Below are 288358 nucleotides of genomic sequence, written 5' to 3'. Positions count from 1 at the left end.
CCTGGTTACCATGGCTGTAATCCTCCTCACAACGCTGCAGCTGAAAGAGAAAGAGAGGTGGCTCAAGGCAGCCAGGGGCTCTGCCATGGGGATTTCATCGTCTTCAGAGGACATATGGGGTGACAGCAGGTGTTGCAAGGGGTGTCTCCAGGTAGGCACTGGTTATGACAGTGCCCCTTCCCACAGATGTTTTGGGGCCCTGGCATGCCTGAATTTGGACCCCTTCTCCTTCCAAGGCATGAGTGTCCCTAGAGCAGGAACCACCCCACTGCATCCTCCACCCCTCCTTTTGGGCACCTCATCACAAAATGGACGCAGTGGGAAGGCACTGCTGGAGGTCCTCTTGGGATTCAGATCACCAGCCCTTACCCTGTTTGTTCATCTCCTTCTAGTCAAAAATGAGATTATTCCCTTCAGCTGCCAGAGGCTGAAAATAAAAATGAGTCAGATCTGATTTTGTATCACTGCAGTCAGACTTTCTGTGCTGTGCAGGGAAAACAAAGAAAGGTGAAATCCCTGTAGGGAAGGATTTGCAAAATTCTGCGGGAAATTGGTATTACAGATAATTGTTTCCTGCTGAGGGGATATAACAGAACTTTGCAGAAAAGCTGTCCTTTTCAGCAATATCCACTGCAGTGTACCCAGGCACACAAGTCTGTCTGTAGCATAAGTATGCTCCACTGCACATTTTCATCCTGCACCTGAAATTTAGTATTGGTTAGTTCCACTGCGATTTCCTTTAAAAGAGACATCACAGTGTAAATGATAAACCTGTTAAATTACAAATTAGGTGAAATGGTGGGTGCTTTGGCCTCTGGAGCATCAAGACTTTGATTCTTAATGGTAGCTGTTGAGACTTACCAGTTGAAAATGTGAAGAGAAAATTATTGACTATCAGAACAAAATCCCTGCTCCTAGGCAGGTTCATGCCACCAGAAGGCACTTTTTTTTCATGTTTGGCTGAGCATAAAAAACCACAATTATGAGTAGCTTCTTCTTTGTATCTAATGCCCAGTATTTAGAGAGCATGTCCTTTTTTCCTCCCTATTGAAGGCACCATGTTAAAATAAGTCAGCAGTAATAAAATAAACATGACAATTAAAGTAGTTCTAGTTTTACTATTGTATACAGTGATGGATATGCTTATATATATTAAAAAAAAAGTCCTTTTTTTTTTCTAAGCCAAGACACCATTGGTAGGCTACTCTGAGCTACAGTAGTGTTAACAGTGGATGGGAGAATGGGTCCTCAGACAAGCTTCTCTTTATTCTTCCACTGACCTTACCAAAGCAGAATGATGGCACTCACTGAATCAAATACTGCTGTCTGTTGAATGAAGCCCTCTTGCTCAGCTGTCTCTGACAGCTCTAAATTTGAAGCAGCAGAAACTTTGACCAGACAAAAGAAAACTTCTGCTTATAATTATCACAACAAGACCAAAACCAAGAGCACTGTGACTGTTTTATTAATAGTGTGTTTTACTGCTCCCAACCTTTGCAAAATCTGTTTATCTGGCTCTCCAAAAATATTACTACTTGGACCTATTTCATATGGATCATGAAGGATAAAGACATTCCTGAAAGCTCAGTTGCCAGCTCTGCTGTTCTGCCAGAAGCAGTAATTTGAGAAGTAATCATGGTCCCTTTGAAACATGGATCACAGCATGGCTGAAGGATGGGGCCCAGCCAGACACACATGCATGGACAGATCTACAGGAGATTTGTTCTCTGTCCCACAGTAGCTCTCATCTTCCCTCTTCTGCTGCTCTGCAGTTTTCCTGCTGAGGACGCATGTAGGCAGAGAAGACACCAAATCTCATCCTTGAAATAATTTCAGAAACACGCTTCCACATCGGGCTCTTCTCCTGATTGTGGGAAGAGGTGCCAACTGCAGAAGGCCGGAGCAGGAAGTGGCTCAGATCTCATGTTTTCCTTACACATCTCAGTAATATCTTTTTGAAGAACTAGAGCATTTTTGCAGAACTGAAGGGTGCTGATGGCATCTGGTTTAACACGATAAACTTGCTTGTCATCCCAAATTTACTGGCTAGCAGATCAGCTCGTCTGTTAGATAGGTATAGCGGCTCCCTGACATCATCAGGAGTGAATGTGTTACATCGATTAAGCCTTTTACAGCCCCGCTTGGATGTAAGTAAAGAGAAGTAACTGAAGGGCTTAATGAGGAAAACAGCTTGTGCATGTAGAGCCCTACCTGAGATTTGTATTTGAAAAGTGCAAGTGTCGGTCACACAGAGCCCTAACTGCTTTATCAGACAAGAGGAGAAACCTGGCAAAGCTTAATGGTCTCATGGCAAGACATGTGAATGTGGTCGAGAAATGTCTGTCAGAGATGTCTGTCAGTTGTCAAAGGATGCTGACATCCAAAATAACCAGTTCCCAGCACTGGGAACTGTGTACCTCAGTTTTTCATCTACTCAGAGCTTTCTTGGAAGTAAGCGGCTTTTTCAGAAGCAAGGTGAGTAAGCTGTAGTAGAAGAGCAACTGTGGTCTTCCTCACTCCCTGTAAGTCACTGCCATTTGATAACCAGGTTTCTGTAACTATTTTGAGCTGCATCTGGAGAAAAGAGGCACATGGACAGATACACTCTGCAATGTAATTGAGGAGTTGGTTATTGGAGGAATGTTATAGCTTGTTAGGAATGCCTTTAAGTTATTTTTGTGTAGATTTATATTGATGGGTGGCAGTATGAGTAGATTTGAGCCTGGCATCCCATGACCCATCCAGTTTCCACACAAGCAGCAGATGCCAGGCCTGACTCCACTATTGCCTATCAGGCCACCAGTAGCAAGAGCGGTGGAGGAGAGATCATCTGTTTTCTGTGAAGGGTATCTTCATCACCTCTACTGTGGAGCCCTGTTAGAGAGTGGGAGAGGAGAGTGTTACATGGGAGAAACATTCTCAAGCCAGGCTAGTGGCTGCCTCCTCCCTCATCAGCATAAAATCATATTTGTGCTGTTCTCTTCATGACCCTCTGGCTGCAAAGAACCCCACGGTGGCTGTATCAGGTGAAAAGACCAGCGCTGGCCACAGACAAGAGCAGCTGTGGTTGCTGAATTCAGAGTTCAGGCACATCCAGAGAGCATCTGAGTATCCACACAGCCACCTCATCTGCAGGGCTGGACAGCACAGGAACATCAGGCAGGCTCTGGTGGCCAAGCCCAGTCAAGACAACAGAACCTAGAGTCAACCTACTGCAGAAGTCCAGGTTTTTAAAGAGGTTCAGGGAAGGGGCGTACAAAAAGGTGAACCTAAGTCCTTAGGCAGCTGTGGATCACTGTCTTGGATTTAGGCACCTAAGTGCTTTTTTGGATTTCATCCAAAACACTTCACTGAGTGAGTGTTGCATTAACAACAGCCCAGTCAGAGGATAAGCAGCAACAGAAATGCTCCAAGCCGCTATTTTAATGCATCCTAGAATGTGAACAAATGATCACTGCAGAAACAGCTGTACTGGGTTATGGCGCCATTGCCCCAAGCTGTTTCCTTCACTTGTACAACGAAACACCCCTCAGCAGATCTTCCTTGCAAAACTTCCAGCAAATCCACCAGCCCACTGCAGGCCGGAAATGTATCCGGGCTAGAACCACTGACTTTGGTGTTGAAATGGGCATGCAGGTCCCACTGTCCATACATCTGACACTGTTAGAGGGGAAGGTGGATCCTGGTGGGTAGAGGAGGACAGCATTTTAAAGCAGTATTGTTATTTCTGTAGGGATTGTTTGCCTCTATTTTCAAATATGGAGCAGCCACTTGTAAGGATCTGACAACTTTTGCAACTCGCTCTTCAGCTTCCCTTCTGAAATATGTCAAGTACCTACATGGTTAGTGGTGCTGCCCATGACCCATAAGTTCATGTTAAATAGAAGGACAACAGATGCTCTCCTAGAAATGATGGGAATAAAAAGATAGGGCTGTGTGTGCCCTTTTTCACTTTAGGCAAGCATACTCTAACTTTGGAGGATACACATTCAGGTGAACGCTGCCTGCAGGGCACAACAAAAGACAGAGATGAAGTAAGAAGATTCAGTTCTATTTTAACTTTCCCCTTGGAGTGGATGTAGCTTGACTTCTCTGATGTAGGCTGCCTGGCTGCAAGTTGCACATAGAGGGAGGGTTTAATCTCCTTTCAAACAGCCATTCATTCGGAGGCTGGCTGGCTGCTTTTCTCCCAGAGCACTCTAAAATCTTGAGCAAAGGATCTCCTTCTAGGTTCAGGTCCTTGTCAGGTGAAGGCAGATCTTATGAGGTCTCACATCTAGACAGGGGAATGTGGGACCCCCAGAAGAGGGACTTGCCTGAGGGGGTGACTGGGTTTGGGCACAGTGGTGATGCAATTAAAGAGTGTGTGTGGTGTAAATGTCCCACAGCATCCTGGTCTTTAAACAGCCTGTCTCCTCTAAGGGATGCCTGCATGATGCTGCTGTATCACAGTGCTGCAATATGCCCAAATGTCAGGGGTGAAGCTTGATCCAGGGAAGGAAAGGATGTGATAAACAAGGCTTCAGTGGTGTCTGTTTCTCATCTGAAGTAGAGAAAATATGGTGAGGTAGAGGTGTAATTTCCACTGATGAGTCTGGAAGTCCTTTAGTGAATTGGGGGCTGCATAAATTGTGCAGGTGACCTCAGAACAAACCCACCTAGTAAAATGCACATGGATGCCTTTCGATTAATCTGAATGAGGCTCTGCCTAAAAATATCTTCTATTATTTTGGTGCTTGGTTCCATTTTCTCTCTGGTCCTGGAAAGAAGGAAGGAAGTAGAAAAATTCAGCTTGATAAGGAAAGTCTTCTGGTAGGAGAGCTTGAATTTCTCTGCCTTCCAAGCAAGATTTCTTTGTAATATCAGTATAAACGTCTACAATATAACTAATGGATTTCAATGACTTTCAGATCCTAATGCAGTCCCTACAGACCTGTAAACCTTCATGGTGCAGGCTGACATTCTGGTGTCGGTGCTGCAATCCTTTGCACAGTTGCTGTAACTTAAAAGTTGTCAAGCAAAACTGTGTTTCCGTAATGCTGCTCAGATAACTTCTTGGTACCAGTACTTTTCCAAAAAATATCTCCTCTCCTATCTCTTCAAAAAGCAATTCCAGTGGAGAGTAAATAAGAAGTGGGGATGACATCAATATCTGCAGAAGTGCCTGTAAAAGAGTAAGAGAGCAAATAAGAGTTAAATTCAAGACTAAAATATACATGCACAAGCCAAGTTCATTACTGTGGGGCTGAAACATATCCCCACTCACTCCACTAAACCTGTCTACAGGCAGGTAGAAAGGAAGGAAAGCAGCTCGGAAAGCTGACTCTGTGCAGCAGGGATGCTCTGCACAGCTGTATTTTTCTTTTTTTGGTTTTCTGCATGAAGCAGAGGTGGGTCTGTACCACCCCCACAGATAACAGCACACTCCCTGTGTGATTTGGTAGTGTAGTCAGGCATTTGGAAAGGATTTTTCTATGAAGAATGGATTTGAGTCATAAGCCTTTGACCCTGCGGCCCATCCGAGACGGCCGTGACAGGTCACTGCTCCCTGATAACGATTCCCCACGCCGGCGGTGAGCTGCTCCGGGGCGGGTGCACGGCCCTGGCCTCCCTCCCGAGCCCTGGGATCTGTGCAATCTCCAGTGTCAAGATGTGTTTGGATAGGGAAAGCTGCTACACTCTGTTATACATCAGATAGATAACAGGAGCATCCCCTCGCCTGAGGAGACAGATGCCTGGTGCTGGGTGTTGAGCGGCCAAGGCCTGTCCGTCTGTGGGCTTTCTGCCTGCTCTCTAAACCTGCATGACAGTCATATCTTCAAGGGGCTGTTTTTTGGAAGATAAACATAGCTTCTCTGGTTCAAAAATTACAAGTCATTCTCCTATTTTTTTTCTTTAACTGAGAAGGTCTGTAATTTCAGCTTTTTGGGTGAGGCTCTCTGTGGGAATGCACTGACATGAAGGGGTCTTGCAAACTCTTGTTGAACTTCTTGAGTGCTCCCATTACAAATAAGCCTTTCTTCACTCTTTGCCCTTGCTACTGCGCTCAAATTCTCTTATTAAAAAAACCCAAACAACCTACTGTAGATAGCTTTCTCCCCTTGATCTCATAAAACTAGCTCATGTAGATCCACTGGAGGGAGACACTATTTCAGAAAGGGCAGCCCTGTCTTTTGAAACTTAAGATTTGAAAACTTATGTTACCACAGCTAAAAGCTTAAATTGATGAGTTAAATAACTATTAATTCAGTCCTTATGGACGTAATAGAAACTACGACACAAAGCATTTATAAAAAGAGCCTTTTTATTGTGTATTGAAACACATAATTTCAAGGATGCTCTCCTCTCCCCAGGGGAACCTGCACTCCTCAGGGAAGGGCTGGCTGCAGAGGCTCCAGCGTGAGTGATACCAAAGTATGGCAAGTGCTGGGGGAAGGACAGTCACTCAAAGGTGTTTATCTCCAGGACTATCATGGCAATGGCAGGCCCACAGCCCATGGCCACTGATCTGGCTGCCCCTCCTGCTGTGTGCCCTTGCCAGCTGCACACAGGTGCCCAGCATCTTTGAGCCTCTTTATATGGCTGTGACCATAGGCAAAGGGGGTAACCTGCTCCAGGGCAGCTTTCCTTTATCTTCCCAATAATTACAGTCTGACCAAAGTTTTGAAGAGTATAACCTTTCCAGACTCTATTTCTTGATATTTACTGCTGTAGCTCTAGGTTCTTCTGCCATCAGCATATATTTTCCTTTTTTTTCCCAGGGCTTCAGTTGTCTCTTAATAGCAGTGATTTCACAGCCTAGACGTGTCAGTGTAAATAAGTAAGAATCCTTTTATCTGTACTGTATTTTCCATCTTCCAGGTTATTGTTTATACATATATGCTCAGTAAAAGGAGGAGACATTCCCAAAAGATGTCTCTGGTTTCTACATTACTTCACATACCTTTATCACTCTGGCCTTTGCGTTTCTCCTGCCCCAGATTCTCCACTATTTCAGTCTATTCTCCCAAATAAAGACCTGCTCAGCACCCATTAGGCATTTCAGAGTTAAATTATCTGTATTAGTAAGAATATGACTGCAGCTGTTTTGAAGATGAAGTTGATTCTCTTTTTTTCCCCCCAAGTAAATTTGAAATTCATTTAATGAAAAGGGCAAAGAATTTTAAGCTAATACCTGTGGGTAACCCCAGTTTGTTTTCAGTCTGTGACTCCAACAGATCAGTATCTGACTTTGACAAAGTAAATCTGGAGTCACAGTGGGGTGGTGCTGAGCTGTAGCCAGACATTTGATGGGAGGATAGGGTGGAACCCACTGCTTGACTACACCTAAACTGGACATCAAACATGGCCCAGGGGCTTCTGAGCGCTCACAAGTAAAGGTGACGTGGGCATTTCCACAGACATCATCAACACATTGTGCTAACTCATGAGATCTGACTGAATGCTGCTCATCTTTCAGCTTATTTGAAGGCTGTTTTCCTCATGCAATAGTCCACACAATGATGTTAGTGGGATCCACAGCTCCTACTAATTTCTTCTTATTACAGAAATCAAGCTAAAACCAGTGCTTGGAAAAAGACCTTTTCTAAGCTGCACACCTCTCACTTCCCAGTGCCTCTGAGACCCCCCTCCTTATCAAGTGGAGCTCACATCTCTTGCAGGAATGCCAATGTGGCAGTCACAGCTGAGCCTCCACGTGTAGCCTCATGGAGATGGATGGAGCTGCCATAACATCTGTATTATACCACTTTGTACCCCGGTACATAATGCATCAAATCTGTAGTACTTTACTAAGCAAATGCAGGAATTAGTCTTCTCTGCAGTAGTAACCATTCAAATAAACTAAGAAAAGTAGGATAGATCCAACACCAACATGCTTTGCTACTGCGTAACTTTTCTTCTTTCATCTTGCCCTACCTTTGGGGGATGATTCTTCCTCCCCTCGACACCTTGCTGAGAGGCCAGCTAGAGCTTCTAATCCTTCTCAAGAGCTTTTCAGCTGAATGACTGTACAAATATTTTGGTCAAGAAACACCCCTGAAAAACAAGGCTTAACTGTTCTGTTCCTCAGCTGGGTGACAGGGGTAATTACTGTGATAACTTCCCATCTCTCTCGGGTGTTATGATGAGAAACTCATTAGCTATTTTCTGAGTACCCTGAGCCAAGTCCTTGAATAAAAGAGCTGTAAGGATTGTTTTAACAATATTTAGCACTTCAAAAGTTTTGGAAGCACTACCTAATTTTCCCAAATGTAAACCAGCTAAATTCTGCAGGGTAATTTGTGTGCCACACCCCTCAGCCTTTTCATCAATCTTCACAGCGTTCAAGAACTCACATGATATGGGTGTACACTTTCTCTGTGTTCACTGGTCTTTTCTTTTTAGCTTTTCCCCCCATTTTTTCCTCCCTCCAGCACACTTTCATGAGTCAAACTTTGGGACTTTAAGGTATATCTGACAGAAATGATAGCAGAGTCCTTACACTTAAAGGAAAATACTCTCCATCAGTGCAGTATTTCTGCTCCCCAGCAGCCGCTGGCCCAACACCTTGCACAGACACCAACTGCTGTGAATTAAATCGTCTTTGCAGAATGGTCACCACCTGACATCGTGAACTATTTCCCTCTATTCATTACACATCCATCCCATCTGCTTTTTTGGGATGACTAGGAAGCAATAAAGCAGTTTGAGAAAAGAATCCCTGAATACTGAGTCAAAATACAGCTAAAGAAGCACCAGAGAACTGGCAAATGAAAACCTCCCTTCTCCATAGCAATGCTTAGTGTTTCCCTTGATGTAGCAATAAAATATCTGAAGCTTCTCTGTTCCAAGCTAAAAAGAGATGCCAACTGCATAAACAGGTGATTACTGTCAGGATGGGCAATGTGAATTTTTTCTTGCAAAAAGGTAATAGCTATTTTGTTTATGACTAGCAGCTGTTCTAAGTAAGTTTAATATATCATGGCTGTAACACGCCATATAGGATGGACAAGAGGAAAAAATAAGCAGGGGTTTAATAGCACATCTGTGGCTAGTTAGTTATGGTAAACTTCAGGTATGTGGTGATTTCAGCATATGTTCCTAAACATTTTCCTGGCAACTGGATCTAAGACAAAACCTGTTACAGTCTTTTGGGGAGTAATTAATGCACCTAGTTACTTCAAACTTCACCAAATTATGAAAAAAATCTGCTTGATTTCACTGTAAAAAGCACTGATGAATGATCATCTCCAGAAATGAGGCTCCAAGCCTGCAACAAGTTCTGTAGGAGTGGCAGGAAAGTTCTGGCCCTGAGCAGCGACACTGCTGATGGGACATAGAACATAAACACAGGACTCCCAATCAGGGAGCTTCTGAGGCCAGAGAGAATTATAAAGGCATAAAGCAGCCATAACTTGCATCAAGCAGAGCACAACTTCCCATTCACTTGTCATAGTGATGACACGCTGCAGTGCTGTTGCTGAGGAGTTGGCTGGTGTGCAGCATGTCTCTGTGTTTTTCCTTTCTTCTTCCCTGTAAAATAACTTGTCTGTATTTCCCCCATCTGGCCTGTCTTGCTCATGTTTGTGTGTTTCTGTTCTCCACAATTTCTGTCCATAATGGCCACTTGCAGGCCAGACTTGTAGGCGCTGCTCTTCATCTCCCGAGGAGCTGAGTCCTGGTGTTCCCTGCTTGCCCAGGCATGCAGACCTGCTCTACTGTGTCCCACAGGATCTGAATCTGCCTGCTGTGACACATGGGATGCTCTACTGCTTGCTGGGTTCATGCAGCCCCACCGTGCTCCTGTCCAGATACCCAACTTTGTGCACGCAACCACCATCAGCTTTTGATCCATGGTTTCTTTGCCCTTCTCCTTACAGGGGACAATAATGGTTCCCTCCTCTGTTACCCCATTGAGCCACCCTGCCCCATCACACTGGTTTTCACCCATCTCAAGAGTCCTTCATGGCAGGACAGTGGCTTTAGTGCTCTTTTCTCTTTTGCAAACTTCGTTTGTATGCTTCTCTCTCAGCCATATTTAGTTCTTTCAGCCGTTTCAATGATGAAGCTCTAAATTCAAGAATGTCTGACAACGGTCCCCTTCTCTGGAAAGAGCCAGGAGAGGGAGATCTCCTCAGGCAGCTGCAGGACTGTGGGCTTTGCAGGGGAGCAAGGCTTCATCAGTTGTGCACATTGACCATCAAAAGGCAGACCTGCTTTCCTGCCTCCTCTGCTTTCTTTCATCTTTGCCCTACTCCTGGCAGTCACAGTCTCACAGTAGCAACCTGAGGACACAACCCCGCTGATCTGGGCAAAGACAAAACAAGAAGCAACATCTGCCCAAAGAACTTGCTCTCTAACAGGCAGAGGGCAAGGTGCTGCAGGAGCAAAGGGAGTCCCTGAAAGCTGCACTAAGGATGAGAAGCTCAGCCCTCAGACTTCCCAACTCACAGACTAATGGCTTCATGTGTTACACCAACCCTCTGGGCAATCCCCCTTAGACATGAACTGGGGCTGCCAGCCATCAGTTGTTGTTAATTGTGAACACAGCCCAAGGCATCCCTCATATTGTCTCAAAAATCATGTCTGTTTTCTGGTTTCTGACTGTGGAGCTATGTTCAGCTCACGTTTTCAGGTTTTTTTCTGTAACAGGAGACCTAGGAGCATGGGCACAGTCTTATTTTTTTAGGAGCTTTTCCTCTGTTTTCTTTAAGGTCCTTTGACTTCACTCGGGGTAAATCTTCAGTGACTCCAGACAAATCTGCAGGAGTGCCTCCTTCCAAGGACTGCACCTCCCTTTGCAGCCCACAAAGTGTTCTCAGAAGAGATGTAGCAAAAATTAGCCCCAGGTGCAGAGAGGCAACTGAGATGTGCTGTCCTCTGTGCTTTTATCATGCTGTCTACAGGCTGTGACATCACGAAGACAAAAAGATGTCCCTTCCCTTTGACATTGTTCAGTAAATGGTCCAGTTTCAAATGGTCCAACGGAATGGTCCAGCCTGTTCCCCCTGCACACCTCTTCCCATCCCCTAAATCCAGGTCCAAAGCAGCTTTCCCAACAGAGAGCCATGAGCTCCAGGAACAAGGACCTGCTCTGTGTGGTGCACCATGACTACCTAACCAGAGCAAAAGCTTTTGTCTTGGGAAGAAGGGATATAAACAGGACTGTCTCCTACAACCAGGGAGAACAAACAGCTCAGAGCTGCAGCCATGCAGATGAGAAAATCGTTCTGGAAATTTTTTCTTACAACACAGAGGAGACAAGTATTTTAAACCCCCAGAACTCCCATTTTGCCTGTCATAATCAAGATATTTAAATAATAAACGGTAAGTTGTGGCAGCACAGCTTCCTTGATGGAAACCCTTGCTATTGTCACACCCACATGAAACTACTCTGTGACAAAACCTAAACCTGCTACTGATTGACTACTGTGTCAGCTACAAGGCTTTACCATGGGAAAATACAGGTGTTTCCCAAGCAGCAAAGCCACAAAGAACTTCGCATGCAATCTGCAGGGGCAGGGTGCAAGGGGTTTTGCTCAAGGTCCCCCTGTTGCCGGTGGCATTGTCCTTGGTAGCTGCATCATGTGTCAGCAGCTGCAGGCTCAGACCGTCACTGCTGGAAGACAAAAGGAGATGTCCGTAGAAAAGCAGGTCAATGACAATTACTCCCAGAGCCCTGTGAAACCGGGGCACCAGAAAACCTGTATGCAGTTTTGGGCTCTCCTGCGGACTTCTGCCGTGACCTCGGACTCATCATGTAACTTTACTGCCCTTGTTTTCTCACTATTAACTAGAGCAAATATTGAATGGGACTCAATTTATGAACATGTGTAAAAGCGCTTGGATAGCCTGGAATAAAACTCAATTAAGACAGGGCAAGCAGTTGATGGGCCCAACCAATTATTAAAGTAAATGATTCACAAACATACTTTTTTTGGAGAGTGTCATTAAACCAAAACAGATTTGCAAATTATTCACCTGTTTCTAGAAGCTGAATAAACCATGCGGAGGGGACGGGTGGGGAAGCAGGCAACTAACAATGCTTCAAGAACGCTTGAAGACCATGTTGAAAACAAACCCTCTGGGTGCATGGCCGGGTGCCAGCAAGAACAGCAAGCTTTGGAAAGGTCTGCTCTTGTCCCTCTCCATTCTTGATAGATTCCCTTCTGCAGATTTTCCTTATGCTGAGAAAGCTGATGTCGTTCACCTCAGCTGAGCCATGGGCTGTGCTCAGCTGTGACGAGAGAGAGGGCAGGAGCTGCCCGTCCAACTTTTCGGAGCAAAGCCGCTGCCTCCCGCGGAGCCACCGCGGGCGGGCCGGGGCGGGCCGGGGACGGGCGGGGCGCCGGCACCGAACCTCCCCGTCCCTCCCTCCCCGCCCATCCCATCCCCGCCCATCCCATCCCATCCCATCCCCGCCCCGCCCCGCCCCGCCCGTCGCGGGCTCGGCGCCTCCCGCAGCCGCGGCCGCTGAGCGCGGCGGCCCCGGCGCCACCCGCGGGACCTGCGCGGCCGCCCGGAGCGGTGAGTGCCGGCGGGGAGGGGAGGGCGCGGTGGGCAGCTGGAGGAGGCGGGGAGGGGAAGGACGGCGGCGCTCGGAGGTGTCCCGGAGCGGGCGGCGGTTCGCGGCAGCGGGGGGCGCATCCCTCGGGTTCCCATTCTTTGCACCTGCTCGTTCTTCTCTCCCCACCCTGAGCGCCGTCTCTGGCGGAGCGTTCTGCCGGCATCCCCCTGGAGCTCGCCCCGAGCCGAGGTCCCGGGGAAGTTGGTCGGTGCCGCTCGCTGGAGCCGCTCCCCTTCTTTCACCACCGGTCGCTGTGGTCCTCTGCGCCCGGGACCGGGGCTCCGGCTGCGGCTCGGTACCGGCTCCTACCGACCCGAGAGGATGTGGCACCAGGGTCTGAAACGCCAAGTGCCGCCCCTCTTGGTATTTATCTGTACTCCCATAGTTACACGGTAGTCAAATGGCTCTTTGGGTTTTTTTTACTCTCTGGTGGTTGTTTTAAACCATGTCCTGTTGCAAAGGAGACAAAAACCCAGCTGTTCTGTCAGAAGGAGATCTGTGCTGTTATGTCATTTCATAATTGCCTCAGAATTGCAAATCATGGCCTTAGTCTGCTACTGGATCTGTGCCAAATGACTCTTGCATCTATTAAGGATGGGTGGTTGTTTGGGGTTTTTTTTGTTTTGTTTTTTTGGTTTTTTGTTGTTGTTAAGAGTTGAGAATAATGGCTTTTTATTGGCATGGACTCTACATGTTAAGCTTCTCCAGCCCATGTCTTTAAGTGAACACACGATCTAACTATCTAACTGTTCTAAGTAGTCAGTCTGATTCACAGAGTCAAGACATTAAATCTTGGCTAGTGACAATGAGAATTGTGTCCTGCTGAAAAGTATTCAACTACACTTCTTTGCGTGAGCTGAAGCAGTTTCTCACTGTTACTTCAGAAGTTCCGATTCTGCCCAGAATGGCTGTTCCTTTTTGTGGGTAACAGACACATGGAAAATAGCAACCTTCCGGCTTCAAACTAAACAATATCAGATTAATGACAGAGAAGAGCTCTGCAGATCAGAGATGCAGCCACTTGCAGAGCCTTAATTTGTGCCAGCACTTGGTTTGTAATCACAGAGGCTAGACCTGCCCTACCCTACTATGCTGTGCGGTTCTACCACTCACCATGGTACCACTTGGAGGAAAAACTGTGGTCCTGCCAGCTATTCCCTTTTCCAAGGATGCTTAGGGCAGCAGGAGGAAGTTGAGGCAGACTGCTGCCTTGAGGTAGAGTAGCTGGGCATGGCTGTGCCCCTCAAGGCAGGGTCATCTCTAAGCTGTGCCACCAGGGCACATTAGAATACCAACTAAAAGACCAATTTAGTCTGTCATTTCAAAGGCTGGGCCCTTCTGCATCCTCCCTTCCTATGCTGATGTTCAGTATTTCTCCATGCTGGAACATGTATTTGCCAGCTTTTGGAAAAGACGGATCTTTCAGGGTCTGCCAGGCCGTGTGTATCAACTTGCATGTTACGGTACTATATTGTTCTTTAGATGCATAACTTCACTGGCCTCTTATGACCTAAAAAGCACACAGAAAATAAACAAGGGCATATTGTTCAGTGGGAAGGATGCAGAAAGTTCTTCTGTGTTAGCTGTTAGTTAGGGAAACATTACTTTTAAGTGTTTCTCCTGATTGTCAGAGGAGTGACATGGCACATGTGAGCTTGTTTTTTGCCAAGCAAGCTCTGTTTGGAAGGTGAGGCATTTCTGAACTTCTTGATCACCTTGGAACTCGTTACAAATGCCTAGCAAAGTCCTGCCCAAATCTTCTAATTAATTTGGCCAGAGGCCATCCTAATTAACCTTTAGGGAGTTCAGGGGTGGGAGAGCTTGGTATGAAACAATTGTTCTCTTGTAATTTGCTGTTCGTAATGTGTTGACCAAGCCATGAGCTGCATCTCTAAAATCCTCTGCTGAAGCCATTACAGCAGTTTATTTGTTTTTAAACAGATGTTGTTTTCTAATCCTCGAGTGGAAAGGGTTACCTTACTTTCTGCAACCTTGTTATTGTGCTTTGTTGCAAGGGCCAGTGGACTTGGGCTTGCTGGGGAAACTTACTCACCAGTTCCATCTGTGAAGGAAGGGGTTGGTCAGCCTTTCAGCAGTCCTGATGCGATTGTTAAGGTCTCTATGTGAACTGATGACATCTTTTCACATCTACCTAGAAATAACCCTCAGTTCTTCTGGTATTGGCAGTGCCTGCAGGGAAAAAAACGCCGCAGGAGCCTCTTTGCCCAAGTGTATTAGAGTTAGGATGTTAATGGAATTTGTCAGCCATAACTTGGACTGTCTCAAATGGTGAGGCAAGGGAAAAAATCTGAGATAGTCGAAAAAAGGAAAAAAAGTTAAAGGCTGGGTTCTGCTTTTTGAAAACGCTGATGGCACCGTGCAAGTCACTAAGAGCGTGATGAAGGGGGAAAAATGAACATCTGTTTCTGAAATTTCAGGATGGTCCATCTTCCTCCTTGTGATGATGACTGATCACCTTGTTGCTCCAGGGACTTATCTGTGCTCAGGAACTGGGTCACCCTTCACCAGCCTGGGCTTACCTTACTGGTGGGCAGCCCTACCCAGCACACACAGTGCCTCAGCAGCACAGCATTGCTTGTGTGTAGCCTTCTCAAACATCTGTCTAGTTTTTTCTATGCTAATGCATAAAAATGCTACTTTGGCATTTATTTTCTGGTGGAGCAAGGGGTTGGGGGGAAATCCTGCTGAAACTACGAGTCAGGGCACACAGATCCAAGAAAGAAAGATCAAAGGCATCTGTAATACAGGAAGAAGCAGAGGGTCAATCTGGAAGAGAGGGCATTTGATTATACGTGCAAGGGTAATAGAAAAGGGATAACACACAGGAGAGGACAGTGGTGTCCAAAAATGAGTAAACAAACAGATGTGTAAGACTATGCTGAGAATTTATTTACTCCAGAAGACACAATCCTTATCTCTTTGAAAGAAGAGAAGACCACACCAACCTTGGAATGCTTCTGCTCCCAGCTACATTTGTGAGCAGGAAAAAGTGTTTGTTTACAGATCACTCCTCCGTGAGTCCTGGCCTGATGGGCCAGCCCATCCTGCTGTGATTAGTAGGATGCTAATGTGTGTAATCCTTTTGATCACAGAGCCCAGGCTCTATAAGTCATGTCACTGTCACCTCAAAGAAGTTCAGCCATGTGATGGATCCCTTATTAAAAATTTATGCTTTGGAAGATTTAATACAGTTATTATTGGGATCCTTTATTCCATTTTTTTTCTTTTGTCTTGTACAGATGGGGAGCTTTTCTACTAAAAAAATACAAACAATAGTACTTATTCATGAAGTCCTAATGTGGGAGTAGCTTATTAGTACTTTGCCCATAGGTACTTTAGGTGGGATGATTAGCCCATAATGTCTTCATTTTAAGATGTGAGCAACAAATGTGATTCCCTGTGCTTTGTTCCATCAGAGTGGACTGCTCCATGCAAAACTATAAACAGCATGGAAACATTCATCTGGTCCTGAAAAGTATCTTTTTCTGCAGTTCCACTTTGGGAGGGAAAGAGTTGAAGTTGACTAATTATGCTTTGTGTAATAAATATACTATTTTGTTCTCCTGTTGTGACAGACAAAAGCTGTCATTTGAGGAAATACACCATATGCTGCCAATTGGTGTAAGGACTGGTTATATCTGGAGCACAGAGTATCAGTGAGTGCTCTTTAACAATTGCTCCTTCTCTGAAAAAAATCTGGACCAGTTTCATTGGACTAATGTGCTGGTCTATCATCAGTGAAAGCAAGCTGTTGACATTTTGAAAACCAGCTAATACAAACAGTGGTATCTGTGCATGCTTGGACGTATCCTCTCTCCTTGTTATGCATTTACTTCTGTTTGGATGCTTATGAGCCTCAGCGTATCAGGGCTGGATTGGTCCATGGCAAATTAAAAAATCAATCTTATTTCAGATACCAACTCCCATCCATGCAGAGTCAGACATGTTTTTCAGCAGTGTGAACCCAATACTCAAACACCCACATTACTTTAAAAAAAAAAAATCTCTCTCTCTACCATTTTTTCTTGATGAATGTAAGAAAGCAGAGTCTGAAACCTCCTAACAAACAGCAGCACCTGGAGAGCAAATAATGATCTCATTCAGATCTGCCCCAGGAGATGCTCTGCACTCTCCCTCTCTCATGCCATGGTGGGTTTGCAGATGCATCTGCAACGATGAGGTACAAGACAGGAATAACTACCTTCTGAGAGTTAAATGAACTCTTTAAGACTTGGTCCTCTCATCCTCCCCGCTTCCTGATTTTATTTGAGACACATTGTATCATTAATTTCTTCTCTGGCACAGTTCCTCCAGGATTTCAGTGAGGTCTTTTTGCTCAAAGAATGCAAAGAGGATGTGAGCTGTAATTTTCACTGTCTGTGAATCTCTGTGTTAGAGAAAAAAATGTGAACTCTCCTGCCCACAGGTAATGTGAGTTAAACACAAAAATTCACATATTTCTTTCTAATTTCTTTGAGGTGAATGGGAGGGACTGACCTGGGAAGACATGCAGAGCCAACATAAAGTTTGCTTATCTTCCAGCAATGACTTTGGCATGTCTTCCTGCCATGTAGTCTGCAGAGATGATTATGCATGTAGCACTAGCGGCTTTGAAGCCTTCAGTCCAGCATTGGCTGTAACGGGAGCTTTGTTGAAGCTTTGCCTGCTGCGTATCTGTGATCTGATAAGAGTCCTTTGGTCAGGACCCCATTCCGGTGCCTCTGCTCATCTCATCAGCTGCCTCTTCTCTGCTCAGGAGCCTTCAAACCACAGTGTGTGTTTGGCATCTCAGCCTCCCTATCCCTCCCATCCCTGGAGGAGAGGCAAAGTTTCTTTTTCTACCCCTGTGCCAGACCTGCTCCCCCTTAGCATTCTCCTTACTCTTCCCTGCAATGCAGAGATGTCAGGAAAGGAGGGTGCATGGAGAGTTGTAGCAGGAGGGGCTGGGGATAGAGGGAAAAGCCACCTTGAGGTGAGGTGACTATTTGTAACACTGAGAGACTTGTACGTAAGAGTTTTGATTTTCTTGGAAATGTGTGGGGCATGCCAACAAAACAGTAACTTTTGTGGGAGGAAGGTAGAGGAAGAACATCAAAAAGTTTAGTTTCCATCCCAAATCTCTTGTTTCTGAGGCAGGATTGCTTAATCTGCACCATTTCTGATAGATTTTCATTTAATCTGTTCTTGAAAACCTGTATTGGTTCACAACCTGCCAGCGTAAACAGTGGATAACTATCATTATGGTTAGACAGTTCCTCCTAATCATCTAAATCACCCTTGCTGCCTCCTAAGTCAGTCCCTTTGGTTTTCCACATCTGCAGCGAGTAGGATGAGATTATTGCTGCCTTTTAGCAGCCTGACATATTTTAAACTTGTTATCGTCTCTCATTCTCTCACCCTCATTCCCCCACACTTTTCTTCCAACTAAACAAGCCCACTTCTTGTACCCTCTTCTCTAGGGGTCACACTTGGTTAAATTTTTTTTCATTCCTGTGAACATCTTGATTGAGGTAAGGCCCAAACTGGATATAGGGCTGAGAGGAGAAAAGAGGATGATGTGTGATGCTCCTCTAGATATATTCCAAGATTATTCACCTGTGTGTACCAAGCCCTGCACTGCTCTTATCATGAAACCATAGAACTGTTAAGGTTGGAAAAGATCTCTAAGATCATTGAGTCAAATGATGTCTTTCCTCCTAGCCCCAGAGACTCTTTTGCTGTACCACTCTGTTTTCTACTTTTGCATTTCATCCTCCTTCTTCCACATGTATTTTTACTCCTGCCTGTATTGAATCTCAGTCATTCGTTTCAGACTAAGTCTCTGATTTATTAAGATTTTATTCTAATTTTAATCCCTGAAAATGTTCACAGCATTCCCTAGAGATTTGTAATTGTAATCTTCCTCCTAATTTACAAGTCATTAATGGAAATACCGAATAGAGCAAGACCCCAGGCACAGCCCTTATGTGTCTTTTCAGGTTGACATTGGACTTACAACTGTTCCTTGAGTACAGATTTGATGCATTTGTATGCCTGCCCACAGTAAATTATACCTCAATTGTATTCACCTGGTTTGCATATAAGGCTATCACATGCATTCATCAAAGCTTTCCTCATTCCAACGTGTGACTTCTACTGTTTTTTCCTCTCTAGTCACTATGCTCCCAGCTCCATCAAAGAAGAAAATTAAATAGATTAGGCTTAATTTGTTCTTGACAAGTCTGTATTTTCTGTTTCTCATGACTTTATCATGTGGGAGTGGATGCAGCTGCAGTGCAAGGCAGCGAGCGGGGAGATGGAAACTCTTCTTGGATCACACACTTGCTCCCTCCTGCTCCACAATAAATCAACACTTGTTATAAGTATTTACAAGTGGATTGAATACTAATTTTTCTTATTTGATATCAAAGCATGGCTGTTTGGTCTATGATACCCCAGATCTGTCTCCTTCCCCCTTTTGTTTGAAGTTAGATAATATGTTTACCCTTCACTCATCCTTTGAGAATTTCTAGGAGGTATTTACTCACTGCTTGGAGGCAGCCCTGACTAGTTTCCTACTCTTTCCTTACTCCTAGCCTATGCTTAATTAAGTCCCGCCAAGTTGAATACATCCAGCTTGCGTTAATATTCTCCAATCTCTTTCTCCTGTGTTCTAGAGTATCTTTGCATTACATATCTAACATTTGATCACAGTGAACATTATTGTTGAAGGCTCTTCAACCACATGAATTTTATCTTTCCCAATGGGGTGTGTGTCTGCAAGTCAGTGGATGTGGTGCTGGTTGTTTCCGTAGCAGAGGGCAGGGGCATGGCACTCTGCAGTGGCTGCATGCACATCAGCACTGCAGTCTGCTGGTTACACTCCCATCTGACTTTACTGTCCCCCAAAAAATGAAATTAGCAAGGTAAAAGCCTTGTTTAATGTGCGTTTGATAGGCTGTTTTATATGGACACATGCAAAGCCAGAGTGAGAAAACAGGAGCAATTAAAATGTCCAAAGACTTAGATGTTCTCCTGGGATGTAGCTTAGGGTTATATTTAGACAGAGCAAGTAGCACCATCTAGTATTAAAACAATCATAAGAACCTGTTTTCCATTGCTGTAGTCTGTCAGGCTTTTATCACTTGATCTGAGACTTTCAGGTTGTGTCTCTCTCTCAGGCTAAGTTTATTTTAATATTGTCAGCTAAACCAATTCAACCATTTCCAAGAAAAACTAGGGGGAAGGAGAGAAGGAATGTTGTTTTGCCCACATTAGAAAGGGGAAAGAAAATAAATCCTCCAGCTTTTTGATTGAGAACTGCGGTGCCATCATGTTCAGGAACAGGATCTATGGTGACAAGGCTTGGAGACATCTGTGCGTGTTCTTGGCAGACTTGTTTCTGTTTCGAGCTATTCCATTTCCTCACGACTTTTCTGCCCCATCCATCAGCATGCCCCAGCCTCTGGTGCTGAGCAGCCCACCTGTGACCCAGCCCTGTGCTCATGCCCTAACTGCTCCAAGGGATGTGCCAGCAGAGCATGCCTGTGTAGCACCGGCCCAGGGCTGTGCTGCTCAGTGGGATCATCCCTGTAATGACAGCTCCTGCTTCTTCCAGGTATAGGTGAGATGGGGTCTCAAATCTGGGAGCAGAGAGCAGGCATGGAGGTGCTTCTGCTGGAAGTGTAGACAGGACAGTAGGTGTTCATCAGGAGGGGAAGGAAGAAATTGGAGTGACAGATGCAAACTGAGAACTGGCCAGTAGAAGCTGTGAGGGGTACAGCAGGAAGGACGGGCTGACTGCCACAGTGGTGGGCTGTGTGGGAAGAGTGGCTGAACTGGTGGGACCAGGAGACAGGAGGGCAGGGAAGGGATGCTAGAGGAGAAGGGGAGGACGGCAAGAAGGATTGGTGAGTGCGGGATGGGGGAAATGAAGGCACTGGGGTACATGGTGGTGAGGAGTTAACAGGGGCAGGGGGGTATGGGGCTTCCTGGACAAAAATGTTGGTGTTGGATTAGATGGGCAGAGGAATGGAGGAAAGCACAGTACACAAATTACTGCAATTAGTTTTTTTGGCTCATCCCATGTCTTCATTGTGTGGACAGCTATTTGCCACGCTTAGGTTGATGTACAGAGACACCAGGTTCTTGCAGCAGTTGCTCTGAATGTACCTAGTTCATTTTAAAGCTAAGTCCTTCAGAAAATCAGGTTGTAAGCACTTCAGAATGGATGCCTAGAGTGGAGAGGGTTGTTTTCACTTTAGTCTGTCTGCATAAATACTTCTGTCTGGCACATGTCTGATATGGAATGGGAATAATGTCACCCAGACGTGAGTGAAGATAAGCTCGTTTAATGTGTGACCCATCTAGATAATACGCTTTGTAATTCAGATGCCTGTTAGTAACTGTGTCTTCAGAACAGTGTTTGAATCGCTGCTTCAGAGACAACCCAGGAAGAACTAGCATCACCTAGCCTGCACACCAATCAAGGCAGAAGTCCTGCAGAATTCAGTAGCCTCAAGTCACGTAATTAGAGACTGCAGCAAATTGTGTGTCCATGCAGGGTGCCTTGATTTTTGGCAATTCTTGATGTTGTATGCTTCATTTTGCAGTATGAATCATTTTCCTTCCATGTTTTCTTTTCTTGAAAGTTGTTACAAAATCTTTTACATTATTATTATAAATAGTTCTAAATAAATCAGGTATAAGTAGAGGTGGGCAGGGCAAATCACACCCAAGAAGGGCTTCAGGAGTTGTATTCAGCCAGTTAAAGAGTTGACACCTTCCCCTTTATTTCAAGTAGCAGAGGGCAGGAGAGCTATTACAGAGGGCAGCCAGGGCCAAATCCTCTATCACTTCTGGTCTCCCACCCAATATGTGCCTGCTGTGCTGGGACACTCTGTGGAACTTGGGCTAAAGGAAGGAGCCTGCCAAGGAGCTCCTGAGAGCACCATGAAGGGAGGATTCAATGCCATGCAAGTCATTTCAGAGCATGGAGGTAAGACTTGCTTCTGCCACTGCTGCAAGTGTTGGCATTCGTCATGACTGGTACTGGTCATCATACAGATGGTGGTGTATCCCCCCCCCCCCTCCGCCCCCAAATAACAAGGCTTGGGAACTCCTGCTAGGGAACTACAGACAAAAGCAGGTCATAAATAGAAAACTGTGTTTCCCCCACTGAGAATGAGTTCCAGAAGCAGCTCAGAGGAAACTAGCACCAAATTTCTTCATGGTGTTTATCAGGAGTGCTTCGGGCTTTTCTCAGGCCGGAGGTGAGATCTGTGCACATGGACGGAGCACCCCAAGGTGAGGTGCTCTGACGACGTTTCCATCTGGTGATCCCATTGTGTCCCGCTTGCTCAGGCTGTGGGTCTCCATTGTGTGTGTCTACATGGGGGCTGATGCTGATTTCCGCTGTTCACGCTTGTTTCTTTGCATCTGAGAGTGCTGTTGAGAAGTTTCCAGAGAAAAGCTTGGCCATCGTTTCCAATGTAATGCGGAGTTGTACTGGCGCTGGGGACAAGTCGGAAACGCTGGCAAGATAGCAGGCATCCTCAGGAAGCAAAGCCTATCAGAAAGCACTGATGTCATTGGCAAACAAAACAAATGAGGGCTGGAAAAACAAACTGTTTTGCAGCGTTGTTGATACTCCCTCGAATTAGAAGCTCTGCACAGCCTTTACTCTGCAGTCCAGTCTGACAGATTATTTACATGACAATGCTGCAGCAATGGTTTTGTTGGTCCTGCCAATCCAATTCCTTTGATTTTATTTTTTAGGTTTATTTATCTAAGGGAAGGCGGGGTGAGTGTCCTGGAGCTCTAGCCAGATTCAGAAAGCTGGCCAGCATCCTTGCAGATGGTGGGTGCTGACATGGTTGATATCCTGCAGGCTTTGATCAGTCAGGACCTCTGGCTTCCCTGTCCCTGATCAGGTCTGATGCAGGAGATGCTACTTCCTCATGACTTCTGCACAGCCTTTCAAGGCTGTATCTTGACAATGTCCCAGCTAGTAGCCACCTGCCACCACTGCTACTGGCTCCTTGGAGCTTGTGCCATGAGCATGGAGCTCCCTTGGTTGTTCCCACTGCAGTGTTGTGATGGGCATAGCAATAGCATCCTTCTCCCAGATGCGCCTCCCCACCACACAGAACACCATGGGGTTTCCTCTTCTACACGTGCTGAGTTTGCAGAGCAGGAGGAGACGGTCATACCAGTTTCTCATGGCACACTTCCACTTGTTGCTCCTCACCACTGGTGCCCAAAGAAGGATCAGAGTAAACCCCATGGGCTGGAGGTTTCTCACCCACTCACCTTTGCCTCTCTGATGGCTGCAGTGGGCAGCAGAGAGGGGGTTAAGCTCTGCTCCAAGCCAGCCCGATAATAGCAGGAAAAGCACATTTCTTCCTTGCACCTGTGAGCGCTTCGATGGGCTTTCTGCTGTGTATGGCAGTCACATTGGATCTTTCTCTTGTTAGAAGCTGAACAGCTCTAGCAGCCAGCTGTTCCCTTTGCTCTGCTCATACCTGGCTCCTTGCACAGTCCAGGCAGGGGGTGGATGGAGAATCAGCTTTTTAGGTCAGCATTCAAAATAACCCACAAAGCCTTCCCTTCCCTCCATGAGGGAAGGGTCCCACTCCTCCCTGCTTTCTGCCTGCTTGTACTTACTGCTGGCTCACCTACTCAGAGCTCTTACTGGGAATTTGGAGTTCTGTTCTAGCAAGGGCTAATATCTGCAGCACAGAGCTTTATTTCTCTGTTTTTAAAGAGTATGTAGTGTTACATATGTGAAAAGGGAGGAGATTCATTAAGCTCTAGGGACAAACCGGTTTAGGTGTTCAGGAGGCTCTCAGGCTGAAAAGCCACTTCTGCAGTGTTCCAGGTTAAATTGTGGCTCTGCATAAAAATTGTGCCTGTTTTTCTACACTGTGATCTCTCCTCAGGCAAGTGCTGTGGCTGCTGTGGGCAGCACAGCACAGAGGCGGCTGGAGGGTCCCTGCGTGCCCAGGAGCTGCAAACCAGGCTGGCCTAGAGCAGCTGGCCAGACCAGCTCCACAGCTGGCACAGCATCCAGGAGACAAGGTGGGACAGAAAACAGATGGGGTGCTGGATAGGCAAAAAGTGGCCATAACACAGAGTGCTGCAGCACAGAAACTGGTTTATATAGTAAGCCAATCCACTTCTGTGTGTATGTAGGCTGAGGTTTAGTACTAATAAATGTGCAGCAGCCATCTCAGTAGTTGCTCTGTTTCAAGTAAATCCTTGTGAACAGTAGTGAACAGACTTCTCCCTTTCTTCATGGCCAAGAAGAGCATTAGAGACCAGTGTATAAAATGCACTTGCTTGTCATGATCTTTGCAGAGACAGTCTCCTTTTAAGCAGCTGCCACTGCAGGGCTCGTGATCCTCTGATGGACCTGCTACTACTAAGGACACGCAGTACTCACTAGACATGTTAAATGAACTCTTCATGCAGGGAAAATCATCTTGTGTTTTATATTTTACATAAATCTATTTCTGTGTATTTTACCTTTTTAATCCACCCTTTTAAAATTTCTTTATTTTGGCAACACTGTTCAAACAGGGAGGAATGTATCAGGATGGGTCCATTGTTCTGTACAACCTTCAGAACAGAACATTACCTTCCACACATTTTAAAGCTCTGGAAGGACGGGTATTCTATAATTACCGTAATAAGCTGTGAGAGTGGTATAGACAATAGAGGCTGTTTTCAGCCAACTAATTCAGCTTGCTGGATCTTCGCTCTAGTCAGTGCAGAATTGAGGGCTGTTACTGGGGAAGAAAAATCTTGACTGTCCTGTGTCTTGGAAATCCTTGAGACAGAGTACACATGGGCATCACGTGTTGTTTCCAGCCGTGTTACACAGTGGAAGTGTGCTGTAAAAACAGCATACTTGAAATCTTAGGTTTTGTGTTATTCTAGCTGAGGATTGCAGAAGGCCAATGCAGGGAGAAAAGAAAAGTAATCTGTAAAAAGGACTGTTAAGGTGGGGTATTGCATGATGTTACCTGGGTTTCTCATGTGGTTGCATAATTTGTTTTTGTTCTTATGCATATTTTGTCCTTGTTCATGTGAACATTTTTATTCATTGGAATATGCGGAGCTGTAGGGAGAGGCTTATTGCTCTGTAATCCACCCCCTCATTCCGCAGCAACTTAAAACATAATACAGAGCACACCTCTCCATGACTGGAGAAAAACAGTTTTCTAAGGAAATGCCTGCCCAAGTTGTGGGCTTACCTCCAGTGCAAAGTTTTTATTTTGAGATCGCGTTAGTGAAATCGGAAAGCTGCAGTCACCAGTGAATTCTTGAGTGGAAGGGACTGAGTCAACAGCAGCAGCACAACATCTGCTGCTTGGCTGAGTGCAGGGAGGTGTATTGTCTAGGGAAGGACAGCACATGAATCATCAGCATCTGTATGCACTTTGCTTCATCTATTTTATTAAAAGGGAGGAAAAACTGAGTCCAGGGGATGAGACTCTTAGCTTCAGTAGCCTACTGGCTGATCAAAGATATCTTTCCTTGTCTAAAGTGGTCTTCCGCTTGTTTTTGGTTTTGTTTTGTAGTGATGGGTCCAGCTGGAAAGAGCTTTCTGATGGCACAGCTGTGAGGGAAACCAGCACAACATGTTCAGTGTCGAAGACCTCCTGATTTCTCATGGATACAAATTGTCCAAAAATCCCCCTGTTTCATATGAGAACAGGTATGATGGATACCGGCATGAAATCACAGGGAACAGATCTGGTCAGAGAACAACGCTGAACGGGACTGAAGTAGAATCCAGAGCTGGGGCGTACAGCAAAAAACCTCTGGTGAAAACCAGCTCGAGCAGCACTGAAAGCAGCCATGGGAGCCAAGGGAGGCAAGCAGGTCCTGGTTACCACCATGACCTTCAGGGTTTGTCCACTTTTCATACTTCAGAAGGGGGGTAAGTTTCAGCATCATGCCATGGCTTTGCTTTCTCTTTCTTTTGTTCTTGACGGAAAAACTAATCACGACTCTAACCCTTTACACCATCTTCTGTGATCCTTTCCTGCTCCCATCCTAGTAATCATTTCCGTTCACTGAATGTTCACATCCAGTGACACATCCATTCACCTTCTGCTAGAGAAAGGCCTTTGAGAACAGTGGGATAATGGGAAGTGGCTGAGTGTGGGAAAATATGTTTTACTAATGTGGTCTGTATCAGAAAGGCCTTTCTGATGGACTTAGGAAAGCTTAATCCTAGCACAGGGGAAAAAAAGGGGGAGAAAAGGTCTTACTTTTCTTCGCTTTTAAAAAACTGCACCCAGGTTCTTCTGCCACATGCACATCCCAGATTTTGCAGTGGATTCAGCCACATGCAGCTCTTGGTGGGTATTCCTATATGCAGTGAGGACTTGCTTGTTCTCCTAAGGCTGCGCTTGTGGAATAAGCATGAGGAGGTGCCTGTGCACTTCTATTTTAAAATGGCTCCAAGCCAGTGGAAGCTCTTGTTGTCACTCCATAGAACGTGCTTGTACAACCATGGCTTGCTCAACTCCGAGTACGTGCACACCAGGGTTGGGGCCAGCTGGGCAGGAAGAGCTGTGTGTACACACCGACGCTCGGCCATTGTTCTGCAGCTATTTGAGTGCTGCAGATGAACAAAGGAAAGGGGCTTGAGCAGGACTGGAAGCCAGCCCAAGTATGACGATGGTTTACAAGGAAAAGCCCCTTCCTCCTGCCGAGTGGGCTTGAAACTGAAAGCAGGGCAAAACACCATTGCCTTGGGAGCTTGTCCTTTTGCAAAGACCTTCAGTAACATGTGGCAAAGCCATGTGTCCCCTTACAGCTGGGCTTGTCTGCTCTTTCCTTTCACATCTCTTCCCCTTGCAAGTCTGTTTGCCTGGAGCAGGAATGGCTGCTGCTTGCCAGCTAGGATAATGGGCAGGAAGAGATGTGAACCCTCTAAAGCAGTCATAGGACAGCAAGTCCTGGTGAAGGTCTCCAGGTGGAACCATCTATTCTAGAGAAGGAAGGACAGAACACTGACGTAAAGGTAATTGGGAGGATGCTTCCTAGTGTGTTTTGGATGAAGTAAACTGGACAGCAAAAAAAGTAAGGAAAGATACTGAAAAAGAATGAAAGGGAAAAAGGTTTTGAAGCAGAGGAAGAGAGCGTGCAGTGGTGCTGAGGAAGCTGGTGCTGAGTTTGCAATGTGGGGAAATACTGGTGTGAAGAAGATCTGGCTATGCAAGGCTGGAAGCTACCACAGCAGTGCTGCTCCTGCACCCTGTTAGTCAGAGCCTGTGTGGATGCACAGGGGTTTGGGAGGGCTGCTGTCTCCCTGCTTCCCACTCCTCTGGGTGCATCTGCAGGGGCTCACACATCTGCCCCACGTCTTGGATATGGCAGAGATATCTGTAATTGCTGGCCTTGGCTACATACAAAATAATGCTCTCTAACAGTTTAAACATCTCTTTCTAGATGCAAGGGGTGGGACCTGCCAGTCTACAGCATAGTTAAATATTATATCCTGGTTTTGAAAAGTGGCTTTTCCACACAAAATAGGGAACACAACCCTGGAAATGGCTTTGTCACACTTTCATAAAAATAGAAATATTTTCTTGCTATTATTGTTACAACAAACTGATTCCCAGTGAGCCTACTGGGAGCTCTCACAAGGCACTAGCAGCTGGGAAAACCTTTGTATTATCCCTTCCTTGCCATGCCTGGCAGTGTGGAGTGCCTCCAGTGTGGAGCGTGACACAGCCGTGGCCCAGCTGGTCTAGGAAGGGAGGAGGGAGCTTTCTGGGCTGGATTTGGGGAAGCCGCAGCTGCAGCACTGCAGCACCTGCATGTCAGCTCCTGAGCCCCAGGTGACAGTCCCCTCCAGATCCAAGGCTGCTGTGTGCATGTGAGCAGCTCTAAAACTGAAGGCAAGATACCTGTGATGGCCCGGTTTGGAGTGCCTGGGCCTGTGACAGGTGGGGGCCATGGTGAACTCCACCAGGCATTTTGATATCGCTGCCTGGTTTCTGGACTGCTGTGGGAAATCAGCTTCTGGCTCCCAGGTTGGGAAAGTACTGCACACTGCAGAGACCTGGGGACAATTTGGGCTCAAAGAAGAGACAACCACCCAGCAAGATTATCTCTGGGCATTGCAGGCTTCCTGCCACCATTCCCTGGTGCTGCTTTCCCAGTCAGCACAGAGCAGGAGAGGGCCCAAGCACGCCATGTATGTCCTTCACAGATGGTGACACCTCCACAACAACTCAGAGCATGGCTCAGGCTCCTTGTCCAGGGAATTATCTACACCATACTGTTGTTTATACCACTGATGTAGAAGAGCTAATAACCTCTCATACATCATGGAAGTGAGTGATGTTGCCAGCCTCATGGCTGCCTTTGCAGGGCTTAGTGTGTTTTGTGATGGCAGGGGATGATACTGTTGTCTCCGCTTATTAAGGTTGTTCTGCTAATGGAACCTTGCTGAGGAGGGTGGAGGCTTCATAGCCACTGCTTCTGCTGCTTGTGAGGGGAGATTGATGCCCCAGTGGAATGGGGAAATGGTGTTTGGCTCTATCCTGTTCTTCAGGCAAAGTGTGAAGGAGGGCTGTCCTGGCTGTCCTTGCTTAACTGAGCATTTGGAGACCACACAGTAAAGGTCTGGAAGAGGAGACAAGTCAAAGAAAGTAGGAAAGCTGATCCTATGGGTATAGATGAGACTTATTTCTTCACAGGAGCACTTTGTCCTGATTCTGTTCTAAGCAGAGAGAAAAGGCACTTTGCTTAGTTGTTTGTGTGGGAGGAACTATGTTAGTAGCTAGCAAATTTAGCGATAAATAGATACCATCATTAATGAGATCACCTGCTGGAACAATTAGGAAAGTATACTGGTGTTTTCCAATGCTGGGTCTCAGAAGAGTGTATGTGAGGATAGGATCTCAAAATAGAACAGAAGCTGCCAGTGTCTAGAACAGCCCTCTGAAAATTTTTCCACCGTGCTGACTTTCTTAGCAGTGTTCTTTGTGGGGCACAAACTATACACCAGTGCCTGCAGCTCATGCAGGATGAGCTACTGAGTGCCCAACACCTTCCACTTGCATGCTGGCAGCCAGCAACAGGGACAGACACTCCCTACATAGCCCTGCAGTGGCCTCATTCTGCAGGGTTTGGACTTCGATGCCTGTGCCACACTTCTTCACTTTTGGCCCCATTATCTGCATCGTGAGGTTCTGCTGGTCCAGCATCACCCTAGGGGAAATGGGCAGCTTCAACCCACTGCTCTGAGCAAGACAGCTCAGTGAAATGCGGTCATGCAGCCAGTGCAGGGTGGACTGATGACCTCATTTCTTGTAAAGGCCTAAAATTCACAGAAAGCTAGAAATGGGTTTGGGGGGGGTTGAACAGTTTTAATTAAATTAACTATATAGAATCAATTCAAAGCACTTTATGAGAGCAAATGTGATACTCCTTAGAAGCAGGCCTGTTAGAAAAGAGTTCATAATGTTAAAATCCACCTCCTTTGTCCCTTGGGACCACTCTGCCCCTGGAATTTAAATCTCCACAGTTGGTCCCATGGGACTGCTCCATCCGTGGCACCTCTCCCAGCTGTCAGGCACTTGCAAGCTGCTGTGTCTGTGTGCGCATTTCTTTGTGTGTCAGTACCAGCACATCATGGAGAGGTACGGAATTGTGTAGTGGCACAGTCAGAGATGAGCTGTTGCACAGAGGGCTGTGAAGTCTTCTCTTTGGTGATGTGTCATGGACACAAAGACTGCACCATGACTGGTACTCAACATTTGGAGATCTAGCATTGCTGAGGCGGTAGTGAAGCATTTTAGAGTTGGAATGGCTCTTGGAAGCTTCGCCTTCCACCACTTCATTGACTGCAAGACCCAGAAGTGCCACATGTCCTGGAAGGAGGCACTCTGCTGTAGCTGTGGCCACAAGCAGTGTGGTTGTGCTGTGCTGCCCCACTGCTGCCTGCCTGCCATGCCTGCATGCAGGTGTGCCAGAGCTGCTCTCCATCACTGAGAGCAGAGGAGACTTCAGGATGGAGCTGTACTGGAGGGTCCTTGGAGCATCCTCTTGCCACTGCACAGTGCACTGTCATCTTCTTCAGAGGTTTACAGGGTCCCTGATAGAGGCTGGCTGTGTAACCACTTCTAGTGGCTTAGCCAGGACCTAGAGAGACTGATACTGTCTGTCCTATGAGTAGATCTTAGGAAGGACCAGGTTTAAAATGCTCTAAATGCCTGCTTTTAAATGTCTTTTTTACACTCATGTTGCAATGATGACATAGTACAGCTTACATGGTGGATTGTATCATGTTCTGAAATTCATTACTGGACCCTAGTTATTAATCTTTAAAAATAAATTTAGTATTTTAAACAGCTTTTAATAAGTGGAAAAGCAACCTTTCTGTTGATAAGAATTTGGGTTTACTTTGTGGGGTTTTTTTTAATGGTGAATTAAGCTTTGCAATATCACTGGAAATTTAAAAATCAGGATTTTTAGGTACTTTTCTAAGAGATGCTACCACTTAAGCAGGAATAATTTCAAAGAAGTCTGATGGCCTGTGCTGAGCAAGATGTCAAACTAAATAATTGTAATGGTCTCTTCTGATCTTGGAATCTACGACTGTACTTCCTGCAATTTCTGTAGATCCTTTTACAATGATGGATAACATCAATCAGAAAGAGCAGCCTGTCCATTCCCTCCTCACTCTTGCTGGACCCTGTTTCTCACATCATTTAGTAAACACAGATACAAATGGTGCCGCAGCAGTAGGGGGATGAGATCAAAAGGTAGAAGACAGCATTTGTTCAGCTGTATGTTTCCAGATGGAAATGTTGGTTGTTACTACAATCACATTCTGATATAGGGGATGTCCTGTTATATCTCACTGATTAATGGAGACGTCTGTTCCTTCTTGGGGTTCAGCAGTCGAACTGGATTTCGTGCTTCGGAGGCAGAACATTCTGTTAAGAAGTTCAATCTTAATCCAATTGAACTAATATGAACAAGATGCTTCTTATCCCAGTTTGGTTTTAAACTTTTAGACTCATAGGATGAAGTTAATATACATAAAAGAAAATTGCTGTGCATCTGGACGGCTTAATTTTCATTCTGAATTTTGAGTTGTATTATGTCTTCACAAACTCCTATTTAAATAGATCATTGTTTTCAGTAAAAAAGAGCCAGATGACACTGTTTATATACCTTGGGGTGGAGGGAAGAGAAAGAAATTCTTGGGTTCTATCTACATACTTGTCCTATTTCTGTCAATTTTGATTTTTCTTTCCAGTCTTATGCTGGTGGCAGCCACATAGTGTAAAGGCAGTTATATTGTGGGATACCTTAGGTACAAGAATAGCAGAATGCAATCCAAGTAGAAAATTAATTATTTATATAGAAGGGTACCAATTTTGTTCTGCAGGAAGGTATAAAAGTTTACACTCTGTTCAGAACATAGGATCTATTCTGTTCACGTAAATCTGTATTCTGAATTTCTAATCTTCAATAAAATGTTTAATGTCTTTCATATTTCACTAATAGATTCCTTTATTTAAGAATTTTATACTTCTTTTGAAATATTTTACATTTTAAATATTGGTTCCATCTTAATCAGAACTGTGTTGATACATCACCATTGTTGTGACATGTGTCATTTAATCCAAAGCACCCTGAAGAAATTTGTTCCCTCAGAAAGATGAACAAGAATCAGTTCTGGAACTGACATGTTTAATTTCAGCACTTATACCAGGATGCAAATTATGTTTCTTACAGAATATATCTTACGAAATCTTACAAAATAGCCATCTATCTGTTCTTCCTACCTCTGCTTCTTGGAATCCTATTAAACTTGAATACCAGAGTAGTCTCCTTGATATCTATAGATTTTGATATAGCAGGGTGCAGAAGTAATGGTTTTCGAATGGTATCTTGGAATCAGGGACTGGCCTGGGTTGGAAGGAACCTTCAAGATCATCTAGTTCCAAGCCCCATGCTGGGGGCAGGGAATTTTCTAATGTCCATCAAGGAGGGCTGTGCATGTTTGCACAGCAGTAACTGTGTGCTTTTGTCTCTTTCTAACATCTTTGCATACCTAACAACATGTCAAAAGAGCTTCTGTCCCTTCCTTTACCCATGTTAATGACTGACTTTTAAATCCTTTCATTAAAATTGTCATCTGGTTGCAAATAGATTACACAAACCCCATTGGCATAACTCATCATTTGACCTCCTAATGGCCTTACTCAAGCGAGAAGGAACCTGTGCACACTGCCTCTGACACTGCATTTTTTTTCAGGGTTTATGACAGGCCTCATTTAGCATGGTCTCCCCAGCCCAAGACTGATAAAGATCTCGCCTACTGGAGAAGACGAGGACAGGACTTCAGTGTACTACTGAGCTATTCCCAGAAAGCCAGTGGGGAGATGAAAGGCCTGGCTGCAGCCCCAGGAGCACCCCGGCACCCCAAGGAGAATCAGATGAAGGTGGGGACAGGTGCACGGCATGTCAGAAGAAGCGGCTTGCAGGAAAGCTGTGAAGTGCCCAGCACCTGCAAATGGCAAAGTCTGGAAGTGGAAAGCTGGAACCAGCCAAAAAAGGTAGGGAGGCAAATGTCCGAGGGTGACAGGGAGAAGCTGCTTCAAGAGCTGTATTCACTGACACTGGGAGACAATGTACTCAGCTCCCACAGCAGGGGGAAATCACAGTCGTTGCCAAGGGTCCTTTCGCCTGAGAGCATGAGGTGCGTGGAAATGGCCTCCCTGACCAACAGTAACAACTCGCTCAGCGTAACTAAAACCCCCTCGTATCCCCCAAACAGACTGAGTGTGGAACCAGCCAAGCACCATGGAACGGGAGGCCATTTCCTTCCCCTGGTGAAGCCCAAGTATGGGAGGCCTCTTAAGCCTCCATCCTACGAACTGCAGCAGCAGACTAGGGCACCTGCAGAAACCATGGGTTTCCAGGACCACTACCAGAAAGAGGAACCTATCTCCTACTTAGCCAAAGTCAATGAGCCAAGGCAAGATGCAGACTCTGGTTTGGAGCCCCCAGTGTACGTACCTCCTCCTTCTTACAAATCCCCACCTCACCAACACGTGACCCCACGTTCCCCCAGTGAAGTGCCTAACACCGACCCATGCGCCAGCAGTGATCCACAGGGTCCTGCAGAGAGGGTTGTCCCCTGCCAACAACCAGCCATGAATACTTTTGAAGTGGGGGGTGACCCTTGCAAAGACAACCATTTTCCTCATGGGAAGCAAAGCCATGCAAGGCGCCCTGCTGACCACCTGCGTTCCATTCAGTATATTCCCTTTGATGATCCTCGGATACGGCATATTAAAATTGCACCACTGGAAGGTCTGCAGGGCAACTCTAAACACACTGAAAATGCATGTAGTCCCAGTTCTGGTGCTTTGCAAGAGAGAAATCTTGAAGTACAGTACAACAGTGCCTTTGTGGATGCATCAAACTTGTCCAGTTCTGCAAAGGGAGAAAGAACTTCTGACAGCTCCACCCATAGCAACAGATGGTTGGCACCATCCGTTCGAGATCAGGAAAATTGTGCCTTGCAGGACCAAAGAGACAATTGTAGTGCAACTAATCATAGCCCCCGTAACGAAGCCAGCACAGAGTACACAAAAGGCAAACTTTCTGTAAGAAATTCACATATGGACAACACCTGTGAGACTGTTACAAAAGTGAAAAAGTTTGAACCTGGAACTGGGATGCAGAGCAAAAAGAGTTCAAAGAAAAAAATGAATGAAACTATATTTTGTTTGGTCTCCATCCCAGTTAAATCAGAATCCAATCTGCCAGATACAGATAGGAACAACAACATAACTCAGAGCCCTGATAAGAACGGGTTTGATCACAATGGGGCTTTGCAAGAACAAAGTCTCTTAAGTATGTCTTCAACAGACTTGGAGTTACAAGCACTTACAGGAAGCATGACCAATAAAAATGAGTTACAAAAACAAGAGCTGTGGAGACCAGAAGAGTTCAAACAAATGAATGACCTCAGATTTATTCAGCCCACAAAACACAGAGAGCTCAAATATTCTGGCTCCTGGCCAGGTGATCAGTACAAAGACCAGCAGACACAGACCAGTTTCTCTGAAGAACCTGAGAGCCCACAATTTTTCCATGGTACAAAGCCTGGGCAGCCTGATAGTAGCAAACTGCTGTCTCCAAAACTCCTGGGATGTACACCATCCACGATGGGGGCAAAACAGACAGGATCACCTTCTGATGAAAGAGGCTGCAGGCAGAGCGGTTACGGTATGAAGGGCCAGACACACCTCAGCCAGTCTAGCAACAGTGCATTTTCCAGGACTGCCACCTCAGTCCTTCAGGCTCCCTCCCCAAAAGCCCACCAGAGCCAGCCTGTGCCTGTCCAAGAGAGGGAAAATGGCCTTCTTTTCAAGGGAGATGTAGTTAAGGGAGAAACAGGTGCTCCCTGCAACAGTAAAGAGCTGTTTGGGCAGTTCCTGTTGAAACCTGTAAGTCGCCGTCCCTGGGATGCAATTAGTGAGCTAGAAAGTTTTAACAAGGAGCTGCAAGGGCAGGAGGAGAGCACAAGCAGTGAAGAAGATTTGGAAAGTGCTGCAGCTCCTCTGCAGACAGGTGCCTTTATGCAGAGGAGGGAGTCCAGAAATCAGAAGTCAAGCCAGGAGCCAAAACATGGTGGGAAATCAGAAGTGGTTGTGCCAGAGGTGCCTGTATTTAGGTCAGGAAGGGTTAAAAGTAAGTCTGAAAGTTGGAGCATGGGGACAGAGTGTGGTGGTGCCGAGCCAAGAGGTGTTGGCTCTCAAGGCTCCTCAAAGCCAGGCGGGAGCAGTGAAGGAGTCAGGCCAGCAGATGGAAGTCTGATAACAGAAATGGGGATGGGGGAAGCCAAGAGCAGAATGAGCAAACAGCCAGTTCATGTTGGCCCTGTCAAAAGAATTTTGTCCAGTAGCCCAAGTAGTTCATGTCACAGTAATCCTTTCAATAACCCTGTTTTGCAGGAGATGAGTGAAGACCAAAATTACCTAGACTTTGTTAAACTGAGCAAAGGGGCAACTCCCACAAATGACAGGGTATTAGAGAGAGGGTCAGTAGTACGCTTGTCACTAACAAAGAGGAACCAAAGGTGCTCTGAGCCAGATTTGAGGTCAGTGGGACTTGATGTGGCCCCAGAACCTGGTGCTAACAACTCTGATCACTCTTCAGATGCAAATGCAGTGGAAATCCCTGTGAATGAGTCATTGCAGGCAAGAGCTGCAAGAATTTTAGGTATAGATATTGCAGTGGAGTCTCTCCTTCCAGATGACCACGCTGGGCCCCACCCAGGCACTAGCCCTTCAAACGGTGCTCAGGACTTTGAGTCATCATCAGTGGGGAGCACAGTAAGTAACAAAGAAGGAAAAAAAGAGGATTCTTATGAAGGCAGACGAAAGTGTGGCTGGACAGAGAGTGCTCTCTTTGTCAGAGCCGGAGGACGATCTTTATACCCTGATGAATGCCAGGCCACTCACCAAGAAGCCAGCACTAAACCACTGGTAACTGAGCAAGTTGTTGAACAACCTGTGAGTCCCAAGCAAGGTGAGGACCAAAACTTGGTTTGTAAGTCAGCTGCATATCAGCATTCAGAAAAGAGAGTGAGGAGCACCTCGAAAGTGATAGAGACACTCCAAGGCAAGCTTACGTCTCCACCCAGCCGGACTGCCATGGATCGCTTGGTGCGAATGAAAGAAGTTGACTCTGTGTCGCGGATGAGACGTCTGAGCATTAAGAGCGCGGACTCAGGAGAGGAGGTGGATGAGGAGAAGCTGTTGAAGGTCCCAGAGGAGAGAGGAAGCAAACTGGCAAGCTCAGGGGCTGTTTCCAAGCGTGTTATCTCTCTCAGTGAAAATGGATGTTTAGGTGGAATGGACAAGAAGAAGATCGACAGAGATTTTTCTTTAGGTAAGGCCCTGTTATGGGAGATCCAGATGGGTACTTGTTCCTTATGTAATGGCATGATCGGTTTGCTTATGCCCACGTAATGCTGCTCAAATAGTAACAGGCTGTAGGTGGTACTATCCTCATCTGGGAGCCACCCACTTTGCTCTCCTTGTGGAGAAGATGAATGTTCTCTGATCCCATTTTAGGAATAGTTACTGTAAAACTTACTTGTGATATGGAAACTCATTCACAGAGATTGGAGTGCTCCCTAAGGTCTTATCTCTGTCTCATTGTTTCAGGGAATGGCCTGGCTAAAACAGTGGAGTTCAAAGACAGTCACTCTAATGCCAGTGTTTGGGAACATGTGGTGATTTTATCATAGCTGTTCCTTGAATGCCAATTTTTTTCCTCCCTCTAATACTTAAGTAGACACATACTATATCACAGTTCAGAAGAAACTAAAAATAAAAATCTGATGATCTTCTATGAAGCCTCTGGGAAATGGCTGCATATAGGAGCCTGGAAAATTCTCTCTCTCTCATGAATGTTTTCCAGATCAGATGGTGAGAATAACTGTTAACCCCAGGACAAATGGAAAGTTGACTTTTTCAGTGAACACTTTTTTTCCCCCCTATTTTTTGGTGTTTCTGATCTCTACAGATATGTCTATATATATCTACAGATACATCTACACAAGATATAAACTTGTGTAGTCCATATGCATTCCCAAAGTAGCATGAGCTGTTCCCTCTCTAAAACAGTTTTCAAATAGCATTTTGTTGAACAACTGAAAATCAGTTGTTGCCATAGACCTGTGTAAAGGGATAAATCTCCCAGGCCACCTGCCTAGTCTCTTCAATAAATTGGAGTGAGAAAACATACAGCGTGAAAGTTGTTAAATTAGTATTAATCTCCTCCTTCCTTTTATCATCTTCTCTGTTACAGTTGACACTTCACCTTGAAATCTGCACAGGTTATTCATTTAACCTCATTGTTATAAATCTGTTCACAGTTTTCCGGTACAGACGGACTGAAATTAAATGGAGTATACTTTAAACTGGATTTATGCATTTCCATCTGAAAAGAAATGCTTATATGAGCTCTAAGCATTGACTCCTGCAGTCTTGCAGCCTTTTTCTCCATGTCTTTTTCTGTATCCCACGTCTCTTTCTGCTCTGAACTGTTTTTCCCCAGACCAGATTTTTCAAACAGACTAATTCAGCTTTCTTGTACCCATCAGGTCTAGTATGCCCCACATGCATTTCATATGCTTTCCTCCCTTGAGGTTTCTGCTGGAGTGAAGAAAATAACTGTTGTGGTGACATGACTTCAGGGATGTATCAAAACAGATTGTGTGCGTTTTATTGGAGAGTTATTCTGCAGTAAATTAGGTCTAAATTTATCCCTCTTGCTGACAATGCTAGGCTTGTATTCTGCAGTGTGTTCCCGTTGCAGCAGTTCCCTCACAGCCATAACAGCCCTTCCCATGTTTGGATGGCATGAATGTCCCTTCCTGCTGCGCATGTCCAGTACTGCAGGGTGACACACATGGAGTGAGCATGTGGCTCCTCCACTGGCCTCTTCCCATCCAAAGAGACCTTGATTTGTTGATGGCCCCAAAAGCTTCACCTTACCTTAACAGGGCAGGGCTGAAGATTCATGTTTGTAGAAAGGCCTGAAGTTGTGTCTTCCTCTGTTAAGTCTCACTCCAATTTCCAGACTAGCTCATTGGTACCATTGAAAACCCAAATGAGTTGCTTTCAAAGAGCAAATATTCCATTCTAAAAGGCCATTCTATTTGGAGCGAGGCAGGGCGATGTTAGTCTTATAATTGCAGACTGGGCCTGTCACAGAGGCTGCAGCCCTTACCAGAAACAGGTTTTCACATGTATAATGTAGCTTGGCAGACGAACAGTCATCTCTGAATAAGAGCCCTGCCAAAGCTGAGTGCAAGAAGCTCATCTTACTATGCAAATACTGTCATTAGGAGAACATCTCCAAGTGTTCCCAAATGCATTGGATGTCTTTTCTCCTTTGCTGTTTGAAGACATGAGGCTGCTAATCTGGCTTTGTTTCTGGAGAGAGCATTTCGAATGAGCTTAACCAAATGTTAAATAAACATTTCTGTGTCTGTGCTAGAACTCCAACCTCTGTCCCCCTCAAAAGGGTGACCTTGCCTGTCAGTCTGGCACTTTTGTGCCCTTGGTTTAAGTGCTGAGGGCATGGGTAAGCTTTCAGGGAATATACTGAGCCATGCAGAGACTCCATGTTTTGTGGCCTGATTTTCTCCCTCCCCGCCCCCGTCCCGCCTCTCCCTTAAACAGTGAGCACCTGAAATTTTGTGGGGAATTCTGTTAATGTGAATGTGTCTGGCCTTAGGAAAATCAGATTTCTGAAATGCAAATCCATTTTTATTCTTAGGTCAACCTGTCACAGAACAGTTCAGAATTTTATGTTCTAACAGTTTAGATGGTAAAGTGTTTACAATCAAAAAATCGTTTCTGCTTTAGAGGCATTACACACCATCAGTGCATTACACTTAGAAAGATGCAGCATTATCCTAGAGCACGCTAGCCCTCAAAAAAATTTTTCCTGATGATTTTTTTGCATTCACATGGTGTCTGGAAATACCAGAAAAGGCTTAGCAGAAATCATAGGTGTTGCTGGCACAGACTCCTTTCTTGGCTGGCCTAGCAGCTTGAGGATGGTGGGCAAGAGAAGTGATAAAAGATTCTGCACCACGAATCCACCCACTGGGGCCAAATCCAGAAGTCCTTTCTTAGCCAGTTCCCCCTTGACATGAGTCTGGATGCTGCAGATGGACACTTGCACATAGGAGCAAAGATTTCCCTGGAGGATTTTTATGCTCTTTATGTTTGAATGAAGACATTCATTCACATCAACATGAAAGTCCTGAGGAAGAACGTTTTACTCCAAAGTGAGATATTTATGTGTGGAACTGTTTTCATGCTCAGCTGTTTAAATGCGAGTGCTGTGGGAGTACAGCCTACGGGAGGGACGTTTAAGGTTAGCACAGATACTCCGGTTGCGTAAGAGCAGAAGCAGCACGCGGCAGCGCGGCTGCAGCGCCTGTTTGTCCGGGCCCCTCTGTGCCTGCAGACTCCTCCCTAAGTAGCCCTGGCTCCTACACGCCATGACCGTGCACCCCAAGGGCAAGTCCGGTGTCTGCATGATAGCGCTGCGCAGGCACACCTCACAAGGCAAAGCCTTTTCATTGTAATCCTATTCCAGGGTGACGAGGGTGAAGGAAAAGGCTCATGTCTGCTCACTTCATGGCCAGCATTGGGATAAATCCAGTTAAAAAATCTGATAGAAGAGTGTCCTCAGGGGTTTGGGAAAAGGAAAACCAACCTGTGGTATGTCCTGTGAACTGGCAGGAGGGAAGTTGGAAATGAAGAAAAGTGTTAGTAAGCTAGTCCAGTGCTTTAGTGAGTAAGGCTGAAACATGAACTGCAATTTTGCAGACCAAAGTGAGACAGACTAACCATAGTGATGCAATGCAGCTGTGCTTTCCTGTTTTCTGTTGAATTAATCTGAAATGAAGGATTTGCAATCAAATGAAAAGACCCTGATGGCTACATGGCATAATCACTTCTTCAGCCAGCCTTACACACCCTGCGAGGACGCTTGAAGCATTTACTGGTCCTTAGTGTTCAGTACAAGGGGGAGCAAATCTTGTGTCTTTTTCCTTCTTGTCAAAGCACCTGAAAACTGGAAGTAATCACTTAGCATTCAGTGTGCTTGTTCCTACCTACCCAAGGCCTTCCCAAATTCTGTCTCCATGCATTTTCCAGAATTGTTCCCAAATTATACTGGTAAAAATACAGAATTTGGCTCAGGAATGCGATATGTGTCTTTAACGCAGAAAGTCCATTATCAGCTTCTCTTTTTTTAATAAAAACTAGGGAAAATATGTGTCATTTTCACAGCTAGCAATATTGAATAGATTTCACAATGCATTATTAAGAGTGTTTTCTTGTTTTTTCCAGATACATATGACCCCACCAAAGTTGAAAAGGTGTGAGAATAATGAAGAGGAGTATAGAGAAATTTCAGCTCTACTAAGAATGTTTCACTGATATTTTTTTTCTGGGTGCTTTTTGTTTGGTTTTTGTTCTTTAATGTTTGGAAATTGTCTCCATTTGTGATGTTCATGGTGTACTGATAATGCCTTTACCACTGCCACTAGGAATTAGCTATTCATGTCTGAAACTGTTGCAGAGACCACAGAAAAATCTGACTTCTACATTGGAACCATCTGGCTTGGTAGTGTTTAAGACAATACCTGCCATTGGCAAAGAGTTTTCATCTGAACTCTATTTCAGTCTTCAGTGGGGATGATGAAATGCATCAAGTGAGGCGTTACATTGGTGTAAATTTAAACGTGAGAGATTAGTGAAATTATTTTTAAAAGAATGTGAATCTATAAGCTAAACTTCTAAGTATCTACATTCTAAACTTTGTTTAACTTAAGGGATTTTTGGCCATAAGTAGAAAGTGCTGCTGCACTGTGTGGGGGAAGGAATGTGAAAGAGTAGTAGCAAAGACTGATTGTAAAATTATCTCTGACTTCCAGAGTTTGATTTTACTTGGATTAAATACTTCCCACCTAGAAAGAAGAAAACACAAAACCCAAAAGATGGAAGACTTTTGTAGTACAGTGTACAGAACGTGTAATTATAGAAGCTGGCAACTATGTTTCAAACCAATGCAAAGTATACCACTGGCTGTTTTGCACTCAGTATTACCTATTTTTGTTTTGCTGTTTAGAAATTCTTTATATGAAAGTATAGTAGCTGGTTTAAAATAGCCCATTTTAACAAAGTAACTATATTTCTTGTTACAGAATACTATCTATTTTTCTACGATGTAAACAATTGCTAACAAGTGGCAAGTATAAAGAAGTATTATTATTATTATTATAATTATAATTATATTTTAAGAAGACTTATTCCTCTGAGTGGAAGGTGCCCTAAGCAGATTTCACTCATATATCTTAATGCACACACCATATTGCCACTTAGTAATGCTACCTTATTTTGTTCTGAAAAAAAAGCCATCTATCTATCTATGTATGTATGTACTAAAAGGTTAATTTCTATTTTTTCCCCACTCAACCCTTGGATCGTTCTTCTTGGAGCCACTTTCTGAAACACACTGAGAACTCTCCAGGCTGGTGTTGCTGCCATTCCATTCCTAGGATGCTGATTACCAAAAAGCGGGTTTGGATCTTTGTCCCAGTGTTGCCAAGTGGCTCAGATAAAATACTTGCTTGCTTTCTTATCCTTTGTTCCCTTTTGCAGATTATGAGTTTGGATTAGGCCAGTGCACAAAAATAAGCAAAACTGGGTTCTTGCCTGAAGTCACCAGGTGTTGCTGGGGAGAAGTTCAGGTGTCTTTTTGATGGCATTTAAATACATGGCTTTAAATATATTTTATCTGCACACACAAATGCATGAATTACAGAATTTATAATAAAGCCTATGCATTCTGCCTGTTGATCCTGAATTAGCCTGCTTAGTTTCTGTGTCTTTAAAGCCTTTATGTCCATTCCTGTAGGTTTTTTGTAAGTACCCATGTACTAACATTCTTCTGATTACGTGTTCATGTACTTCACCAGTCTATTCTATTGGCCTTTTCTGGGTTTTAGCATAATTTTATTTTTTAAAATCTTGTAATTTCTTGAAATATTTTTCCTAAATCTGTAATTTGGAAAGAACGATCGGGAAAAACACTCATCCTGTGTTTTGGCAGCAAGAATTTCTTGTCTGTAACACATGATTCCGTTACATATGGACTATTTAAAGCTTGCTTGAAAAGAAAATGTGGTGTATAATTTATTTTATTAACTCTTGTGCATGCTGTGTAGCAATACTTGTTGACAAACTGTTCCTACCACTCATACTGTATTCACCTCTCTTCTTCACCATCTAGGACATCTGGGGACTTGTAAATAGCTACAAAACACATTTTCCCCCCGGTGTCTCCCCTTCTGAATCCTGCCCATAAAAAAACAATTCAGAAAGAACTGCATCAACTCTCGTCTTCCCACTTCCCAGTAAAGCTGAGATGTGTAGCAATTAATTGAAAGTTTTAATTTATCCTTGGTTGCTGAAGAACTGTAAATAGTCCCATATAAGCATTCCTATTACTTTCTGTTTATGTCTCCATGGAACAGAAGTTTTCTTTGCACTTTATTTTCTTCTGCTAGGAATAGGTTAATTGATTCCACAGTGTCTGTTTCATCAGTCATGTCAAGTAATTACTTTTCCAAAGCACATAAACATCCAAGATCTAAAAAAAAAAAAAAAAAAAAACAGGCAACAGTATTGCAGGGAAAGGTTTATTGGCCAAGAATAAGAAATTAAAACCTAGAAAGTGGGTAAGCTTTGTTTTGCAGTAGTATGTGACTGACCAGTGGATGAAGGAGCAGAGTTACTCCTCCTTTGGAAATGGTGTATTCCTCTAACAACACTGATAGTTTCATTTGATACAGACAACTGAGGAATCCATGGGGTACAGTTTTCTGAACAGTTGTGCCTCAGTGTTTCTACAGTGTTTATACCATGGGTCAGCTGTTGGAATGGACTGGATGGTACTGTAGCTGAACCACCTTTCCAGAAACCTTTCACCAGTTTGCAAACAGTCAACAGAGAGCCCCCTTTACACCAGACATGGTTAAAAAACAGTAAATGGTGATTGCCAGTGCCTGTCTCAATGGGTACATAAAACTGTCTTGGCAACAGCTGTCACTGGTAATGGCAACAGCAGGAGCTCAGGACTGAGCGGGTGCAAAGGTGGAGGATGTGGCAGGCTGCTTCCAGTGCTTCCTGCAATGCAAGCACAGTGAGAAGTGAGGAACTCTGCCTTTATTCTAGAAGGAAGAGCAGAACTAGAACCTCAGAAATTGTTTTTACAAGCTGCTGTGTATCCAGGTTGTGCTGCTGCTGTGCTGTTGTAGCTGGGGAAGCTGGGGTCGGGGGAAGAGACTGGTTTCATGAGCATTCTCAGAAACTCATGAAATAAAACTCCCAAACCTGACTGATTCATACATTTTAAAAAATGTTTAATGGGAGCACTCCTCAGAACCTGGATGGCTAAAGAGGACCTGCCATCTCCTTCCCTTTACCCTGTTGAAATCCAGAAGGGACAGTCACAGCCTGAGGGGTTGGTGCCAGTAACAGCGGCTGGTGGCAGGGAGATAAAAACGAACACGACGTTCCAGGCTCCTATCTCCTGTCTGAGGGAGAGAAGCCACCCGCGAACTCCGGGGCTGCTGAACAGCCCGAGCCTCGCGGACAGGGCAGGACGGCCTCTCCCGGTGCGGCAGAGGCACGGGGAGCGGGAGTGGGATCGGGATTGGGAGGCGGGCAGGCTCTGCCCGGGGGCGACGCATCTGGGGAGGGCAGCGCGCTCCCTCCTGCGGTTCCCGAGCGCCAGCGGGAAGTTGGTTTCCCCGAAGAACCGCTGTTTGCGGGCCCCACGCCATCCTCCTTGCTAGAGTCGTCTGGAGCTAGACAAAGTGAGGTCTGAGCAGCGCTCCTCAGTGTTTGAAATCCCACCGCCACCACAGCTAAAGGAGGGGATGGGAAGGCAAAGGAGGGAAATGCCTCTAATGACCTGAGACCTCCGCTGACAGAAATGCCCGGTGATACAATACATCTGACCAAGCATCATTCTTCAGATTTTAACTCAAGAAGCCTTCCCCAGGGATAAGAAGGGCTGTTGTATTTCATACCACAGGTTTGTCTTTATTGCAAACACCAGCATCGTGTATCAAAACCATCAAGTTTTCTTGACTCAGCTCCTGATGTGGGGAGCAAGTCTTTGTACTGAAACATCCCATGACTCCAGGAAAACAGGAAGGACAGCATATGCTTAAATTGGTAAAGTCACAGAATTAACCTCTCACCCTTAGAAAATAACTAGTCCCATCAAGCTTATTTAAGGATAAATATTGGAATTTTGTAAAATACTTCTGTTTAATATCACAAATCAATATAAATATCTAGACTTAACATTCTATTGCCTTTGCCACATGAACAGCCAGCTGAATGTTAGTTTTACAGTGCTCGACCTTCTCTTTGGGTTAAAACGTTGATATCTTCTTCACTGCCTCCTTTCAAAGGAAAAAAAAAATAACAGGGAAGTGATTGGGAGAAAAGTAGAAATGAAATGTTCTTGCATTTTAAATGACAAAAGTTCTTGCAATTGCTAAGTGGGTCCTTTTGTCCAGATTCAATATCTGATAGAGGAAAGTATATGTGAGAAATTAATCTTTAGTTGGCAGGAACCTTCAGCTCAAAGAAGATAGACAAAACAGTGCTAAAAGGAATGGAGAGAACTGACAGCTTGTCAGACTTTTGAATGTTTTACATAAAGCTGTCCTTTTGGAAGGCATTGGTATTTTCTTGGTTGAGGATCAAACAAACCCCTAATTTCCCTCCACTGGCAATAAGCCACAGTGCCGCAGCCCTAATTTACTGGAGTGAGTTTTAATTACAAAATTTAAACTTCTATTCTTCTACATAATCCAAATAAAGGTTCAAGCCAAAGATTTCATGAGATGATGACTATATGACTGAATTCATTAGAAAAGTTGGGAAATTATGATTTCTTTTTCAAATTTGCATGAAAATGTTCACTGTACCGCCCACGTGGACTAAATGAAACATGTTTACCATCAATTCTATTTTTAAAGAAAAAAATAGTATTTCAAACAAAGAAAAAGGGAATTTCTGATATCAATAGCAAAGCCCAAAACCACAGTGCTACCTCCCACCCATGCTGAAAAATATGTTTGCAATATGGCATGCAGAGCTGCACAGCAGGGACAGGGTGAAGGGAACATAAATCAGAATTGACCGACACATGGCTGAGATTAGAAATAGAAACCACAATAACATACATATTATAAAATGAAGGAGGAACTTTCTACCCTTAACAGCCACAATCAGACCAGCAGAGAAAATAATCAGAACCATTCTGAAAGCCATTCCTGACCTGGAAGGAAAACAAGAAGATATATGTGCTAGACAGAGTATCAATATCCATGTGTCTTTGTCCTTATATGATACAGATAATTCTCCACACTGACTTTTAAGATACTGTGGCCTTTCTCCAAAGCTAATACTATGTCATTGCCTTGGTTTTCTTCTCTAACTAGTCCACAGGCAGATTTAGTGGGATAAAAATAGAGGAAATAGGGGTAAGCAATTTTAATATTATTTATATGATACCAGAAGGTGAATGTGTTTTAAGAATTTTCTTTGTACTCTTTTCCTGCATAATGCCAATACTGTTTCTGGGCTTACATGTAAACCAGAGGGGTGCCGTTATTCAAGACAAGACATTTTCCAAATAAAGATTTTGCATGAGTACACTCCTCTGTGATGTTGTTGATGTTGTTATCATGAAGTAAAATGGAGCATGTGCTCTGTTGTTTGCACTGCCTTCAAGAAAGATAAATGTATTGGTGAAGTGTTAAAAGGCTGCAGTATTCTCCAGGGGTCTGCTACCTCCAAAACTGGTCATGACTGGTCTGTTACAGCATCAGGTACAGATTTTTTTTTTTGCTTTAAAGAATTTCTTTCCATATCCACATTGTCTCAGATCAGCACAGACTGTAGTTCACTCATTTTCAGGTTGTGTTCTGTTTGTCTGCTACCTGTAGTGTGTGTTCTGCCTCTCTGTGAGAGTGGATTCCTCCTTTACTGCCTGGCAACCAGCCATGTACAGCGGCCAAACCTACGCTGCCAGAGCATTTTCCACTCCATGTCAGTGTTTTCCCCTCCCTTTGCAAAAGCTGATATGGCACTGGGATAGTTTACTTTGGCTGTGTTGCAGTAAAGAATGGCATGTTCTGTATCTGTGCTGATAGGGCTTCACGAGAGCTAAGTTATCAAGTTAATACAATTTTTTTCCCCAGGCAAAAGTGTAGGTTGCTCATGGCTAGAATGTGCAGCTCTGTCTCTTGTCACTGGCTCACAAGCAGGTTAGACCTTACTGTCACACTCACATGTATTGGTTGCTGTGTCGAAGCAGTGGATTCATCCCAGTACTTCTCACCTGTCACCAACAAACCTGTGGAACAAAAGACCCAACAGATCTGGGGAGGCTGAAGGTAGAAATCATTGTGGCAGTTTTGCTCTCCTCTTCATCATCCAGCCAACCTGATCTCACTATACCCTCTCTTTCCCCATCTGCTTGAAGTATAAAAACCTCTAGCCTAGCATAATCCCATCTTCCACCCAATTTGAGTCTAGAAACCATTTTTCCTACATATTTTCTGCTGGTAGGAGAATGCAGGTGTTCAGTTCTTTTCAATTGCTGATATATGGGGGTTTTTTGTTTCTACTCTTTACCTTAGTTTTGATCCCTGAATCAATTCCAACATGTTGTTCATTACTTTTTGCAGATGTACATAACAGAATGGGCCCATTTGCTATCAGCTACAAATGGCAGAAGTCCCCAGGGTCCAAACTATCCTGTTACATTGAGACCTGACATTCAAAGCAAGGGGCTGGCCGTATGTTGGGGAATCCACACACAGCCCCATAGGAAAGGTGAAAGCATAAGAGCAGAGACCTTTCTGCACTTGCTCCCACCCACTCACACTCACCCTCTCTGCTGTATCAAAGCTGATGCCAGCCCCTCCACTTTTGCTCCACTGAGCTGTCTCTCACTTTTGCTGTTGGATGTCACCTGGCCAGCACTCACATGGCATGCTTCAGGGGGCACATGTTCTGCTTGCTGCCACCAGACAGGGACTGGGGCTGGCCAACATAGTCTGTGCTCCCACCAAGCAAATCTGTCGGTGCTCAGGCCCACCCTGGCCTGCAGAGCACATCAATGGGAAAGCATAGTGGTGGCTAAGGGTGAGCAGAGGTTGCTCAGCTCTCACTCAGAAGTTTCCTTGTTAAGTCAATCAAAAACCCTCCCTGCTGCACGGCTTCCCTTCACCCCCTCTCCAGCACTAGCTGGGAGAGCCACCAGCTCACTCACCCTTTGCCACTTCAGCCCACACATGCCTGAACCTTGATAATCGAATAAGACCCTCAGCTCTTATCTTACTCTATGCACACCTCATCTTCCTTATCTCTCCCACTGACCTCTCACAGCCCATTTGTTTGACCTTTCTGGGTAACAATGCTATGTTACCAGGTTCAATTAAAGCTACTTTATCTCTCCAAATCTTCCCTTTCTTGGGGAAAGAAAAACAGCCCTCTGGAATCACTTTGCAGCATTTATGCAGTGAGGTGCCAGCCTGCAGAAGTGTGATACCTCAGGAGATGATGCAGAAAGGAAGGAAGCCAACTCCTTCCTTTTATCCCTTAAAAGAAGTTCACTTATTGTAATAATAATTGAAATCAAGGCAAATGCTTGGGAAAAAAATAAAGGAAAAAAACCCCTAAAATCTCTTTGAGGTGCTATACTATGCTCTGTAGCAGTGTATTTACAGGCTAGCTGTAGCTCACTTTGCCATCAACAGCTAGTCCTTGGGAAGGGCTGGGCAGATGTTGCCCTAACCAGGGAGCTTCAGCTTCTCCTCTTACCCCTTTCCTGCTTGATTTGTATTTATATTGCAACATATTTAGACTTCCTTTCCAGGTACTGCCCCAGGTACAGCTGTTAGCCTTGGTTTCAGCATAGTAGCAACAACAGCCAGTACCCTGAAACCCACTGAGCCATGAGCATGGTGACCTGGCCAGCTCATGTCATTTGAAGTGGCAGGGTTATGACATTTTGTGGGCAGGAAAGCTTGTCATTTGTCCCATTTTCTCATTATTATTTTAGTGTAATGTTTAGAGTATAAAGGAAGTCCTCTGCTCTCCCAGTGGTGGGTCACACTATAAATACCCCAGATGGCACAGGACAAGGAGGGCTGTAAAACTCAGGATGTGGGTCACAGGATGGCTGTCTGCTTGCTGTCTGGGAGAACACGATAATAAACTCCTGCAAAGAGCTCTGATAACACCACATGAAAGGAATACAAACACTGTGGAGATCTTCGGCTGCTGTAAAATGTCACCGGTCTCTTCAGTTCACGATACGCTGCTTTTCTTATTTCCTTCCCTTCTCAGCCTCCTCCTGAGTGCCTGAGGTTGAAAAGTATCCACAAATCATTTTTTTCCTTCTGCATTAATTTTCAGCTCCTTTTCCCTCTCAGTACAGACACACCTCCGTGTTCCTGCAACATCCTCCTTACCAAATGCAGCTCTCATACAATTCCGACACTTCAGCCAACAGTCCCCTGGAGGATATCAGCACCATGCCAAAAATACAGAGCCCTTTTCCCTGCCCCCAAGAGACACAGGCACTGACAGCAGGGAGGTGGGTCAGGACAGTCAAACAGAGGCCACCAGGTTCCTGGGACGGATTTTAAACAGAAACATTCCGTATGTAAAAATCATCCCTTACTCTCCTGGAGAAGTTAAAAACAAAATTCAGGAATTTTGTCAACTCTTGCAATAAGAGGATGTTTGTTGAGAACATTGTGCCTTTTATTGCAGTTTTATTATCAAAATATTATTTGCTATGTCTTTGGTGTTTTAAGAATCCTGGGATAAAGTTTTTGATAAGATTTAGAAAGAGTATTTGGGCGGACTGGGAATAATGAAACAATTGTGGATTGATTTCAAACCTTCAGAAATGGTCTTTGCAAACCCTCTTTTCCCCCCCACCCCAAAAGTTATTCATGGTTTTGATCTGAGTACCTGAGTATTCCCCTCAGCCTCAACCTTTCAAACCACCAAATTCTGGTGTGGACACAGCTCTATGGAGTGTCTATTTTGGCTGAATTCAATGGTTGGTAAATGCTGGAGACTGCATTTATATGTGTACAGCTTTGTTAACGGCTTAGAAATGACACTGTTTTAGCTATGCAAGTGAAGCAGTACAGTTTTGTAATGTAAGTCCACATTTCACCCAGACAGGGTTGAAAGGTAAAACTCATGGCTCCTGAGGCAAAGCAGATTTATTTCTTTTTTATTCTCCTTCCCCCTGAGATAGAAACTGCCCTCTGCTGCTGAATCAGCAGGATGTGCCCCGTGACACTGACTTTAGCTGGCTGAAGAGCTGTTAATGGGTCTGAAATCCATCCCCTACCCCAGCCTCTCTCACACAGCATGCACAGGAGAGGCAGGGAGCCGAGAAAACAGCATGGGAGAGGGAAGCGGAGACCCCTGATACACACAGCTGTTATCTGTGATAAGCTGCATCCTGTGCCATGCTCCACCTCGCTGCAGCAGGGAAGGCGTTTGAACTCCAAGACCCTTTCTCAGTTCAATCCCTATCTGACAAACACACAGCAGGCAGCTGGAGAAAAAAAAAAAAACAAAAGTTCAACCCATCCCAAATGACTCAGTTTCAAAGATTTCTGACCAATTTCCTAAAACTCTGCCCTGAGGATTTTTTTAGGCAGTGTCGGTATATTTGAACCATATAAATAACTGAAGAAGTTCATAATAGCTGTGGGGTGGTGAATCAAAGAGATTGAGTGGAGATGGGGGAAAAAATACATCAACTATGCGTAGGCAGGGCAGTAAGAAACCAGGCTGCTTTCAGGAGAGCGGCTTGTTTGGAATGGCTGCAGCTGATCTCTGGTCTCCCATCAGCCACAAACCCACCCGAGTGTTGGCTTGTGTGTCCCCTTCACAGGCCCTTCCTGAGCACTGTCCCTCTGACAGCCGCGTGTGACGGTGCTCGGCAGCAGAAACTGCTGGGACGGGAGCGGCAGATCTCCTTCCCCACGTCCTCCTCATTCATTCTCCTCACGTTAACAGAGACAAAAGTTACGGCCGTGATGTGTGTTTGTCTTAACTTCGTGTCATCTTTGTCATGGGGCTGCGCCGCTGCGCCGACCGCTCCTCACAACCCGCGGGGAAAAGCCCGTGTTTCCCGCACCCGGCGGTGCCGTCCGGGCGGCCACACGCCGCTCCTCTGAGGGAAGGCTGCCACCGCATCTGGCTGCCTGTTTGTTTCTTTTCCACAGAAGATGGTTCGTCATTTCAGTGGTGCTCTGTTTTGTTTTGTTTTATACTGGCGCTCTCCTGTGAGAGAAAAGGCGACCGGCGCGCGCCCGCCTCAGTCCTGCCGCGGGCCCGGCGCAGCAGCGCCACCTGCGGGCCGGGAAATGGCGCCGGGGCGCTGCCCGCGGCCCTCAGAGAGCGGCGGGGAGCGGCCGTGCCCGGCCGGACACCCCTGACCGCGGGGACACGGGCTGCTGGGGCCCCTGAGGTGGAAACAGGCAGTGGCAGGACAGTTTAGCCGGAGCATAGGGTAGGAAGGGTGGCAGGCAGGTGGGATAGATAGGAGCTGTTGGGTCCAAGTCCTGTTGAACTGGAGCCTGGGCAAGGGCAGAAAAAGCTGGTGGGAGGTGAGGGTAGGGAGGCCAGGTATATAAGGCGTGTTGGCTTGTTGGTCTAGTTGTGACATACTGATAGAAGAATCATTTGGCAGACCTGGATAGGGATAAAGAATTCAGAAAACCTTTCAATAGAGCTCACACTTCCTTGGATTTAGATGTAAAGCATGTGTCATAGAATCATAGAATATCCTGAGTTGTAAGACCCACAAGGATCACTGAAGTCTGTCTCCTGGCCTTGCACAAGACCACCCCAAGAATCACACCATGTGCCAATTACGTCTGTCCTGAACCACTTTCATTTTAACTCTCCTTAGGATAGGCCTACCTGGGACGATGTACCTGACTTCAGCAGCTCCTGTCAGGTCTGCAGAGGCACCCACTACAGCACCTGGTGTTGTGCTTCTAGGTGGCCAATCTATCTACTGCCATCAACCAGTTTATCCTTCAGCATCCCTAAGACACATGGGTTCTGCTTCAGCAGATTCCCCAAAGGCAGGGGGACCTGCAACTACCCTGTAAGAGGATTCACCAGGATTAGGAAGTGATCACAACATGCACAGAATTACTCAGCAGTGTCACCAGATTCACCAGCTACCACTGACCTTTGAAAACTTCTGTGTCTACTTCACTGACATGCGCTCTTGGTTCTGAACCCAACACCTCTACTTTCACTTTGGCCAAAACAGCATCATCAACATTTGACTCTTCAGCAAACCCTTTTAGAGCATCCTACTTTCCATCCCACCCATAGCTGTCCCTCCCTGCCCTTGGTGTCATGCCTGGCTTGATCTCATTTACACCTTGCACTCTGGCCAAAACCCTGTGGTTTTAATTCTTTCCTCTTTTTAAACTGGAATGCCAGTAATCAGTCATCAGTTTACACCAACTAATAGCCTATACAGACACACTTTCTCCTAGTCGTAGTGAATATCAACTTTTTAAATACAAAATAGGATTCTTTTAGAAGGAAAGAGAGAGCCATTCCCTGAAATTTTAATAAAAAGGAATAAAAGTAAATGCATGGCAGCCACACCCTTCTCTGCCTGGTACAAACCCAAATTATGAGGTTGGACTTAGATACTCCAGGCTACTGGACTCTTCTGGCAAGGGAGAATCTTTTATTTTGAATGAATATTTCAAAACACATGGGGTTTATTCCAGTGATGGTTCTCATGGAAGCACAGCAATAAGATACTGTTTTCAAAACTGCAGTAAGCACAGTTTCTTCCCACTTGCCAAACCCTAGCAGCCATAGCTCCATAGCTGTTTCCATGCCAACCATCCTATATCCCAGTCCCATTAAACTTTGATACCACAACTGAATTGTTCCATCCCAATCCTGTGGTTTCAGACCCACCATAGGCAAATTTGACATTTCACACTTGTATGGAAAATAGCTTGAGGGTGAAAAAGTTTGTGGAGGTTGGCTTTTTTCTCCATTGTTGATTGGGTGGAGATGACTAAAGAATAGCTGGGAAGGGATTAGGCATGTTAGCTTCATGCTGGACAAGGAAAGCTATGTCTTGGCATTTCTTTCATGGGGAGCTGGGTTCCAGGGTGACTGGGAACACCCACTGAATGGAACAATTAATTGTTCAGCTGCTCATTAGCCTCACCCATCACTTATACATTTTTTTCGCAAAGTTTGAAAGAGCTGTTGTCAAATCAAGGACATTTTTTCCTGAAATCCATCTCAGTTCCAAGTCTACCTTAGATTTTCTCCAACTTTTGAATTTAGTGAACCTCGGTTATGGGGACAGGGACATTTATATTGAAATATGTCACAAGATGAGCTGGGAGAAAGAAAAAGGAATGTTTCAAGAGTGCAGTAGCATGAAGGTAATTTTTCACCCTTGATTCTGATGTAGACACATTTGGTGAACATGACAATGGGTTTTGTGTGCTTCCCGTCTTAGAGAGTGAAGCATTTTCAGGTCTGAAGGTAGGAAAATGTTGTACTGACACTACATATTTAGGACTGTGTTCTCTGTTGTTTCTCATCTGTTTTTCTTAAAATGTTTGTTTTTACAGCTGTCTACCCACCTTTTCTTTCCTGGGAGATGTGTAAACACCTTGCTCCACCTCCTTCTCTGTAGTGACACAAAAGGCAGGCAGTGCTATCACATTGTCTGCACTGTGTCAGTCCTGGCTTGTTACACAGTCCTTGGAATTCACACAGCAAGTCACACAGCACAGCGTAACATTTTTTACCTATGCTGATCCCTTTGGAGTTACAGACTGAGGAGATGAAGGCCAAGCAATCCAGATCTATCTGTGTGGGAAGAAACACATGACAATTGCACCCCTTTTGTCTCCCCCTCTCGCCTCAGCTTCTAATACTGCCTTTGATAAGGTAGGATATTCATATGAAAGATATTGAAGAGCGAGAAAATCCACAGTCATGATAGCAGGAAGAAAAAGAAACAGAAAAAGTACAAAGCAAGAAGAAGCTACTCTTGTTTCAAATGAGTAATAGATCAGTCTCTCCTCTGCAGTTCTCTAGAAGCATTTATCTGACTTTTTTTACTGAGCTGACCAAAATCAGAGCACAAGCTGCCCTAGAGGGAAATACCTGCCAGCCACAACCTCCAAATAAATATTTCTCAAGTCTTTTTTTACAAGAAAAACACAAAATCCAGCCTGATAGAAACCTGCATGTGATGGAAAAAGCCAAGCAGCCCCCTTCTGCTTCGAGCCAGGAAAGGGTGAAACCTCTCCAGGGACAGCTACCACTTCCTCAGGCACATCTTCCTGCTCCAACTGTGGTAAAGGCCAGGTCTGAGTCCAGCAGCTGTGAATCTCACCCTCTGGCCAGTTCTCAGCACCTGCAGGCTGCTTCCTGCAGAGCCAGGCCAGCTGCTTTCCAGGGTCTCTAAAGGGCACAGATTTTTCTTACAATGTTTTTCTGCACAGATTTATTTGCATAAAATGAGTGTTCTTTAAACTCAGGTTCTTTTTTTCAAGATCAAAAGCCTAGCGCCCTTTACTGCAGCTGTGTCTATTTTTTGACATGTAAGCCAGTTTTAAAAATCTACACAAACCAGCTTTAGGGGGCTCTTCTTTCCTGCAGTGCAAGAGGCTTTAGGGAAAACATGTATCAGTGAAAACTAAATTCAAAAGAATAGACATGAGCATAAATTTAAAAACCTGAAACACTATTTGGGATGATATATATTCAAGCATATCTTACACTAGGTATCTAAATCAGAACCTTTTGGCGTTCCTGTTTTGGTTCCCACATTTTAGCCCTCAGAAAAATACATAAAGAGAGGCAGTGCTCATACAGACAGTATCAAAGTAATGCTTTTCCTTTCTCTTCCAAAAAGGGCTTTCTATAAATGAACAGTAACACTTTTGAAGAAGACATCTGTAGGAAGAAACAAGGTGATTTATACGAGTATTTGTTGTCACCTTGATTTAATAAGTGATCAGTTATGGTCTGTGGATTAGTCTTACAGATTGTTAGTGTAGAACAGAAATCTAGCAGTTCAGTCTGAAAAGACTTGGTACTCACATTAAGCAAGAGACACTATCACTTTTTGGCTGTGGATTTAGTTCACTACAACTCTTGGTGTCAGTCTAATATCAGTGAATTTCTAGAGGAACATGTAGAGGATTCTCTGTGGTTCTTCTAGGGCTTTAAAATACACCAGTCCTTAGCTTGTTAGCTTTGAACCCTATGTGGAGAAACGCTTTTAGATTTTGCATAAAATGCTGTTTTGGAGAGATCTAGCAAGTCGACTCATTATTTGGGTTGAACAGTTTTCTCTTTTATAAATCCCCAGTCTTCCTGTTCGTGATTTTGACAAACTATTAAAAATGTTTCAGCAGGAGATTTTCCATGACATCTAGCTTAAGCTACTTTCAAGATCCAAGTTAAGGATGAAAAATGCTTTTTTTTTTCATGGCCTGAAATTCTTGAGTGCTCTTTCTTGTATGGGGGGTAGGATGAGTGACAGTTCTTCCATTCTTCGGAAAGGGCTCATAGTGTGGCAAAAGAACTGACTATAGCGCAGAGAATGGAGAAAAAGAACAGCCTTTGAAAGACCAGAGCAGTCTTCAAGGTGCATTTAGACTGTGATTTTATAAACCTCATAGAGTCCATCCTCTCTGAGCACAAATGGAAGGGAAGCACATACTGCAGCCAGGACGGACAGGGATAGAAAGGACAGTACTGCCCCAAAACCACGGACTGTTCTTGTCCCTCTGTCCTACATGATGCAGGGCACTTCATTCAAGCAGTCTTTGAAGAGGTGGGTGGTACCACTGAAAGCCAGTGGTAGCTGTACTTTGGGCAAATGAGGTGCCAGGCTCAAAAATCCTGAAAAATCAGGAAAGACGCACATCAAACAGAAAAATCAATTTTCTGGCAAGTTCTGGCTGTCATGATTTATATTGGTGAGTCCAGATGGGATCTTCACTCATGGAAATGCTAATTACACAGACCATGTGTTTTCTGTGGAGGACAGTGATGACTCCCACAGAAGGATAACATGGCTGTGTCATTCAAAATTCTGAAACTGAGCATAATGACCTTATTTCTGGTATTGCCTAGCTTTTGAATCCTTATCTTGGCAACCTTTGGATTGTTCATCTAATCGAAGTTTTATGTGCCATAATAAGACTCTGACAGGCTGAAATGCTAATTATTAGGCAGGCTTCTTAATCTCTTTCTAGTTTTACTGTTCCAACATGGAAAAAACACAGCCCTGAAACTGGGTTATGAAATATGATTGATCTAAAACTACACTTTTCAATCATCATCTGCAGATCCCTGGAATGACTGCTGTGGAGTTTGTCCAAGGTGACTGCTTGTTGTCAGTCAGCTTGCATTTGAAATTCAGGTTCTTCCCCTCTGCTACACAGTTCTTGATTTGCAAATGAAAAACATGGATTTGAAGTATCAAGGCTGATTTTCCTGGTGTTCTATTGCTGATGTCTTGCCAGTGGGGTTTAACTAGATATACATGAATGTTGCCGTGTGATTAGAACAGAATAAATTTTTTGGAATAAAGATCATATTTGGATGGTTTATCTTTTTTTTTCCTTCTTGAATTGACCACAAGCAAGTTATGACTATTTACAACATATTTGCTTAATTAAAATTACTCAGTGGATAACTCCCTGGTCTAAAGCAATTTAAGAGCAACCTATATCTAATAGGCACTATTTAGACACTGAATGAGTTGAAAGAATTCATGACTCATAAGGGTGGTTTTGCACCTTGCTCTCCCACTGGGCAAGTAACATTCAGCTTCAGGTTTTGTGCAAGATCGCGCCCATTGCAAAAGTTCAAAATTTCCCTTTTCTGTGAATGTTTCCAAATGTTCCTTAAAAATCTATTGCTTGGCATAAGCAATAGATGCTGTCAAATTCAATGTGCACTTGGACACCTGCAGGGCCTCTGGAAAACAGCTCCTGATTGCTGGACAAGTATGAACAACTTAAAGGCAGTAAATGCTTCACGTCACACTTCCTTTTTATTAAAAATCCAACAAACCTTTTTGGCCTATATGATATCCCTAAGTGAATCACTTGTAAAAATGTGAAAGAATGTTTCCAGAAGATCATTTGTACATACAAGATCTGGCCAGGGAAATTGCTTTGTTATAAACAGAACACCCTCTGGAAGAGCTGTGTGTCACTTCTAAGTCACTGCAGCATATCAGATCTGCAAGAGCAAAATACTTATAACATAACATCATAATCAAAACAAGTAACAGTTTCCCTTGTTTGCTGTTATAGGTCTGTTAACTCCTGGCTGTTGTAGATTTTGACCCACTCCGACATGTCTGATACTAAGCTGTACATTGCTCACTGGCTTTGTTAATCACATTATTGCCTTTTATGAATTTTGAGAGACAAATCTCATAAAAAATTATAAAATAATTTTTTTGATAAAATAATTGTCTTTTAATAACAAATATAAAGAGTTCAGTGAAAGGACAGGAAGTTTTACTCAATTCTTTTGAGTAGAGACATAAAGGCTAATAGGCATAACCTGTTTTTAGGGAAGAGGGAAAAGGAAAGGGGACTAGAGGAGTGTTGGTCTGTCCTCAGGATTTCCCCATCTGGATCCAGTCGTTGTGTTGTTTCTGCCAATACAGACAGCACTGTACATAGCTGTGCTGTTTGTATTCTGCCTCATGGGCAACTGCGACTTGAAGGTTGCAACCAGGCTAAAATCAGGGCCCATGGAGGGGCTTTGCCTCAGTTGGGTCCCATCAGCACCCTGGCTCCCTTTGTAGGCAACAAAAAGAAAGGGGGTTATTGGAGACCCTGGTTTTTTAGACACCCATTTAGGATGAGACATGCTCAAGACTCCACTTCTCGCACTGACCAGGTCTCTGCTTGCTAAGCATTCATTAATTATGCCATACCCAGACGTCTTGCATGTCTCTTGCACTGTAGCTCTCACAGCCCCTTGCACTAGAGCTGCAGCTCCCCTTGCTAATCTTGCTGGGCTGTACTTGCAAGTCTGGCTGGAAAGTCACTCCAAGTGTAGAAGACCTCTACAGGGCCTCAGCATTTAACTGAGTAGTTCTCCAAGACACAAGAGCTACACTGAGGAGGCAGTGAGCCGTGGGAGCTGGGACTGCCCTGTTCCTTGCTAGCTCCCCTAGAGCTGCTGGAGCACACAGGACAGTAGAAGGAGCAGAGTGGTCTACAGAGCACCACAACAACCCCAGTGTTGGTTTCCTCTTACTGAGACATCTCCTGGGATGTCAGCAGGTAAGAAGGAGATTGAATTCCTTCTCTTCCAGATGTGTCACATTTCCATACTAAACTATTCTCACTCCAAGAACCTTGCTCACATGCACTTCTCCCCATAATTCAGTTTTTTCTTTCCTCTGTAAATCACATGCACTATAGAGCCCCATTTATGAAAACAAGATCTATGACAAAACCCTCCTAACACCAGTAAATCTTCTTTTAATGAATTGGGCCTGTAGCTTCAATTATGAAGCTGGGATGTGAGGGCTGCTGAGTGAGCCATGCCAACAACAACACCGAGGCAGATCACTGTCATAAGGGTGTTAGGAGAGTCTCGGGAAAGGCTTGGGCGCTCCCTCTTTCCCTTCAAGCACTTTCACATCTGCACTGTATTATATCCCCATCCAGATGACTTCACTGGGATCTCCAGTGTTCTTGGGAGTATTTACATTATAAGAAAAAAACCCACTAATTTATTTGTTCAGTCTTTCACATAAATATACCCATAGTCTAGTGTGAAACAGCTCACATTTATGTGGTTTGTTTTGTTTTCAAATGCACCTAGCCTGGATTTTCAGTTTTACAGTGTATGTAAAGAATTAAACCCTTTAATTACATTGGGAACCCTCTGGATCATATTTTTACCCTCTTTCTGTGCACTACATGCCATAAGACACTACTGTCCTTCAGCATTACTAGGAACGAAGCACTTTCAGGTATCCTGCAGGAGTTGGATGGGCCATTTACAGGGAGGGACAGGTCTAGTGGCTCCCACATGGCCAGGTGATGTGGGAAGGATGAAGGCACTATTTCTATCCTTTCCCTTGGGAAGTACATTTGGGCCATCCATAAGACAGGGTGCTGCCGAGCCCTGTTTTCTCTTTAGCTGTGAGAAATTGCCAATGGACTGGCATGTGATAGGTGATGGTCTTATCCTTCTGGCCTTGGGGAGAGAGAAAGAGGCAAAGCACAAAGGAAATATTCACCCTCAAACCCTCCTGCCCTCATCTGTGACCAGTATGATGATAAAGGCACTGGGGGTGGAGGGATCAGATTGCTTCAGGTCTTGCTCTGTGCAGGACCTCAGATTTCCATCTTTAATTTAGAGATCAGGATGATTTTCACCCATTCTTGCTATATTGACACCAGTAACAAGCTTTTCTTGCTACTTCTTCTGTTGGCCTCACACAATAGTTCTCAAGTCATCTTGGTGCTGTAGTAAAACTCAATATTTCAGAGGACCTCTTTGACTCCATTTTAATTTTTAAAAGTCTGCACTTGTCCTGTTTTCTGTCTTCCTGCAGCAATCCGGGTCATGATGATTTAGTGACAGAAGATCCTTTGGTTGAGAAATGGGAGAAGGGAATATTAAAATGATAAATTTCACTTACTGGAATGCTTGGCCTAGAGACACCTGTTCCTGTGGACTTTCATCACTTGAAGTGGATGCTGGTCTAGTAGGGCTACTGCAGCGCATAGGCACTCTTGTGGACTGCAAGATGGACTGCAAGTTTGCTAAAGGGAGATCTCTGAGCACTGAGGAGAACTACTAAAAGTTTTCCATGTTGTACTAATTTCTTTCCTTAAGTTACATGGTTTATTCCTACTAGTAAGGAAGAAAAAGATACTGCAAGTATTAATATTTCCAACACTTTCATGTGAAACTGGGCTTCTGCACAATGTTAATGATCCAATTTTGTTATTGCTTTTGTTTCTGTGAAAGTGCCTGGCTTGTACAGGAGTTTCAGTTTGGGGAAAATTTCAAAAAAAATGGGGAATATTTAGCTGCAGACTTTGTGGTTTCCCTATTAAAACAAAAAAAAAAAAATGGAATTTGTACATTTGGAATATGTATTCTCATGCATTCCCTTACTTTCAAAATATTCTGATGAAAACAGAATGCATTCTGCACAAAATGCCTGTTCTGCTTAGCCCTATCCCAATCCTGAATTAATGCACAGTCCTGCACAGCATTGCTTGGCAGGGGAGGGGTGGCCGTGCAGGAACTATGTGTACAGCTGCTGGAAGAAAGGGAACAGTTGTCACCTGTGTGTGTACCTGTCTTGGTTTGAAAGACAGGTGTCTGCTAAGGAAGGCAGGAGTCCCCCTTGGAATGGCAGATGCAACCCCCCTTCCCTCCAAGCTATTATAATTTTGAAATCAAGGGGCTTTTAGACAAAGATGTGGGAAATAGGAATGACAGTTCTCTACTGTTACATATCTATATGTGTATAACCAGTCAAACAAGCAGCAATAACCATGGCAGTAACAGCGAACAATCCCAACCCCAGTCCCAGCCTTCTCGGCTGTCGGGCCCTTTCCCCTGGGGTGCAGTTCCGCTCGCAGCCGGCAGGGGCGCTGGCGGCTCCCGGTGAGCAGGGCAGGTGCGATGGTTCCCCCGCGGCTGCAGGGGGCGCTCCGGAGCGAGCTCGGGGAGCACGCGGCACTGGCGGCCTGGGATCCCGGGAAGGGATGGGACAAAGGCTTCACAAACCCCTGGGCAGCCGATCCCGGTGTCCGGCCGGACCCTCGGGAACGGCAGGCTGGAACGGCAGGCTGGAACGGCAGGGACGAGCACAAATCCCGGGTGGCAGACGAGGTGTATCCAAACGGAGAACCCCCCCCAGAGGTCTCGGCAGGCAGGGCGAGCAGGGCTACAACGCAGCGAAGGCTCGAAGCAGCGGCGGGGCAGGGCGGCCACAGCCCGGCTCCCAGCAGGGCAGGGAAAGGCAGGCTTGGGATCCCGGGGTTTCTCTGGCAGAAGGAAAAGCAGCCGAAGAAAGCAGCCTCCCTCTCTGTCCAAATGCCAGGGACCAACTGTCCGCACACCCAGGTGAAACAAAAGAGTAGCCAGATGCACCCCACTCCTGTAGCCACCCTCTTTGTTTTTCTTAAGCACCCAGCAATTTGTCCCCCCTAGCAACACGTATGGGGAAAATTCCTTTAACAGGAAAAAAAAAAAACAAAACAGGAGAGCTCCTAAAACCCCAACAGTACCCAAGCACTGGAAAAAGGTTGCAGATGTTTCAGCTGCTGAAGGGCCACAGCAGTCTGGGGCATGGCAGAGGAGAGATGTGTGGGTGTACATTTGGCCTTCTGGTGAATGACAGCCACGTGACATCTGTGGCGCTTGGGAATTTGAAGATGAGTATTTCCCCTGATAGCTCAGTTTCTGAAAACCAGCTGGGAGCACATCAATAAGGTCAGGCATTGCTCGTGAGTCAAAAAAGAGTCACTCTTTATCTAGATATCAAACTGTAAATGTTCTAGTCTGGAAAATCATTTTGCTGGTATAGACTAATCCCATGGACTTCGGGTCAGCTGTATAACCCAGAAGGAGATTTCAGGGAAGGGTGTGGCTGAGAAAGCAAGTGAAAAGACCCTAGGACTGCAGCCAGTTTTAGTCAGAGGAACTGCTTTGTTATTGTATTACAGCTGCACGGTGTTTTTAACTACAAACTCTGTTTCAGACCCAGGCTGAAACGGGTGCCGCAGTGGTTTGTATGGCAAAACAAATTACAAATCCTTTATGACACACTGTTTGAAAGTCCTTTGAAAGCATTGTTTGGGCAGCAGCAGGACTCTTTTCAAACCCTACTCTTGTTGCAGCTCTTATTTCTAAAGGCACAGCTATACAAACAAGTGACTGTGGGGACATGCATGTACATCACATCATGTTTTCCACAGCAAGATCCCATTCACAGCCTGTGGTAAGTGAAACAGTCCCTAACCATAAAGAGGAATTTGCTCCAAGGCAAGAGGAAGAAGTTGCCGCTAGCAGCTACACTGACACTGTAAATCCAGACCTCCATTCAGAAGTGTCTGTACCCTGTGTTACTAAAGCACCTGTTAGAGGTGCAGTGCTGCAAGAAGCAACTGTACAGGAGCTACCTGCAAAGTGCATGGGGTGTTGGAAATGGATCACTACTTGTGCAGTCAGTGGGAAAAGAGAAGTGTGTTCCTTTATACACCAATGTGTTACAGTGTTATCTGCCTCCTCCATCCATTGCCTGGAAAATTCTGGCTAGTGGGATGTTTTCTATATGAATCCCAGTCTAAACTTTCACAATTAAATGGAGATGGGCTGAATTTGCTGGCTGCTGCATTGGACACAGTGTGGTTATTGGTCATGTCAACAGCATGTGGAAAGAGTGGGGACCTGCTGTAGGTACTTGCAGCATCACAGGAAAACAGCTTCTGCCCTTCTGACGAGCTCCTATGGGCACAGCATGGCCTGGGCTGGTGGAAGGCCCTTCTCAAAGTCTGGAAAGGTCGTAGGCTCAGTGTAGACTTTATTTTACAGACTTCATTCACAGACTTCCTTATATCTGTTACTCTCCTTTATATGAGCAAAAGGGAAATAGTGAATGAATGGTACAAGGATTGTATTTGAAGTCTAACCATATTTATCCTCCAGCTAGGACTTTGAGTGCCTCTAATTCCCTAAATTAGTGACGAGGTTAAATATTGCCCAAGAAATATGGGCTGAGGTTGGAGCTCCAGCCAGCCAATATCTAGGTATTAATTTAAAATGTATTATTCATGAACACTTTTTTACTGTTCACATTAAATCATTATAATTCTTTCAGTACCAATGTCCCTGCTTCACATGAGTGGTGTTTAATATTAGCTGCTGTTCAGCCCTTTCCAGCCAAATAAAATCAGCCTTAGTTCATTCTGTCTTGCTTGGATCAACAAACATGGAACATAATGAACTCCCCCTGCTCTGTCACTTATCTTGCCAGGCTGGGAGAGGGAACGTACCACCACAAAACATTCCCCAGTGCTTGCCTTTGACAGCACACAGTCCAGCTTGTGCAAGGACCATGACAGTGCCACAAGATGCTGCACTCTCCCTGCTCCTCTGTCTGCCAGTACAGGAGAGCCATTGTGCCTGCCCTCCTTGACACAGCTGCTTTGGAAGGGCAATTCAGCAGTGCAGTGGGTCTTACAGTTAGACTGCTTTCCAGAAAGACTCAAGGAGGGATAGTCCCTCTTCCTCTCTCCTCCCCAGTAGCCCCTGTCCAAGGCACCAGCTTGGACACTGTGAGAGCAGCCCTCGTGCTGGGCTGGCAGCACAGAAGGTCTAGGCTCTGCAGCAAGTAATGGGAAACCAGCCTATCCCTTGAGTGAGGCTGACATATAATGATGGAGACTGGAAATTTTGGGTATTCCCAAACCAGTCTCTATTAAAGAGTTTGAAAGCTGGGCATTGGGAATGTTTTTGAACCATGCAAGCAACGCCAAGAACAAAACCATAGAATAATGTCAGGTTCTTTTGATTAAACCTAAAATGTTCCCAGTATTACTTGAAAACTAGAAGCAGACAAAATTATCCATCATGTTATAGATAACTTGGCTGCAGAAATATGGCATCAGCATATGCTGAAAAGTAAAAGCTAACATGATTATTAGACTATTAATTCTAGCATCAGTCTTGCCTGCATGAGATCCATATGTACAGAAAATAAGGTCTTTGGAGCAAAGACCAGAGTTTCTGTGTGTCTGTAAAGCAGGTGGAATAGGTCTGAGCATTAGACTAAAAACTGTGATATTGAAAAAATTGGCAATGGCCTTTGAAAATGTTTGCCCATTTGAAGAGTTGCCACAGTTTTGTGCTTCTATTGAAGCTGGATGATATCCAGAAGTTTAATTCCACTGAGCTGGTTAGGCTAACTTGCATCTGGCATCCAGGCATGTCCACCCAAAAACTGGGTTTTCAAAGCACATTGCAGCTCCTGGAGTTCATAAAAGCTGTGATTACAGAACTTGTAGTCAGTGCTCTGTGCAATGCAGTTTGCATGATAATGCATCAAACACTGGTCCCCAGATCTCCCAAGCCTCTGGATTTTTACACTTGCTGTTTCCCAAGTGCCTTAATTCAGAAACTGCAAAAACCTCTTTCCTCATTTATAGGGGGAAACAAAAGGACTTGATTAAAGACTTGATGCCTGCTAGTATGATCAGCCCCATGGAACTGCAGTGGTTTTCATTTCCCAAGAAAAATTAAGAAGAAAATGCATCCTGCTGAGTTTTGGCAACAATTTGGCTGGGGAAGGTCCATAAAGAAAACACTATCAGCAAAGGTCTTGTGAACAACAAATTTCAAGATCACTTGATTCAGAAAGTCCTGTTAAATCATGTTAAATGTTTTCTATGCATCCATGAAGGGTATGACAGCTGGTGTCTCCGTATCACTACAGCCTGGGTTAAGTTACAAATTATACACATACCGTCCCTCTCATGAATCCAGCTTAGCCCTTCCAAATCAATTTGGCTATAGCATTTTCTGGCCTGATCTTTAGTATTTTAACACTAATAATGTGTGTTGCAGTTCATCTATCCCAGGATTTTTATTTCCTCAGTGGGATCTGAGGAAAGTCATGTTCCCTTTCCTGGGAAAGGCAGTGATTTCCTAATGGCAGATGAAAGCTTGCCACTCTCTGCTGAAATAGCTGTCCCTCACCCAGGAACATGCTGTGCTGTGCAGCTCCCAGCCATGCCTTGTCTGACCTCCAGAAGTCACCCCATACCACATCTCAGTCATGGGAATTGTGACAGCCAGAGCAAACCCATAGAAGATCAGAGATCAGTAGACTCTTTCCTATCCATGGTCTCTCTATCATTTTAATGTTACCACATTTAATTAATTCCAGAAATTCTTATGTTAAAAGTCTTGTTTGCATGTGAAGGAGAAGCTCACCATACACTATTGGAAACCTGAACAGTAATTTAAGAATCACTGCTAGTCTAGATTCTAGTCTAGATTTATTGTTACAGAGAAAGAAAGAATAACAGTGAAGTTAAAATTCTTTCACACACACCTGTTTTCTAGCCCTTTTCCTGGTGTCAGGCTGCTCCTCCATGTCCTGAGGCAGGTGGTCTCAGTCTAGTGGGGCTGGGGCAGTGCAGTGAGTCAGGGACATACAGAGTGTTTTGCAAGGAGGATTGTGATGTTCAGGTTGATGGTGTTTCCTTTCTTGATCTAGGATCCACTTGAAGTAGTTTTCGTAAGTTTTCTAACATGCTTTTTTTTACACCTTTCTCCTTCTGTGCTGGTCTGCAGCTCCATGTTCCTCTGGAATTTACTGTATGTAGTGCATTTTACATATGTTTGGTACTGGGTTTTTTCTTATTTTGCCCTAAAGCCAGGTTTGTCCAGCTCCACTTTCATTTAACTTTATTGAACTAACTCTACTTGAATTTTATTGAAGGGAGAGATATTTATAGCTGTGGGATGCTATAAAGCACCAGTGCCAGCCTGTGCCACAGCTCTTGCCATCCCATGCCTGTGCTCCTCTGTGCTGCATCCTATCTGTCCACTTCTCCATGGATGTTGTTGCTGACCTGTCCAGCCCTACACTGCATTATTGTATTGATCAAAACCAGCTTATTCTGCATAGAATAACTACAGTCTCTGTAAAAATGGGGCCATAGCATGCAAAGATGTACAAAAGTAAAACAAATTAACTTTGCACACACGGTCACTTAGAGAACTTACTGCCACATCTAAATGAAGGGAAACAAAGTAAAACAAAACTGCAAGCAAGTCAAGAGGAGTTCAGATAGAGCAGAGCCCAAAAATCTCAGTCCTGAGTATTTTGAAATCCAGTGCAAAGCTTCTGGCCTGAGAAAGGCAGTGCTGCACTACAGGGCTACCTCATCACATGATGTCCTGCTCAGCTTCACGGGCAGTAGTTTTCCAGTGCCTCACATGAAAATAAGATTGCAAGCGTTGGAGCATGAGGATGGATGACAGTGACACACGAAGGCAACAGCATGTTTCAAGTGTTAGACCAGTCTGTGCTTTTTTTGATTAGCTGTTCGAAAGCTGGTAGTGGAGAAGTGCTGATGTTGGTGATGGAACAGGTATCTCTGGCTTTTTATCTCCTGAGCTTTTGGCTGGTCTTAACAGAGGCAAAGGCTGGGTTTGACAATCCAGGTGCATCCCAGTAGGCCTGGGAAGGTGCACCTCCTCAGGATACCCTGCTTGCTTCCAGAAGGCAGCAAAGCATTTCACATTTGGCATGGGCAGCATGTCAAAATTCTTTTATTTTTCCTTGTAGAGACATCGTTTCCCAGAAAAATAGCACCTAAGAATTTCTGGCATCACTGCAGTATATTCTGTTTTTTAAAGAGATATGAGTGTTCATGTCTGCATCAGTCTGGCTTTCACTGAGGTGGAGCCATGGGACACAGGGCACTTTCATCCCAAGCTGTCAGTAGGTCTCTGACCCGGACAGTCCTGCTGTAATAAGATACTTAGTGCCACCAAGCAAGGAAAATGCCATTTCTATTTGCAAAAGGGACACACTTCCTTGGGTAATAAATGAAGCGGGTCACTGTCCATATGGGCTGGCAGTTATCTTCGGCTCCTTGCTCGTTGATTTACTGTGCATAGGAGCAGCTTGGCACATCAATATTGCAAATTAAATACCATGCAGATAGGTGATCTTTTGAGCTTGTACCTGGAAAGGAAACAACTTTCAAACTGAGGTTCAGCTCTCCTTAAGTTCAAATCATGGCTCTCAACTAATCAAAGTGTTTGATCAGCAGTTTTCATGCAGCTCCAGTCTGCACAGACTGTTCTGGGCTTTTTCTTCTTCCTCTCTCTGTCTCTCTCTTTCAGCAGTCAAATTTTACTTCAAAGACTGGGTGAAGCTTTTAGACTAGTATTATACCACTCACTGGTTAAGTGGGAGCTGCTTAAAATGCTGCATAATTGCATTGTCTTTGTGTATCTGTTTTCCTTGGGGCCCTCCTGGCATGTGGAATCAGTGGGTCTCAGAACTATTAGGGCCAGGCACAGTTTAGCCAATGAAAATGCTAATTAGGATGAAAAAATATATTGTATGCATTCCACATGTTTAGCTCTAAAAAAAATATGAAAAATCTACAGCCTTAACACTCTAAAAATGTCAAATCTCTCAGACGATGTCTTGGGAGTGCTATAAGCCTCAGCAGAGATTATTTTGTTAATGCCTCCCTGATAATTAGATCCACATGCACACAGGATACACCATAAGCTCTGTCTTGCCTTTCAGCTTCAGGCCTGTGACAGTGGTTTGTGTTGAACTTCAGGGTGTGTTTTAAAATAACACAAAAATACATCAACTAAATATTGAAGCTACCAAATGAAGCCCCTGGGCTAGGAGAGGCCAGTGCCCACCCCTGTGCAACCCACCTATGCTGCCTTGTGTCACGTCCCACACAGCCAGATGCTCCGTCTCCTATAGGACGTCTGTCTCACTCAGGGAACAGCAGCCTAATTAACCAATAGCTAATCAAGAGGTGGGTTTCCTCCTCTTCCTCACAGGGTAATCCAGGACCTCAGGTCCTGTAGCCTAGGGCAGGGTCAGACCTCAGACCCCACAGCTGGAGCTCAGCAGCCAGTTGTCAGCACCCACTAGAGCTGGTGAGGATGTGACTGTCCTCCACCTTCTCCACATATCCCACCCAGCCCAACACACATGGCTCCTTGCTCTGTGTCATCCTTCCCTTCTTCCTGTGGGAAGACTCCATTGATTTCTCTGTCCTTTACTTCCAGCTAAAGGCAGGATGTTGAATCCTGTCCCTTGCCATTCTGTTGGCAAAGGGACATGTGGGAGCCTGTGAGGGAGCCTGTGCCTAGCACAGAGGGACCACAGGGCAGCCCACAGCTGCTGAGTGCCTGCAGCAGCAGGAACACAGCTTCTGGTGGCACATGTCTGAGCCAGTGCCACGCAGCAGCAAAGGGCAGTGGGGCAAGCTCACTGCTGGGGCACCTCAAGAGCTGGGCAGCTTCTGTCTCTATAAAGCATGTGAGAAGCGCAAGTTCTGTGAGGCAAAAGTTGACCCTTAACTCGGGGAATGTTCTTGGAAGGGTGTGTATCTGCAATGGCAACGCCAGATTGCTGCTGCAGCACAGGAGTAGCTGAAGGAGGCTCATCAGAGAGACTACAAAGGAGGCAGGTAATGTTTACAGTGTGCTGAGCAGTGTGTATTTTATTTCAGCCTTAGTCTTGGAAATGGATGAACTGGTTTAAACTGCACTCTCAGTATCACAGGGCCTCTTATAATACCAGCACTTTGCTACAGACCATTTCTGAGAGATGAAGGAGGTGAGAGCACATTTGCACCTGCTGGAGGAAGGGCCCACTTAGCCCCTTGCTTTACCAGCCTCCCCACCTGCTCCTTGCACTGGGTCCACAAAGCCTCTTGTGCCCCCAGCTCTCCGCTCTGGTGTCGGTTCAGGAGTGAAGAGGCACAAGGGGATGGTTCCCCCACATGCTTGGCATGTGTCAGGGCTTGCCTTCCCTTCCCTCAGCCCCAGGGCTGCTGTGGAGACATGGAGGTTATGCATTAGTGCAAGAAGAGGGGATCCTCTCCTTTTGAGGAGGAGAGCATTAAAACATAAATAACTGCAGAAAATGAAAATGATGTTAAGAAAACAAGTCCGAAGGTTTTAACTGTTAAAGTGGAAAAATAACATTTCATAAACATAATCTTCCTAATACTCCATAATGTACTTCTCTGTGTCACACAGCACAATAATTTCCTGTTCAGCTTCACTTTCTGAGCAAAAGCAGAGACCAAGATTGGCAAGCTGTAACAGGAGAGCCGGGGCTCTCCCCCAACCCCAGCCACCAGAGAGCCTGCTTTCTCCTGCTTTGCTCTCAGCATAAGCCCGTTCAGCCACCGGGTGATCCTCTTGAATCGCTTTTTAACCAAGTCAAGAAGACTTCTATGGCAACAGCCTTGTTTGTGTGTGAGTAAGGAAGGGGATTTGTAGCGAAGTAGTGAAGAGGGAGGGAAGACATTTGGCTAAGGACTGCTTACACAATTAAAAACCATATTTCCTCCACATCTTGCTTCAGAGTAAGTTTTTGGAGAATGGGAGGTCTAGAAACATGTAATTACCATTTGCTTTCTCTACAGTTGCTTTTTTTTTTTGTCTTTATGGTATTCCTCTGGTAGAAGCCAGCTTGCTTTGCAGACTCTCACATGTACCTGCTGCTGTGTTCCCAGTGGAGACCCAGCTCACGCTCGGGGTCTGTTCTCCCTCCGCTGCCGCTTTCCTTGCTCCACTGCCCCGCCAAGAGCCCAGTTTTGCACACTGTACAGCACGTCCCGACTCCCGAGGTGCGAGGACGTTTGTTGATTGTGCTCAACTGAATCCAGATTGTTTTTCCATTTTGGTTGAGGTATATTTAGGTCTCCCAGTAACTGCCCTGGACTTTCTAAAATAAATCAGTGCACAAGGCCCTGATTTAGCGGCCGCCCGTGCCAGCGCGGAGCCCAGCCTGCCCCAGCTCTCCGGGCTTTGAACAGCCGCGGGCAGAGATTCAGTGCCAAGTTCAGGGTTTAACGAGTCTCTCCTCCTGCCCTGCTCTGCCCTTGTGTTCCGCCTGCCACCTGCTGACCTGCATTCAGGTTAATATAGCTCTGGTATGAATTCAGCTGAATTACAAATTTGCACCTATGCAGAGAGGTCAGAGCTCCTGGGGTATTTTCCTATTTTGACCATCACTCAATACATATTTAGATTTATAAAAAAAAAAATAACCACCCATCTTTCACCTCTGTAGGAAACAAGTCAAAGGAAACAATCTCTTCTATTGAAAGTTTGATCCTAAATCTGTATTTTAATACCAGGGATCCACTTACAAACTGAACCAAAGTTTCACTTTACAATCTGAACAATTACTGACTGTAATTTTCCTAAGTTGTTCTGCAAAACTTGGAGAGTGCAATGCAAGAGATTTTTCCCTTACTCATTGAATACTTTTTTTTCCCTTAATGTGGACTGGACATTGTGGAGCTAGTTAGAAGGTAAGTCTGCAGGAATTAGGCCTCAAAGCTTAAATACAAATTTGCCTTATTTCAAAAGTGTAAAGACTGATTTTGGCCCATGTCTTTACCCACCAGTAGTTGAGTTTGTAACCACACACCGTCACTCTATCCTGTGGAGACTTTGCAGTGTTTGTGTAAGGCTCACTGACATTATTATCTTACAGACTAGCCAGTCAAGTTCCCTGCTCACAGACATCAGTTGTGGGCTGGTTAGAAGCATCATTCAGAGGTTTTTGCAGAACAGAATTCCCACTGGGCTGGCAAGGCTGTGTGCCAGCAGCCTGTCTGGCCCCACAGAGTGGAGGATCTCCAACATGAAACTGAGTTTCATACCTAAAATATCAGCCTTGAAGACAACCACAGTGTCCTTTATTTAGAACTCATTTGAGACAATGTTAGTAATTAATTGGCTGTTCAATTTTTGTTGTTGGGATAGGATTTTTATTAAGCTCGTTTAGTTGAAGCACACATGGGTCACATTTATAATTAAAAGGTATCATTGCTGGGGTCATGTAGATCTTGAACAGCACCCAGCTGTTAACCAAGGTGCAAACTTGCCAGGCAATAGGAACTTCTAGAGTTCAAAGGAATGGTCAAAGCCTACCAAATTGCGACATTTCTCATAAATAAAAATGCTCCAATATATCAGCTGTCAGGAATTCAGTGCCTAATCTGTCCCATCATTGACTGGAGTGATAGGGACACAGCAGTTGGAAGGATGCCATACTGGGAAGCTATCACATATAGTCTGTAAATTAATTCTTGAAGATTTTCAGCAGTTTTGTCTAATCAGCTCTTTTATTGCTGGATTTTTTTTAAAGAAATCTTGTGACTTCTGCTCCAGTGATCTGGCCAGACCCAAGAGTGAGAGGCTGAGAAGCTTCAAATCAAATCAGATGTGAGAGCTAAATAAATTGGGGGGTTCTTGGCAAGACTTCTCAGAAACGTAGAAACAGATGTAAAAAGAGGCACAGAGGAACAACAATGCCTCAGCTGCTCCTAATGAGGGTCCCAGAACAGAGTTGGTTAACCCTGCTCAGGGACTTGCAGGCTCCTGGGTAACCAGAGGAGAAGCTGAAAATGCAGTGTCAGCACATACAAGAGTTAAAATGGCTCTTTCCAACCTTGTGAGCTGCCACCACATGCTGCTGACATTGTGCTGTGGCATGTATTGCACAGCCCAGCAAGGCTTCTGTCTTGTGAGTTCTTATGCAGCAACCATGAAATGATCAGTTCTGCCATTTTTGGCAACACTTAACTAGAGAACATGCCTGAGAAAATGCAGACATGCATGGACTGTCACTGTCACCAATGTAGCCTGTTTGGTGGGAAATTCAATGTATATGAAGGATTCAAGCAGAGTAATTTTCCCCTGATGTCAGATTTGGGGCCTATCATGCTGCACCAACAGTGCCAGCAAAGTCTTTACTGAAAGGAAAAAAATAGAAAACATGTCATAAGACCCTCCCCAGAAGAAAGGTTGCTCTGAACACTGGCTGGAAAAATTCCCATGCACTTCAAGTGCCTGTGGTTATATTAGTCATGCAATGACAAGAAAACAGTCTGCTCTGGAGGCTATGGTGGTGGCTGGGAGAGTGGGATGGAGCTGGCTTCTCTCAACTCTTCCACCTTTCCTTTCCAGACCAACAACAAAAGGGGGAGAAACCACTAACAAACATGCATGACAGCTCAGGGCTAAGCCAGGGAAGCTGATCTGTTGTTGAAGCCATGCTGAGGACAGCAGGAGAGGAAGACATGCACTGGTTATTTTCAAGTACAGAGAAGCAATATTTTAGCAACTGTTCTGAAATTCAAACAAGGAGAGGTTTACTGTGTAATGTTTCCTGGCTTTGAGGTAATCTTTGTTACAAAAGCAAGCTATCACTTGTAGATTTTGTTTCATTTCTGATTAAGCAAACTCCAGACTGCCTCTGAAATACTCCTATTTTGTGACTCTGTCATTGCTAGAAAATTAAAATGAGAACTCTTGACTGGCATGAAAGCTTTTTTCTTGCCTTTTTTGGTAGCATGTCCTACTACAATAATTCTGTCGAAACACAAACAAAGGGCAGTTTCTAACTGCTAAGCAAAAAGCAAAACAAAAAGCATAAAATATTCAGTGGGGTAACCTGTGCTTTAAAGACTGTATTTCTGAGAATTGTGTCATGTTCTGAGTGGTAATGCCCTGCAGCTCCTGTAGTGGTGAGGTTTGCAATGCTGATATCCAGCAAGCAGGTAAAGAACTAAATAATATTGTAAAAACTAATTTTTTACATGGAGAAGAAATTCACAAAAAAATAACCAAAATTGATCCTTACTTTTGCTGGAGAGCAGGCATTGGGGTAAGTATGTTCCACAGCAGTTGCCCACAGGCCCATTCCACTTCCAGGGTGTAGCTCCCATGCCAGACTAAGCCTCACATGGTGCTCCAGCCATCAGTGTCCCTTAAGCCGAAGGGGCTCAGCAGGCTGGGGGAGACCCCAAAGAAGAGGAGCATGGAGCTCAATCTAGTGGTAAATTAGGAATGACAAAGCTTAAAAAATTTTGGTTTCTTATGGTTTCTAGGAGTCTACTTATTCTATATAAAGCCAACACCCTGAAAACTGAGTGGCACTGAAAATGCAGTTTTCATGGGGGAGTTAGACGGCCTGGAAAAATGTTGGCCACCTGTAGTAACAAAAACAACATGCTGTTGAGCCAGTCCTGGGGAAGTACCTGCAGAGCTGAATGTGCCCCATAGTTAGGAGGGCTTCCATGCCTCTGCGTTCCTGGCAAGAGAGGAAGGGCTGAGTATGGACATAGAGGATCTCAGTGGAATGCAAGGCAGGTCACAAGCTGTAACAAGGACGGTCAGATGGCCAGTGGTAGGTGTTTAGTGTATCTGTCTCATGGTTTTGCAAAGTGAATTTAAAGTATCTTTATAAGGAGAAGCTGAGGTACTTATAATCCATTAAATTTGACAAGGAACATTACTGGATATAATACTGTTTCCTAGTGGTATTGATGGGATTAGAACCCTTGTTGCAACAGCTATGCCTATTTGTCTTGTTATCCTTGCTAACCCCTATTTGTCTTCTCTCTTTGTGTTTATCCCTGCATTTCTTTCAGTTAGCACTTGCAGCATCATGTGGTACTGGGGAGGAAATTTGGACATGAAGTTGCACAGCAGGAAGAAAGTTCTCTGTAGTAGCAACAAGCAGCAAGAAAAGATATGCAACATTTAACTTATTTCTTGCTTCCTCGCCCTGGGTAGGCTGGTACAAATTGTATCTCCTGTTAGACTACAAGAACTGCAGAGGGAACATGGGATACCAAGGGATTTAGCTAACAGGAAACAAAATGTGTTTGTATTAATTGCTTAGTGCTCAAGTGTGTTAAAAATATTTATATAACAATAACAATCTATTTCATAGCTTACGTATGACTTGGTATTTCCAAAGACTCTGTTAAACAGCAACGCTTGCTGGAGTCTCTGACAGTGAGGACAGCTTGTATGCACATTAAAATGGATAGGTTGTAAGCAAATAGACATTATATTTTCTGACAGAAGTCCCAAACTCAGATCTAAAACTTGGGGAATTGATAAAGTTACACATCCTTAGCAGAAAGTTTGGGAAAGATTATCTTCAAGGAAGGCTATTTTTGCTTCAGCTTGCGGTACTGCAGCCAGGGGGAGCATCTACAGATACAAAGACAAGAAACCACCAGCACAAAAAATTTGCAGGAAATCTGCAGCTCTCTCATATGTGTGTTTTATGAGTGTCCAGAACTGCTCTAAATCTTTCCTTGTCGAAGTGCAGTCTCACTGTTGTTGAGAACAGCTAGAAAATAAATTACAAGTAAAACAAGCTGTACCAAAATTAAATGCCAGCTGTGCTACAGCCTCACAGATAATAGAAGTTTGAATTTCTGCATAGCTGCGATATATGTGTCTGAGGCAGCTGGACTGGCATTGACCTTCTTTGCAGAAAAAAACAAAACAAACAACCAAAAAAAACCACCAAAGGGGGGGGGGGGGGGGAAGGGGGCAGGGGAGAGAAAAAACCCCATCCCAGATAACGAGACCGCAGAGCAACTTGTTATTTGGAAATTGGTCTCTCACCGAGCCGCTGTGTCTGCAATGGGCTGAGCTAATCCCCAGTCCTAAGCACTAGCAGGATTGATCTTGGCTGAACTTTGTGACTCTTGTCTGTCATGCTTAGTGAGAGAGGAGCCAACAGTCCCTAAAATACCCATTCCCCCTGTGGCTGGGCAGTTGCCCTCCATCACTGGTGTGAGCCCGACTCCTGCTCCTCGCATGCCGAGCTGCTGGTGACGGGGTGAGAGGAGAGTGCTGGAGACTGTACAGCAGCTGTGCACATCACAGGGCCCTGGTGCTGAAAAGCGACTCAGCTGAATAGTTCAACTCTGGTTGGCCTTGAAAATAAGAATGAGGGAAAAGTATGAGAAGTACATTGAACCTCCAAGGCTTGTCAGCACAGACAGCAGTCTGACCCAGCCAACTTGCTCAGATCAGGGGAATGCAGCATGAGGGCTTGTGTCTCTAGCTTGCGTGTGCGAAGTGACCGACCCAAACAAAATCAAGGTGGTTTATAGCCTGCTAAGAGCACAGCACTTAGAAATTAGGCTGGTTTAATTAACACAGCTCTTTATGCCGTAACAAGACTTGCTTTTTTTGAAACATATGTTTGAGATCTTGCGCAACACAACTGAGAAACTATATAATAAGAATAAATGTAGATCTCCTTGGATTAATTACCTTGTCTTGTGTGCACCTTTGAAACACTCAACACCCTTACAAGCTTTTCTGTAAAGTTTGTGGAATTTCATGGCCCTCATTATTAAAGGTATTGAAGTCATTTTTATCAGGGAAATGTGGATCCTTTCTCCGCATCACTTCGTACTGAACTTGCATCAACCCCATTTGATTTTATGTTATTTCTTGAGAACATGACCCAAGCCCACTCCAACATCAGAGGAGAGAGAAAAGGTCAGAACCATAAATTTTTGACCTTGCTGGGTGAAAGTAGACATTACATTTAAATTCCTGTTACTAATGGTTGCTATACTTCATGGCAGTGCAGGCAGCACAAAAGGGCACCAGCAATGACATCTTTCATCACTTGAGCTAAAATGCTCTTCACTTACTGCCTCTTGCATGGGGTGCCAGCGAAATGAGATGTAAATGGATCTGTTGACAAACAGGTTAAATGTCAACACCCACAATGATATGTTGTTAATTGTAAGGGCACAAGATACTACAGAATTGTTTAAAAGGGGCAAGTGCTGAAAGGTGAGCAAAGTTGTCACCACGGTTATTTACTGTGTAAGTACCATGGCTGGACTGCTGGCTCTGGTTCAATGAAGCTCTCATCCTAATCTCCCTTTTCTTTCCAACAGCCTCGCTCCAGACTTTGGGGCTGATTGCCCACAGCCTTGTGGTTCCCCTGTCAGTGCTGCAACGCAACAGGAAGACTCAGAGGACACCCACGGAGGCACCAAGCCCTCGTGGGACCAGTACTAGGGACTAAAATGCCTTTTGCTTGGTGGAAGCTGTTCTGGGGGATGGTGAGAACTAATAAGAGATGTTAGATATTGTGCAACTCAGGGCAGCTATTTGATGTGACGCTCCTTCTGTGTGCTCTGACTTGTTTGCTTTAGAGGGAGACTTTTTAATCACACTGGTATTTATATTGTTTTGCAATGTCTTTATTGCTATTCTGAGTCTCCGTTCAGGGCAGAGAGTCTCTGTTTTGTTAGGCACAACTTAATAACTTAATGCTGTTATTCTCACTTGGTTTTCTTCTGTAATAAGCATCTCGAGACCCTGAGAGTTGCTACTAATGGAAGTAAACTGAAAACTTCCCTTTCTCTAATGCTGAAATACACAGGTTTTTTTTATGGGGAAGGAGCTGGAGTGAGTGAGTGCTGCTTGTTTCCACTGTGCCTCAGGCAAAGGAGGAAAGATCCTACAGAAATATGTTAGAAACATATACAGACAAGGTGGTATTTGTAAATGACTTAGTGTCATCCAGACAAAATAGTTTATAAGCAGAATAGCAATTAGACAAATGATTCATTCTTTTTGTAAAGCTGTATTACAATGTTATGTTTAATCCACAGTCATGCCCCCATGTCCCATCAAGATCTGCTGTCTTGGGTGATGTGTAAACATGGTGAGGTATATAACAGGCAAGATTAGACTTATTCCAGTCAGTTTTTGATGAATAAATATTGTGATGGTACATTTTAATGATGTGAATGGAGAAACTATCCCATGAAAGGGTGTTAATATAAAATAGCCGAAGGGAAAAGGAACTTCCAACGAGATATGCACAGCCCTGAAATCAGTGTTTCCTGTCTTAAGCTGATGGATTTGTCACTTCCTCCATTGGCTCTTTCACAAATGTAGATGCCAAATGAAACAAAAATAATAACCACAGATTAAAATCTTTCTAGAGAATTAGAAGAATCAAAAATCTCCATGCAGAGCATTAGCAAAGTATCTCCGGGAAAATTTAATGTCAGCATAAAATGTAAGAATGTTTCTTACTAGAAAAAGAAAATATTTTAAATAATAAAAGGAAAGCATGACATGTAAAGTCAGCAGGAACTCCTGTGGAAACAGGGCTGGGTTATGGCTCAGTCAGGTATCATCTCAGATATTTCTTACAGCTAATTCTGAAATAACTTCTTCAGCTAAAACAATGCAACTTTGAGACAAGAAACCAGATGAAAAGTGAGAATTACTGATACAGAAGAAATAACAATACATACACTTGGTAGTTTCTATATTTTGGAATTAGTGGGAGTGCCCTATTAAAGACATTTTCAAATACGAGGATTAAGTATTGGTTTGAAAAAAAGTAAAGACAACTTACGCTCTAGAGTTAAACAATGGAATGGATCTAAACTTTGAGGCCATAGGGCAGAATGTCACCTCACTCCTGGGGAAACCTTTCCTTGCAACATCTTTTCCCTAATGTCATCTTCTCTGATGTTCCTTCCTCTGTGTCCATAGCTGTTATTCCATAGGAGGTGCTGGCTGCAAGTGTGATCCAGACCAGCACTTCCTTAGTCCCCAAAAGAGGACATAAGCTGCATGGAAATATTGCAGACACACTGGTGATGAGTCATTAGGCTACATGGCAGCTACCAGTTCTCTGTGTGGCTTGTTGTCCAAGCTCTCTGCATCCCGGTTTGGATGTGACCTCCAAATCCTCCCGGCTTTCTGCTTCCTTTTGCTTTTTCCCTGTGTTATTCTTAGGGCTCCTTTTTTTTGCACTCCAACAAGGCAGTTCCATCTGGCTCCTTCTAGTGCTTATTCTGTTTTGTGGTTTCCTTGTGTGTCCTTCACAGAGTGCCAGGTAGGAGCATACATGTACTGGACAGCTCTCTTATTGTTTGCAATAATAAGAAAGGGAGTATTATATGGCCCTTTTATATGAAATTTCTTGCAGGATTACAAAGCTCTCCCTGCTGTGGTGCTAAAATGCTCTCACTCCACCTCAGGGTGTACATCTCTGCACGCCCCTCCTCACTAACAGCTTCATCCTGTAATGAAGGAAGTACCTGGGAACTGTCCATTTATAGGATGATGCTTGAGTGCTCTTTGCTTCAGTATGGCATCAATTTTGCTTCTACCTACTCCTGCTTCTCTTTCTCTTTTCTTCATAGTATCTTCCATGCTTTGAGCCTGACCTCCGTTTCTCTGCCTGTTCATCAGTTCTATGCCTCTTGGTCAGGTCCTGGCTCTTGACAGTTTGTACAAACCAAGTGACTCCCTTCTCTCCAGACCTCTGCTGAAGTCCAGGATCTCTCCTATCTTTCCTGCCTTCTCTTCTGCCACTTTCTAGGCCTCTCAGCAGTCACAGAACCTCTTCTTCCAGTTCTAGCTATCCGTAGCTGTGAATTAAATAGATGTCTCTCAAACCCAGTAACTGAAGTAAATATTTATATTGTGTTAGCATTTTAACTGGTACGCAGGTATTACTGAATTATTGCACAAACTCAAAGGGAAGCAATCTTTGGCCTGACAACAAAAGCTGCTGAAGGTGGGTTTAGCAGTGCCTTAGGGCAGATGTATCAAAGGGTGTCTGTGCTGTGCTGAAGAACTCAGTCTTTTCAAGTGGGAACTTGTGAAATTTCTGTGTACCATAAATTTACAGTCTGTGTACCATAAATTTACAGTCTGTGTTCTGCTCTCCTGTCACTGTGTTGCCATACAAATCCCAGCCAAATAACTCATACTGCATACTAAGCACTGGTTAAAGAACATCACACATTACATGAACTTACATAGACTACTAAGGTTACCGAAGATTTAACTCCTCAAAACAACAATATCTTATAGCTCTAAGACCATGAACTTCCCCAGGAAATACTCATCACCTTCTGCCCTCAGTATAAACTGTTTCTTTGATGTTACCTTCTCTTAAATATAGAATAACATGTATGTGTTGTTAGAAAATTCAAATAATTGCGTATACTGGAAGCAAGAGTAAAAGAGAGCAAGCATGTGAGAAGCTAATCCCAGTGGGGAGCTCAGGAAGGAGCTCAGATATGATGATGGAGCATATGTTTCAATGTGGGAAGGACGGAGTAGCTGAGTGGCTTGCCAGGATGAAGAAGTGACTTTGTACTGATGTGGGAAGGGACCACATAAGGTCTGACTCCAGGCTCTTTGCTTGACTGGTTTTTGCAATTAAGAAGAGAAACCCCCTATCTTCCTACCATAACAGGCACCATTCAAAATAAGATATTAATAACAAACACAATGTCATTTACCACAGCTTAACCCTAAGGAGAGGGTAGAGATAACATTACTCCTGCAGTATTTTTTCCTGGTCTTCAGCTCTAGTCAAGTGCAAAGGCTCCTTAATGGTGACAGTGGTAACTCCAGGGCTTGATAAACTTGTCTTTATCAGTGGAGCCAGAACACGTTATTAGTCAATGTATGTGGATTCTGTGTTTCGCTACAGCACATATTTGTATAGCCTTTTCTGACAGTTAAAGATGTGCTAAGTTTCCTTGACAGAAAACAGACATTTTAAATAAAATGGCTGCCATTTAACTAGAAACTCCTGGGCAAAGCTCTGTGGGAAACAGTTCCCATGACCTTCAGGAGGGAAGAAATGTTTGTCTTTTAATAGGGCTCCATACTGTAAAAAAAGTCCTTACTCTGCAGTATCCAGGCTTTTTTAACACAGCCCTAATGATGCAAGTCCTGAGGAACTGCATATACCATTTGCAGAAACATATTGCTAATTACACTAGTCTTTACTTTCAGATAAAGGAACTTTGAACTATTTGGAACAATGAATTTGGAACAGAGTAAGACTGAAGCAGGATCTTCTGTAACGCATCTAATTTCATTACATTACACATTTTAAACCTGAAATGACAATTGCATATTGATTTACTTACCCATTTATGCAGCTGACTGATAGTTTTGTGTGTCTGGTAATTCATACTTGTACTTTGCATTGGTTTTGTTTTGGATCATATCTAAGTTCACATTTAATGTATTTATTTTAATATAAAGCATGTTTTACAAAAGTAGCAGAACCTAAAACCCAGCTGTCTTTATTCAGTGTATTCTGTTCATGCTTAAGGGTCACCAGCATGAATTAGGTCCTTACTCAACATTGCGGGATTTTTTATATGCTGCACATGTCACTGAGCAATTGTAAGAAAAAATTTATTTATGAGCTGCCCTACCTGGGAGTGCTCTCCAGTGGCGAGACGAGAAGTGAGCAATGGGAACTGAAGTTGCAAAGGAAGTTACACCATCTGTCTTGAAAGCAAGCCACAGGTGAGAGATAGAAAAGGGATGAAAAGGGGCATTCATAAAAAGCTGATTCATCATTAATCTGCTTGTACTCAAACACAGAAAACAATAGCTTGTTTTATGATAAGGTTCTGCCTTTCCAAAGCTGAATTCTTCCACTTTAGCAGGGAGAGTGTACTGTATGCCACAAACTCAAAGTGGTTGGCTTCGTTTCACCAAAGAGCTTGTGCTCAAACTCCTCTTTTTGTCTGTGGTTGGCACAGAAAGAGAATGGGTTTACTGGGCAAGCAAAAAATGAGAGAAGCTCTGCAGAGTCCACCTGGACCAATTGTTCTGAAGGCTGTTGTCTGGCAGAGCTGGATGGACAGGGTGCCCACCCCAGCCCTGCTGGATGTGAAATCTGTGCAGCTCCTTAGGCAGCTTTGGCTCTGAGCTCACCAAGGGTCACTGCTCACCCCTTCTGCAGTGGCACTGCCTCTCTGTATCTTAATTCAGTCCCATAGCCTTAATTACCTACATGTTTTATGTCTTGTGGTTTGTGCTGCATGTATATCCACCCTGTACAGCTAACAGTCAATCTGGGTTAAAAATAACAGCAAGTTTCCTTTTCTTGCACATGTATAAATAAAAACTATTTTGAACTGAAAGTACAACATGGTCTCTTCTCCCCAGCTTCTCTAGCAGGGGCTTTTGCAAGCAGTGTGCCTTACCATGGCATTTGTGGCAACCACCCTCAGTTTTCTGCAGAAGCAGCAGCATTTCTCACATCTCCATGAGCAGGATGGCTGGCTGGCCCCTGGGAACAGACCCCAACTTGGGATGCTTACAGGCTGCTGCACTCATGAAGAGGGAGCCCATTGCTCTGCAGAGACACCTTCGCAGCTGCTCTCCTGGCAGAGCACAATTCCACACTTGTAGCCTGAGCTCCCAGTTCAACCCATGACTTATGCCAGTGTATCATAAGACTTGAATGTAAGTCACAGATGTGCTCATATGGTAAAGTAAGAGAATCCAAGAGGAATGAAGTTTTTCTTTAGGCTTCTAGCAGCTGCAGAAAGAAATCCTTCTAGAAGAAGAAGGCCTGTACACTTTTTGATGAGCCTGCTTTCCAAAGGAAATGATGCTGGTGTGGTTGCACTCCGCTGTCAGACTCCTTTCCTGTCCTCCAGCCAGCACCTTTCCAGCCTGCGGGCCAGCTCAAACAGGTTGGGGCAGGATGAGGGTCCCAAAGAGGCTCTTTCTCCCTCCCTGTCACATGAGCCCTGGGGGCTGCACAAGGGACTAAGATCCAGGTCAATGCCTGCTCGGGGGGAAAAGCCCCCAGAGGGTGTTCAGCAGCTACTCAGTCCAGTTAGATCACGCTGGCAGAGCAGCTCATGACTATGTGTGCAGGTGAACACCAGATATTTCCACCAGAAAACATCTATTTCATTCATGGGTCATGAGAATGAAAGGGAGAGTTGGCTGGACTTTACATGGTGACACCAGGCTGCTCAGCTGCTGATTAAGCTGGATTTTCTGTGTTTTTCAACAGGGAGAAAATCACAGCACTTTTACAGACTTTAATTGCAGAGCAAATAAAACACAAAAGAAACCCACAAAACTCCATTTTTCATCACGTTTTTCACACCTGAAATGAGAATCGCTGGGGCTTGAGGCTTTGCTAGTTACAACATGATAATATTGCAGACCTTTGTTTTTAGAGGGAAGCCAGGTAGAAAAATGGCACTCATGGGAGAAAATTTCTAGCTGGGTATATAAAGAGCAAATATTCTCCTCCTGCATTTGATGGCAGGTTTTCTTGCAATTAATCCTTTATGCAGGGGGTTATCTTTCCACTGTGTGCAACATGGGGACGTTTTGGTGTCCCAAAGCACCAAAGCCAAATGGCAGTATGGACCAGTTTCTTGGGCCTGTGATGGTACTCACACAGGCAGTGCAGAAAAGACAAAGCTGCATGGCTAAAATTGGGTCTGAGCACTTTGGGCTACTCAAATTACCTCTCAGGTAAATTGCTCTCATGACAGTGGGTGCTGGGGTAACATTCTTGTCCTGTCAAGAAACATGCCCTCAAAGATAGACAAAAGAATTTTGCACTGCTGAAAGCAAGCAAAGAAACCGTTGTGTGTGGATAACTGAGGGTAGTAACAATTGTTACTTGACTTATTGTAAACATTACAGGAGAGGCTCTTGAAGAGTTGTTAGTGAACTCTCATGTTTCACACAACTTGTTGAAGGAAGAGAGAGCAAAAATAGTCAGCAAATTCTTTCATTTTTTGTTCAAGTCCTACTTTAAAAGTATAATGGCAAGGCAGAAAGGTTATAAAGCAGTATAATTCCAGGTACATATTAGTTTTTGTTTGGTTCTGTCAGTCATCATTCATCTCTCAGTGCAGGCATTGCAGGAGATTTTGTGCTAATGTGTGATAACAACCCATGAATGATACTAATGATGCCAAAGTGAAAGGAGGCGATATATAAGGTATAGTCCACTTAATGAGGTCTATTTCCTTCCAATGTAAGTCTGTGGCATTCACTCAGCAGCTGAACACCTGCAGCTGCAGCTGCACTGTCCGTCATTAGATGTGGTCACTGACATTGCCTGCAGTGCTCAGTACCACTGTACAAAAGAAATTCAGAAGCAGTGCATTGGTGTCTCAATGACAGTCGTATGAGTGGTGACCTCTTCAAGCCTCTGTGATAGGCAGGGTCGTTACACCCGTTAGAGCTACAGAATATCCCCCTCTTCTCTTCTTTTCCACTGTGTTCTTGTGAAGAACTTCTTATAGGGAAGAGCTCGGCTGCACTGAGAGTGATTTTTTGCTCACCACTTCATGAAGATACAACCACAGCTGCAGCTACAGGACAGAAGAAACGTGACAAACCCTTATCTCGTTATCACTGTCATCTGAGTGCTGTCTCTGGATAATAATAATCCCCTAATAATGTTTCAGCTTGCACTTTGAATCTTGCTGTCATCATGTTTGTAAACTTAAAAGAAACTTCTGTTAAAAAAAGGCTTTTATTGCACCCTGAGCTGCCAACAGACTTCACAAGACTCTTTTTCCAAAGAGCAGAACCCTGCTGCTGGTGCTGAGCTGCTGGCCCAGGAGTTGGCCACAGCCTTGGAAAAGCATGCATCTCCATGGCTCCTCTCAGAGCCGTCAGGGAAGGAAGTGTGGTGAGAGCAGGAGCAACATGACTTGATTTTTCAAAATCCAGGTTAATCTTCAGAGACAATGGTGAGAAAAAAATAGCAGAGAGGCTTCCAACTTGCATACTAACTGAATATCATGTGGAGCCCATCATATAGTGACATTTTTTTTTAACTCTAGCTGCTCCTCATTTAATAATGAAAGTCCTCAGATTTCCATCCAGAATACTTGTGTTTTGATAATCTCCTCTACTGTTTCCCCAAATCCCCTTCCCTCTGTAATCAGACCATCAGTCACTACAAAGGATCAAAATTGCTACATTTAAATACTATTCTTCTTGTGAGAAACTACCATCTGATCAAAGATTAACAGCGTGAAATATGTTTCTTGTTTTTGCAGTAAACCCGCATGTCCCTTGTTGCTGATCCAAGTTCATGAAGGTTTATTTTCAAAGCAAATCTCTTGTTTTCCTTTCACCAGAGAGCTGTTATAAAGCCAGCTATTGTCATTGTAGGGTATAACTTTATTTTTTTAGTCTAACTACTAGGAGCAAATGGTTTTCATCAGGTAAAAAGTCATTGTATACATGCATTATATAGACAGGTCCTGGACACAACAAGCAGTTAATGGTTTTTAATTAAATAGAGTGAGACAGGACACTCAAGGAGTGACCCAAGGATTACTTGTAGGGGAAGTTTCTCTCATGACTAATAGTGACAACAAATAAGATGGGGTATTACAATAAAATTCTACTGCTGACAAAAATATTAACAGTAAATGATGACAGAGCTTTCATCTGGGACTAGGAGAGCATCTGGAATATATTAAGACTGTAAAATTTCCCTTTAAGTGTGGGTTGCTAAAGTTAAAACCAGCCACCCAGAAACTATGGCACTCGGAGAAACTCAATATTTTTTTTCATTAAAAATTACTTAAGGAGATTTACATCTTCTCTTGGTTGACATTGTGATGTTCTGCTTGTCCAGACTTTGAGTCCTGAAAATATGCATGTGATGAGAAGGAGTGGAGAAAAAAAATGGTCTCAAATATGTCCTGCCTACGTTAATCTCGGAAAACAACCCCAGTTCCAGGCGTCCTTCTGCAGTGCAATCAGTCAGATGCTCTTTGCAACCACTCTGTGCAGATACCCACTGCTTATTAAAACCATATGTGAAGCTGATGAATTATGTATTTAGAAATGCAATATAAGCACCAGATATTGACAAACAGGAGTGAAATGGGATGTGCTGGGAGATCATTACAGAAAACAGGAAAGTTTGTTTTAAACAAAAGGACGGTGTGCTAAAAGGTCAGCACTGAAGAAAAGTTCCTGTTTCCCAGCCTCCTTTCTCCCTGTCCCCAGTTCTCATGACACATCTCTCTGCAATCTTGTCTTAATATGGACGGTGAGTTCCTGGAGACAGAAATTATCCTTTAACTTGCATCTATTCCATGCAGCACGTGAAGTGCTCCTGTCTCTCCTGGATCCTCAAGTGGTGTTTGGGAGGCAACTGCAGCTAAACTGGGGAGCTCCACATCTCTGCAGCTGAACTGCAGAGCATGCACAGTGATCCTGGGAGGGCACTCAGCTCCTTGCTCCTGTGAAGCTGCACCAGCCAGTCTCGAACCACCAGGGCTTAGGAATAACTAGCCCTTGTGTACAGACACCCATATTCAGAGTAAAACCCAGATGATTTTAGTTTGGGCTACACTGGGAGCTCCCAAAAGGAAAATCAAGGTTTGAAGAACGAAGTGAGAGACAAGGGCTGGCAATGAACTCCTGCTCTTAGTAAACTGGACCAAAGCCTGCAAAGCTCCTCAGAGCGGAATTCATGTCACCTTCCAGGAGGCCCCAGGTCATGAAGACCCAGGGTACTTCTTCCATTTTTCTTCACTTCTCTAGTGACAATAGAAATAGGAAGGACTTGTTCCCCAGCAGTTATTTTCCATCAGCTTGTGCTGAGTGAGATGAAGTGTTGTAGTGCTAGGTTTAGTTTAGCAAGCTGCAGCTTTCCTTGAGAGCTCAGCAGAGCTGCTTAGGGCAGGGCAGCCATTCTGTCCTCCCACAGTCCATTTCGGACGGCTCCGCAGTTTTGCTCCGGCAGCTATCAGCGTTACAACACAGTGACAGTGAAGGAGGAGAGAAGGGTCTCTCCATTAGTGTTTTAAGAGGATCCTTTAATAGTTACATCTTGTCCCAGCAATCCCCAGAGGCAGAAAGACCTTGTGATCTGGGCGCAGGGGTTTTTCTTAGGGGCTCAGGGGCGGTACTTGGGCGGGGTTGGGGTACAGGAACCAATAGGGAGGACCCCTGGCAGTGGCTAGGGCTAGGGCAAGGAAAAGCAGGGGGGAAATATGGGGTCAGAAAAACAGTGGGTAAACAGATCACCACAATGAAGTGCATCCTCTGTGTTCAGAAATCAGTCCTGCCAAAGAACCTTCTTGCCTTGTGTATTCCACCCTGAGGCGCTTCCTGACGGTTTCTGGAGGAGGCTTGGTGAGGGGAGTGCTGCACAGCTCAGCACACGAAGTACAGGAGGCCTTAATTCACCATCAGCATAGCAGTGGTAGGTCGTGGTGTCTTTTGGAGCCAAGGATCCCATGACGAAAGACATTCACAAATACAGAACAGAAAGTTGGTCTAGAATAAAAGCCAACTCACTGGGTGGCCTTGGTAAGCATCTTATGCCCCAGTTGAATATTTATGTTTCATTTCCACTCATGCATCTTTTCCTCAGAACAGGGGAAGGGTTTTACATGACTTTCCTGTAAACCTTCAATCCAAATCCTGATGTTGAGCAAACAACCCATATTCACAGATTGAAGAATTGTGTTAGGAAGAAGAGATTAATCTTCTCTCCTCTTCCTACCTCCCTCCACCTCCCATTTCCTCTTTCCTCTGACCATGTATTTGTTTGGGTGAAACATTCAAAAGTAGCTACAAAAATAAGATCAAGTTTTTCAGAAACCGGCAAGGAACATCTGTCCATCGAGGCCTTTGCAGACAGACAGCACAGAGAGTTTGAGCTCTCATGGGCCTGTAGCTACCTTTTTGGCATCTAAGAGGGAGTTTTGAAATGTCAGCCTGCAGTGTTAAGAAGGTCAAAACTCCATACGTGTCTCCCATCAGGGAAATCTGAAGCTCTTGATTTACCCCACATCTCATCCTACCAAGAAGTTGGTGAATGTTATCAAAACCAAACCAAACCACAGAGAGAAAGTCTGATCCTGGATATATTCTGCAAGGAGGAAGATACAGATATACACTGCCCTGAGTACCAGTCCTTACCACCCAGCTCTACTTCAGGGTTTAGTAGTAAGGGAGTGGCATGTGTGTGTAGGAGACAAAGTAGGGGAGCTGGAATAATTCACTAATGTCCTCAAATTTTCCCTCCTATCAGTAAGTCATTGCTGCTAAAGGCAATGAAGGAAACCTGCCAGATATAACAGCTAAAACCAACACCCTGAAAAACATAATATTTAGGGAAAGTTGTGTGTTGAGGCCGGCTTGTGCCAGCTGCCAAGTCTGCAACCACGAGAGGCTTGGGGCGTGGGGAGGTCTCCAGGAAAGTGCCTGTTGGTGGCCAGGCACAGGACAAACCCCCTGCTCCTGTGCAGATATGAGACTGTGACCCTCACAGCTGATGGATGGTCCTGCTGGCAGCATAGGGGATTCAGCTTCCCTTCCCTTCAAACCAGTTGCTCTTTTCAAATGGAAATGGAGATAAATGCTGGTGACCGTCCCAGGGAGGGATGCACGATCTTGACGAGGAGTGGTTTTGACAAGGCCTGAGGCCTTGACTCCATCAGCAGCTCAAATGGCCTTAGCAGGAGCTCAACATCAGGATGGAGTGAAATAAGGCCTTAAGGAAGTCTTGGACCTACTGGGGTCCCCTGGAGGTCCATTGGAGATGAATACGGAAGTTCTTTTCTAACACATCTGTGTTAGGATGAGTGCAATTCAATTCCCTTCTCTGTGCTTCTAGAGGGATGTTGGGAAGGATGCACGTCATGACACAGGGGTGGGGGAAACCTTGAAAGAGTTGAGAAGACAGGATGTGAAACATGCAAAGAATTCCCCATCCTCCCTGTTTATATACCCGGGGCTTAATTTGGGCCTACAGTGAAGCTCTTTTACCCTACATAAAGATGACATTGCCTGGTTATCCTGCAGGGAGAATTTGATTGAGGAATTGTGTGTGGATGTTAGCAGGGTGATCCCTGCTCTTTTCCTGGAGGCAATTAGTAGCTCTGTTCCCTGAGGATTTGTGTGCCTTTCTTTAGTTCATATTTATGGGCTCAAGTGACACTTTACTAGGCAAAATTTTACAGCCTAAATACCTAATTTGCAGGTAGATTGATCTTCTGCCCTTAAGCTCAATGAAATCCATGGATTTGGGTCTACATGATGTGCTCATCAGCTGCTTCTTTCAGCCAGTCTTGCTGTCCTTGGCATTAGAGTCTCCTGAGAACCCTGGGACTTGAGGCCAGGCAAAACTAGCAGTGGCTTGGGACAGGTAGTGGCAATTTCTTCCAGTAGATGTGAACTTTGGAGCATGCTGAACATCTGTTCTCCAGAGTCAGGCCTGTTTAAACAGAGCAGACACTTATCCAAGGGTCAGTCTTGCTGGCTCCACATTTCATGTGAGCTCTGCAAAGCTTCTGCGCCACCAGACAGACCCTGTTGGGGCACAGCTTCTGGGGAAGGTGCTGCTGCAGCAGCAACAGCATTCACTGTACCTCATAAAAAAGTGTACCTGCTCATTTTTGATGGTCATCTCTGTCTAAAGAGTCATAAAACAGCTTTTACAAACTTCACATGTTCATCCTAAGAGATGTCCTTAATTTTTCAGTATCTGAAAACCTCTTCTCCCCATGGGGCTCCTGGGAGCCATGGCAATTTTTCCTGTCTTGCTTCTCCTTGCAATTTTCTGCGCACACTCTCACTCATCTGCTATTCCTGCACTCATTTTTATCTTTATGCCAGGCTTGAGCTGTGGCTCATTGTAACAATATTTCCTCATAAGGCTGTGCTTAAAAAGTGAGAGCTTGTATTTGTTGGTGCTGGGTGGTGGCATGTGAGGCTGGACAAAGCAAAACAAATGTTTGAGATGTTTTTGAAGGTGCTGTCATGAGACAAAACAGGGCCCTCATTGCTAAGTTTACTCGTGCTTGGATGTACCAGAGACTGTTCAGGCTCTTTAATAAGTCTGCCCTGGGAAGTTTCCATCACCTCCCTTCCCTTTCTCCCCTCCTGCCAGCTCTGCTTGCTGCAGGAGCTGTGCAGTTTGGAGGGATTGTGGGGAGAATCACCCCCACCCTGGAGTCTGACCAGCCATTGCCACCTTGCAAAAGCAACTTCTTCAGCCCTGTTTGTCACACCGTGACACAGCTGGGAGCACCTCGTGCAGTCACAGCAAGGCTGCATCTGTCCTGCTCCAGGAAAGAGTTCCACTCAAACCCCACAGCTTTAAGCATTCCAGAGGCTTTGTCCTGGCTCCAAGCAATAAAGTATCCATGCAAATGAGGGGTCTAATATCCACTCAGTTCAGGGGAGGCTGTAAAGAGGAAGCACTAAGTCCTATCTCTCTCAAGGGTCAGGAGGGGCAGAGGCAGAGGAAGGGGCAATGAATTGGCCACTGCACCAAACTGAGCTTGCTCACTCCTTATCCAGCCTGATTTGGAAGCAGAGCATAAAAGCTGTTTGCTTAGGAGGTTTGTTATAGCTGTGAAAGCTAGCTCCGGAGTTATGCTGACCAGCAGGGCAGAGGGTAAAACAATATTTTATCCGTAAGTTAAAACACTTCCACAGGGGTAAAATAAGTCATCTGCTCTGTCAGCAACTTGTGTATGCAGGGTGGGATCATTCTGTGGGTGCCCTCGCCAGGGCTTTCCCCATGGCTGCCTAGGGTGGGAATGCTGCACCTTTGGGTCATCAAGTCACCCAGGGCATCACACTCCTCACTCTCCCTGTTCTCTGGAGACCCTGGTGATTCCCTGGGGTGAGGAAAGGCGATTCATTTACCAGCCAGCCCGTCCTAGGGAAAACAGCTCTGTTACAGCCCTCAAAATATAATACCTTCTTTCCCCACATACGAAGTTTGGAGTTGTGAAGTTGTGATTCCTGGAAACTGGTGTCTTCTCCTGCAATAATTGTGTGGACTGGGTAACAAAGCATTACTAGTATTTAGGAGAAGACTTCTTTTGAACTTGGAAATGTTTGCTACTTTTCTGGCCAGCTGTGCTCTTCTTTGAAATGAAGGAAAACTCTCTCAGACTTTTAGGCTTTGGTATTTCTTCATTCTCCCTTTTTTGTTTTTCCCTTCTAAAATTTCAGTACCAATTTGCCCTGAAAATAAGATATACAGAGGAAATACATTTGGGGAGGAGCTGTACCCAGAATATGGGAAAGTGAAGTCCCAGGAGGTGAAAGGACTTGCCCCAAACCCCATAGGAAGCTTGTCCCACACTGTAGAACTAAAGGACCTATTGAACACCAAAACTTTGTCTTAGTTGTACTTTTCCTGTAAATATTTGGGTCTCAGATTTCAAAGTTCAAGCTGGGTTAATCACAAAGAATGCAGCTCTTCCTGCTTTCCGTGCAGGGTGTAAAGTAACAGTCTGTGGTGCCCTCCCAGACACCCCATGCATCTGCACGGGTTTCAAGTGACAGCTGGTCTTTAAACTCAGTATCACACATACAGATTAATCATTACCTGCCCACTGTCCTGGCTTCCAATCAGTTCCACTTTATTGACTTAGCCTGGACTCAACAATGGTTTATTAATCTTGCCTTTATTCTACATAGCAGCCTTATTGTGATTAAATAGTTACCCCTGTTTTATCAGCCAGTGTTAGTACTGTAAGGAACTAAGGACTTTGTTAGCTGGGGCTGCTTGTCTGTGGACTGGAACAAAGGTGAGATCATTATGAGGGCTGGATCAAATTCCACTGTGTGGGAACTTTCTCATATGGAGAGGTTTGATAACAAGATGCTGTTGCATCCTGAGGAAAACATGGGAATGGACCTGGGACACTGTCAAGACCTGTAAGTTGCCCATCCCATGGGGTGCCATCAGAGACTGTGCTGCAGCCCAGCCAGGCTTGCAGGGCAGGGTTTTACCTGTGTGGCAGAGATACCTGCATGGCTCAAGGAAGCAAACATGTTTGGGAAAGTTGCTCCAGACCATTACCCCAGAGCTTGTTCCTGGAAACAAATAATTCAAAACATTTGTCTGAAGGATGATTCATGGGATAACCACAAGGATTTATATCACAGGGCAAATACTTGAGGCGCATCCAGAGCAATTATTACTGATGTTAGTGTTTTCAATCATCTTTCAGAGGAGTCCATCGGGGATGCCTGCACTGGGAAGCAACAGGAGGAGAGTTGGGGCATGAGGTGCACCCCAGAATGATGGTTCATCTGCTCTTTCCAGATGCAAGCCCCACTGCAAGCATGGATCTGAGAGCTGGGGACCATGATGCAGAACCTCCAAAGGTTTATTTTTAGGGAGCCTGCATATGAGGAAAAAAAAGAGCCTATTATTAAAAGTAGAGGGAGTCAAATAGCAGCTGTAAAAACTAAAACTCCCAACAATTCAACAAACAGAAAATTACATTTCCCTTCATTGTGTAGAAGAAGCCAAGCTTCCAGCCAGCTGTGGAGGAAATAAGGAGTTTACATTATTTGCAGTGTCAGTGAGGACCAGCATACAAATTTCCTGTCTGTTTCCCTCTACAGATTAGCAAAACTTTGACAAAAACTTTATTTTCATTTTATTCCATTTTTCTGTTTCAGTGGGGAGAAGATGCACCCCAAGCAATGTGGTCACAGACAGTGTAGCTGAGATAGTGCCATTGGAAAAGAGCAAACAGGAGATCAGAAGGAAAAGACAGAAATGGCTATGATGCCAGAGAAATGCAGCTCTGCCCTTGACATTTCTGGGCCTAGACAGAGCAGCAGCTTGTGGGCATGTGTCCATGTCTGTGGTCTCACAGAACAGCATATGCCATTTACTCACAAACCCAAGCCCAAAGATTTTACAACATGTGTCTTGCCATGCAGAAAATTACCTCCCCCAATGTTTAAGTTTCAAAACATTGACATTACAGTTACATTACTAAAAGTGCCATATTCTGTCTTGATGCTCGCTTATTCAGTCCATGTAAGCAGAAATCACAGCCCACATGTGCCAGAGAGTTTTCCACGTCTTCCTGCACTGCAGCATGGGGTATTTCAGCCAGCTGTGGGCAGAAATGAGCCCCACTAGACTCTTGGCCCTGGGTGGCAGCTGGCATTCCTGCTGCTTTCCCAGCTGCTTCCAGCATCCTGTGACTGATGTTGCCAGGCAGGGAAAAAAGCAAACATGCAGAGTCAGCAAATTTCAAGTCAGGTGTATGTAAAATGAAGCAGTTGATAGTCATTAGCAAACTGCTCAACACAGCACAGGCTTCCTGAAGTACTCTGAGGGACAGGCAGGGGTGCAAGGAGACCCCAGGCAAAGGGCCCTGACTTTGCATTCTATTTCAGTCAATCCCACCACAACTAAAACTAGTATTACCAGCTCATCTTCCTGTCCAAAATTACAACTTTTATGTTCCTAATTTAAGGGCAGCTTCTGCCTGCCCTTTGCCTGTGTTTGAGGTATGCTGGCTGCTGGGTCTCTGGTCTTAGTGTCTTGGAATAAATAGCAGAGCAGTCAGCTGCCCTGTTCCAGGATAGTTGGAGTCATCAGGGAGCATTTCAGGTGACTGAGGGAGGAATACTTCAAGCTTCTTCACTTGAGAGAAGGGAAAGAGCATGGAGGAACCTCTGAATGAAAAGAGCTGGATTTCACCTTAAGTACTGTACTGCAAGTTGACCTAACTCAACTTCTCTCACTTCTGTAGCCAAAGACATTCTCTCCCCTGCCTGAGGAACTCTCTGTGCTTCCAAGAGTCCCAGAGTCCTCTTCCTCTGCTGTTGGGTGTTTGTGTATCTGTTGCCCCGTGCAATGGGGGGCATTTTCCATGCACCTCCTGGGGCAGCCCTTGGAGAGGACCCCCAGAGCCACTCCTTATGGAGGTAGTGGGTGATGGCCAGGGGTAGAGGGGACAAAGGGCCAAGCTGAGGGACATGGCCTGGGAGGGTCTGGGAGGAGAGTGCACTAGAAAAAAGACAGAGGTCTGCTTTGGGAACAGCTACAAGGATTGTTGGCTCCAGGGTCTCCCAAGCTGATTAACTTCTGATGTGGAGTAGGCTCATGTGTTTACCTTCTCAGGAGATGAAAAACAGAGTGAGGTTTTGCAGCACTCAGATTCCCTGAATTTTTTAAAGATTTTGATTAATCATGAGGCATTTTGGCAGCCTCCTTGGATACTCCATCACCCCTATTTAATCAGTCACCGTCTGAGTGCTTACTCTGCCTGGTCTCAACTGGCAAGGCTTGATACCACAGGGGAATGGGTGGGCCTCAAGGTGCTGGTAGGGCAGGCAGCTGGCTCTGCTCAGGGTCTGTGCCAATATCGCCTTGGTTTCTGCAAGATCTCCTTGGTTTCTGCAAGGGGGGACCTCATGACAAATGTTCTTACATGGATGTAGAACATAAATTAAACTTAATTTTTATTCTGTGCAGTCACGGTTGGTTTGTGGGGCTCAAGGAAATAAAAAGAATGAGACTTCATGTACTTGGAGGCAATCATCATTAAATCTGGGCAATTATGCCATCAGTATTACAACAGTGAGGTTGTAAAAGTGTTGCCAGATAGGTTATAAAAGTGGGTTTTCACTGTGTCCTTCAGCTCTCTGAGTGTCTCTGCTGTGACAGGTGAATGGACAGTGAGGGACCCCTGAACTGTCTGTGACTCCATTAGCAGCTTAGTGCAGACCAGGATGGGACTTTCCATGCAAAATCTCCATGTGTCATGTTTTATGATCAGAGAGAGGTTTTGGAGGATGTGAACTGGATAATCTTTCAAGCAAACGGGAATGCACTCCAGCCATGCACTTGATGGCACTCGATGGATATGGGACTACATCCAACTAGTGCAAAGCAACCCCCCCTTGACGGGCTTAGCATGTAGGTATGGCCCCACAAGCACACTTTCCACTTTCCACTCTGAAGTTTTGCTCACTGGGCACTGATACACAGCCAGTGCTGAACAGGTCAAAAAGACTGATACCCTTTTCCTGTCCCCTCTGCATGGTGGAGGGCTTGTTTAGTTCAAGAAGGTGCTGGGTGGTACCTCTTGTTAGCAAAACAGATTTTCTTGTGTTTTACTGAGATGGCAAAGCTGCTTCTGTACACAGAAACATGATTTGCAGAACAATCTTTTTTCTCTTACGGAATAGAAGCTGTGCTTCATTTTCCCTTCTAAATATTTCCTTATCTAAACCAGGAAAATTTAGCATTCTTCATTCCAAAAAATGAACTCCAGGAATATGCATAGAGATGTCAGTTTACAGACCTTGAATAATAATATTGGCCACTGATTAGCCTAACAAAGTAAAACCAAGCATGTCTGAAAGAATAGGATGAGCATAAATTGGCACAAGAATAAAGATAAGAGCTTCTACAGTAAGGAAATGTATCACTTATTTTATGTCTTCAGTGTAACAGCATTAAAAAATGTACAGTTCTCTGCTGTTTGCAAGTCCATTTGGATTTACTGCATTTGGGAACATCAGGTTTGCATCATCACTGTGTACCCCTTCCTTGATTTCCTCCTGTGATGATGGCTGTGGCTGGTACATGCACAGTATCACAAGTGTCATCTGTCTCCAGTAACTGAAGCAGATTTTCCTACCAATCTTCTTTGTGCACCATCTGCCACAGGGGTATAGTCTTCTAATTACCTGGTTTTGCATTCACATCAAGAAGCTGATGAGTGGATTCCTTTCTGCTATGTCTTGAAGACTGACTGGTGCTGTACTTAGATGTTAAACAGAGTCAAAAGTGTATAGTGAATTGCAATGTCCTAAACCCTGAGCATTTCCATCAGAGAATGGAACATGGACTGGCTGAGAACAAAGCTCATGTGGTAATTGTTCAGCAAGTTGTGTGTGCAAGAAAGCTGTCAGCTGTCTTACTTGCCTGTTCCTCTGTCAGGCATTAGGTAGTCATATCTAACAGTAACTTTCATCAGATATTGGGTGCACTATAACCATGCTTTCTGCAGTGATAAAGCAATTTGTCCCTCATTCATTGTTTCATTGACATGAAAATAATAATGATGCAGTTGGTGAATAAGTAGCTGAGACTGTTGCAAGTTTTAAGCTAAATGTCATTTAGTTAGTTGGGGAAAAAAAGGCTTGTTCAGATAACCAAACATTCCATTAAGTGCCATGCAGACAGCTTGAACTGAGTGTCCTGGGACCCCTTTTTCTCAAAATTCCTGAGCAACTGAAAAAGTAAACGACAATTTTCTTTAGAGATTTCCCTCAAGGAGGTATTTACTAGTTTAAAAAATATTAACATTATTAGGGGAACATTAGGGGGGACATTGACCTCTAACTGGAACCAAATTGTTATCCAAGAGAACACTCAAATGTTCTACTCCTTAAAACCCCACGCTTATTTTGCAGCTATCAGCAGTAGGAGAGGTACAAGTGATGTGAAAGATGCTGAAGAGATGCTCACTCAGGTTTCCTGATCAGGCCTGTACCTGGGCCAGACAGATGTGTAGTGAGACTCTTTCTTACCAAGAATCATACCACTGACATTGATATGTCTTGAAGAACTCTCAAGTTGCTAGGACAGACTGTCCTCACATAAATTCGACAATGGCAGTGGAGGAAAATATTCCCCTTGTCTTACTTGTTGCTAGTTCCAGCTGTAGATTGCTCAGCAATTTTCCTGTGTCCGTCTTTAGACCAGAGAAACACCAAAACTGTGCTCAACCAGTGCACCTTAAAAATTCTGAAGAGCCAGTGGAAAATACCTAATGAATAACTTGTGCCTATGTGAATTTTGGTATTTTGATGCTGCCATTTTCCTCACACTGCTGGCGCACAGCACAGTGAGGGTAGAGAAAGTCAAAGCAATGAGGACAAGAAGTAAGGAGCAGACTATTCACTCCTCTTGCAGCTCCTGCTGCACAGATACCGCTGTGTCATCTGTTTAATGGCTGATGGTACTTCCATGCCTGCAGCAGCCCAAGTTCCCTCATGTGCTGTACTATTACTTTCCATCTACCTGAAATGGTGAAATGATATGAGGAGAGAAGAGGATTCTTAAGCCTTAAAAGACTGAAAATATCAACTGTAATACACCATCAGAAGTTTGGGACTTCCCTGTATCTTAGCTTGAACCAGCTTTAGCTCTTCAGTCCCCAGTTCCAATTTGTATCTTTACGGGAACTACTGTGATAAACCAGCACACCACAGTGGCTCTGCAGCTCTGATCTAGGTTTACACCTGCAATAGGGGAATAGAAAAAGGGGGTTTACTCCTGTTCTAAGTTCTTGGAAGTTTGGGCCGTGGCACTGTGTGCGAGGGGAAAGTTTGCAGTAAAACAACAGATCCATGATTCCTGGATTCAACCACTTAATTAAGCACCTAGAGGCAGGATTCAGATCACAGATCACACTTGTGCCCACAGGTGTTCTAGGTGTCTAAGGCCCTCTATGGTCCTTAGTGATCAGGCCAATACACCAGCTGAGTTGAGATGCATTTCAACCAGATGTCCATATGTGATCACCAAAGGCTCTCCAACTCCTTTTGTTGACCAGATCACCACTGTCAGTAGGAGGATAGCAGATACCCTCAGCTGCAGAGACACTGCTTTTAGGTTTTTGGCTCTCAAGGCCAAATTCCAGCCCAGGATTCACAGAAGGACCTTGCTGCCTTTCATGGGCAGTCATCAAGAGGGGCTGGAGGCTGGAGCACACACTGGCCACCACATAGTGTCCTGAGTCATGACCATCCGTGTTCTCACAGCCCAGATTAGCTGTCCGTGTGCCTGCTGTTCCCCCAGCAGGCTCGCAGTTACAGGCACCAGAGAGGTCATGTCACAGTGCAAGAGCAGAAATGAGAGCACCAAAATCTGGACCTCAGGCTGTGGATAGGAACTGCAAAACTGCACCAAGAAAACTGGAAAAAAAAGCAGGTGTCCTTTAAATTGATAAAACATGGCACCTATAATAAACAGAGAGCTTAATGCAGATTTGATTGCATCAAATAGAACAGAACTAGATGGAAAAATCAATTATGTGTTCTACAGAACTGAAATGGAGACCTGGCTGGAAGTCTTCCAATGGAAAAATTTTTCTTGCAAAACATTGACTGTAGTTAATTGTCTCGAGGATACTTTTGGCCTTCAATTAATAAAAATCAACTGAAGAAAATAAATATAATTTTCATAACATTGAATATTTTTCTATTTGGACATCATCAGTCTTTTTCTTGGTATTATGAACTATAACCTATTCCCAAAAGCTTATTTCAATCAGAGTCTTCATTTCTGTTAGTATAAGATGTTTTATGATGTTTTAACCATCTTGTATTTTTTCACAATTAGGATTCATTTGCAATATTCATTCTGGAATGAAAAATACCCTCAAAGAAGTAAAATGTTCTCTGCAATGAAAACTCTAACTTTTGGATTAGCTGTTTACTTTCCTCCTGAAACATCTTTACTTGCTGGCTCTTCTTTTATTTATGTTATAATATATTCCAGCTTTTGAAATAAAAGCACAGTTGTTGACTAGGACATTCTTCTCACACCTTATAATATGTCTGCACAAGAATGCAGGCAAATTTTACACTCTTTGATATATACCATGTTCCTAGAAATAGTTGTATGATAAACATCTGTCTAAGTAACCCAGATTTATTAAGTTCTGCCAGAAGGTTTGAAAAGATCTGTTATATTATTTATTGAATTTATTTTTTTTTCCTTTTATTTTTTCATCCCTAAGACTCAGGCTGAAAATTTCCCCAGTCTGTATGGAATCTTCATAAAGACAAGGAAAAGATTTACATTTTTAAATTTTTTGTCTGGATTTTCTTTTTTTTATGGGAATAGGAATGAAAAGTACACCCACAAGACCTGCACAGAACTTCTCTAACAGAGATTGGATATCTGATAATAAAAAATGGATCAAATGACTGCTTGAGAGGTTCCAGGGGAGAGAAGAAAGATAAGAGGCCAAGGAGAACTGGCATTTCCTCAAGAAACTCATGGTAAGAGTACAAGGATGAACATCCTAATTAGGGTGGTGACTAGCCTGGCTAAAACAGTGGCTTCTGGAGCTACAGGGAAACAAAAGTTGTGGAAACTGCATTGTGTGAATTAAGTATAAAGTATGAAAACATGAGGCAAGGCTGAGGCAAGAGAAAGGCAAGAACAAACCAGGAACAAGGGGGCAGGATCGTGGTGACTTTGCAGCTGGTGGTGTCCCACAATGCTCAGGACACAGAACTCATACAGAGAAGTAGCATATGTATCTGACACACTGATATGGCTGACAAAATACCTGGGCTGGGGGACATGCAGGTCCTTCCAGAGGACACAGCTGAGAAAATCACATCAAGCAGTAGCTACCAGGTGACATCTAGAGGAAGAGGAATCCCTTTGATAGAAACACTGGTAGAAAGAAAAAGGCCAGGGAACACACCCTGCTTCAGTGCTCAAAGATGTTGCAACTGTTGGCAAAAGACTTAAGTTTATTGCATATTTTTTGTATCAGTCTTTGCAGCAACCAGGTAACCAGTTAGTTAGTTCCATATTAAGGAAAAAGAGGCAAGGCTTTGTCTTTAGTAGTTAATTTTAATAGTCTCAATTTTTAAAAAATCATTAGCAAGGAAGTAAATAGCACTCAGCATGGAATTGTCAGAAATAAAGTTATTTTCCCTCTGGGGTGAATAGGAGGCTTTGTGGAAGACAGCAAGTGGCTTCATTTTAGCCAGGTACTGAATGCTGTGTTTTGCCATTTTCATAAGTAGGGCATGGAAATGTGGTGTTGATGGAGGGACTGGACATCTTTGAGAGCAGGCTACACAAATACCTGTGAATACCCTCAGGGTGAAACTTTTAGAGACCAGGGAAGAAATAAGGGATTACTGGAGCATCTTCCCCTCTATTTTTCTGTGCTTCTGTGACTTCACATGCACAGAAATTACTATTATTTCTTGGGTTTGCATTCTGTTCTTGTCCTGCTTTGAATCCCATGCTGCTTTTTCTTGTCTAATTGACACTGAGTTCAGTGCCTGCTGAATTATATCACAAGTGCTTCTTAGTTCTAAGTGGCATGGAGATCTGACAGCCTCTTTTGCCAGAGGAGTTTCTTTCTTCTTTGAAGTCATTACATTCAATAACACAGGAGACATGACAAGGCAGAGAGGAGGAATTGCAAACAAGGGAAGTCAGACTCCACAGAATCCATAGCAAAGCTGACAACTGAACCCAAATCTCCTGGATCCCCAGAGAGTATCTCATGTGAATGACTATCCTATTAATCATGGGGGCAGGACAGGCTGTCATGAGCCACTGATGAGCCTCACATCCACAGCTGCCATCTTCTGTCTTTCTCAAGTTGAGTACAGGAGCTATTGGGCTGAGTCTTAATTGTGAAAGCCCAGGAATTACTCCTGAGGCTCCAACATCCCAATGAATACAAAGTTTTAATCTCGGCATCACAAGCTAATGAGCCTTTCAAAGCTCCCCTCAGGTTGTCTGGAGCCACTCCCCAGCCACAGACTTAATTCTCTCTATACACTCTGAAAAATGTAGTCTATTTAATATTCTACCCACAAGCTGGCTTGAGGCTACTTGAAGCTATTGTTTAGGGTTTTTTTTCCGGTCTGTTAATTATACCTAAAATTGGCAAACTACCATTTCTGATGTAAAGCTACATGTGATGTGTCCCTAAGCCAAATCACATACTATCTTAGCCTGGAAAGCTGGCAGCAAGCAGCCAAACACAGCAAAAACTGGGCTCTGAAGGTGTCCCCTGAGCATGTGTAGGCAGCAGCAAAGACAAAATGAGGAGATGCCAAAAGGGCAGATCCTGCAGCACCTGGTCAGTTTTTATGGCAATCCTTTGCTCAGGCAAAACTCTCATTTGTTTTAGGGAAGGGCTTTGGAGTGTGGATTTGCAGTGCTTACAGGCAGACGACTCCCTGGGGAAAGATCCTCTCTGTGCCACTATTTATGATGGAGTTGTAAATACCAGGTTGTGCTGCTTCTCACCCCACCGTGTGATGCAGGTGAGAACCCCTGGGGTGCCAGGGACAGCCAGCAGTAGGGGCACCTCCGACAGCCCAGCGATGCCTGTGCAAAGTGATGCCAGGCTCAGGAGAGCCCCAGCCAGGGAAGGTGCTGCCCTGGCTGTGTGACACACACACAGAGCACAACATGGGGGAAAATGGTGCTGAGCTGAGCCCTCTGCATGCCTCTCCTCACACCTTGCACCCTCAGCATCGCTGGTCTGGAGAGGCCAGAGGACCTGGCAGGAGACAGCTGGTCCCAGGGAGACCCAGCTCACGCAGGAGAGCTGTCCCCACAGGAAGCAGGATCTGCTCACCAGGGCTACGTGCCTCTGCACATTCAAATTAAAATGCAAACAAGGCTCCCAAAGGCAGTGCAGAGCCTTGACCTTCTGCCATTCATGAATCCCAGCCTGAGGTGACAGAGAGTTTTCATTCAGTGCTACCCCGTGATGCCACAGTGATGGATCAAGGGAAGGCCACCACCACAGCAGGTCCCTGGTAGTCATGTTCACTGTGGTCAGGGGAACTAGAGGAGAGGAAAAGTGCAAGGACTCAGAGCTGGCCATGAGGTAAAGAGAAGGACAGCTCCAAGAATCTGCCCTGAATTCATGAATTTTCCTGGGAAACCACTACATGTGGCTACCAAGGCCTTACCCGTGGGAGACAAACAGCCATGTCTCTCCTCCCAGGAGTGACAAATCTTCAGCAAAATTCACATGGATGCTTGTGAGCCTTTCTCTTGCAGCCCACACCAGGAGGGGCAGCTCAGGCCTAAGCTGAGTTGCTGCAAGAAGAACTCAGAATGGAAAAAATTTAACCAGAATGGAATAAAAATATTTTCATTTTGCAGAGTCTGAGGTGAATTTTTTTCACTTTTTTTGCAATTTGTGGAATGTTTTTGAAGTATTTATCTTTTTGGTAGTTTAGCTTTTAGTTTCTTATTTGCTGCCAAATATAATAGACTAAGTGGTGGCCATAGGGTAGCACTTTTCCCCACTTTTTAACTTTTTCCCTTGTTACCCTCAGCTTTCAAGAAATTATGAAAATGTGGAAGTTCTGAAAATTTACAGAGTGGCAGAAAGAAAATTAAAAGAAAAGTGATGAGTGGGGAGAAGAACAGGGATTATTCAAGAAAAAAAGATCAATAGGTTCTCATCTGGCAAACGGGTGTTTTCTCAGGAATCTGCACAGACTGAATGTCAATCACAGGGCCACCCTCACACAGTTTGTGCAGCCTCTGACTCCACTGTCAGTTCTGCTGTACAGAGGCATGAAATTATTTTGTGGCCCAACATTTGTGCTTTAATTACAAGTGCATTTCATGCCACGTATCAAAGAAATCTGAGGCAACTTAATTTAGCCAATTAGTCTGAGAGCGGGGCTAGTGAAGCCTCTTATATAAACATTTCAGAGCCCATGCAATCCATTTCCATCTTTGCACAAATAAACCTCTCTCTTCTGTAAAATTTTGCACACAGAAAGAAAATTGGCTAGAGAAAATCCCTTGGTAGGAAGACTGCTTTCTGCAGCTACTCAAAAGAGATATTTTACAAGCATATCTATAAAGTTGTGTGAAACAATGCTCCAGCCTCACCAACAAAACGGGGTGAGCTGGCTGGCTATTGAGCAGTGGCAAATTGATGTGCAGGGGAATGGCTGGGTCAGCAGCAACCAGCGTGGTGGCAGTGCCATTCTGGGTGGTCCCTGGTGGGTTTGGGGACACAGCTGGGCAGGCACTGCTGGAGGGCTCGCAGGAGACTGGGCAGCCTGGCAGTGCAAAGCTGTTTTCCCATTTTGGCAGCTGTGACCGGGCTCAGGCTCAGGTCCAGCTCCATGCTGTGGTAGTAAAATTGCAAATATAACAGAAGTACAGAATTTAACAAAAAAAATGTTACCTTTTCCTTTCCACCTTAACAAACTACTCAACAGAATGTTTTATTTGCAGACAATAATAGAAACTTGATCACTGCTCTATATTAAAAACTTTTAATTGCCATGTCACTCTTGCGTGATGCAGGATTGAATCCACTGTGACCTGGCAAACAGCAAGGGAGGGGAAGAGGAAAGACATGACAAAGGTGGCTACATATTTGAGCATTTACCTCTTACTGAAGGCATCTGGAGCAGCAGTGTTGCTCAGAAAGAAAATAATGTAAGAGAATTTACAGGGCAACATCTGTTTTAGTGTCAGAATTCATTAGTGAAGAAAAGGGGAACACAGGTACACCAGGGGGATTTGGAAAATCTGAGATTACAAGCAAATGTGTCATTCAACATCCGCTATTTTCTGTGTTTTGCAACTTTGCTTGACATATGAAAAGAATTTGAGTCCAGCAAAAGAGTGTATGTGAGGCTTAGAAGTATTACGGTAGTCATTATCCTTCACGGAATCCTCCTTAATGATTTGTTCTGTGGCCATATACAGGATCACAAATGCAATAAAAGTGGGAAATACTGAATTAAAGCAATGTCTGGCATGGTGATGTCATCTATACAAGGAACAAATGTCAATGTGGAGCTGTAAATAATCTCTTTATCCTAATCTTGAGTTGATCCGATACCAGATGTATACACACTTCATGAAAATTCCTTAGCTTTAAAGAAAGAGGACAATAACCTGTAACATAAAGTTATATGAACATCTGTGTGTGTGTGTTTCCTCGGGGTAGTATGTGTTACAGCAAGAGGGCACAGGGCCGTTGTCTTTCCTGCAATCGATGTCTCTGTGCCAAGCATGACACACTCCTGTAAGCATGCAGACCACAAGGATCACTCTGGGCTGGTGAAGACCTCCCCAGTGACAGGCAGGTCCTTAGAAGCATAGAAAAATCTTTATGAAGAGTATCTAATTTATGAGAGAGATCTGAGCACACCTGAGCTTTCCCTCTCCAATGCAAAGTGAAATACATTGTGATGAAACATCACATAAACATACATCTGTGCTGAAATACCAGTCTTGGGCAGCTAAATCCATAATTTTGTTCCAGACCTCTTTTTAATGCTGCTTATAGGAGATACTTCTGTCCAACAGGAGCTTTTACATTGTAATGATTGCATTTAAAAAATAAAAGAAATCCATTTCATCAGTCGAGCAGTATCTTGGGGCTGACTCAAGCCAATGAGAATCTTTCCATTGACGTCATTAAGCTTTTATTCAGGCTCTTAATCTGCAATCAATCAACCCTTAATATTATTCCATGCAGAACTCCATGCCTTCGTTTGGTGATAGAATGAGACCAAACACTCGTCCCAGCTACCAGTGCTGGCAAATGAGCCTGGGTCATGATTACATTTCCAGTGGGCCTCAGTCAGGAGTTATCCTGAAATGCACTGTTTTGCCTTTTCTCCCTTGTGTACATTCCTCCACTTTCATGTTTTGGCTTTCACGCTACACTGGACTGCTCCTGCTGATCTAAGCTGGAGAGCCCAGTCCTGTGGCATCCTGAGTGCTGCTGAGGACAGCCAGCCTGAGCCATGGGCTGTCTCCAGGGGCAGGCAGTGTGTCCCAAAAGCAGGCTCTGGGATGTTAAAACCTCCTGAAGTAGCACAAGGTATTTACTAATGGTGCTGAGATGCTGCATGAGATTGTCAGGGGGAAAAAAGGCATGAAACCCCTAATCTTCCCTGGCCTCTCCCAGCAATGCATTCTGTATACCTCATTTAACCTATCCCTCGCCAATGGCCATGGCTGCATTTCCTCTACACAAGCTGCCAGAATAAGGAACATCTGTCTAGGAGTCTTGATGACAGGGACTTTATCTCTTGTTATGTTCTGGTGGTCTTTCTGGTATACTTTCATCATGTCTTTTTTTAGAGGAAAGAGAATGGGGCCCTGGTCTACTCCTGCAGGGACAGTTGCACAGGATGATATACAGCTCAATGAATCACACACACACTCACTCTCCAGAGCTATGATGTGTCTGTAATGGGTGAAACAATTTCACTCATTTAGCAGCAGAAAAGAACAGGAAAAAGGAAGAATGAAAATGCAGGGCATTATCAGAGGTTCCTGAAACATGGTCTGCATCTACTGGACATTGAGATGTTACCTGGAAGAGGAGTGACAGAAGAGAAGGCTGCACACCAGAAATAAGTTCAAACACAGGCAGGTGGAAAAATGCACAACAGTGACTGCAGAGGTGCCAGAGGTGGTGAGGTCCCAGGTGGGAATGGTGACTTGCTTCTTCCAATTGCAAGTCTGTCACTTACATTTGGAAATCATTCAATGAAGCCTTGGCTGTATTTGCTTCGGTGCCCAGTTGCCCCTGAAAGAATAAAAATTAACCAGCAACCCCATGAGGCTAGAAAACAAGGAGAATAGTTTTAATTTTCAAAGACAGGCAATTCAGGATAGCTCTAGGGGCTAAGGACAGCAGAGCTACAAGTACCCACCTATACCCAAAGGTGTCAGAGTCTTTGCCCAGTCATAAACTGGAGGCCAAATGGACAGATTTAAAGGAATATGGAGCACCCAAACAGAAACTGCAGGTCCAGAGAGTGTCCACATGTCTAAAGTAGACCAGGACCAGAGGAGGAATCACTTCAATGTCTCTCAAACTTTGGTCTCACAGATCTTATCCATGCTGACTCCATCATTCATGCCATGGATTGAGGAGGGAAGTGTGCAGTCGGACAGGAAACTGTCATGGACAGAGGGATGCAGGGCTCAGGGCTGGCCTGCTCTGCTAGCAGACAGCAGCTTTCTCTCAGACCAGGGGGCACACACTGCCCAGGATTGGTTTTGTGGACTTGAGAGGTGGGAGACCCCCAAGGGCTGAATTGAGGGTCAGGGAGAACGGAGAGGAGCAACTAAGTTCAGAATCATGCTTGAACGGCGACACATCTGGGTGAGGATAAAGATGGTCAGGGATCTCTCACAGGAGGTTTGTATGGTAAAGAACCTTACTCTATCAGTAGCTTTGTTGCAATGCTAAAGATTAAATACTTGCCACTTAAGATTTAATTTGAGGTGAAGCCATAAATTAAATTTTTTGCTTCTCTCATCATTCATCTTTTCTGGGAAGATATAAGCAGATACAAGTCACAGCTGGAAAATTAGGAGTAATTGATGGAGCAGCCAGAGGGCTTTGTTGTAGCCACATTCATTTAGTGCTTGTGAATTATGCCAACAACAGCAAGTACATTTACACACATTAGTAGCACCTTCAGGATAATCTCTTGCTGTGTAAAATATGTGCACGTACCCTGATACTACAGATTCTGCAAAGATATGCTTTTTCAACAACATGGAACTTTGTTTCTGAATTAATGCTGAATATTCCAGGTGTTCTATAAGACTGAAGGCCTTTGCACTATAAATCACAGGAGAGCAATAATTTTAGCCTTTCACAATGAGAAAGCTTGTTCTGGGAAATCTTTCCCTCTCAAAGGCCCCCTCTTGATTTTGAGTAGTTTGGGCTTGCAGGTCTCCCTAATTTTCTAGGCTAGAATTTACAGATAAAAACATAAAAACCAGGTCTCTCTCTTCAATATTGGTCCCAAGTGTAAATATAATATAACACTAGGGCAATGATTCTCAGCCAGAAGGTAGGGTGAGACCTTTCCTTTTGTGACTTAGGGCCACAGGAAATTAAAAAGTTTAAGCTGAGAAGGGGCAAAATAGGGTATGTGTAACATTGTTTCTTGCGTTGCTCCTCTCCGGCCTCAGAGGGGACCTGCTGATAGCCTGACTCTGTCGCAAGGTTCCTGCGAGGTGTCCTTGGAGTCCTACCATCTGGACATGCAAGAAATGCAAATGTCAGTTCACAAGACACAATTTTCTTCCTCTCAGCACAGCAGGAAAATAAAACCTACCTGGAAAATGTGAAATTAATATAATTAAATCAGAAATTGAGAGGAAAAGTATCCAAAGTAAGCAATTGCACAAAATACCATGGTGTTTAAATCAAATTGTGTGTGTCTGATTGAATGGCCTGTATTCAGAGGTGTACCAGTCCTACCACCAGAGAAGCCAGCCTTTCTTCAGCATTGTAAAACTATTAAAAATGGATGATACCCTGACTTTCCAACCTATTAATGCTGCCTGGCCAACTTCAGTTGAATGAATCTGATTAGTAAACAGCTGCAAAGTGGTGCTGGTTGAGTTGGAGCTCAAAATCTCTCTGCCATGCAAACCAGAGCTCCATCATAGAAGAAGGAGAGGGATCACAACCTGCCTGGAGGAAGGCTGGACAGACTCTGAGCAGCCTGGCACGGGAGGAAGGCTGCGCTGCCTCTGCTGAATCTGCCACCCTTGGCTGCAGTAGCAACAGCAATTGCTGGGGTCACCTGCACTGTGCAAAAGATTCTGAGGAAAATCATTGCTGAGGCTCTGCAGAAAACTGCCTTGTTTCTGACTCATTGACTAACTAGAAAAAGAAGAATTAAAAAGTAATCATGTATCTGGGTCAAATGAAGCAGGAGGACTATGATGCAGTGTCAAGGGCCCAGAGGTACCTGGACAAGCATTTCTGCAGAGGGGATTAGCACAGCTGGGCTCATGAGCTGAGTTTCCAGCTGTTTTGCTTCCCCCATCTCTGGCACCCCCAGGCTGAGACACATGCAGTAAGCTCTGTGGCCAAGCGCCCTGGCTCCCAGGGGGGCTTCTGCCTCTGGGCAGAGGAGCCCACCAGCCTGGGGCAAACTACAATTCATTTTGACCCTAAAACTGATGGCAGAGAGAGAGACAAGCTTTTTTACTGATCCTGTCCAGCCTTTTGTTCCCAGCCATCAGAAGGTGAATTAAGGAGGATTGGGGTTGTGCTGTTATTCTTCCAGATAAATGCTACTGACGTCTGGGCACTCTTGGCTGGCAGTTCTTTTGGATTTCTATTATATTTGCGTATTTTAAGCTCAAGAACAACAGCTGAAGTCACAGGCTGGGTACTTTCAGCAAATCCTGGAAAAGAAAACTAACCAAAACCAAACCAAAAACAACACAGAACTGCTAATAAAGGTGCCCTTAGAAGGTGGCTAACTCAGCATGCTTCCCACTGGCCCTGGGCAAGGAGGGGCACACTGAGATGGACATTGGCACCAGTTTGGCAGGGAAAGCTAGGCCACACCTGCAAAACTGTGCAGCTCCTGTGGGGTTGCAACCAGGGGGCACTTGCTGAGCACCTCCAAACTGTGTCTTAGATGAGCTCTTGGTCTGGCCTCTGCAGGCCGCGCACTTTGCAAAGGCATTCTATAAACTCAGCGAGCATGTCAGCACAGCCTGAAGGCAACCAGCAGGGAAACAACCCCAGGTCTGGCTTTTTCACTCCTTCTAAATATATGGGCAGTGACAGGTGTAAAATTACACCAACCAAGCAATAACTCAGACCTGTTTGAGTGCCAATTATGTCTCTTTTTACAACATTGGGCCTCTGCCTGAACACATCATTTAGGAGAAAAATATGTTGTAAAAGTGTATTCACTCCAAAGAATGCTATAAAAAATGATTCTTAATATTGGTCTCACTTGTTTAATCTTCAATCTTTTCCTCTGCTCCTCCCCCATCTGGGGATAAAGGAGCTCTGGATGCCCTGTATTTCATGCACAATATTGCAGGGTTAGCGAATAGGCCATTGAAAATAAATATACATAAATCTTAGCCATGTATGGTCTCCAGACGGGGAAAATGGCTCACAAAACCCAGAAGGATGACCACCCATAAAAAAATGCTGGACACTATTATTTTGATGGCAGGGACTCAAGCTGCACAGTGCACGGCACTGTTTACAGAAAGTCTGCTGATTGAATATGCTGGCTTTGCAGACAGAGCAGTGCCCAGGGCACAGGGTCAGGCTGGGTTATGGACTGGTGCTGCTGATTGCCACCAGAACTAAGAATTTAGCCTATCTTATTTGGTTAATATCAACTGAAAATTAGGTATAGATGGTGGGATCCTGTCTCTAAAACAAATGAGTGTGGGTACTGTCCTTTGCTGACAGGAATGCTTTATGTGTGAACTCACTTTCCCACTTTGCGGGTGGAACCACTGCCTGCTCTGAGACCTGGGGGACTTCTGTGGGCAATTAACAAAACTCTTGCATGGAGAAAGGTTCAAAGAAGATAGGCAAGGGTGATGTGCTCATGAAGCTCAGAAAACTACACAGGAAGTGACAACAACTGTAGTACAGGAAGCTGAACTTAACACAAAGAGGACCAGAGGGTGGCCTACATTTAAGCTAAGCAGCTGTAACTGTTGAGTGGGTCAACTGACTCTGAAAATGGCCTTTCCTAAAATGATCAACAGGTAGTATTGTCTTCCTGAGCCAGCCACACCAGCATGGGGGAAACTTATTTGTGGTTCAGCCCCACACAAGAGTCTAAAAGCCAACAAAATGGACCCTGAAAAGAGCAATGGATCTGAGCTGCTCTCAGCCAGTAATGGGAATCATGTTTGTATAGCAATCCAGCTGTATATCCAACTTGCTTTATTGTGTTTGCCTTGTGATTTCAGGACATTGCTGTATCAATTTGTTATATCAGAATCCCATGCAATGTCAAATACCTACCAATAAGTAAATTTGATACTAAACATCAAACCCTTCTTGAGTGAAACATCTGAAAGAACTTGGCCAGAGGATATTTGAGTCATGACAATTCCACACGTTACCCTCCCCAGGAGACAGGCTTAGGAACTGATTTCCCAAGCCCTTTGGAACACACTACTCCTGTCAGCAAAGCTGACTGAATATTCCTGTAGACTGTATCACACTTGGTGTCACTGCAGTTTCCAATATTTCCCTGTAATTTCCTGGCCTGCAGATGATTAAGGGAACTAACATGAAACCACAACTTCTTTGCAAACTTTCCAAAGCGCTGCATAAGGCTCTAGAAACCCTCTCAACTTTCATGCCCCTAACTTTCTATCCAGGCTCTTCTTCCCCATTTACTTATCCCTTGGGTTGCTCACAATCACTGATGGGACTCAAGTGAGCAGAAAAATCACGTGCTTATTATTCATATTCTATACTGCTGAAGGGGGAAGGCTGAGCCCGCATTCTTGAACAGAAGCATGCAGAATGATTCAAAGCATGCCCGTGCTTTTATTTACATATTTATAATTATATTACACACAATAACAACATCTTATAGTGTGGTATTATAATGGTAAAATATTTGAATATTTTTTTATTATAACATGTAGTAGTATATTTTTATATTTAAATGTGTAAGCTTTTATTGTTTAGCCAACCAGTGTAAATACAAGATTAGAACCCAGAAGCCCTAAACTAGTTGAAATGTGTCAGATGAATGTGGTAGAGCTTTGTCCTGTGTCACAGACATATTTACACGGAATCATTTGAGACATGCAGTTATTCTGCTGATAGACAGTTTTCTTTCGCTGACACTGTATTCCTCAGTCGTCAGAAGCTGTTTCTTTCCTTACAAGTCCTGCTTTAATAGCACTTCAAGCCATTTAAAATTCCACACTGCAAGCACAGTCAAAGGGTGTAGAGCAGCGTGGAAGTCAGGGTGAGGACAAGGCAGCCAAGTCTGGGGCTCACACAGTTGTTCCTGTGCACAGCTACAATGAGAGGCACCCCTTTTGGTAAGGGAGCCACAGAGCAAGGCTCAAGGGCTACACGTTCCCATGTACAGCAGAAAATGCACACTTACTAGCATGCAGAAACAATCTGCACCAAGCCTGACACATATTCCCTAGGCTGCTAGCTTCTGCTAGCTCCTTTTAAACTGAGGTGTCTTGCTGTAGGATTTTTGCATGTGAATTCATGACAAAGTCTGAGGTACCTGCTCCACTTCGACCTTCTCAATATCCTCCTGGCCTGGGTCTGCCTTTACCCTTTCTTAATTTACTCCCAAAATCCCAGTTCACAGCAACCTCATTTCAGCTGGGGATAAGAAGATGCTTCCAAACTCTTGAGCATTTCTGAGCATCATCACAACCCTTCCTTTCGTCCCACTGTCATCACCAAAGACTGAATTAGAAGTTTATCTTTTTAGGCTCATTTATATTTCAAACTTGGATCAATGCAAACAACAAAGCTAAAACAGGCTCAGCGGAGCAATCAGGCATTGAAAGATGTTACCATTTTTCCATGTGAGGAACCCAGCTGTGAGGCTTATTTCTCCCCTAGGCATTGCAGAGGGAAGTGGGGGAGAGCTGGGGACTTTTGGGTTTGAGACATTTAGAGTTCTCAGGACTCTATCGAGTTCAGATGTAGCAAATGGGTGGACAGCGGTACCGAGTATCTTTTAGAAACACAAATAAATACTGTCAGTGTAATGGTCCAGTGGTTCTGAGGCAGTCAGCAATTAACAGCCCCCTGGGGGAAAGCCTGTGGTAATTGGTTTATAGAACTGATCAAACTGGGAGCAACATCAAAAACCAGATTACAAGAAGGAAGGAAAGTGTTGGGGCTCCTCCCCCCTGCCATGTGGTCCTGGGAGAGGGGCCCTGGGGGGGAGGCACGGGGTTTCCCTGGCCCCTGGTCAGCCTCATTCCCCATTGGTTGTTTTGTGTTCCCCTGCACGGGCAAGGACCCTCAGGCCCCATGATTGCCGCAGTTTCCTCAGTATCCTCAGCCCTGCAGCTGGAGAAATAAATATCTCTGAAAATATCTACCAAGAATCGGTCCATATATTTCTTTTACACGGGGCTTGTTGTCTGATACACGTATTGCAGTATCCCCACTGTAACAAATGGTGGATAATGCAAGCAGAATGATCCTTGATCCCTAAGCGACTGATTTGTGAGTAAACTCTAGAAACTCTGGATTTCTCTTCTTGTTTTTATTTTGCTATTCCATATCTAAACTATGGAGGAACCGTGGAAAGACTCTTGGCTCTCCGAGGTGCATATGGACATTTATCTTAAACTTGAAAAGATTCTTGAACAACGATTTATAAATTTTAGCTTAATTCAAGATCAAAAGGAACTAAAACACTTCCTTTCATGGTTGTTTAAGAACTTTTTCTACATTTCTTGGGACTTGATTCTTACCAAAGACTTTTGGAAGACCATTTGGACACAGTTAATTTCTGAGTCAAAATATATGGAAGAATATTTTCATGAATATTATTTAATTACTGAGACTGTTGAGCAATGTCAGCTGTGTCCTGGCGAAGGGAAGCGTGCCTCAGAGACTGTGCGACTGTGACCACATGCGCCGAGCTCTCTGCAAGCAGCAGCGAGGCAGTTCCTGCGCACGGGTGGAGCGGCGTGAGCTGCAGTGTCAGCAGCAGATCCAGGTGCGGCGGGAGAGGTGCGACCCGGCGGTGCCCACCCGGCCCCGCGCAGCGCGTGGTGGAGCGAGCCCCGTGAACGCCTGGCTGAGAGGGGCGGCACGTGGCCGGTGGCCAGCGGCGATGGCTGCGGAGCGGAGCTGCGCCAAACCAAAACGTGCGCTGGGGCAGGGCGCAGGGGGGTCACCGCTCAGAGGCCCAGCTGAGACGTGGATGCAGCGCCTGGCAGCGGCAGCACAGCTGTGACTGGAGGAGGCGGCGGTGTGCGGGGAGCTGAGCGGTGCAGCCCGGCCCGGGCGGTCCCGAATGCGACCCCAGGAAGAGCGCACAGGCATCAGCAGCCCTGACGGCCCCAGCAGCACTGGCAGTTCCAACACGGGAGCGAGTGAAAACGAAAGAGAATGCAAAAACACAGCGAGACAGAAAACAGCAGCCACTCGGAAAAAGGAAAAAGCATCGTAGCTAAGGTTTTAGGAATAGTAAAGTGGTATAATGTTAAACAAAATTATGGATTTATAACTAAGATGTGACAACCAAGAAGACATATTCGTTCATAGAACTGCTATTAAAAAGAATAACCCTGAAAAATACATCCCAAGGAGATAGAGAAGTAGTAGAGTTCAAAATTGTGCAAGAAAAGGGTTACAAGCAGCAGAAGTCACTGGGCCTGATGGTGTTTCTGTAAAAGGCAGTATATATGCTAAAAATTATAGTCATGTTAGACAATATCCCCATTATGAGCCCCCCCTACAGTCTCCCTTTCCTAATCCCACCTTCCCTTTTTACCCTGTATCCTATTACCCCCAGTGTATTGCCAATCCGTTTTTCACCCATGGTTTCCCTCACAAAACCATGCCTTTGCCGATTGTTTCCCCAAAAATCCCTTTCCAATGCCGAGTGGGGGATGAAGAGGGGGAGGGAAGAAATTAACTATTGTTGTTTAGAGTTCTAACAGGTACAAATGGAAGAAACCCTCTCCTGCCTCAGTTTCCCCACAAAGCATGCTCAGAGAGTCCTGTCTTCCTTCTCTCAGCCTTAAGATGTTGCAGAGAAAAAATCCATTTAGACATTTAAAGACTCCGGAGGGTGGCTTGTTTTGTTTTGAAACTGTTCTTATTATGTTTATCCAGTTGTTTTCAATGTTAAGTTTTACATCTCTTTTTGTTAAAAAAAAATGGGTGAAATATTGGGGTCCCTCCCCCTGCCATGTAGCCCTGGCAGAGGGGCCCTGAGGGCACAGGCACGGGGTTTCCCTGCCCCTGCTCAGCCTCGTTCCCATGGGTTGGTTTGTGTTCCCTGCGCGGGCAGAAGGACCCTCGGGTCCCGTGATTGAGCAGTTCCTGGGCAGAGCCCCGGCCATGCGGCTGGAGAAATAAACATCTCTGAAACATCTAGCAAGAATCGGTCCATATATATTTCTTTTCCATGGGCCTTGTTGTCTGATACACATGTTGCAGTATCCCCACTGTAACAGGAAAGTGCACTTGTGAAAGGAGATTTTAATTACTATTACAGGACAACAAATAGGTTGTAATAGCTGCCTGTTTTGCCTGTCTTACCTCTCTGCCTTGGAAAGGCCAAATCCTGCAAATACATCACCACAGATATGTTCTGTAGGATGTTCTGGCATCTGCTTGGATCTATTTGCAGAATACCTGATGAAATAATTATGTGTTTCAGGTCTGTAGAGAATACTGACATTAGAGGCAGTACAAACTAAAATGCCTTTTATTCAAAAGGGTTCGTTTGCCTTGTTAGTAGGATTGGACCAGCAGATGGTAAATACCAGCTTGTAATACAGTATAACGCAGTTTCCTGCAGAAAAATGTAACATAATTTAATGTGAGAGTAAGGAACCAATCAGTCAGAGCAATGAGCAGGGAAGGGATTGAGAGTATTACGGAAAAATCATTGAAACCATGAGGCCAGAACACAGCTGCAGTAATAAAGTCTGTCATAAAGTGGAAGGGACTATAAGAGGGGACTTAGTACACATGGCATTAGCCAGAGCCCCATCCCCTCTAAGCCCCACACCATGTAAGGGAGATGTGAATGGCTCAGAGGGGCACAGGGCAGCTCAGGATGAGGGCACCTATTTTACTACCAGGTTTATGGGGAGGAGGTGGCCTACATGGAGGTTCCAGCGTTGCACAGGATGCTCTCCTACAACAGACAGGGAAGTAGGAATGCAGCTGAACCCAGGGTTGTAGCTGCCAGGTCTTCAAGTTGCTACATAGAGAAAATTTCTTGTATTCTTTGTACACTTTCTGTTTAATTGCAAATAAGGCCCAAAAAGATGTTACATTATTTGTGTGACCAGCCTGCAAACCCGGACCATCCCTGGTGCCTGGATGTTAAGCAAGCATTTTACAAAGGCCCACCAGTTAGCGAGCTTACCTTTCCTTAAACCCACCTGCCCCCAGTGAACCTTTCCAGAGAAAATAATCAGCTTCCTCCAATCCCACAAAACCTGGGTTAGATTTCTCAAGTGAAATATTGGAAGATCACTGAATTATTTAATACCATAATTCTGATCTTTCTGGTGAAGTTCTGTCTCAGGCAACCATGATTTTCTGATTTGTTAAGCAAAAAGATTCACTTTAGATACAAAAGTCAAGCTGAGGTTCCTCTCTTTGTGTCTCATGCCCAGCCCCAAACAGCCTGACACCAGGCTATGCCACATTACCCCTGTGTGGTGCATGTCATTGTACCCCATCCCTCCACACCAGGCACCCTCTTTGTCTTCCATGGGATTGCTGAGTGATGAATGAGTGTAGAATCTGATTTAGCAGGAATTAATGAAGTTTAATACTGCCTTTGACCAGGCACAGTGACCACCACTTGATAGCTGAAGAAACTATTACATTCCACAAGAAACCATATAATTAAACCTACAGGAACCTCCACATCAAACACAAGTATGTGTCACTACCCCAGATGAAAGTACACGAGGCATAGAAGGGGGGAGAGTTTTTACTGCCTCTCTTTTACAAAGGCTTATGCGTTTGAGGAAGTGGCCATGCAGCCAAGGGGAGCTAACAGAGAAGATGTAAAAGAAGCCCTCAAAAAACCCCATCCAAATAGTTCAGTATAAAAAGCTCTACAAGAAAGAAAGGATGTCTGACTGGGTTAGAAGTGTAAAACAAGAGATTATCCCCTTTTGTCTGATTTTTCCTGTGCTTTGTGACCATTGCGTACCCTTAGCGCATTAACAGATGTGTACCAAAAGGACTTCATTGCCACTTTTCCTTTTAAAGGAAATAGTTCACTATTCCTCATTTGGCTAAAAGCTTAAGGTTAAAAGGGAAGAGCAGTACTGCTGTTGCCTGAGATTCAAGAGTGCAAATCAGTGTCTCCACCATCAACACAAAAAAGGAGCATGTGAAAAAAATTCTTGCCATTGAAGTCACTAGACCGGTATTCTGATTTCACACATGGAACATATCTGTTAAGGAAGCAGATGCCAATTTTATACAGGCAGTCTTTAGAGAAAAACCACACTTTAAATAATGAGGGAGTGGGGAAGTGCATCAAAGGTTGGAATGAAACTTCATGTTACCATGAATAAAGGCTAGCAGGGCTCTGGATGTATTCAGAACTGAATTTTTGTGATACTCTCACAGATAAGTTAAGTGAGCATGATGGAATTTTGCACACATTAATTCACTTCCCACAAACACAGAAACACGAGGGGTCCCTAACCCTCTCCCTCTCCTGAACCTGGGCCCAGTCACCCAAGCTCATGTCCTGGTTGTGTGTCAAACAGCACAACCTCAGAGCCACTCTTGGCCCAGCTCCCCACCTTTGCCTGCGTGTTCAGCACCCCTGGTGACACGGAGCCTGCTGCAGCTGCTGTGGCATCAGGGCCATCACAACAAGCCAGCCCCCACAAGGGCCTGAAAGGGCCAAGCCAGTCCCCACAGACAGGAGGAGGGCTGGATGTCTGTGCTGCAGTAAAGCTGGGGGAAGGACTGGAAGTAGTGCCACAGCTACAAAAACTTCTTCTGGGCCTTCTGACCATGGAATCTGCAGTCTGCCTTTTGTATATCAAAGTGCAGAAGGGTTCAGGCATGGGAGATGGATCTAGTTATGACATCTGCATGCTGGAAGGATGCCTCCCTTCCCACCTCATGCTGCCTGAGTATATAGTGGGTTCGTTCTCTCTCCTCACTAACCAGAAGAAATCCATGGGTGTCAGCACTGAAGCTCATTACAGCTGTCAGAGGCAACAGAGGAAGTCTTTCCGTGAGCAGTTAGATCAGTTTAGCTCTGTTCTACCCCCAGCACATCTTCATGTCCTCATCCGATATCCAACAACGATGTGGCTTAAAAGGGATCCCTACAGAACCGGCAGCCTCTAAGGGACTTTTATTTTTATCCATGTACTTTGGGATAATTACTCCAAACAACTCCAAATGAAGTTAAGCAAAATACCTCCACTCTTTATTTTAACCTCAGTTGCTAATTTGTAGCAGTTCTTGGATCGATTGATCCTTGTGAGCTATAACAATCTTTGATCTGGTATAGGTCCTTTCCTAAGGAGGCTCCAAGAAGAAGCCCAACTCATTCCAGGACCAAACAAAAAGCTATGTTCTGAAACACCATTACATTCAGACTCATTTGGGAACATCTGCATAATCCAAGTACAGATCAAAGCCTGAATGCCTGAAAATGTTCCCTTGACGATGAATGTAGGATTACAGTGGCTCCATACATCACACGACAGGTGGTAGGATACTGAAGGATCATATTTCTGGAATCACTTAGGTTATATGCCAGGAGGAATTTCACACATGAAACAGATCAATGAAAAGCAGTCTTGAGCTCCACTTTGAGCAATGTAGAAACCTCTTGATCCTCACCTGGCTGCTGCTGCTGCAAGTCAGTGCTGGAAGGGCCCCTGGAGCCAGGACCAGGTCCTCGATGCTGGGCTCTTGGGTTGTGCTGTTGGCAGGGACATGGCTCTGGATCAAAGCATCCCAAGCTCATCTGGGCAAAGGACTTGAGTCAAGGAGCTCTCAGGCACAGCCTGACCTTGTAGTCAGACCTTATCTTTTATCATCCCAGGATATGGACCTTATCTTGAGGTGCTGTGCTGACTGATCTGCAAGTTGCAGCAGTTAAGGTAATTAAATTCTTTCTTGTCAGTAAATTTGAGACCCCTTTAAGCTGTTGCTTTCAATGATGACAAAGATAATAGTTACTGTTCATGAAGCCAAGGTTGGTAACAAGCTACACTGTAAGGAATGTTCCATTTTGGGGACAGATTTTCAGGGAATGTTAAGAAAAGAATGGTGTTCTTTATGTTGGACAGAAATTCCAGTGCCATTTCAGTACATATAACTACTGATCCATACATATGTTAAAGCACATGCATAAAAATAAATTATATATATATATATATATATAGTACTTATATATTTGCAGTTATTTATAAAATGCTTTTCCCACTAGCGACTAGTTCAGTGCAAAAGATAATGCTCTTTGCATTGCATTTGCTTTAACTTTCACAAGAGAAGGATGAAAAAATAATTTTCTTTAGAATTTGAGTATGTTTTGGAGGCTTGTTTAAGCTGTCTTTTGTGGCCCACCCAGTTGCTGGAAATGGGGTTCTGTCAAACACAGGATGTTAAAGGGCACTGTCCTCATCAATGACAATCCCAGCACAATACCCTAGAGAACAATGTAAAAGCGCTGTACTGTGTAAGCATAAACCCAGTACAAGTATATTACATCTATACGTATATTTAATGGGATCTTCCCGGGCCTCAATACGTGGTCCTTCATCATGTGCTATAAACAAAATGCAATCTGTTTACTTTACCTAAATCTTATCAAGGAGTTTGCAGTGGCCACTTCATGTAGAAATCATAGATGAAGAAATTCTCTTCTCCCAGAAAACAGGCAAAGACAAGTCTATGTCCTTCCTTAATGACTCTGCCCTGCAGATGACCTCCTACACTCATCTGTCATTAGGAAACAATACTGATGTGTACCTGCATCTCTTTGGGAAGCAATTGTGAATGTTACTCATAATTGCTAGGTGAATAAATCCAGGTTTAGGAACCCAGGCTTAAAAACTGGCCTTGGGATTGCATGTTACTTCAGTTAGAAACAAGAACTTGGTGTCATTAAAAAGAAACAAGAAAGAGTGATGTTCACAAAGTAACACCTTCCAGTAGTCGAGAAAATGTGTTGGCTCCCAGCCAGTGTCACTCGCTCTGAAACATTTTCAAAATAAAGGGTTATTTATTTAAAAGTATTGCTCAAGAGCAAAGCTGTGAAGGTGAAGAGTCAGAATCCCCTTTGTGCTGGGGCAGTGGTCTGGGAACATCCTGCCTCCCCTCCTCAGTGCTACCAGCTGCAGTCCCTTGGTCAGAGGGGACAGTACAACACCACAGTGTTCTGAGGTGCAAAGCCCTGCAAGTCAGGTCTAGAAACCTGCAACCAAAACAGCCTTGCTTTTTTCAGTGTGATGTAAACCAAAGTGAATTCCAGAGGGAACTGCAAAGGACCAGTTTTGACAGAATGTTACACTGCCTGTGATTTTCTGCTTTGTATTTTTGGACAGAAATTATTCATACTAGGGCAATATCCAACAGACTGATTTATTTGTAAAATTTCATACAAATGATTAAATATTAGATAAACACAATTATCTCTCAACTAGCTTATAAATAGATATCTCAGTTACTGCACTGCATTCCAGGCCCCAGGGACAGCCTTAACTAGCTGATATGGACAACCCTATTAGGAAAAAGTTTTGCCATGGTCCTGATCATAATTTCACTTCAGTTGAAGAACATTTTTGCCAGCTTATTCTTGAGAAATAAATGCAAAAAAAAAAAAAATTATACTTGAAACAGAAAAAGAACAAGGTGGGGGAGGTGGGCAAAGAGGGAGGAAGGTCGGGGGGGAGAGAGAAAGGAAGGAAGGGAGGGAGGAAACAGGATTATTAGATATTCACCCTTTATTTCCACAAGTAATTCACGAGCAACAAAGTTAACCATAAAAATGTCATTGGAACAGATTTTGGGAAACAGACCCCTACCTAACAGCAGTCCCACTGGGGCCTCCCTCTTCTGATCCTATCACAATTAGCAAATAGCAGTACTTTGCTACTCTGCAGAAATAGAGCTGTCCTCATAGAGGGCACAGACTTCCCCACTTCAGAGGGCTTCAGAGGTGAGGACACCCCTCTCTCTCTGTAGATTGGTTCAACAAGGTATGAACTATGTCTGTTGGTTTAAAATTTTTCTCCTGTTTTTGCACCCAAAGGCCACAGCCAGGCCTAAAGCTCCCGGGTTTGGTTTCGTTGTTTTTGTTTGTTTGTTTGTTTGTTTTTTGAGAACAGTTACAGAAACAAAGGTAAGAACAGGCCTGATTTTGTGCCAAAATGATCTGCAGCAACAAACTGAGGCATGGTTACAGCCATATTTATTGGCATTCCAGAACCATGACTCACATGGAATTAGCTCTTGAAGCAGAACAATGTGAGCTGAAGAGGTTTACACTTGAGGCATAAACAAAGGAGATGGATTAAGGATCCAACCTGCAAGAGATCAAATTTAGGAGAGGATTGGTGCACTACAATTTTGTTAGTTACTTGACTATCTCTTTTTCTTCTTTTCCTCCCCAGCATTAAGGGTGAGTGGTTTGGGCAGTGATGTTAACCTTTAATAGTCAGTCTTTCAGAGTTAAATGGATAACATCAGTTACTCGCCTTTGTGCATGCTACCTGAGCGTACTTTTTTCAACTTGCCAGTAGGACAAAATGTGAATATTCAATGACTAAAATGAGAAAAAGGATTAGGCCATGAATTACGGTTTATCCTCAAGGAATTTATCAGATTTTTATCTAGATCTCACCACTATATTCACAAAATCCTCTAAAGACCAGGCTCATATGACGAATTCTGCACATGGGACCACTCATCTTACTGGAGCAGTTGATTAAAGATTCTGGCCCACCTCTTTTACTGCTAGAGTTCATTCAGAGTCTGGGGAGCATACACTGCCTTTTGAAAGTTCCACAACAACTTTCCATATTTCCTTGAGTCTGCACTCCCAGGACTGTATCCTCCATCTGCATTCACCACCTATCAGCTGGAGGCTACTGACAAATGTACGCACTGTTTTACATGCAGCCTGCCTAATTTCTTCAGGATTCAGCTCATTTCAGTTACACAGTGCTAAAAGCTGGTGGCTACTAATGGGGCAGAGCTCCAGTGAGCTGCTGGTGCAAGTGCAGAACAAACCAGTGTCTTGCAAAAGGCACAGCTGAGTGGCAGTGACACTCAGAACATGCTGGAGATAGAGCAGATGTCAGTAGCAGGAGGCAGAGTAGGGCCAGAAATCTGGATCAGGCCTTGGAACAGATGGCTCCAGGGGCCACAGCCCGAGCGTCTGTCTGGATAGGGTGGATAAATAAAACAGCTCACCGCAGCAGGGTGAGCGATGGCCTCTCTGTTTTGTTGTTCCAGAGTGAAGTGCTGCATTAATACAGTTGCTCTGAAGGGCAGTGCATGAAATGGGATCGTTTTGCTTCATTTAAGGGTGGGAGGCATTTCACTTCTTGGAGGTCCCTTTTTCTCCTCCCCCCCACATCATCTGTGTGCGTGATCCAGACTGGATTCCAAGTGGGAGGAAGAAAGGAAACTCTCAATTATTGACTTGCTCTGCCAAAGTTTGAATAGATTCCTTCTAAAACAAATGAAAGCCTGTTTAACTGGCCTGGAAAACATGAATGTGAACGACATTATGTACTGCCCTCTTTGTAAATCTATCACACTGGGAGATCGTCATAGCAAAAGACAGAACAACATTATCCCAAGCTGCCTAAATTATAAATCCCAAAGGCTCTACTACATTAAAAAGTCCCTGGGTGATGGCAAAAGTTGGTCTCTTTCCCTCACCTAGGCAGGGGACATCAACTTCTTAGCTCAGCATCTCATTAAATTTTGTGTGTCTGCTTTCTTCCTCTGCCCAGCTCCCAGCTGGTGTCTGAGGCTTCAAAATACTTAATGCAGGAGAAACTCGAGACAGTTGACCAGAATTTGGAGTAGAAACAAAACTCCTGTCACCTTGCTTGTAATTTGCCAGTCCTTTTGAGTCCCAGTCTGGCTGGTAGCAGATGTGGAAAAATCTCCTTCACACAAAGAAATGATCTATTAGTGGAAGATCTCCCATGAGCTGACAGATGCAGCATTTCAAGGTGCGTACTTCCACCACAAATTAATTTAAATTCAGATTTAGAACCAGTTATTGATCTGATTGTGTTAAATATCCTGGTGTTCTCACAAAATTTATTCTTTTTTCACAAAGGCACTGAACCTTAAATGCCTGTGATACTGTGCCTCTGGGCTAACAGCAGCTTCTGCACAGGCTAACAGGCAGGGGCAGAAAGGTGGCTACGAACAACCTTTGCTAATCCTTTTAGCTCAGTTCTCAGCCTATCTGGTCTATGTTTGTCTCTGCACTAACTGGTGAGAACCAAATAATTTGACAACTAGGTCTCCAAGTGAAGTGCATGAAGTAACTTACATAAAGGTCACTACAGTGAGGTTACAGTGAACTCACACAAGACAAATGGGGCATTGCCACAGCATCAAGGCATAGAAAATGCCTTGAAAAGCTGAGAAGAATTAGGCTTTAGAAGGCTCCATTGGAGACAATCCGTGCTCTCCAGAGCACACACACAGGCAAGGATGACCGGTTATGCCGTTGCTACTGACCAGGAGGTATTTCTGTTTTATGATGTCCCCAGACATGATCCTTTCAAGGCTACACTAACATCAGAAGGTGGGACGTTACTGTTGTGGAATTTGTGAGAAGGATTGAGAAGATGAGAGTGGGCTTTTTTCTTCTTCTTCTTCTTCAAGTCTTCAGAAATATATTGGTTGAAATAGGTAAGTAGGAAGAGCACACAATTATAGCTAATGTCTGTATTAAGACAGATGCAAACTATTAATGAGAAAAAACCTTTAATAGTTAGAGTGAAAATGTTTAAAATGGGATGTTTCTCTTTCATCAGAGAGACACTCCAGTCAGCCACAAGCAGTGGAAGCAACTGCCTGCAGAGAGCTACCCCATCCCATGAGCTGTCAGTGTCATCAGCTAAGGATGTTTCTAGAGAAGGACCCTGCTTTGGAGGCAGACTGTAACTACCTGAAATGCTCTCATGAGTAAGTTTTTAGATGTTTATTACGCTTCTTATTTCCTTCTGGGATGAGGACCAAAAAAGCAGAAATATCACAAGAAAAAGTTCATTTTTCAGGGTTTCTGCCCACTGCCAGATGTCAGAGAGCTGAAAATTGTTATGTGAGAGAGTGTTTTACTGGTTCCTCATCTGCTGAAATACGGGGTATATGTAAATGCCAAATAAACATTCAGGTACTTGGCTGAGACCAGACTCTGAAAACTACAAAAACTACCCAAACCTGCTTCTGACTATTCTTTTTTTTCTGAGGGGGGAGCACATAGAGAATAGAGGCATGGCCCCCCAAATGGATGCAACTGAAACTACTTTCAAGAATCACACTTTCTTACTACTCCCTCTGAAGAATGTTTAAAATAATTCTCCAGTGCTTTGCTTCATCTGAGTAGGTTAGAAACCAAGACAGTTCAAAAAACTCCTTCCTGCTCTAATAACTTGTACTTTGGAATAACAAATAATTCAGTGGGTGATTAGGCAATATATGGAATCAGTGTATCATTGCAGCTTTTTTGAAACATCACTGTGGGGAAAAAACCTTCTCGGGCCAGGCCATCAGTCAGCTACCCGGCTTTAGGAAGACACTTGTCTTGGGCAGCCTAACCTTAGACTACCTACTTACAAAGTTACTTGCACATTTTTCTGAAATATCTGGCATTAACCACTGTCAAAGAGGAAACTAAACAAGATGAATCATTAACCAAGTGTGGAAAGTACAGTGTGATTAAGGTGCCAGTGTTTCCCATGCTAGCTTAGTTTTGTGTCAACATTTTCAATATCGAGAAATCTCTCAAAAAGACATCGAGAAATCTCTCAGAAGTTCTACAAGGCTCCTTCCTTTTACCCAACTGTCTTTTCCAAAAGAGAGACAGACAAGGTCAAAGCAGGTCCTCCTCAGGCTGAGTGCTGACCCTGCTCACAGTGCCAGCAAGATCCTCTTTTCCCTCCCACCTATGGTTCTCAAGCTGTCATTATCTTCAGGCCAATGCCAGCTATGAAAGCTGAATGAGGAAAAGGATCTGATCTTCTGAGAACACACCCAGAAACTAAAATCTACATCTTTCTATTCTCTGACTTGATTTGCCATGTCACTTTGTGAAACCACTTAGGGCTCCTCTGAGTTAGGCTGGTAAGAGTGTGGAGATGGCATTTCCATTCAAGCTTTACAGACCACTTTACAAGTTCTCTGTGAATGTGTTTTCATATTTGAGAAAGAAGTTAACCTAACAGGAATTCAATGGGAGTTGAGTAACAAGGCCTGCTTATCTACAGAACATAGTAGGAGGTAAAACAGAGAAGTGAAACCTCTTCTCCAGGCTCATGAACTGTGTTAGCAGCAGAGAGATGGGAATAAGCCAGGTGTCCTGAATTCAAGCCCATAGCACTATTTCCAGATTTCTAGAAAGTGAGTTAATGAACCTGCTAACTGTTTGTGCATTCCCATCATCTTAGCTCTCTGCCTGGGTATGTTCTGCTGTGTTAAAACAGCTTGACAGCTCCAGTCTTGAAACTGGAAACAAAGGAAAGCCAGTGATTGTTAGCTTTAAACAAATCTTTAAGTGCTTCCCTGTCATTACACTGAAAAGGGGGCATCACTCACTGCTCGGGCAGTTCTGCCTGATACATGGACACAAAAGACTGATGCCTGTGTACAAAGGTAAGTGGCACCTAATAAATCTCAGACTACAAGGTGCAGACTTGAGATAACTGCCTAGCAGAGCGATAGATGCACCACTCCTGACAAAATATATGCACATGTATGGGCAAAAGAATTTATTTTTCAAAAAGCTGATAGCAGACCATCCAATTGCCTTGGAGGCAAGGCTCTTAATTCCAGTCATACCTGGATGTGAAGTGACAATATGTGATCATACCTGGATGTGAAGTGACAAAAGACCCCTGCTTGGAGTTAAAAGCTCTCTGCAGAAGCTAACTGGGCACAAAGTGGACTTGACAAGGTACTTGGCCTGGAGAGTGAAGCCCTGGACAGAACAAAACTCTGACTGCAGGTGGGTCAAGTGGGATGTGGTATTGAGGAATTGTTAGCAGATGGCTTTCATCTAGGTATAACAGGAGGGATGTAAGGAGGTGTCCCTAGAGCACTTCTCAGCTCTGTGCCCAACTCATTAAGGGAAACCTTGGGATAGAACCCCTAGGGTTTCCTACAAGGAATCTGCTGTACTGTTTAGAAAAAAATTATAAATTGCTACTCCAAGTTTGGCAAAAGTGAGAAATTCCATTGTCAGGGCTGAGTAAGCTTCTGCCTTTCTTATAGTCCAGAGGCTTGCTTTTTCTTATGGTTCAACTCCAGCCAAAGCACACCTGAGACTCTCAGTAACTGTAATTAATATTATAGCAATTCCCCAAGCAGAAATTAGGTCCCCACTGAATGGTGTGCTGTCCAAATGCATGCTAAGATAGAGTTCCTGGCCCTAATAACTTGCAAGTTGAAAGAGCAAACAATGGTCAAGTTTGTGGGATGTAATACCAGAGACAAATCAAGGGAGGGAGTGATGATAGATGCATGGCTTGTTAGCTCAATTTCTTTCTGACTCATTTGCTGTACTTACATTACATAAACCTGGTTTCAGGGGATGTCATGGGGAAAATAGTATTGAAATAGGAGACAAGAGGGACTGTTGGAACAAAAGGAAAGGTGGGGGCAATTCAAGCCTATTAGTGCACTCAGGACTCTGAGATGTAGGAAGAGGGAGAACAAAGGAGCAAAAGATGAGCAAGAGGAAAAGCTGAGCTCACTCATCCAACAGCAACAGAGCAAGAAACTCATGGCTTCCCTTTCTTCTAAGAGTTCATTACTTAAAACAGTGCTGGGTACCAGCCTTTCCAGTTTTTTTCTTTGCACAGTTGTTAGAAGGGGTCTGTGCTGGCTCCTCTCCTGGCCTGGGAAAAGAATCAGCCAGGGAACTGTGGAGCTTGCCTCGGCAGAGCCTTAAACAGACTGGCCTTGAAAGTGCTATGGCTGCCAGAACAGGTTCTTTTGGTGAAAATTCTCATGGAAAATCAGGCAATCTCATGACCTTTGGGCAGAGAAACCAGGCCTTTCTCTAACCCAAAAGCCAAGACAGCCTGAGTAGGCCCAAAGCTTTTCAACAAGGAAAAACCACAGAGAACCAGAGGGTCAAAGTCTTCTACTCTCTCAGCCCATTAACCACTCATCTTAAGACTTGCTGTCACCTTTTCAGGCCTCAGATGAAGGTCCTCCTGCCTCAAAGCCCTAGCTTTGAGCTCAGGTGCTGTCAGTGCTCTTCTTCCCATGACCAACTGTCTAATGTTTTAAATATATCAGGAATTGCATACATGGTGGTGACATTGCCACTGTTGTTTATGTGCAGGATCACCGCTTGGATAAGATGTATCTATCATTCTCCAGGGACAACAATCCACTGCAAGCCATCTTCAGAGAAAGTATCCTTTACATCTGATTCCTTTTCTCACCCTCCTTTAATTTCAAGGTATCCTTTCATGATGAACAGGTGGCAAGCATCATTGGTTACTTTGCTCTGTACATCACTTTTGTGTAGTAAAGTTCATTTACATGAGTCCATATGCTGCCCTTCACTAAGTGGTAATGAGATCTTTCTAGTGTCTTCCCAGAACATGGCTCAGCTGAGTGTTCGATGTTCCAACCCAAAGTCACACTGTCAAAACTGTTTGGTAGTGTACTTTTATAATGATAGGATTTATTTGGTGGCTGTCACCATGATAAATAGTGCTTTACAAGACTTAGTGGGAATACAAACCACATGAATAGTTTCCTAGTTTTATCAGGGTTTTATTGACAAATGGTTTCCAGAGCTTGTTTCTGACCCTTGTCTCATAGAAATAATGGTGTCTCCTTAAGCCAAAGTTAAAATAGGCAGATGAAAATTAGAAATGAGCTAATTTGCCAGTGTTTCTCTATTTAAACTTTACTTTTCTTTGAAGTAAATCCACAGGTATTTAACGATACTGGCTTCCAGAGAATGTAAGTATTTCCCCAGATAATTATCATTTGGAAACCTCTGCATAAATTCTTTTTTAAAAGAAAACAGGCAGAGTGACCAGGCCAACAGGAGGGAGAAAGAAAGAAGGAAAGAAAGAGAAAGAAAGAGAGGAAAAAAGAGAGAAAGAGAAAGAGGAAGAAAGAGGGAAAGAAGGAAAGAAAGGAAAGAAAGGAAGAAAAGGAAAGAAAGGAAGAAGAAGGAAGGGAAGGAAGGGAAAGAAGGGAAGGAAGGAAGGGAAGGGAAAGGAAGGAAGGAAGGGGGGAAGGAAGGGAAGGAAGGGAGGAAGGAAAGGTGGAAGGAAGGAAGGGTGGAAGGAAGGAAGGAAAGAAAGGAAGGAAAAGAAAGAAAGAAAAAAGGAAGGAAGGAAAAGAAAGAAAAAAAGAAAAAGAAAAAGAAAAAGAAAAAGAAAAAGAAAAAGAAAAAGAAAAAGAAAAAGAAAAAGAAAAAGAAAAAGAAAAATGTTACCATGTCAACAGCAAGGAACTAACAGAATCATGCAGGAAGAGCCTTGAGGCTCTTTTCCCAAATAAACTAAGCAGCTGGAGCCACATTGCTTTGTCTTTTTCTTGGGCGTGGGTCATGCAAATCTGAAATGTCTGGGACATAATGGATGTCTTGCACATATGCACTTCAACAGCATAATACAAATGTAGCAAGGCAGATATTGACCATAACTGCACTTGCTGCACACTCACTAGAGCAGGAGAGAAGTTCTGCCTTTGTACAGGGCACCTGAGAAGAGTTTCTGGGCATTAGCAGCCCAGCTAGCTACATAAGTTGGTTCTAAAATATAAAACCAATTTCTATTATTATAGTTTCTATATTACACTATATTATTTGATAATAGTATTTCTCTTAGTAATTTATATTATATATTTGGTTTGCTCTCTGGGCGTAAATCCAGAAAACCTAGAAATGTAGTCAGATTAAGCCGCTACTAAGCCAGCTCAGTGTTGGCTTCCTCCTTGTGCCCATTGCCCCAGTAGTTACATCTGGTCTAAATGGATGGGAAAGGACTCTTTCCCACTGGTCCCCAAATGGGCAGGAGTCCTGTGACACAACTAACCAACACCACTTCCTTAAATAAACAATTCAAATCCTGCTACATGTGAAAAACAACCCCATACCTGGCAGAGGTTCTCTTCTCCCCTGCAGCTGATGTTGCAGTTGGTGGTGTCACTGATTACGAGGATAAAATAAAAACACATCAGCTACAGGAAGAATGTTGGCAACGGGTCAGCCTCAGCACACAGCTGAAATTTTTGGGGTCAGGGAAGTTGCTCAGCCCTCCCTCCCAGTAGCACAACAGAGATCAGCAGGGAGCTGAGACTGTCAGTTCCCAATTGTCCCTCAAAAATGAGCACCCATCCTGGGACTCTCTGGAAAGCATGGTAAAATTTCTCCACGCTGCAGGGAGGGGGTGAAGCATTTGAAGAAGGAAGCCAGCACTCAGCACTGACCACAAGCTTGTCAGGGCTCAGCTGACTCACTCCCCGCTGGCAGCCTGTGCTCACAGCCAGGCAGGGAGCACAAATTGGCTGCCGACCTATTTGCAGAAAGACTGGTGGGACAGCAGGCTCTCACCCCAGCCCTCAGGACAGTGCTTACTCTTTGCTTCAATTCATAACTGGCTTGATTTTTGATTGACGCCGAATCTGTGGTTTTCCCGTGCAAGAGAGGGGATGGATAAAGACAGGTGCCAAATTCTGCTATGGCATTTTAAACAGTTCCCAAAATCGTGGAAGCAGGACTGGGCTCAGACAATATCCTCTGGTTTGAATATGTAGTTAAGAACCCTTTGTGGAGGAAAATCTGCCAGCCTGCCTTGATGCTATTCTACTGAAATCTAAGAGGAACCAGTACTTTAATTGCACTCATGTCTTCTATACTCTGTGTTAACACTTTGTATTTTCTGGCAAAAAGAGGCTCAGTGCCCTAATTTTGATCACACTGTCATTGCCCTTCCCTCATTGCACAGCTTCAGAAATGTATGTGCAATTTTTAACCCTATGTACACACTCATTCCTATTTTGAGATTTTTAACAGTTTTAGAATAGAAATGCATTCTCCATCCAGCTTTAAACCAGGAGTTAGGAAGTTGCTTGTGCTATCCACCTCAGCTGGTATCTGGATCAAATAGGAGTCTTAAGTCTCTTGAAAGCATGTCTGCTTTTGATATGGTTGCTAAATCTGGTTCTTGTCCTTGTTAAATTTGGCTGCCTCAGTGGAGTAAGTCACTCTTCCATGGGCCAGATGACTAGAAAAGCTGGTTACATTTTTCAAGCAGTTCTCTTTTGGGATGATCAGGTTACTGCAAATGCATTGGAATTTACACAAATAGAATGTATTTTTTGAATGGGATTTTTTAAAGTGGCAACACTAAGAGACTGCAGAAAATGTGAAAAATATAACATCCGTTAGTAGAGGTATACAATGGTTGGTAGGCTGGAGCACATGACTTAAAAGCAGGGGCTGAGACAATTGAGTTTGTTTGGCCTGGAGAAAAGAAGGCCGAAAGTGGGGATCTAATGTCTGTCCTAACTGGAGATTGGGTAGTTTTATACAGAAGATAAAGACATACTTATCTTAGAGGTCATCAGTCAGAGAGGCAACAAACTGCAAGAAGGAAATTCCGATTAGGAAAAAATTCCTTGAGGGCAGCCAAACACCAGAACAAGTTGTCCAAAGAGCTTGCAGAGATTTCATCCTTGTAGATACTTAAATCTCAACTGGATGAGATCCTGAGCAACCTGATCTAATGTTGAAACTAGTCCTGTTTTAAGCAGGGGATCAGACCAGATGACTTCCAGGAGCTCTTTCCAACCCAAATTGTGCTTTGATTCCATGAAAAATATTGGAACTAGGTACCAATCAGACACAAGGGGACAGGTATATCACAGCTTGTGCAAGGAAAAAAATATTTTTTTAATTGTTTCAAGAAGTAGCTAGTTCTGCCAATACAGGAATGTAAACTACAACAAACATACTGTTATAAAGTTCTTTTATCTTTACTGGTTGTATCTGGGTTGCTATGTGTGACAGCCTATGCCTGAGGCTTGTGAGGCCCAGCAGCTTCCTAATGAAGCCAAGATCTTTGCAAAATTCTCATTACCATATATCAGAATCATTTCTCAGCTCCATATCACACGGGTTAGAGAAGACGCTCTTGAAGGACATGTTTTTGTTTGTTTTCCATTCTGGAATGCATAGATCTGTATTTAATCAATCACAGGAACCACAAGGCTGGAAATTCATTGGGCTGTTTCTGTTCAGACTTTCCAGTGATATGTCTGGTGAGGTGGATGCTTTTGCTGCATCCACCCAGAAACAGTGACTGGGTTCACAAAAGAAATGTGGGGAATAATAGACACATTCTTCTTCACTAGCAGAGCAAAGGGTAACTGTACCACGCCCTGGGGCTGTGATAAAGCAGACATAATTTGGGATGAAATAATAGAACTCAAATCTTTATGGACATGGAGAATTGAGTGCTATATGATCATTTCTCTCTCTAGGGCATGCTTCAGAAGTGGGGTTGGACCAAATATGTGGAATAATTCAGGTTGAACTGACAAGTAATCACAAATTTAAGAGTTCAATATGTGAAGTAATTTCAAACCTACTCCAAAAACAGGTTTGGGAGGATTCGGTGAGGGCTTTTGGGGGGAAAATACTTGCCTGAAGCCAAATCTGAGTTAAGCATTTTGTCTAACTCCATTCTCATAGAAAATTTGGAGAAAGAGACATGTATGGATGTCAATTCACCTTACTCTAAGATATGTATGTGTTTAAGATGGTGATGCTTACAGCAGGTCAAATACATGCCACAGAAAGGTTTCTGTTCAAGAATGCTGAAAATTAAATATTGAGTTTGGAAATAAGGAAAATATTTTGACTTTTTTTTTCTCTTTTAAAAAAGGTGCTATTTAAACAAGAAAGTTTTTTGATGATAATTACAAAATTAAACAGGGGGAAAGAACTTCAAAGAATTATTTTGCAGTTTTTCTATTTATCTGCAAAACAGAAAAATATCTACTGCACTGACTTTTGTTCTACAAGTCCAATATCACACCTACTGTGTGTAGGGTTGAGTCAGTACTTCACAGAGCAAGACAAAAAAGCTCCTTAATTAGCAAATAAGGTTGCTAATAATCTGAAGAATGTGTTCTGTTAATTTCTAGTACTATTAATCTATTGCCTTATTTAGCATTTCCTCCAAATGCTTGTGGTTACAAACTTTTCATACATTTTAGAAAAGTAATTATCCTCTAGAAACAGAATATGTTACAGTTTGGTATTTTTATCCCCTGATTTATGATTCTATTTTAAATTTAAGAATCATCCAGTCTAGGAAAAACAATACTTGAGAGTACAAACACACAACACAGATAACTGTGTGGAAATGCTCAAAGGAAGCTGTTTCAAAGAGCCAAAGGACTGAAAATTATTTGTGCAAGGTATTCCACAAAGAAAGTAGGTGAAAAGCAACACTAAAACATTAAAAAGCTCAATTCACATTTTTTCCCTTTCCAAAAATAATGGTAAATCCATAACAAAGAGTTCAGCCAGCTCTAGACTCAACTGGGAGCTGATCCAGTCATTATTTTGGTTCTTGAAATCAAAAGGGATTTGATGGGAATGTATGATAGATTATTTTCTGCAGATTTTTAATTGGGTGACTTCTTCCCTTAAAGGGCTCCTAATTTTTCACACATGTCTCCAAACATCCTCTGCCAATATTAAATGCTGCTCAGATGGATTTTCTGTTAGAGAAAAATTTGGCAGTTACAACTGTTTGGCCAAAATCCAGTAAATTCAGATGGGAGGAGCCAGCAAATGGAAATGCCTTATGTAGATAGTATGTTAGCTCTTCATGCATCCAGATTTACACATTCTTGGAAGAAACAAAGTCAAGAACTTTACTTTGGTTCCTTTTTGACTTTGGAAAAAAAATGCTACAGTAGCACAGAACCTTCCTCCTAATCTTTGCAGTTATCTCTCTGGTCTTTGGTGTAACAGAAGTTACCTAGTTGTATTTACTATTGCCTACATATCTCTTCCCCTTTGTCCATCTTACAGAATAAAACTTGATCAAGGCACTTTTAGAAATTAAAAGTGATTTGGTCAGACGGCTTGAGTCATCAATACTTTTCCTAGGCAGGATCAGTAAGGCAAATGCCTTACAATGTTATATCCTCCTTAGATATTGTCTTATAATCTTCTGAAAAGTGATTTAAGAGAGAGAAATAATTTGTTAAATTTACTTGAAAAATAGAAGTCTCAGGCTTTATGTGAATAAACTGTTCAGAGAGAGAATGGATTTCCAAGTTTGTAGATGAATATTTAAGTATGCCAGTAATGAGCAGTTGAAATAGCACAATGTCTTGGGGTGATTTTATTATAATACTGTATTTCCCTATCGTCTGCTTTGTGCCCAGAAATGGGTCCCATAGCTTTAAGCTGGGTCCAGGAGAGAGGGGAGAGAAGCCAGGCGAATTCTTCAGCATGGTTTGTGTTCAAGGACTCACACACACTCCCCCATGTTCTCACCACTGCAGAGCTGAGGGAGCACCTTCCTGCTTTTGGCTGCTTCTCCTTCTCCTTCTCCTGCTCCTCCTCCTTCTCCTTCTCCTCCTCCTGCTCCTCCTGCTCCTCCTCCTTCTCCTCCTGCTCCTCATTCTTATCCTGGAACTGTTCAGCTTTGCTCTGGTCCAAAACACCAGAACATTGCCACATGCCACAGCCCAGAGGGGAGGCTCTGGAGGACCTCAGGAGAAGCTGAGCAGGACTTTAAAAATCCAACATCTTTCTCCACAATGAGAAGGTTTATTACCTAACATTTCTTTTTTTTTTTTTTTTTCTTTGCCTGCATGCATCCTGCTTGTTAAATAAACAGGTTATTTTCACTTTCCTCCAAGAAATTCCTTTTGAACCTGTGGGGGAGGGGCTGCCAAAACCTGCCTTCCATTAGAGGAGACACTCATCTCAGGACATTTCCTAATTTGTCTCAAACCGAGACACACAGCTAAGCAAAGCAAGGCAGCTTTAAAAGGCCCCAAATGGTTACATTCAGATTCCACTATTTTATGAGTGATTATTTTTGCCACAGATTTAAACAAAATCCATCTTCTCATTCCAGTCTGAGGAAAAAAGTGACCAGAAGAATGGCTTATACCATACCACTGATGTTTCCTTCACACAACAGTGTCTGAGGGCAGACACAGGTTTCTTGTTGGAAAGCTCTTGTTTAGAACTACTTCTGTTACAGAGACTATTGCACGTATGCTTCAGTTACTGAGGACACGCTCATCATAAAAATCTGCTTAAGTTATTTCTTCTCACGGCTTTTTTTTTTCCTTTTATTTCTCTCCTGAAAGTTTGGGTTTGTTCGGGTTAAGGTAATTAACCACTATTTCCCAGTCTAAAGGTTCCACAGACAAGACTATGGCAGAACTGGAACTTCTGTTTCACAGGAAATTCTGACGTTTTGAAACATATCCAGGTTTGGAGTGGGAAAAAGATCAGAGAATTCATAAATTCATGTAAAAGAATATGTTTAAAAAAAGTCATGTCAATAGAAATATACAATTTTGTTAAAATTCAATAAAATATCAATTTAGTTATTTTTTTGTTTGCTTGCCTTTTTAAATAATAGAAGTTCTTCTGAAATAGAAATAAATAAGAAAAATATTATTCGAAGACCTTTGCAATAAGCCTTTACCAAATTTCCTTTTACTAAGCACGAATATTCCAATATGAAATTTCCACCTTGGCATATTCCCACCGATGAATCAGCATTTTCAAAATGGAGAACATTTAGAAAATGCTTGCCCAGAGCTAGGAATAGATTGGGAAACTGCTTCGAAGTACTCTTTTGTTTCTGTTTTCAAATAAACTTTACTAAAAAGTACTGTAAATGTTACATAAGTGTTCTCTACATCTTGGCATACTTTACACATAAGGTAGCAGCACGCTCACCTGATGATCATCTGTCTCAATGGGACTGGAAAAAAGTCTGCCCTGGAATCACCTTCTTGGCACCAACCAGAACATCTCAGATGCTGATGGCAGCAAGCTGCTCCTTTGCCACTTTGTGCTTTTTTTGTGAAGCATCAAAGTCCTTACAAAAGTGGAAAACAGGACTTCAATTCTCCACCAACTTTCACAACTGCTCATTTTCACTCACGTTCCCATGGTCACAAAGGAGCAGAAGATATGGCAATGGATATCTGAACAACAAACTTACTGACTCATTGACCCCATCAATGAGATGTTTATCTATTATTATTGGCATTATTTCCACTGGGAAAAATAACTTGATAGCCTTGCAAAAGTACTCTCATTATGGTAGAGTTCAGTCTCTCCTAAGTCATCCGCATTTTCTCCCCTTATGCTTCTGGATTCAATTTGATTTGATTTGTATGTGATCTGCACAAACGCAACACCATAAACTCCATCCATTCATAGGTGCAAGCACTGTCAAGGAAAAGTAGTAGTATTGTTTTTCTCACTGCTTCTAGCATAAAATATAACGTTTTATGACTTTTTAATGGCTCACTTGGGTAGTAATGAAATATAATTATACTCACATCATACTGGGGAGGGTTATCTGCTTTAGTGAGAAGGATTAAGAAGACTATAAGGAACTGGACCTGGGTGTAAAGATAGCTGACACACAAACCCAGAGAAGTACAGGAAGAAGATCCCACCCTACTGTAATAGGATGCAGTTTCCAAAACAGTGAGCTAAGTCTGCTCAAGCCAGGCCAAATCTGTGAATCTACAAGCAATCCCACCCAAATGTGTTCATTATATAGACCTGTGCAGCATATTTAAAGTTCCTTGAGTTTTGACGTCTTTGTGCCAGGTACTGGCTTTTTTATTGGTTTTGGACAGGCTTCAAGATCATGGATTTACAGATTATTTGAACACACTGAGACATTTTAATTGGCTAAAATGCAAACATTTTGCAGTTAATGAGGGGTAGATTTAGAACCTGATTTTCCACTTCCTTGTACCTTATGTAGCCATTAGTTCTCAGCAGGAGAAAGGTCTCAGAGTGCAGTTTGGCAGCTCTCTGCTTATGACCTTCCCATGACATTAAGCCCACTGAGCATTCAAAAACCTCCTGTGTGGCTGGTTCTGTTCTGGTGCTTCCACACTGTCACAGCAAAATGATGAGGTTCAGAGTTAATGCAACTGGTGTCCAGGGATTTTCCCAACCTTTTTCCAAGGTGCTCCTTTGCTCATCTCCATCTTCAGCACCCAGACTTTGGAGTGTACCAATGAAGGGAGATTTGTTGCCAGATCCTGCTGTATTCCAGCCTTTTAATTTGTTTTTTTTTATTTCCCTCCCTTCCCCCCCCCCAGCTATTACAGCACTTGGTAGAACCTCAAATATCTGAAGAAAATGAGAAGCAAACCCAGACCCTGAAATACCAATGTCTTTTGCTACAAACCTTTGACAATCACAGCTTGTGAGGTCATTCCTCAACATAAATCTGGCAAAACATGTCAGCTTAACTTAAAATCCTCCACTATAACAATATTATTTTGAGCATTACTACTGTATTCTTTGAGAGTTCTCAAATACTGCAGTGATATGTTCAATGGGGGCATAAATAAATAAATAAATAAACAAACAAGTAAATAATTAGAAGGCAGAAAAAAACTTGTCCTCAATTTGAGGTATTTTAACTGTTGGTTTGGAGTATGTATTTTATGACTAAAGAATTTCTGATTTTTATAAAATTTTCATCATTATGGAAATTACTTCTTGACACAGTGTCAGTGCTGGGATTAATATGTTTTCACATTTTGCTTTTGCTTATTACCAGACACAAATATTTGGCAACAGTACCTCCAGGGCTGGAGGAAAAGTGTGTGAAATTGTCAGCACTGCAAATGAACTTACATGCAAGTCTTTTAAAACATTTTTTGTACCTTCTGCCTTACTGCCTACGACACAGTGACAATATTCTGAATTGCTCTGGAGATGTGTGCAGCGGCTCTCACACGAACTGTGTACAGCCAGAGACTGAGTTTTCAGCTGAAAGACATACTAACCTCCATTTCTGTGGTTGGGAGTTGTAGCTGATGGCCCACACTGTTTTCCATTTGATCTTGCTACCTGAGTCATGTTGTAGATAACCAGGGAATACAGAAAAGTAATAGCAAAATTTGTTTATACTGAAGACAGTATTTACATCCCACAGTGGGGGGATGATGACCCACAGTGACATTGATGATGTTTTTAATATGAAATATCACAATATAATCATGGAACAATAAACTGCTAGGTCACCAAAGTACTCTCTATATCACTTGGTAGTAAACAGGAATTTGCTTCATAAAATATGTCTTGCTATAAAATTCCTGCCTTGAAAGTGTTATTTAGACCTAGAAGAGGTTGGGGCATTTCATTACAAGACAAAACATCTCTGTTTAGCGTTTTGTTCTTTCATGAATTCAGTTTGCTGAAAAAGCTCTGAGTTGCACAGAGCGTTACTTGTTTAAATTAGGGCTTTCCTATTCAAATAACCTTATTCTATTTCTCTGAAAAGTTGCTTCAGGAAAGCCAAAAATGAGATCTTTATTTCACAGATGAGATGTGGCCTGGAGGAGGATGGGTCCCAAGTAGCTTTTCTGAGACAAACACTGCAAGTGAGATTGCAAACATTTTCATTCTTGTAGACAGAAGTCACTCTAAGCTCCAGTTTCCCCTCCTACAGTCTTTTACCCTTTGATGTGGATTGCCTGTAAGAAGTATCTCCATTGTTTTCTGGGGTTTTTTGTGGTTTTTTTTCCTAGCCCCTCTCATATCTGTTGCTAACACATGACTTTAGGATGGAAAATAAATAATGAATTCACTATTAAACTGCAGGATCCTAGTGAAATATTGCAACAAACTCAGGCTTCCCCTGGGAGTGTAAACATTAATCATATTTTATGTTTATCTGGCACTGGCAGCTATAAGACTTGGGAGGGATTACTTTTAAAAGATTGTGCTTTTCACATATTTCTAACTATTTGCAATTGCAGAACTTCATGGGAAGTCTGTGTTTAAGCGCAATAGTGCTCCACAAAACTTATTGTTAGTGGACCATTCAGGCCCATACATTTCCATCTCCTTCAGTCACAGTGACTCTTGCTCTGGCTAATGAGACCAAGACACAGCTTCATGCAAAGAGTATTACTGGATGTCTGAGCAGTGGCCAGAGCTCCCCCATGAAGACAATGGGTCATGGACTTCTAATTTAGTGAGCCACAATATTAAGAAAAAAAGGAAAATTTAAAAATTTTCAAAGTTGTGATTTTTCCAAGATGTTTTATTTCATGCTTAAATTTATTTAACAGTTTTGCAGCTCTCTTAAAAATGAAACAAAATATAAAATTGACCTGACACTTTCAAATTGAAAGTGAAAACATTTCACTTAAAAATATCACCATTAAACATTTAGTGTTTCTTATTCTCCCTCTTCTATTTTTCCAGTTGAATCAATTAAGAAAATTAAACTGACATTCCTAAATGCTGTTGTCCCCTTGAATACAACTTGTTTAATGACTTGACTAAGTAAAATAAAATCCTTGTTACTCCAAAGTAGTGCAAAAAAATCCTTTCTCTAAACCCAAGCAATTCTGCAGCAAAAGGACTCCCACTGGGAGCTCTGCTCTCATACTATCATATACAAGCAATCAAAGTTTGTGCACACTGATGCAGCTAAAGCTCAAGTTGTAGATGTTTGCAAGTAAAGACCTTGCTTTCATACGAGGCTTTCAAGAAAGGCTAGTGTACGTTAAGACTTTGTGAGTGAACTGCTTAAAGTACTGGTATTTTTACTTACATCATTGCTTATAAATTGAATATTCCCTTGCAGTGTTGGAAACAGAAGTGCAGCCCTTGCAGACCACCTCTGTGGAAGCAGAAGTTGGAAGGGCAATGGACAAAACAATGAAATGGTAAGCTCAGTTACACAAGTGCAAGGACTTAAAATAAGGAACCTTCAGGGCTTTTTCTACGTGGAAAAGTCCTGCATTTGAATGGACCCCCAGAGATTTTGCTCCATCTCTTTGTTGCCTGCGTCATTACAGAAAGCCACAACAGACTCCAAATTCAGGCCATAGCTACATAGCTCGCCGAGGCCTGGAAGACTGAGGAATTCCTTTTATGTTCCTTGCATATTTCAAAGCCATTAACATTAGAGATTATCATCTCCATTGTGCCACAGGCACATGTCAGGTAAATGACTGCACCGTGTCTGTGCAGAGGACACACAGCTTTGGGCAGTCACTGGGGTGCCCCTGAGTGCTGTCCAGCTCCTTTTTTTTTTTAAGCACTACAAACCATGAATATTTGATGCCATAACTCTCTAAATTCTTATGAACAGCAAAATGAGATTGCTAATGGCAATGTTCCTTGTCATTATGGAATTACGATTTTTGTTCCTCTTACATTTTAATTATTTTACATTTTAATATCTGCTATAAGACTGCTGGATGGTACTGGAAGTCAAAGCTGAGGAACGACAGTCAAAATCCCACATATTATTCTAGAAGCACTAGAATTTTATATTTTGATAACTGTGATCTCCATGTGAGGACTGCTACACCAAACAATGTGAAGAAAACTCTGACAGACAGGCCCACTGCCTTTGCTGAAAGCTGTGTCAGTGCCAGCTACTTTCTCAGTGACATGTACAGAGGCTTTCAACTTTTTGATGTTTTTCAGATGCTGTCAGTAGCTGAAAGCTTCATTCAGCATGACCCTGTGCTCCAACACTCTGCTGAGTTCAGTGGTTTGGGTGCAACCTCAGCTGACCAACTATAACAGTCTTGCTGAATTTTATGATGGATTCCAAACAAAAATCAGTTTTTTCCAGGTAACAGTGTCTCATCATGGGGAGACATGCAAATAATTAATAAAAAGTCAATTTATTTGTATCAAAGAAACAGTCTGCAGAGTTCTATGAGCATGTGAAGAACAGAAAATCACCGTAAGCCTGGCATGTCCAAATATCAGAGGTACAGTGCATAAATTATACAGTTAATCTGACTTTGCACAGTAAGTGGGTTTAGTATGGGTTGTGCAGTTCATCTGGGCAACATATGCCCAGAAGGTTTAACACTGTGGAAGTACTGTAGACTTTGTAGAGTTGATCTGCAATGCACATGACTGTGTCTAGGATTTCCAGATATCCAGCAGCCCAGGCAGAGTTGCTATTCTGGTGAGACTGTTCCAGACAATTGTCAGCCTTCTCCAATTTGTCCCCAGCAAAACTGCCAGAAATGTAAAAGGACATGTCTGGTAAAAGCCAGATATATGGTAGGTAAGGAAAAAAAAAATCCAATCATATATATCAAATTTTATTGTCCTTATAGCAGTGCCTCAGACTAAGTCACCTCCTTAAGACCTATGAGAAATAACACAATAACCTAATGTGTTAAATGGATGCCAAATAAATAAATTAAATAAAAAGCCACATTGAAAACCAACCAACTAACCAACCCCGGTTCTACATATAGTTCCTAAGCAGAAATACATGGCACCATTGTCAGATCGGGAAGAATAGGATAAACCATTTCAGTGTGTGTGACACATGTTAACCTGAAGAAGTGTACATGCACCAGGTATCTGAGAACTGCATTTGTTCTGCATACAGCTGTGACCCTTTTTCAATATTCTTTCTCCTTCAGAACTGAAGTCATTCACTCCAGCTGTGAGCAGGAAGTTCCTGAGAAATCAGGTGAGCACAGCAAAGCAGGTCACTTGAAGGCAACATGTTCTGGGCCAGTAACCCCATTCATTCACCCAGGACTCCTTTTCCATCAGACACTGTCTAGTGTTACTGGACTTGGTATTGATTGCCAGGGAACTTTGACATTTGGTTGCTGTTGTTTGATGAAAGCAGCTAATTGGAGTGCTTCCTCTGAGGAAAACCTTTTACATATATGGAGTCCTTTGTATCTGTGCATGTGTAGGTGATACATTCTGAAACTGACATAAAGGAAAGCTGTTTACGTGTAGCATAAATGTAACTAACTGCTCTTGCTTTGCTAAACATTCACTCATAACTTGCAATTCAATCCCATCACCTGTAACAAAATACTCAAGACAACTGTAAACTAAATGTCAGTCCTCTTTCTTCTCAGAGAAGATGCTTTTTTCACTCAGCAGAATTAACCAACTTACCTTACTTTAAAAATACTTTTTTTTCTTTTTTGAAAAATACCCAGACGCTTGGGGTTTTTAAAGCAGTCTCACAGAACCTCAATTGAAAATAATATGAAGCAATTCAAATGGAAAGGACTGAAAAGTGGAATATAAATCCTGATATAAGACTTCAGGTGTTTTTACATACAAAGATTTTTTAACCTTGGTACTCATGCATGTTATACAGAGAAATGAACAAGCAGAATCAGAGACCAACAGTAAAGCACAAAAAAATATATTTCTATACTGTGCATGAAATTGAAAACACATCATATGCTACAGCATAGTTTCTTAAAATATCTTTTTCCAAAGTCAACAGCTTCTTGGTAATATAATTTGGGTGATGATCATGCTTGTATAAATGCCATGTGGGCCACAAACTATGTACTCCACCAAGAGAAACTGCTGTCCCAACTAATCCCATCTTCCTCTGACCCCATTTTCATTTTTTTCCAGTGCAATAATTGCAACAGGACTTACTCCAAAATTCTCCACAGCTCCTTTTAGAATATACATAGGAGTTTGTACAGAAAGCATCTCCCAACAAACAGGACATTTTTTGCAGATTATGTTGCCACCCCCTCTCCCCACCTGCCCTTTCTCTTCTCTTTATTTTTTGTTGCTTATGAGATGGATGGTGTAGCGGGTTGAGTTCGAAACCGGGCAGAAACACCAATTAAATGTAGTGGTTTTGGTTCAAAATATTCATTACTTACTTGTTTTCCTTCTGTGAGATAAGAATTAGGAGAAACGCAAAGCAGGCACAAACCTTAAACAGTTGCCGTACAATGAAAGAGTTTTATTACTAATAGAATTAAAAGTAAAGAGACAATAACAAAACGAAAACAAATCCCCCCCCCCCCCCTCCAGCCAGCACTTCTCTCCTTTTACCTAGCTCACACAAGGGATAACAGAACATGGGATGTTAGTCAGTGTTCCAGTTCTTGAAAAGTCTCTCTCTTATGCTTAAGGGGAAAAAAGGTTTTTCCTTCAGTTGCACGTGGTTCCCAAACTGCCACTAACAGCAGATCCGCCCGGAAACAAACAATCTGCTGTGTGTGGAACATCTCTCCCATGAAAAATCTCACAGTTCTTTCACACTGCAAAACATGGGCCATCACATGGGGTTATTCATCTTTTTAAGGATAAGTTCTTTTGGCCTGCACACAAAGGCTCTTCTTCGCCACAAGTCTCTAACAGCCTCTTACTACTATATAGCCTGGCATTGGCATTCTTCACAATCTTCACAGGCACACGAAGATACTCCATCCCCCCATGTTCTTCAAATGGATTAAAGAGACAAACAGTTTGTGGTATTACAATTTCTTACCACGGCATGCAAGAAGGTTTCTTTTAAGCTGCGCGCCAGAATCGTGGCACCGCCCTCTTTTCTCCCAGTCGCCATGCTCAGCTCCGTCCCATGTGACTCACTTCTCTTTCTCTCTGACTCTGACGCCGCCATGCTGAAGGGTGTTCTTGTTCGGGCTTTATGGTGGGGAAAGCCTCGCTCCCTCTGTGCTGCTGGCTGCGTGGTGTCTTCTTCAGTTCAGCACGAAGTGTGCTGGCTGCAGACAGGAGGCTCTGCCGGCTCCCGTTGACTCCGCCGGCCCCGCGTGGAGAGGAGAGGGACCCGCCTGTCCCCAGAAGCCGCGCTGGATGGGTTTAGCTGTGAGCAGTCTATGGCTGGTTTTAGCTGCCTGTGGCTCTGAGGCAGTCCCCCCCCAGCCACCCAGGGTCCGTGCCACAGCGTTGGGAGGGGGGGAAAGGGGCAGTGGCCCCGGCCCGGCCCGGCGGGGCCGGGAGGCTCCGGAGCCCCCACCTCCCAGCAGGCGAGCTCCGACCAAAAGGGAAGTCCCGCCTTTCTGTGCGGTTTAAATATGTAAATTGTGAGAAGCGTAATTGGTCTTAAAGACTGTCCATCAACTCAGGGTCAACCCAATACAGATGGTTATTATCAGTTTATTATTACTGCTTTTCCACAGACTTTCTCAAATGTCAAGTGAATCTGATCTGGAGTTCAGGCCCATAATTACACTGGACCAACTCCAGGAACTCGTAAATAAATCGGTGGTGGCTGCTATGGTTGCCAGAGCTCTGTCATTCTGCTCTTCTGAGGGTGGACAGAGGCTTTGGCTCTTTTCTAAAATTCTACACTTGCTACAGAGTTTTTCACACCTTATTTTAAAAGACCCTAGGCTTTCTCACTCTAGTTTGGCATAGTTTTACCACAGGCACAGAAAGCTACTAGCCTGCCACACTGTTGAATATGTTCATTCAGAAAAGCAGCTGAAATGGGGATTGTTACTTTTTAAAGGGTTTTTTTGCTTTCTCTAAACGTGGGAACCTCACAGGAACAGCCATTATTTCTGTCTCTCTGCTCTGGCCTCTTTGTTGACATTAATAGTTTACACTGGGCTCTACAGTGAGGCACATCTTTGTCACAGTGTATCGACTGTGCTCAGCCACAGAGGTCAGCTCCAAAGCTTGGCAAGAAAGTCCCTCAAGTGCAGAGACGTCTGGATTCAAGACCATGGGTTTACAAGGAGCGGGCACAGCATTCATTCACAGTCCTGGCTGACTGAAGTCTGAGAAGTTTACTAGTGATTTTAAATGTTACTTTCAAGCCTGTTTCTAATCATGTCAATGCACATACAGCACAGCATCTGGTTACAGAACTGAATCTCCAACCAGTGCAGGCTTGAACTGAAAATTCTACAGATATTTCTCTTCTGATATCTTTGACACTTTTTTTCCTGAAAAAACTTCAAAGAAACTCCTGAAGCACATCATGAGAGTTGATTCAGGATATGCAACTATTCAGAACATGGTTCCTCTCTTTCAACCTCACCTGCAATTAGAACTAGTCCCCCATCTGCCATTCAGTGATGCAGATGGCAGCACAGATCACAATTTGCACAACTTGATCTACAGTGGGTTTTAACCAGAAGCTAAAATAATTCCTGAAATCAGAACTAATCCTGAGTACAGACAAGGTCTCAGACTGCCAACTACTTCCAAATGTTTTTAAGATGTGAATACTTGTATGCTGCCAATGGGACCGAGATAACCAATTCTTTTCACGTGGGTCACTCCAAGGCCAGCAAATGGTAACAGCATCTCCTCGGTGCTACTCTGGCTCACAGACACACCAGTCACATAAAGGTGAAAGTTGCTGGACTCCTTTACTGAGTTGAGTCATTGTGTCTTCTGCAGAGCACTCTTCAAAACAAAGCAAAATACTTTATGGAGTGAAAAACACTGAATTATTTGCAAAAAAATGTCATTTCATTTCTATATCCCTCCCCAGGGAGTCCATTGTTCAAATAAGTATTTGCTTGTGCCCCAAAGTACAGATGTTTTTGACTCTCATCATAAATCAAACATGCTTATGTCTAGCACATTAAAAAAGAGTAGAAAATAGCAGACATGGATTAAGATGGTTGGCCTGACCCAAATTACAGTTCTTCAATACTCTTAATTTTTTGCTGATTCTTCTGGGAACAAAAGATTCAACAATATCATTGTGCCTCCCTCTCCTCCCTTGGAATTAAAATCAATCTTTTACTCCTTTTGAAATGTAAATTTGAAATAATCATGTATCTGGATCATTGATTAAATTTGCAGGAGAAAAATCTCTGGCAGAAGATGGCAGGGACCGTGCCTAAAGCTAAATCCAGACACACAAATCACCTCTGAGCTAGGGTGAAAACAGAGTTCTGGTTAAATGGGTTGCAGGTTTTCAGTTGCAAAAGTTCCATCAAGAAACCATTCTGATATTTGAAAACAAGTAAGAACAGCCTCATGGTCACTTACAAGAAAAACAACTTAGCATTCCAATTACTTTTTTCTCCCTTCAGACAACTCCCTCAGGCCTGTTTTAAAGGGCATTTTTTTCAGAATCAGAATTCCATCTCCAAACCTTGACAATTCCAGTGATTTGGTGCTGCCTCTTTTTTTCATAAGAAAAGACAAGGCCTTTGATAGTTTCAAACAGGGATGTTGAACAACAGGGCAAATTGTCTTGAAAGGCAACAGGATAAACCATATTTTCAAGGTCAGTTTTTAATCCATGGCTTTTAACCTTACTATGATTTATGTTTGACCTCCTTTTTACAGTAGCTCTCTTCCTTCTCTCCTTTAGACTGAAAGGACATGTCTATGCTTTCTACTTGATGTGGGTTTCACGTATCTGCACAAAGTAATTCATAACCACTTGGCACAAGGCATATGCCCACACCACATCATTATCCTGCAATTAAGAGAATTCTCCCTGCCACAAAGCTATAAAGCCCAGTGATGTTTCAAGCTAAGCCCTCAATATTCATTCTGAATTCAGCTAGGGCACAAAGCTGCTGTAGTGCTGCAGACAGGGAGATTTTGTAGTGTGCCTTCTGAAATACTTGTTGAGTGTCAACTGGAAATTTTTTAGGTTTCCCTCATCTCAGCGTGTTTCCACACCTTAAGATTTTCTCCTGCTTCTCTGCACAGACTTCACAGATATAAAGAAGATAGCTCTTCTCTGCCACCGAATGGAACAGAAGTATGTATTGTGTTCGGTTCCATGTGTTCTCTACCTAAGCTGTCAGGTTTAACACATTCTTCAAATGATTACTCTTTTGATTATTCTCTCTGTGTTGTTGGTCAGGTTGCAGGTTGCTTTGTAAGACTTGATCAAGCAGGGCTTGAAATATCCGTGTGATTCACCTACAAAATCTTTGGTTAAAGTAAAAGATTAAAGTAAAAGGAAGATAAAAAGATTATACCTTCCAGGATGTTTAATATCAGACAATTTCAATGCTGTGTTTCCTTTTTACTGTGTGGACAAACACCTTTGCTGCATCAGAGGTGAGGTCGACAACGTTTTATTTGTATTTCCTCCACCTTCCTAACGGTGTCTTGATTTTAAATAAGTACATCCGAGGGGGGGAAAAATAATAGTTTCACTCTTTAAATAAAATGTTGTGATGACTTTCCAGCTTCTTCCTCATGTGGCCTCAGCAGTAGGGAAAGAGCAGGACATTCATCGAATTGCTCCTTTAGATAGCCTTCTCCCCAAGGTCTTCCAGGATCTGCTGCAGCCCAGCAGGAGCAAACTCTTCCATCAGGTTGAGACAGCCTGGAAAGGTTGTGCAAGTTAACAAAGAGAATAGTTGTGTGTCTCTAAATGTACACTACAGAGAAACACAGTCCAGAAACGCTGCTAATGCAGGAGCTACCCATAAACGTACGCACGAGTGACGCTGCCGAGCCCTCCCAGCCCTTTGCTGCACCGGAGCTCCCTCGTTGGGCCTGGTCTGCTTTAAATAATTCAAGATTCTATTGGCCAGGCTCAGTGAAAGGGACCCAAACATTTCGTTCCCCGCCGCGCCCCGGCGGCTCCTTTAAAGCGCGGAGCGGCCCCCGCGGGAGCGCGACGGGCCTCGTCCCGCCCGGTCCGGTCCGGTCCGGTCCGGTCCGGTCCGGTCCGGTCCGGTCCGTGCCGTGCCGGTCCGGTCCGTGCCGTGCCGCGGGGGCCGCGAACGCCGCACGGCCCCGCCGCTCCCGCCCGCTCCCGGGGCCGCTGAGCCCGGCCCGCCCCGCCCGGCCCCGCCCCGCCGACAGGAGGTGGCCGCCCCCCGCCCCCCGCGGCCGCGCCGCTCCCCCGCCCCGCTCCGCCCCGCCGACCGGCCGGAGGCGCGGACGGACGGAAGGACGGACGGACTGACTGACGAGGCCGCCGGAGGCAGCGGCTGCCCCCGAGCCGCCGGGTGCGAGGTGAGTGGCGGCGGCCGCGCTCTCGCCCCGCTCCCCGCGGGAGGGGAACCGCGCGGGCGCTGCCCCCGGGCACGGCCGCTGCCGCCGTGGCGGAGGCGCCGCGGGCTCCCCGCGCGCCCGGGCAGCGCCTTGGGTCGCGGAGGTGCCGCGCGAAACTTGCCCGCTGTTCCCGCTGTTCCCGCTGTTCCCGCCGGGGCCGCGCTGTCACTCCGGGTCGGGGCTCTCCCGGCGCGGCAGCCTGGGAGGATGCGGGGCTCGCCCCGCACTCCCCGCACGCCGCGGAGCACCTGCTCCGGGGCCGGGCTGCAGCCGGGGCCGCCGGCGGCGCGGGGCTCTGCGGGGACGGCTGGGCGCCCGCGGGAGCAGCGAGCGGGGGGCGCGGCGCAGGGTCCGCTCCCGGTGCCGCCCGCAGCGCAGGGGCCGCATCGCAGCGGGGCTGAGAAATGTTTGAAGGAGTTTTGTCTCTCCTTTCAGCTGGAAAAGGAAAAGCATCGGCGGCGGCGGCAGCGTGCACGTGTGATGTAAAGAAAGAGGGACTTTATGATGCTGGCTGGTTGGAGCTCAGTAGGATACCGGGAAAGGCTGACAGGATCAACAGGGCGCTTGTTGAGTGGTGCACAGAACCGCTTCGGCCCAGAGCCCCCTAGCTGGTCAGGAGACACTGAGTACTCACCTTGGCTTAAATGGGTCAGCAGTGGAGTTCCAGCTTGCCCCGACTCGTCCAAACTCCAGAAAGCAATACGACGTTTAGAAAGGGGGGAAACAATGAGGTATTGTGATTAATAGGAGAAAATTGAGTAGGGTATGCTGATAGTTATCAGCGCAGTGCTTGTAGGGTTTGTACATAGAGCATGGATACCCAGTGCTGTAGAGCTGACTACTTAATTACACCTTTGCATCCATTCTACTAATAAGACTTCTTGAAGTCTGATGGATCATGATCATGGACCATGACTCTTTGTTAAGAGAGACTTAAGAGGTCTTTCAAAGACTGAGTGTACTCGAGTTTATTACTTGGCAGGGGGCAGCAGCATGAAGCCTGGGAATGAAAGTAGGAAGTGAATGTTACTCACTTAGTTTTGATATTGTGTCTTCGATGGTTATAAGTGTCATCATAGACTGATCCTAGCTCAGATAGCAATCTCATGTGCTGAAAGACATTACTCTTGTCCTGGATGGTACCTGGTTCTTCTGGCTGTGCAAGCACTCCCCCTGGTATGGAATATGTTCTGAACAAGTCTCGTTATTTTTATAACAGGTAATTGTGTTTCTGGAAGAGTAAACCAAACTGTATCATACTGAAGAATGTTCTAAGCTTTAATTAATTAAGGCTTAATTAATTAAGATTAATACCTTAATCTCTTGCATTCAGAATTAAAGCAACAGCCACCAGAAAACTGATACCACTCTTGACTGATTCACGTGGCTAATGAGGTTTATGACAACAGACCTGTGTGCAGTGTTACTACACTGAGGTGTCATTACCTCAGACCTGAAAGTGCAGTTCGAGATGAGGATGTCCTGTCTGCTGGCTCTCTCGGCTGCTCTGTGTAACCAGCAGTGGCAGAGGTCCAGCCTGAGTTTTCGGAGAAACAGTCCTGGTTTCTTTATGGTCTTTTTGGAGCTTTCATGAGATAGAAGTGCTTGTTCTGGAAACTAGGAAGGAATAGTGGTGATGTGCTCAGCTCCTGAAATACAGGCCTGACATCTGTTCCTGCCAAGAGATGTTCTTCCCTGGTGGGGCATTGAGAGGCTTGAGATGTCATCCTGTTTTCCTCTGCCCCCTGAGGCTGCAATAAAAGGGTGTTGGCCTGGTCCTTAAATGCATCTGGCCGTACGTAATGGCATGGTGAGATGAAGTAGAGTGGAGTGCTCTGTTTCAGTTCTGCTTTGTTTACCTGTCTGAAGGCTTTGTTAGATGTTACGGTATTAAGTGAGATGCAGTTAAAATTCTTATTTGCTATCCTGATGGGAAATATGCTTCAGCTTTCACTTGAAAGTAGTTGAGCATTAACTGTAATGCTTAAAGAGCTGTATCCTAGCATGGCTGTGCATGCATGGCCTGTAAGTTTATCTGGACATATCATTATTAACCTCCCTGATACAGGCAGGACCAAAGTGTCTGTCCTGTGTAGAAACTTCTGCAGTCACCAGAGGAAAGTCATGGGCTTTTTCACAGTAAAGCTCTGAACAAAATTCCTGTCTTCAGGTGAGTGTTAGCTCCTGCTAGGTGCAGCCTGCCTGTATTCCCCCAGGGAAATCATTTCACGCCCTTTGTTTCCCTAGAAAATTTATAGTTCCCAACTGCACTGCTCAGTTCTGAGTGGATGCAAACCATGCTGACTCATATGCTGAACTGCAGCCTTGCTCCATGTAAACACAAGCACACTTCTAAAATATTTAATTTGTAATGTCCTCTGTGGAGAGCTATCCCACAGCTCCTGGCATAATTCCCAGAAGCAGCAGATTCTGGGGTTCTGGGAGTTTCAAAGGCCATTGGTGCCCAGCGGGATAATCATCTGAACTAGTTCAGTGTAGTTTATCCTGGCACTGGGACAGTTCAAACTGAACAGGTATTTAATCTTGCTTAAAGCAAGTCTGCTTTGAACAATACATGGTATGTGTATGAACGATCTGGAGCCTGTTGGGACATGGCTGTCAGATCTACATGGAGGGAAATCTTTGTTATGGCAAGTACACTTTGGTGTAGATATACCTCATAACAATTTCTAAAACAACCTCTGTGGGCAGTTACAGTAAAATCAGGAATAAGCTATTAGAAGATTTGTTTTCTTAGTACTTCTGTGGCAAATAATGGTGGTAATTGTTTTGTGAAATACCCAAGTTTATATCCACAGGTAAAATGCACGTTAAAAAAACTTCTCAGAAATACAGAAACCCACTCCCATTCATGCACACACAAATCCTTATTCTTTTAATTGAATAGAAATTACAGTATGTGATTTGGCTACAAAGGAAGAGAGTGGAACCAAAGAATGATTTCTAAGTACGCTTATTTTGTCTGTACCTGCTAAGTACAGTATTGGAGTTTTAAGATAAATATCTTCTCATTTAAAGCAGTAATTAATTCAGTGGCGACTAGTTGATAAGAAACTAGAGTTCTTTGGTTCTTTTGTGGGTTTTAAAATATGGGCTTGTTTTTTGGTTATTTTTGTGAGCTTGGTTGAAAGAGTGATCCATTACGATAAGTACAGAGAATAATTTGGGAGAGGTTCAGTGCATCTCATGGATGGTCTAGATCATTCCCATATCATTTGCTTGGGTGGGTTGACTGTCAGTGCATTACCTGTAATTGTTAAGCATCATCTGTTTGCTGAGCTGTGCTAAGCTTCATTGATGTAATAACTCATCCCACCATCCTGCAACGTTTTAAGCTTCCATTCTTAATTTTTTATTTTGAGAACAAGATTTTAGAGGCACTAGAGTAGTGGGATGTGCTCAAAACTGGATAAGTCTGGGCAGCAGAAGTGGTTCCAAACCCTGGAGAAAAAGTTCCTGGTGCAAATGGGGCTCTGGAGCTCACTGAGGTCCCTTGGGGATACAAACCATTGCTCCCACTGCAACAACACGGCAGCACTTGTGTCCGTGTAGTGTCAGTGCAGCAGGAAAAGCAAATCTCTGCTCTTACCTTTACAGATGGTAGGATTTGAAGGTAGTGTGCCTGTCACTTCTTCGACTGCAGGAAGGGTACTTGACATATTATTGGTTTTGGTACAAGAAGCATCTTTTCTGTGAGTATGATTCAAGGCTCAACTTAATGTCCGTCTTTATTGGAATGGGGAATTTCCTTAGAAATGTGGCTTAATTCACAAATTAATTTCACTAGAAAGATTTCTTTATCTGAAGTCTGAAATTGAAGTGTACAAATGTGTCATTTTGTTGCTTAAGTGTGCTCAGAGACATGCTTGCCATTAGCAGAGTCCCCTTAGTTACAAGGTAGACTTATACCCCATATTTCAAGATCCTGCTTTCTATGATGGCTGTTAGTGGCATTTTTCTTTGAAAAGCAAAGGAAGTTAAAAATTGTGTCTGCATCTGTTATTGTTGCTATGACAGCTGTCTTTGTCCAGTTTTAACCATCCTGTTCTGAGTAGCTTCTGACTGGGATTGTAACATTATTGGCTACAGGCAGAGGAAGCAGAAGTGGAGGTCTTTCAATGCTGTCTGCTTCACTCAGTCAAAAAATATTTCTTCTGAGTTACACTAGTTTTAATCAAGATGCAATAAGTCGAAACATTCCATTACTAACTCTGTTTTGTTGCCTGGCATAATTAGGACTGGTATGGTTATGATATAAATTAATAGCCAGTTCCTTAGCACTAATTAATCGTGGTTTGTCTTGGGCAGGACAGATGCTACTGCTGATACTGTGCTTCTGAGACTTGAAAACTGGGAAGATCTCTTGAAATAAGGTGATGCAATTTTTGTACAAGGTCACGTACAAAGTTATGTTGTCTTCAGATGGCAATTGTGAAACAAGCAAGTGCTCCTTGCAACATGCTATCAGTTATTGCATAAGCAGGCACGAAATAAGGTCCACCCCTCTGTCTAGGTGATGTGCTAGTTGGATGTGCTGTCTTCAGCTGCCAACTTACTTTTACACTGATGTGCAACACCAGTGTAAAAAAGATGTAAAATAGTCCTTGTTTATTCAAACCCTCCTTTCTAGCATACTGAATGTCTTCCTCTGAAGTGGATAGCAACTTCTGTGTAGTCAGAGTCTATATTAAGAGTTTGTAAATGGCTGTCTTCCTAACGCTAGCTGGAAAATACTGTCACGAGAGAAGGTTTGTTGTAAGTTAGATGGCAACCTGTTAGTCTGAGTAACGCATTGTTGGAAACTGTTGGTGGTAAAGTAGCAGCAGCTTGGAAAGCTCTGTGACCCTAATCCAGACTTGTTTCGGAGGGTTGCTTCTAAAACAGAATCTTGAATGGTTTAGTCCAGTTGGAGGGTCAGCTGTCTATTTTGGAGATCAGACTGCTGCCTTTTAAGATGAAAGCCGTATTTCATGAATATGAGCTCCTTTTTATCTGCTTACTGTGCCTTGTGTGAGGGAAGGAGCAGCTGTAGTCCATTCACCAGACCTGCATTTGGCTGTTGCTGCCATTGTGTTGTGTGTAAACATGTACCATTATTTTGGATCATATAGCAGCCTGTTCAAAAGGGTCTCGCATTCCCCAGCTGTTCTGCAACTTTTCCATCTCTGAGCTTGCCAGCTGCTTAATACAGGCAACTGTAGCTGCATTTGTTTCTCTGGTGTTAAGTATTAGTGGAGATAAAATTGACTTCTTGTTAAATGTTAGGTGCTGCGAGCCCCTCTCCTGCTTCAAATGGACTTAAAACAAAAGTAGACCGTTCTTACTATATCGAAGTTGTTAGAAGTTTTCTTTGTCACTAGCTGAAGAGATTGCATAAAAATCGTTGTTTAGTAGATTTGAAACAAATATGAAATACAATTGTGTTTACATGTACCTATATACACCCACAGATTGTAGCAGTAACTAATCTGAAAGAACTGGGTTACAAAAAGGTGTGCCTTAAAGCCATGTCAACAGCTCATTTGTTTAACCATTTCTCTGAACAATGTTCAGTTTAACAAGGCATCCTGTGCTCTCTTGTCAGCCAACCCTTTTGTTTGTTGAATCTGGGAACTTTTGTTTCAGTGGCAGCACTGCTCAGACTGGATGTCAAGGAAAGAACAGGGGCTCTTCAGTGTCTTGTATCCGCAGAGAGTGGTGAGTCCAGGTGAGGAACCACAGGCTGAGACCTGCCTTTTCCAGCCTGCTGTCCCTTCTGAGAAAGTGATAGGAAGTGTCTGGAAAATGTTTTGTGCGACTGAATTCTTACCTGCAGCTTTGAATCCATAGCTATCTGCCTGGAGATACAGAAGTTAAAAGAGTAAATTCAAGCACCTTTGGAAAAAGGAGGTAATTCTCTTAATGACTAAAGTTACTATTCTAACCATTTAACCTATTCTACAATGTCAGTTTGAAACTTTGGGTGAGGAGGAGTGTATCCTTGGTTGCTGCAAGAGATTGCTAAAGAGAGTGATAAAGCAAAGTTTTCAGAGGCTTGAGCTGGTGCCATTAATTAGTATTCCATACTCCCATACAAGGGGATAAATCAGGTATTTGCTTCAAATCATATTTAATGCACTTTGTATTTGAAGAATGTAAATTAGATTTCTTTATGGTTTTGCTATTCATCTCATGATGAAGGAGACTGGAAGGGAATGACTTGTGCATTCTTGCTCCTGATAGCAGAAAAGGCTGCCTCTGCCCCAGGGTCCAAGTTACCCATTTTAACTGGCCTGAATACCCTATTATTCAGAGAGGAAATGTCCAGGTGGCTGTAAATATATTTCTATTTTTCCCCACCCTTTCACCAGGCCTGCTCTATCCTTGCTCATTGTGGCTTTCATGTTCATGTTAAACATCAACACTACCTAAAGTATGCTAGGATGACTCTGGCTTCATAATAGAGCCTTGACCTGTAAAAACAAAAGCAAAACTGTAAAAAAAAGTCTCTTGATTTAAGGTAGCATGTTTCAGGATCTGTTTTTCATATCTCCAAATAGCTGAGAGTTTGAAGTTTTCCATTCTAATGCTGGTGTCTTAAAAGAAGTTGGAACACTGTCTTTGGATAGATGCTTGCACTTGTTTTCTGGAAAGTTAATTTTTCAAAGTCAGTGTTGGAGCACTAAATCATTATTTGTCTGAAATACATAGCAGAAATACAGGATTATAGTGTGAAGTGATCATACTAGATACATAGTTCTGTTAGCTCAGCAGAGTCATAGATATTAGATTAAAATGTCTAGTTAACCCAGAAAATGTAGAAATGAATGTGTGTTCTGGATTTAATAACTACATGTATGTACAGTTCTTTAGAAAACAGGAAATAGGAGCTCTCTTTCAGAACAGCAGATTGACCACACTTCAAAAACAGAGGAAGACACCTGAGTGTGATACTGAGGGCATGGAGAGAGAGGTAGGGAATGGAGGAGAAACTTGTGTCCCAGGGAAGGTTAGGGAGAGCATCTTAACTTTTTTTTTTTTTTTAAGTGCTGCTGATTAATTCATAACCCCTTTGGAATGAGTTTAGGGAATGGACATAGAGGAGTTGGGAGAAGTGGATTTTGAGAAGTAAGAAAGTGTTGGTTTTTCCTTAGTTGAACAGAGGAGGAAGACAGTATCTGATTAATAAGCAGTGCTCAATTATTGAAGGCTTTAGGAGAAATAAATATTTCTTTCACATAGAAGGTGGTGGGAAGTGAAGCGAAAAGACTTTAAATGGCCTTAAATTGCTTAAACATGTTTAAAATAATAGAGGGGAAAAAAGAAGGGATTACCCTCTCACCCACCTCCAAAGACTGTTTTTAATGAAGGTGGTGGGAGTTTTGGGAAGGTGTAAAAATAGAGCATTTGAGAAAGCTTTTCGTTAGGCTTCTTTCCTTCTTTCCTTCTTTCCTTCTTTCCTTCTTTCCTTCTTTCCTTCTTTCCTTCTTTCCTTCTTTCCTTCTTTCCTTCTTTCCTTCTTTCCTTCTTTCCTTCTTTCCTTCTTTCCTTCGAAACATTCTGCAGTGTTTTTAACTTGGCTTAAATTTGCTCCATCCTGTACAGGGGAAAATACTTATTTTAAAGTTTCTTCGAAACTTAAATTGGCTTCCCAGCCAATTTAAAGACATGTCTGTCTATGTAATACCTTCCAACTCCAGGAAAGCTGAAAATTGTAAGGCTTAGTGGAGGAGGAGACCTTGTTGATTGCACAGGAGAGCAGCATTTCCAGCAGCAGAAAAATTGCTGTTCTGAAAATGTAGCTTGAATTAATCCCTTCCCCCTTTGTTTCCTTTTGCTGTTGTTAATGATTCCCTTTGCTCAGCTAGTGGTAAGTGCTGTTGTGCCTGCCTTACTCCACTGATTCTTCCTCTGCTCTCTATGACTAAAAATTACAGTATGTATCAATTTAAAGACAGAAATAGAGCAGTGGCAGATAGAGCTTCTTCACTAAGCTGCAAGTTTATAAGAGTTATGATCTTTAACTTTGGCACTTAGTTATTTCTCTCCAGAGTGGTCATTGCAGCTCTTAGTGTGGGTTGTCCTACACACTGATGAGTTTGGGTGCCTGTTATTTCACAGGCTGTGTGGCTCAAGTCTCTGCCCTATGTTTAGTGTATCAGCCATGTGCACGGCTCCCCAGAGACCACTTACACAAAATCGTCGCTATCACTGGAAAGATTCAAGGCTTTGAAAGAAGTTTGCTTAAGGAAAAGTTGCAACAATGAACAAACTTACAAAAAGAAAACAATGTATTTACTGAGGTAATATGTGTCAGTAAGGATCTGGCTTAGTTAGGCTCTGTCATTAGGGTTGCCTGTTAGAGCTACTTGTGTTCTGGATGCTTTGCCTTGTTTGTGTGCTGCAGCGAGGCTGTGCTCTCATCTGTAATCAGCATTTAGGTGTTAACTGCTGAAAAGTACCAGTACTGCTTCTTCTTCTCCCACCTTACTCCACAAAACTACTTAGCTGAGGTATTCCTGTTTAGATCACGCTGTTGGCTTTAGGCTTAAACTACTTTAGTCAGAGTATTCTGTCATTTGTGGTTTGAAGTATATGCTGTGACAAATATTACTTCAAAGGAGTTTGTACAAAACTTGACCCTTGCAAAGCTCAGAGAGTAAAGACTCTCCAGAACTCTGTAAACACCCTGACCGTGGGATTGCACCAAGCCTTTTCTGGGTGCTCTCCCTTGTGCCTGTCCTCTTCCTTCCTGTTGCATTGCAGAGTGCCAATAGTTGACAGACAAAGGATTTGTTTTTCCTGAAATACACTTGTTTGTCTTGTCTCATAATATTTGTTGCATGCCTGACTTGACAACTTGCATGCAAATACCTATTTTTATACTGTTTTTGTGGGTTGGCAACAAAGTAATTGTGGCTTCCTACTGCAAGAAAAAGCCTGGTGTATGGAACAGAGTTGTTTATATGGATTCCTGGTATGGAATGGAAGTTTAATTCTTTTAGCTTGCAATTAAATTACATTGAATAAAATGAACTTTGAATTTAAGTGGCACTAAACCCAGCTAAACAATTTTCTAGGGCTTACGTTAATAAAAGCAAACTATAGCATAGCTAACTACTGCTAGGGATGCATTTCAGGCTCTTAAAACTTGTGGTTTAAGAGGGGAATGCTCAGCTTATGCTTCTGTAATAAACGTCGTATCTGAAATGCACTGTGTGGTGTACCCTGCTGGGATAGTACAGCCACAGATAACTTGAAGGGATTTGTGTGGGCAGGGAGAAGGCAGATGAAGCATTCCAGGTGAGATATAAATTTCCATGGCCTGGTTTGGGAACCTAACCTGCCTCACAGTAAGAGATAGAGAGCTGCGAAAAAGAAGTTACCAGTGATTTTGTTTCATCTGACCTACTGTTAGAGAACCTAGTAGCCTTTTAAAAGAAATCTTTAAGGCAGTATTTGGTTGAACATGCTTTTTCTAGACTCCCAGGAGGTGCTTGCCAGCAAGGAGCTGCTGACATCAAAAGCAAAACCCCAAAAGGCCCATATATGTGTGTGAAGTAAGGAAGCTGGGAATGAGAGTGGTTTTGTGCTGCACTTCAGCTGAAAGAGCTTTCCAAATGCAATGAAGAAAGGGAGCACCTTCATTACTGCCTTCAAAAATTATGATGACTTGAGAGATTCTTAGAGTAACATACAAATGAAGACAGTGTCCTTCCAATAAGACAAATGTTACTTCATTAAATGTTTCTTATGCAAAGACCAATATGAGAACTTAGAATCATGCCAGTCACCTCTGAAACAAAGCAAGTAATCTTCGTGTTACAGAGGTTTGTTTCTTAAGGAAGCCCTGAAAATCTTTTTCCATGAGCACGTTGGTATGAATTGGCATTCTTCCTTGCACAGGAAACCACAAATTCTTATTGCGGAAAACTTCTAACTCTTGTAAAACAGTCATTAGTTTTGTGTATTAAATGTGCAGAATGTTCTAGTTTTTTTTCGTGTGGCCTCTGGAGAGCTGCTCTAAGAAATGCTTTTCTTTTGATAAACAGAAGATCACTTGCTCAAATGTTTCCAGTCACTTGTAGTTGCTGTGCATGCTGCTGGGGCTTGGATACTTCTCAAATGCCTACAACCCTGTGACCATCTTTATTGCTCAATTATTTTTACCCCCTCAAGTCTGACAGTTGCAGCAACTGAACATGATCCCTGTGTTAAATACAGCAATGTGTTTGATGAGTTGCTTTGTTAGGGTTTCTGCAACCTTTGGTGCAGAAATTGCCTTTGGTGGTGGGGCAGCTCCGGGAGCAGTGTCACTCAGTGCACACACAAACACACGGACATGCTGTGCTTGTGTGAGCTCCTTGGAACACCTGTGTGCAATGTCAGTGTGACTTGTACACCTCTAGCATGTCATGTGTACTACAGGCTGGGGGCTTCAGGTTCAGGTGACTGGAAAAATTGCTTCTATGACTTCACTGAGCATCCCTCCTTTTCTTTACGCTAGTCTTTTTCAGTCTTTGCCTTTATGATATGGTCTTATCAACCTCTTTTTTTTTTTCTTTTCTTTTTTTAAATCCCTGTTCTGGATTTGATATGCAAGATATGATCAAACTGCATGTGAAGTAAAACCCTTTCTTAACTAAGAACTGCATCCTTAGTGTTTGTTCCTTTCAAATACACTATCAAGAGTAGAACTCAAATTACACAGCACATTCTTTTTATTTTATTAATGACAGAAGAAAGGACAATGGGTGGGGATGTAGCAAATCACATAAGCTAGCAGTGACAAAAGTGTTTGTTTTTGTTTTGGGTTGGTTTTTTTTTTTTTGCAGTGCAGGCTACTTGTTTGAAACAGATTTGTCATATCTTCATCAATGTTTTATAATTTCTACTATTTTGGAGTGTTAGCAAGGTTCTCAAGTACTGGAACGTTACTGCTGCTATTTAAGGCAGGACATCTGTCATGGTGTGTCTAGAGTCTGATTTCCCCAAGCCTGAACAATTCTTGCCTTTATGCTCTACCTATGTAGCCATTGCTCTTTCTACAAGCTAAAAATAACAGAGAGGTTAAACAACTTGTTGAAAGTCTGTAATTTCTGAGAGCAGCCACTTGCCAGTAGCTATGTCTTGTGTCATCTGGACAATGCTTTGGCAGAGTTTTAAGAATTTGCTAAACTAGGCCAAATTAACTTTCCTTTCTGGTCAGGCATAACTTTCTGTGCTGGAAGGATGTGCACAAAATAAATGTATGCTTCTCACAAACAGTGTTAACACTGTCTCATGCTGCATACACCAAGGCTTCTGGGACCCAGCCCTAGCAGCATCCTCCTGGTGTCCCACCCTCGACTTCCTCCCTTGCTTCTGGAAGTCATGGTTTGCATATCTGCTTCCTTGGGATTTGGGACTTTTCCCTTGCAGTAGCCTCAGTGTTAGCTGCCCTCTCAACTGTGGTTTATGTTCCAACGGCTGTTTAGTTTGCAGACTTTTACTGTAAATACTATTTACAATATTATTACAGTATTATCAAGTATTCTGTGCACAGGATATTGAAGCTGCTCTGTGGAGCCTCAGAACCCTTCTGCAGAAGGTGCAGACTCTTTTAACCTAAAGAAATTATTCCTCTTCTCCCACTGAAACCCTACTCTGAAAACTTTGTTCTAGAGACAGTTTTAATGAGCTTTGAAACCTGTATCACGGTTTGCAGAACAACCCCTAATGTCTGTGGCCTTGCAATAATGCCATTTTTGGGGATGAAATTTTATGACTCTAACAGCTCTTTACTCCTCCCATTTCCTTCTTTCCTTCCTGCTCCCAGCTGTATGCATGTACTGATTATTCTGGGGTGGCTCTAGTCCACTCCTTCAACTTTGTAAGCTGCTTTATCTCAGGTTCTGGTTGCTGGGTCAGCACATCAGTGTCTGCTGTTAGTGAACCAAGGAAGGTATTAGACCTCCAATGCATGTGGGAGCTGGCACAGAGGGGACAGTGTCAGACTGGACAAAAAGTATGTTCTCTGCACAGTTCACTTTGCCTAAGATGGATCCGTGGATGAACATGAGTTTTCTGATGGCACCTCTCAGTTCTGATTTGACAAATTAAAAGCTTTCAAATGGAACACTGAAATAGTGTTTATTTGAAGCTTAAAATGCTGGAATTGGATTTTTTTTTTCCTTTGTGTTAGTAGCTCATGCCACACTATGTTTTTACATGTTGTTTGTGTAAAGGAAGCTTTAGACTTCCCAGGGAAGGTTGCAGCTGGGAAAGGCCTGAAATGATTGCAGTTGCTTGGCTCTGTTGGATTGTAACTGTGTATGACTCTTACTAATCTAAAATTGCAGATGCTTTACTGTTCATCAGATTGTAAAAATGCTGTGAGACCGTCCAGCATCTTTTAAAGATTGCCTGAGTTACAGAATTCTGGGGTTAGAATAGTCATGGTGACAGCATGTCTCTTTGTAGTGGTGGAGAAAATTAAAGAGAATTGGGAAGAAATGCTAAGGAGTAAGGAGATTTGAAATAACTATACATGGGTCAATGCAAACAACATAGGAAGTTCTGGGAAGCTTTGTTAAACCTGGGCTGGGTACTTAAAGGTTTACTAGAGAGTAATACATGCTATTGAACTTGATGGCTTTGGCTTGTGATCACCAGTGAAAGCCTGCTTTTTCACCTAGTTTTGCAACTGGGAATTTACTTTGGCACAAGGAAGATAAGTTTCTTATTTGAGTTAGCAGGATACAAGTGTCTGGTTGGAAACGTTCCCAGCAATGATCTGATTCCTAGTCTTTTCTGTAACTGCTCAATAGTGCCACCAGTGCATATTTGGCCACAAAATAGTTATGACAACTTGCATAAACTCCAGGATTTTTTAATGTCTCAAAACCACTTTAATATAGGGTACAAGCTGGTCATTTATAAACACTGGCTTGAAACAAAGTAATTGGATTTAACAGAACAGCTTGGTGCATGGTCACTTCCAAGTGCCCTGGCTTCCTAGGAAATGCCAGCTGAATTTGTCAAAACTAATGCTTCTGCCTGCTGACTTTGTGGTATCCCAGGTGCAGCTTGGTAAACTGGCTGCTGGCCACTGGCTCTGCACACCTTCCTCACAGTACAGGAGTCTTGTGTCCAAAGACATCATCTCCCAGACCAAGATCTCCAGATTATTGCGGGGCTTTGTTTAGAAAGGACACCTGAGCTGGCTCCATTGCTTGCTGCAGGTGTTGAATTGCTCCAGTGTTTTAGAGGAGGCTGTGCTGTGGTGTCAGTATATTCTCCAGGCTAATTCATATATCTTATCCTCTTTTACATCTTAACAAAACTTTTTCTCATTATAAATTATTGAAGTATTTGAGTTAAAGAAAAAAAGAAAAACCAAACAACAAACCACCAAAACAAAATGATTTGATTTCATACTTCATTCTGGCAGTAGATGCACATCCAGTGTGTGAAGGAGAGACTCATGACTGTGTTAAGCTCCAGATGTGAGAGGGTGTACTGCATTAGAGGTAGATGAAATAAATTTCAGAGCCATCTGGCAATGAGCAGAGTGCAACTGCTTGATTGCCTTGAACTTTACTTGTGTAAATGAACCTCTTCACAGGTTTTGAAGAGGACACTCTTTTGAGGCGTGTCCTTGAAAATATTCTCATTAGATTTTTTTTTTTTTTTTTTTTTTAACATTATTGTCTGGTGATCTTATTATCCAAAATACTGCATAGTTCAGATCTGAGATTTAGATTCAAAGTTAATATATCTCCATAGCAAAGTCCATGTTGTTCAGAGATTTTGCCATGTTAATTGTTAACAGAGGTGCTCTCACTGCTCAGCTGAGCTGCAGGGTTTGTTAGCTGACCACTGCTTGCAGCATTCTGTTGTTTAAGTGCTATTTTTTATGTCTCACAACACCGGCATGTTTAACTTAATAGATGTGACATGGAGGAGCCTTATCCTGAAATGTGCTTCTGAAACTTAGCTGGGACTGTTCAAATTATGCTCAAAAATATTACTTTGTATTTTCTCCAGGGTTGTTTGCACCATCGATTACATTCATTCTATTTAAATTATATACTTTGATCTTTGAGCGCAAGATCTGATTTTATTTGGTTGTTCATGGCAACCTGAGTATTTTGTTTAATATTTCGTTTCTGTTTTGTTTTTTTTTTTTTAATCTTCTTAATAGCTTCTGTATTCAGTGCTGTTGTTTAGAAAAAGGACGTATTTGTGTGTGCACCTGATTCACAAGATTCACTATTATGTTTCAGAGTGTCTTCAGAGTCTTGCTTCATCTTGTCTACTGCCATTGCTTTGTTTCTTTCTTGTGTGGTACTCATTTCCAAGACCTTGGAACTACAGCTCTCACTCTCATGTATAGGCAAGTCTTCAGTCTTATTCTGTAATTGCTCACTGAAGCAATCTCAGTTGTTATCGAGGAAGCTTGAGATGCTTTGAGGTGCTGCAGATCAGAGGACCATTATAGTTCTGTAAGAGCTCCTCTGTTCTCCAGTGTGGTCACTAACAGAGCATTTTGAAAATTCACATAGGTGAATGGAAGTGCAATGGGCTACATGAATCCAAAATGTCCCTCATTATGTTATTTTGTTTGAAAAATATATATATATATTACCTTTTGGAATTCTTATATTTATTGAATTTATTTTTAATGAAATTAATTCCATTAATAAGGGAGTTGTTTTCACTCATGCTGTCACAAGATGCTGAATTTCAGGAGAGAAATCTAAACATGAGGGATGTCTTGAATCCATTGTAAAGAGATGATCTGAATGGGCCAGTGCACGACCTACTGGTTAAGGATCATGCATCATTAGTCATGTCTTTCTGCCTTGTCTGAGGAAACCAAATGTTTAATGTTCCTTCTATTTCTGAACCTGGCCTTTCTAGAGACTGTAGTTAGCAGTGACTGTTGTCTTTGGTAGGAAATTCAACTGTTTCTATTTTGGATTTTATGGTCTTGTTTCTATCATTAGTTGATTCTTGGGTGTTTGGGAAGTTTCTTTGGTGTGTGTTCCTCCTTAACTTGCTCCAAAGACTTCATTGCTAGACACTGGCCACATCCAGTTGATCCAAATAGTCCCGTCAGCTGAGATAACTTGTTTTCTATTGGAGTTGGATGATGTGCTTGTGCATAATGGGTGATGCATAATAACCTGACCAGGAGGATGCCTGTAGAAAAAAGAAGAGGAAAACCTCTTATTATCTTTAGGGAAAGGGCTGATGGAAAGCAGGTATATTTTAAGGGACTACTCTTTTATTATGAGTCTGCACAGCTTAAATTCTCATTTAGCACTTCAACCTTTGCCTGACCTTCACCAAATCTTCTCCTTTAGCCATATATGCATTATCTGTCTTTTCTGGCCAAAAAAAGAGGCATGCACATTTTAATATGCCATTTTTTGGTTTGTGCAACACTCAATCATTTTGCCAGCGTGGGGAAGTAGTGTGAGTTTGGAAGGAGAGCATGAGTTATGTGAATGATATTGTCTCAATAGAGAGATTTTGTCTCTGTAGGTAGAGGCCCAATGAGGGTAAAAAAACCCCAACGAAACTCTTGCAGACTAATTTGAAATACTTGATTTTCAAAACTGTACAACTATTACATGTAGAACTGTCTTTTGAAAGATTTTTTTCCCCCCTCAATTCTTGAACTGCAGAAATGGACACCTGTCTCTGTTTGGACAAGTGCTGGCAAGTTCAAAGCTGTAAGTGGTTTTTGTGATGAACTAGAATTTCAGAGGTGACACTGCTGTTGACTCTGTCTCTGTCCTTGAATGCAGCAAGTCTCTTCCTCCATGGTCCCGTAGTAAACAGTTGTGATCCCTCCACTTCCTGGCATGTTAGAAGTTCAGCATCTGTAAAGCAGTGAATACTTTATGCTGCTAAATGGCTTTGGAGTAACTTAATTTAAATGGAAACTGAGCAGTTCCTTACTTAAAATGTGCCCCAGATCGTGTTTGTACATGTTCTAGAGATTAATTGATGCATCTGATTTTCAGTATTTCTCATATATTTAAGGGAGACAGTAAAGTATCAAAATTGATGAAACCAAGTGAAAGCTGATTTGCTTTGGAGAAAGAGAACAGACTGGCTTGAAGGAATGGCTCTCTAGACCTTAGTGCTTGGTAGGAGCACTGAAACTTATGTACTGGGAATGCGATGGACTTAAATCACAATAAAGAGATAACATGGCAAAAAAGTGAGTCAGAGAAGTGAGGTGATCTAAGAAAATAAAATAAAATTCACCTTGTAATAATGAATTCTTGAATGTATGGAGTTTTTTGAAGAGGTTGTTAAGAACTGTAATCTACATAATTGAATGTGTGTACTAAAGGAAAAAACTGCTATTGTTATGAAGTCAGAACATGCTAATGTCTCTGAGTCTGAAGAAATGTTTCAAAAATTCATTTTGAGAACTTGGAAGACAATCTAATAAGCCTGTGTGGAAATCTGCTCCATAGTACCGTTAGATTGGCAGGAGACATGGGTTTACATGCTAATAAAATATCTCTTTCATGAGTGTTGCTACTCAACAAGACTAAGAACATTATAATTTGGTTTTGCAGCTCTTTCAGAAGGTATCCTACATAATTGATGCCCCTGCCAAAGGAGCTAAGAGAGACATTGTAATGGAACCATCTCTGATGTCACACTTTAGTTGTTAAGGAGCTATTAAATAATGAAACCTTTAAATCTAAGATCTTATTTAATTTTGGCTAAAATTGGCATTTATTTCATTACAGTTGTGATCCATTTCTAGGGGGTTTATGGGAAAATTTTGGAAGCTGTAATTGTTCTTGCTCAGATAAACAGCTTTGTAGGCAATTGACTGCAAGTCTCATTAGACATCGGTGTTTCCCTGTGTTAGGGTATGATTTCATGATGGATGACTGTGACTTGAATTAATGGCAGCTGGTTTACAGATTTAAAAGGAATCTTCTCTTAGCCAGGTGTATCTTGGTCAACTTTGCTGAAGTTATTTGAATGTACAGTCAAGTGTATACAGGGATCTGGGTAAAACTTGGACTCCCTGTCACTGGGATACCCACGCTCATACTGTCTAGAACATGGGGCAGTTGCAGCACTTTCTTAAAATTGGATTTGTGGGATGAGGTAGTTCCTGCAGCCAGTGCTTCGCTTTTATTCTGGTTTAGCTAATTGATATGTGGAAGGAATTCAAGCTGCAGATTAAGGAGTGAGTGTGCCTGTGAGAGCTCAAGCAGTGTGATTTGCCCTCTGAACTCATGACTGAAGCTCTAACTATAGTCTGTGTTTCTGGCCACTGTCTCTGTCCGGGGGGGCTCTGTCAGAAGAGGTTCCCACTGCTGTTACTTGCACACTGGCCCGTGTCAGAGGTGACTCTCAGCAGGAGTGCACGCTGCAAATAGCACAGCCCCAATTTCTAACCAAAGCCTGGCTCAGCAAGTGCAGGTTAGAAGTCACTGAGATAACACAAACCCAGCACACTTGGGTCTGCCAGTTGGCTGATACATGAAGTGGGTGTTTTACAGCACATACTCTCTATACAGCAGGGAAGATATTGAAGACAAGAGTTGATTCCCAGATATGCTGTAAACCCTGAAGTTTTAATCTTTGTTTGTATTGTGCTGTGAGCATTGGCTTGGGATTTTTTTTCCTGCTCTTTTTTCACCTGTAAGTAGGGAAATTCATTTGAACTTAGATGAATTTCATCAATGATTCAAATAGTTACTTTTTGCATTAGCACAGCAGCTTACCTGGCTGAGAGGGAATTGCCTTTCTACACTGTGTTTAGTTTTTCATTGTTTTAATACCAGCCTTAAAAAACCACCTCACTCTGTCATTTAAAGTGAAACATGGTTGTCTAAAACTCAATTAAAAAAAAAGAAAATGTACCCACTGTGTATGTTTCAAAAAAGCACTTGCCAGCTGCTGGCTAACTGGCAAACTGACCATCTGCCCTAGACAGATAGGTTAGGAATTTCCATGAAGCCGGGGAAAAGTGAGAGGACACCCCCTGTGCAGGGCAGGATGTGCTGGTGTCTCTGCTCTGCAGTTTCTCAAATGTGTGGAGCAGGGAGGGCTGTGCTTGTTGGGATGCCTTCCCAGCTGTGTGGTGGAGGAGAGGAGTGCTGGCTGAGCTTGCCAGCAGTGATAAGGCCTCCAGGTGGGGATCACAGTAAGCATGCTGTGAGAATCACAGCCCTGCTTTCCCAGGAGTTACATGAGGCAAAGTTGTTCTCCTGTCACTTGTTTTGCTGGAAGCTTCTTGCTGTTAACAACTAGATGTGCAAAGCAATCAAACTGTGGCGCTTCCAGCCTTCCTGGTGTTCTGACTTACAGTACTTGCTTCTGTTTTCAAAACTGAATTTGTCAGCACAGACAGACTACTTCACTCTGAAAATGTAAAGTCTTACCATAAGTGCTTCTTGTGTTGTAAAAAACAGGCATAACTTTCCTTTACAAGATCTGTGTATCATGCTTGCTTTTTCTCCCCACTCTTTATTCACTACCCTGCCAACAGTATAGGTATCTTCTGAATAGGTTGATGCAAAACTGGCAAATTGAATGGTAGTGTCATTGTTTCCAGTAAATTCAGACTATTGTATTCTACATACAGTATTCACAGCTGTATTACTGACTATTGTATTCTACATACAGTATTCACAGCTGTATTACTGACTAACAAGACTGCTGTTGGCTACAATGAATTCACCACAAAATTGCTCTGATCTAAGGCTTAGGTTATAATTTGAGATGGTTGCCTTAAACCAAAAGAACCTAAGTCCATAAGTAAACTATTAATCCACGTAAACTTTTTAATGGCAGAGACAGTTAGAAGGGAACTATGCAAACCCCACAGCCAAGAGGATCTCTACCACAATTATGTAGTCTACTAAGTGAGTAAAATTCCAGAGCTTTGCTTGTGAATAAGACTGGATTATTTGTGATGTGATTTCATAAAACAAACAAGGAGACTAAGGGCTCCAGAGGCTACTTAAGGTTTTGCAGAGGGGTAAATGTTAATACTTAATTGTTTAAAGTATGTATGAGGCAATACATGGCAAAGCTGTACAAAGTATGCATTAAGAAGTAAACTTATTGTTAGATATGTGCTGAATTTCTTTACCAATATAGCTGTGTTTCCAACAGGTCACTTTAGTAATCTATTCAAAATAGCCTTTAAATGTTCAGTCAGGTTTTTGCTACTTACTCTGCTAGATAATATATATTGCTAAATACTTTTTCTCTTCTGTATTCTAATTGTGGTAATAAAGAGAGCATTGCTGTGACCTTTTTGCTTCTGCTTTGGTACTATTAACACATCTCTGTTCTGATCCCATATATCCCATCTAATTCTCCTACCTAAGACACCTGTGCCAACAGAAGCACTAGGAAGAATACAACAGTTGCACTAGAAAAAAATGCTCCCCAGAACATGGGTATTGGAGGAGAGAGATGGCTGAGGTGTTCAGCCACGGAGTTGATGGACTTCATCCGAATGGCTTGTCCTGCCTGGTCTTTGAGACAGCCAGTGCCAAACAGCAGTAGAGATACAGCCAGCACTCTGGAGATCATAGGAAGCTGTAGCTTCCTTTTGGGGTGCCTTAAGAATGGATTGTATCGCCTCCATTTTTTGAGAGAGGAGAAACGAGTTTCATCTTTTGGGGACACCTTATCTAGGGAACATGGGAACGTCCTCAAGACTGTCTTGCCTTTTTTTTTCTTTCTTTCTTTTTCTTTTTTTGTGCTAAGAATTTGTCTAATTGCAATAAAGCACTATGCATACTTCTGATACAGGAATTTGTACTTGTCCAGGTAAAGCTGTATAATGCTCCACACCCAGATACACAAGGAATCACAGAAAGAAACAGCAGCAAATGGTGATCTTGCGTGGGAAGGCCCCTTCTGTGCCTGTTCCCTTTTACCTCCCTTGTACTGGAGCTTCCTGCAAAACAGACCTGTCCTGTAGTCTCTGCATCAGCACAGATCCCTCTGTAAGCTTTATTTTACTTCACTAAGTCTCTGACTCAAAGTCCCTATAGAACTTAGAAATTTGAGTGATGGAAGCCAAAGATACCAAAATGGGTGTTTGTAGAAAAAAATCCCTTTCTTAGACAAATAATCTAAAAAATTGCTCCAGTGAGTTAATATGAATCTCAGTGGTTTTTAAACCTTTTATTATTTATGCTCACCAGACCCCTGTGAAATTGAAGAGTTCCTTTTATCTTAAGTGATGGACTGGGAGCTGGGTTATGGGGGCTGGCTACCATGTTCTCACTCACATGTACCAGCACCCCCTTTGCCCCACTCTGCTCTCCTGACCCCGCACTGAGTCATCTGTGTTTAATATGTATGAGAGCAATTGAATTTTTTTTATGGTTGCTGGTCTGAAATGAGTCAGTGCAGGGTCAAAAATGTTGTGGAGCAGGAAAGGGAGATGAGTGGGAATCTGGCAGCCAGCAGCTGGGGGAGATTGCCATGGAGCCACAGACCAACCCTGGTGACTTCACCAAGGTCACACAAGCATCTGTCAGCAAGAAACTGAAACCTCTCTTGTGTTATACAGGGTGCTGACCACAGGTCTGTCAAATGCAGCCCCTGGTAGGAAGTGGCTTTACATTTACTCTGCTTGAATTTATTGTTTGTTTGCAAACACTGACGTATGAATTAATAGTTGCTTTCTAGTGTGCACTTTCTATTAATAGATGCTTTCTAGTGTGTACCAAAATCCAAACATACTGAACTGGTCATAGCTGTAGATCTTCAGGTGTAAGCTGGGTGCATTCCATGAGGAATTCATAATTAACTTGGGCTAACTTTCCCTTAGAAATGTGATTTCTACACAACTACAGCACACTTCTGTTTAAGGACTGCTGCCCTTTAATAAAGATAGCTCAGGAATTAGTGCCTGAAACAAATCATTACATGGTATTATACTGCCAATTCGGTAAAAAAATCACTTGGTCACAATCTGCAGCTGATGCTTCATCAATGGCCTAATACAGAATTTAGAGTGGAGCATTTCACCAGTCCTGGGCACACAAATTGCTGGATGCACAGCATTTTTGAGCTATGTACATTATGAAAGCAGTGCTGAAAGGAAGGGTATGAGGGTTTATGTCATGTATTCTGACATCAATTTCTATCCTCTATTTTTCTGTTTGAATTCATTTGGGAAGAAAGAAACTAGGAAACTTTTTTGAGTGAAGATTTTGGAGCTCTGTGCTGGTTATGAAGCTGTCTTTTTAAAGTTTCTTTAGAAAACTTCTGTCTTTTTAAAGTTGCTTTAGAAAAAGCCAAAAAATATTCTGGATGTGATTGTAAGTAATATATGTGCATTTTCTTTAAACAATACCCTTTAGTTAATTCAATTTGAAGGCTTTCTCCTCGCTCTGACAAGTTTTGTCTTAATTTCTGTGTCTTGTTGGTTTCTTTGTTTGGTTGCTTTTTTTACTTTTATTTCTTGAAATCAAAGAAAGATTGTTGCAGGTGGGTGTTTTGGTTTGGTTCTTTTTTTTTTTTTTTAAAGAAGGATAGTATTGGACAAACCTGTCTCCAGCAATCTAATATATTGTCTGATGTTCTTCTAGGAACAAATATATCATGTGGATTTTTATGTAGGAGGCTTTTTAGGCTTTTAAAATTTGGGTGTTAGCCACAAGGTTCATGTGACAGGACAAATGTGGAACATCTGTTTACTGGTGCACATCTCTGTTCTCAAAGTCATTCCCCTCACCACATGCATTTAATTAAATACAAGAATTTAGAGAAAAAAATAGTTGGAAGAACACATTCTGTCAAATACAATGGGAAGGATCTTTTGTGCAAGCTGTTGGAGCTCACTCACACACTTCTCCAGTCATTTACTCAGAGGTTTGGTGTGCTCTGTGCCTCAACTGTTCCTCCCTTGGAGCTAGGAGAGTGGTATTGTGCTTTCCTAGTTGGTGGCAAACTGTTTTCTGGATAGAAATTAGAGTTTAGCATAAGGCCAAGCTCTAAAGGGATTTCTAATAAACTTAAGAGGATTTCTCAGTGTAGTTTCTTGTTTGACTGGTGTTCGGGCTGCATGTGAGGTAAGTAGGTGTCTGAGTTGGCTTCCTTGTATTGGAAACAAAGTGTGGCCAAGTGTCTTAAAGCAGGATATCTCATATTAAAACATGAATCTTATTCATAACTCTGCCTGAAATGATCTTACTTGGGGACTGATATCCTTGTAAATCCCGAGTGCTACTGTTTGTCTCCATGCTATAGGTGCAGTAAGAGTTCTTGGCTGTAAAATAAGTGTGATAGAGAAAAGGAAACAAGCAATTCTTATGGGTAAGATTTGACTTGAAGCATTCTGGGCCAGAACCTAGAAGTCCTTGTTCTTCTAGAGTGATTACCAAATTGCATGAAAGGTGCTGTACTTCATTACAACCTGTACACTTGGTGCTATCACCTTGGTCTGACAGAAAGGCTGCCAGTTTTAGATTGCAGGATACAGAATATTCAAAAATCAGAGTCAGGACAAAGGTCGCAACTTATGTTGAGGGGGAACTCAAGTGTTGGTCTGGTAAAAAGCTCACTGCTGTGCAGAAGGCAAGGGGCAGATATTAATAGTTGCCTTCCTAGTGACTTGGATGTATTCAGAAGTGGTCTGAAACTCTGTAGGTTTAAACACATCATTAAGTAGTGGGTTTTTTAAGTAATTTAAAGCTCTCTTTCACATATTGTCATTACAGATAAGGGTTTATTGAGTTCTGGTACTCACAGCTAGAAACCAGTATTAAAAATTTGGTCCTCACTTTCTAGTTTATCTTCACAGACTCACATCTGGGACTGCAAATGTAAAGGACCTCCTTTAGGTGGTCTGAACTCAGTTTCCAACATCTACCTCTGAGATGACTTCTGTACACGTCCTTCATACATTATGATGGCTGTTTTCATGGTGTGCTTAACTCTTTCTGAATTTTTTTTTTTTTTTGAGGCTTTTAAAATCTTCTTCAAAAGGTAGTTTATAAGAGCTCCTACTCTAGAGTGCATGTAAAAGCTCTTGTTCCAACATAACCACATATGGCAGACTTGGGAAAGCTTGCTCACACTGAAAATATAATTTCACTTGGAAACAGCTTCTGAATGATTCCTTGCTTTTAAAGGAGGTGTGAGAAATGGTCTGAAGTAAAGGGAGCATCTCTGGGGTTTGTTGTCCAGAGGCAGGTGCATAGGGAGTGGACAGAAGTGGCATACATGCCTAAATAATTTGGGCATCCATTTCAATTGTTCTGTTCTCTTAGAATTTGCTGTGCTGTAATTAAGTAATTCTTGTCATAAAACTCTAGTTAGCTCATAACAAAATGCAGATTATTTAATCTTAAAAGTTGTGGGGAAACCATTTTTGTTTGAAACAGTTTTTGAAAGTAACTTAATTTTTTTGTTTGTGTTTTTTTGTTTAGTGTTGGTTGGCTGTGTTTTTACCTTCTTCAAAAGCTGCTGATTCAAACCACTCTCTCACCCCAGTCTGCCTGGGCTCAGAGGCCACCCCCATGTACCTCTGTGAGCGCTGTATCTTCAGGGAGTGATTTCTGTATTGCATTTCCAGCAAATTTCATGCTTCAGTGCTGGCTACAGGAAGTACATCTGAGTCACTGGCCCTGTCCACAGGCACTTTGAAAGTCTTATGCAGAATCTGGGGTGATCTAATTGTGATCTGCCTGATACAGGACTTGCCCAAGCTGAGTGTTTCTACTTTAAATGTTTTTTAATTTAGCTTTGTAAAACTGTAGTTAGGAAACAAATCTGTACACTCAGAATGCGTAGGTGTTAAATCCAGCTGGTTTCAAAGAAGTTAAATGCAGCTTTGATGTAAATTACTTTATGTAAACACAGCAGTAACTTCACATCCGTAGAACAATTTAAGTTCTGTAGCTTCTTTAACCCATGCTCCAGTTTTGTTAAACAATTGAGAGTAATCTTGGGAGGCCCTCCTGACTTAGTCTGTTTTATTGCATGAAAACATTCTTCAGAGTTCTGGGGAAAAAAAAGATAATTTTCCTAAGTCTTCGAAGAGACTTCTGATGTTTTGAGTCTTTCTTACACTAGAGGTCAGTGTTATGATGGGAACTTCTGTGCTGTGGTATAGAGTTTCTTGCAGAATCCTGTTTCATCAACTTTGAAACCAGATTCTAAGAGAAACTGTAGCCTGTTAATATGGAAAAAACTTAACATTAAAGCGTCTTGTGACTTTCTTGGCTAAAGGACTTTTTTGAGCTTCCTACTTTTAATTCTCCTTGCCTAATGAATATTAGACAAGTATCAGTAGGAGTACTTTGATGTGGTAGGTGTGAATGTGCACAGTCAGTTGCTCCAGCATGCACCTCAAACATTCATCTCTCATTGCAATACCATGACTTTTTGGTTCAGATATATTTCTATATGGCAGCGTATTTACAGGAATCATCCTTAGCTTGTGCACTGTGCCTATTAAGGGCATGGTGGGAGAATTGCACACGCATCTATTATTTTTAGAGTAGGTGTCAGCTTCCTGAGCACTGAGCTGGTAACTTCCAGGTGGGCGGCTTCACTTTTGGGTGTTGAGGGAAGCACAGTCAATTATGATTCTGTCATGATACTTGTAGAGACTCTTTCCTCAGTGGGTCTTCTTCAGTTCTCAAGATAAGTCATGTCTTTAAACATCTGGAATGTGCAAAAGCAGTTTTTTTCTGCAGATATCGTTGGGCAGGGGCACTAGAGCAGATGGTCACACTACAGCAGTGTTATGGGAGGTGAACTGGGAGGGAAATGCACTGAAGGAGGGAGAGTCCTGCTGACTGGGGCGGATCACATCGCAAATGACAATTTAAGTAAGATGGCGGAAATACCCCAGTAGAGTGAATCTGAGCTCTTGAATATTTTCTGTGAGAACTGACTACAAACAAAAGTGCCTGTATCCTGTTAATGGAAGAACATGGCATGTTAAGAGTTTACAGGCTTGCACCAATGTAGAGGGAAGTGCAGGCATAGAGTGGAGTTTTGCTGTTCTTAAGTGATATTCTGAGTGTTCAAGAGACCTGGACTGATGAACATCTTTGTGGCCATTCTTTTTGGTGAGGTGGAAGTGGGAGGGGACATAGTGAAAGGAAAACCAGCAGTCTGAAAATCTCCCTTGCACTTGGCTGCTGCCCAGTATGTTGTGTAACATGCCTCTGGAGCATTAAGAAGGATAACACCTCAGCTGAGATAGTGTGAAGGAGCTGCTAGACTCTGGTTTAATTGAACTCTCTGTGAGGATTCCTGGCTTCACAGGAAAGATAATGCACTCTTCTACCTCTTACCCAGGTTCTTCCAGGCTGCATTTTTTTTCTGTAAGAAATGAAAACGTACCAAGGCTTCGCAGAATGGGGCTTTATCAAAACATCTCTGTGGTGTTAGGCTTCATTTGGCTGGGTAAGAGCCTGAGAAGGTGATGGCTTTGCAAAACTGATGTGATGTAAGTCATTAGGCAACAAATAAAATACCCTAAAATTTCTTTTCCTGTCCTTTTCTGATTGGAGAGACACAACCTTAAGTTGAAACCTTCAGTTTCAGTGAAACTCTTCAAAATCTGTTCTGTATGTAAGAGATCAGGAACTAGGAGGCTCATCTTGAAGAAAAGAAGGTGGTGTAGGTGTCCTGTAGCCAGCCTAGCCAACAACCTGATGGATCACTGCAGATTCTTGCAGAGCAGAAGTGCACATAGTGACAATCTTTCTTGGTTCAGCTGTCAAGTGTTAAATCAGCCCAAATGTTGATTTCCCCTGCACCTAGAAGAATATTTGTCTAGAAGAAGTGTGATTATTCTCCTGAATTAAAAATGATGGATCTTTGTGGCTAAACAGAGATGATTACCCACTAGCCCTTCTTTCTAGTTCATAATACCAAGTATCCAAAGGATATTTTCAGGTCTGTCTTTTCTTCATGGTGTGCTGATTAATTCCGGGATCTGTCTGTTGTGTAATAAAACAGAGTCCATCAGAAAGGAAAAAATTAGTATTTGGAGTGTCTTTTCCTGCTTTTGTTCTGAACTCTCAAAATGCAGGGGTTATCAGACATACAGTTCAAGTGGCTTGCCAGGCATTTCTCAGATGAACTGCAGAGAGAGTGCAAAAAGTTGCAACCAAGGTCAGTCTTGAAAAGATTAGTATTCAATTTCCAGCCCTCACATTTTGATTTCAATCTCAAATGTTTCCTGGTAGGTGCTCTGTATTTGTTAGGTCTTATGTTTGTCTTGTCATGTGTTCTTGCCAAAACTTCTCGTAAGACTCCTGACACTGTGAAAGATCTGTAGAATATAGTGACACAGGCATATATACATATATAAAATACTCCAAACCACTCTGTCAAGATATTTCAACTCACACCAGTTATTCAAGGTTCCTTTAAAAGGGTAGGCTTGACAGGCTTCAAATCTGCAGGCCTTCAAAACTGCAGCACCCCTCTCTTCCCTCTCTTGTTCCAATACACAAGTGTACCATTTGCCAAAAAAAGGAGGAGCTTGCCGAAAAAAGGAGGAAGAAAATGTACTAGTGAGACAGTGGCAGTGTGCACCAGGTTTAATGTGATCTGTGCATTATAAATGTCCCCTCTTCCCACCTCACAGTTGCTTCCAGGAAATCTGTGAAGTAGTTGACCAAAATGATAGCTGGATTTCATATCCTTTCTTTTCTGGTTTTTTTTTTTTTTTTAAATACTGATACATAAAGAGGAAGAAAGTAGGAACAGCAGAAGTAATCAGGCAGCCCTACGGTTAAGTAGCAATAAGGAATTTGGAACCAAGAATTATGTCATGGTGGAAAAACTAGTTTATCTTTCTTCCAGCTATCCATTGCTGACCATCATTTTTCTTCACCTTTCCTACCAGACTGAAAGTGCCCACTCATTTACCCTTCTAAAGTGCAGGAGTGCTCATTTGAGGGGAATGGAAGTTGGAAATGTGAAAACAATAGCACATGATTTACCATATTCTTGGAACTTCAGGCCAGTTTTCTCCCTGAAATAGAGAGATGAATGTGGGTAGATCTTAAAAACTGTCTTAGATCCATTGTTGTGAACAGCTACATAACATTAGGGACAAGACTGATTTGCTGCCTTACCTGTCCCCATGCATTCTAAGGTATTCTGTGTTTGGGGGTCTGCTTGTCTTCTAAAATCAGAATTTTTCCCAACTCAGGCAAAAGTTCTGTCTTATCTGTCTTTTCAATGAATCATTTTTGTTTTGACCTCTTCTCTAGATGCTGTTATTAGAGCCTGACATGTTCAGCAGCTGCAGAAAGTAGAGCAGTGACCTGACTGCTCTTTAAAGTTATTGCTCTAGTCACATTTGATATAATGACTTCATTTTGTACCTCCTAATAGATTTTAAAAAATGAGTTGAATAAAGTAGTTGTGAAAGTGAAAGCAGTATATTTGGCACCTAAGCATATGCAGGTGAGCTTAGCCTGAGCTGAGCAAGAGTAAAAATGTTATTTCACTTACCAGCTGTAAGAGGAGGGAGACAGTAATCTGTGCAATAGCACAGACTGCTTCAAGTCTGCATTGGAGAACTCTTCACTGCTCTCTGGAAAGAAACAGCTGCATATGCTACAGAATAGAGTAAGAAGCCCAGAGCACTTGGTTATTTGAAGTTTTTATGAGTTCAGGGGATTGGCATCTTTAAGGACAATATGGTGCTGGGATAATTCAGCTAGTTTGAAACAATCTGACTTGGATACTTAATCAACATGAGTTTCCACGAGGGCTGAATCACCCTGCAAATAATGTTACAGGCACAGCCAGAGATGTTTTGTATTTGCCAAAGAAGAAAGTAAAACCAGTTGTGGTTCAAGGTGTGGGGATCAGAAATCAGGCCATGTGGCAGTGTTGTTTGCAGAACAGCTTGATAGGTTAAGTGCTTTACACTAGGAGAAGTCTTGGGTCTGTCTACTGATTGCTGTGGTTCCAGACAGAGAATTCGGTTTTTTGGTTGCATCCACTGTTGCTTAAAATTAAAGATTTTGAGGGTAATAGTATTTTGGTAGATGCTGCTAATTTTGTCATTATCTCCAGTGCAGCCTGACCTTATTGAAAGACTGAATATAATACAGACTTCCTGTGGGATGGCTAGGGGAAAAGCTCAGAGTTTCTAGAGAAACTAGTAGCTCAAGAATGTCTGCTTTTAAAGGGTCAGACTCTAGTAACTGTTGAGGGTCAAGTTCCTCAGGATTCCTAGGAAGCCTGCAAGACCTCTCTTTTTCTGTGAATGTGGCTGCAGTGCATCCATAGCTGGGCTTTGAAGAGTGCTGTTGCTTGTGGTGATGATCTTGTCTGTATGAATGGGCAAGGTAGCAATGTGCTCTAAGCTGCTTCAGGCCTTGCAGTCAATCAGTTCATCCTCTTTGTGCATCTGCCTTGCTCATTGTGAAATGGTTGTTGTAGCCTGGGATGCATTGTGGTTCTTACCCATATTTTGTTGTGTCTGTTTCTTGGAGGAGGAGGACTGCCTTTGGATTGTAAGCCACCTGGACAAGGTGATGCAGCTGTACCTGGAGGGTCAGGCCTGGATGACTGGGATTTAAGGTAAGGCTTTGTTGAAAAACAGATGCAGATCTGAACCAAGAACTATGGGTTGTTGTTTTTCTTCCCTTTTTTTTTTTCTGGAGGTGTTTGTATCAAACACTTAAAAGAGAATGTGTGTGCCTCCTAGTGCATATTTAATTTAATAAAATGCAGTGATATAATAGTTAAGATTCCAGAGTAGCTGTTAGGACCTTCAGAAAAGCTGATTGGTGTTTAAATAACTAGGAAATGCTAATGCTGCCTTGGGAAGAAATGTTATTCAATAAGAAATTGACAATAAGAGTTCCTGAAACTTCAACTCCGTATTCACTGAGAGGCAGCAGGCAGCTAAGATGGACCTCCTGCTCCAGCCCTTCTATTTTTCCTTATTCCAAATATTGTATAACAGAGTAGCTTCAAGTGTTCTAGACTATGTACTATTCCTTCAAATGTAATATTTTAATTAATTATAGAGCTGTACATTCCTTCATGTTGCCTACTCTTCATGTTGCAGACTTTTGATTAAATATTTGCAGTTTAGCTTTGATTCAGGGTTTTTTTCAGTTCTTAGCTATGGAAAAGCATTTCACTATGTGAACACAAACCAATAAGAAAAGGGACCTTTTTGTGCATGTAAGTGCATAGCGGGTTCTGTTGGTCCCACAAAGGCAGAGCTTGCAAAATTTCTGTAATGCATAGGATTAATCTTGCTCTTGGGGAATTGTGTAATTTTTGTTACTGAAGAGATGTGATTTCTTGGATGTGATCAGGAATGTCTCAGTGGTTTTGAATCAGCAAAATTAGTATATAAATGATCTATCTTTTAACCTTCCTAAAAGAGAATTGATGTCTAATTCTGGTCATACTGCCAGGCAAGAGCTGTCATCGTATTAGACCTCTTGATACATGCCACTCTTTTCTCTCAGTTGTTGCTCCAGAATTATGTGAGAGCTGTTTTCCTTGCAACTTGTCATAGCTTCTGAAGTCTGGGAGAACATTGTGTAAAGAGTGGAAGTCTGAATGAAATCATCTTCTGCTGGTTTTAACATCTTACTTAAAAAGAAGGAAAGGAAGGACTGGGACCAGTGCTTACTCTTATATGTGCTAAAAAGCTTGAAAAGTGGAAGGACTTGCAGTAGAAAAGCAAAACCTAACCTTGATTCCTGAAGACTTGAGCTTGGAGCATGATCATGGAAAACAAACTGAATCCTGACAATTCAGGATTAAAGCATATGAATAAAGTCTCCTCCAAAAATGTTAGCGCAAGCACGTCACATCACAGCTATTAGCTGCATACTTTCTATGCAGTGAATAATTTAATGAAGGTGAGCAGAAGTAGCATGTTCTTGCAAGGCTAATGCAGGTACTGAAAATTATGTGAAAAGTCATGGGAATTTAGTTTTTAAGGGTAATGTGGACTTAACTTCTTTCAACAAAGACTCAAGTCAAGCCTTCAGAGAATTTCTTGCTGAACTTGTTTATTAGTATATACCATCATAAAATGGTTGTAACCTTCAGAAGATGATACCATTAGACCATGTGAACAAGTATTCTGCTCTATTTTTAAAAAAAACAAAACAACCCCCCCCCCAGGTTTATTTTAGTAGAGAATTTACAGAAATAGAGTTTGTTAACAGTATGCAATTTACACACTTGATGTGACATAGCTGGACATTGTCAGATAAATAAGCCATGGGCTATTTGGATATAGTCCTCAGATGAAAATGTTCAAGTTTTTCCACAGCATCTTGCAATACTGTGCATTATTTACGGTACCTGTTGCTGCCTTATAATATATATTCATTGAACAATTACATGGATTTCAGATTATCAGACTGAAAAATGATGGAAATATTGGGGATCTCTGGAGGTCATAACCCAGCTTTCTACTTCATTGCTGGAGTTGCATCTGAGTAAGACTGGCCAGTTGACTTTAGAGGCTGGGAAATGTTCACAATCAGATGAGTCACTTATACCCTCTTTTCATATCATTACAACAGAAGCAGTTTATGGACAGGTTTTTGTTTTTTTAATTTATAGTGTGTTAACTTTGCTAGCAGCATACCATTTATCATGTGCTACCTGTATTGCATAGCTTCCACAAAGTCAACAAAGCCAAGGTTTCATGTGCAAATTCATGTGCTGTCTTGCTGGACACTTTAGCACCCTTGCTTATATGTGAACACACCGTGTTCCCTCTAATACTGGTGTATTTTTAATTACATAAATTTCAGCCAGCTTGTGCTGGCTAATGTAGCTTGAAAAACAGTGAACTCTGTTTGATTTCTGCCAATTAGAATAGAATCGGAACACTGGGGATGCCCAGCTTTTGTAAATCCTATGCCTGTGCAGCAGTCCCCTTCAGGTTAATGTTCTTGATAGCCTAACTGAAAACTTCATCCTCTCCCTTCTGAGGATAAAGGCAAATAGTTCTATTTCCTATTTATTTTCTCAGATACCAGTAAGATTGTTCCTCTCTACTATGGTTTCAATTCAGCTGCTTTTCCAAATACTTTGTAAGCTGAATTATAAATGGTTGCACCATTTGCTGACCAGGCAGTTGGGTTGTTTTGGGGTTTTTTTGACTGTTTTGAGAACAGTTTGCTTGAACTTCTGCATTTTACTGTTCCAGGACAGTGGTACTGGACTTCCTGCAAAAGCCAAGCTTACAGGAAATGTCATTGTGTCGAAAGTGGTTTGCTCTTACACAGCATATGATAATGCTTTTCTTAGAATGTGTTTGTTTGGCATAGGACCTGTTGTGCCTGGTATTCTCTGGCAGTGTTACTCACACTCAGTTTACCTGAGGATGGGAGTGTTAATGTTGGATTAGCCTGGTGTCTTGTGCAGAGAGTCAAGGTCTTCAGTTGTACTTAAAGGTCTTCCAGCTCTTGCCCTTCTACCTTGCTGCTAAGGACTAGTGTTATGCTATTTTCTCCATACAGCTCCTCCCAGTCTTTGGGAGTGAACTACTTGAAGGCATCCTCAAAACTGATTTTTGTTGTCATGAATTTTATTTAGACCATGGAAATTTTTAATGAAGATGTCAGGTGAAAAAGGGTGGAATAGGAAGAGTGCAAAAGCATCTTCCTTACTGCTGCATTTTTCTTCAGATTAATAATTATTGTTAAGAAAGAAGCTATGCCTGATATCAATCCCAAAAGTTAACATGTATTCTCTGCACATGGCCTGGGCTGTTGCCAAATCTCCTTAGCTATTTATTATGGTCAAAACAGTGCCCTGACTATTTGAGAATTGTAAACTTTGGGTGAAGCCAGTAATCCATTCAGTTCTGACACTGTACTTCTTTCTGTAGTATGGCTTTTGAGGAGCAGCCTGTCCACCTGGGTCATTTCTCCCTAATTTCCATGCACTGAAAGATTTCAGTTTTGTTTCTAGGATCTGAATTACTCATGCCTCTTCCCAAAGCTTTTTTTGCAGTGCCCTACTGAAAATATCAGAAATTTTCAACCTTAGAAATGTGTTTCCCCCCAAACTATAGTGACTCAAGTGTGTTGCTGTAAAGCCACGCTGCAAAGCGAGAGAGGGTCAAGAAATCTGAGAAGAATGATTCAATTGCACTGCTTTTGCTAATTTCTTTGAATTGTGGATTCTAACTTCATTAGTGGCTTCTACAAACCTTGGTGTTTGTGACTTGCAAGTGATACCTTTTCTAAAAACAGAAGGAGGGAGGAGAGGGAGTACTCTGTTTATTTCAACAACCACAAGCAACACTTCTAAAATACACTTGTGGTTGTATCGCAGAGTTATGAATCTTAGGTTATCTGGTGGTGAGTAATGTGGTGAGACAGTAGCCTAATATGTCCACGCTTTATTTAGAAAAGGTAGTTCTTATCAGAGGCAAGGAACACCGGTGTTTCATTCTCTGTGCTTGCCGAATCCCTAAGTACAGATATCAACTCTGTTGACAGTTCATGGTGTCAAGATACAGCAGCTCCCTTTCAGGGTCTGACTGCAAGTTCTAAAGGATTTTGCAATATAGAAAGAAACAAATTCCTTCCCCCTTCCAGCTGCTCACCCAAATGCACTTTTTAGGCTGTCTGGTGGTTTGATCCAAGTTAACAATGGGTTGTGATATCTCTCGACCAGATCGATTTTTTTAACACTATTATCTCACTGGAGAGGAGGCTCACAAATAGATTTTAACAGCTTTCCAAATTTTTCAGGCAGAGCCTAGACTATACCAATTATTACACCTAAGGAGTCCTGGAGGTTAAGAAAATATTACATCTTTTTCCTCACTGCAGAGTTAAACCTGTAGAGTCTGGGTGTGTGTCTTCAGTAAGACAATAACCTTTCACTGTTGTGCCTACTTAAAAATAAAATGGAAGAGCAAATCCTTCCTGGCAGACCAGGAGATGCTCAGATTTGGATTATATACAGTTTGCATTGAAGATAAGCTGGGCTCGGGGGCATGGGCTTTGACACAAAACATGTGGCTTTATTCCCATGGACAGACAATGAAGCTGAACTGGGAATTACTGAAGACTGTGGGACTGTCCTGCCTGACTTGCCACCTTGTCCTCAATTCAGAGCACAGGGAATTGTTCATTCCTGTTGCAATAACTGTAATTTGTGTCTGATAGTGAAAGAATGAAGAATTTCTTCTCCCAGAAAGTCAGAAAATGTTTGTGTTGGGTTTGGGGTTTTTTTAATGTTCTTTGTGTTTGGGGGTTTTTTGTAAGATAAATAAAAAATCCTCTGTGAGTCATTTTAGGCTCTCACAGAAACTTGAATGTGCTAAATGAGTAGGTTCCCCTAGCTGAGCCAATAGGGATGGCCAGGCACAGGCAACACTTTTATCCCACAAAAGGGAGGAGGGGTGAATGAGCCAGAAGATATAAGCTGAAACAAAGCCATGCTGTCCTTCTGAGTCATTCGCAATCACTGGATGGGTAAGGCTTCCTGCTTCCTGGGACACAGAAGTGGGGTCATGATTCTAACAATGGATGCTGGTAAGTCGCTTTTTATTAAATTTGTCTGGGGTTTTTTTTCTGGGAAGTCTCTCCTTCCCCTCCCCTCCCTAGCTGAAAGGAAGATATCTGTAAACTGGGAAGCTGAATTGTTAAATAAGAGAATGCTTAATCCAGACTTTGCACGCTGTGTGCACTTCACTGTGTGTTACCCTGGTGTTATTTCATTGAAGCACATATCCTCTCCTGCAAAACAAGACCTTGGTATCAAAAGAGTGTCTCTTAATTTGTGCTTCTGTCTTCACTGGGACAGAACCTGTGGCTTGAGAAGTACATGATGTCTCACTCTTTTTGATGATAGAGCTGATAGTGTCTGGAAGACACCTTCTTGATCTTAGACTTGTTGTAAAGGGATAGTGGTTAACTAATGTGTTGTCTGTGGCTTCCTCTACTCTGTGTTTACAGAAATTTTGTATTGGGGAGGAAGAGGAAGAAAGTGCTGCATTTCTGTGGTATGCAGCTCTGCTTTATGTGCTTATAGTCACAGAAGCCTGTGTTCCATGAAAAAGCACATGCAGGATTTTTTTGTTTGTTTGTTTTAGGTACAAACTTGAAATCTTCAACATTTCAACAGTTTCTCGCGTGATATGGAAAATGAATGTAGAGTGGTTTCTATAAAAGAAACAAGCAATCCCTGTCTTGATTCTAGAGAGGGGGTGTGTTTCCATGTCATAACTTGCATCCTTCAAATTCCACAGTAATAAAAGACCTTGGATTTTAATGGTTATGGATAGGCCATAAAGCACCAGTGGTTGTGCTGTGGCAGAATGCTCTCGGCTGCTCTTTCTGTATACCAGCTGCAAGCATGCCTGCTGCATTTTTAAGAGCTCTGTTGAACTTCTGTCAGCAGTTGGTCCAGCTACTTTTTTTTTCACCACAATGCAAAAGCATAATATGACATGTTCTACAAGCTCTATTCAAAGTGATAAACTTTCTCAGGCAGATCTTGCTGGTCTGTTTTATCTGCTTGTCACATGCTGAGTTTACTCCATGCTAATGAAAAGCTCACTGTCCCCCATGTATCTGAATTGATTCAGTTGGGCATTTGTTAGGTCCTAAAGAGAAAACTGTCTGTACCTTCTTATAGCTCTTTGAGTTTACTGAGACTTCCAGAAGGTGATCCACCTGGGTTCTTCCTGCACAATTTAGTGGAGATAGCAAACAAGTTCATTTCACCCACCCACACTAAATTGAGGTTGTTTGTTATTGTCTTTGTAGGGAGCTAATGACTCTTTTTGTGTTCAAGGTATGTTACATGCTTTGCAAATCAGTTAAAACCGAGGCTCTTTAACTGAGATGATAAAATTTAACACAAGTGCGAAGATGAGTAAGATGGTGTGTGGCTAACAAAGTAGAAAATGATGATTTTTATATTTTGGCCCTTCCATTAGAGTAGCTTCTAGAGGCCCTTAAAGCAGTTTGCATCCAGGAATTGGCAAACCTCTTCTACCCTTGCTTGAATAAGAAGGATTGATGCCTAGATGTAGATGTCCTGCCCAGTATTTTAGGAGGATGCCCTGGGAATGTTCAGAATTTACGTGCTTGTAGGGGACAGAGATACAGACTTTGCCCACAAGACACTTCTTCCCCTTGGAAGTACCAGAGTTCATGTATTGCACTGGAGTAATTGATGTTTTAGGATGTGATATTTTGGAAAGACTGGTGGGATGTTAATAACATATGGTTGAAAAAATACCTTTTATTTGCATATACTTACATACTTGCCTTGTGCACTGTTTCTTTGCACTGTGAGGTGAACCATGAAGACAGTGCTACTCACCTGTGTTTCATTGGATCCAAACCTGATTTTGGTTTTTTCAGAACAGTGTCACTGCACTGGTTTCTCGCTAATTACTATGCTCTTGTAGTCCTAGTGGTAATTTTCAGTTATACCAACTTATATGGTTAGTAAACATATATTTTGAAAGCTTTTAATTCTGCAAGAATTCTTAAATTATAGTTCTCAACTTCTTTGTGGGAAAATGGTTCTAACTACCTGAAAGGAAACATTGTAATTCAAGGATTTATAACAGGGTATTCTAGTACTTCTCAAGTGTATTTAGGTTACAGAAAAAATATGCAAGCAATTCAGTGCCTTTTGCCTTAATCTGGGACATGGATAGTGCTCCATGGAGTTTATCTGCTTAGTTTCACCCACCTTTTAAAGCTGTGCTGGCTGCTCTTGGAACTGTTTGCTTATTTCAAATTATGTGTTTGTATTGTAAGTCATGACTGATAACTTCCTTTTTTATGGGCATCAATTGCTTAAGCTGTTTTTTAAGAGAATAAAACTTGTCTTCCTTAAGGTAATTGTAAGAATACTTGTGCATTTGCTTCAAAATTTATTTAATGGGTTTGATTCTGCTGTGTTTGCCTTAGCAGCTTCTAATTTCTGGCAGGAGGACGACTAAAAATGTTTTGGATGGGGGGGGAATAAAAGGGAGAGCTGCAAGACAGAGTTGACTGTATAATTGGATTTGAAGCAGCTACAGGCTGGGACTGTTGCAACAGCTGATTTGATCCTTCTGAGTTTCAAGAGCTATTTATGGTAGATTAGCTGTATCAAAGCTCTACTGTTCCAACCATAAAAGGCTGGTCCTATGTGAAGTTGCCACACTGCATTTGGCTTAGTCCTCTGAGGTTGGAGAGCCTATAGCTTTTTATGTGGATAAATCCAGTGATGGATGGAAATACTAAAGGCAGATCAAGGAATAACACTGTTGAGGACTTCAGATGGCAGCGAACTCTTAAAAGGAGATTTTCACTAATAAATTTTTTGCTCTGATGTTTGGAATCAGCACTTGGATATAGCTCCTGCATATTTACTGCATTTGGTGAACGCATGCTTTTAGGAAAGCGCTGTTCTAAATTTATCTGACTTATCTGAATCATCTTGACTGCACATGTACTTGCCAGCCATGCATGTTGATATTTGGTAACTTTTGTGAAGTCACTTTTCTGTTTTCTGAGCGGGTGAGTGTTAGGTCCTTGGGAAAAGAATCTTAGCTGACGCGAGAAACTTCTTTAAAACAAGAATTATGAAGCACTTGGCCAAAGAGAGCTTCAGGCATTATCAGTAACTATTTTGAGAAGACTTTGACCCCTTTTGCTGCATCTGTACCTTCTTTTTGTCCTCTTTGTGTAAAGGCAGACAAGTGGATTTTTTACAGGATTCTGAAGTAAGTAGCACCTCACTCGGGGAGCTTGCACGCAGTTGCTCGAGCCAGTTGTTTGAGAATATTCACAGCATTGTCAGGTTGAAATGCAAGTGGGTTTATTCCAGCCTGTGCATGCCAGTCCTTCAGCCTTCCTTAAGGCATTTTGTGTTTTTATTCTCGTGGTTTTGCTTAGAAGATGAGTTCACTCTGCTATGAATGGAAAGTCCTGTCGCTGGTTGGTTTGTGCAATGTGTTTCTCTATTCTTTTTCAGTTTTATTATGTTAACCTTAGCCACAGTACTACAAATGGCTATAAGAACACTTCTATAATAACAAAACTTTTCAGTGGTAATTTTCTCTCATGTTTAAAAAGTTCTATAAATACATGTGAATACCGTGCTCTATTTTGAGACTTGGAGCATTCTGAAGAAAACTTCCTCCAACTTTCCATTCTCTTAGTTTTAAACGCTACCAGGACACTGCAGATAGAAGTTACTGGCACTGTTATACCTTCCTGTCCTGCAGCTCCTTGAGCCATTTGTTTGAGAAAATTTGCAGCATTGTCAGGTTGAAATGCGAGTGGATTTATTCCAGCCTGTTAAAGGGGGGGCGGAACATGAGGGACCGGGGGATTGGAAGGGGAGTTTCCTTGCTCCAAGGATATTTCAGGTGCTGTATTTTAATCACCAGAAACACAAGAATAGTGTCCTTGACAAAAAAATTTCTGCTTCTCAATTTCCCTTTCAGGAACCAGCAATTTAAGGCCACCTTCCATTTTATTTGGATTATAAAACTGTATTTCTCTGTCAAATGGATCTCGAATTTTTATTTATATATATATATATTTATATTATATATAAATATAATATATTTATAAATATATTATATTTAATATATATATTATATATATATAAACCTTTGTTTTAGCCCTGGGAATACCAGAAGACAGAACATGTCTGGAGCATTACGATTTTAAAACCACTTTGAGTTTAGGGATAGGAATATTGTATTGGAATAAAATCCCCTATATAGTGAATCTTTCTCACACAGACTTCATTAGATATATATTTAAATAATCACCTCTATCTACATATTTTATAGGAGATTGAATCCTTCTATCTGCAGAAGCAGTGAGGGTTAGGAAGAAACTGCCTGACCAATATACTCCTTCAGACAGCTTCTTAATTTTTGTATTGTTTAAAAGATGTGTGCTTCAGTCTGATACTGACTTCTAAATGTTTTTACATTGCTTACAATAAAATCAGTATTTTTAATAAGCATCCTTTTTTATATGATCTGATATTTTAAAAACCAAGTTGCTATAAATTGCTCCACCGTTTTAACGTGCCGGTTGTGTTCCTGTAAAGCTGTTAGAAGGTGTCAATGCCTTAAAGCCTTAAAACAGACCACAGAGACATCAGATATGGAACTTGGAAACCCCAGAGTGTGCAGAAGCTCTTAACTTGAATTTCAGACTCAAGTGCACTAATGGTGCAATGCAGGAAACTTTGATTAATGAAAAGTAACAATATCAGCTCCTCTTTGTTCAGCAGAGGTTTACACTTGTTAGAACAGGTAAATTTTCTCCCCCTCTCTATTTAAAAGTTAATTCTGCCTCTCCCATGTTGTTTTGTCTTGATTGTGTTGCTAAATGACAATTTTGGCAAAAATTTCCAGTAGGAAGGAGGATTTCAGATTTCTCTGAGCTTTATTCAGCAGGACTGTAGCTTTGCACTTGGCACTTCTTTGCTAAAATTTTGTATTTGCTAGCTTATATGGGACAAAAGTAGTGGGGATATGAAGCAGTTTTAATCTGTCTTTAAACTATGCCATGTTTACTTTTTATACAGAGTAGAAAGATCACACTATAAATGTACACAGAACTCCCCAAAACTATCTAGTACAGGAAAAGTAAAATGGTAGTGCACATTTCTCCTTCACAGTGAGCCCAGGTAGACACGGAGATGGTGGAGTTGAGCCATTGTGACCAAGACATTTAGATAGGTCAGAGGAGTCTTTTACCAGTTTTCTGTTTGGAAAGTATCTGTCTTACACATCATAACACAGCATGAGCTGAAGTTTCTCTTGTCTCTATGTTGATGAAGTGGTTTGAAAGCTGTATATAGTTTAGTACATTTGTTTATGCAAAAGGTGATTAAGAATGTGTGGAATTTGTGGTTTGTGGTTTTGGGGGTTTTTAAATGTACCATTGTCATTTTACTTTCTTAGAACATGTTCACAGGATCAGCTCTTGTCCAAGAAACCATTAATATAATGAACAGAGGAGAAAATTGCACAAGCTTATTTAGTTTAAATTGCCATTGTCTGAGTTCATGTTTGTTCCCCAATGTGTTGGCTGTTGTGGATGGAAATTCCACTGTAATTTTCAGAAAGCACAAGCTGTGGAATAGTTTGCAGTAACAGGCTGGCTGAGATTATTCACTTTGCAGAGGTCTTGCAGTCTGCAGTGTTTTTCTTGATGAATGCAAAAGCTTCTGTCTTCTGTTTCTCCATGGAGAAGTCTCCATTTGACTCCTGGAGGGGAACAGTGAGCCTGCAAAGGAATTAGCATGCACAATGATCTCACCTTATTAATTCCCTGGGTTTTCTATATTCCCAACCAGACACTTTAGAGTTAATAGACACATTGGAAGGTTGTGATTTTTAATGAGCAAAACATGTCCTACTTGGAGTCTGCCTTAAGCAGATAAGAATGCATTGGGTAATTGGTGATAAAAATGCTTCTGATGTCACTGATTCACATGGTGGTGTGTTGATGGGAGTCTTTCAGCAGAGAGAGTGCAGCAATTATGCATTAACTCTTTGCTGATTTATTTGGATTTAGTTGATGGAATGGTCTCTCTTTGCTCTAATGATGCCAGTTTTCGGAGTTTTAAAAAAAAATCTGTAAAGTCAATTTTCAAAGACCCAGATTAAAATCATTTGGCTTTCCAGGCATGTCTCTCTTCATGTATACAAAGAAAATCATCACGAGGAACCTGGATATCAAGCATCCTGTGTAATAATATTTAAGACCAGATATATTTCTAAAGCAACTTGAGCCTCCATCAGACCATTATGAAGGAAGTGTGCAATTTCCTGAAAGAACTGAGCTGTCTGACACCAAAAAATGCCATGCTGTTACCAGTGTCTGTTACAAAGGGTCTGCATTGAGGTGTTAGTCCAGAGACTGTGTGCCAAAGTAGTGTGAGAAGTAAATAATGTTCCTGTGGAGTTAATGATTGCCAAATGTGCTCCTTGTGGCTTATACCTGTAAAAGTCTTGGCAGTCAGCAAAGATGTGCAGGATTTCATTCTTGCTCTGTTATCTCAGCCTTAGTTTTAGACAAAATTACTGTCTATTCCCTAAAATATAACAAAGGTAGCACTGTCTCCTATCAGCTCTCTGTGGAAGGAGGAAGGAGTGTGGATTAATGTTTCAAAACAGTTGCACTGAACGATCTAGAGAATATGCAAGTCATATGTGCTTCACATGTGACTATTTCAATCTTGCCCTTTCTGACAAGAAGCCCAGTTAAGCCTCAGAGACAGCTAGAATAACTCTGTAACTCTTAGAAAATAATTGCCCCAACTGTTTATATTAGAGTGAAAAATGGACAGTATTTCAATGTCATTTTCCATTAAGTGGCAACTGGCCCTGAAAGCAAGGTGAAATCCTACTGAAAGCAGCATTTCAGGCAGCTGTTGGCATTCCAGCAGTGTCTAGGGTTTGGTAAGGCTGCCCCTGTAGCCACGAGTTAGGTCTGGGAGTTGAGACCTGGGTTCACTTGGCTTTGGTGTCAGTCATTGTAACACCTGCCTGTCTTCAGTTCCAATAAAAAAAACAAAAGCCAGATGTTTTAACACAGGCAGCTGGAGCTGAACAACCAACACAGTTGTCGCTCCAGCAGCACTGGATTTCACTTTTTTACCTCATCTGTGTGAAGAGAAGTAGCTATTTTTTGCAGTGAGTAAAGCTAACCTTGAATTATATATTTCTTATTGTAGTCAAACATCCAGAGCATATAATTCATTTGAAAAGCAGACTCAAGGCTTTAGTGTTGGTATTTCTAAGGAACTTGAAGCTGAGGCAAATAAAGCTTACTGCATGCCCTAGAGTTAGTTTTTACTAACCTGTTTCAAACAAAAAACATATGCTAACTCCCTGAGTTGCACTCAGCAAAAGATGTGTGACCTGTACACAGTTGTACACTTTGAAAATACAGCTCAGCCTCCATCCTTTCATTCTGACTGGATAGTAAGGGTTGGTTTGGCAAGTAAGGAAACTTTGCATTTATAGATGGAGGTTGAGTTTTAGAATGGGGAACTTCATTTCATACCTCTAAATTAACTCGGGTCTTTAAAGGCTGCATTACAGATTTAAATACCAAATTATCAGGTTGAAGTTTCCCATCTTTTTTTATTTCCATTCCTTAAACTATACTTTTAAAAATAGCACAGAATATGTTTTGGTTATAGAGCTCTGTATACTAAAATACTCTGTTCATCAGTACACAGATATGTAAAGGTATGCTACAAATGTAATTGTGACAGATGTACTTTCAGCATTGTCAAAATGCATTGGCAGTTTATATGTGGAATTATTGGAAACTGTAGCTCTGCAAAAAATCAACATTGCACTTTCAGTCAACCAACTACTGAGAATGAACAAAACCATTGGAAGTTTTCTTGTGGTCAATTCTGTTTACATAGCAATCATCTAGAATTGTGTTTCAACTGACTAGAGTGGTTTTGTACCCAAAACATTAGTCAATCAGAACACTTGTGGAAGAAACATCTGTTTGCAAAAATTGTATTTGATGTGTGGACAAATTTGATTTTTTTTTTCCCCTTGTTGACATTTCTAGAAAGGATAAGGGTCTTTTGGCTTATTCAGAGCAATAAGGACTAACTGAACTAACCATGTGTGCTGACAAAGGTAAATTTTATGAAATACCATGTAAATCTACCCTTGATATCTCTCAGGGATTTTGGAGGAGTGGGGGACCAGGCAGATAGATATGTGTGTGTACACGTGTCTGTAAAGGGCAAGCACACTTACACAAACGTGTTGCTGCTGCCTTGAGCAGCTGCAAGTCGTGCAGTGAAGGGCCAGGCAGGCTCAGGACTGGAGTGCAGGAATCTGTACCAAGCCTTCGTGAGGGTTCCTGATTGCTGTGTGTATCTGAGGAGTGACCTGTCCAGATGGAGATCTTGCAGAGGTAGGAATGGCATGGTTAAGTTGTAGAAAACCTGGCTAGGTTAAGTTCTTTGAAAAAGTAGCAAAGAATTGGTTGTCTTGAAGTACATCAGAGCTCAAAAGGACAGATTTGATGATTGATGATTGCATGCTCATTTACAGCATAGTGTGCCAGATAAGAGATAGGTATTCGGATCAGAGGAACTCTGAAAGGAGCTAAAAGGGTTGTGAATTTTAAAAAAAAGCTCCTTTATATGCAAAAGTTTGGCATTTCTCTTCCTATCAGAGGCTGAAACCTTTGCTGTTCAGTTATTAGATGAAGTCACAACCCTTTATGTGCAAGAGCTATGTTTAGGTGGGCAAAGAAAAATGATCCATCCTGGCACTTACTCAGAGTGAGTCATAGAGGCTTAGATTTTCTGGTGTTAATCGTGTTTCTGGCTATCTGGACTGTGTATCTGCTGGCCATAAGAATTTGTAGGGGTTAAGTCAAAGGCAAAAACATCGTATTGACACTTCTGTCCAACATTTTGTTCTCTGAGACAGTAATGTATTCCAGACATATTAGTTAGGATTTCTAGCAATTATTAATTGCAGAAAAAACCCATAAAATCGTTGATGAGCCTCTGTGTTCTTCATAGCTGCCCTTCTTTAAACAAGAGAGGCCAAGAGCAGCCTTGTTATTCATTTGCTTGTAGACTGGTGCTTAGGGCTGTCTTGGAGTGGATTCAGGCTTCGGGCGGGTAAGTTTCAAAATAAGATCTCATTTTTTTGTTAATGCATAGAGAATTGGATACTGTCTGGTGAGGCTAGTCCCATCCTTTCTGACTATTGTCAGGAATGATGGTTGCTGTCCTCCTATGTTAGACACTCCAGCACACCTACTGGATCGTGTTCCTGCAGATGTTTAAGTCCAGGGTTACCAGTCTTGTTCTTCTGACTACTTTAGGCAGCTGATGGTTTGGATTGGCAGATAGGAATAGTGGAAATGGCAGCCTTGCTTGTAAAATACCAGTTTAGGAATCCTTCCCACTTGCCTTTCCATTCCCAGTTTGTTCCAGAACCACTCTCTCCAGTAGCATCAGTTGGCTACATGGCCACACACATCAGGGAACTGCTCTGTCAGAAGTTTTTTCCACTTCCTCTCAAGCCCTGTGGGTTGCCCAGACCTGCTCACCATGGCTATGTCAGCATGGGTGCTGAATTAGCAGCAGAGGAAGAGTCAGGGTTTGAAAAGAGGTGTTCAGTGTGGGAGTGAGAGTGTAGAACAAGTGAGTAGGGAACACTGTGTTTGCTCAGGTTAGATGGCAAGAGAAGACACAGAAACTGGCAGGCCTGTGAGCTCTGTGAAGTTCCTCAGTGCTTTGCTTTCACCTCATCAGCTGGGATGTCAACATTTAAATGTTTGTGACTCAAGGTCTATCATACTCGTGATAGCCTCAGTTTGCTTGATTTAGAGACTTAAGCAAATGATGGTAAGATAGGTAGGAAAATGTGCTGTGCTAGTGTTGGGCTAATATTCTTATGCAAAAGAGAATTTCTTTTTTTTTTAAAGACACTCTATTGATTCTTGGACCACGTCTACTGCTGTGTTTTCTAGTCCAGTGTTAAAACTGCCCATGATCTACTTGCCTCTGTGTCACGGGGTCTCAAGTCTGAACAGTTGTCTTCTTTAAGTTAGTTAGTTCTGCACCTTTCTTTTGATATATAAGTAAACTCTTGTCTTGAATGACCAAAGCTCATATACTGCCTGTACTGGGTTGTTTAGACTTGGGTAAAAACAGGTATAAGTAAAATTTGGGTATCATTTTGAAGTGCAGCTATGAAAGAATTATATTTGATATCACAGGAACTTTACAGCTTGAAGCCAGCACAGAAGTAGCACATTTCTAGTGAAATATTAAATTGACTAATATTTCTGATTTAAACCTAGAGGCCAGTAATTGAGTAGAATTTTGTGAGTGACTTCCAGTGCCTGTGAGAGACTGAATGCATACCATGAAATGTCATGACAGCACAACTCCATGGAAGTTAATTGTCAGGGAAAAAGTGACTCCACACGTAATCCTCTCAGCAAATGCTTCAGATAAATCAAGAACTACTAGGCTAGCTTTCCTGTACTTCCTGGTGTCATGAGCAGCCTTCCACAGCAGCCACTTGCTCCTTGTGCAAGACTTTGGAGAGACAGAGAGGAGAGAAGCACGAACTGAGAGAGATCAAGGATTAGGGACCAGGCTTTGAGATGGAAGGGTAGAGATATCTTCAAGGGAAGCACTTTAAGAATCATAGAATAAGATGAGTTGGAAGGGACCTGCTAGGATCATAGAGCCCAACTTCTGGCCCTGCACAGCACCATCCCCAGGAGTCAGAAGAGGAGCTCTCTCATGTTTTTGTTTCTACTGTCTTGATTGGATAAATGAGCTAGTTTAAACAGGATCTTCAGACACCTCTGCTGGAGCAGACAGGGTTGATATGCTGGGATAATAGTCTAAGATTTAATCTAAGTATTGCATCATGGGATTACACCCTAGGAGGAATAAATTACTCGTTCTCAACATCACTTACGTGACCTGTACCCTGACAATGCCTCCTGCGCTACCTGGGGGTATTTTACTCCTTATTCATATCTTTGACTCAGTCTGTGAAACAACAACCTGCTGCTCAACTTCAGAGTCTAATGAACGGTCTGACTTGAAATGAGCTTCAGGCTGATTAACACTTCTGAATTGCTTCTCTCTTGTGACGTGTAACAATTAGTTGAATTACCATGAAGTCTTCAGGTGTCTGTGTTGCTTCCACAAGCACAGATTTTTGTGTTAAGCACTTTCACTGTTAGCAGGGGAGCAAAGCACAAGTGTGGCCCTTGCACATTCCTAAACTGGTGGGCAAATCCTAACCATGAAAGCCGATGGAGCTGAGATGTGCCCTTCTGCCTGCAAAAGGATGCCTTACTGCATCTCCTGCTGGGCAGACATGTGTGGATCTTCCTCCACAGAGGAGTAATTTTGTCAGTTCACTGGAGGTTAAGTGTATTCAGTAGAGTTCAGTAAAAAACAATGTAGTTGGTGGTACTGTTCCCATGGCCATCAAGCTGTACTCCCTGTGGGTGGTCCAGCAAGGCAGACAGGCTCAAAATGTTTGGAAATATTTACATAATTCAGGACCCTGAAGCTGGCCAACATGGCTATATATCCTACAAGAGTATTGGGTGCCAAAAAAAATTGGGCATTCAGCTTTATCCAGCCTATCATGTTTTTCTTTGTAGCTAAGTCTTTCTTAAAACCACCTGCCAAGTGTTGTAGCTGTTTAGCTTTAAGGGTTGACAGCTACCCAAACCTGGTTTTGTTGCAGGCTAGAGATTTAACTGGCAAGCCACTAAAAATAAATAAGTAAAGGGGGTTGATGGTGGTGGTAGAGTTTTGCAGGCCAGACTCAGTTTGGATTTTTTTCACCTACTTTTGGAGCTCTTAGCAAAGCAACAGTCAAGCTTTTGGCTCAGAGGTTCTTGAAGTAAATTATTTTAAACTTCTGTAGCTTTCTAAAATAATCATAATAATTAAAAAAAAAAACCAAAAAACATTGTGCTTCCAAAGGAGATCCCATACAAGTGAAATGTTCCCCTTCCCCCTCTACCACAAAGGATCTCTCCCAGTTAGGACAAACAGGGAGCTTGTGACTTTGACAATAGGTCTTTGTGCTCTGAAAATACAGCATAAATTATTCCCTCCCCAAAGAAGGCTAGGAAACTAACAAACAAGTCCAAATAAGCTGTTTTCTCTACAGAAGCAAAGCAGAAATAGTGTAATTTAGCCGCAGTGATGTGTGTTTGCTGTACCCTGACCAGTGTCCAGGACTGCCTGTAATGCAGAGAGCCCCCAGGCTCTGGTAAGAATTTACAATAGTCTTCCCAAACACCAGTGACTGTGACCTGGGAGCCAGAGGAAGCATCAGGTGAAAAATTGCAAGTGATGATGTTCTATAAAGCCATTTTATTTATGGCACTTCGGACTCTCTGGATTGGCCCATAGGCCATCGTATCGGTCACAGTTTTAGCCTTTCCCTTTTTAAAGTAGGATCATGATTACATCCTTCAGGACTTCTGACCTATTTTCTTCACTGTTTCAGTTGCTGATCTCTAATTTCTCCTCCCTTTCCCTTCAAGGATTGTGTCTTTTTTATTACTTGTTATTTTTCGTTTACATTTGTCTATTTTTTCCTGCTGAGTAGTCTACAAGTTCACTATGGAGATGCCTTTAAATATTGCATTTGCCAAATGGTACTGTTGGAAATTACTCTTCCAAATAGAGAGCTTTTCATTGTTCTGTAAATATTTGGAGCAGAAACAGAAACCAGAAGCCTGGAATGCTCATTTATGACAGATCAAACCTCTTACCTTGTTTGTTCTGAAGCAGTGGTGCTGAGGGGAAAATCACATAATTGCATAAATTGTTGTAAGGCTTGACAATAACTCCAGAAAGTCCTAATTAAATTTGTTTTGCCAGGAAGTAACAAAAGTAGTTCTGAGCTTTGCTGAGCTGCCTCTTTGCTGACAAAGGAGAAACATAGCTAAGGAATACATAGAAGAAATGACACTATTTGGCTTTCTAGTTTTGTTTTACAGTTTGCATGATTATTAGGAGGAAGCTTCTGGCTTAATACACACCTGGTTTAATGCATTAAATGTAGCATTGAACTTCACATTCCTTACACGCTGTGCTCCAAATATTTGTTGCCATAGTCAGATTCGTAAGAGCTTCTGATCTACCTGCACTATGAACTTTTATTGAGCTCTCCTTTTAAAACTGGAGATGCTTCACATCTGGGGATGGTTGGGTCATGTGTCTGTAACATACAGTAATGTCCAAGCCAGTGGCCTAAAACTTCAGCACTGTCACAATTTGGAAAACCCAGAAAGCTGTCAAACAAATTATCCATTTGGATACAGGAGAACTGTTTATGCCTCTTGGTAATGGACCAAAGTGTCACAAACTCTCTTTAGCTGTTGCAGTGTGCCAGCTCCATCTGACTTGTAGCACTTGCTGAAACAAGCTAACTGTGGGGAATAATTGCCTGTACACATCTGATAAACTCTGTGGTTTGGGTGACTGTTCTCTTGCATAGGAGCAGCCTTTGAAGGGCTGGTTGTCGTGTGCTTGGCTTGTAATTGCAGTGGCATGTAGGAGGAGAGAAACAGGAGGAGATAAGGGAGAAACAGTTTTTATAGCCTCGAACCAATGAGGCCTGCAGAGAAGCACCACGTCCACCGGAGGGATTAATAGGCACCCTTAGCAGCAGCACTCGGTGCCTGCTGTGCCACTTCATCTCTATGAAACGACCCAGATGGTTGGACCAACTGCAGGCTTGGTGCACTTTCTGACTTGTAATAAATATGCTAAGGAAGAAGCAGACATAATAGAACCTCTTTGAGCACTGACATGCCATTGGGTTTTCATAAATCCCTGGAAGTGTAATGCTCGCAAATGAATATTCATAAACCAGGCTATTAAAATTTTAAGAGAACCTTGAGGGGATGATGATGTCAGATTCCAGAGTTAATTATAGAGGTGGTAAAATTCTTGGCTGACTAGGCTGAACATACTCTCACAATAGTTTTAACACAATACAACAATCGGAAGGAGCCACAGCGTTGGATGTAGGTTCTCAATCTCTTAATATATTCCCAGAACTCAAAGTCTAGCAGTGCAGGGAAGAGGAAGTATTTACATCCAGCTACTGTGGAAATAAATCAGCTTCTAGTAGTTGAGTTGCTTTCATGTCTTTTGAGCTTATTTTTGTCACTGAATTGATTACAGTTTCTGGCTCAGAAACTTGTTCACTTGTCATAAAGTGGCTGGGCTGCCCTGCTGTGGTGGCTCTCTTGAAAATTGCCAATTGTTATATAGAATCTGTATTGTTCACTAGCCTTATTACAGGGAATACTGATGCTTCACTAACTTTACTTACTCAAGGTACCAATCAGTTGCTATTGCATTTTTTGACAGTATTGATTAAACTTAGGAGAAATGCCAGTGCCAATCCCCCATATTTATTAGCTCACTTGGTTAGAGCATGGTGCTAATAACCATGGTTGTGGGTTCATACCCCGTATGGACCATTCACTTTAGAGTTGGACTCAATGGTCCTTGTGGGTCCCTTCCAACTCAGAATATTCTGTGATTCTTCCTATGGCACTGTAGTAGTGCAATGGACAAAACTACTGAACATGATTATAGCTACCCTGGAATCAGGTGGTTAAAGTTCTAAATTGTAGGGTCTTACTGAAATTAATGTTACTGTTCCACTTCTTATACTATTTCCTTTCTTAAATAGAAAGGGTGAAAAGGAAGAACACATTACTGTGTTTCTCGACTCAAAATTTGTACCACAGGACCCTTTTAGTAGCACAATCTGTAGAAGGAAGAAAAAGAAAATAATTTTTGGAAATTTTTTTTAGGTGTTGTATAAAATTAAAATCTAAACCAAACTAGTTAATTTGGTTTGGTCAAGAAACAGCTGAAAAAAAACACTGTAAATATAGATGAAACAGTTCTTAAATCCCAGCAAAAGGCCTGAAAACAACTGTGAATCTCGAAACATGTTAAATAGATTCTTAAGGTTTAGGATGATTTAGAAAATCATTCCCACTTGCTTTGAAATTGAAATATTTCTTCTTAAGAGGCAACTCTTCAGCAGTCAGTAAATCTAATAGAAATGCTTTGTGACCATGAATATGCAAAAAGTCTTAAATTTTGAAATACACTTTATCAGAAATAATACTTACAAGAGCTCTCATCAGTTCTGAGAGTGCAAAAGGAAATTGGTAATGTTTAGAGAGATGCAATTTTGAGAGAAGGAAAATCCTTTATTAACCTCAGCTTTCAGCAGCCCTTGTTCTAGGGTGACTAAAGAGGCAGTGTCTGCTTTTGGGTGTAAAACACAGGCTGCCTTTTTGACAGAGACCTTCAGAGTCGTCTGAAAGGAAAGCATATTTATCACTTGCCTAATCCTGCAGTTTGCATGATTAAGTAAGCGTGAGTTCTTCCACACTGCTGAGTCTTGAGCCCTTTTCCTGCAAGAGGGACTTGTGCCACAGAAACTTTTTCCTGCCCACCTTCTTCCTGCTTACTAAAGATGCTTTAACAATGTGGTCTCTATAAATGAGATGAGGTGGAAAAATAAAAATATACATCTCCAAGATGTATGTCATGCTGGAAAACAAAGTTCAAGGCTGTTGTGGACAAGAGGCTTTTGAATGTCACATGCAGGTAGCCAAAGTTGTGCTGATTGCATCCGTGCAGGAGACAGCAAAAGTTACTTGCCACAGAGGAAGAACTGAACAGATGCCAACCCTTCCTCACAAATCTGTCCATTGGAAAGAAAAACCTTGTTAGTTGAAAATCTAGGCTTTTCCTTAGCAAAATAATGTAAGTATTTCCCCTTCTTTCTCATATTGAGGATGGATACAAGTGGCTCCTATCATAGAAGCCAGGTGTTTCTGTGAACACTGTGGTGTTCTTCCAGCCCTTCTAGAAGGGTTGAAAGTGAGAGACGGGCCAAGTGGTGGTGGTCCACCCAGCACCAGTGCTAGGATCAGCAGTGAAGTGGGTATTTTTTCCTCAGTTCAACAGCACTGAGCCAACTTCAGGAGTGTAGAGAATACAGCAAGCTAAAGATTGTGCAGAATGTGAACTTTAACTTCTGGAACAAAAAGGTTTTTTTTCTGAAGAGGATGAAAGTACCTTTAAATAGATACCTCCTCTTTCTGATTTGCTTTCATGCCTTTTTCTGTGGTTCCTATATCTGACCTTGGCAATACTAGAGAGGAAGAAGGTAGGGAAGAAAACCTGAATGGAGCTCAATGGAGTCTCTTTTTCCAAAAAAAAAAAAAAAAAAAAAAAAAGAAGAAAAAAAAGAAAAATTTATGAAGATGTGTCAGCTTTTCTAGCTGAGAGTGTTTCTTGGTGTGAGAGAAGCAGGGTGGAGAAAGAAAATGCAAGCAGATCCTGATCTTTTGCTTGATGTCAGGTTATTGCTTCAAATTCTTAGGGTCTGCTCTTCTCACTTGGTCTCCTCTGCTGCTAATGTTCCCGAGGCCCCTGGGAGATACGAGTATCAGGAAGATGACTGGCCTCAAGTTTTACTTCCATTTATTTTTGTCAAAGTGGTCAGCGGCTGTGTAAAAATAGTCTCTTCTCCCTGTCTATGGGAAGAAGGGGGATGTGATCTCAAGGAGCCATCTTGCAGGTATTGCCAGGAACAGCCGAGCACAAACGCCAGCATGGGAGCTGCCCCGAATTCCTGTGTTTTGGTACATTGATGGCATGCAGTTTGAACTTTACATGGAGCCGTTTCTCAGCACTTCAGCGAGCTCCTGTCCCCCTCCCATTCATGGCCAGTGCTGCCTGTGCCTTGCACATGACTCTCCCCTCTGATCTGGAGCTGGTTCTTGTGCTGCAGAGCAGGTACATGGCACTCCTGAAGACAGCACTGTGCTACAGGCAATACGTGTCCAAGGAGTGTAGCTGTGTGAGCCTCAAGCTTTGCAGGATTTATATGGAGCTCTGGTCCTCGCCTCTTTCCGTTAATGATTAATAAGCAATTACAGAGGGGGTTTTTGTTTGCTTGCTTTGTCAAACCGTAAACTCCACGCTTGGTTTTTTTTGTCAAGGAGCATATGGCTGTATTGATTGTGCAGAGCTGCCACTCATTTTGCCAAGTTGTTGTTAGCTTGCATATGGCCAGGCAGCATCTATGAAAAAGCCCTGCCCTGCCTGCTCTCGCATTGTTTCCAAATAAAGGCATGTCTGAAACGGGAGTTAAGCCTCCAACTGCCGGCCCTTAAAGAAAGGACCTTTTACCCATGGATTGAAATTAGGTGATTTATCTGCAACAAACTGCTCCTTCCCCATCCCCTTCTCTTTCTCAAATTAGGCGAAAAAGTTGCTTTAAAATTTAAATCACACAAACTGCATGTTTTACACTCATGGTCTCTGGCAGGCAGTTTGGGAGCCTAACCATCAGGCCTTGAGTCACCCCAAACTTATTAAAATGTCCAGTCTATATATTTTATTATACATTTAGAGCAGGTTAAACAGAAAATATTCCTGTTCATGGCAACCATTTAAGAGTGATCCTTTCCTTGCATATAAGCCCTCACCTGTGTGATGAGTGGGGAAGGTGAATTATTACTACCTGTAAGGCAAGGTAGTAGTTTGGGTGACTTTGGTTTTTTATTCTTTCTTAATCCAGCAGTACTCTTTATCATAGTTTAATACAAGTTTGAAGTGGCATAATAGTGTTTAGCTATGTATGATCTAAGCTAACAGGAGGTTGTTAGGAAGAGGTAATTTATTAGACCAGCTGGTATGGGGGGAAAAAATGAGCCAAGCTTGCAGGCACACCAGCACTTCATCAGGTCTGAAATAGAAGCAGCAGATTTCAAGGTTAAACAGAAGTTATGAAAAACTTCTCTGTTTAATCAGACCTGCATTGAACTGCCAAAGATGAGCTTTCTGGTATGATATTCCTTCAGTGGAGGGGGGAGAGTGAGAAGATGATTGTTACACTGTACAAAGAGATAAGGACTTTGCAACCTGTTAAACAGGGGGAGGCTATAAAAGCTGTACCTGATGAGCTCATGACCATTCTCAGTATCTTGGGGATAGGAAATTTTAGTTCTTTGTCCTGTCTTTGTAAGGTTTTGGTTTTGTAGGATATTTGAGAAACATGATTGCCACATCAGTCATTTGTAGACAAATAGTTGGTTTTATCTAAAGGAACTTACCAGACAAATTCAGTTTCAGACATTCTTTGTGTCAACTGGTTGCCATCCTTAGCCTACACTGCTACCTTAAGAAGTTACTTAACACCCAGTTCATATTTGTAAAGATAATGGCAGAAAGAAAAAAACCAAACCACTAAACCTCTTTGTTTATTGGGTTTTTTTCTAAGCACAAAGTATTTACTTCTAAAATCTGATCAAATCTGTTCTAACATGAAGCCCTGAATGCTAGTGGGCTTTTTAAAAATCTATTCTTTTCCTCAAGCAGAAGCCAAATTCAGAGCTAAAATGTTAAAAAAAAAAAAAAGGTTTCGAGGCTTTGTACAATAACAGATGCTTTACTTGTGCCGCTATCACAGTTGGCAATGTGCTGTTTCTAAGATTTGAGTTAGGTTGTGTTATCAATGTGGTTTCAGTACAGATCTGATGATGTACTCACTGTCAATATGTATCGGACTGTACACTGTGGAGAGCAGAGGAGAACTATCTGGTAGTCTCTAGAAAAAGCTTTTCAATGTTTTTCTGTAGTGCTATATCCTAAATTGATAAATATTGTAGTTAAATCAGTGTCAGATTAAATGTGTTAAAGTAGAAGTCACAATCTTTTCGCTTGCTCATCTGACTTCTTAGTTGTTTGATGGGCTCTCTGTACAAATGCCCTCTAAATTAACCTCTGTGTGTATTTTAAAGTTATAGTATCTGCCTTTATCATGCAAGACTGACTTTCAGTATCAGTTATAATGGTCAAAACAATTGATGCTGTTGGAGTGGTGTCAGGAGTCCCAGGAAGCTGCCAGTTCATTTTTCTGAGTCCCACTGCTGTATGTTAGGAGGGCAGAGCTGTTTACTCAGCTGTGTCCTGTTAGTGTGGCAGGGGCTGGATAGGTAACCCTGGAATTTAACCTAAGCCCTGGGTAGGTGGAGGAGGTCAGAGAAGCTTCATTTAATTCAGATAAATTACTTGCCAGGAAGGGGTGTAGCTGTGCTAGCATTTGTCTTTCTCTGCCAGAAGACAGCTTCCTCCAACCTGCTGAACCAACAATTTGAAAAATGTTGTCAGATATTGGGAGCAGTTACACAGCAAGTGGGATATACTGAGGGAGAGATTGCAGCATCTTCTATGATCCTTGATGTTGTAGGGTATGGCATAAAGTATGTTAAAATATACCTTTCATGGGGTGATTGTGTCACATGGAACTAAGGTTTTTGTGGTTTGCTCTCAAATTTGTCAAGAATTTACCTGTAATTAGTTGTGAATGCCCTCCCTCACTACCACTGTAGCAGTATTCCCACTTTAGTAACCTGTCTAATGACTCTCAAAAATATCCTGAAAACCTAAGACGGACACCAGATCACCCTAAGACTGGTCTTGAGGGATTGGTGGTATTGAGTATGGCCTCTCTGTAGCAAGTTCACAGGGAAGGTAATATCAGAAGCGAAAACTAATATATTGTTTTAATACTTGACCAAAAAGGAGTAGCAGTATTAGACTGATATGTGGTGTGGAACAAGTTACCCAAAAACTGTAATCTACTGGAGCTTAATGGAGTGTGATGGCTCAGTTCTAACAGATACGGGCTTTGTAGATTGGCTGCACATTGTGTAAGTAGCTTTTATTTATGGCAGAGGTAGCCAGCATGCTCCATAAAGTTGAAATGAGTATTTCTAGGACTCCATTCTGATTAATTAATACAACAGTGCTTGGAAAGAGAGAGAAATAGCTGGCATAACACTTGATGGGATTAAAAATGGGAAGGGGAAAAAAGTTAATTGAAGAAATTTCAGTAGATGGAAATGGGTTAACTATATATTCTTCTAATACAATTGAACCCCAAATCTGTTTGAGATCTTCTTTTCCAACCCCTATCTCTTCATAAGTGTAAGTGAAGGAAGCAAAAGGCCTGTGACAGTCTCCAAATTTAAAAACTGAAAAATTCTGTATGAAGCCCACACTTGTTTATTTTTGACACAATAGAGAATATTAAAGAGGAAAAAAGAGCCAGTGAACAGAAGCATTTAAGCCCTGTAGATAAGGAAATAGAAATAAAATGTTAGTTTTATTTTTGTGTAGTGAGGGATAAATTTGTTACAGTATTTAACAATCTTTGCTATTGGGTGTTCCTGTTAAGGTATTTTCCACAAAGTAGTGATCGTGGAACACCCTCAGAGGTTTGCTTCACCCATTCGAAAAAGAAACACAACTAACAGTATGACTTCCACAGAAAAAACTTTTGAAACAAAACACGAGAGCGGTCCACACTAAATGTAGGTTTCTGGCATTCCTGGAGCTGATTCACCTTGGCATCCTTCAGTTTATTCCTTTTACTCCTCCCTGCCTTTCTGGTTTTGGAAGTAATTTTTCAAGCTTACCAGCTTGCCTGACTTCTGCTTTCCTTTGCATCCTGATTGCAAGACAAAATGTTGGATAGGTGAGTTGTGTGTTTATTCTGACATAAAATTTTCCTATAGTCAATAGATGAAAAAAATACCTAAAAAAAACCCATCCCAACCAACCAACTATTTTTTTCCTGTAAAATCCAGTTTCTATGCAGGTGTGTTTTACATACCCACAGACCCCTGAAATACTAGAAACTGGATGCTCTCACACTGTTCCTCATAATTACTTGCAAGAAATAATGATAATATTTAGCCAAAAAAAGCTCTCAAAAAAGGAAGAATTTACATATGCCAAATTATTTAATAGGATACTTTCACACATATGCGCACATACCCTTGAGGCAAGAAAGTGAGAATTTGACTATAAAAATGAAATTATGCTTTCCAAGTGAAATCCCTATATCGTGTCATCACTAGAGCTAGTTTTGTTCAGCCTTCATTAAATAGCATTCTAGTGCTCCGGATCTCCTTGGATAGGATTTTGTTCTTTTCCTGCATACTGTGAACTAATGCAACTCCTGGACTCACTCCAGTCTATGCTGACTTTACATCTAGACTTTGGGTATAAGCTGCTGATTATGGCTTCAAACTTCTCAGGAAACAAAAATAAAAGAGCTCAAGAAAATATTGCAGCTTTTCACAGTGATCTCATGCATGGCCACATGCTGTCAGGAATTTAAAGTTTCTTGTGCTGGGTTTTAATGCAGGCATACTTTCCATGGCAGTCTGAAATACTGCTGCAGTTTGACTTACAACCACTGGCAAACAGTATATTTACAAGATAGTCTGAATGTCCTAAAATGTAGCCTTCACTGAGCCTTTTTTTGTTGTTGTTTTTTTACTTGACTCTTTATGAACTTGATTTTTTTAAGTCAAAGCAATCTATATGTATGCTCAACTGCAATACAAATCATTAAATTATTTAGAGAAGCTGCTGGATTATTTAACTCTTCCACTGCTGTATTTTATTCATCTTTTCCATTAGAACTTAAAAATCAGGCCAGGTATAGAAAGCCAGTGAGAAAAACAAGCATCTTGCTTGGACTTCAAAATCCTTTGTGTAGAATGCAGATGTAGAACTTAGTAATAAATATGCCAGTAGTGCTGGTGGGCTGAAATGGAGTTCCCAAATGGCTCCCAGAGGCTCCCTGCTGGAGGAAGAACTGTCTTCATGCCGTAAGAATACTCTTCTGTAGACTCCGTGGGCAGGACCCTGTGCCAACAGTAAACTTGGTGCATGGATTTCATATGGGTCTGCCCAGTACATGCTCTGTCAAGGTGCTGAAGCTCATGAACAGCTGCCTTTCATTGCTTGAATCACAAACTCTGGGTCCAGCCTTTATGGTGCCTGTGAGGATGATGGGGTATTTAACAGTGAACCTTCTTAGGGTCCCCATACCCCAAAATTCCCCAAAGCTCGCAACATCTCATTTCTCCTGAGAACTGCAAGGTCCTGGGTTTGGAGACAGTGCAGTGTGGGTGGCAGAGAGCAGTCTTACTGCAGAACTTACCCCATTTCCCTGCTGGGTTTTGCAGCCCCTCCTGAGCTCTGTGCTGCTGTGGCCGCTGAACATCAGCTGAGCATCAGGCTGTCTTCACACATGTCAGGGCCCTAGGGACTGATCATTCTGTAGCATCACCTGGCACAGGGCTGTGTCCCACAGTGCTTGGAAGCATTGTACCGTGTACCGTGTGTGTGATTTTGATGATTATGCACTGTTCCTCAGCAGTGGTTTTGCCTCACTTTTAGAAAAATACCTTGCAAGGCAAGGTATTTTTTCTTTGCCTTGCAAGAATCTAGTCCAACCCCCTTTCTGTAACTGGCTGCTGGTGTATTACTGTAACAACCAATGGCCATCAAGACTTTGAGGGAGTCCATTCTTTCCAGCTCTTAATTTGTTCAAGCTGCCTGTCTTTTCTCTCTTTTAAGGGATGTCTCTTTCCATTACACATGCTTAGTGCCTCTCTTCAAACAGCGCAGCATTCCTTTGATGCTATTCATGGGACAAACAAGTGGACTGATGACGGAATTTACCTGCAAGAGTATCAGCATGCTTACACTATGACCTTCTGGTTGTTGGCCTGCTCTGTAGTGTGCTGCTGAAGTTAAGCTTTGTGCACTGCAGTTGGTTCAGCTAGTTTCACATGATCAGTTCTCTCCTAATAAAGTGTGCTATGTTGGACAGACCTTTACTGAAATCTCCTGGAGAAGGAAAACAAAACCCTTCTCAAAAAAGTGGCCAGATTTCTGCAGGGGATGAAATGAAGTGGGTTAAGAGAGCCAGTGAGGAGACTGGGTCTCTAATGGGAGAATATGCAGTGGGAGCTGGAGAAGAGCCAGGGGAGAAGAGGAAGTACATTTGGAAACACTGAAGAATAGAAATGCAGTGGGATTACCCATAGGATGGGATACAGAAGGAAGGGGGAATCACAGAATAACGAGGTTGGAAGAGACCTCTGAGATCGAGTCTAACCCATGTCCTAACACCTTAACCTAGACTATGGCACCAAGTGCCATGTCCAGTCTTTTTTTAAACACATCCAGAGATGGAAGTATGCAAAAAGCAGCAGAAATAAAATCAGAAGTGAGGGATTGGCAAGGATGAGAGCTGGGAGCCTAAAAGGAGTCTGGGAACGGTGGTTGTAGTCTTGGGAAGATGAACTTTGGGGCAAATGCAGCTGAACTCCTCCCATGTGTCAGTAAAAGCTGTGGTGTGGCCGAGCCCTTATTTCCAGCCATCACATGGGCATCAATATTGCACCAGCCTTGCAGGCTGTTCCCTGTATGCTCATGAAATGGCTCTGGGAACCTGGACTATAACAAACCTCTTGGCTCCCCACGCAACTACCCCTGTTCTTTCATTTGTAGGCTGTTTTCTGTGCTTAGTTCATTTCATTTTGACAAAGTCATGATGTTTTACTTTTGAGTTTGAACTGACCATCTGTATACCGGGGAAGAACACCTCCCTGTTACCTCACTGAAACCCCATCTGTCTTCTCAGTGAATGTGTGCCTGCAGCACATAACTGGTGATTACATGGTGCATGTGTTTCCTCTCGTGTGACCGAGAGCTGGGGTGGCAGCTGATTCTTGTAAGGTCACTGGAGGAGGTGGCCTCTTTGCGGGACTGAGTGTGGAAAATATTCTTCAGCCTTGATTTAAGCAGAGGTCTTACGTGAGCCATTATTCTGTTCTTTCAGCATCACCTTTCATATGCATAGATTTTGCTGAAATTGCTTTTATAGCCTGTTCTTGAAGAATTCAGTGAGAACTTTATAGCTCTGCACCAGTCAGGTTTAACTGAGTACAGTGACTGTTTTGTCCTGCGCAGTGAAAAAGCCAGGCTTCTTCGTGAGGGTGACTTCCCTACCACTTAGGTATCCTTTTGCATTTAAAATATCCAGAATACAGATTTTGAAAAATTTTAATTCTACTTTCCCCCCCCCCCATCTTTAGCACAGGGGAGGAGATACTGCTGTATTTCCAAATTTCCTTTCTGAAGCCTGTCTTGGAATTTACAATGTCTGTGAGCAAAGATGGAACATGGCAGTGTTAAAATGGAGAAAAGTCAGCTGTAACATTATCTCCCATTTAAAATTAAAACTGTGAAAGCATAAAAGCATTCAAAAGCCTTTGCTCATGTGCAGTTACACAAACGGTCCTAAATTAACTGCACAAATAATAACAGGTCAAATAAGCCATAACCTGTGAGGGTGTCAGTGTTCTCTTCTGGATGTGCCTAAGTTTATTGAGATTCTCCTTTTAACCTAGAGGAGAAGTAGTGTTCCCCTGGTACTTTGGATTTGTCAGTGTGTATTCAGAGAGACTTGAAACGAATGGGTGAATCCATTTGCTCTAGCAAGTAGTGCAAGTCCAATCGCTTTTCTCTCATCCCAGCCTGGAAGTCTATGAAGTGTCTGTGAAATGTGACTGACTTTCATAGTTCAGGGCTATCTTGACTTCTTCCTAAAATTCTTAACAGGTCTAATGCACGCACAGCACTTCTTCTCATTCTTGCGTATTGTTTAGTTTCCTCCAGCATTCATTATTGATATTCATAAGAGCATGCTGTGCTGCTGATCTAAGCAAATTGGATACAAAGTGAGCTGGCTTATTTTAGGACTTACCTTTGTGTAATCATGTCTGACTGGCCCTTTTTAGAATGTGTGTGCCCCAATTCTTTGTATAAGTGAAGTGTATTTTGGGTGAGAATAGACTTTGAGCAGAAAGTCAGCAATTCTGAGCCAAGATCTGTGTGTGCACCTGGGCACAGCTTCAGCCCAGAATTATAATGGCGAAGCTTACAGACTGTCAGCTGTTTTTCTAAAATGCACTATTTTAAGAGAGAATGGGCTATATATTTTATCCGTTTTAATTATAATAATGTGAACCTCAGGTTCTTAGCAGGAGCAGGACATAACTGTGTAGCTTGATTACTTCAGTGGGGTGATAATCATAGTTTAGTTTTACTCCATGTGCTCAAGAGAATCATGTGATAATACATCATTATTTCTGGTAGTATTAGGTAGGTATTCAAACCTTACAAGATGGTTTTGATGAAGGATGGAAATGCACTGTCTGTACGGACCTGAAGGAAAAAGCCACTGTGAGTGGCCCCTCGCAGGGGTCTCGTGGCAGTGCTGTGGTAGGAGGTGACCTGTGCTGCTGTCTGCCAGCTCTAACCGCAGAGAGGTCTCATGGCTTTCCTCACAGACTGTGCTGAGAAAGAGGATAGGACAGTATCCAAATCTAGCATCCTGAAGTTGCTTTAGGAGACGTATAAAGGAGAAAATAGACTGACTCACAAGGGAAGCAGCAGCAGCAGCAGAATTTTTTTATTTGGCCAGATAGCTATTTTTGTGGAGGGTAAGTCATTACTTTTGAAGCCATCTGTCTGAACTGCAGTGAATCTCACCATAACTGATCGAGAGTAATAAATAATTAAATAGTAGTGCTCAAATGAGTATCTCTACCCTGCTTTCATCTAGTTCCCTTGGTTCTGGCGTTTGACAAGTACCTGTCTGCTGCCTTGGCGCTGTGAAGGTGGTTGTTCGTACCTGCGCCGCTGCCCTACTTTCGAGCAATTCATGCAGTGAGAAACCTGATTATTTTTTCAGTCTGATGGTCCTACAATGTGCTGTTGTGGAAACTGTACCTGAACTCCCTGCAGTTTCATGCTGCCTGTGGTGAAACCGAAGCGTGTCCCCCTCAGCTGTGAGCGGTGGCTGGGCTCAGCCTCCCGAGCAGCGCTGATGCGCCGTGGCTCTGCGAGCGCAGGGGTGGCAGAGCGGTGGCCCGGAGCGGAGGAGGGCTGGAGGCTCCAGCTGCCGCCGGCTCGCAAGGTAAACACGGGGTGACCTATAAGCCAGCCAGTCAACTCGCGCGTGGCCTTATTAGGCAAGCTGCGGAGCCGTGTCTGGGGACGGAACATGCTGGATGAGACGCACAGCCCAGAACGGATCCAGCGCAGACCCCGGGAGACACGACCCAGTACTGCGGCGCTGACAGCGAGCTGCTGGTGCCTGAGCCCGGCTGTCAGAGACGCTGCACTCTGCCTGGCAAATATCAAGAATTATGCTGGAGGTGGCTTTAAAAAGTGAAATCCTTTAGTGTAAATGTTAGTAGCTCTGGTTCTCTTCCTGGCGTGTTTTAAATGTGCTCGGTTATAACCTTAGGGCTCCACGCTGTCAGTCCATGCACTGAAACACTTTGTGGGGGCCTTTGCTGGGAAGTGCGTTTGCATTCCTTGTGCTGCTGGCTTTCAGAGGAATACCTGGACTAAGAGGAACTAATTTATTTATTAATTATGACTTTGGAACTTGTTTCTCCTCTCTTATTATGCAGTTTTATGCCCTTTATTGGAAAACTGATTTTTACTGGCTAAAGCAATTATCTTGCTCCCAGAAGAAGGGGAATATTGGCACCCACTGTCTGTGGGCAGACCAGGACTAAGCTAGATTGCTTCATACCCATCTCATTAAAACTGACTTTTGCATGGAAGAAGCCTTAAAAAAAGTACTTACGTTTTCCCTGTAGTATAATCTCCATAGATTTAGACAAACAGATGCTGTGTAAACTTTCCCAGAGAGCTCTGGGAAGGCTCTTCAGATCTGATGTGTGATTAACTCCCTGGTACCCCCCTGCTCACCAAGAATGTTGGTGATTTTTGCAGGGGCCTAGGGAGTGAATGAGAGCAATAAGGAGAAAAATGCCATAGCTGCCATGAATTTAAATCCGCTCTCTAGAGAACAGACTCCAGAACTGCAGCTTCACTGGGTTAGATTTTCTTTCCTCATTAATTTTTGCTTAGCCATGCTGGTTGCAAATTGAGCCTGGTACATGTGCCTTTTTCATAGTGCAGTGACAGTACTTGTAGTCAAGCTGTCCTACCTTGACCGTCAGCTTTTGAATAAAGCATACATTTTTTCTTTATTTCTTTCAATAAATATTTAATTTTCTGAGGAAGCATTGCAACATGCTATAAACAGGATGGGAGCTGGGGTTGTGGGTTTCTTGTCTGCAATGTTGCTGTCTGCCTGAGGCTTGTAAGTTAGTTATATTTCAAAAAGTTGTATTTCAAGGTAAGAATGTAGGGATAGGATGTGGCCTGTGAAATATCACATCACAGTGGTAAACAAAATTGCTGTTTTCCTTAGATGACTATCACGAAGAGCCAAAGATCTTTGTTATAAATTCTTCCTTGGGGTATGCGTGCCTCTCTCTGCTCCCTTATTGGGCTTTTACACGCATGCAGAGGTAGCAGTGCAGAGGTGGTCAAGAGCAACCAGGAGAAAACTCCATAGTGTGGCAGGGCTTTTTGTGTCAACTAACTGCATGGGGCCACTTGCTGCTCCAGGCAAGATGATGGCCTCAGGCTGGTTGCAGACACTAGAAGTGTCAGAAGATGGGGAACCCATCCTAGAAACCCTGGCTGCTTGTTTGAAGGACAGGAGTTTTACAGTCTCCCAGCAGCAGTGTAAGCCCATGGTCACCCCAGCAGCAAAGCTCTCATTCACTGCAATAGCAAAGGAGAAGCTGTTGCTTCATGACTCCAGTGAAGGATATCCACAGAGCTGTGACTAACCCTGTGCCTTCACAGTCTGAGCTGCAGCTACTTCACAGAGAGCTGTGAAGCACTCTCCAGTGTTGTTTTGCTGGGTAAAACGCCACGTCTCCTCAAAGTCCTTGAGCTGTTTAATGATTTAGATTGTCTGTATTGCTGGGAGGTGAGTTCCCTTCCAGCCATTTGCTCAGTCCAGAAATGGCCATGTTCACACGTGACGTGTTCTGTTACTGCTTCAGGCCCAGAAACAAATAGGTGTGACTGAATTCAGATAATGTGCCCCACTGATAGATCTGATTGCCACATGTGGAAAGGGCATGTGGCCTTTGGAATTCCTTGAAGGAGCCCCTCTAGACTGATCCTAAAGAGGAAAACCTTGGACATTTTTAATTATGCTGCAGTCTTGCCATGCAGTTTTGCGAACAGTGATATGAGAGGTAGGGATGTCACGGGATGTTAGATTCATGTTCCTTATTCTGAAAATATGTTGCAAAACTGAAAGGTACCAAAATTTCCTTTTAGGAGTAATTAATTGCTGAAATTAATGAGTTGAGGGAAATCTGAAATAGTAATCTGGAGATTTGAAGGGGAATTTTAGTGTGTGTACAAAAATACCTGTTGTTCTCCCTTCTCCTAGAGCACATGACTAAACAGACCATCCATATTCTTTCAACACATTTTGTACTATAAACCTCAGTCCCCTTTATAAATCTTATTAATCAGCTTTTTTCATCTTTTTGCATATGACCTGTTTTAAAGGACACTACACAAACAACACAGTGCTGAAATTATCTGAAGACTTGTCCAAAACACAATCACTGGCCAAACATAAATCTTTTTGCCAGGATGGTTATTTGGAAAGGATTATGTTTGCTTTCTGCTGGAGTGATGACACTATGTCAGGAAACTACCCTATTTTTAAAGTTCATACAAATGGCCTCCATTTAAGAAATGAGAAATTACCACTTGCCCACATACATGGGGTTTGGTTGGAGAAGACAGCCCTGACTGGCATTGCCAACCCAGAATACGTACTGTGATTGCAAGCTGGGCTGCTGGGACATGACTCAAGCTGTTAAGTGATTGTACTACTGAAGTAATCTTCTGGGAGATTTTCGACTTGCCCTTCAGCTTTGGGCTGACTTACTTCTTGAACAACTTGGCAGAAACTGCTGGAGAGTGGGAGGAAGGGGAAATAAGAAAAGGGAGTGCCTTGCCAGTTTCCTTTGGAAAGATATGCCTGCATGCCAAAAACTGACTGGGTGGCATGGGATAGGTGAGAAGCCTGCAGCCTGGAAGGGGAGGTCAGATGGACTGATGGAAAAGAGTAGTCTGCTTTAGCCCAGTCCTCTGACCTTCATTCTTACAATCATCCACAGCATCTCAGATCTTGGCATAGCTCGTTTTGACTAGCAATTCCAAGGTGTTCACCTTGCCCAGAAGAGCAGCTGAATAAAATTCATGAGCTCCTTTAGATCTCTACTCATGAAGAGTGGATGAAAATATGATTTCATCATTACATTTATACAGATCATCTTAGTTTTCTGTGCTGTTCAGATTCCTGTTTACCTAACTAGCACATTTGCAGAAAGTTTCATGCAGTCACTGTGGGATTTCTTTCCTTTGCATCGTTGGTTTCTTTAAAACTTTATTTTATTTTTAGGTTTTCTTCAAACAGTTGTCATGGGCTTCTTTGATTTTTGCTTTTATGATATCTGCAAGTCACAACAAAGTATCGACTTCTCTTTATCACTTCTAAACACTTCTAAATATAAATTCATAAGTGATCAAAATTAAAGAGGAAAAAAGGCCTGATCTTGGTGGGACCTGGTTCATAACTCCTCAGTGCTTTGGGGCTGGCAGCCCTGTAAATTGGGAACCGTCTTGCAAGTCATTTAAACTCCAGCTTTGATTAGAGCTATTAGTTTTGCCAGACAAAAGGAAGATATTTTCCTTCTCTTCCTGTGGGAAGCTTCAGAACAACATTTAACTGCCAGCTGGTCTTTCATGAGCAGTCTCAGATTTGAAATGTATACATGCTTAACCTTGAGCTCTAAGCGCAGATGACTGCAAACTTAGCTTCCCGCTGGGCTGCCCCCCTTTCTGATGGCTGAACTGTTGTTCTCTCTTTGTTTGCTTATGTTGGAGGCTGCTAATGCTCAAGAATTAATGATGGCAGAGGGGGAGACGAGAACATTACTACCGATTTGTAACACAGCCTTGATAACGTAGTTTGGCTGAGTGTTCTTGTAGGTTCTGGAGACTGGATCAGTTTTGAAGGACAAACTGCTCTTCCTCCTTTCCTCATCAAGTATCTGGAAATTATTTTCTTTTCCTCTGGGAAGGATTTGCTCTTAAACCTGCTGTTTTCAAACAAGCAGCAAAATGCTAAATCCGAGACTTCTTTTCTTTATACCATTGCTTAACTCTGCTGACTTACTGGTTTTGCACCCTTAATTTTTTTCTCCACTTCCAAAGTTGGTTAAGGGCCAGCACAGAGACTTCTCTTGTGATAGGTGATCCGTTTTTGATGAAAAGGAGAGACAGAAGCGGTCAGTTACCAACAGTTAAATATTCCCAACAAGCTGTGTGAAGTGCATAGCATTGCTGTAGCACCCTAAGGCTCCAGCATCTCAGAGCTTGAAGAGTTTTAATATTGGAAGTAATGTTGGCACATACCCCTTATCTTGAATCAATGCTGAATGTCCTCTGGGGTTGCAGATTCTGCACAGCAGCACAGTTTCAGTATTAACAGCAGTGACATTAATGTTAAATCATAGGTACTGTGCACAGAGCAATGGCTGGTGATCACCTTCCAACCTAACATGAAGAGATCTTTAAATCAAACTCTAGGTATTTTTGTGAAGAACTTGATAGAGATGTTGTTTTTATTGAATATTTAACTTTCCACTATAATAACTCTCTTTGGTCCCATGAGGTAGCCCCTGGATTCTTGACCTGCCAGCTGTATATAGGAGGAAAAGGAGTCCTATTTGCACCAAAGCCTATCACAGATATTTCTTCCCAGGTGGTAGCCAGACCAGTTGGAGAGACTGGCTTCTTACTGTGTAGTGTAGGTAGAATATGAACAGCACAAGCAAAAACCCATTTAAAAATTACACAGTTGTGAAAGGCACTCCAGAGTTTTCCTGTCTTTCTGCAGCTCCGTGTGCTTTCCCTTCTGCACCTCATTCACCAGGAGGATGCTGAGGACAAAATGTCGGGGATGATGTATTGCAGAGGAGGGGGGGAGCCTGACCCCTCCCTCCACAAATACAAACATACCCCTCCTCTCTGTTGTAGGGGACATTGCCTGACAGAGGGGTGACATTTGAGCTGAGCTCACCTCTTTTGTTAGCCAGAAGGGTTGATCCCTTTCCTGATCATAAGTTCCTGTGCCTTTTTCTTTGTTCTGGCACCTCCTGAAAAGCATACCCAGCAAAAACAAAAGGGAATATTTACTGCCAGTTTATTCATCAGGCTGGGTCAGTAGGGGAGCAGGACATAGCAGAGGTCCTGCAGCAGAAGGAACGATGGGTAGGACTGTCTTTCTTGGCAGACTTGAGCTATTGCATCAGCTCAGCTGTCAAGTCTAACTCCTGCTTCAACCTTGCTAAAGATTGTAGGCACAAAATGAGTCAAATGAGTGATGTTTACCTGCTCTTTATGAGAAACTTCCCTTACTGTGTACCCGATGAGTTACAGGTGCTTAAAAACGCTACAGGTAATAACACCTCTATTCACAAGATCAGGTAAACAGTCTTCACACAAGCAGGGTTTAGAAAGAAATAGGTTTTTTTCAGAACAGGGTGTCCAGAATTTCCCCATTAGCTGTACTAGCAGCTGCTTTGTTAGTTCTGCCCCATTCCATTTTTGTGTTTTAAGCACACCTGCACTTATGCCTAGGACATAAAGCCCCAGATTTTCAGGTTAATTGCAGATTTGGACTAGTGTCAACAGATTACATTTTTTGTATATATTAAGCTCAAGTAAATGGAGGCCTTCACATCTGGCCAAGAGTGCACAGCAGTGTTGGTTTGTGTTCTCTTGGTAGGGCTGGGAGTGGTTAGAATTAAACATGAGACGTAGCAAAGTTACAGGCAAAGAAAAAAATGTGGTGTGTACCATCAAATATTTCTGAACAGAGAATGTTACTGGATGAGTCAGAGGCTTCAAGGCCATGTTCCCTGTGTTGGGTGACTCTTGTTCCAGGGAGCTCTGGACTGTTGAAAGATCAGCTAAGAAAAGGTGCTTTGGTTAGAGTAACTGCAACATTATTCATGTTTTTTAAAATAAATAGATTAAAACAAATAGCAGGTGCATTAGACCAGATGGAATGCATGTTCTTCTATCCATTGCAATAACTTGTTAGTATGAAAAACAGTGTTTTGATGACCTAGATAGGCTAAATACTTCATGATGGGCCAACAGCCATTAATAGGTTGTTGATAGAGTATATTTTTCACTTGTGGTTATGCAGTCTCTTTCACAGCATCATTGCTCATATCTTGTCTGTACATTGAGGTTCCTAGCATAGATCAGGGTTCTGTTGTACCAGGTATCACAGAACCAGGTAAGAATAGTCAAGAACTTCAGTCTTGTGTTTCTAGTCTACCTTTTCATGGTCCTGACAGCCCGAGTCCTGTGGTGAGCTTTCTACTCATAGAATCATAAAATGGTTTGGAATGGAAGGGACCTTAAGGATCATCTCATTCCAACCCCCCTGCCAGGACACCAACCAGACCAGGTTGCTCAAAGCCCCATACAGCCTGGCCTTCAACACTTCCAGGGATGGGCCATTCACAGCTTCACTGGAGAACCTGTTCCAGGGCCTCGCCACCCTCACAGTAAAGAAATTCTTCGTAATATGTACACCTACCCCTCCTCAGCCTAAAGCCATTACTCCTTGTCCCATCTACAGGTCCTTGTAAAGTGCCTTTCCTGCTCTCTTGTAGCCCCCTTTAGGTACCGGAAAGTGCTCTAAGATCTTCCTATAGCCTTCTCTTCTCCAGGCTGAACCACCCCACTCTCTCAGCCTGTAATACTGATAGTAGCTGAAATCTTTTGGAAGGGAAGAAGTCTGTTGGAGGGAGGCTGATAGACTTCCCTATTTGTTTGGATGGGGTTAAGTGCATGGACCTGTTTCAGTCACATATTTAGTGCTTCTTTGTGTCTGTGTTTGACCATCAGGTAGTTGGTAGTAGTATCAGTAGTGGACAACTGAGCCTGGGTTATTGCACCATTGCAAACAAATATTTCCAGACTTTCAAAATTAACTAAAAGGGTTCCAACTCTTCAATCCAAAATCCATCAAATCTGTTTAATGGAAAAAAAAAAAAAAAGGTAGCTAGACAGTACTTTCGTGCAATTTTTCACCTTCTGTCTCGAATTAAAATATTTGGAGCTGTGGTGTCTGTTCTTAAATCCCTACCCCCACCAGTAATTTTGCTCATATGTTATCCATAAATCTTGTCTGTTTTAAATGTTCCAACTAATAGTTAGGCAAAACATTTAAGCATAATGCTATGATTATCAGAGTCTGTTTTTTGGCAGCCTGGGTGCTGTTTTTCTTAAGTAAGCACTGCAGTTTATCCTGATTAGAGATATGAAGGAATTATTCCTCTTCTCAGCATTTTTTCTTGTTGCTGTTGTTGGGGTATTTTTGTTTGGTTGGTTTCTTAATATGAGGATTTAGGGGTTTTGCATTCATTTTGCAGGAATATAATGTGTGATTTGGCTGTATCTTTGAAGTGGTAATATTATAAATCTCCCAATCACCATTGCCCAATCTGTTTTAGCATTCATGTGCCTAATTTCTATTTGTAATCTGATTACTGGCTTGAGCTGCTCCGGCTTGCAGCCTATTGCTATGCATTTACTGTACTCCCTGGGACGCGATAGCCTGACAGCTCCAGTCCTGTGCTATGAAAAATCTCTCCACGATATTGCTAAGACAGGCCTAAGGGCTGTGGCTGGTTGAGAATTAGCTGCTATTGTAGTTTCTCTTTGCCGAATCCTTTGTTTGTGCAACCATGTTCAGAAATCCTTGGATCTCCAGCTATTTGGGAAATGTTAAATACTCTGAGGAACAAGGTAAGAGTTCCAAGTAGATAAAAGAAAATGCAGTTTGTGTGTGTTTAATCTCTCATATATATGTGTGCATGTGTAAATATTGTTTGACTGGCTCTCTTGCAGCTGCATTAGGTACTTTAGCAATCAGTATGCATTTAGTCACCTAGGCTATTTTGTTATTTCCTAAAGGACACTTTTGAAAGATCCGATTAGATGGATCTTTTAATTAGCTTAGTATGCCACCGACTTAGGGCCTTTAAATACACTAAGTAACACTGGAAGGTTGCATCTACTTTTTCTTTTTAGAGTCTTCATTTTAAATTTCCTATACATTAAATTATGAATAGTGGTTTTATCCAGTAGTTTGCACCTAAGAGGGAAGGGAACTCGACTGAACAAATGGTTAAACTTGTGAACAAGTCTGATTTATACTTCAGTAAATATACTCTTAATTTTAAATAAAAATATTTAAAACTGCTTTAATGTGATTATGAGAGTGTTTAGAATCCTTCAGTAAAAACCAGAGCAAAATGCTGTTGTAAATATTTTCCTTCTGTCTATCAAGTACTGGGAGGGTGGTTTTTTAATCTTTAAATTAACCATTGAATAAGACTCTGCTAAACTGATGTTTCTTCTGTGGGCATATTTATTGTCTTTTGATGCAGAGTTGTTTTACTTTTCCTCCTATGTTTGTATTTAAGACTTCCATATTGTGGTAAGTAAGTTTTATTGGACTTTAATCCCCCCACATGGTGTTTAATTTGAACAGGAGGAAATACATAAGATATCAAAACTGTGTAATGGAATTTAATTGTCTGCTAAGTTTTTCTGTGTTTGGGGTGTAGGGGAAGATTGGAACTCACCCCTGTGAAACACAGCAAAGTTTTAAGATGATTTTGAGGCATTATAGATGTGGTATGTATGAATGTTACTGAATGTGTTTCAGGGGTAGCAGGAGCCAAACCGGCTGATGTGCCCCTCTCAGCAGCCCTTCTCCCTCCCTGCTCCCCGGGAAGCATGCAGGCTCCTTTCTTCTGTTCTCATATTCCCTCCCCACTTTTGGCTGGGGTAGGCAAAATTTCTCTGTGGTCTGCTTGTGGTTTTCATGGTGGACAGCTGTTCCAGTGCCAAAAATTCTAGGATGGGTTGTATCCTGTTAGAACAGCTATAAATTTAAGCTATGCCTGGTTCTGATTAGCTAAGCTGATACTGAGCTGGGCTGTGGAAGTTAGTGCATAGTCCTCTCAAAGTAATGTAAATCTGGGCTTTTTAGAGGATCCGTATGGCTCAGAGTATTCTTTTTAATGTTGCAGTGTAAAATATAATGATTTATATACCATTCACACTGTTTTTCTTATAATATTCTGTTTTGGTCTAACAAGATGTTTCTGTGTAATCTGTGTGCATTATTCTCCATTTAATGGAAAGAGAAAATTAATGTTAACAAAACCAGGAAAAAGTTGCCTATTAAAAGTTGAAGAATGCTATTAGCAAAGCTGCTTGAAATCTGCACTGACTTGTAGCAGATGCCTAAAAAATGCCTTTTTGCACATTTTAAGCTTCTTTATCAAGTCATTAAAATCATCTTTCTGTTACTTTTTTTGAACCTTTTTTCAATCTTTATACCTGTAGATGTAGCAGAAGGAAATGGAAGAGGATAAAAAGTTTTGAAAGGCATAGACAAAATGTACATTCTCTAAATTAAGACCCATATTGTTAGCTATACTAAGCTTAATTAAACCCTGTCTGCAAAAACAAGAGACATTCTACCCAGACTGAAAATCTTGTGCATAAACAAAAAAAAAATTTTTGCAGTTAGATCTTCTTTGAAATAGTTAAATCTTAGCTCTGAGGTAGAGTAAAAGGAGTGTAGCTGCATTTGAATTGTTCTAAAGTCTGTGTCTGTCTTTGAAAAAGAAAATGATTGCTGTATCAGTGGCCAACTGTTTATTAATTTAGGGTCTTGGGTAGCAGATTTAATACAGATGGAGACGGAAGGCAATTTTTCATTGGGAGTAAGTTGTCAGTAGCTCCATGTGTTTTGCACAGCAGTCCCAGACCAGGACCTGCTCCCTGGCTGCTCTAAGGTCTCTTGATTGCATCCTCAGTGAATGGAAGAGGGTACTTGGAGCACTGGTCCCCCTTGCCACTGGTCATCATTTAGACCCTCTGGTGATGCAGTTGATGCAGAAATGAAAAACTTGGATCTGGGAGAGGGTGGGGTTGCTTGTTATGGTTCACACAATTTTGGGGACCTAGAGGCTTTGTAATACATACTTTTTGAGCATAAGGCTGCATCTGACACAATTTTGCTCTCAGTGTAAACATGTGTTCCTCTGTGAAATGCATGTTGTAAGGCAATGCAGAAAAGAAAGGGAGCTTCCAAACAGTAGACAATCTTCAGAAATATTTCTGTCATGGATGGTGTAATACTGTTGCAAGAGATCCTCAGCTGGACATCTCTTGGCTTCTGCAGTGAATATGCAGTTTTCATAGTATTGCCAGGCTGCAGCCAAAAGGGCTCTTGCTGCTCGCAGCATTTCTCGTTTGCAGAGTGCTTCATAAACGTGTCCACTGCCCATTTTATAATCTGGGAAACACTGAGTTTAAATGATCACCCCAGGCTGCAGTGCTACACCACAAGTATTAGGAGTAGAACGTCGCAGTTGCATTAAGTGTTAATGCTTTTGATATGCTTGCTGTCTGTACTCATTTTTGCAAGGCTTTGATTTTATCATCATCTTGGACATGCCAGCTGGTGCTCCTTTGATTAGAGAGAAGGCCTCTGCACAGTCTTTTGCAGGGGAAAAAGGCTATGGTTGGAAACTATAACCTAGTTTACCAAAAGTTCCCCGTTTATTACAGCATCTTCACAATGGTGTGGTTTTTTTTTTCCTCTTTCACAGATTTTGCCAAAGGAAACTCCATCAGATTTAAGCCTTCACGACTGCTCCTAAGGAAGAGAACGTTAAGGTAAGGTCCACTTTTTCTTGCCCAGTGAAGATGACTGGTTGCAGTAAGTTTCTGTCATTGCTTGAATCTACAGTTATTCTTTTGTCAGGAAAAATGATTATTGGCCCTCTCACAGGACCAAGCTTTTGCTTAGAGCGGATGTTCTGAACAAGCATTGAAAACACCAACTGCCTCCTAAATAATGTTAAAATTTATAGCTGACATTGCTAAAGGGAAAGTCCTACTCTTCACTGAGCCTTCTGTCATTGCAATGCCCATTTTTCCTTGCATGGCATGGACAGAGTATAGACATGAAGTGTGAACCTGTCTGTAAAAGCAGGTGGCTGAAGTGGGTGAATTAATTATACATCCTTGCATGGAGCAATTGGGGGGAGAGAGAAGAAGGGGGACACTGCAGATGAATGGACAAGTGGTGTTGCATCCAGTCAGGGCTGTGCTGCCTCCTTGTCTGCACTCTTAGGGCACAGTTCCACAAGGCTGAGTAAGGGGATACAACTAAACAGTTAAGCAAGATGGCTGGTCACATTCCCTCTCTCTTCCCATCCTTGCTCCAGCTGCTTTGGGTGCCCATGTTTGTGCTTGCTGGACTCATTCACAATGGCACAGAGAGGAGGTCAGGAGTTGGGAACCCACTCTTACCCCAGCAAGCCTCTGTTTCATTGGCTCAGCTGTGCAGGAATCCCCCTGCCAGAGGTGCCAGAGGGGCACAGGCTCATGTTTGCAAGCTTCTTTTCAGTCAGTGCACACACCTAGAGCACACCTGGTTCCCTGCCATGTCGTTTCTTAGGTCCTGCAGAGAGATGGAGGGATTAGGTTTACAAGACACACTGTGCTGTGAAAGCACGTAGGGGAAAGTAGCAATGGGAGTAGTAGAGAAGGACACGACTGTAGAATGGACCTTTTCCATAAGAGTCCAGGGAAGGAAGTTCTCCTGGAGGTAGAGAAAGAGAAGAAAAGTGAACACCAAGCACCTAGCTAGCAGGTATACCAGTGGATTTTGTATTTCAATCATAAAATCTCAGTATATGCCATACCTTTAAATGGGATGGCAGGTCGGTGTTACCAGTGGCATTTGGATCAAACTTTTGGTTGCTTTTGGGCGTGTAACTAGGTTAGTGGGACAGCTATTTAGAAACCATATGCTGCTGCTGCAGCAGCAGATGAAGTTTTCAGCCTGGAATCCCTGATGTACAGCATGCAGCTCACACTTTGGAAGTTGCCAGAGCTGTACAACTACTGAGACTGTCAAGTACTCTACTAATGCTACATTATACATTGTTTTTAAACAAAAACTATTGAGACTGTGAAGTATTGTTGACTGTGTTTTAACAGGAATCATCTGAATTCCTGAACACTGGAGAGTATAATGAGTTTGTTGGGAACCTGAGGCCAAGCCGTACACAAACCCAGTGTGAAACAAACTGGTGGAACCTCATGCTGTTGATTGCATTTCATGAACCATGATCACAGGCTATATTTGAGGCAAGGAAAGGACAAGAAGTTGCTCTTTCAGTATCCAGATTTAACAGGGACTTCAAGAAAGAATTCTTGCAAACTTCTAATTTATTTATTTATTTATTTATTTATTAATTTAGAGAAACCCATGTACTCCCTAATTATTTCAATAATAAATGTGCATAGCCTAGCTCTTAAGTGCAGTTAATTCATAGTGCTGCTGCTCAGAATATGCACGTAAATTTGTAGCATGACCAGATGTAGTTGTGGGTTCTGGATGAGTTTCTAGAAGAGGGTTTTGGATGAGTTTGAAGGTATGATATATTTGGCAATCCAGGTCTGACTATCTGACTCTGCTTAAGCAACTGAACTGATGCTGTGACTGCTCCTCCAGTAGAGAAACTAATAAGGCAGGGAGACATCTGGAAAGATCCCTTTGAGGAAAAAGGGAGGTCTTGTTAACGAATTACGTATGAGTTTGTCTTTTAAAACGCTTAAAAGTGGTGATGAGTAGCCTTCTGTAAATTTTTTTTTTCTTTTTTTTTTTTCTTTTTTTTTTTGCTATTTGGAATTGCCTTAGCATCCTTCCAACTCAATTTAGATTCCTAATGAGTGTTCTTATTGAACACTGTGACATGTCCTAAATATGCCTACTTTCATTTTTAGAACTAATTTGATTTATGTGTCTATAAATACTCAATTGTTCGGCTTGATTCTGTCATGTTCAGAGCAGTGCTGTCACTGAATCCTCTGTGCATGGGAAAGCAATGTAATTATACATTGGATTAAAACATTTGTTTTTTCTCATGTGAAAATATTTAAAACAAGCAATTCCACCTGCATCTTAGCAAGAAAGAGCAAAAAAATGTGTCTGAAGAGATAAAACTCCTAAATTGTGGATAAAATAGTATATGAAAATTGTTGATCTTTAAAAAATAAACAGTAAAGGTTGACAGTCTGTCCAGAGGAAAACTATGAAGGGACTTTCACAAAGCAGATAACCTGTGATGCTGTGTAGTGCAGTGAGGGTTAAGCTTAGGAAGTTTGCGGTTATTTAAGGAATTTTAATGAAATCTGCCAGTGAGCAAAGGTTGCAAGCCACCCTCTGTACAAAGGAGGAGGGAGCTCACATACAGGAAGAACTGGATGACCTTGAGGAGTAATAGAAAAAGGATGTAATGTAATAATACTAAGTGCACAGTTGTGCATTGGGGGCTGATAAATTTTTCTGTCACTTGTAATTGATGAAAGCAAAGCCTTTGCATATTAGTTTCTCATGCAGGATTGAGCAGCCAGTATAGTATATATGTAAAAAGGCAAATGTGTTGTAGATCCCAGCTTTCAGCCAGCTAGTAATATAATAATGCTTCCTCTATTAAAAAATCCTATTTTCATAAGATATTGGTAAGATCCAAGTCTGCAATAAAAGACTACCTGATTCTGGTCACTGTATACAAAAAAAGATTACTTAAGACTGGAATAAGTAGAGAACATTTTAACAGATAATCACTGAGACTGACAGCCTGTCTTGAGGAAGCTGAGTACATGTAGATAACCTCTGTTAAGAAAAATAAGTAAAGTAACTGACAACACTGGCAAGAGAACAAATGGATAGAAACCCAGTGACAGACATTTAAACAGGGTTTAAGGGATCTCTGCCTCCAAAGTCCCTAGAACTCCCTTGAGGGAGGAGCAGGAGTGAATTGTTTACAAGCAATCCAATAGTATGGTTGCTTTTAGAACCAGCAGGCTAGTGCCACTCCTGATTCCATGATTTTACCCTTGGAAATTCATATAGGAATTAGGCATAGTGGTGGGTGTTCATGCACAGGTAATTTAAACAAGTATTTTGCTGTTTGAGTGAATGCTTTTCTGTACAAAGTCCCTTGTTTAGGGAAACTTAAGGTGCTGCACTGTCACAGGCACTATGAAACCCAGTGGAGATACTGCTAAATAAAGCCCAGGTATTCAAAAGTCATAAGCTGGATCCTTCAGCTTTTGTCTTAATTAAGTTGATTTGGCAGAATAAATTTGGGATTGGTTTATAGCCTTAGGCCAGTATTATTTGCATTTTTCAAACTCATCCTCATCTAAAAGGAATGGAAACTGCTTTCAAATGGGAACTGGGTATCTCTCCATCCAGGGTTCTCCAGAAGCTGTGTCTGTAAGAAAATACCATATTGTGAGACTAGTAAGAATTGCAAGTGTTGGCAGTGTGGGGTTAGGCATAGAAAAACATCCAGTTAGCTGTCTGAGTCTCTGCCCAGTCTCAGATGGCACATGGATCCATTTGCTTGTAGCTACTGTATGCTATTTTTTCATTGTGTTTTGATTTTTGTTTAGTTCAATTACAGTGTGTTTGCCCTGTAAGGATACACAGTTCTCTCTAATGGACAGCTTATTGCAGCTCTTCATCTTCTATTTGCTATTTTCTGTGGTGGCTAACACTGCTTTTTCTTGGCAGTACCTGGAATGATTTCTCTAAGTGCAGTTGTTGGAGACAATTTGCAGCAGGTGGCATGGTGCCTGGTTGTGACACAGCCCAGTTTCTTCATTGTCATTTCAAGGATTTTATTCTCCCCTCAATATCTTAAAAAGGAATGTTATTCATAAATGATAAACAAGGAAATACTTAAGAAAAATATTATTAGTTAATATATGTTAAAACTCTTTTCAATGAGAATTGTTCTTTGGAAATAGTGAGTACAGAATTCATACCCTTGAAAAAAAGCAAGCCATTTAAAATCTGTCCTAAGGAAGGATTTTCCAACAGTAAGACTGTGCCCTTTTTCTTCTCAGAATGACATTAAATCATATAGCAAATCACTTCTGTGACAAAATGAAGAACCTGGGACCACTGTGAGGATTTGTATCTGTTACACCTGTCTACACAGTTTACTAAAGGTTTTAAGACCATTTAAAGTTTTCCTTTGCCCAGCTGGGATAGTCACAATGGCAGAATACAGTAATTTGTTCTCTATTTTTAGTGATTGAAGAAAAGAAATCTTGCTTACGAGGAGGAACACTTCCTCTAAAAAAGTCTCTGTAGACAGTTAGTATCTACTTTAGACCACTATGACACCTACATTTTACAGTTAAAATTTGTATATTTAATGAAGATATTTAAAGAAATATTTTGTTTCATCTAAATGGGCAGTTTTCCTGTTTTGAAAAGACATGGTATAAAATTAAATGATCTGATACTCCTATTAGTATATTATAAACCATGTAAGATCCAGAGAACAGTGCAATAACAACTGGGTAGTCATGCAGAAGGCTTCTAGGTGGAGTGTACATGCAGTACTGCGTTTGATGGCATGTTTTAGTATTTATGAAGAACCATCCAATATAGATTATTTTAAATGTAATTGCTCAGTAGAGCATTTTGAAGGCAGTCTCCAGTCAGTAATTTAATGCAAAAATGTATCAGAGTCAGTTCCAAGCAGGTTTCAAATTATGTTAGGTTTGGATTTCTGAGTTTCTTTGGATTATTTCTTAGCTCATTCTTATGGAAAATATTTTCTTTGGTATCTCTGTTAGACTGTCTTGCAGTAAATGGATTATGTCTTGGGTTTATTTGATTTGTAGCAGAGACATCCACAGTTCTGTAAACCAGATGTTGTTTTCAGTTTTCAGAAGGAGTTCTCATTTGAAGATAAAGAAGAACTTGCGAACAGCACAAAGGATATTGATGCTAATCTCTTAGCAGTACTTCCGAAAGGTAGGTAAGGGAGACATATTATAAACACAAGTGGTAATTTAACAGCATGTGAAGTTCAGTCTGTGCAAGTACAAAGCACAGTTAAAATCACTTAGGTGCAGATGTTTTGTAAATGAGTTTTCCCTGTGAAGTATGCATGAAGGATGAAACAGGATGAACCACAATGCTCTTTTACGAGACCTTGCTACCTCCCTGCTTCATAAAGTTCACCTTTGTTTACCTGGTTTCAGTAGGTTACTAGTTGAAATTCAAAACTTCAGTTAGATTGTACAGTTAGATTAATCCTGAGTTCAGAAGTATTAACTTGATTTGTTAAGAGTCACAGCTCTTTCCAGGCCCCTTTGGTGGTTGGTAGAGTCACTGTGCTTGCATGACCAACTGACTGCACTTGAATTTTTGTCTTGCATGCTAAAGGGCCTGCAGTACATATAGAGTTCAGTGGGGGGGGGGGGGGGGGATGTTAGGGTTTTTTTTCCAAAATTCTATTATAGTCTGAATAATTTCTGAAGAAAGCAGCAGTTGCATCTTTATCGTTTGACACAGTTGAGGTGGAGGCAAGAATTAATTGGCTTGAATTATTCAGAAAAAAATCACAACATGCTTGACCCATAAAGGGTCATTTGACTGAAAAACGATGTGCAACTAGCACAAAGATGTTCCCTTCATTCAAGGATGTTGTGGACCTGAGAACTTTGATTAAAATTGTGTGTGTTCTGGTGATATTTACTCTTTTCAGACAAGCTACAAGGCTAAATGCACTAATCCCAACATAAAGGAACTGACTTGCTCTTTTAATGTCATTCATTGCAGAGTTCCTTTAGAAAGGAGCACTTCTTCCAGCATAATATTTAAGTGCTATTTAAGTGACATGCTTGCTTTTAAATGTAATCATTACAGATGTTCAGAAAGAAACATTGTTGGCAATGGTAGACTTTTCCATTGTGTTAATTTTCCTCAAAATGAAAATATATGTACCTGTGTTGCAATGGTTATTTACCATCTCTGAGAAATTAATCCTCTGGCAGGTAACCTTTTGATCCTGTCTATCCAGGCTTCACAAATGTATGTGCTCCCCCTCTATTATGAACTTTTGGAAGGCTTAAATGAGTTTTTACAGCTTCTGTATTGTAAAAAGAAAACTGCTGTCACATGGCTGCAACTTTATTCACATGTCCCCTCTGCAGCTGTCAAAGAGGGCTTTCAGCATAAACATGCTTATATTCTGTAGCACGTTTCTGAAAGATTTCTATGAATATATATTTCTATAAGAAATCTTTCACCTTAATTTAAGAAGTTTTAAAATATAAGGTGCGCTCCAAATGTACTTTTTGTTTTTCATTCTGGGACAACACAGGGAACAATACTGTTTTTCCCAAATAATGGTATTCTAAAGTAAATTTTGTTTCAAAAGTCTACAGTTATCAAAATTAAGATGCCTCTTGACAATTTACCTTAGAGGGTATCCTGCCATAGCATCCTGCTCAACATTCTAAAATAAAGCCTTACAAAGTGCTTACAAAGTGCTTACAAAGTGTGTTGGCATCAAGTAATCTAGATAAGGAGCTTTTACTGTGAAATTAATTATTTTAAGCTTCTTAGTGTTTTCTTGTGTGCTGAACCAGATTTTTGTGTTACCTTTTAGGTAGAAGTGTTGCTATTCTTTAGCGCTCCCATCGTGTTGTTTGTGATGGTCACGTGGGAAAACATCCCATGAACTGATGGAAATTGGCACCAATATATTCAAATTGCAAACTAAAAAGGACAAACCTAGTCACCTAAGTTTGCAAGGGCCAACCAGTGTCCTTGGGAGTGAAGTGTTTCCAACTGGCTTTCATGTTATGAAGTAAAATATTTTATTTGTCAAAAAGAAACCACTAGAGTAGAAGATTTTCTGCATTTTATCTTCTTTTGGGTTTGCTTTTTTTGTGCTGCTTTTCCCCACCTCATCAAAAGAAGAATATTCCTGGAACTGCTTTCACAAAAAAAACTCTGCAGATGTTGGCCAACCTAGCTGAAATTACTTCTGTAATCTCAATCTTGGAAAAAGTGTAAGGCAGCATAGAGTAGTCCCATGCTATTTTTGTCCCATGTTGTTTGGGAAGGTGTTGGGAGACATTTTTCATGAGACCAGTGCTCTTTTTAGGACTGCAAAGTGGTAGTAGAATCTCTGGAACTTCAGCTAGCATGTAGCAAGAGAGTGTTGAGCTAATACTTTGGGAGTTCTTTGGGTGTTCCACATTTCTTGTATGTGGACAACTAATAGTCAAGTTTCCTTTTCTGGGGGTGAGGGGAAAGAAGACTTTTGCTAATAAATGAAGCTGTAAAAGAGCTGTTCTCTGATGATGGTTTTGGTGACTGCATAAATTGGTGACTAGGGGGAAAAAAAGGATCAGGACTTGGATGGAATGTGGTTTTACTAACTCTGAGCTCTGGAGGCCTTTGACTTGTCTGAAGACAGACAATTACGGGTTTTGTTTTGACAATGTTATGTATACATAGCCAACAGATAGAACAGAAAAACTGTAATAGTGGAACATAGTTAAACAGAAGTAGTTTTGGGGAGGTGAGAGCAAAACGTTTCTGAGAAATCATTTCCTTTGGTGTGGATCTGAAATTTAGGCTGGTTTCAAATGGGTAAGTTCTCTGTTCCACTGCTACCACAGCTTGAGTAGACAGGGCAGCTGTGGAAAAGTCTGTGAAAACACAGCATAAGGCCTCATCTTTGCTTTGGTATTGGTTCAGGATCAGAATGTGTTCATTCTTGCTGATCCCACACATTTTATCTGTAGTCCTACTTTTAGGCTTTTCAGCATGTAATGTTGACATGACAGTCAATGTCAATAGTATCTATGAGGTATGAGCACTGGTAATGAGTACAGCAAACTTCCTGGATGAGTCAGCTGAGCTGGAACCCTGACCAAGCCATGCATGTTAAGTTCTTCCAGTAGACGGAAGGGAGAAAAGGTGCATCTGACCTTTAAAAGGGTGGTGTTTCAATATTGTTTATCTTCTAAGTATCTAGAGCAATGAAGTCTGGTGGCAAGAAAAAATGCTGATAGGTTTAGCTCTGCAGTGGAACAGTGTCAACTAGACACTCCTCAATCATCAGGTGTTTCTGATGGCAATTTCTGGCCAATTTAGCAGGTGTGGACTTTGGCTTGCTTTAACTTTTGGTCCCTGGGTCAACAGGGTTAGAAGCCCAGAGGTGCATTGGTCAGAATAGGTGCACACAGCTTTCAACACCACATGATTGCAAAGGCACGGGGGGGTGTGTGGATGTGCATGTGTGTGTGCTAGGCACACCCCCACCCCAGTCCACTGCTTCCCTTGAGTGCCTGGATGGTTTCTCCTCGTGGTGGTAAGAAGTCACACCGCACTTGTTTGCGTAGCACTCACTGCTCCAGTGTGGTTTGCGCATGCACATATGTGTGTATATATAGGGATTACTTCATCTATCGTGCCTCCTCCTGGTTCACTACTATTTTGTGGACTGTGGCAGCTGTCTGCTAGCACTTAACACCAGCAAAGAGTTCAGGGGAAGAGAAGGAAAGTATGTCCAATTAAAACTAGAAGGGAAAGTTAGCAAAATAGAAGGTGATTAACCATGCAGGATATCATGAAGGTGCACAGTAATTTTCACTTCAGCATTAGTCACTGGGATTCTTGGGATTTGATCAATATAAGGGTGTGGAGGAAACTAAGGAATAGGGGACGCTGCTTCTCTTTAAACATAGTCTCTGAGCTTTGAGCAGACAGGGTAAGCGGAATTTCCCTACTACCTGGTTTTGAAATGGGTTACTGGAGCATGTAAGCTTGACCTCAGCTAATCAAAATACAACTTGTCCAGTATATACTAGATCTTGAAAACCACTAGGATGGCATAGCAGATTTGGAATTAGCCTGGAAGTACATGGAGGGGAGGACTACTTGGTGGTCACACCTATGTGCCTAATGCACTTTTGACAGCCCAACCTTAATAAACTGGGAAAACAAGAGGAAAATTCTCATTTCCTGACAAAAGCTATTTCAAACCTCTGAGCTTCATTTGCCTGTTCCTTCTTATTCTCTAAATCATTTTAGCAAGTTTTTGAAACTTATTATCCTATAAACTACATAATCTTTTTGTTTTCTCAGTTTCAGAATTAAGAAAACTCTTTGAACCAAACAACCGAGATTTTTTGGAAATGAAAAGGTAAAAGAAAAAAGTCTTTGGCCTGTAAAACAAAACACGCAGCTTGTTTTGTTATCTCCTCTTAGAAACTCTCCCCTCGAATCTTCAAGATGCCTGTTTTCATATTTTTCACATATTTTTCAGAAAAGAAAGAATAGCTAGGCGCTTAGAGGGAATTGAAAATGATACACAACCTATGCTTCTACAAAACTGCCCAGGATCAGTCACACACCGTTTACTAGAGGAAGATACACCAAGATATATGCGTGCAACTGACCCATACAGCCCTCACTTAGGTAAGCAGCACATGTCACTCAGTCTTGCACTGCTGAATTACTTCATGTTTGCTTCACTACCAGTTATGCAGTACCTAGAGAAGACTTCTGCAGAAGAGCTGTGTCAGGTTGTTTGTTCTTTTTTAATTTGCCTTTTAAGTCTCCAGTTGTCTTATTTGAGCAAGTTGATTATTCTTACTGCTTTAAAATAACTGTTTGATTTGAGAACTATTACTTACTAAAGAATTATTACTAATACAGTTTTCTTAATTGTTTGTATGTGCTTTTGGAGACCGAAGTGAAAAAATATAATGTGTCTATGCAATCACTTTGATTTGTAAGAAAATGGGAAGCTTGTAGTTCACTCAGTTTGAGTGGTGGGTGGGGTACTTGGAGTTTTGGGAAGGACTTGCTCATATATTGTACTTTTGACAGGAAGATCAAATGAAGAGGAGGAAACTTCAGATTCTTCTGTAGAGAAACAACCCAGATCATCCAGATACCGAGCAGAAATCACAGGAGGTAATACAGAGCCCTTGTACAGTACAGCAAACATGGATGTCCAGGAACTAGAATCAAAAGCAGAGAGAATAGCTAGGTACAAGGCAGAGAGGCGGCGCCAGCTGGCAGAAAAGTATGGATTATCTCTTGATTCTGATTTGGATTCTGACTACTCATCCAGATATACACGGGCAAGGAAAGATCCCGACAGCGTGGAAAGAAAGGGAGTGAAAAGTGAAAGGCAAGATGATGAAAACAAAGACTATGGCACTCTCTATTTGTCCAGGACTGAGACGAAGGCATCCAAGAGTGTGATTTCTGATTCCAAAGAGTACTCCAGCCACGAAGATAAAGGTGACCTCTTAAATGAAAAGAGTGTTAGAAAAGCAGATGATGACAGTGCCATTAGACAGGCTTCTGACCCTTCAGCAACCTTGGATAGTTCTGTCTCCCTTTCACTTTCTGGACGAGAATCTTCCAGCTATAACGAAGTGCCAATATCACCAAAGCAAACCCCCCGAGAGTCCCTCCCTTCACCAAAGCGGGCAGCCTCACCGACCCACTTGCAGAATGACCAGCCCTTGCACAGTAACAGCAGACAAAGGTAATAATGATTTTTAGATTCCTTTATCTTAATCAGCTTCTGCATCAGTGTCTACAGTATTAATGAGAATGTATTTATTACCCTTGAAGAATGTATTTAGTTGCTTTGGATGTCTCAAGCTGGATTAGTTGGGTTTATTGTATTGCAGTGTGTTTCTGATAAAGGAAGTGGATATATATTTCTTTAATTAGCTATGTCCTTGGTTTCGCTTTATATTTATAGAATTTTTACTAAAATTAGGCCCTTTGCAGGGAGGACACAAACTAGAAATTGAAGGAGTTATGGTTCTAAATCTCCTTGTGTTTTTTAATAACCTGTTAGAGCGAGTCTTTAACCTTTTTTCTTCTATATCTTGTAATTGTTTGCTGGGAGCTTCCAAGTAGAGGCAAGCTGTTTCTCAGTGAAGATTTGAATATCTTTATGATTGCTTCTGCCAAAATTTAATTTTTCAGGCTTAAAAATTGAAGAGTGCCTTGGGTCAGTTGAAATAATAGTTGATTTGTTTTCCTGATGCAAAAGTGTAAAAAACGCTTTTGAACTGTGCCAGTCAATCTTTCAGATAATGTCAGGCATATATGTGCATGAAGGGGCAGAGGAGAGAGTTAGAATTCCATGCTGAATAGTGTCAGATTTGACAAATTTCCTACAGTAATAGGGTAAACAGATTCTTCCAAAAGGGAAAAACAATTAGTTTTCACTAATTTTACATTATAATTTCACAGTGTGGTATAGAAACACTGTCAAATTCTTATAGTGACTGAAAACAATGCATGACTAAGAATTTTTTAAAAGTATGATTTTCTCTAAGTGTGAGTTTTTAATTTCTTGGTAGGTGGATAGATAGAAAATAATAACTGGAAAAATGTAAGTTTAAATGTTGCAACTAAAAATTATGTAAATGAGAACTTAATTGTAAACATATCTGCATAATGCTGAGCAGTGTTGACTGCTCTTAAGAAACTGAGGTAACTGGTATAAACTCAACCATTTACTCTTTCAACAGAGCACAAGAGCTCTCAATTCCCAGGTGTAAGAAATCAGGAAAAGCAGGAAAGGCACCAGCATGGATTATTAAAGAAGCAAATGCACAGTCAGTGAGCAGAGACAGTTGTTTTGGAGAGAATATAGGGACACTGCCCAGTTGTGTAGAGATGGGGTTAGGAAGGCCAAGTGAAGCTGGAGCTGAACTTGGCAACAGATGCAAAGCATAGCAAGGACTTCTGCAGGTATGTTAGCTGGAAATGGAAGGTCAGAGCAAAACTGGTAACAATGGACGAGGAGAAGGCCCAACTACTTTTTTGCCTCAGTCTTGAGTGGCAACCTCTCTTTCCACACCTCATGAGTGAGTGGACAGCAGGATTGTGAGTGGGGAAGCAAAGTCCCTCCCACTAGAAGAAAAGATCATATTTGTGATTATCTGAGGAAACTGAGCAGAATTAAGTCTGTAGGACCCAGTTAGATTTATCCGAGAGTCCCAAGGGAATTGGCTGGTATATCTCCATGATATCTGAGCAGTCAGGTGAAGTCCCAAGTGACTGGAAAAAGGGAAACATTGCACCCATCTTTAAAAAGGGGAGAAAGGAGGATACTGGAAACTACTGCTCGGTCAGCCTCACCTCTGTGCCTGGGAAGATCATGGAAAAGATCCTCTCAGAAGCTATGCTAAGGTACATGGAGGACAGGGAGGTGATTCGAGACAGCCAGCGTGGCTTCACCAAGGCAAGTCCTGCCTGACCAACCTAGTGGCCTTCTGTGGTGGAGTGACTACATCGCTGGACAAGGGAAGGGCTATGGATTTCTCTGTCCATGCTCCTGCAAGGCCTTTGAGACAGTCCCCCACAACATCCTTCTCTGTAAATGGAAGAGATATAGACAGACTGTTCAGTAGATGAGGAATTGGTTGGACAGTTGCATCCAGGGAGCAGTGGTCAACAGCTCAGAGTCCTGATGGACAAGTGGTGTCCCTTAAGGGTCTGAATGGGGACCAGGGTTGTTTAATGTCTTCATCAATGACACAAGGGGGTTGAGTGCACCCTTAACAACTTTGCAGATGACACCAAGCTGAGTGGTGCAGTAGACACTCCTGAAGGATGGGATATCATCCAGAGGGACGTGGACAAGCTCAAGAAGTGGGCTCATGGGAGTCTCATGAGGGGTTTGGTAAGGCCAAGTGCCAAGTCCTGCACCTGGGCTGGGGCAAGCCCCAGTACCAGTACAGGGCGGGGGTTGAAGGGATTGAGAGCAGCTCTGCCAAGAACTTTGGGGAACTGGTGGATGAGAGGCTGGACATGAGCTGGCAGTGTGCACTTGCAGCCCAGAAAACCAAATGTGTCCTGGGCCACATCAAAAGGACCGTGTCAGCAGGTCAAGAGTGGTGATTCTGCTCTCTCTGCTACTCTGCTCTCATGACATCCCACCTGGAATACTGCATCTGTAGCTCTGTAATCCTCAGCACAGGAAAGATACAGACTGTTGGAGCAAGTCTAGAGGAGAGCCACAAAAATAATCAGAAGCATGGAGCACCTCTCCTGTGAGGAAAGGCTGAGAGAGCTGGGGTTGTTCAGCTTGGAAAAGAGAAGGCTCCAGGGGGACCTGATTTCAGCCTTTCAGTGCTGCAGAAGGTGATTATAAGACTGGGACAGACTTTTTAAGAGGGACATTTCTCCTTTCCAATGGGACAAGGACGAATGGTTTTAAACTAGAAGAGGGTAGATTAATACTAGATATAAGGAAGAAATTTTTTACAAGAAGGATGGTAAAGCACTGGCATAGGTTGTCTGGAGAGGAGATGCATGCCCCATGCCTGGACGCATTCAGGGTGATGCTGGATGGGACTCTGAGCAACCTGATGTTGGTGAAGATGTCTCTGCTCATTGCAGGGGGATTGGACTAAATGACCTTTAAAGGTCCCATGCAACTCAAACTATTCTGTGATTCTATGAATAAGCAATAATATAATACAAATTGCTGACTGCGTTATCTCTAATTTCATATTCTTTCTGGATGAGGCTTGGGTCAATATTTGCATAAAACAGATTTCCCATAATTGCTGTCTCTCTATCTTTTGAAGGAAACCATCTGCACCCACCAAGATGTGGTGTAGTACTTAAAGCAGCTAAGAGCTTCAATTTAGGGTTTGGTCTCTTGTTTGGATACACGTGTAGGCAGTAGGTGGTACTTTAAAGGCCAAGTTGCCAAGAGTCCATTCTTTAACAGCCCTGACACCTTCAGTGACAGTGTGTGCTCAGTGGTATGATATTCAAAGATGTAAGAATAACCTCTCTGAAACTCTTGTCCCTGATCTTGAGTGGTAAAGAAGTTACTGTGTCCATGCAGTCCGTTTAAAGTTAGTGTGGTGGTCTCCTGTAAGGCTATTTGCACAAGAGAAATAAAGGCTAACTTTTTCAGGTGACTGCTGTTCTGAAGTCAGTTCCACATTCTATACAGGCTACAAAATTGGTTTTGTTAAATTTAAATTTCCTGAGTTTAAATTGGAAAATAAATGCATCTTGCTTTGGAATATATGTGAAAGCTTTTGTGCCTTCAGTATTAAGAAGATTTAATAATTAATCCAGTTACCTATCACTGAGAAGGTATCATTTGACATTGCCTGCGTTTGGCTCCTGAAATGGCTGATTAAATTCAAAACATGGCTTGCATTCTTCTGATTGCACTCTTCAAAGGATGAATGATCAAGTACAAATAATTGCTGCTTGGGCCATGCCCACTATAAAAATGTGCCAAAGTACACATTAAGAGAGAAGGAAGTTCCCATGCTTCAAAGCAATTCCAGCTAGCAGCTTCTAGTCAGCTTCTTTGAAAGGGCTTTACCTTCTATTTGGTCAGTTCCATTAGGGATTCAAAAACGTTTGGAAAAAGAGAAGGCGTTTCAACCGTTGGTGTTGGTCTAACATAGATGTGGATTCAATGACAATGGTAGGTGAGTTCTCAAATTCAAACTTATTTCCATCAAATACACTGTTATCTTCAGAACAGTTGATTTTACCTTTTCCAACTATTTTTCTTAAAAGACTAGCTAAGAAAAATTGAAATATATGACCTGGAGCGTAATTTGGGATTTTTATCCCAAATGGCTCTTCGGCAATGGAAAGAGCTCTTTCAGATGTAGCTATAAGTAATGGAAAGCATCCTGGATGCTCGTCACCTCCAGGGAGTGAGTTTGTAAATGTTAATGTGGCAGGACAGCCTGTGCTTGCAAGGTTAAAAGTATTTGATGTGTTCTGCCGTTGCTGGGGAATTGTAGGTGAAGGTGAACATTAGGAAAGTATTTGAGAAACTGGATGTGGGACGTCTGCAAACACCCTGTCCTGCAGTGCTGCAGGACTTTTAAAAGTTCTTCTTTCTTTTTATGCTTTCAACTCCAACATGTAAACAGAGTAAAGTCAGGCAAGACTAAATTAGGGGTCACTTTGTTTCGTAAGTTTTTCCTTTGCCAAGTCACCCAGTGACACAGTGTGTTTGACTTGTGCTAACCGGGTGGGCATTTCTGAAGCTTTGCAATAAGGGGTTACAACAGGAGAGAGGGGTTCTAGATGCTTCTGAGAATTTCTGAGGAAATATGATATAGCCATGTGAATTTTTCACTTCATCAAATTCCTATTACTGTTTTGTTTTGGTTGCAGCAGTCTTTACCATTTCAAATCACAAATTAAAGGAATGGCTTTAACAACTTTTTCAGATGTCCTTACACAAACTGACCTGCAATGGCAAATGCAAAAATTAGGTTGTGTAGTTGCTTTCACTTCTCAATTTTTGGACAATGTGCACTTGGTAAAGTTACCTCTGTAGATTCTTTAACATTTAGAATACTTTGTATATGTTTGTGGGATTATATAATAGTTTCTGTCACAGTTTATCACCTTTGCATTCAATCAGTGTGCATTGCTTTTGTTTTCTAGAACAGTCCTCTGCAATTGAGTAATCAGAAATAAAAAGCAGTGGGGAGGGGAGATTGGGAGAAATAATGGGAGCATGTGCTGAGATCTCAGAAATTACCTGAAGTTCTGTTTTCTGTAGTAGTGCAGGGAAAGCAAAACCTGAATGGTTTCTTCAGAAAGATTCGGAAGGGGACACACCTTCACTTATCAGCTGGCCCTCCAGGTATCATAAAACATAGCTGTGTGGCTAACAATCAGACTACAAACCTCCCCTTTCTTTCCCTTTACTCTCTTCATTTAACACTTGCCCTTAATTTTCCTTTAACAGCAGCAAGTAAGAAAGTGGGGGTTTTTTGTGGATAAACAGTTGTTGAAACTTTTCTGAAGCGTCTGCTTTTATTCTAACCAACAACCAATTGGTGTTTTGATGAAGAAGTACAAAGGCCCCAAGCTTCTTCCACAGCTACTATCATTCTGGCTTCCACAAGATTTCATAACTTCTTACTTTATCTCATTTTGTACTCTGCAAACCAGCATATTTTTAGGCTGTACTCCATTCCATCATAGCATTCCCTACAATTAACTCCTTGAATTCCAACAGAGATGGTACAAAAGAAGTAAAAAAATAATTACATGGAAAAGTAAAACAAAATCTTGATCAGAGCGACAGGCAGCTGCTTTCTCCTGGTTTGGTAACACGTACAGTGAACCCACCATGAAAAGCTTTTCAAGAAGACTTTTTTTCATGTTCCTGATTAAAGTAATTCTTATAACCCAGTACTAACATCAGTGTGGATGTTCTGGAGAGTGCTTGGTACATGTAGTTCAAATGCTTCTTCAGACTTAACATACTTAATGTGCTTAAGCAACTTTGAGAAGTTTCCCTGATAAGTGCCTAAATCTTCAAGAAGCACTGAAATATTAGAAAGATATAACTTCAGATATTCTGAATTTTTCTCTCAGATAATTTGCCCTTTTTTTCCTAAATCTTAGGTTTGTTTTTTTTTCTTAATTATGTAAACTCCAAAACATCTCTTGGTAGCAAGCCTGGAATTGCACATACTTTGAGCTTATTGCTTACTTTCAAACAGAGAGCTAGTCTCCTAGCTTGAGTCTCTCTCTTTTCTCAGAATTAAAATAATTTTTTTATACCCACTTGGGAGGGGAGGAAGTACAGGGCTTTCATTTTTAATACTGTGTGCATTATCTCCAGACGCTTGCCCTGTAAGCTGTCTGAGCCTCGGCGAGGCTTTGAAAGTGCTTTACCTGCAGTGATAGCCCCAGAGCAAAGGCTGCCCCTGGCTGCACGTGCTTGCCTCCCACTGTGCTGCCGTGTATTCAGTTAGAAAGGTTAAATACGAATCTTTTTTTGCATGGATGTTGCACGTGTCCAGAGGTGTTTCTAGAAAACACACTGAAGTAAGGTAACTTTTGGGAACAGTCCTGCAAGTTTTGCATGTTAGAATGTAACGAAACATTTTAAAACAGAACACCTGTTTTGGTTTTTAAATGCCTTTTTCCCTGCAAGGTCTCTGAAGAGCAACAGCCATGCCAAAGTTTTGCTTTCGGGTTTAGCATTTGCCCTTTCAACTTTTTTTCTCACTTACTGAAACAGGTTACACTACATGTGACATTTCAGATGTCTTAAATGATACACAAACACACAAGTAAACCAGTCTCTGGCAAAACATCTGACAGGCCAGATGGAGATAACATGTTTTTTGATTCCTTTCTCCAATGCAACAACATCTTGGTATGACGTAAGCTTCCCAGTGTTTACACATCTTCAAATATCTGACTGCATACACAGCTGCCAGTAGAATTTGCAATTTCAGGCTGAACCCAACACTCTGATAATATAAAAAACAGTTTTGATCATCTTGTTTGTTTGAGATTATGGGTATGTGCTGTTTGGCAAATGCAGTTGCAATCTCAGGAGAACATGCTGTATGTTCTCAGAGCTTGCACAATTACCTTCTCAGGAGTCATGCATGTCCAAGGCCTGTGAATCACTTGACTGTTTTTGAGCAGTGTTACTGCTAAGACTCAGGGGGAGGAAGGGGTTGCATCAAAAGATTGCTTTCTTTGATGTATTGTTTTTTATTTTACTACAGTGTTGCTTTCTGTACCCACAGTAGGTGTCTGTGTTCCTTTCCAGATTGGGTATTGCTGTTCACAGCTTTAATCCTTTTTCTTTCTTAAAGAGTAAAAGTTAGAGAGAAATTGGTGAAAGAGGAAAGTGCTCGTGGAAGCCCTGAACTTGTCACAGACACAGTATCTCAGAGAAAATCCCATCCAGTGCCAGCCCACTACATACCTCTTCAGACAGAAACGTCTGCCTTTGATAGGGTCATAAATCAGCCTGTCGGTTCCGTCCGCCAACCAATCCATGGCTATATTCAGCCTGCTGGCACTGCTCACACAGCTCAGCTGATGGCAGCAGAAGAACCAGCAAACGCCTCTGCTGGCAGCCTCCTCCCACCAGACAGTGTAAGCCTTGTAACAAAATCCTCAGCAGCCTCTGCATCAGAGAGTGAAAAGAAAGAAGCACCTGGTTATGGAGCAAAACCTGGTGAAGAAGATTCCTTGGAGGGTGAACAGGCTTCCAAAGGCAGAAGACCAATTCTTCCATCTGAGATTCGCAAGCAAGGGAAGAACCATGAAGGCCTCTTTGGAGGAGGGGAATTGGAGACCTCTGTGGGGAGTTCCTCCTTTGCAAGCAAGCCAAAGGTTAACTCAGAAGTTCAGAGAGAGCTGGAATGCAATAAGAGGCAGGCCCCCGAGCAGCAGTTTAAGACCCCTGAGAACATAGAAAGGAGTGAAGCTGTTATGTACATACAGAGCGGATCTGTATTGCAGCCTGACAAGGCAAAGGCTCCTGTTTGGAAAGTGTCAACAACAAAGCATAAGGTCCTGACTCGCTCCATGTCTGACTATACTGTGACTTCTAAGCTAGAAGCGTTTAAAAGTAAGGAGAACATGGAAGCAAATCCACCAAACGGTGAGATTGGCATGGTTGACACAAAAGTCTCTGTTGCCCAGCTCCGTAATGTCTTTCTGGAGACTGCTAATGCCAACAAGAAAACAGAACTGTAGGTGACATTTCACTCGTATTTTCGTGTGAAACTTGCACGTCCTTGGCAAAATTACACCCACTCAACAGCAGTTGTTGTTCGGCACTTAAAGCACACAGCTTAGCTCTCACCAGTGTGTACTGGAGGCTGAGATGGTTTGAATCCCGCTTTTGTGCTTCTGCTTGCTAGTGCAGGTTGTGATGTGGGGTAGCTGGAATGTGTTCGTCTGCGCATGGTACCGGAGGAGCATGCAGAGTGATCTCTGGGGAGTTGTTGAGATGCTTACATCTATGCTTTACTTCTCTCTCCTATTTTCTTTCCTATGCGCTCTCTATCGTGCGATTTGAAAGTGAATCTCGGTTTGAGATGTCAACAGCAGGTAGTACTGTGTCTGCCAATGGGGACCGTGAAAGAGGGCCACGAAAGGCGAGGCGCTATTTTACTCCTGGTGAAAATAGAAAGACTTCTGAGAGATTTAAAACTCAACCTATAACATCAGCAGAACGAAAGGAGACAGATAGGTAGGCATGTATGTAGCTCTGTGTAGCATTCTGGTGCAGGTAGATTATTAACAAGCTTGTGAAAAGATTTGTTCATGTATTAGCATAAACATTTTGCAAGGTTATTGTTTCTCTTTAAAAACAATCAAGTATTTATTATAGTTTCTTATAAAATGAAACCCAAAACACCCCCCAACAAAACAAATCTGTTGCAAATTCCTCCCATTTGAAATATTGAACAATGAATCATGCTAAAGTACTGTAGCTGTCTGGTTCTAATGTTAAATGCTTTTGGTTTTATATAAAGGGTCTCCTTTCCATCTAATTTGCTTTATCATTTACTCTCTTTGTAAACCACCAAAGCTACCTATTTTATGTTAAAAGAGCTGGTAGCAAATCTTAAACTTTTATTTTCTGCAAGATGAACTAGAAAGAATTTTCCTTTACTGTATTTAAGTTTGGCTGCAATTGCTTGCCTTTATGCTTTATTAAAGGATATTCCTAAGTGGACACTGCTGAAACCTGAAAAACAGATAAATTCTCCCACTCTTAAGACTTTGAGGTCCTGCTACTTCAGATTGAATTTGAATTTCATTTTTGATGTCTTCTTTCCAGCTAACTTTTTTCTGTTTGATAATTTTTCACTAGGTCAATTTTGTGTGCAGAAATACCAACTGCTGACGGTATGTTACTGTTTTCTAAGGAAGAAATGGGATCTAATATGTTTTATTTTGTTTCAACTGAAAAACTGTTTGGTGATGCAAACAAAATCCACTTGAAAGTATCTTTACCTATGATACAGTTGAAGTACCCCTTTTCCTTGGGCCACGTCTACTACAGACTTGATTTCAAACTCATTTAAGTCCAAAAGTCTGTCTGTGGATACCAAACTTCAAATGGGAGTCAAGCGGAGAATGGCTTGAAACTTTTCAATATAGTTGGGGTTGGGTTTTTTCCTAATTTAGACAATAAATAAGCTAGTTTTTGGGAAAAAAATTAATCATTGATCAGTTTTAATCACTGATCTAGGACTTATAATTTAAAAAAAGCCTTTAGTATAATGTGAAACTGATGTTACTAACTTGTTTTTGGCTAAGGAAGTTGCAAAATTCAGGTTATTAAATTACAGGATTCAGTCTGCCATGTTGCTTCTCTTTCCCTCATGTCACCCTTGGCAAGCCTGGCACAAATTAAGTAGGTAATCTCATGAGTAGCTATATTTAGATTTAATGCCTTATGCTATTTGAAAGCTGATATTCCTTGCAGCTCTGGGATGCTGGCTCTTGGATCTGGAGGATGCTGATTTCAGCTCCTGAGGATACCAATTTAGCCTCTGAGAAATGGGGACAAAAGGTGGTAATCAGAATGGTCAGCTAGTAGAAAATAGATGTTCAATACTGTTCATTGACCCTTAAGGCCTTAAGGCAGTCTTTATTTTCGTAGTTCATGTGTTTTCATAGACTGATGCAATAAGTTTGATTATTCATAAAAAGTTGTTTTGATAGCTTGAAAGGACTTGAACTGTCCTGAAGACAAGTCTTTTGTTTGCAAATCATGTCAAGAATTTTCATTTGATGCAATACATGTAAAAACAAGTCAAGTTTACACAACTGGGTTCACAGTAAGTTTTTTGTTAAATGTGAGGAACAGCCAGCTTATTTGCTGATTTGTAATCATTCATTTAAAAAAAAACATTACTCTTAATACGAGCTTGATTCATTATGTTCAGCCTCCGTTTTTTTCCCCCTTTGTGTAGATGAAGAAAAATTGGATGATCGAGCCAAACTAAGTGTAGCTGCAAAGAGACTGCTTTTTAGAGTGAGTATTACATTTTCTAAATAGAAAGCTGAATTAAACATTTCATATACAAGATGCTGAAGGAACCCAAATTGCATTAGAATGAACTATAATGCAGTTAACCAAGTCCAAGCTACATAAATTTTGTTTTTTGCTTCATTCCCTACCTACACAGTAGACCTGTTGCTCTAAAGCCTTCTTTAAGAATGTCATTTAGAGAGAAGTGTGTAGTTAGTTTTAACTCTGTGGTGCATACTGTGAAATTGCATCTGCTTCTAATTCAGAGGTGGGCATTTGGGAACTTCACTGCTCTACATTCAGGAAAGCTAAGAAGAAAGTATTGCTTCAGAACTTTTCTTCCGTAGTTTTAATTATGACATATGTCCTCTTAGGAAATGGAAAAATCATTGGAAATGAAAAATATTCCCAAACCACCTTCAAGAAGTTCGGCAGTGGAGAGAAGGCTGCGGCGTTTGCAGGACAGGTCTCACACACAGCCCATTACCAGTGAGGAGGTGGTCATCGCAGCCACGTAAGTCTTGTGCATGTGTTGGCTCTAACTCCGGCTGCTGCTTTCAAATCTGGGAATAAGCTCCATATCTGTGGTGCTTATAACTTTGCAGCAAGGAAAACATTTATTGCTAAAGGCCTTGAGAGCCACAGGGGAAGCTATATTGGAATTAATTTTTAAATGTAGAGGGACTAGTAAAGCCTAACTTGTATGAACTGTAATTTGGCAGGAAGTTTAGGAACCTGTGGATTAGGTAAATGAGATTAATCATAGCATTGTTTCATAACTCAAATGAAAAGGATAGTTTGTGCTGAGGGAAATCTGCGCGATTTCTTATGGAGTGTGTATGTATTGGGGAAAACCTTTTATGCTCTGAAATCTCAAAGGTGCTTTTTGGAAATGCTTTTCTTGCACTCTGCTCATATATCATGACATTTTCCTGAAAAAGGGAAAATAATTTTGGGGGGAAATTAAACAAAGGTGAATGAATGTTTACCTAATGGTCAGCTGAAAGGTAGCTTACTTTATGGGTTATGAAGAACTTCAAGAGACAGCCTGTTTGGTCCTCTAGGATTTTAGTTCTTTCAAAGTATTTGGAATTATTTTGCAAATGTCACAGCAGATAACTCAGTTAATTGAAAATCATTGCTGTTTGTTTTTTTTTCTGTTTTGGTTTGGTTTGGTCTTTTCTGTAGTTAACACTTAATGTATTGCTTTTCTTAATGCTTTTTTCTTCTCTCTCCCTGTGAATTTTCCCTCCTTGGCAATTCTTTAAAGTGAAACTACCCCTGCTTCACGTTCTGTGAATACCCACACAGTAGTGACAAGAGTACCTAGTCCCACTGTAGTTAAGAGCACTGTACAACCTACCAGGTACTGGGGGGGTAAACATGCATGTTACATGGAGCACAAGATTCCTCAATAGCAGATGCATCTTTAAAGCCTTGAATGCCTTTTCAATGTGTCAAGTCAATACTTGTTTCAAGAATATTTAAAACATTCGTCAACTTCATTTATGTTTGCATGATAAAGCAATGCAGCTTTTTTTTTGTCAAGCATCCGTTTTCAGGACCCTTCTAACCGCACTTATCTATTGTAGAAGCATATTCTTCTTGTGAAAGAAATTAATTTGCATGTGAGCAAACCTAGCAGAACCCTCTTTGCTCTTGTAATTTTTTTTGTATGGTAGTATCATCCTAAGATGAAAATAGCGCAGCTGAGTGCTTGATTTCACAAGGAGTACATGTCCTTTGTCTGTCTCTACATACATATTTTTTTAGCTTGCAAAATTAAAGGAAATATAAGAAATTGCACCACCTATAGGAAAGTTGCAGAATACTGTTTGCTTGTTCTGAATGAAAGAATTTTAGCGGAGACCATGACAGAAAAAAGAATAATTAGAGAATACTACTAATTCCATAAATGTGGAAGAAGTTGAACAATAAAATCTTTTATTGTAAAGGTGAATAAAATACATTATTGTAGAGACAAATGCAGTTACAGCTTCTATGAATTAATATGTCTGCCTTCAGCATTGGTCAAACAATCTTCAAAATCAATGGACTGTGTTTCAAAACTATTTTTTGTTGTTGATTTATCCCAGATAATTCAAAACAAAAGACAGTCTGAATTCTGTTCCGCTTCAGATTATAAGAGGCATTGCAATTTATTCTAACATAAAAGCAGCACTAACTTGGAGTTTAAGTCTGTCTTTTAAATGTCTTTATCATATGTGGTCCACAAATTGCTTTCAAAAAAATTGAACTTTATATAAATTGTACTGTAGGACCTGTGTATGTTCTACAGCAGGCATCCTAAATGTCTCTCCATAGCTCTGTACTCTGTATAAAGAGACTGTCTGTAAAATCTCTCTTCAATCTTGAATTCCCTTTTAAAAAAACATTGTGTCCTAATCAAATGAATTCATGAATGAAAATGTAACTTTTTTTTAAATCTTCAGCTGTCGAATTAGAATTCATCATGCCAATGTTGAACCACTGCATACCCACTCAGGCTGCTATATTACATTGGCTATTGTGCTTCACATGCAGATCTTCTGCTTCTATCAGGTTGAGATTTTAAAGCTGCACAATGGCTTCTTCAAAACTAATTTCCAGTTCTGCTTCTTCAGCTTGCAGGCATCAGCACACCAAAAAATTTTAGCTAAAGAGGAGATAAGAGCAGCCAAAGAGGCGATGGGGCAAGATCAGTCTGAGGAACCAGATTCTTCCACCTTAAGTTTGGCAGAAAAGATGGCTTTGTTTAACAAACTGTCTCAGCCAGTGTCCAGGGCCATCTCCACAAGGAATCGGGGAGATATGAGGCACAGGAGAATGAATGCTCGTTACCAGACCCAGCCAGTCACTCTTGGAGAGGTTGAGCAGGTAAGTGCCATCATAACTGTTCTGCATTTCTTTTTATTGGAGAAAACAGCTTCAGTGTAAGATACCATAAAGGCTGGCCTTTCCTTTGCTCTGAGCTACACACAGAGGAGAAAGTTTGTGAGGAAGCAGCCTTCTGACATTGAGGAACAACATTCCCTAAAGCGTTCAAATTTTTTGGTATGGTTTTCTTCTTTTTCTAAGTAATTCATGAGTATATCGACTTCCTGCCTGGTGCAAGTTGTACCTTTCACAGTGCCTGTCATTTCCACTAGAGTATTACAGGTCTTCTAAAAGTAAATTCCTGATCAAAGAGGTAAAAACTGACATGCATCATTTTGCTTTAGGTGTATTTTCAGCAAATTTTGAAGCTTTGTCATGTGCAATTTTCAGGCTCTTTCCTGAAAGCACAATATATTTCCGTTATTAGTTAGGACATATTCTGTCATTTTCCTCTGGGAGGAGGCATTGATTTTTATCTGTATTTTTTTTCCCTAAAAGCAGAAATACTTTTGAAATTCAGGAAGTCAAAGAGAAATTATTTAATGTGTGCAGTGAAATTTGGCTTCCTGTTCTGGAATACTTCATCTAATTGGAACTGCAAAGGAATGCCTTTTTAGTGAAGCCTGAGCATGAGGTGGCCCCAAAGAGGTCTTTTAGAGCTGTTCACAATAGCAGAAGCAGCAGTCCCTTCGCATTACAGCTTTAAAAGAAATCACTTTAACAGTGAAGCACAACTCCTATGCATGTCATATTTCTAGGGGTTTGGATAAATTTGAGTGTGAGAAAGTTCCTACCCTTTTCTTTCTATGTATTTCTTTCATGATTATACATTTTACGTATTTTATAGTAACAGAACAGTGAGAAAGCAGGGTTTCTCTAAACATATTGGTGCAAAGCTCTACAGATTATAATTGTACTTTATGCCTACTTCACTTACACACAAAGTAATAATAAATGCTTGACAGATTTATTTAAGCAAGATTTCCAGACCTTACATAGTCCTTTTCCCATTCACTTTCCATGTGCCAATCACTGTCAAGCCTGGCCTCTTTAATGATTGTGTCACTAACTTGTTTGGGGGCCGGGAAGGTTATGAACAGAAAAGGGCTGAAGCAGATGGCAAAGAAGTGACAATCGCATTACTTTGTGAGACTTCGAGAGCAAACACGCTTTTCAAGCAAGGAAAATCAGAGGAAGCATGTTGTGTCATCTCTTTCTGAACCTAGCAAATGAAATCAGAGTTGACTCTGAAACAAGCTCAATGGGAGTGTATCTTCAAAAAGACTTTCTATAGTGAACTGTTCATTTGGAGTATTGGGGGCTTTTGAGATGCAGGTATGGTTTTTCTGGGAAGAACCAAAAGAGAGCTGTCAAAATAGATAACTAGAGGTTATATTCCCAAAATGCACATTTGAAAATGTAAATATCTTGTCATTAAAACGGAAGTCACTTTTCTGATCTCCTCTAAATTTCTAATTCTGATAGATGCAATGGAAAAAAAATAAACTGGTAACTATTTTCTTAATCTTGCTTTAGAATCTTTGGACTAACATAGTCTTTGCTCTGCTTTCCAGTTTGTTTAATGAATGACTGTGTTGTCAAAGTTTTATGGAACCTGCATGCGCATTTTAAGTTCTGAGCTGATTTCCTCCTACTGGTGTGATCTTGTCTGTTCTTTTGCACACTGTTCACTAGCTCTGCAGTTTAAGAAAACATCAAAAAAAACCCCTCTCCAGATGTGTATGAGGCATATTTGTCACTCTCTTTCATAGCCTTTGTCTCCTTTGGAGAAGGAAAGCTCTGCATTTCAGGAAAAAAAAAAAAAAAAGCATCTTAACTGTATCTAGGAACATTTTACAAAATTATTATTTTGGAAGAGTAGAAAAGATAATTGTTCCACTGTGGGAACTGGCAAAACAAATTTGGAAATATTTTTAATATGCTTCTTAGGCTCAAATACTTTGCTCATGACAGGCAATGTTTATATTTGAAAAAGTCCTGCATGAAGGTGATTTGTGTGGCAGGAGCATCAGGAATGTCTGCCCTGGGTTAGGACAGCACGGAACAGTCTCTCCCTGGCGCTGAGCGGGCACCAGGGCTGGGAGCTGCAGAGCTGTGCCAAAGCTGATGTGTCCTGCTGAGATGCAGAGTTGATGAGCCTGGTGGGCACATCGCATGTCATCCAGCTTCTGGAAGCTGAACTAATGCCTTCCCCCAGTGCTGCAGGTCCTGAGCCCTGCCACAACGTGTTGCATGTTCCCCACACACCCCTTGTTACTAAAGATGTTGCTGTTCACATGCAGTTGTTTTTTACCTTTGGTGAAATAACCCATCTGCAGACAAATTACAAGGGGCATTGCTGTTTTCCTTATCTGTTTCTAGCCTATAGTGATAGAGTACAATATTTACATGAAAACATACCTTTGAAGGACTGATGGGATTTGACTGGTTTTTGGAATTGATAATTTCAGAGCTTGTAAGTCCTATTTGGGGTTTTTGGGTTTGTTTTTTCATTTTTTTCTTCATAGGTACAAAATGAAAGTGGAAAGATCGCTCCCCTGTCAACTGCAGTTGCAACATCGATTTCAGCGATGGCCTCTGCCCTTGCTCCGCTGTACGGGGACCTGCCTGGGAAGCCAGGGACTGATGGAAGTGTGAGTGCTGCCACGAGGTTCCACCCTGCAGCAGAAAACTTGGACTCATCAGGAAAACGCACTCAGAAGTCAGAACAGTGGCATCCCTCAGTGGAAGGACTAGAAAGCAGAAGACCATCAAAGAAACATGAAGAAGAAAGAAAGAGGTTTCTAGCGCATGAAGCTAATGAAATTAAAAAGTACAGCTCCTTTGAGGAAGAAACCACACATCCTGTTCCTGAAAAAACAGGAGGCCACCATAAAGAGACAGCATACAGCTTCCTGAGGAAGGGCAGCTTGGAGCTGTTTAGTTCACAAGCACTTTTTCAGCCTCTTGAACAGAAGGAAATTGATACTGGCATGCAAGGTAAATGGGAAGTCAAAAAAGGCCAGTCCTTTGAAGAAAAGATGGATTCGAAAAGTGTTATGAAAAGCAAGACTTGGCAAAGAGGTGTGGTAATTACTTGCTGTTGGTGTGGTCTCATTCAGCAAATGGTGCTTCAAGCTTTATCAAGGATGGTTATGTTTTCTTTTTCTAACACTGCTTAGAAGTAGAGAAATATCGGTGAAGTATTAAGTTTCACAAATATATTGTATTTTTTATTCTTTCAATTTTTTCAGTCTTTAAAGATGGCTCAGTTTTATTCAGATTTATTTCCTTTGAAAGAAGTGGTATTATATGCTGAAGCTAAGATTTATTCTCTCCCTTTTTTGCCCTTGTCCCTGCTCTCCAAAATTCTGAACAAACTAAACTTGCTGCTCTGGGTCAGTTATCTGCTCTTAATTTTTGCCTTGTTGTGCATACATAGTTCTGAATTACCTACTTATGTGCATACATAACTAGTAGTGGATAATTTTCAGATAATTAATTTTGCAAAACTAATATTATTTTCTCCTTAATGTGGTGATGAAATAAAAACCAATAAATTCTCAGAACAATTACATTTTTATATGCACAGCATAATTTAAACTTAATAAATAAACTTGCCCATCTTTAAATAAAGTACTTTGGAAATAAACAGTGAATTTGGTCATTGCAAAAGTCCTTCTATTCTATTGAATTAGAAGTCCCCCCAAGACAGATGTTGTATTACTTTTCTGTTTTATTTTGATGGGTAACAGGATCACAGTACCCTGTAGCAATAAAAGCATTTTTGTGTTCATCCTGTGAAGTTAATTTATTCTGAATTTAATGGTCTTCACACAGGCATAGAGAGGAAGGTACAGTTCTGCCTGTATTCCTCTAAAGCAGTATCCATTCTATCTAATTAGGCTTTGATGACTGCAGAGGAGATGGAGACTGGGATGTAATAGGAGCAGTCATGTATCAGAGGGGTGTTGTGTTTATAAAATTTCAAAAATAAAAATGAAGATCGCTTATATTTCTTTAAGGATATCTGTAATGGTGCATTTATCTTTCATCAAGGCAGTTTTTCCTGTGGTTTAATTGCTGCTTGAAAAAACAAACCCAAAAGCCCCCAACACACCCCTAGAAAATAATACCTCTATTAAGCTATTAAATGTCTTCCTAGTATGCTACTCAAGCATTAAACTGCTTTACCAAATAGTAAATTTCTTGTTTAAATTTTGTCTGCTTCTCTTCCCCTGCTCTTTGTTCCCTGTCACTTTTATCTGTCTGTTTTCCTGTTGCTGTGATGATGGGAGCAGCAGTTTGTGCCTCATTCATGTGAAGTTCAGAATTGTGTATTGAACATGATATTCTGTGGCTTCATGTGAACATCAGTCAAATGGCTAGTCCCAGCAGCAAGTAATACTGCACAACTAATCTTTGTACTCTAGCTCAGCCTGAAGTTTTTCCCTGTTAGAATAGTATATGGTGTGAATGTTTAAAATACAGATTTGCTTCTTCAGTGTTAGCAACGTAAAGTGTCTTTGAGAATAGAACTAATTCAGCACTTCTCTTTTGAATGGCAGACCATGCTGAGCCTTCTTCTGAACTCACCAGCACATCAGCCATGAGGACAGTTTCACAAACTGCAGCTGCAGCATCCTGTAGACTGCAGGAGCTCTCTGAACAATTGGAAGGCAAATTTTATAAGAATTCCTGTGAGATGTTTTCCATGGGAGAGAGCAAAGCACAAACAGCTGAGGATGTCCTTGATAATTCCAGCAAAACTATGTCAATTAAGGAAAGGTACTTAAATTTCTCCTTCTTTTTTTTTAGTGATCCCTATAAATACAGTTATTATATTGATGATGGTATAAAAAGAAGCTTTAAAACTGTTTCTGAAAAAGCTAAGTAGTGATTATTAGGCTTTATTGTTACTAACAGTAGAAACATGCAGCTAATCTGCCTGACATGCTTATAAAGCAGATGATGGTGAATGAGAATTACCATTCAAGAGAACATAATAAGCTGATTTTGAAAGAGCCACCTGAATAATCAATGAGTATTTCAGAAAATTAAAGTTGTAAAAAATACATGTTCTAATTACCTTTATACTCATATACTCAATATACTTCTCCAGGTTCTGCTTTCAGTTACAGCAGGTATAATGGGATTCTGGTTTATTTTAGTAACCATTTTTTGTTGGTCTACAGGAGTTCCTTAAATAAGCTGAGTAGAGGAAGTCACAAATAGGGACAATCTTGCCCTCCCTACTTCATGGTTGCCACTTCTCAGAACTTACTGTAGGGATTTTAAAAGGATAGTAAGTTGGACAGGTTTATTGGAGTACTAGAAATACTTTTTCCAACCCAAGATCATTCTGATCTGAAACAAAATGTTAAGTCCTGCACTTGTGCAGAGAGTATGAGTTAAGGGTTGAAGTGCCAATAGCTGCTGTAGTACTTGTAAAAGTTTTTCTAATTTAGTTACAACCTTAAGAGTATAAACTCAGCCCCAAACTGGTAGCAGTCCAGTGAGTAGAATTACGATTATTTGGCCTATTTTTACTTCAGTTTTTCTGCAGTGAAAGCAAAATCAATAAATGAAAATAGCTGCCTGATTAAACTTTCACTGTGTAAAAGTATTCCCTCACTTGCTGAGGGGAGTGTGATATTAGGCATTCTGAACCTTTTTTCTTTTAAACATGATTCCAAAGTTTGCTTCTTAAATTCACGTGTTTCTAGGAGGCACGTGAGTTATTCTTATCAATAGAGCATCCCCACTGCCTGTAATCCCCCTTACACAAGGTGGTGCAGGGGCAGCTGCAGTAGCTGTGCAGTCTTAGTGCCCTTCTGAAGGATGTACTTACCTTTTTCAGTTTCCTGTTGTTTTGTTTAAAGCAACTTTCATCCCTTCCCCATCCCCCTCCTGTAAATGTAAATTGTCTTGGCAGATAAGGTTTAAGACCAGTAACTTCTGGTTTATAGGTGATAAATGATCTACCATCCCTGATCCTGGTGGGGAGAAAGAGGTAGGAGGGAAGATCCAAGTTTTAGCAGCTGTTTCAGTCCTAACTTTAATGCCTCAGCTGAGTTGGTCTGATGAGGAACTGAAGCCTGTCAGTCACACAAATCAGGAATCACTTTTGTTAGGACTCCAAGACTGTCTACTCAGTCCCAGAGCTGACAAAAGAAAATAACTGCTGTCTTGTCAGGAATTTGTATACCCTGATTCCACAAACATCTGTAAATGACTGAGCTGCTATCAAAATGTTTTAGCCTTCCAAAATACCAGAGTAGTCTACTTCTTGTCCCAGAATTAAAAGACTGCAACCAGTAAGTTTCTTTTGCTTGGCTGTAGTCAGTGCCAAGTATTCATAAACATCAAAGAATGTTTCTGCTAAAGATTAGCTATTACACTTTGATTTTTTTTTCCCTTTTACATTCACTAACTTCATCTTCCCATCCAGTGGATTTTTCTGGCTGTGTCAGACATTCTTTCACCTTATGGAAGAACAACTTTTCCACACATGCAATTTGTATTTGGGCAGGATGCATGAATTCTGGTCTGGATGAAAGTGATTTTCCACAAAGACTTGCTTTACTGAACTAATATTATCCTTGTAGAGTGAGTGTGTGGCTGGTATTTTCAGAATTACCTATATTATATGGAAGAATGAAAATCATGATTTTTTAAGGAGGAAAGACACCTATACTTTCTTCTCCTCTCCTTGTGCATTTATGGAGACCAAAGGCCATCCTGTCCGCTCTGCTGTAGAAGTCAGGTGCATGCCATGATCACCATTTAAAAAAGCTACAGATGATTAATTTCTGGTGAATGTCTTACCATCATTCTTGCCTTCTCAGGAAAAATCTAGCCTAAACTTAGTTTTCAACCTTTTTTGATGTATGAATTCCTGAGCAATACTTTCTTATGCAGTCTGGTCCCCATTGTATTGAAGCTATGCACTCTTTTAACAGTCAGCTTCCTTTCTGTAGTTCTGTATTTCATATTGCCCTCCAGCATTTGTGATTTATCAAAAACAGAACTGGTCAAGTGCAGCCAACGGAGTACATGTGAAAACCAAGCCTGTGTCCAGTTTATTCTATCTCAAGGAGAAGACCAGCAGCTAAGATACTAAAATCCTGCCACAGAAGAAAGATGTGCCATTTTGGACATTTTTTGCCAGGATTTTTACCAAGGCCTTTCATGCAACTCTCTTTGTTTAAGCAAAACCATTGTTCAGATCTTGTTTCTGTTCCCCTTTAGTATTCACTACCCAGCATTTAGCCTTCAGCTCTGAAAGCTTTTGCCTTGAGGCCACCCTGACACCTCTGGGGTGAGGCTCATTCTATCTTGATGTCAAGGATCTCAGTAGCAAGTGAAAGAAGGATGCAGAGCAAGCTGTCAAAGATGGGCAAACATACTAAAAGCTTTTTTCTTTCAAGAGAAGAGTAAAACTTATTTTCTTCAGATTGGAAAAGGAACTTTTAGAGGCAAAAGCAGTATGACTAAACTGTAAAAGTGACTACTGAATGATTATTCATTATTTATAAAAGCTGAAAACTAGAGGTATGCAATGAAACTAGTAAGCAGCCGACCTTAAACAAATCTAAGGGTTAGACCTAATATTTGCCTTATTTTCTAAGGCTTTCCAATGAATCAACTGCTGTCTACTGCTGAGCTGGTGGGCTTGCCTTTAGGAACCAGTTCAGTAGTTCTTGCATCTTTATTCATACAAAAGGGTGTCCTCCATAAAATTGTTGCTGAGTCAGGGCAGTCTGACTTTATTGCCACTTCCATTGTCCGAAAGAAATGCGTGGCTTTAGGTTTTACGCAGCAATGAAGTTTTTATTGGCATAAAGAGCATACATATTTCTTTAAAGTGTTGATTTCATTGCTCAAAACAGACAAATGTGTGTTCTCACTTGTAGGAGTGAGTTGTTCCATTGCACATACCAGTGAAGATCGGAGGGCTGGTATGAATCCATCCTTATGGCAGAGAAGAAAACAAAGTCTCCAAAGGCACAGAAGTATTCTCAGTTACAGATTTTTCTCTCTGTGATCAAGCAGGCTGTTTGGGTCAAAGGTCTAGGGCAAATACCCTGCAGTAATGTTAGCTTAAAAAAAAACCCAACTTTTTTCCCCTGCCTGCTATGCTGAGCAGCTGTAGACAATTTTAAAAACAAACCCAACTTAGACCAAAGCTGACCAATATGCCTTCCAGCTTCAATTATCACAGATCATTTCTAAGCAAAACTGACTTGAGAGAACATAGCTACTGAAGATAATTCATTGCATGGTGGCAATTCAGTCCCATCTTGGTCTCCTCCACAGTTTCACACATGCATGGATGCACTCCAGAAGATTAGTTCTGGGCAGTGAAATCTTGTGTCCTTTCTGGAAACAATGACCATGACCTCAGCTCCTTATTGTGAGTCCTTCTCACCCCTACTCATCCCGTGCTGTGAGGTATGAAGCAACCAGGCAGTGTGAAGCCTGCCAGCAGTGCCTGCCTGGGCAGGAAGAGAGGAAATAACTGCTTTCTTGAATACTAACATTCTTACTGCCATTGTATTCTGTAGATTTACTGTTTTCTGCATTCTTAGTTTTTCTCAAATGACTGCCTTGGGCCCAATTGATCATCCCCAAATAGGTCAGTAGCATGGTTGCACCCCCTCGATTTTTGCAAGAAGCAGCTGCCTGAAACTTGGCTTCTGGCTAGACCTCTTTGGTTCTACCCTTTCCTTCTCCTCAGAGTTTTCAGACAAGACTTGCTGTGAGGGTAACAGTAATCACATGTCTGAAAAATAATTTCCGTATCTTGTGGTCAGAGTAGGTTTAACTACTGAACCTGTTCAAATATTAATAGGGTTAAGGGGTTTGTATAATTCTTACTGAAATGCTGTAGATTTGAGAAAGGTATGTAGTAAGACTTAATTCAACTAAAATAAAAATTATTTAGTAGATCAATGCAACTGCTTGCACAGGTGCTCCAGATACGCATTTTATGGATTACTAAGAATGATGTTTGAAGGGCAGAAAACTCATACAAATACTCATTTCAGAAGAAGGTGAACTGAAGATCATCATGCCTGTATAGACCTGCTGTTCCTGACTGACTTTCCCTATCCCCAAAACTAGTCACCTCAGGGTTTGTATGGACAATTCTAGCAAAGTGAATCTACATGTTGTCCCCACTGAAGCCAGTCAGTGTCCCTTTGTGCTATAGTCAGAATTTTGCTCAAGATTAGGAAACAGCGCTTTGAAAAGATCCCACTTACTGAAATGAATGGTAATCCACACTTTACATATAAGACCTCCTTTAAACAAGCTGAGTCTTGCTGATAAATTTCACAACTGTAGGGTAGTTAGCACCAAGTTATTAGTGCATTGGTGCTGCTGATTTGTGTCACAGCAATGCCTGGGCTAAGTGATCCCAGGGAGTCTGATAAGTAAGCTCAGCCCCTGGAGCTGTAGTGAAAGCAGTAACTGCAGAGTTGTCCTTTGATGTGCCTGATGAGACATAATTGGTGTGTGCCTGCTGAACAGACCTCTTTCTTCTTGGGCTTTAAAGAAAATAATTTTAAAATTATTTTTTAATTAGTACAATGAAGACCAAAGGTAGGATACATACTCTTAACTTTGGATATCTACAGGATAAGTATCCATAGCCAAGGTAGTCACTTGCTGTGCCTTAGCAACAGAATGGAGGGGAAAAAAGCAGTTATTAATCTAACCTTTTTATACATCTACTTTAGGACAATCTGCGTTGTACCTTGGTCTCCCTTGACTGTATTGGCAATTTCCACTGATTATACAAATTAGCTGGAGTGTCTGTTTCAGGTCTAGATGTCTGTGTTTTGACAGATTATTCCCATTCAACATGTGCAGTTAAGGATTGATGTCCGTTTGTGAGCCTTGTGTATGTGTATGAAATGTAAATAACTGTAGTTAATGCTAGAAAACCTAATTTCAAATTATCTTGAATGCAGCATTAGTGAAACAATAGGGTTATCTTTTGAGGATAATGGGAAGTACAGTGTTTAAAGCTACCTAATGGCATGCTTTTCCTTGTAGGTTGGCATTGCTAAAGAAGAGTGGTGAAGAAGATTGGAAGAGCAGGCTCAGCAAAAAGCAGGAGTATGCAAAAGTGCCTGTCGCTGATCGTAGTGCGCAGATGCAGGAAGTTGAGCAGCTGTTGAAGAAGGTATCTCTGTCCCTGTTTGGAAAAAACACCTTGCTTGGAATACTTTTGCTTTTTAGAGATGCATCCAACTAGACAGGCTTGCCTAATATTAGCTGCTAGCTTTTGCTACTCCTCTTGTTGTCAGGCTTGTTTAAAAAACAATTCTCCCAATATAAGAGATTATTTAATGAGAATGTCTTCACTGTCTTGGGACGTGTATTACCCATTGCAGTGTCTTCACATCAGGAGATCATGAACTAGTGAGTGGGTCTGTAAGGCTTCTGCAGCATTTGCAGGTATTATTTAAGCCCTTCCCCCCCCCCCCCCTTTCCATCCCCCCACACTGAAATTGCCTTAAGACTTAATCCAGATGTTTTCTTAGGTATGGGTGTGTTTGTAAAAATGTCAACATTTGTAACACTGTGTTATCTCTGTGCATATATATATATATATATATGTATGGGTTTTGACCAGTAATTTTGGATCCTAGAGCCACTGAGCTAATGCAGGTACTAGAGCATTCATGAGCCATTTGGCTTTTGGTTGTCTTGCATGATCTTTGCTGTTTGTGAATAGCCAAAACTGTCAGGACCAAGATTTTATCTGTGTTATAACAGATAGTGAATAGCGAGGGAGATGGGTAGAAAGGTGTAGAGGAAAGAGAGATCCACATTGTTAGCACACTCTGGTTATGTCTATACATGAGTATGTTATGTTATCCAGCAGGAGTGGATCTGTAAATCGGAATAATTACTGCTGAGGACCTGCTGTCTGTGCCATAATTGCTTGTTTTGGTTCAGTGAAATTTTGTTTCAGGCTAAATTTGGCTTGGTCCTGTGGCCTGACTGCCTTTAGCAGCAGTGGTGTTACATGAAAATCTTGGAGTGCAGGGCTTCAGTTTCATCCAAAAGTCTGTGCATTCTGCCTTGTGAACCAAAGTGCAGAAAGTGAGGATGACTGGGAGATTTGCTTCAAAATGGACTGACTGCTGGCTCAAAGTACAGGACCAATGTAGACTTGTTTCCCTTCTCAGTCAGATAAAATAGGATGTCTCAAAAGCCTTTAATTTCTGAAGGAGTACTTCACAGAGGACAAGTGAAAATGAAATTTGTGTTCCAAAATTTACTAGTGGGGAGGGTAATCTTTGAATCCAATTATTTAGTTGTAAAAATGCTGCTTCCATTAAGTAGTATAGGCAAACAGTAACAAAAAGTCTCCTTTTCCATTAGTGTATAACAAGTAAGGACACAGTCTGTCATTACTGAGGATAAATCTGTGCCTGAACATGTGAGTCATCAATCGTCATATTAACTGGACAGAAAAGAATAAAGCTGATTTTTGCAGTTCGGTTTATGGAGTTTGTTCTGGTTTTGCCCTGTGGACTTGTTCAAAAATCCAGCTGCTAGTTTGAAAGATGTCCTAAAGCAAAAATAGTTTCAGGGAGGAAAACAAAATTGTGGTCACATTTTTAACAGGCTAGTCTCCAAAATGACAACTGTTGAGATCAGATAACAAATGTACTCCAGCTAAAGACAATGGGGTTGAGAAAAAGCTTTAAACAGCTGCCAAGACTTAGGCAGAGACAAACCCTTTGTTCTCTCTTCTCACCCCTCAGCACCCATATCCTCCCTGCTGCGTTACCATGTGCAGCAACTTCTCTCAGCATAGCAGAGTCAGGCTTTTGAGGGATACACGCTTTGAAGTGACAGTGCTAGCAGTGGGAGTTTCTGTGGCACTGGGTCACCCACTTTGATGGTTCATATTAGCTCTTGACTATTTAAAGCCTAAATCAAAGGATTTCTATGTCTGCCCATGGATGAAAACGTGGGGGTGTAAGATACACAATTTCATGATTTATATTGATATTTGGGATGCTGATTCATTATGTGATACATGAGAAATAATGTAAACCTTTACTAAAGTGACCACACTACTTACAAGATGCCATGTCAGCTGCCCTTAAATCTAGGAATTCTGGTTTTGATAATTAATCGGTGTGATGGCTGTTATCCTTTGAGGACCATGAAGCACTGTGCTACTGAAGTCTGTTTGTAGAACTTTGAGACTGTGGTGTACTTGAGAATCTTAAGTATTTTCTGTTGCTGGATTGCAATAAAAATACAGGAATTGTATTGATTACTGAATTTTGAGCTAGTTAGACAATTTTCACACATGGCAGTCATGTATCACCAGCAAGGGTGTGTAAACTACTGTCATGCCCTGCTGGTTCAAAATAATGCCTGATGGTTTTAGTTGCAGTATGGTGCTCCTATTAATGTAGTCAGACACCTTTTCAGGGTCTGTGTGTCTCTCTCTCTTAAAAGGTTATCTAACTTGTTCTGGAGATTTGATTATTGAAGCATAGCTGTATAAATGAAAAGTTATTGGAGTACATTTAGATTTCATGGAAACAACAAAAGTGGAAAGATTCATAGTCTTAAAAATATAGTTACATTAAATAGTGCTCTTTGATCACTTCTAGTCAAAATGCTTCTGTGTGGTATCTGCGTGGTGAGATATCCAAATGTGTTACAGTCATTTGTATGTAGACTAAACTGTAGAAAAACACCATAAAATTCATGGAAAAGCTGACAGAGCAATGTCAAATGGGGGGGAAAAAAAGAGACTAAGGAATTAACTCAAGGAGATACAGATGAGGGGGGAAGTTGAGATTTACTTGGAGGTCCAGCATCTGTTTTGATGATTGCTGCACAATCATCAAAATTTTTTTGGAAGCTCTGAGACTTCTTGAATTATTTATATATATGGTAAAACATACTTGGACAATTCAAAGAATAGCTCTAACATCAGGGGAACAACTGTACACTGATGAATGTCTTACTAGAAAAAAAAAAACCTTTTATTTGGAAAAAATCTTTTGGATTTAGTATCTTTGTTTTCATTGTTTTAGCTGGATGGAACACTTCCAGTTTGTTGGATTTCTTCATGAGTAGAATAATTAATTAACTCAAGATCTTTCCATAATATCAAAATAGGAAGATTTACTGGAATAAAAATTTCTATTTTATAGTGAACCATTTTTAACAGAGTTCCTGATTAATGTGATTACCAGCTGCATTGCAGTTGCATTAAGGCAGTGACTGACATTTGAAACACTTAATTCTTACATTAAGTTTAAATTGGAGCTCAGCACTGGTGTTAAAGGCTAGGGCTGAACAGTCATTTCAAAATTACTCAGAGATGAAGTGTGTAAAAATCTGAGAGAGGGTAAGTCCTTGTAAAGTGACTTTTTGGCAAAATATTAGTCTTTTGCTGTGGAAATAGTTTTATCTGTTTCATATATGGCATCCACCAAGTGCTTGTATCACATTTTCATCAAAGCTGAAACTAATTATTAGGCTTCATTTTGAGCCACTCTAATAAGCTGCATTTATCCATCCTCTGTGCCATGTTCCACACTTGCTTTAACCTACAGAAAGGGAGAAGAATTAAAGACGATAAAGCCATGTCTAATCAGCTTTGGGTAAGCCCAGCTCTGGGGCAGGGTTTATTTGTAAGCTGTGTTTAGAATGGTGAACTCACCTTCACTGAGTACTTTGGGCTTAGCAAATCGCTCCAGATGGCTTTTGAGTCTCCCAGTTTCAGCAAGCATTCTTTCCTTTAATCCAGAAAATAGATGATTTGCTGTTTAGTAAAAATTAAACTTGCAGCAGAATTATTCACATTGTGGTTGACATGGTTCATCAGTTTAATGGGGCATGAAAACAGAGACATACAAAAATTATCAGCATATGAAAAGTGTATCTTCCAGCTGTGCTGTTGTGTTCTGTGTTGGGTTGTAGTGATATTGTTACTAACTTGGATAATTCTTGCATGGAATGGCTTTGGTAAACATGCGGTTATATTATGACAACATTTTTGATCTCTGCTTTCCAGTAGGGAAAACATTTCTAGAAGATTAGAAGATTTAGTAAGAAATAAGGCAAAGAGAAGTTATTTCTCCCCCATTTCCATTTCTGGTAGTCCAGTTCTTTTCTAATTCCTTTGCTTTGCTTCTGTCCTTGTCATAGGAACCTGTATATGCTTCTACTTACTCTCCTGTTATACCTGCTCTCCATAAATTTCATCCTTTTCTACCTATTAAACAGGTGAGCAAAAGTCTGCACAATTTAAATGCTCAACAATTTCAAGTAAGCACAATTTAACAGTGTTCTTTAATTTAGGAAATTAATAGTCCTCTTAACTGATTAACCAGCTTAGTAAATGTGGCTTTGAAGAAACAATGCTATGCCACTATGCTGTGTACTCTTCTTCAATATACATTCTGCTACTGTTTCTCTTATTTTCTAAAAATTCTGTACCTGTGTTGGAGTGTACAGGTGAGAAAGTAAATGAAGGAAACATTATTGCATTCATTATAATACTGAAAATTCATTAAAATACTGAAAACTTGTAAGTTGCTTAAAGGGTGTATAAAAGGAGTAGTATGTAACTACACAGCATTTATTTTAGAATAAAATGCTGTGTACCCTGACTTCCCTGTAAGTAATGTGCATATACAATGCAAGACATAACACCATCTAATTTATTGACTGTAAAAAACCTGCTTTTGTTCAGAGATGACTTTCCTATAGCACTTTTCCCTAGTCCCTGTGTAAAGGATTTTTGCCTTGGCACATCCTGCTTCTATTCTCTGACTGCCCATCTTCCTGCTTCTCTCTCTTTCTTCCTTTAAGGTCTGTAGTACTAGTTTGAAAGAATCAAGTTCTCTGATTTCTGATGACCGTCATCCTTGGAGATGGAAGGTGAAATGCTGTATAAACTTCCTATTTAATTTTTGGAGGGAGGAGTGAGACAGAAAATTACACTCAGATCGATGATGCACATTCCCAAAGCAACTTGTGGCAGTGGAATTAACTTTGTGTTCGCTTGGGAGTAGAGTTCTGCTGCTGTTCCAGTAAATGTTAGAGAAGTTTCATGTGAAGTGTTCCTCAACATCATGTCTGTAGCTCTGCAATTTCATCATAGACAATTTGAAGAACTGACTTATGAGGAATTAACAGATAATGATAAATATAAACTTTCTACAGCCAGAGCAACATAACAAAGTTGTCCTTGAGCAGTAGAATAATAGACCTTAATGTGAGCAAACTATACCTGGTTCACATGGTCAGAGGTAAAAAATGCAAAGGCAGAACTGGGGAAAGAAACAAGCTGCAGAAAACCACGAGGGAACAAGGAGAGCTCAGTGGAAGGCCTCAACAGATATATGCAAACCTAATTGTACTATATTACACCTCCTTGTCCTTTGCCTCTGAGCTCACACCTGTGGTTGTAGTGTTACAAGGAATCCATTGGGTTCTTCATTCCCACAGTCTGTGTTGCATGCAGGGAGCTCTCTGACCAGTGTGGGTAATGGCAGTGAATTCAAGGAGCAGGTACTTGCTGCTGGGTTGAGGATGATGAATATGGAAGAGTCTACTGGATATATTATAAACATTTAGGCAACTGATATTTACCATTTTCATGTTCACTTTCATAGCTGGTTTTGGGGATGATCTTTTACTATGAGTTTTTTTAATTAAACATTAAATGTTGGACTAATAACTGAAATGTGTTAGTGTTACCTCTTCTCTATAATTCTGGATTTAATAAAGCTTATTTACTTCAAATCACCTATTAGTTTTGTTGTGACAGAGTTCACCAGCTTTATGTATCTAGAAGATAAACATATAGTCTATCTTAATAATAACCCTCCAGTAATGACAGGAGGGACAGGAGTAATGACAGCTTTAATGAGCTGTTCATTCCATCTGTCTTAAAAGGAAAACAGAAATCAAAGTATTCATCTTTCCATTGACTGTGGTGAGCTACGTCCTGCTCTCTTAGCAAGCTGCTTCCTTCTAGCACAGTGTCAAGGTACATGCAGACTTGTTAGGGGTTTTTTTCTGGGACAGTTAATCACTTTGTTATTGCACCAAATATGAGTTGAGTGTGTTCTGTTTTGCTCAAACCACTTTTGAACCGAAAGGCATATGTTTGCATTGGAGTTTTCTCTCCACCTGCTCTTATAACAAGGCCCATATAAAGTTGCAGAGGAAACAATGCAGAGACTTTTTACCATACTTGAACAACTGTTGGATTCTCCTTATGCTTTTTTTTTGTCTTAGGAGCTTAAACTAGAAAAGTTACTTGTATTTAAAAAAAAAAAATAGATTCTTTTTGAATCCTTCTTTTATGTCATTTATAGCATTGGTTTTAAATAGAACCCTCTTTTGAAAAGTACATTATTTTTTGGTGTTCATTCTTGGTTTGGACTCCCCCAGGTAGGGGCAGTCTTGATCTTCTATATAGAAAACCATGAATTATCTTGTTTCTTATAGTTAAAAAAAACCAAAACAACCAAACAAAAACAAACCCCACCACACAAAAAACAAACAGCACACCAGCATGCTAACAGAGCACTCTTTCTCAGTTCTTGTGACCTAAAGGGGACACTGCTTGGACTGGAAAATTGTAGGGTACAAGATGGAGCATTGCCTATATGTGGCCTCTTCCTTAGCATGAGGAGGGGAGTGCCTGGCATAACCTCAAGAAATGTGTTGCAGTGCTAGAAAAGATCAATATCATCATCCAGCCTAGCCAAGCAGTGGGAGGAAAGTAATCCCTGTTTCTGACTGTTCTTGTACTGAGTCTATAAATCCTTCTCAGACTAAAAATGGCTTCTTTTAGAAAAACACACAGTCTTAATTCTAAACTGTCAGCATACAGAAAACTCTCAGCAATATTAAGTAATTTTTCACTTGTAAATATTCTTGCTGTGTAAAGTGTAACTCTTAACCCTTTCTCCAGTGAAAATACATACTGACCTGATTTAATCTGAGGTAGATTTTTTTAAAAAAATATTTCAGCCCTTTCCTGAAACCTTTCAAAATTGTCAGCATCCTGGGTAGAAGCATGGAGTCTGGAAATGGACAGGCTATTCCTGTGCAGACTGTTCAGAACAACTTTCCATGGCAGTTTTTGTCTCCTTTTTTTGTCTTCCTAATTGGCTGGGTTTTTTTTGTTTCCCTTTTCAAATAACATTTCTCTTAAAATCATGGTTTACCAGACTTTTCTGATATCCCCTTTTTTCCCCCAACCATCTATGTGATTATCTCTTCTATATCTTCACCATTCTTCTGTATGTTGGTGTCATCGTGAGGGACTTCTCAGGGGATGAGACTACATCCTTTGTTTTCCACGTTAATGAAAACATTTTGATCAAATTTGGGATGAGTCACATCATTGCATGGTTCTTTTCTGTTCAGAAATAATTTTTCAGTCAGTTAACCAGTTTGCAGCCTGTAAGCTGGACTGATATTTTTATATTGCTCAAAAAAAACTGCCTCAGAATGTCATCAGTGATTAACTCAAATATATTAAAGAAATCAGAGGTAACTGTATTAATATATTTAATCATACTTGAGCTCATCAAACTTACCATTTTGATTAAACCTGTTTTCCATAATGCCATGTGGAATGGCATTAATTACGTGCCTGTGATTTGATTCTTCATTGATTGTCTTTGCAGCAGCCTTTCCATGGGTGTCTGGAACAACCCACAGCTTGTGTGACTTGTTCCTACATGCTTTAGCTTTACTTCTAAATATTGTCCACATCTGAGCTTTTATCCTCAACATTTTCCCATTTTCAAAGGCTTTTTTTAAAATTCATGCTTGTGTTTTCGGGCATCTTTTCCAGATATTTTGTCTGAGATATCAATGAACACATCCATGTATTGTCCACAATAATTTAGAATATTTCATTGAAAGTAACCACCTTTTTGATGAAAAAAAATGCATTGGAACTGTATCACTCCTAAGTTCTTATGTATTATTTTTATTTATTCTTGATCTACTAATTCTTGGTTTGACTATTTTACAGTTGCAAATTTGAGATTGTTCTTTCATATCATAATTTGGCTTTTTTTAACTTAAAAATAAAATTTGCACTTAGAAGCTTCTTGAGCTTTAACTTTCTTGACATATTTTCTCCCAGCTAGAATGTGCTTTGACCAGTTAATTCCTCCACAAATGCTATATGTAGCAATTCTGAAAGCTTTCTAAACTGTTCCCAACTGGCAGGTGGATTTTTTCTGAAATTTCTTTTGACAGTTGCATTGGCTCATGTTAGCTTTCTAGCTATAGAAAATTACTCTTTAGTTAATCATGGTATATACTTCTGGTTTTCATCAGGACCATTAAGGGAAATGAAATTGGTTGGGAATTGCTTGTTGTCTATTTAGTTTATAATTTTTTAGTTCATTTGTTCATTAATAGATTAAGGTAGGAGTCTTCATGCATTAGGAAGATATTTACTATGGAATTGCTCCAAAGTCACATATGCATCCAGTATGATTTTTTTTTTTTTTTGTCAGGAACTCCAAAAATATTTTGCCCAATGGAACAGATTGAAATCTTCCATTCAAAAAAAAAAAAAAAAAAGTTTCTTTCTCCTGTCAGACAGCTGTTTTCTTTTATCCTTTGGCACAACTCCAGAATTACTGACAGTCTTTTTTGCAATTCATGTATGTAGTGATTAACACACATACTTTCCATGTCTGCATCTTCAGAATTTTCAGTAGTTCTATAGACCCTGAAGCTTCAGGTATTCGCTGGAGACAAAATCCAAAATTAAGATCCCTGTAAGTTTAAAAACACAAAACCAAATCCATATGATTTTACTTCATTCTGCCTCTCCCTCATTTCCCTCATATTGTAATGGAAGTCAGCATCCTTACCAAGTTAAAAGTACTTGTTTTGTGTATGAAATTTTACTTGTGGCTTCATTAGGTATTTATTAATTTCCTGCCCAGGTCTTGTTGTGATTTTTTCTGCCAGCTTTTCATCCCAGTGGTGGCTGTGCTGACACTGGAATGGGTAGAGACTGGAAGAGGCTTTGACATATGAGGAAATGATACTGAATACACTTGCATGTTGTTATTTCTGTTGAACATTTTGGAGTTCTAGGGAAAAATCAGAGTTTTTAATCTTGATCATCATGGCTTGCAGTCATATTGTCTGGCTGCCCGGCTCTCTTTCCTGATAAATTGAGAGGAAGTGTTACTGCAGAAGGCTGCAGAAATATATGGAACAAGAGGGAAGGAGTGGAGGGCTCTCATAGCCCTAGTCCTTGTACAAACCATTTCTTGTCTTGTCTTCACTCTTCTGGCTGATGTCTACTGATCCTGGTAAATGCTGAAAGCTACAAAGTCTACATTAGTGTGTCCCCTGCAGTCACAATAGTTTTATATAAAATGACTTATTTATGTAATCTGATTGATTTTTAAGAAAACAAAAAATATCTTCCTTGTATCTTGAAAGGAGAAAAATGTTAATGTTCACGAGCTTTTGTATACTTTTGCATTTCCTGTCTGGTTCCATGAGCTAGATCTGTATTAGAGCTTGAGATTTTCTTTTTATTTTTTTTTTCAATTCTAGCAGCTAGGTTATGAAGAAAAATTATGAATAGCATGCAACTTGGAAGTAATTCTATAGTTAACAGTCCCATGCACTAAAAATACTTCTATGTTTTATTTCTGTGCAGTATAATTCCTGAAATGTTGATACTTTTCAAAGATAAGTATATTAAAGTAATAGTCCTTTGGCCTGACCTAGCTACAGCAGAGTATGTAAATTCAGTTTCTTTCCTACTTAATGTACCATCATCAATCCTCCTGTGTGAGAAGGGCACTAAGATAGTGCACCTTCTGCTTCTAATCACTCCAGCTGTTGGCTGCCAACCTCTAAAGCAAGAAAGGAAAGCTAAGGGTGACTTAGGGAAAAAAAAAAAAAGAGGGGGTAGTAGAGATGATCACAGTCATTGGAAAAATATTTAGTAGAGCAAGCTGACTTAAGAACTAAAGTGAGCAGCCTCTGGAGAGGCTGCTAATCGTGCCTGGAGAACTGAGTTACTGTAAAAGACTGATTAGGAATCATCCACTGAAGTTACACCACTTCATTGTTATTCCCTGTGCCACCTGCAGATTTGCACACTTAAAAACATCTGCTCATAGTCAGTAGTGATCTCACTTGTGTAGCAAGTCATGCTTCAAAAGAACAAGGTCTGGAAAATGATTTCATACACAGAGTGAATGGTTTGCTTTGCATAGAGGAGTGCCATCTGCCCTGGCTGGTAGTCTCAAGAAAAGGTCAAAGAGCACAGAACAAAACCTTGCACTCACAGTGTAATGGGGCAGCAAGACAATGAAGCATCTCAGGGTCACTAAGCTGTGTCTGACTTCACTTCAGTAACTTGGTCTCTTGCTCCCTTCCCTCTGCATCTGGCAGTTGAATTGTTCAGCCAATCTTTAGCTATGTCCTTTTTATAAGCAGGTTTTTTTTTTAACAACTCTTTCTCTATTTCCTCCGAAAAGCAAAGAATGGCAGATAACCACGAGAGCCAAATGACCATTGAAGAGAGGAAACACCTGATTACAGCTCGAGAAGAAGCCTGGAAGTCCAAGGGTAAAGGAGCAGCCAATGACTCCACACAGTTCACTGTAGCTGGCCGAATGGTAAAAAAAGGTCAGTGATGAAATTATCCCAATATAAGTAAGACACCTCTTATCTGTCTAGTCAAAATAAAGTCACACTAAAGCTATGCAGAAAGAGCATCCATATTTAGCAAGAGGAGGACTGTTTATCTTCGACGGAATATCACGTCGTGAGTTGTTCAGTTTCTTTTGGGCGTGGCATTGATCCATTTTGTTCTGCACTGTCGCACTGCCATCCACTTATTATTGGGTTCTGTCTGATTGGTGGAAATCTATCACTTGAACGTGTGTTTGGGATATATGTTTTGGTTTTCCCTCTAATACAACTCACAGGGCATAGCTGGATTATCTTTCTTATTTATCCTTCCTTTGAAAACCCAGCTGCACTGTCTAGAGAATAGTTGTGAAATCTAGTTGTTTCTGTTGCTGGCTTTTCCTCCAGTCCTAGGATCACTGGGAATATTTAGCAAACAAGTATTGTTTTTATGGATGCTGTCTTGGACAACAGCTTGAAAGTGTTATGTTTGGCTGAAGGTTCCCTGGTTCTGCATAAAACCACAGAGTAGAAATGACGAGGGAGCAATGTTGACTTTTCTGGGATCTCTTGAATTCAGTCACTGTTTCCAGATCTAGTCATTTTTCTAAAGTGGACAGGAGTCTCTGAAGGCTGTACATGGTAGAAATGCAGCTGTTCACACAGCATGCCTGGGAAGATGATAGCTTTGGGAAGAAGGCACCTAAACTGATCTTTTGTGCTTAATGAATACTAGACTTTGGGCTGTTACAAGAACTTGGTTATTAAACACAACAACAATGAACCTTGAGTTAAATGACAGCCATTTTAAAAAAATCATTATAGGGAGAGGGCAATATTGCAACAGGAGTAACTGCTTGCAATCCAAGCCACAATCTGTTGGCAAACAGATGAACAGTACTAGGAATTACATCTATTAGTAACATATTTTAGCTGCTGCTTACATTTTACATTGTTTTGCTGCTAGAAATGCCAGTGGTCACTATTTAAAGAGTAAACTATTTTGGAGGATCACCAAGAAAAACTGTTTAGTTATCCACAGACTTGCTTTTTGAGGTTGTTTTTTTGTTTTGTTTTGTTTGTATTTTTTATAAATAGATTGGTCTTTGAGAAGGAAAGGAAGGTGGTAGCATTTGCTCTTCTTAATTTAAAAAAAATTATATTGAAAGGATCTCTTTGGGTGCTATGATCATGCTTTTGAAGAAGCAAGGTAATGCAATAACAGTGAAATCAATAAAAGTAATCTAAGTGGGATTTTAGTTAGATGTGTACTGGTTTTATATCCTGAAAGAATAAATTAGCATTATGAGTTTTTGATTTAAGAGATTGTGAGAAAGCAATGCAAAATAAAATCCTTGTTATGTGCATGTGCACAGATGCTGTATTTTAATTGCTTGTTATGGCTGAAAATTACTCAGTCCTAATTGGAAGGTGATCCTTTTCTAAGCAGTTCTCAGTGTGGTCTTGTGGATTATGTCCTGGTAGAGCTGCTTAAGAGCTGTGTCCTCTTGAGTATGTCTTGAGGAAGGCTTTACCCATTGGCTTGAAACCTGCTGGAATTTCGAGTCTCTTATCTAACAGGGGAAAAATATTGGTTGTGGAAAAGATACCTAGTTATATTGCAAATCTATCTTGGTGTTTGACAATTATGACAATTATGTTGCTAGGACTTGCAGTAAAGATAGTGGAAACATGGTTAGTATATGTTCTCCCAGCACAATATTGCTTTAACCTGATCAAAATAACTAAGGACTTAAACTTACATGGCTCAGTAATTAGTTAACTGGCTAAGTGAAAATAGATAATAGAGAAGAATGTCTGTTTCCCCATTTACTGAAAGTCTAGGCTGCAAAAGTTAATGGGTACAATTCTTTGCCTCAGTTTGCCTTTCTCCCTAAAACCCATGACTCCTATGGAGTGCATTTCTCTTACTAGAGGAGTGTAGATTCATATGAAAAGAACGAAACAAAAATCATCTTTATTTTATCCACTGGGTCCAGAATGAATTCCTTTATGATAGTTACTGAAAAGGATGGAGGAGAGTACAACAAAAGGCAGGAGTAGTGCTTGATACGGTGGGGATTCTAACTTCCATTTCTACTTCAGTTTCTATGTGTTCTTAAAAACCCAGCAGAGCCCAGGAATTACTGTGAAATCCAGGGACAGCATTCACAAGTCAGATGCATCCTGCTTATGTGTATTAATAGAGATGTGCTTAAATTTTAAAAAGGGAGTAAGAGGGTAGTGGAGGTGAAGGTGCCTATTAAGATCTTCGTGGCTTCCCTGCTAACCATATCTTTTTGTTCAGAACACTTCCATATTTTTAAAATGTAGCTTGTGGTACAGCTGGAGCCCAAAATATAGACCAAGTGTACTGCTGCTACCTTGAGAAGGAGCACAATTACTGTATTCCAGAGAAAGCCTATATCATGTGTTAGCTTGCTTAGAGACAATTGGAAATGAAGCTTTGTCTTGTGAATGGGGTGGTTTCTGAGGCTGCTGTTGACAAGGAGCAGGCAGGGCCCTCTGCCATCGCTGCTGCTGGGGAGGCTGGGGAAGTGTGCTGGCCTGTAGGAAGTAGCCAAGCTCATCTGCTTTCCCCAGATAGCTTCCCTGACATGACATCACTGTTGGAAACACAGGCTGACTCTTGGCTGCATTTCCTGTGTTCTGTGTCCCTGTGCAGGCCTGGCTGCTCCAAGTGCACTAACACCAGTAGCATCCCCTTTCCGGCAGAAGTCAACCACTCCAGTTACAAAGCCCTTGGAAGGTAAGGAATAAAAATGGCTGAAATATGTTCAGGCTTATTTACTTCCTGTCAATAAACAGGTTTTACTTTCTGGTTTGCTTAGAAATTGAAGCCAGGCCTGATATGCAGCTGGAATCAGATATGAAGCTTGACAAGCTGGAGTCGTTCTTGGGAAGGCTGAATAACAAAGGTTGGTAGAGTTACCAAGGGTGGCAGCGTATCCACTCTCTGACTTCAGTAAATCGATTAAAGTGCCCCTTAGTTAAAATAACTGGTAGCAGAAACAAATACTTCTTTGCTCAGACTTCACTTACAGATAATTTTATTTTTGTGATTCAGTCTTTGCTAAATTTTAAGAAGAAAAGCCTTTTGCTATTGTATTACAAATGTACAATAGAATAAATCAGAGATGCCAAAATAACTTTATTTCTCTAAAAACAATGTAGACATCATTCTGTAGGACAGAATTTCCTAAAATCACACAGCCAGTCTGAACCATATTGCCATTTACAGTGAAACAGCTTTAAATGTAGTTTAGTCCTTTTAAAATCAAAATAGGATAGTAGGCTGCTCCCAAGCACAATTCATTCACTTTCCTGATCTTTTGAAAACTGACTCTCTGTAGGAGCTCATAAGCTTCCTTGTACAGTCTGTTGGCTGTTTAGGAAGCTCTCTAGAGTTCTCTGGGGTTTCCATCTCATATGTCTGCCCTCCATTTGTAAGACAAAAATCTTTATGTAATTTGTAGTGTAACAGATACCATAAACCAATGTATTCACATTTCAGCATAGGAGGCACTAGCATAGGATAATGACTGTGCCATACTCACTAGTCTGAAATAGTGGCTTCTCCCCTTGTGATTCTAGATCTTTTCAAAGGAAGGAATTCCATAGGTGGAGGCAGGATGGAATATACAAGACCCTAAAATGCTTACCTCATCATACTAGAGCAACTCATTTATAGTGTCTAAGTTTTCATTTAGCCATATTTCCCTACCATTTTGCGTAATTATTATTGCATATGAGTAGCAGTTACACTGTTTTAATATTCTTTATCAATGTACTTTTCTACCATCAATTAAAAAAATCAACACAAAAAAAGCCCCAACAAAAACCTAAACACCACCACCACCCCCAAAAAATTACCCAGACAATTACCAAACAAGCCATGTTTACCAAACAAGCCATGTTTACCTTTTCTAGAGTTAGAAACTCCAGTATGATTATTTACTGGGAGAGGTGTTCTTTTCCTGCAGTTGCTGGGATGCAAGAGACAGTGCTGACAGTTACAGGAAGATCTGTGAAAGAGGTGATGAAGCTGGATGATGATGAAACATTTTCCAAATTTTATCGCCATGTGGATTTCCCTTCCTCCTCAGTGCCTTTGGATCTTGATGAGGACTTTGATGCCATCTTTGATCCTTATGCACCAAAGTAAGAATTACTTTTTCCCCATTGTTTTGAATGCAGACACAAGGGCAATGTTCAAAATGTTCAGCTCTAAATCATCTCTTAGGTATCTTAGTACTGGGCACATCCATTTCTTCTGAAATCATGCTTCTGCCTGAACTGAGGAACTGATCCTGTTTTCTTGTCTTTAGATGATTCTGACTAGAAAAATTAACTGATGATTATAAACACTGCTTGTTTTTCAGGTTGACATCTTCTGTAGCAGAGCACAAACGTGCAGTTAGGCCTACACGCAGAGTCCAGTCCTCAAGAAACCCCTTGAAAATGCTGGCAGCAAGACAAGATATTCTTCATGAATATACTGAACAAAGACTGAATGTTGCCTTCATGGAGTCAAAGCGAATGAAAGTAGAAAAAAGTAAGCTAGCAGGATGATTCGTACATGACACCATTATGCCTTCTTAATTAAAAACAAAACAAAAAATCCCAATGCAAAAACCAGAACTGAAGGAACCGAACATATTCTCTGAGTGGCAATAACTTGATTGAGGTATAAGGTGGAATGTAGACTGTCTAGGAGGCCTGGAGAGAAGGACATGTGTGACTTCCTCAGGGAAAGTACCTATAGCCACCTCCTGTATATAGGTTTAATTATTTATTTTTAGCACAGTCACCTTGTGGAGAGAGAGAGAGAGAGAGAGACACGATGCCTGCAGGGTGTGCAGGGTGAGGACAGGAGATCAAGGAAAGCAGATCCAACTTTGTCATGCTGGGGTGAGAACTGGCAAGAATAGATGCACTTTTGTTAAGGTACACTGGCCTCAATTTTGGGTCCTAATTTTCTCTCAGAAACTGGGATTAGCCTTCTTGACTGCTAACAATTAATTTCCATAAAGTATCAGTGCTTTGTGGCAGGGCTTATACAAGGTGTTTTACTTGTGAAGTTGCTTTCTCCTGACAATCAGACAGGCAGCAAAGACATCATTGTAAAATGTATTTAAAGATTTGTCAAGCTACTCTTACATTTTGGAGTACAAGTTTTCCTTATTACATTTGAGTAAAGAAAGATCATCTTTAACTATTGAATGCATTGATGAAAATATTAATTATATATGTAATACTTAATTGCCATCTCATGAGAAGGATTTCCCTGAGTTATAAATTCATAAAGTGTGTTGTCTTTGGTCAAGCAATTTGTAGCCAAGAATTTGGGCTGTAAGTTTACAGTAAAACATGACTAAGACTCTGAAGTGTAAATGGGTGTTGCATCACACTGTCTCAGCCAAATTTTAAGGGAATTACAGTTAATTAACCTTGTCTCTGTGCTGTCTTTTATTATTAATGACTTATAAGGCAGTGAAGATCTATACAGTACTTCACCAAACATTGGGTAGGATGTTTCCTAGCAAAGTTGGTATTTCTGTCAAATAGCATAATTCTGACACTGACAGTTTACTCTTGGATAATATCTAGAAATTTAGGTAATCCTAAACCCACAAATCTTTTGGGCTAGTGATTAATGAGTTCAACCTGGCTTTGCTGTTGCTATGGAGAAGAAGAAAAACTGAAAATAATGGGCAGCAATTATTTTCTTAATGCAACAACCAATTTTTAAATATAATTTTGTAATTTTTGTGTCTGTCTGTCTTTCCTCCAACTTCTTTTTATGTACAAGTGTCCACAAATTCAAATTTCTCAGAAGTAGCGCTTGCTGGCCTGGCAAGCAAAGAGAACTTCAGCAACATTAGCCTGAGGAGTGTTAATCTAACAGAGCAAAACTCTAACAACAGTGCTGTGCCATACAAGAAGCTAATGCTCCTGCAAATTAAAGGTATGCTGGAACTGCTTTTACTTTCCCTAAATAATAGGCTGAATGTAACATATGGGAGATGCTACCACATTTAGATGCTTAGCTTGTTCTAGATCTTCAGGTCAAGATTTATGTCCAAAACCTGAAAAAATAAATGATAATTATATAACAAGTTAAACCTTACAAATAGGTTTGCATTGAGGCACTGGTGTGTGTTTCCCAAGGAGAAAACAGAATATTTCAGGAATTCTGGCTATCTCCTGTGGAAATTTTTTAACTGTCCCATTCTTCCAGTGCTCAGCATGACTTGGAAGTGATGTGACAGTGTTCTTACTCCACTTCCCCTTACAGTGCATAATAACATATCTGATTCTGCAAATAGCTAGGTTTTGGAAACAAAATTCTTAAAATTCCTGAATTCTTAAAACTTTTTATTGCCTACAGAAATTGTGCCATTACTTCACTTAAGCAAATGTAAAAGGTTCTGGAGTTTCGCTGCTGTCTGCCATTTACTTAATTCATTTATTTCCAGAAGGACACAGAGTTGTTAAAGCAAGAACAGGAAATAATAGAAATATTAGTTGATAGGAGACAACATTTATTTTGTTTCCTGTTAGTAAACTCTTTTTCCACAGTAGTAGTTTTTAATTATTCTTAAAATGTCTGTTTCCACATATTTTGCTAAGTGTGTTGGGATTGTTTGTATTTCATTCAAAACAAATCAGGTGGTGGCACTTGATAGTGGTAGTTGAAGGAATACAATTAGCTTTCTTTTCTCTGTAGGAAGAAGACATGTTCAAACAAGATTAGTTGAACCAAGAGCCTCATCACTGAACAGTGGAGACTGTTTCCTGTTGTTAACTCCACATTTATGTTTCTTGTGGGTAGGAGAGTTTGCAAATGTCATAGAAAAAGCAAAGGTCAGTACTATTTTATTATTTATTTTTAGAACCGTTGCAGTATATGTCTCTGATGAAATTGAGCCTTGGTGCCAATTCTCCCAAAAACTGGCATGTAACTTACAGTTCGTGACAGGGAGAGATGCAGGATTCCTGAAAATCGGTTTTAGGTCATGCACTGAATGAAAGCTGACGTAGGAATGGGTAGTTTGTGAAGCTGCAAGAGAAAAAAGGATATCCTCAGGATACAGATTGAACTAAAAAAAAATAGTCTGAATTGCAGGATGTCCTTTTTATTCCCATGCCCACTGAGATCAGTCTTGCTTTAAGGCAAATGAAAGAATGAATGCATTTCTGTAACTTTTTTTTCTAGTGTCTGTTTATTTAGTGCAATAAATAATAACCATTTCTTCTGCTATTTGCTGTATTATATCTCATTTGCCTTCTCCCTGAGCAAGAATATTGCACAAGTATTCCAAAGACTTAAGCAATCCTGTTCAGATAACTGTTAATCTCTTAGGCTTCAGAACTTGCAACTTTAATTCAGACAAAGAGGGAACTTGGCTGTAGAGCTTCTTATATACAGACTATAGAAGAAGGAATAAATACCCATACCCACGCAGCCAAAGACTTCTGGAAACTCCTTGGTGGACAGACAAATTACCAGTGTAAGCATTGTTATAGTTACAATATCTGATGCTCTATCACAATAAGATAGTAGAGTCAGTTCTCTTTAGTAAAGATAGTTGGATGTTAATTTCTTTTGGGTTTTTTGACGATCTTTTCCTTAAGCTGCTGGAAGTCCTGAAGAAGATGAAATGTATGAAGCCGCAATAATAGAAACAAATTGCATTTACCGCCTCGTAGAAGATAAACTCATTCCTGAGGATGACTACTGGGGAAAGGTGCCAAAATGTACCCTGCTGCAACCAAAAGAGGTATTGTGCCACTTACTGCTCCTGTGGTAAGTGCAGGAACATGCAACTGATTATAACTTTCGGTAATTGCAAATGCTTGTGGAGAGGATCACTGAAAACTGGATCCTCTGTGTTTCTGAAAGGCTTCTGAACGCTTTGCTGTCTAGAGTGTGCTGCAGGTCTCAAGAAATTAGTTCACGTTATCTTTAAAGTAAAATACCATTTTAGGAAGTATAAATCTTTGTGTCTACAGTGGCTTATTCCAGAATTATGAAATGCAAAACAAGTAGCCCTTTGGAAAAACAAAACAAAATAAAACCTGCTTTTATTTCTATTCCTAGCAGACTCTTCCTCTTCAAACAACCATTTCACCCATCTAAGTCAGAAGGAGAGCAGGTTTCTAAAATGAAGACACGATGCATTTTCTTGAAAGTATTGAAGTCACTCCCTTTTTGCCTATGTTGTGCATTCTGTCAGCCTTCCGTGGCTGCAGGACAAGGCATAGGTTTAAATGTCAGAGAAAGCTGCTGAAACTGGACAGCAATCAGTCATGCAACAGAACCAGGTTTTCAGCAGTAAGAACTCTCTGATCTGCTAGTGACTTTAGCCACCTAAAGATACACCTCACAGCATTCCCCTTACTTGCTTCCAGTCATCCTCAGAAACTGGACATCGCAATGCAGACCGGTGCCCTGTCCTTACTTGCATTTAGTGCTACTTGTTAGTGTCACTGAGGAAACTCATATTTGGAGGAACTTCTGTTCAGCACAAGGAAACTGGAAGATCAGGGTATCACCTAATGTAATAGGAGGTTGATTTTTTTGTTGTTTGGGTTTGGTTTTAGGTGCTGGTATTTGATTTTGGCAGTGAAGTATATGTGTGGCATGGAAAGGAAGTTACTTTAGCACAAAGAAAAGTGGCGTTCCAGCTGGCAAAACACTTGTGGAATGGCACCTTTGACTACTCCAATTGTGATATAAATCCTCTGGACCCAGGAGAATGCAATCCCCTCATACCCAGGTATTGTAACTCGAATTTAGTCTCATTGCAGATACTTAGTTTTCTTGCCCTCTTTTCACAGTGTTTAATTTGATCTGTATCTTTTGTTCCCTTGCACAGAAAGGGACAAGGACGCCCAGACTGGGCTGTATTTGGCAGACTCACAGAACATAATGAGACAATACTGTTCAAAGAAAAATTTCTTGATTGGACAGAACTGAAGAAACTCAATGAGAAGAATTCTAGTGAATCCCTTCACCAGAAGGTGCATATAATAAGCATGCTAGGTATTTCAAACTAGATGACCTAGTTGGGATCGCAGCCAGGGAAATTTGTGTTCAAAGATCCAGAGCACTTTCTTTATTTTGTGGGCTTTGACCTAGGGGCCAGAACATCACTTCCTACAGCAAACCCACAGAGTTGTTTTATATTATTATTTATATATTACATTATAATTATGAATATATTTGTGTGTATTACTTTTATATGTTATATATAAACATATTAATATATTATATATTATTATTATATTTATTATTATTATTATTATTAATATTAATATATGAGCCAGGCAGCTCAGTGAAAACTGCTGAGGTGGCTTTGACAAGGCATTGAACGATGACAAGATATTAAAGTACGGAAGTGTGCAGGAGTCAAAATGTTTGACTGGAACTGTGGGGCCAAGAGAAAAAAAAGCTATGCTCAAAGAAATCTCTTTTCTGTGTTTTCTGACAGGAAGAATCCAGATCTGACTCTAAACCATATGATGTCATGCTAATGGTAGCTGTGCCTCAAACAACTGTGGGCACAGTCTTGGATGGAATGAATATTGGCCGGGGCTATGGACTTGTAGAAGGAGAAGATGGGAGGCAGTTTGAAATTATCACTGCCTCTGTGGATGTCTGGCACATCCTGGAATTCGATTATAGTAGACTGCCTAAGCAAAGCATAGGGCAGTTCCATGAGGGAGACACTTATGTGGTGAAGTGGAAGTACATGGTGAGCACTACAGGTTAGTGAACAATTCCATTTCGTCCTCCTGAAACATGAAGAAGTGCAGCTAAAACTCCTGCTATTAGTGGTGAGATCCAGACCTAGATTTCCATGGATATGAGACAGTTTGAAAGGTTAGGGATGCCAATTTAGCCTCCCTAGGTCATTAAAAAATAAAACTTTTTATTTTGTTTAAAAGAAAGCAGTAGGAAATAAAAAGTTAGTTATTTTTGATACACCAAATATAATGCTGTCCATCTCTGCTTTTACCCAACATTGGTGGTGTACATGTTCACAGGACAGCTCGTTAAGCCAAATTATGCCCACAGCTTAACACCAAAATAACTAGGCAGCTGGACTAATGGCTGGGGTCTGAATGTCTTGCAAGAGAGGTAGGCTTAGCAACAAGAAAAACCTGGGTAATGGAGATCAGTAACAATGACAGGAAAAGCCCTTGCCAGCTCATTGCCCTTGGTGTCCCTTCTGCTGCTGCTGGAAACTCTTTGATCTGGATTTCAGGCTCAGCAGTGTTCCAACACAGAGCCTGAGAGCAGCAGGTAAAGGCTGAGAACCAGTCAGCTCTGTAAACCCATTGGAACTCTCCCTTCTGGCACTAAACTAAGAATAGGTGGCTTTTGTGGTAAGTTAAAAACAAATAGTCTAAAACTGATTGTTCCAAATAGCAGTATATTAAAATCAGTTGAAAGCAGTATAACAGTTATACAGCTTCAGGCTTTTAGCCAAAAAAATGTAGGTAGGTCTTAGTCAGGATCCTTGAGATCAGATACTGGCAAATCCAAGAAAAATATAAAAGCTTGTAAGTCTTGGGAGAAGTGGGTAACACTAGTACTGAACCGTAAACAGACTTCTAATCCAAATGGATGAAAACATATTCCATCACTCCAAAAGAGAATATTTTTTTATGTAGGAGGCAGTACTTTTATGGACTAAATGTACAGATTCCCATAAATTTTAGAAGTGGGTAGTGGTCTGATTATTCTCAACTTGAAAAAAACAGGATGCTTTCTCCTAAGTGTTTCAGTTGGATGCTGCTCAGCACTGCTGGAATCAAGGCAGATGTTTTAATATTTTTTTTAAAAATCTGTTTTCAAACTCTTGGGTTTTTTTAAATCTTTGATTTAATTAAACCTGTTTATTCCCTATTCACTGGAAAGAGTGAAATATTCTGTAAGTGGTTGTGTTGTTGAATTTCACTTGCTGTAAACATTATTTGCTTATCATAACAACTAAATACTGATTGTTAAGGAAAAAAAAAAAAAGCAGCTGCTCTCCTGCTGCCAAAGAACAGTGTGTAATGTGGAAAATGAGCCATAATGCACTCTTCTGGTAACATAACTGGACATGCCATTTCACATGCATATTGGCTCAAGTGCTGTCAATTATTTTTCTCCAGATAGTACCAGGTCTTTCTACATCTCTTTTTCCAGCCAACACAGGCATCTCTGCCTGTGGGCTTACATCCACCTGAGGAGACAATGCCAGCTCTGCACAGGGACACGCTGACTTGGAGACCTAATGTTCCTCCAATTGCACATTTTTTTCTTTCCTGTTCTGGATGGGATAGTGCTGAGCTGGCAGATGGGATTAAACCATGTGCTGTTTAAACCTATAGCCGGAGTACTTTCTTCAGCATGTGCTCTCTGTTTTGCAGTTGGAAGCAGACAAAAAGGAGAGCAACAAGTACGGGCTGTTGGAAAAGAGAAATGTGTGTATTTCTTTTGGCAAGGAAGGCACTCCACAGTGAGTGAGAAAGGAACATCAGCACTCATGACAGTGGAACTTGATGAAGAGAGAGGAGCACAGGTGAGCTTCCTAGGTGGCAGACCTGGTAAGATTCGCCTGTCTGGGTAGCTGCTAATGGTAAACAGGAATGGTCTTTTTTGCCTCCTCCCTTTCTGTGTTCTTGCCATTACAAATAGTCAGACCTCAAAATTACTTTTGACATTATTCCAACTGCCAGAGATCCTGCTTCTAAGGATATTTCTGGAAAAGGGTGGAGGAGAAGGTGGTCTCTCCCATCCCTGCAGGAATAAGTGAAGCAGTTAGAGAGATTCATGCCTTCCTTTCATGTTCAGATAGCAGGACTGTCTTCCTAGCGCTGAGGAGAAGCACTTTCTGTAGGCCAAGGCAAAAAAATACATTTGAAATTTTCAATTTGCTTACTCTCTAATTACATATTATTGCATTGTTTGCAGAGATTCTAGCCAATGCAGATGCAGCTAGCTTGAAGCTGAGGACAGGCTGGTTTGCTTTGTCTTTAGGCATACTTGGGCTTTGCTGTGGCTTCACTGTTACCAGCATACAAGGTGGGAGGTTTAAAGTTAGTTTCTGTACCTTGATCATGTTTTTAGTTTTTTAACAGCAGCATAGAAATGACAAGAAAGACAGGAGTTCACAGAGGAGAAATATAAGGGCCCTTGATCAAGAGTGTGAGAGTCTCTGCAACGTAGCTGATTTAGGAACTGGCCATACCAGTTTCATACTCCAAATGCAATGTTTAGTGAGCAAAGAACATGCATGTTATCATAGAAACCAGTTTTACAGCAAATTTTGAACCTACTTCAGTTCCTATGTTATCTCCATATTGGTTTCAGTGAACATAGGTCAAGGTGGACAGGTTCTGTAAAAATTCATAAAATTCAAAAAATGGTTAGTTTAAACCAATTTAAATTAAAGTTCATTTGGTATTCCATTATCCTCTGAAACTCAATTGTTAGATTCCAGCTAGAGGTTTCTTTTAATATCCAGGTCACATATGGAACCCATTGCATGCTGATATATGGTAATTTAAACAATAGTCAGCAGTTGTAAAGTAGAAGGAAAGCCATCTTTGTGGGTGGCCATAACTATATAATTTTTAGTAATCCATAGAGACCAGTTTTCCTGAGTCTGTATACTTGCCTTATTTTTTTTAATGAAGAGTGGTGCTTTCCATTTCCAGGTACAAGTGCTTCAAGGGAAAGAACCACCATGCTTCTTGCAGTGTTTCCAAGGAGGGATGATTGTGCATGCTGGAAGAAGGGAAGAGGAAGAAGAAAATGCACAAAGTAAATTATTGTTAGTTAAGAGTTTCTGCCCCAAAATCCTTCTTTAGCTGTTGTGGAGGGCTTTGTATTCAGTCTCAACTACCATAGTCTGTAGAAAGGAAAAATTAATGCCATGAAATTCTCGAGACAGCTTTGCAATGCTTTGTTTCAAGGCAGTCTTTTTCTTCTTGGAGTTAAAAATGGATTTTGTCATGCTAGAGCATGCTGACTTGATTGTATTGATGCACACATAAATTGTTTTAGTTTGGTTTTACTTAAGCCAAGTGCTGCTTTAAAGTATGTTCTTTCCTACACAGTCTGGGGAAGAAAAGTGTTTTTATGAGCAGTTCTTCTGCTCCAAAGAAAGCTCTAAGCTTTTATTACCCAATCACTGCTTTTTGTGACATATTCCTTGAATGCGGTAGTTGAAGTAGGAGAATTTCAATGGAAGTGTAGCTTGGAGATGTTCCAGTTTTCACTTGACTGTGACCTTATGTTCCTAAGGTGCAGAGGGGAAGAGGAGTTGAATAGGAGGAATACTGTGTTTGTTTCCCTTCTTCATGATATGGAAGAGCAGAACTTGACTCTTCTGCTGTTAAACTCTTCAGCTCTCAATACTTGTACTCCTGTAGCAAGGTTTCAGAAGGCATCTTTTCTGCACAGGGTTTCTCAAATAGTGTTAGCCAGACCTGGTGCTTAGCTAGTTTATTCTGTGGCAACGTAGGCATGCAGTAGGTGAAATTCATCCAGTATGAAAACAGCTGTTCCAGAGCAGAGGTTTTGAATTTTCAGTCCTGTGTGATTTTATAATAGTGCTGCACTGTTCCTGTCTGCTCCAGGTGATTGGAGGCTTTATTGCGTGCGAGGAGAAGTTCCCAGTGAAGGAAACTTACTTGAAGTAGCGTGTCACTGCAGCAGCCTGCGTTCCAGGACATCCATGATTGTCCTCAATATCAACAAAGCTCTTATCTACCTGTGGCATGGCTGCAAAGCACAGTCCCACACCAAGGATGTAGGAAGAACAGCAGCCAATAAAATAAAAGAACAGTGAGTGTCTGACCTATATTTTGGACATGTTTATATAGACTACCAATTTACTTAAAATAGTCTTGACTCAAAGAAAATTTGAAATAAACAAAGCTGTCCTCTCAGTACAAATGCAGCATGTGCATGCTTGGTGAGGAGGAGGAGTGAAGGTTGGTTGGTTTGGGAGAGTGGAGAAAACTCACATTCTGTAATTGCTTTCACTGGAGATCAAATGCATTTATTAATAGATTCACAGAATGGTTTGAATTGGAAGGGACCTTAAAGTTCATATAACTCCAACCCTCCTGCCATGGGCAGAGATACCTTCCACTAGACCAGGTTGCTCAAAGCCCCATCCAACCTGGCCTTGAACACTTCCAGGGATGGGGCATCCACATTCTTCCTACTGGACTAATTACAGTTTAAAAAAAGCCGTTTTCCATTTGGAATGAGATGCTAAACATCTGAATAGCAAATTAAATTGCATTTGATAGGAGGATTAGAATCCAGCCCTGTGAATAAGGAAGAGGAAATTAATTTGGGAAAGCATGCAAGGAGGACAGCAGCAGTTACAAAAGCAGGCAGTGAGAATCTACTGAGAACTCATGCGAGTATCTTCTTCACTCTGGGAATGGGATCCAAATGCTATGAGAATAGCTGTTGAAATTCCCTGTCTTGTTTTTTGATAATTTTTCAAAGTGCCTGTGTTGACATGAGGTATGCAACAAGCCTGTAGGGTACTTTTGGGTTCCACTAATGCAAGTGGCCAGCAGGTTTGTGTTAGCTGTGTTTGGGGCAGGAACACTGAGTTCACTCTCTCTCTTTGTGTTTTGTAGGTGTCCGCTGGAGGCAGGGCTGCACAGCAGCAGCAAGGTGACAATTCATGAATGTGATGAAGGGTCAGAGCCCTTGGGATTCTGGGACGCATTAGGGAGGAGAGATCGGAAGGCCTATGATTGCATGTTGCAAGGTAGACCTGCCTTCCTGGATTTGGCACTCACATTTTACTTTCCTGGTCTACGGTGTTGTCAGATTTAATATAAAGTTTTTGAGGAACTTCTCAGTAGTTGAGTTGATCCCTTTAGAGAAATGCTTCCAAAAATCTTACTGAGTTAAGTAATACTTAAGAATAGAAGGAAAGTGCTGGAAAACCAAGTGTTTCATTTTGTTCTCCCCTACTTCTGCTGCCCCTCTGTATTCAGGCAGCACAGAGCAATAGTTAACACTGTTACCAATATATTTAGATTCCTCTCTGAAGGGATTTAGGAGGCAGTTCTGCACACATTTTTGTCCAGCCTTTGCTTTGAAACTGCCAACAAAGGTAGCAGGGGAATTGATTTACCAAGTGGAAAATCTGTCAGTTAACTCTGAGATGGGCTTGCTTCACTTAATCTGCAAAACAGCTGGTTATGAAATGGCTGATGGTAACTAACCAGGATAAGATTCAGACTGATGGCAGCCAGCCGCTCAGCTCAACTTCTTTACAGCTGTTGCTAGTCCCTCAAGACATCTGGTTGTCTCTCCTGATTTTTCAAACTCAGAAAATTTACAGCTACTTTAAAAGTTTATTTGTTAGTTTTTACAATTAACTCTGACATTTGCTATTGTGACTCTTCTTAATTTTTGTTCTTTAAAGATCCTGGAAAGTTTAATTTCACGCCCCGCCTGTTCAGCCTCAGTAGTTCATCAGGAGAATTCTCAGCCACCGAGTATGTTTACCCTTCAAGAGACCCTGCTGTCATCAATTCCATGCCATTCTTGCAAGAGGATCTTTATACTGCCCCACAGCCAGGTATGTGCTTTAAAATACTTAAGTGACAAGAAAACTGATGACTGTGTCCTGCATCAGGCAGTGTTTCAGTAATTGTACGCACTTTTAACTTGATTCATCACAGAAGAATGTGTGCATGTGATGCTTATACAGTATTAAGCAATAACAGTAATTTTTCCATGATAAAGATGCTGAGAAATAATCAAGTATGTATGTATTCCAGAGGCTTGCTGTAAAAATACATTGTTTATATCTGAGAATCAAACTCCAGCTGAAGTTTAGCTGGATAATTAACAAAAGGGATTGGTAAACTGTTAAATGATCCTACTGTGATGCTGACAAGCATATAAGAATGGGGTTTTTTAGGGGATTGCAAGAACTAGTAAGTGGCTGATGATGGATTTGTTATTTTCTGACTGTGCAGCACTCTTCCTTGTTGACAATCACCATGAAGTGTACCTGTGGCAAGGCTGGTGGCCTGTGGAAAACAAAATCACTGGATCAGCTCGAATCAGGTGGGCTACAGACAGGAAATGCGCCATGGAGACGGTGCTCCGGTACTGCAAAGGTAACAGAGTGCTGTGCCTGACTGCTCTGGGTGTGTCATACCTGTCCATGCCTTGCTCTCCTGAGCTGAAAGGTGCTCCCCCAATATATTGTAATATACTGTTTATTGTAATCAATAAACATCAGTTTATTTGAAGATACATTCTCCACTCTTTTTTTAGCAAACCATTTATCTAGTAACAGCATTGTTCCCAAATTGCCAAGATACTCTGCTGACTCAACTCTCAATGGAAAGGCTTTATTTATTGTGTTACACCTCAGAATAACAAGTTAACAATTTAAACATTCTCATTTAAGCTTCCAAGCTGAAGCTTAGGTGATTGCTGGCAGGATACTTCTGGTGAGCATACCAGAAGGTTTCATTTACCTGAATTTGGCTAATTTCAGACCATCACACTCTGCTTACTCTATTCTAAGTCTGTTTTTTTAAGATAAGAAAGGCATTCGGTAAGAAGTAGCTGTTGGGGATTTTCAGCATATATGTTTTAATCTTTGCAGTCAGATATGGTAAAAGGCAGGTGTAAGAATACTGAAAAATATGTTAAAAGGTCCCATACTAATTTTAAAAAAAATCCTGGAAAATTTATTCTTTCTGCCTTAAACTGCTTCAGCTTTTCAGGAAAAAATTAAATACTCTTAGGAGGTAGCTTTGGATAGTGGGTGAGATTGCAAAATATTGTACTGTTTGTAATTTCTGTCTCTCTTCTTTTTTTTTTTTTTTGTATTTTGACTGTTTTTAGGAAAAAATGTAAAGAAGCCCCCAAAATCCTATCTAATTCATGCCGGCCTAGAGCCTCTGACGTTCACTAATATGTTCCCAAGTTGGGAGCACAGGGAAGACATTGCAGAGATCACAGAAATGGTAAATCTTTTCATTGCATAGACTGTCTCCTATTGCTAGTAACTGTGTCTTGTGTTGTCAGTAACACTGGTTATTTGTGCTCTCAGGCCCTAAGATGCAGAGGATAAACTTAGAAACCACAGTTTAGGAGTCTGCAAAGGAAAAAAAACCCACCACCACAGCTAAATTCTGACTGGGAATGTGTATATCAGAGGCATTCCTGTTCCTTTTTTTCATGTAACTTCTCATCGTTTGTTTTTTGTTGTTAAAAACAGGAGGAGAGTGTTATCTGAATCATCTCTTAGATGTGCTAGAGTTTGAGCTTAACAGAATAGCTGTTTCAGTCATGCAGCAATGTGCAGTTCTGGTCTGGTCTCCAAATTCGAAGTGCAGGAGAGCAAAACACCTCTGAAAGGATCAGCTGGCTCCAAGGGCTTTGTTACTGACTTTCTCAGCTGGGATGTGCAGAGTTCACAGCCAAATTACGTGTGGCTGCTTTAAAAGCTTTCAGTCAAGGGGTGTCTCAACACAAATGACATCTCCTGTTTTGTAAGTCCTCTGCAGCCATCCTTAGTAGAAAATGCTCGTTTCATGACTAAACACAGATTTCAGCCTTACACTGAGATTCTGGGAATACAGGATGTCCTTCTGCGAAGTGCAGACCTGTTTTTAGCTGTGAGATTGTTGTAGGGGAGGGCTGTTGGCCTGTGTGCACACCTGGACGTATAGCTTTGTGCTCAGGCCATGCAGGTTATCCTGTGCCATCTGCAGATGGCCATGGGCACAGTTGATGGTTTCAGCATTGTGATCCTGTTCCCTGTTTTCCTTTTCTCCTTCCAGGATGCCGAAGTTTCTAATCAGATAATACTTGTAGAGGATGTGCTGGCCAAGCTGTGTAAAACAGTGTATCCATTAGCAGATCTCTTAGCTAGGCCTCTGCCTGAGGGAGTTGATCCACTGAAGCTTGAAATTTACCTTTCAGATCAGGACTTTGAGGTAAGGAGAGAAGAGGTGCACTGTTACTCTGTGCATCTGTGTCTAACCACGCGGGAAAGTCATTTGCTGATCGTGCTACTTAATCAGTTATTTTTGCTAATAGCACATCCTCTCATTTTAAATGCAGGTTGCATTAGAGATGACAAGAGAGGAGTACAATGCACTGCCATCTTGGAAGCAGGTTAACCTGAAGAAGGCAAAAGGACTTTTCTAAGCTGTGTTTAGGGGAGTGAGCACTAAAGGGATGTCCACTCTCACTTTCTATGTCCTTTAGAAGAATCGTACCCTACATTTACAGAACAGATAAAAATAATCTGAAGTTATTAGTGACTACCTATCTGGAGGTGTGTAATATTATAAAAGGCCAAGAGAACTCTTTGAAAATGGAATTCAGTTTTGACTCTTAAAGGCAATGTGTTTAAGCTCCATTCTCCTATGCACTTAAACAGTAGTTTCTTGAGCTACTGCTGCAGGTGTCCTTTGGCTATATACAATACTTGCCATTTTTGTTTTTAAAGAAGTTCTCTTTGTAAAGTGTTATTTTGTTAGTTTGTGGATTACAAAGAATTTATATTTATATAAACACATAGAACAAGTATGTATTTAACAATGCAATATATATTCACTTTCAAGACTTTCATGTCAAAACTACAGAAAAGTAGCTGGATGGCAGTTGCTTGTACTGAATTAGCTATACCACCAATATGTATCTCCTTCGCATTCTGAAGTTTCTCTTTGCAATAGTTAATGAATTGTTCTCAGTGCTGCTTCAGGTGCTAAACCGAACAAAGCGTTGTATTTATAGCATGGATTTCTTGAGAAACTATGCGAATCAACCTTTATACTTTATTATCCAAAAATGTATAGTGCCTTGGTTTTTTGTGTACAGTTTATATACAAAAAAAAAAAAAAAGATTGGTCTGCATTTTGAAGATGGCTTAGAACGGTCTCCTATGTTACTTTTATAATAGTAGAAATAAAAACATCTCAGTTCCTAATACTTGTTGTAAACATTAAACATGTCTTTTGTGATATAAGAACCGAAAGTAAAAGCCTCTGAATAAACTTGTAGCGATGCTCTGACTTGTCATTAATTTGTACTGCAATCTGTACTAGGTCATTGGAACCTTCCATAACATGGTATTTTCTCAAAATATTTTAACCTTAGATATCTGTGGGTATTGTACAGAGTTATAATTTGAGAAGCAGATAATGTAGAAAATAATCAATGTATGAGATAAAATTAAGTTGGGCAACACTTTAATGCTGAATGTTGGAACTGTCACACAACTCCTGTATCCTTTGGGTTTCCCTGTTTTATATATGAAACCAAAATTATTATGCTGGTTTTCAAAATTTGAAAAAGTCTTTTCAACCTTTGTGCAATTGGGAGTAAAATTTGAACTGAAAATAAACATTGTGTCCATTTTTTCAATAAGCACTGAAGTCAAAATTGTTTTTACTCAGTTAATTAGGACATTGAATAGAATCATCAAGTAAGTATTTGCTATTGTTTGAAATGTTTTTCAGGCATTTGGCATTTCTGTAATAAGTTGTATGGTTCTCCTCTGGTAGCCTAGTGGGTTTCACATTTTCATTCCTGGCTGCATAGCTTTCCTTCTGCCCTGCAGCCATTCAGAGCTGCTCCTGGCTTGAGGTGGTGCCTGTCACTGCTCTTGTCCTTCTCCTAGGCCAAGCGACTTGAAGTGGGATTTTTGAATGTGTGAGGTGTGTATTTCTGCAAGATCTGCAGTAAGTATTGCTCCACAGTTAAAGTGAATCTTGTTTTGACAGATGGGTTGGTAAGTTGTAATCAAGCCTTTAAGTAAATGAATTAAAAATGTAGAAATACGCAAGGTGAGTTTTGAGCACAGGAGTATTTCCTTTCATGTACTGGTTTCTGTTAAGAACTGAAATGAAAAAACCCAAGAAAATGTTAGGAACACTATTCAGAGCCAGAATGCTTCGTACATAAACTCCAGCAAAAAGCTGTTTAGATGCCAGTTCCTCAGAGGTCCTCAGCTGCCTTCTGCATAGGATACACTGTTAGTTTGAAAATGGGGGGCTTTATAGTGACAAGTTTATTCTTCAAGCACTGAGAGGTTTCCAAAGTCACTGCTGTATTCATCTAAGTATTTTTGCACCCATATATCTTCCTCTTTCACCCTCTCTGGTGATAAAATCAAGCAGGAATTAGGTTTTGATTATTCATGTTCAGTCTGTACCATGAGGGTAGCAGGTTCTTCTGTTTTGATTTTTCTCTCCAGCAGAGAGCTGATTTGCATTGCATGATTGACCTTGTTTTTCCCTCTGGCAGGGTGGTATCATTTTCTTTTGTTTCTTGAAAACATTGTCAGTCCTTCAAGTGTTGCTGAAGGGCAACATTCACCCACCTCTAAAGCCTTTAGAATCTCAGCTGAAAGACAAGAAGAGCTGGCGAGGGGGCTGCAGCCAGTGAAACAATTTGCTTTTGTCAGATCTCAGAGTTCCTGTAAATTTTACACAATTTCTTATCTAATGGCCCAGTTCCATGAGCCAGGACACAGAACCCAATTTTCTACTTGGGTGCTTTGCTCATAACATTGCCTAGGAAAGCTTTAAGGTTTTGCAGAAAATATTTTATTATCCATTATATACTTGTTACTTATCAAAATGCTTTCCTGAAATGTGAAGCTGACAACAGAAAGCAAGTCAGTGTAAGGCCTTAGATAGACCTGTAAATTATGCTTTAATTTTCTGCTACCTTCCCTCTCCACTATAGGGATGCCATTTATGATTGGAAATCACAAAGGGCCATTAAAATATTCTTGAACTGGTTTTAGAGCCCCGCACAGGAAATAGAGCTGAAGCATGTCTTGTCTGGACAGGGGGAGAGGGTTAGTTTGGTTGCTTGCCTGGGTTACCTGTTCTCTGCTTGTTTCAAATAGACACCCAAGAACTCCATGTCTAGGCAAAGTTTCTGGTGTAGGGAGCCTGCACATGAAAAAGGTAGTACCTTGAACATGGCATTCTGTGTTTTGTGTCAGTCCAATAGCTTTCAGGCATTGAGCCATGTTATCTCCTATGTTTTTAAACTGCCCCATCCTGACTCTTAAAAAAGTTACTGCAGCCACAGTCATAAGGGCAGCCCCATGATACCTCCACATGCAGTCCTGATCCACTGACAGTTGCCCTCTTGGCAACAGAATGCCACTTCTATAAAGCTTTGTAAATCACTCCTGTTCAGTGTAGCCTCTTGGACTAGCAGAGAATGTACTTTCACAGCAAGGACCAGACTCTGGGCAAAATTCTTCTATTCTGTTGCTAAAATATATGGTATTTATGTAAAAAACCCATTCATTTTCTGCTCTTTCAATACAGTAAGGAACTGGGGTATGTGAAGAAAGGTCTCCTTTATTCAAACAGAAGATAGTCAGTTGTAGAGATTCATGGTACTGATTGTGCACCTGAGGTCCTTGGCTCTGCTACATGTCTGCATACACACACACACACAGAGTCCAGGCCCTGTGCTGGCAAACCCTTGCAGCTGTGCATTTCTACACTTCTGACTCTACCAAGCCAGCTGAGCTGGAAGGGGCCTTGAGGGGCACCACACAGCTGCAAATATTACCTAAACCACCCCAAACTTCTGCTCTCTCCTCTGCAGGGACCTGCCATGGAATTACCAAGTTACTGAACCAGAGAAAAGTCCTAGAGTGCATGCACTGCTGAAAGAGCAAGGGAAGTCAGGCAAAAGCAATCTGTAGTGACCCCATTTGCTATTTTACTAACTGACACCTGTTCAGCTTCAATTTTACACTCCCCTATCTCCCTCTGCAGCCTGTGTGTTTCAGGCTGTGCTAACCAGCACATTCATTTTCCAGTGGCAATTGCTGAGCCACTTGTGCTTGGTAGCAGAACACTGATATTTAATTCCTTTAACTTAGAAATGTACTGTATAAACTGTTAACTGTTTGCACGTGTGACTATTAATTGTCTTTATGCAGCCAGTAAACATATCATAACCTCAATACAATCACTACTCTTGCTTATGGCAACTGCCTGTGAGGAAAGGCACCTGCTTTCTACTCCCAAAATTGGATGCTGTATATAATAATGTTGTTGAAGTGGTAACACTTCATTATTAGTGCCTCTGCTCACTCTATATTTTATAAAGTGGTCATGACTTATAGACAGAAAAGTAATTGATTTGGCTTGTTTTATCTACAGGGGCCCAGGCAATATTTTATCGTTTCACTTCTAAAGCTGTTTTTGAACTTAAGTCATTTCCAAGTAAAATCTCTGCTAGTTCTAATGCTTTCCTTTTTCCAACTCTGACTGCTACCCTCATTTCACTGAAGTTTTACAATTTAAATATGTGGGTGTTTTTTTTAAACAATTCTAACTTTTATATTTGAGGAATATGATTGCTGGTACCTTGCTGCATGGCTGTAGGGGGTGTATTTCCCCCTACACCCCACCCTACCACCACCACCCGAGTTCTTTCCAAGTGATTTATTAGTAATGTGGGAAATATGATTCTCTATTTCAGAAATTATTTTCAAAATTTGGCTGCAAACCAGAAGCAGAACCACACTGCACTGCACCAGTGCAATAAATACTAAGGAAGGTTGAACATTTCACAAAAGGAAAACTACCAGAAATAGTTTGAGGTTTTGACTTTATCCAAAAGCCTCTGGTTTACTTTACTACTAAAATTTCCAGCAAAACAGACCTAATCTTTGCAATGCTTTTTGTTTTAGATAGAGCCATGCATTCCGCCAAAACATGGCTGCTGGATGAGCAAGACAGTCTCTGCAGTAACAGATGCAGGACTGAAGTCTGTTAGTGACATGAAGCATAGAAGGTCCAAATAAAATTACACAGGGCAGCAACAGGAATGAATTTTGAAAATCCTAAGTCTGAGCAACAGAGGGACAAGTTGGAGCCCTTCACAAATGACCTGTGAAGATGAGATCCTCTGGAACCACCACTGGTATTGGTATCAATTTGAACAGATGCCGCTGTAGAAGATCTACAGTTTGTCTTTAAAATACAAACAACGACTCCATAAGGTGAGGTTTATGAAGGGCCCAAATTGGTTGGACAAATAAGACACCACCTGCCCCAAGGTGCCTTTCCTGTTGATGTTATTACACCATAAGACCAAGTGCTAAAAGAATATGTGGTTTTGTATTTTGAGGATCTTACCACATCTGCCTCATTTCTGATGACACAGAAGAGGCAGTGGTCTGTGAGAGCCTGGTAGCAGCAGATTTGCTTCTATGTTCTGTCTCTAGAATGAGATGGTCCTTATCAAACACAACCAAGTGTGGAAGTAGAACTTCCGGAAGCACACATGCATGCGGCTTCCCTGCTCTGTCACGGGAGGCATCGCTTATGGGTTGGTTCTTTCTAAAGCCCTCCCCGTTTTTAGCCAAACTCTTCCAGAAGAGTTAGAAATCCTTTAAAGCAGCATTTTCCAAAGAAGGGACTGAGCCGTGTGTGGGAAAGCAGCCAGAGCCCAGGAAAGGCTGGCAGAGGATGTATGCTAATGAAGAAACTGTTCTGGTAGATGGGATAATGATTGAGCCTTCTTAGGAGGGAAGAGAAATGAGGAAAAAACATTGGAAAAGTGCCAGAACAGAGTGATTAAAAGTCCTTTCATTTTATATTATGAAGTGGCTGAAGGCTGCCAGCCTTGTTTGAATTTAATGGGAGCGTCTCCTTGTCCCATGTTCATGTTGCATCACATGAGTCACGGCCGTCGGATCTTGCGAGGGCAGATGCCTGGGCATATGAGCGGCTGCCGCGCTACACACAGCGCGCACGCTGTGCCCCTGTGCCCCACAGGTAACGCGGGCAGACAGGCAGGGCGCTGTGCGGCTGCCCCGCTCCCACCTGTGCTCGCTCCGGGCTGCCTGGTGCCTGCGTGCCGTGGGAGCATCATCCCCGTCGAGGCTCACCCCCTCCTCTGGCCGAACCTGAGCTGGACGCAGGTTGTTGTTTTGCCGCGGGACACTTCACCGGGTGTCCCCCATCTGGCCAGGCGTTTACAAGCGCCGGTGCAGGGCTGGGGCAGGGACATGCAGCCGCCCGCCCCTCGGGCGGACCGAGCGCCTCTCGCCGCAGCGCGGGGGTTCCGTGCTGCACGGCTGAGCAGCCGCTGGCTCGGGCTATGCTCTGCCCGCCGCCCTTTCCCCTCATGACGCCCCATGGGCCCCGGAAGCAACTTCTGGGCCGGCGTTAACCCCCGCGGGCCGCCTCAGCCCGGCCCCGGCTCGCTCTTTCTCCCGCTTTTCTCCTTTCCCTCCCGGGCGCCGCCGCCATGTGGCCCCGTGGCCGGCAGGGGGCGCCGCGCCGCCGCCCGCGGGCCCGGGCTGCCCTTGCTGTGCGCGGCGGGCCCCGGCACACCGGCCATCGCCACACGGCGCCGGCGAGCTTGGTGTGACCAGCCCCGGCACACCGGCCATCGCCACACGGCGCCGGCGAGCTTGGTGTGACCAGCCCCGGCACACCGGCCATCGCCACACGGCGCCGGCGAGCTTGGTGTGACCAGCCCCGGCACACCGGCCATCGCCACACGGCGCCGGCGAGCTTGGTGTGACCAGCCCCGGCACACCGGCCATCGCCACACGGCCCCGGCGAGCTTGGTGTGACCAGCCCCGGCACACCGGCCATCGCCACACGGCGCCGGCGAGCTTGGTGTGACCAGCCCCGGCACACCGGCCATCGCCACACGGCGCCGGCGAGCTTGGTGTGACCAGCCCCGGCACACCGGCCATCGCCACACGGCGCCGGCGAGCTTGGTGTGACCAGCCCCGGCACACCGGCCATCGCCACACGGCGCCGGCGAGCTTGGTGTGACCAGCCCCGGCACACCGGCCATCGCCACACGGCCCCGGCGAGCTTGGTGTGACCAGCCCCGGCACACCGGCCATCGCCACACGGCGCCGGCGAGCTTGGTGTGACCAGCCCCGGCACACCGGCCATCGCCACACGGCCCCGGCGAGCTTGGTGTGACCAGCCCCAGTCACAGCTCTGCCCTGCGGCGCAAACAGGGCCTGCCGGCTGCCACTGCCTTCCCAAGGGGGCCTTCTGCCGTACCAGCTCACGGCTGCGCGCACTGCGCTCCGTGCCTGGCTCGGCCCCAGGCCGGCGGGGTGGCAGAGCAATCCCACAGCCCGACCCCGGCCGCCGTGTGACCCGGGCACTGCACTACCAAAGGGCATTGCCCCGCTGCACGAACTCCTCACCAAATGCCTTTAGCAGCCGCATTTGCCCCCCTGACATCCCACCGGGTGTCAGACCTGCATGACCCAACCTTCTCCCCAGGCAGGCATATCCCAGCCTGGGGGGGAGAGCTGTGGTTGGCATGAACCACGCTCCTCCATCCCGAAGCACATGAAAAGGGCAAAACTGTACTTTGGACCTGAGAACTGTAGTGGCCCCTTGGGGACCACGGCACAAGGCACAAAGGAGAAGGAAGAGGACTGAGTCCAGGCTGTTGCCGGCACTTCAGCAGGGGCAGTTTTGGGGCTGAGCATTTTCCCTGACAGCTGATTATCTGGTAGCTGGTCTAAGCAAGCCAGTGCTGACGTCCTGTTTCATGTGGCAGCTCCGGGAATGACTTTCTGGCACACCCAGGGTTTTGTGGCCTTCCTTGCTCTGGAGTAAGTGTGCAGAGCATAGCTACTCTTTCCCTCTCCTTTAGGACCCAGTAGTTTGGATCAACCAGGCTGCGGCTGTGCACAGAGGCACATTCTGAATTCCAGGTGCTAGGGAATTTGTGATGGCTATGTGTTAGTAAGAAAGATCCACATTACCCACCTCCAGCTCCACCAACCACAAACCCACACACACTTCTAGTAGTTCTTCCCTACTCCAGCAAAATAGTTGGCACATTTACTAGAGGAGCAGCAGCTTGCAGCTGGCACAGATCAGCCATGATTCGCTGGCCTCCGTGGCTTCACTTTGAACTCGCTCACTTGTTGTTGCCTCTTCCTTCCCCCCTTTCCCCACAGAGCCGCACAAAGAGAGCTGGCAGGGCCACCCACCACCCCAGCGGGCACCGCTCACCTTGCCAAGCAGGGCCCCCTCCGTGCCCCCTTCCTGCTGTCTCCCCCAGCTGCTTCACCCCCATCACCATTGTACTCACTTGCCTTTAAAATTGGCAGGAGACATCAGCTATGCTCAGATGATGAAAAGAGGGAGAAGCACCTGCTCATGTTTGGGGCTTGGGTTTAGAGCTGTGCTTGTGCTGAATACATACACCCTTATTTGGGTACTCAGATGCAGAAGAGTTGGAGGGGGGCTTTTATTCAGCTGCTGAAATATTCAGCCAGATCATAGTGCAGCAGTTTGCAGAGAAACCACCTCTCTCATCCTCACACCACCACCCCCCCAAAAAAACCCTATTATTTTAAGCACTTTATGTGCTGAATACTCAAGTGGTTTTTTACCTTACAATGGGAACACTGTTAGGATGGGCTGAATGGACTAACTGCCTTCTTGCCTCACTACACAGTGACAGTGAGTGTTAGTTATCTGCATATATCAGGTCTCTTGAAAGCATTTTGGGACCACACAATTTCAACCTGTGAGACACATTTGGATACCTAGGAGGAGTCAGGCAGTCTCTAATATCAAGCGAGAAGAAAAAGACATTTTTCCAAAGCATGGGAACTAATAGAGTGAGGGTGATATACTTGTGACAGATGGTTGTCAGCAGTTTCCTTGCTCACTTCCAAAGCACAGATCTGAATGAGTGACCAAAATGAGCTTGGACTTTCTTCCTTCTCACTTCTATGACTTTTTCATGGGGAGGGAGGTGGGTCTAGCACATTTGGCCTGAAGCAAGGTAGTGGTCATGAGCCCTGCACACCCCAAGCCAGGCAGCAGCCCAGGGCTGCCCATGTACAGAGAGTTGGTAACAACATGAGGTGCAGCCTGGTGTCACACAGACATAGCAGTGGGTCTGATGGCAGGACTGATGCAGTGCTTGGCATTGCACCTCAGCTAATAAGCTTTGGGTTTGTTAGCTTGGGCACAGCACTGCACTGACATCAGGGGACCTGCACTGGTTCCCAGCCCACCAACTGGGATGCCTCTGGGCTATTTTTCCTGATTCTGGTGCTGGGTAAGCACAGACAGTTTGAGGGCCAAGAAAGTTACGCCATTCAAAGTCCCCCTTCCTTACTTTCTGTTACACTTATTAAGGCTGAAGCCCCAGTAGTTCCTCAGCTTTTGCTCCTGCCTCTATCTCAAGAGGAGATGGCCAGGAATGGGCAAGCTAAGGGAGGGCACGGGAGCAGCTATAAATAGCTTTGTCACTTGGCCCATTGCAGTGCCCTCCTTGCTCACTCTTCCTTTTATCCATTTTCAGCCATCAGACTTGCAGAGGGTCTTGAACTTGAACCCACCTCATGGCTCCACACAGCAGCTAAGGGAAGGTTTGGGAAATCAGTCACCTCCGCTCAGATCTATAGTCAGCAGAACTCTATTTGTTTCAGCTGCTGAATTCCAGGATTGGAGTCACCTCATCCAAAAGGCAGCAGGCATATCATCAGGTGAATTGGATCCAAAAGTTTTTTCCCTTACACCACTAACTGTAAAGGAGCCCTTGGTTCCACTAGAGAGTGAGGAGAGAGGAATCCCACCACTGGAACCCAGAGGTGTTTAAGTTTTCCCAGTAACCCAGGGCTCTGCATTGGATGTCTGCCCTAAGCCCTTGCCATTGCAGCAGGACTCCTCATATTCCTGCCTAGAGCTGTGCAGGATATCCTCCTCCCCTCCCTGAGGGACCCCAAGGCACAGGGGTCTCCACTAATGTCCTCTGCACAAGAAACACCAGACCTGGCTGTGATTAGGCTGGTGGAGACAGCACTATCTTGCCTTTGTCCCATAACACCGTTACTGCAGCTAAGGAGAGATTTGGGGGTGATGTCTGACCTGAAAGGCTTCAGAGTTGTTACCTTCTAGGTCATCTTCTGAGCATCTGATGTCAGTCTGCTGGGGCAGGGGAGAGTGGAGGGAACCAGGCTCATGCAGGGGAAGTTGAGCAGGTGACTCCTGTGTCACTTACCAGGCTCTTCAGTGCCGGGTATTAAGGGTCTGTATTAAGGGTATTAAGCCACTCCATGGAGCTGACTCTGCCTGCCCAGTATCAGGTACTCTGGGTACCTGGAACACTTCATGGATTGAGTCTGACTTGGTATGTATTAGTTTGCAGATTCATGTGTGATCTAGTGAAATGTAAGCAGTTTCCTGCTAAAGACCCCGTTTTTCTAAAAGCTGAGGTGGTGAAGTTGGGAACACTCACTTTGTGTGAGCAGACATGATGCCCCAGTCACTGAGTGGGAAAAATCCCCAAGGAATTTGAACAGTGCAATGATAAAAGGCCATGAACAGCTGCTGAAAGTGTTCATGAACCAGGAGTAACTTTACATAAAGAACTAAAACAGAAATAAAGCCTGGTTTGATTAAGTGGTTGGATTCAGGAAAGCAGGTCACCTCCTGGAAAGCAGCTTATGTAGGTGTGAGATGATTCAGGCTGTTTCTGAAGAGGGAAAATATGCAACAGCTTGCTGGCTAAAGCACAGGCCACCTCACTCCCAAGTGAGGCCACAGATTTCCAGTGACCCTTGTCATCGCTCCTTCAGTCCCTGTGCTCTCACGGCATACTAATGTTCCTCTGCCTGGTCTCTGCCTCCAAAACTAAAATACACACACACACACATGCACACACTCATGCAAACAATTCCCAAATTGCTAAGATTCATTCACCTACACAAAAGCAATTTCCAAGGTGAAATTCAAATGTGGTGATCCTTTCCACTCTTGGTCAGATCATGCCCAAAACTTCATTCCTTAGGTAGCACAGTAGCCAAAATCCCTGATTGAAACTATAAGCACTTGGCTTCTGAAAATCAGGACACGTCCATTTTTGTGTCTAACCTCAAATAATTGCTTGGAAATAATACCTGATGATCTTCCCTGGGGACCTAAGGGCACCTTGCAAGTCACTGTAGGAGATGGAAACCGGAAACCTTCAAGGTCCTGTGACGTCATGGGTCAGCTGGCGACCACTGCTGATCCTGCCCGTGTAACCAGGGGGGCTGGGAAAAGCAAAGCTATTTGCTAACTCAGGGTTTGTCACTATGACTTGTGAGAGGTGGGATCTTGTGGTATGGGTAATTTTTTTGCAAAATAGCTGGCAGAGAGCCTGGATACACATCCTGGCTCATATCTGCTTTTGCTGTAATTTGGCCCAAGCAGTCAAAAGCAAATGAGGGAGGATGTAGCAATAATATGGGGGAAGCTGGAGAGGTTGGAAATATGTGCAGGAAATAATCAAATTAGACTATGCCTGGGAAAACCAAAGTTAATATACTTGGGAAAATAGTCTGAAACACTACTGCTCAATAAGACAGAGAAACCTGGAAAGCAGGAACATTAATTAGCAGCCACTGCTGCACCATGGGCCAGGACAAGCCCACTGAAGTATCTCAGCACGGAGTGGGGTCTGCTGGGGCTGCAGCAAGGCTGCTGCCATCATTACTGTGCACGCCAGGCCCGGGGTGATACAGACAGGCTGAAGGCTTTCAGAGAGCACCACATCAGATAAGAGGTGGGAGGGAACAACTGGATGAGAAAAGCCTGAAAGAATTCGGCATAAACAACTTTTCCAACCAGTGACTAAAGGAGGAGGATATGATAACCCTCTGCAAGTATTTGAAGGCAATAAACACCAAATGTGGCTCATGTGGGATAAGATTACATGTAAAGGGATAAATTTATGGACAGGGAAAAATGTGTTTTATGCTAGGACACAGGTACAAAATAATAGAAAGTGGTTTTCCAAAGGAGGGGTGGAAGTCTGATTGGTGTATACAAAACTTCTCCAGGTAGAAAAAGGAAACAAGACCATGTGCTGTTGGGGCAGTTCAGCAAAGGAGAAGTGGATAAGGTAGGTCCTTTACCTTCAGGTCTTTTGCTGTGAGGCTTTTTGTTCTGTAGAGAAGAAAAACTTATATTCATCACCTTGCTTAAAATCCCTACCAGAAGCAAGCTGAGTACAAAAATAGGTAACAAGACTCTTTTTCCACAGTGGTGAGGGACATTGCTCATCATATTCTGGAACTTTCCTTGCTTGTACAGCAAAGGAGGTGTGATATCCTGCTTTGTGTGGGTTTTGTGGAGGATGGCCCAGAGGACATAAAAAGGGATAGTTAACTGCAGTCAGCTATCACCTGTGTCACTGGCAGCACGCTGGCGGTGGCGAGGTGACTTCATCCCACACTGCATTCTTCCTGGAAGTTAACATGCAACATACTGGGAGTGTTTGTTGGCCAGGTACCTGGTAACCAAGCTGTAATTAATTCCTGGGATTGCCGTGACAATCAAACCAGGGAAGGCGCGGTCCTGTTCTACTGCTAATTTTTCTTCACAGTAGACATGAGTAACAATTTTTCACCTCATGTTTATTCAGACCCTTTGGAGCCTCTCTCTTGTACAGGCATTTTAAAAGACAAAAATCAGGACTTGAACGCAATCCTATCACCTGCTGATGGCTCTCTCCATTCCAGTGAGTATAAAGCTAGGCAGAAAAGGGCCTTTTTTTTCCTACTCACTCTCTCTCGTCCTCTCCCGTTCCTCTAAATCTGTGTAATCTGTAGCGGCTCGGGTATTCAGTGCTGCTCAGACCCTGTATTTTGGCTCATTGAAATGTCAGACTTGCCACTGCACACCCAGTATGCTCATTCTTATTGACATCAATGGACAATGAAATCGGTGGGAGTTGAGGAAGTAGAAAAAGCCCACAACTTTCTTTATGATGAGATTAGTGATCAAAGTAGCTTTAAATTATGTGAAACTCCCTTCTGTCATTAAGCAGAGTTGTCAGGCTGTCCAGTCTAACACAAGCACATGAACATTTCAGTAAGTTTTCTTGTGTGACTGGGAAGGAAACACGTCTGAAACTCACCTGTGTTCTGCTGATGAGCTGTGCCAAGGCTTTTGTGCTGCTGGTGATTGGTAAAACATGAGGAAAATGGATTTTGCTGCTGTGTTTCTAGGTTTTATAATGCATCGCACAAACCATTTAATAAATACACAGTAAAGTGGAAAATAAGTCATCCTGAGAGAAGCCCGGGTGATCTGAAAGCCAAGCACAACAAAGGTGTCACTCAGCTTCTCTAGGACAAAACCCTTCCTTCAGAATTGAGTAAGCAGCTACTACCAACTCAGGTTTTTTTACCTAGTTGCTTCCAAACCTTATCTAAGATACTTCTTATATCTAAGACTGCTCACAGAAATAATGTACAACCTGAAAATAAGCTTTCATCAGAGCTAAAATTACAGTTTGGAAAACTGTACTATTGCTGTCTGTCACCTTCCTCACATTTAAAAGGATCTTTGTACTTTCACATTCGGAAAAATACATGCCTAGCCCATAGATGAGACTTTTATACCCCCAAATATGTCTAATAATGTTTCTAGTTTAATTCTGGAATTTATTTTAACGAGGACTGTCTCTCTTCTAATAAACCAATATAAGGGAAGCTCATGAAATATAATCAAAAGGTTTCTCATGTAATAAATCATTATAATATTTT

General features: G+C 42.1%; 2 protein-coding genes across 11 annotated transcripts; both read left to right on the top strand.

The window, feature by feature from the left end:
* Nucleotides 1-12421: 12421 nt before the first annotated feature.
* Nucleotides 12422-44874, top strand: JCAD (junctional cadherin 5 associated; the record flags this gene model as incomplete). Of its 2 annotated transcripts, XM_082302952.1 has the most annotated exons (4): nucleotides 12422-12507; nucleotides 25132-25493; nucleotides 31845-35494; nucleotides 39484-44874. In XM_082302952.1, the coding sequence occupies exons 2-4, from the start codon at nucleotides 25192-25194 to the stop codon at nucleotides 39516-39518; spliced, it is 3987 nt and encodes a 1328-aa protein (XP_082159078.1). In that variant the 5' UTR covers nucleotides 12422-12507; nucleotides 25132-25191. The 2 variants fall into 2 exon arrangements, with proteins under 2 accessions (XP_082159078.1, XP_082159077.1); XM_082302951.1 differs by lacking the exon at nucleotides 39484-44874 and having other exon boundaries at nucleotides 31845-35574.
* A 96934-nt stretch (nucleotides 44875-141808) lies between these two features.
* SVIL (supervillin) lies at nucleotides 141809-276201 on the top strand. 9 transcript variants are annotated; one of them, XM_082279376.1, is made up of 42 exons: nucleotides 141809-141921; nucleotides 170442-170529; nucleotides 212079-212145; nucleotides 217230-217321; nucleotides 221456-221513; nucleotides 221637-221788; nucleotides 222203-222872; nucleotides 227910-227993; nucleotides 229975-230862; nucleotides 231195-231365; nucleotides 231993-232027; nucleotides 233101-233162; nucleotides 233534-233673; nucleotides 234430-234525; nucleotides 235784-236036; nucleotides 237522-237545; nucleotides 238565-239120; nucleotides 240605-240824; nucleotides 246099-246228; nucleotides 250239-250316; nucleotides 250905-250973; nucleotides 256586-256736; nucleotides 259426-259509; nucleotides 259592-259678; nucleotides 260744-260921; nucleotides 261143-261315; nucleotides 262573-262728; nucleotides 263491-263627; nucleotides 264127-264274; nucleotides 264399-264544; nucleotides 265368-265543; nucleotides 265643-265787; nucleotides 266258-266534; nucleotides 268188-268339; nucleotides 269478-269583; nucleotides 270402-270609; nucleotides 271425-271558; nucleotides 272225-272380; nucleotides 272784-272927; nucleotides 273667-273788; nucleotides 274608-274763; nucleotides 274891-276201. In XM_082279376.1, exons 5-42 carry the CDS (start codon nucleotides 221506-221508, stop codon nucleotides 274975-274977), a joined length of 6759 nt encoding a protein of 2252 aa, XP_082135502.1. In that variant the 5' UTR covers nucleotides 141809-141921; nucleotides 170442-170529; nucleotides 212079-212145; nucleotides 217230-217321; nucleotides 221456-221505; the 3' UTR covers nucleotides 274978-276201. The 9 variants fall into 9 exon arrangements, with proteins under 9 accessions (XP_082135502.1, XP_082135503.1, XP_082135506.1 ...); XM_082279377.1 differs by lacking the exons at nucleotides 141809-141921; nucleotides 170442-170529 and adding an exon at nucleotides 178133-178681 and having other exon boundaries at nucleotides 227913-227993; XM_082279380.1 differs by lacking the exons at nucleotides 141809-141921; nucleotides 170442-170529 and adding an exon at nucleotides 178133-178681 and having other exon boundaries at nucleotides 238565-239036.
* The last annotated feature ends 12157 nt before the right edge of the window (nucleotides 276202-288358 follow it).

Source organism: Coloeus monedula (assembly GCF_965178545.1).
Source record: "Coloeus monedula genome assembly, chromosome: 1".
NCBI lineage: Eukaryota > Metazoa > Chordata > Aves > Passeriformes > Corvidae > Coloeus > Coloeus monedula.
Note: the sequence above shows the minus strand (reverse complement) of the source record. Positions and strands in the feature narration are given on the sequence as shown.

Bases quoted from the DNA above. Each gene is read 5' to 3' on its own strand.
- SVIL (XM_082279376.1), top strand. The intron at 265,544-265,642 runs GTATTGTAACTC...TCCCTTGCACAG, and splicing joins TGCAATCCCCTCATACCCAG to AAAGGGACAAGGACGCCCAG. The intron at 272,381-272,783 runs GTATGTGCTTTA...CTGACTGTGCAG, and splicing joins TTATACTGCCCCACAGCCAG to CACTCTTCCTTGTTGACAAT.